The following is a 288,358-nucleotide window of genomic DNA, read 5'->3' as shown; positions in this document are numbered from 1 at the left end:
CAACGAGAGACTCAAAGTTTGACCTTGACCCAAGGTCACGTGAAGGTCACGTCGTCCAAGAGAGACACATCAACGAGAGACTCAAAGTTTGACCTTGACCCAAGGTCACGTGAAGGTCACGTCGTCCAAGTAGACACATCAACGAAAGACTCATGGATTGACCTTGACCCAAGGTCATGTGAAGGTCACGTCGTCCAAGAGAGACACATCAACGAAAGACTCATGGATTGACCTTGACCCAAGGTCACGTGAAGGTCACGTCGTACAAGAGAGACACATCAACGAGAGACTCAAGGATTGACCTTGACCCAAGGTCACGTGAAGGTCACGTCGTCCAAGAGAGACACATCAACAAGAGACTCAAAGTTTGACCTTGACCCAAGGTCACGTGAAGGTCACGTCGTACAAGAGAGACACATCAACGAGAGACTGAAAGTTTGACCTTGACCCAAGGTCACGTGAAGGTCACGTCGTACAAGAGAAACACATCAACGAGAGACTCAAAGTTTCACCTTGACCCAAGGTCACGTGAAGGTCACGTCGTCCAAGAGAGACACATCAACGAGAGACTCAAGGATTGACCTTGACCCAAGGTCACGTGAAGGTCACGTCGTCCAAGAGAGACACATCAACGAGAGACTCAAGGAATGACTTTGACCCAAGGTCACGTGAAGGTCACGTCGTCCAAGAGAGACACATCAACGAGAGACTCAAGGATTGACCTTGAACCAAGGTCACATGAAGGTCACGTCGTACAAAAGAGACACATCAACGAGAGACTCAAGGAATGACCTTGACCCAAGGTCACGTGAAGGTCACGTCGTACAAAAGAGACACATCAACGAGAGACTCAAGGATTGACCTTGAACCAAGGTCACATGAAGGTCACGTCGTACAAGAGAGACACATCAACGAGAGACTCAAAATTTGACCTTGCCCCAAGGTCACGTGAAGGTCACGTCGTCCAAGAGAGACACAACAACGAGAGACTCAAAGTTTGACCTTGAACCAAGGTCACATGAAGGTCACGTCGTCCAAGAGAGACACATCAACGAGAGACTTAAAGTTTGACCTTGACCCAAGGTCACGTGAAGGTCACGTCGTACAAGAGAGACACATCAACGAGAGACTCAAGGATTGACCTTGAACCAAAGTCACATGAAGGTCACGTCGTACAAGAGAGACACATCAACGAGAGACTCATGGATTGACCTTGACCCAAGGTCACGTCGTCCAAGAGACACACATCAACGAGAGACTCAAAGTTTGACCTTGACCCAAGGTCACGTGAAGGTCACGTCGTACAAGAGAGACACATCAACGAGCGACTCAAGAATTGACCTTGACCCAAGGTCACGTCGTCCAAGAGACACACATCAACGAGAGACTCAAAGTTTGACCTTGACCCAAGGTCACGTGAAGGTCACGTCGTACAAGAGAGACACATCAACGAGAGACTCAAAGTTTGACCTTGACCCAAGGTCACGTGAAGGTCACGTCGTCCAAGAGAGACACATAAACGAGAGACTCAAAGTTTGACCTTGACCCAAGGTCACGTGAAGGTCACGTCGTACAAGTAGACACATCAACGAAAGACTCATGGATTGACCTTGACCCAAGGTCACGTGAAGGTCACGTCGTCCAAGAGAGACACATCAACGAGAGACTCAAGGATTGACCTTGACCCAAGGTCACGTGAAGGTCACGTCGTACAAGAGAGACACATCAACGAGAGACTCAAGGATTGACCTTGAACCAAGGTCAAATGAAGGTCACGTCGTACAAGAGAGACACATCAACGAGAGACTCAAAGTTTGACCTTGATCCAAGGTCACGTGAAGGTCACGTCGTACAAGAGAGACACATCAACGAGAGACTCATCGTTTTTAAAGGCAGAGACACACAGTAGACTGACGACGTGCATCAGACAGCCATCGTCTTTAACCACAGAGACACACAGTAGACTGACGACGTGCATCAGACTGCCATCGCTTCTAAAGACAAAGACACACAGTAAACTGACGACGTGCATCAGACAGCCATCGTCTTTAACCACAGAGACACACAGTAGACTGACGACGTGCATCAGACAACCATCGTCTTTAACCACAAAGACACACAGTAGACTGACGACGCGCATCAGACAACCATCGTCTTTAACCACAGAGACACACAGTAGACTGACGACGCGAATCAGACAACCATCGTCTTTAACCACAGAGACACACAGTAGACTGACGAAGCGCATCAGACAGCCATCGTCTTTAACCACAGAGACACACAGTAGACTGACGACGCGCATCAGACAGCCATCGTCTTTAACCACAGAGACACACAGTAGACTGACGAGGTGCAAGAGACAGCCATCGTCTTTAACCACAGAGACACACAGTAGACTGACGACGCGCATCAGACAACCATCGTCTTCAACCACAGAGACACACAGTAGACTGACGAGGTGCAACAGACTGCCATCGTTTTTAAAGACAAAGACACACAGTAGACTGACGACGCGCATCAGACAACCATCGTCTTTAACCACAGAGACACACAGTAGACTGACGACGCGCATCAGACAGCCATCGTCTTTAACCACAGAGACACACAGTAGACTGACGACGCGCATCAGACAACCATCGTCTTTAACCACAGAGACACACAGTAGACTGACGACGAGCATCAGACTGCCATCGTCTTTAACCACAGAGACACACAGTAGACTGACGACGCGCATCAGACAACCATCGTCTTTAACCACAGAGACACACAGTAGACTGACGACGTGCATCAGACAGCCATCGTTTCTAAAGACAAAGACACACAGAAGACTGACGACGCGCATCAGACAGCCATCGTCTTTAACCACAGAGACACACAGTAAACTGACGACGTGCATCAGACAGCCATCGTTTCTAAAGACAAAGACACACAGTAGACTGACGACGCGCAACAGACTGCCATCGTTTTTAAAGACAAATACACACAGAAGACTGACGACGCGCATCAGACAGCCATCGTCTTTAACCACAGAGACACACAGTAGACTGACGACGTGCATCAGACAACCATCGTCTTTAACCACAGAGACACACAGTAGACTGACGACGTGCATCAGACAGCCACCGTCTTTAGCCACAGAGACACACAGTAGACTGACGACGTGCATCAGACAACCATCGTCTTTAACCACAGAGACACACAGTAGACTGACGACGTGCAACAGACAACCATCGTCTTTAACCACAGAGACACACAGTAGACTGACGACGAGCATCAGACAACCATCGTCTTTAACCACAGAGACACACAGTAGACTGACGACGAGCATCAGACAACCATCGTCTTTAACCACAGAGACACACAGTAGACTGACGACGAGCATCAGACAACCATCGTCTTTAACCACAGAGACACACAGTAGACTGACGACGAGCATCAGACAACCATCGTCTTTAACCACAGAGACACACAGTAGACTGACGACGTGCAACAGACTGCCATCGTTTTTAAAGACAAAGACACACAGAAGACTGACGACGTGCATCAGACAACCATCGTCTTTAACCACAGAGACACACAGTAGACTGACGACGTGCATCAGACAGCCACCGTCCTTAGCCACAGAGACACACAGTAGACTGACGACGTGCATCAGACAACCATCGTCTTTAACCACAGAGACACACAGTAGACTGACGACGTGCAACAGACAACCATCGTCTTTAACCACAGAGACACACAGTAGACTGACGACGAGCATCAGACAACCATCGTCTTTAACCACAGAGACACACAGTAGACTGACGACGAGCATCAGACAACCATCGTCTTTAACCACAGAGACACACAGTAGACTGACGACGCGCATCAGACAGCCATCGTCTTTAACCACAGAGACACACAGTAGACTGACGACGTGCATCAGACAACCATCGTCTTTAACCACAGAGACACACAGTAGACTGACGACGTGCATCAGACAGCCACCGTCTTTAGCCACAGAGACACACAGTAGACTGACGACGTGCATCAGACAACCATCGTCTTTAACCACAGAGACACACAGTAGACTGACGACGAGCATCAGACAACCATCGTCTTTAACCACAGAGACACACAGTAGACTGACGACGAGCATCAGACAACCATCGTCTTTAACCACAGAGACACACAGTAGACTGACGACGCGCATCAGACAGCCATCGTCTTTAACCACAGAGACACACAGTAGACTGACGACGTGCATCAGACAGCCACCGTCTTTAGCCACAGAGACACACAGTAGACTGACGACGTGCATCAGACAACCATCGTCTTTAACCACAGAGACACACAGTAGACTGACGACGAGCATCAGACAACCATCGTCTTTAACCACAGAGACACACAGTAGACTGACGACGAGCATCAGACAACCATCGTCTTTAACCACAGAGACACACAGTAGACTGACGACGAGCATCAGACAACCATCGTCTTTAACCACAGAGACACACAGTAGACTGACGACGCGCATCAGACAACCATCGTCTTTAACCACAGAGACACACAGTAGACTGACGACGCGCATCAGACAGCCATCGTCTTTAACCACAGAGACACACAGTAGACTGACGACGAGCATCAGACAACCATCGTCTTTAACCACAGAGACACACAGTAGACTGACGACGTGCATCAGACAACCATCGTCTTTAACCACAGAGACACACAGTAGACTGACGACGTGCATCAGACAGCCACCGTCTTTAGCCACAGAGACACACAGTAGACTGACGACGTGCATCAGACAACCATCGTCTTTAACCACAGAGACACACAGTAGACTGACGACGTGCATCAGACAGCCACCGTCTTTAGCGACAGAGACACACAGTAGACTGACGACGCGCATCAGACAGCCATCGTCTTTAACCACAGAGACACACAGTAGACTGACGACGCGCATCAGACAACCATCGTCTTTAACCACAGAGACACACAGTAGACTGACGACGTGCAACAGACAACCATCTTTTTTAACCACAGAGACACACAGTAGACTGACGACGAGCATCAGACTGCCATCGTCTGTAACCACAGATACACACAGTAGACTGACGACGCGCATCAGACAGCCACCGTCTTTAGCCACAGAGACACACAGTAGACTGACGACGTGCATCAGACAGCCATCGTTTCTAAAGACAAAGACACACAGTAGACTGACGACGCGCATCAGACAGCCATCGTCTTTAACCACAGAGACACACAGTAGACTGACGACGCGCATCAGACAGCCATCGTCTTTAACCACAGAGACACACAGTAGACTGACGACGCGCATCAGACAACCATCGTCTTTAACCACAGAGACACACAGTAGACTGACGACGTGCAACAGACAACCATCTTTTTTAACCACAGAGACACACAGTAGACTGACGACGAGCATCAGACTGCCATCGTCTGTAACCACAGATACACACAGTAGACTGACGACGCGCATCAGACAGCCACCGTCTTTAGCCACAGAGACACACAGTAGACTGACGACGTGCATCAGACAGCCATCGTTTCTAAAGACAAAGACACACAGTAGACTGACGACGCGCATCAGACAGCCATCGTCTTTAACCACAGAGACACACAGTAGACTGACGACGTGCATCAGACAGCCATCGTTTCTAAAGACAAAGACACACAGTAGACTGACGACGCGCATCAGACAGCCATTGTCTTTAACCACAGAGACACACAGTAGACTGACGACGCGCATCAGACAACCATCGTCTTTAACCACAGAGTCACACAGTAGACTGACGAGGAGCAAGAGACAACCATCGTCTTTAACCACAGAGACACACAGTAGACTGACGACGCGCATCAGACAACCATCGTCTTTAACCACAGAGACACACAGTAGACTGACGACGAGCATCAGACAACCATCGTCTTTAACCACAGAGACAAACAGTAGACTGACGACGCGCATCAGACAGCCATCGTCTTTAACCACAGAGACACACAGTAGACTGACGACGTGCATCAGACAACCATCGTCTTTAACCACAGAGACACACAGTAGACTGACGACGTGCATCAGACAGCCACCGTCTTTAACCACAGAGACACACAGTAGACTGACGACGTGCATCAGACAGCCACCGTCTTTAGCGACAGAGACACACAGTAGACTGACGACGTGCATCAGACAACCATCGTCTTTAACCAGAGAGACACACAGTAGACTGACGACGTGCATCAGACAGCCATCGTCTATAACCACAGAGACACACAGTAGACTGACGACGTGCATCAGACAACCATCGTCTTTAACCAGAGAGACACACAGTAGACTGACGACGTGCATCAGACAGCCATCGTCTATAACCACAGAGACACACAGTAGACTGACGACGTGCATCAGACAACCATCGTCTTTAACCAGAGAGACACACAGTAGACTGACGACGTGCATCAGACAGCCATCGTCTATAACCACAGAGTCACACAGTAGACTGACGAGGAGCAAGAGACAACCATCGTCTTTAACCACAGAGACACACAGTAGACTGACGACGCGCATCAGACAACCATCGTCTTTAACCACAGAGACACACAGTAGACTGACGACGAGCATCAGACAACCATCGTCTTTAACCACAGAGACAAACAGTAGACTGACGACGCGCATCAGACAGCCATCGTCTTTAACCACAGAGACACACAGTAGACTGACGACGTGCATCAGACAACCATCGTCTTTAACCAGAGAGACACACAGTAGACTGACGACGTGCATCAGACAGCCATCGTCTATAACCACAGAGACACACAGTAGACTGACGACGTGCATCAGACAACCATCGTCTTTAACCACAGAGACACACAGTAGACTGACGACGTGCATCAGACAGCCACCGTCTTTAGCCACAGAGACACACAGTAGACTGACGACGTGCATCAGACAGCCATCGTCTATAACCACAGAGACACACAGTAGACTGACGACGTGCATCAGACAATCATCGCCTCTTAACGCAGAGACACACAAGAGAGACACATCGCGAGACTTAAGGATTGACCTTGACCCAAGGTCACGTGAAGGTCGCGTCGTCCAAGAGAGACACATCAACGAGAGACTCAAAGTTTGACCTTGACCCATGGTCACGTGAAGGTCACGTCGTACAAGAGAGACACATCAACGAGAGACTCAAGGAATGACCTTGAACCAAGGTCACATGAAGGTCACGTCGTACAAAAGAGAGACATCAACGAGAGACTCAAAGTTTGACCTTGACCCAAGGTCACGTGAAGGTCACGTCGTCCAAGTAGACGTTTCAACGAAAGACTCATGGATTGACCTTGACATAAGGTCACGTGAAGGTCACGTCGTCCAAGAGAGACACATCAACGAGAGACTCAAAGTTTGACCTTGACCCAAGGTCACGTGAAGGTCACGTCGTCCAAGTAGACACATCAACGAAAGACTCATGGATTGACCTTGACCCAAGGTCATGTGAAGGTCACGTCGTCCAAGAGAGACACATCAACGAGAGACTCATGGATTGACCTTGAGCCAAGGTCACGTGAAGGTCACGTCGTCCAAGAGAGACACATCAACGAGAGACTCAAAGTTTGACCTTGACCCAAGGTCATGTGAAGGTCACGTCGTACAAGAGAGACACATCAACGAGAGACTCAAAGTTTGACCTTGAAACAAGGTCACGTGAAGGTCACGTCGTACAATAGAGACACATCAACGAGAGACTCAAAATTTGACCTTGCCCCAAGGTCACGTGAAGGTCACGTCGTCCAAGAGAGACACAACAACGAGAGACTCACAGATTGACCTTGAACCAAGGTCACGTGAAGGTCACGTCGTACAAGAGAAAAACATCAACGAGAGACTCAAAGTTTCACCTTGACCCAAGGTCACGTGAAGGTCACGTCGTCCAAGAGAGACACATCAACGAGAGACTCAAGGATTGACCTTGACCCAAGGTCACGTGAAGGTCACGTCGTCCAAGAGAGACACATCAACGAGAGACTCAAGGATTGACCTTGAACCAAGGTCACGTGAAGGTCACGTCGTACAAGAGAGACACATCAACGAGAGACTCATAAATTGACCTTGACCCAAGGTCACGTGAAGGTCACGTCGTACAAGAGAGACACATCAACGAGAGACTCAAAGTTTGACCTTGACCCAAGGTCACGTGAAGGTCACGTCGTACAAGGGAAACACATCAACGAGAGACTCAAAGTTTCACCTTGACCGAAGGTCACGTGAAGGTCACGTCGTCCAAGAGAGACACATCAACGAGAGACTCAAGGATTGACCTTGACCCAAGGTCACGTGAAGGTCACGTCGTCCAAGAGAGACACATCAACGAGAGACTCAAGGAATGACCTTGACCCAAGGTCACGTGAAGGTCACGTCGTCCAAGAGAGACACATCAACGAGAGACTCAAGGATTGACCTTGAACCAAGGTCACATGAAGGTCACGTCGTACAAAAGAGACACATCAACGAGAGACTCAAGGAATGACCTTGACCCAAGGTCACGTGAAGGTCACGTCGTACAAAAGAGACACATCGACGAGAGACTCAAGGATTGACCTTGAACCGAGGTCACATGAAGGTCACGTCGTACAAGAGAGACACATTAACGAGAGACTCAAAGTTTGACCTTGACCCAAGTTCACGTGAAGGTCACGTCGTACAAGAGAAACACATCAACGAGAGACTCAAAGTTTCACCTTGACCCAAGGTCACGTCGTCCAAGAGAGACACATCAACGAGATACTCAAGGATTGACCTTGACCCAAGGTCACGTGAAGGTCACGTCGTCCAAGAGAGACACATCAACGAGAGAATCAAGGAATGACCTTGACCCAAGGTCACGTGAAGGTCACGTCGTCCAAGAGAGACACATCAACGAGAGACTCAAGGATTGACCTTGAACCAAGGTCACGTGAAGGTCACGTCGTCCAAGAGAGACACATCAACGAGAGACTCAAGGATTGACCTTGAACCAAGGTCACGTGAAGGTCACGTCGTACAAGAGAGACACATCAACGAGAGACTCATAAATTGACCTTGACCCAAGGTCACGTGAAGGTCACGTCGTCCAAGAGAGACACATCAACGAGAGACTCAAAGTTTGACCTTGACCCAAGGTCACGTGAAGGTCACGTCGTCCAAGTAGACACATCAACGAAAGACTCATGGATTGACCTTGACCCAAGGTCATGTGAAGGTCACGTCGTCCAAGAGAGACACATCAACGAAAGACTCATGGATTGACCTTGACCCAAGGTCACGTGAAGGTCACGTCGTACAAGAGAGACACATCAACGAGAGACTCAAGGATTGACCTTGACCCAAGGTCACGTGAAGGTCACGTCGTCCAAGAGAGACACATCAACAAGAGACTCAAAGTTTGACCTTGACCCAAGGTCACGTGAAGGTCACGTCGTACAAGAGAGACACATCAACGAGAGACTGAAAGTTTGACCTTGACCCAAGGTCACGTGAAGGTCACGTCGTACAAGAGAAACACATCAACGAGAGACTCAAAGTTTCACCTTGACCCAAGGTCACGTGAAGGTCACGTCGTCCAAGAGAGACACATCAACGAGAGACTCAAGGATTGACCTTGACCCAAGGTCACGTGAAGGTCACGTCGTCCAAGAGAGACACATCAACGAGAGACTCAAGGAATGACTTTGACCCAAGGTCACGTGAAGGTCACGTCGTCCAAGAGAGACACATCAACGAGAGACTCAAGGATTGACCTTGAACCAAAGTCACATGAAGGTCACGTCGTACAAGAGAGACACATCAACGAGAGACTCATGGATTGACCTTGACCCAAGGTCACGTCGTCCAAGAGACACACATCAACGAGAGACTCAAAGTTTGACCTTGACCCAAGGTCACGTGAAGGTCACGTCGTACAAGAGAGACACATCAACGAGCGACTCAAGAATTGACCTTGACCCAAGGTCACGTCGTCCAAGAGACACACATCAACGAGAGACTCAAAGTTTGACCTTGACCCAAGGTCACGTGAAGGTCACGTCGTACAAGAGAGACACATCAACGAGAGACTCAAAGTTTGACCTTGACCCAAGGTCACGTGAAGGTCACGTCGTCCAAGAGAGACACATAAACGAGAGACTCAAAGTTTGACCTTGACCCAAGGTCACGTGAAGGTCACGTCGTACAAGTAGACACATCAACGAAAGACTCATGGATTGACCTTGACCCAAGGTCACGTGAAGGTCACGTCGTCCAAGAGAGACACATCAACGAGAGACTCAAAATTTGACCTTGAACCAAGGTCAAATGAAGGTCACGTCGTACAAGAGAGACACATCAACGAGAGACTCAAAGTTTGACCTTGATCCAAGGTCACGTGAAGGTCACGTCGTACAAGAGAGACACATCAACGAGAGACTCAAAATTTGACCTTGACCCAAGGTCACGTGAAGGTCACGTCGTCCAAGAGAGATACATCAACGAGAGACTCATCGTTTTTAAAGGCAGAGACACACAGTAGACTGACGACGTGCATCAGACAGCCATCGTCTTTAACCATAGAGACACACAGTAGACTGACGACGTGCATCAGACTGCCATCGCTTCTAAAGACAAAGACACACAGTAAACTGACGACGTGCATCAGACAGCCATCGTCTATAACCACAGAGACACACAGTAGACTGACGACGTGCATCAGACAACCATCGTCTTTAACCACAGAGACACACAGTAGACTGACGACGTGCATCAGACAACCATCGTCTTTAACCACAAAGACACACAGTAGACTGACGACGCGCATCAGACAACCATCGTCTTTAACCACAGAGACACACAGTAGACTGACGACGTGCATCAGACAACCATCGTCTTTAACCACAAAGACACACAGTAGACTGACGACGTGCATCAGACAGCCATCGTTTCTAAAGACAAAGACACACAGAAGACTGACGACGCGCATCAGACAGCCATCGTCTTTAACCACAGAGACACACAGTAGACTGACGACGTGCATCAGACAACCATCGTCTTTAACCACAAAGACACACAGTAGACTGACGACGCGCATCAGACAACCATCGTCTTTAACCACAGAGACACACAGTAGACTGACGACGCGAATCAGACAGCCATCGTCTTTAACCACAGAGACACACAGTAGACTGACGAGGTGCAAGAGACAGCCATCGTCTTTAACCACAGAGACACACAGTAGACTGACGACGCGCATCAGACAACCATCGTCTTCAACCACAGAGACACACAGTAGACTGACGAGGTGCAACAGACTGCCATCGTTTTTAAAGACAAAGACACACAGTAGACTGACGACGCGCATCAGACAACCATCGTCTTTAACCACAGAGACACACAGTAGACTGACGACGCGCATCAGACAGCCATCGTCTTTAACCACAGAGACACACAGTAGACTGACGACGCGCATCAGACAACCATCGTCTTTAACCACAGAGACACACAGTAGACTGACGACGAGCATCAGACTGCCATCGTCTTTAACCACAGAGACACACAGTAGACTGACGACGCGCATCAGACAACCATCGTCTTTAACCACAGAGACACACAGTAGACTGACGACGTGCATCAGACAGCCATCGTTTCTAAAGACAAAGACACACAGAAGACTGACGACGCGCATCAGACAGCCATCGTCTTTAACCACAGAGACACACAGTAGACTGACGACGTGCATCAGACAGCCATCGTTTCTAAAGACAAAGACACACAGTAGACTGACGACGCGCAACAGACTGCCATCGTTTTTAAAGACAAATACACACAGAAGACTGACGACGCGCATCAGACAGCCATCGTCTTTAACCACAGAGACACACAGTAGACTGACGACGTGCATCAGACAACCATCGTCTTTAACCACAGAGACACACAGTAGACTGACGACGTGCATCAGACAGCCACCGTCTTTAGCCACAGAGACACACAGTAGACTGACGACGTGCATCAGACAACCATCGTCTTTAACCACAGAGACACACAGTAGACTGACGACGTGCATCAGACAGCCACCGTCTTTAGCCACAGAGACACACAGTAGACTGACGACGTGCATCAGACAACCATCGTCTTTAACCACAGAGACACACAGTAGACTGACGACGAGCATCAGACAACCATCGTCTTTAACCACAGAGACACACAGTAGACTGACGACGCGCATCAGACAGCCATCGTCTTTAACCACAGAGACACACAGTAGACTGACGACGTGCATCAGACAACCATCGTCTTTAACCACAGAGACACACAGTAGACTGACGACGTGCATCAGACAGCCACCGTCTTTAGCCACAGAGACACACAGTAGACTGACGACGTGCATCAGACAACCATCGTCTTTAACCACAGAGACACACAGTAGACTGACGACGAGCATCAGACAACCATCGTCTTTAACCACAGAGACACACAGTAGACTGACGACGAGCATCAGACAACCATCGTCTTTAACCACAGAGACACACAGTAGACTGACGACGAGCATCAGACAACCATCGTCTTTAACCACAGAGACACACAGTAGACTGACGACGCGCATCAGACAACCATCGTCTTTAACCACAGAGACACACAGTAGACTGACGACGCGCATCAGACAGCCATCGTCTTTAACCACAGAGACACACAGTAGACTGACGACGAGCATCAGACAACCATCGTCTTTAACCACAGAGACACACAGTAGACTGACGACGTGCATCAGACAACCATCGTCTTTAACCACAGAGACACACAGTAGACTGACGACGTGCATCAGACAGCCACCGTCTTTAGCCACAGAGACACACAGTAGACTGACGACGTGCATCAGACAACCATCGTCTTTAACCACAGAGACACACAGTAGACTGACGACGTGCATCAGACAGCCACCGTCTTTAGCCACAGAGACACACAGTAGACTGACGACGTGCATCAGACAACCATCGTCTTTAACCACAGAGACACACAGTAGACTGACGACGTGCATCAGACAGCCACCGTCTTTAGCGACAGAGACACACAGTAGACTGACGACGCGCATCAGACAGCCATCGTCTTTAACCACAGAGACACACAGTAGACTGACGACGTGCATCAGACAACCATCGTCTTTAACCACAGAGACACACAGTAGACTGACGACGTGCATCAGACAGCCACCGTCTTTAGCCACAGAGACACACAGTAGACTGACGACGTGCATCAGACAACCATCGTCTTTAAACACAGAGACACACAGTAGACTGACGACGTGCATCAGACAGCCACCGTCTTTAGCGACAGAGACACACAGTAGACTGACGACGCGCATCAGACAACCATCGTCTTTAACCACAGAGACACACAGTAGACTGACGACGTGCATCAGACAACCATCGTCTTTAACCACAGAGACACTCAAGAGAGACACATCGCGAGACTTAAGGATTGACCTTGACCCAAGGTCACGTGAAGGTCACGTCGTCCAAGAGAGACACATCAACGAGAGACTCAAAGTTTGACCTTGACCCATGGTCACGTGAAGGTCACGTCGTACAAGAGAGACACATCAACGAGAGACTCAAGGAATGACCTTGAACCAAGGTCACATGAAGGTCACGTCGTACAAAAGAGAGACATCAACGAGAGACTCAAAGTTTGACCTTGACCCAAGGTCACGTGAAGGTCACGTCGTCCAAGTAGACGTTTCAACGAAAGACTCATGGATTGACCTTGACCCAAGGTCACGTGAAGGTCACGTCGTCCAAGAGAGACACATCAACGAGAGACTCAAAGTTTGACCTTGACCCAAGGTCATGTGAAGGTCACGTCGTCCAAGTAGACACATCAACGAAAGACTCATGGATTGACCTTGACCCAAGGTCATGTGAAGGTCACGTCGTCCAAGAGAGACACATCAACGAGAGACTCATGGATTGACCTTGACCCAAGGTCACGTGAAGGTCACGTCGTACAAGAGAGACACATCAACGAGAGACTCAAAGATTGACCTTGAGCCAAGGTCACGTGAAGGTCACGTCGTCCAAGAGAGACACATCAACGAGAGACTCAAAGTTTGACCTTGAAACAAGGTCACGTGAAGGTCACGTCGTACAATAGAGACACATCAACGAGAGACTCAAAATTTGACCTTGCCCCAAGGTCACGTGAAGGTCACGTCGTCCAAGAGAGACACAACAACGAGAGACTCACGGATTGACCTTGAACCAAGGTCACGTGAAGGTCACGTCGTACAAGAGAAAAACATCAACGAGAGACTCAAAGTTTCACCTTGACCCAAGGTCACGTGAAGGTCACGTCGTCCAAGAGAGACACATCAACGAGAGACTCAAGGATTGACCTTGACCCAAGGTCACGTGAAGGTCACGTCGTCCAAGAGAGACACATCAACGAGAGACTCAAGGATTGACCTTGAACCAAGGTCACGTGAAGGTCACGTCGTACAAGAGAAACACATCAACGAGAGACTCAAAGTTTCACCTTGACCCAAGGTCACGTGAAGGTCACGTCGTCCAAGAGAGACACATCAACGAGAGACTCAAAGTTTGACCTTGACCCAAGGTCACGTGAAGGTCACGTCGTCCAAGTAGACACATCAACGAAAGACTCATGGATTGACCTTGACCCAAGGTCATGTGAAGGTCACGTCGTCCAAGAGAGACACATCAACGAAAGACTCATGGATTGACCTTGACCCAAGGTCACGTCGTACAAGAGAGACACATCAACGAGAGACTCAAGGATTGACCTTGTCCCAAGGTCACGTGAAGGTCACGTCGTCCAAGAGAGACACATCAACGAGAGACTCAAAGTTTGACCTTGACCCAAGGTCACGTGAAGGTCACGTCGTACAAGAGAGACACATCAACGAGAGACTCAAAGTTTGACCTTGACCCAAGGTCACGTGAAGGTCACGTCGTACAAGAGAAACACATCAACGAGAGACTCAAAGTTTCACCTTGACCCAAGGTCACGTGAAGGTCACGTCGTCCAAGAGAGACACATCAACGAGAGACTCAAGGATTGACCTTGACCCAAGGTCACGTGAAGGTCACGTCGTCCAAGAGAGACACATCAACGAGAGACTCAAGGAATGACCTTGACCCAAGGTCACGTGAAGGTCACGTCGTCCAAGAGAGACACATCAACGAGAGACTCAAGGATTGACCTTGAACCAAGGTCACATGAAGGTCACGTCGTACAAAAGAGACACATCAACGAAAGACTCATGGATTGACCTTGACCCAAGGTCACGTCGTCCAAGAGACACACATCAACGAGAGACTCAAAGTTTGACCTTGACCCAAAATCACGTGAAGGTCACGTCGTACAAGAGAGACACATCAACGAGAGACTCAAAGTTTGACCTTGACCCAAGGTCACGTGAAGGTCAAGTCGTACAAGTAGACACATCAACGAAAGACTCATGGATTGACCTTGACCCAAGGTCACGTGAAGGTCACGTCGTCCAAGAGAGACACATCAACGAGAGACTCAAGGATTGACCTTGACCCAAGGTCACGTGAAGGTCACGTCGTACAAGAGAGACACATCAACGAGAGACTCAAGGATTGACCTTGAACCAAGGTCACATGAAGGTCGCGTCGTACAAAAGAGACACATCAACGAGAGACTCAAGGATTGACCTTGACCCAAGGTCACGTGAAGGTCACGTCGTCCAAGAGAGACACATCAGCGCGAGACTCAAAGTTTGACCTTGATCCAAGGTCACGTGAAGGTCACGTCGTACAAGAGAGACACATCAACGAGAGACTCAAAATTTGACCTTGACCCAAGGTCACGTGAAGGTCACGTCGTCCAAGAGAGATACATCAACGAGAGACTCATCGTTTTTAAAGGCAGAGACACACAGTAGACTGACGACGTGCATCAGACAGCCATCGTCTTTAACCACAGAGACACACAGTAGACTGACGACGTGCATCAGACTGCCATCGCTTCTAAAGACAAAGACACACAGTAGACTGACGACGTGCATCAGACAGCCATCGTCTATAACCGCAGAGACACACAGTAGACTGACGACGTGCATCAGACAACCATCGTCTTTAACCACAGAGACACATAGTAGACTGACGACGTGCATCAGACAACCATCGTCTTTAACCACAAAGACACACAGTAGACTGACGACGCGCATCAGACAATCATCGTCTTTAACCACAGAGACACACAGTAGACTGACGACGTGCATCAGACAACCATCGTCTTTAACCACAAAGACACACAGTAGACTGACGACGTGCAACAGACAACCATCTTTCTTAACCACAGAGACACACAGTAGACTGACGACGAGCATCAGACTGCCACCGTCTTTAGCCACAGAGACACACAGTAGACTGACGACGTGCAACAGACTGCCATCGCTTCTAAAGACAAAGACACACAGTAGACTGACGACGTGCATCAGACAGCCATCGTCTATAACCACAGAGACAAACAGTAGACTGACGACGCGCATCAGACAACCATCGTCTTTAACCACAGAGACACACAGTAGACTGACGACGAGCATCAGACAACCATCGTCTTTAACCACAGAGACAAACAGTAGACTGACGACGCGCATCAGACAGCCATCGTCTTTAACCACAGAGACACACAGTAGACTGACGACGTGCATCAGACAACCATCGTCTTTAACCACAGAGACACACAGTAGACTGACGACGTGCATCAGACAGCCACCGTCTTTAACCACAGAGACACACAGTAGACTGACGACGTGCATCAGACAGCCACCGTCTTTAGCGACAGAGACACACAGTAGACTGACGACGTGCATCAGACAACCATCGTCTTTAACCAGAGAGACACACAGTAGACTGACGACGTGCATCAGACAGCCATCGTCTATAACCACAGAGACACACAGTAGACTGACGACGTGCATCAGACAACCATCGTCTTTAACCAGAGAGACACACAGTAGACTGACGACGTGCATCAGACAGCCATCGTCTATAACCACAGAGACACACAGTAGACTGACGACGTGCATCAGACAACCATCGTCTTTAACCAGAGAGACACACAGTAGACTGACGACGTGCATCAGACAGCCATCGTCTATAACCACAGAGTCACACAGTAGACTGACGAGGAGCAAGAGACAACCATCGTCTTTAACCACAGAGACACACAGTAGACTGACGACGCGCATCAGACAACCATCGTCTTTAACCACAGAGACACACAGTAGACTGACGACGAGCATCAGACAACCATCGTCTTTAACCACAGAGACAAACAGTAGACTGACGACGCGCATCAGACAGCCATCGTCTTTAACCACAGAGACACACAGTAGACTGACGACGTGCATCAGACAACCATCGTCTTTAACCAGAGAGACACACAGTAGACTGACGACGTGCATCAGACAGCCACCGTCTTTAGCCACAGAGACACACAGTAGACTGACGACGTGCATCAGACAGCCATCGTCTATAACCACAGAGACACACAGTAGACTGACGACGTGCATCAGACAATCATCGCCTCTTAACGCAGAGACACACAAGAGAGACACATCGCGAGACTTAAGGATTGACCTTGACCCAAGGTCACGTGAAGGTCGCGTCGTCCAAGAGAGACACATCAACGAGAGACTCAAAGTTTGACCTTGACCCATGGTCACGTGAAGGTCACGTCGTACAAGAGAGACACATCAACGAGAGACTCAAGGAATGACCTTGAACCAAGGTCACATGAAGGTCACGTCGTACAAAAGAGAGACATCAACGAGAGACTCAAAGTTTGACCTTGACCCAAGGTCACGTGAAGGTCACGTCGTCCAAGTAGACGTTTCAACGAAAGACTCATGGATTGACCTTGACATAAGGTCACGTGAAGGTCACGTCGTCCAAGAGAGACACATCAACGAGAGACTCAAAGTTTGACCTTGACCCAAGGTCACGTGAAGGTCACGTCGTCCAAGTAGACACATCAACGAAAGACTCATGGATTGACCTTGACCCAAGGTCATGTGAAGGTCACGTCGTCCAAGAGAGACACATCAACGAGAGACTCATGGATTGACCTTGAGCCAAGGTCACGTGAAGGTCACGTCGTCCAAGAGAGACACATCAACGAGAGACTCAAAGTTTGACCTTGACCCAAGGTCATGTGAAGGTCACGTCGTACAAGAGAGACACATCAACGAGAGACTCAAAGTTTGACCTTGAAACAAGGTCACGTGAAGGTCACGTCGTACAATAGAGACACATCAACGAGAGACTCAAAATTTGACCTTGCCCCAAGGTCACGTGAAGGTCACGTCGTCCAAGAGAGACACAACAACGAGAGACTCACAGATTGACCTTGAACCAAGGTCACGTGAAGGTCACGTCGTACAAGAGAAAAACATCAACGAGAGACTCAAAGTTTCACCTTGACCCAAGGTCACGTGAAGGTCACGTCGTCCAAGAGAGACACATCAACGAGAGACTCAAGGATTGACCTTGACCCAAGGTCACGTGAAGGTCACGTCGTCCAAGAGAGACACATCAACGAGAGACTCAAGGATTGACCTTGAACCAAGGTCACGTGAAGGTCACGTCGTACAAGAGAGACACATCAACGAGAGACTCATAAATTGACCTTGACCCAAGGTCACGTGAAGGTCACGTCGTACAAGAGAGACACATCAACGAGAGACTCAAAGTTTGACCTTGACCCAAGGTCACGTGAAGGTCACGTCGTACAAGGGAAACACATCAACGAGAGACTCAAAGTTTCACCTTGACCGAAGGTCACGTGAAGGTCACGTCGTCCAAGAGAGACACATCAACGAGAGACTCAAGGATTGACCTTGACCCAAGGTCACGTGAAGGTCACGTCGTCCAAGAGAGACACATCAACGAGAGACTCAAGGAATGACCTTGACCCAAGGTCACGTGAAGGTCACGTCGTCCAAGAGAGACACATCAACGAGAGACTCAAGGATTGACCTTGAACCAAGGTCACATGAAGGTCACGTCGTACAAAAGAGACACATCAACGAGAGACTCAAGGAATGACCTTGACCCAAGGTCACGTGAAGGTCACGTCGTACAAAAGAGACACATCGACGAGAGACTCAAGGATTGACCTTGAACCGAGGTCACATGAAGGTCACGTCGTACAAGAGAGACACATTAACGAGAGACTCAAAGTTTGACCTTGACCCAAGTTCACGTGAAGGTCACGTCGTACAAGAGAAACACATCAACGAGAGACTCAAAGTTTCACCTTGACCCAAGGTCACGTCGTCCAAGAGAGACACATCAACGAGATACTCAAGGATTGACCTTGACCCAAGGTCACGTGAAGGTCACGTCGTCCAAGAGAGACACATCAACGAGAGAATCAAGGAATGACCTTGACCCAAGGTCACGTGAAGGTCACGTCGTCCAAGAGAGACACATCAACGAGAGACTCAAGGATTGACCTTGAACCAAGGTCACGTGAAGGTCACGTCGTCCAAGAGAGACACATCAACGAGAGACTCAAGGATTGACCTTGAACCAAGGTCACGTGAAGGTCACGTCGTACAAGAGAGACACATCAACGAGAGACTCATAAATTGACCTTGACCCAAGGTCACGTGAAGGTCACGTCGTCCAAGAGAGACACATCAACGAGAGACTCAAAGTTTGACCTTGACCCAAGGTCACGTGAAGGTCACGTCGTCCAAGTAGACACATCAACGAAAGACTCATGGATTGACCTTGACCCAAGGTCATGTGAAGGTCACGTCGTCCAAGAGAGACACATCAACGAAAGACTCATGGATTGACCTTGACCCAAGGTCACGTGAAGGTCACGTCGTACAAGAGAGACACATCAACGAGAGACTCAAGGATTGACCTTGACCCAAGGTCACGTGAAGGTCACGTCGTCCAAGAGAGACACATCAACAAGAGACTCAAATTTTGACCTTGACCCAAGGTCACGTGAAGGTCACGTCGTACAAGAGAGACACATCAACGAGAGACTGAAAGTTTGACCTTGACCCAAGGTCACGTGAAGGTCACGTCGTACAAGAGAAACACATCAACGAGAGACTCAAAGTTTCACCTTGACCCAAGGTCACGTGAAGGTCACGTCGTCCAAGAGAGACACATCAACGAGAGACTCAAGGATTGACCTTGACCCAAGGTCACGTGAAGGTCACGTCGTCCAAGAGAGACACATCAACGAGAGACTCAAGGAATGACTTTGACCCAAGGTCACGTGAAGGTCACGTCGTCCAAGAGAGACACATCAACGAGAGACTCAAGGATTGACCTTGAACCAAGGTCACATGAAGGTCACGTCGTACAAAAGAGACACATCAACGAGAGACTCAAGGAATGACCTTGACCCAAGGTCACGTGAAGGTCACGTCGTACAAAAGAGACACATCAACGAGAGACTCAAGGATTGACCTTGAACCAAGGTCACATGAAGGTCACGTCGTACAAGAGAGACACATCAACGAGAGACTCAAAATTTGACCTTGCCCCAAGGTCACGTGAAGGTCACGTCGTCCAAGAGAGACACAACAACGAGAGACTCAAAGTTTGACCTTGAACCAAGGTCACATGAAGGTCACGTCGTCCAAGAGAGACACATCAACGAGAGACTTAAAGTTTGACCTTGACCCAAGGTCACGTGAAGGTCACGTCGTACAAGAGAGACACATCAACGAGAGACTCAAGGATTGACCTTGAACCAAAGTCACATGAAGGTCACGTCGTACAAGAGAGACACATCAACGAGAGACTCATGGATTGACCTTGACCCAAGGTCACGTCGTCCAAGAGACACACATCAACGAGAGACTCAAAGTTTGACCTTGACCCAAGGTCACGTGAAGGTCACGTCGTACAAGAGAGACACATCAACGAGCGACTCAAGAATTGACCTTGACCCAAGGTCACGTCGTCCAAGAGACACACATCAACGAGAGACTCAAAGTTTGACCTTGACCCAAGGTCACGTGAAGGTCACGTCGTACAAGAGAGACACATCAACGAGAGACTCAAAGTTTGACCTTGACCCAAGGTCACGTGAAGGTCACGTCGTCCAAGAGAGACACATAAACGAGAGACTCAAAGTTTGACCTTGACCCAAGGTCACGTGAAGGTCACGTCGTACAAGTAGACACATCAACGAAAGACTCATGGATTGACCTTGACCCAAGGTCACGTGAAGGTCACGTCTTCCAAGAGAGACACATCAACGAGAGACTCAAAATTTGACCTTGAACCAAGGTCAAATGAAGGTCACGTCGTACAAGAGAGACACATCAACGAGAGACTCAAAGTTTGACCTTGATCCAAGGTCACGTGAAGGTCACGTCGTACAAGAGAGACACATCAACGAGAGACTCAAAATTTGACCTTGACCCAAGGTCACGTGAAGGTCACGTCGTCCAAGAGAGATACATCAACGAGAGACTCATCGTTTTTAAAGGCAGAGACACACAGTAGACTGACGACGTGCATCAGACAGCCATCGTCTTTAACCATAGAGACACACAGTAGACTGACGACGTGCATCAGACTGCCATCGCTTCTAAAGACAAAGACACACAGTAAACTGACGACGTGCATCAGACAGCCATCGTCTATAACCACAGAGACACACAGTAGACTGACGACGTGCATCAGACAACCATCGTCTTTAACCACAGAGACACACAGTAGACTGACGACGTGCATCAGACAACCATCGTCTTTAACCACAAAGACACACAGTAGACTGACGACGCGCATCAGACAACCATCGTCTTTAACCACAGAGACACACAGTAGACTGACGACGTGCATCAGACAACCATCGTCTTTAACCACAAAGACACACAGTAGACTGACGACGTGCATCAGACAGCCATCGTTTCTAAAGACAAAGACACACAGAAGACTGACGACGCGCATCAGACAGCCATCGTCTTTAACCACAGAGACACACAGTAGACTGACGACGTGCATCAGACAACCATCGTCTTTAACCACAAAGACACACAGTAGACTGACGACGCGCATCAGACAACCATCGTCTTTAACCACAGAGACACACAGTAGACTGACGACGCGAATCAGACAGCCATCGTCTTTAACCACAGAGACACACAGTAGACTGACGAGGTGCAAGAGACAGCCATCGTCTTTAACCACAGAGACACACAGTAGACTGACGACGCGCATCAGACAACCATCGTCTTCAACCACAGAGACACACAGTAGACTGACGAGGTGCAACAGACTGCCATCGTTTTTAAAGACAAAGACACACAGTAGACTGACGACGCGCATCAGACAACCATCGTCTTTAACCACAGAGACACACAGTAGACTGACGACGCGCATCAGACAGCCATCGTCTTTAACCACAGAGACACACAGTAGACTGACGACGCGCATCAGACAACCATCGTCTTTAACCACAGAGACACACAGTAGACTGACGACGAGCATCAGACTGCCATCGTCTTTAACCACAGAGACACACAGTAGACTGACGACGCGCATCAGACAACCATCGTCTTTAACCACAGAGACACACAGTAGACTGACGACGTGCATCAGACAGCCATCGTTTCTAAAGACAAAGACACACAGAAGACTGACGACGCGCATCAGACAGCCATCGTCTTTAACCACAGAGACACACAGTAGACTGACGACGTGCATCAGACAGCCATCGTTTCTAAAGACAAAGACACACAGTAGACTGACGACGCGCAACAGACTGCCATCGTTTTTAAAGACAAATACACACAGAAGACTGACGACGCGCATCAGACAGCCATCGTCTTTAACCACAGAGACACACAGTAGACTGACGACGTGCATCAGACAACCATCGTCTTTAACCACAGAGACACACAGTAGACTGACGACGTGCATCAGACAGCCACCGTCTTTAGCCACAGAGACACACAGTAGACTGACGACGTGCATCAGACAACCATCGTCTTTAACCACAGAGACACACAGTAGACTGACGACGTGCATCAGACAGCCACCGTCTTTAGCCACAGAGACACACAGTAGACTGGCGACGTGCATCAGACAACCATCGTCTTTAACCACAGAGACACACAGTAGACTGACGACGAGCATCAGACAACCATCGTCTTTAACCACAGAGACACACAGTAGACTGACGACGCGCATCAGACAGCCATCGTCTTTAACCACAGAGACACACAGTAGACTGACGACGTGCATCAGACAACCATCGTCTTTAACCACAGAGACACACAGTAGACTGACGACGTGCATCAGACAGCCACCGTCTTTAGCCACAGAGACACACAGTAGACTGACGACGTGCATCAGACAACCATCGTCTTTAACCACAGAGACACACAGTAGACTGACGACGAGCATCAGACAACCATCGTCTTTAACCACAGAGACACACAGTAGACTGACGACGAGCATCAGACAACCATCGTCTTTAACCACAGAGACACACAGTAGACTGACGACGAGCATCAGACAACCATCGTCTTTAACCACAGAGACACACAGTAGACTGACGACGCGCATCAGACAACCATCGTCTTTAACCACAGAGACACACAGTAGACTGACGACGCGCATCAGACAGCCATCGTCTTTAACCACAGAGACACACAGTAGACTGACGACGAGCATCAGACAACCATCGTCTTTAACCACAGAGACACACAGTAGACTGACGACGTGCATCAGACAACCATCGTCTTTAACCACAGAGACACTCAAGAGAGACACATCGCGAGACTTAAGGATTGACCTTGACCCAAGGTCACGTGAAGGTCACGTCGTCCAAGAGAGACACATCAACGAGAGACTCAAAGTTTGACCTTGACCCATGGTCACGTGAAGGTCACGTCGTACAAGAGAGACACATCAACGAGAGACTCAAGGAATGACCTTGAACCAAGGTCACATGAAGGTCACGTCGTACAAAAGAGAGACATCAACGAGAGACTCAAAGTTTGACCTTGACCCAAGGTCACGTGAAGGTCACGTCGTCCAAGTAGACGTTTCAACGAAAGACTCATGGATTGACCTTGACCCAAGGTCACGTGAAGGTCACGTCGTCCAAGAGAGACACATCAACGAGAGACTCAAAGTTTGACCTTGACCCAAGGTCACGTGAAGGTCACGTCGTCCAAGTAGACACATCAACGAAAGACTCATGGATTGACCTTGACCCAAGGTCATGTGAAGGTCACGTCGTCCAAGAGAGACACATCAACGAGAGACTCATGGATTGACCTTGACCCAAGGTCACGTGAAGGTCACGTCGTACAAGAGAGACACATCAACGAGAGACTCAAAGATTGACCTTGAGCCAAGGTCACGTGAAGGTCACGTCGTCCAAGAGAGACACATCAACGAGAGACTCAAAGTTTGACCTTGAAACAAGGTCACGTGAAGGTCACGTCGTACAATAGAGACACATCAACGAGAGACTCAAAATTTGACCTTGCCCCAAGGTCACGTGAAGGTCACGTCGTCCAAGAGAGACACAACAACGAGAGACTCACGGATTGACCTTGAACCAAGGTCACGTGAAGGTCACGTCGTACAAGAGAAAAACATCAACGAGAGACTCAAAGTTTCACCTTGACCCAAGGTCACGTGAAGGTCATGTCGTCCAAGAGAGACACATCAACGAGAGACTCAAGGATTGACCTTGACCCAAGGTCACGTGAAGGTCACGTCGTCCAAGAGAGACACATCAACGAGAGACTCAAGGATTGACCTTGAACCAAGGTCACGTGAAGGTCACGTCGTACAAGAGAAACACATCAACGAGAGACTCAAAGTTTCACCTTGACCCAAGGTCACGTGAAGGTCACGTCGTCCAAGAGAGACACATCAACGAGAGACTCAAAGTTTGACCTTGACCCAAGGTCACGTGAAGGTCACGTCGTCCAAGTAGACACATCAACGAAAGACTCATGGATTGACCTTGACCCAAGGTCATGTGAAGGTCACGTCGTCCAAGAGAGACACATCAACGAAAGACTCATGGATTGACCTTGACCCAAGGTCACGTCGTACAAGAGAGACACATCAACGAGAGACTCAAGGATTGACCTTGTCCCAAGGTCACGTGAAGGTCACGTCGTCCAAGAGAGACACATCAACGAGAGACTCAAAGTTTGACCTTGACCCAAGGTCACGTGAAGGTCACGTCGTACAAGAGAGACACATCAACGAGAGACTCAAAGTTTGACCTTGACCCAAGGTCACGTGAAGGTCACGTCGTACAAGAGAAACACATCAACGAGAGACTCAAAGTTTCACCTTGACCCAAGGTCACGTGAAGGTCACGTCGTCCAAGAGAGACACATCAACGAGAGACTCAAGGATTGACCTTGACCCAAGGTCACGTGAAGGTCACGTCGTCCAAGAGAGACACATCAACGAGAGACTCAAGGAATGACCTTGACCCAAGGTCACGTGAAGGTCACGTCGTCCAAGAGAGACACATCAACGAGAGACTCAAGGATTGACCTTGAACCAAGGTCACATGAAGGTCACGTCGTACAAAAGAGACACATCAACGAAAGACTCATGGATTGACCTTGACCCAAGGTCACGTCGTCCAAGAGACACACATCAACGAGAGACTCAAAGTTTGACCTTGACCCAAGGTCACGTGAAGGTCACGTCGTACAAGAGAGACACATCAACGAGCGACTCAAGAATTGACCTTGACCCAAGGTCACGTCGTCCAAGAGACACACATCAACGAGAGACTCAAAGTTTGACCTTGACCCAAAATCACGTGAAGGTCACGTCGTACAAGAGAGACACATCAACGAGAGACTCAAAGTTTGACCTTGACCCAAGGTCACGTGAAGGTCAAGTCGTACAAGTAGACACATCAACGAAAGACTCATGGATTGACCTTGACCCAAGGTCACGTGAAGGTCACGTCGTCCAAGAGAGACACATCAACGAGAGACTCAAGGATTGACCTTGACCCAAGGTCACGTGAAGGTCACGTCGTACAAGAGAGACACATCAACGAGAGATTCAAGGATTGACCTTGAACCAAGGTCACATGAAGGTCGCGTCGTACAAAAGAGACACATCAACGAGAGACTCAAGGATTGACCTTGACCCAAGGTCACGTGAAGGTCACGTCGTCCAAGAGAGACACATCAGCGCGAGACTCAAAGTTTGACCTTGATCCAAGGTCACGTGAAGGTCACGTCGTACAAGAGAGACACATCAACGAGAGACTCAAAATTTGACCTTGACCCAAGGTCACGTGAAGGTCACGTCGTCCAAGAGAGATACATCAACGAGAGACTCATCGTTTTTAAAGGCAGAGACACACAGTAGACTGACGACGCGCATCAGACAGCCATCGTCTTTAACCACAGAGACACATAGTAGACTGACGACGTGCATCAGACAACCATCGTCTTTAACCACAAAGACACACAGTAGACTGACGACGCGCATCAGACAATCATCGTCTTTAACCACAGAGACACACAGTAGACTGACGACGTGCATCAGACAACCATCGTCTTTAACCACAAAGACACACAGTAGACTGACGACGTGCAACAGACAACCATCTTTCTTAACCACAGAGACACACAGTAGACTGACGACGAGCATCAGACTGCCACCGTCTTTAGCCACAGAGACACACAGTAGACTGACGACGTGCAACAGACTGCCATCGCTTCTAAAGACAAAGACACACAGTAGACTGACGACGTGCATCAGACAGCCATCGTCTATAACCGCAGAGACACACAGTAGACTGACGACGTGCATCAGACAATCATCGTCTTTAACCACAGAGACACACAGTAGACTGACGACGTGCATCAGACAACCATCGTCTTTAACCACAAAGACACACAGTAGACTGACGACGTGCAACAGACAACCATCTTTTTTAACCACAGAGACACACAGTAGACTGACGACGCGCATCAGACAGCCACCGTCTTTAGCGACAGAGACACACAGTAGACTGACGACGCGCATCAGACAACCATCGTCTTTAACCACAGAGACACACAGTAGACTGACGACGTGCATCAGACTGCCATCGTCTTTAACCACAGAGACACACAGTAGACTGACGACGCGCATCAGACAGCCACCGTCTTTAGCGACAGAGACACACAGTAGACTGACGACGCGCATCAGACAACCATCGTCTTTAACCACAGAGACACACAGTAGACTGACGACGCGCATCAGACAACCATCGTCTTTAACCACAGAGACACACAGTAGACTGACGACGTGCATCAGACAACCATCGTCTTTAACCACAAAGACACACAGTAGACTGACGACGTGCAACAGACAACCATCTTTTTTAACCACAGAGACACACAGTAGACTGACGACGAGCATCAGACTGCCACCGTCTTTAGCCACAGAGACACACAGTAGACTGACGACGTGCATCAGACAGCCATCGTCTATAACCGCAGAGACACACAGTAGACTGACGACGTGCATCAGACAACCATCGTCTTTAACCACAGATACACACAGTAGACTGACGACGCGCATCAGACAGCCACCGTCTTTAGCCACAGAGACACACAGTAGACTGACGACGTGCATCAGACAGCCATCGTCTTTAACCACAGAGACACACAGTAGACTGACGACGCGCATCAGACAACCATCGTCTTTAACCACAGAGACACACAGTAGACTGACGACGCGCATCAGACAGCCATCGTCTTTAACCACAGAGACACACAGTAGACTGACGACGCGCATCAGACAGCCATCGTCTTTAACCACAGAGACACACAGTAGACTGACGACGAGCATCAGACTGCCATCGTCTTTAACCACAGAGACACACAGTAGACTGACGACGCGCATCAGACAACCATCGTCTTTAACCACAGAGACACACAGTAGACTGACGACGCGCATCAGACAACCATCGTCTTTAACCACAGAGACACACAGTAGACTGACGACGCGCATCAGACAACCATCGTCTTTAACCACAGAGACACACAGTAGACTGACGACGCGCATCAGACAACCATCGTCTTTAACCACAGAGACACACAGTAGACTGACGACGCGCATCAGACAGCCATCGTCTTTAACCACAGAGACACACAGTAGACTGACGACGCGCATCAGACAGCCACCGTCTTTAGCCACAGAGACACACAGTAGACTGACGACGTGCATCAGACAGTCATCGTCTTTAACCACAGAGACACACAGTAGACTGACGACGAGCATCAGACTGCCATCGTCTTTAACCACAGAGACACACAGTAGACTGACGACGCGCATCAGACAACCATCGTCTTTAACCACAGAGACACACAGTAGACTGACGACGAGCATCAGACAACCATCGTCTTTAACCACAGAGACACACAGTAGACTGACGACGTGCAACAGACAACCATCTTTTTTAACCACAGAGACACACAGTAGACTGACGACGAGCATCAGACTGCCATCGTCTGTAACCACAGATACACACAGTAGACTGACGACGCGCATCAGACAGCCACCGTCTTTAGCCACAGAGACACACAGTAGACTGACGACGTGCATCAGACAGCCATCGTCTTTAACCACAGAGACACACAGTAGACTGACGACGAGCATCAGACAGCCACCGTCTTTAGCCACAGAGACACACAGTAGACTGACGACGTGCATCAGACAGCCATCGTCTTTAACCACAGAGACACACAGTAGACTGACGACGTGCATCAGACAGCCATCGTTTCTAAAGACAAAGACACACAGTAGACTGACGACGCGCATCAGACAGCCACCGTCTTTAGCCACAGAGACACACAGTAGACTGACGACGAGCATCAGACAGCCACCGTCTTTAGCCACAGAGACACACAGTAGACTGACGACGTGCATCAGACAGCCATCGTCTTTAACCACAGAGACACACAGTAGACTGACGACGAGCATCAGACTGCCATCGTCTTTAACCACAGAGACACACAGTAGACTGACGACGCGCATCAGACAACCATCGTCTTTAACCACAGATACACACAGTAGACTGACGACGCGCATCAGACAGCCACCGTCTTTAGCCACAGAGACACACAGTAGACTGACGACGTGCATCAGACAGCCATCGTCTTTAACCACAGAGACACACAGTAGACTGACGACGAGCATCAGACTGCCATCGTCTTTAACCACAGAGACACACAGTAGACTGACGACGCGCATCAGACAACCATCGTCTTTAACCACAGAGACACACACTAGACTGACGACGCGCATCAGACAACCATCGTCTTTAACCACAGAGACACACAGTAGACTGACGACGCGCATCAGACAGCCATCGTCTTTAACCACAGAGACACACAGTAGACTGACGACGCGCATCAGACAACCATCGTCTTTAACCACAGAGACACACAGTAGACTGACGACGTGCAACAGACAACCATCTTTTTTAACCACAGAGACACACAGTAGACTGACGACGAGCATCAGACTGCCATCGTCTGTAACCACAGATACACACAGTAGACTGACGACGCGCATCAGACAGCCACCGTCTTTAGCCACAGAGACACACAGTAGACTGACGACGTGCATCAGACAGCCATCGTCTTTAACCACAGAGACACACAGTAGACTGACGACGTGCATCAGACAGCCATCGTTTCTAAAGACAAAGACACACAGTAGACTGACGACGCGCATCAGACAGCCACCGTCTTTAGCCACAGAGACACACAGTAGACTGACGACGCGCATCAGACAGCCACCGTCTTTAGCCACAGAGACACACAGTAGACTGACGACGTGCATCAGACAGCCATCGTTTCTAAAGACAAAGACACACAGTAGACTGACGACGCGCATCAGACAGCCATCGTCTTTAACCACAGAGACACACAGTAGACTGACGACGTGCATCAGACAGCCATCGTTTCCAAAGACAAAGACACACAGTAGACTGACGACGCGCATCAGACAGCCACCGTCTTTAGCCACAGAGACACACAGTAGACTAACGACGTGCATCAGACAGCCACCGTCTTTAGCGACAGAGACACACAGTAGACTAACGACGTGCATCAGACAGCCATCGTCTTTAACCACAGAGACACACAGTAGACTGACGACGTGCATCAGACAGCCATCGTTTCTAAAGACAAAGACACACAGTAGACTGACGACGCGCATCAGACAGCCATCGTCTTTAACCACAGAGACACACAGTAGACTGACGACGTGCATCAGACAGCCATCGTTTCTAAAGACAAAGACACACGGTAGACTGACGACGTGCATCAGACAACCATCGTCTTTAACCACAGAGACACACAGTAGACTGACGACGTGCATCAGACAGCCACCGTCTTTAGCCACAGAGACACACAGTAGACTGACGACGCGCATCAGACAGCCATCGTCTTTAACCACAGAGACACACAGTAGACTGACGACGTGCATCAGACAACCATCGTCTTTAACCACAGAGACACACAGTAGACTGACGACGTGCATCAGACAGCCACCGTCTTTAGCGACAGAGACACACAGTAGACTGACGACGCGCATCAGACAGCCATCGTCTTTAACCACAGAGACACACAGTAGACTGACGACGCGCATCAGACAGCCATCGTCTTTAACCACAGAGACACACAGTAGACTGACGACGCGCATCAGACAGCCATCGTCTTTAACCACAGAGACACACAGTAGACTGACGACGTGCATCAGACAGCCATCGTCTTTAACCACAGAGACACACAGTAGACTGACGACGTGCAACAGACAACCATCTTTTTTAACCACAGAGACACACAGTAGACTGACGACGAGCATCAGACTGCCATCGTCTTTAACCACAGAGACACACAGTAGACTGACGACGCGCATCAGACAGCCACCGTCTTTAGCGACAGAGACACACAGTAGACTGACGACGCGCATCAGACAGCCATCGTCTTTAACCACAGAGACACACAGTAGACTGACGACGCGCATCAGACAGCCATCGTCTTTAACCACAGAGACACACAGTAGACTGACGACGCGCATCAGACAGCCATCGTCTTTAACCACAGAGACACACAGTAGACTGACGACGCGCATCAGACAGCCACCGTCTTTAGCCACAGAGACACACAGTAGACTGACGACGTGCATCAGACAACCATCGTCTTTAACCACAGAGACACACAGTAGACTGACGACGTGCATCAGACAGCCACCGTCTTTAGCCACAGAGACACACAGTAGACTGACGACGTGCATCAGACAGCCATCGTTTCTAAAGACAAAGACACACAGAAGACTGACGACGCGCATCAGACAGCCATCGTCTTTAACCACAGAGACACACAGTAGACTGACGACGTGCATCAGACAGCCATCGTTTCTAAAGACAAAGACACACAGTAGACTGACGACGCGCAACAGACTGCCATCGTTTTTAAAGACAAATACACACAGAAGACTGACGACGCGCATCAGACAGCCATCGTCTTTAACCACAGAGACACACAGTAGACTGACGACGTGCATCAGACAACCATCGTCTTTAACCACAGAGACACACAGTAGACTGACGACGTGCATCAGACAGCCACCGTCTTTAGCCACAGAGACACACAGTAGACTGACGACGTGCATCAGACAACCATCGTCTTTAACCACAGAGACACACAGTAGACTGACGACGTGCAACAGACAACCATCGTCTTTAACCACAGAGACACACAGTAGACTGACGACGAGCATCAGACAACCATCGTCTTTAACCACAGAGACACACAGTAGACTGACGACGAGCATCAGACAACCATCGTCTTTAACCACAGAGACACACAGTAGACTGACGACGCGCATCAGACAGCCATCGTCTTTAACCACAGAGACACACAGTAGACTGACGACGTGCATCAGACAACCATCGTCTTTAACCACAGAGACACACAGTAGACTGACGACGTGCATCAGACAGCCACCGTCTTTAGCCACAGAGACACACAGTAGACTGACGACGTGCATCAGACAACCATCGTCTTTAACCACAGAGACACACAGTAGACTGACGACGAGCATCAGACAACCATCGTCTTTAACCACAGAGACACACAGTAGACTGACGACGAGCATCAGACAACCATCGTCTTTAACCACAGAGACACACAGTAGACTGACGACGAGCATCAGACAACCATCGTCTTTAACCACAGAGACACACAGTAGACTGACGACGCGCATCAGACAACCATCGTCTTTAACCACAGAGACACACAGTAGACTGACGACGCGCATCAGACAGCCATCGTCTTTAACCACAGAGACACACAGTAGACTGACGACGAGCATCAGACAACCATCGTCTTTAACCACAGAGACACACAGTAGACTGACGACGTGCATCAGACAACCATCGTCTTTAACCACAGAGACACACAGTAGACTGACGACGTGCATCAGACAGCCACCGTCTTTAGCCACAGAGACACACAGTAGACTGACGACGTGCATCAGACAACCATCGTCTTTAACCACAGAGACACACAGTAGACTGACGACGTGCATCAGACAGCCACCGTCTTTAGCCACAGAGACACACAGTAGACTGACGACGTGCATCAGACAACCATCGTCTTTAACCACAGAGACACACAGTAGACTGACGACGTGCATCAGACAGCCACCGTCTTTAGCGACAGAGACACACAGTAGACTGACGACGCGCATCAGACAGCCATCGTCTTTAACCACAGAGACACACAGTAGACTGACGACGTGCATCAGACAACCATCGTCTTTAACCACAGAGACACACAGTAGACTGACGACGTGCATCAGACAGCCACCGTCTTTAGCCACAGAGACACACAGTAGACTGACGACGTGCATCAGACAACCATCGTCTTTAACCACAGAGACACACAGTAGACTGACGACGTGCATCAGACAGCCACCGTCTTTAGCGACAGAGACACACAGTAGACTGACGACGCGCATCAGACAACCATCGTCTTTAACCACAGAGACACACAGTAGACTGACGACGTGCATCAGACAACCATCGTCTTTAACCACAGAGACACTCAAGAGAGACACATCGCGAGACTTAAGGATTGACCTTGACCCAAGGTCACGTGAAGGTCACGTCGTCCAAGAGAGACACATCAACGAGAGACTCAAAGTTTGACCTTGACCCATGGTCACGTGAAGGTCACGTCGTACAAGAGAGACACATCAACGAGAGACTCAAGGAATGACCTTGAACCAAGGTCACATGAAGGTCACGTCGTACAAAAGAGAGACATCAACGAGAGACTCAAAGTTTGACCTTGACCCAAGGTCACGTGAAGGTCACGTCGTCCAAGTAGACGTTTCAACGAAAGACTCATGGATTGACCTTGACCCAAGGTCACGTGAAGGTCACGTCGTCCAAGAGAGACACATCAACGAGAGACTCAAAGTTTGACCTTGACCCAAGGTCACGTGAAGGTCACGTCGTCCAAGTAGACACATCAACGAAAGACTCATGGATTGACCTTGACCCAAGGTCATGTGAAGGTCACGTCGTCCAAGAGAGACACATCAACGAGAGACTCATGGATTGACCTTGACCCAAGGTCACGTGAAGGTCACGTCGTACAAGAGAGACACATCAACGAGAGACTCAAAGATTGACCTTGAGCCAAGGTCACGTGAAGGTCACGTCGTCCAAGAGAGACACATCAACGAGAGACTCAAAGTTTGACCTTGAAACAAGGTCACGTGAAGGTCACGTCGTACAATAGAGACACATCAACGAGAGACTCAAAATTTGACCTTGCCCCAAGGTCACGTGAAGGTCACGTCGTCCAAGAGAGACACAACAACGAGAGACTCACGGATTGACCTTGAACCAAGGTCACGTGAAGGTCACGTCGTACAAGAGAAAAACATCAACGAGAGACTCAAAGTTTCACCTTGACCCAAGGTCACGTGAAGGTCACGTCGTCCAAGAGAGACACATCAACGAGAGACTCAAGGATTGACCTTGACCCAAGGTCACGTGAAGGTCACGTCGTCCAAGAGAGACACATCAACGAGAGACTCAAGGATTGACCTTGAACCAAGGTCACGTGAAGGTCACGTCGTACAAGAGAAACACATCAACGAGAGACTCAAAGTTTCACCTTGACCCAAGGTCACGTGAAGGTCACGTCGTCCAAGAGAGACACATCAACGAGAGACTCAAAGTTTGACCTTGACCCAAGGTCACGTGAAGGTCACGTCGTCCAAGTAGACACATCAACGAAAGACTCATGGATTGACCTTGACCCAAGGTCATGTGAAGGTCACGTCGTCCAAGAGAGACACATCAACGAAAGACTCATGGATTGACCTTGACCCAAGGTCACGTCGTACAAGAGAGACACATCAACGAGAGACTCAAGGATTGACCTTGTCCCAAGGTCACGTGAAGGTCACGTCGTCCAAGAGAGACACATCAACGAGAGACTCAAAGTTTGACCTTGACCCAAGGTCACGTGAAGGTCACGTCGTACAAGAGAGACACATCAACGAGAGACTCAAAGTTTGACCTTGACCCAAGGTCACGTGAAGGTCACGTCGTACAAGAGAAACACATCAACGAGAGACTCAAAGTTTCACCTTGACCCAAGGTCACGTGAAGGTCACGTCGTCCAAGAGAGACACATCAACGAGAGACTCAAGGATTGACCTTGACCCAAGGTCACGTGAAGGTCACGTCGTCCAAGAGAGACACATCAACGAGAGACTCAAGGAATGACCTTGACCCAAGGTCACGTGAAGGTCACGTCGTCCAAGAGAGACACATCAACGAGAGACTCAAGGATTGACCTTGAACCAAGGTCACATGAAGGTCACGTCGTACAAAAGAGACACATCAACGAAAGACTCATGGATTGACCTTGACCCAAGGTCACGTCGTCCAAGAGACACACATCAACGAGAGACTCAAAGTTTGACCTTGACCCAAGGTCACGTGAAGGTCACGTCGTACAAGAGAGACACATCAACGAGCGACTCAAGAATTGACCTTGACCCAAGGTCACGTCGTCCAAGAGACACACATCAACGAGAGACTCAAAGTTTGACCTTGACCCAAAATCACGTGAAGGTCACGTCGTACAAGAGAGACACATCAACGAGAGACTCAAAGTTTGACCTTGACCCAAGGTCACGTGAAGGTCAAGTCGTACAAGTAGACACATCAACGAAAGACTCATGGATTGACCTTGACCCAAGGTCACGTGAAGGTCACGTCGTCCAAGAGAGACACATCAACGAGAGACTCAAGGATTGACCTTGACCCAAGGTCACGTGAAGGTCACGTCGTACAAGAGAGACACATCAACGAGAGACTCAAGGATTGACCTTGAACCAAGGTCACATGAAGGTCGCGTCGTACAAAAGAGACACATCAACGAGAGACTCAAGGATTGACCTTGACCCAAGGTCACGTGAAGGTCACGTCGTCCAAGAGAGACACATCAGCGCGAGACTCAAAGTTTGACCTTGATCCAAGGTCACGTGAAGGTCACGTCGTACAAGAGAGACACATCAACGAGAGACTCAAAATTTGACCTTGACCCAAGGTCACGTGAAGGTCACGTCGTCCAAGAGAGATACATCAACGAGAGACTCATCGTTTTTAAAGGCAGAGACACACAGTAGACTGACGACGTGCATCAGACAGCCATCGTCTTTAACCACAGAGACACACAGTAGACTGACGACGTGCATCAGACTGCCATCGCTTCTAAAGACAAAGACACACAGTAGACTGACGACGTGCATCAGACAGCCATCGTCTATAACCGCAGAGACACACAGTAGACTGACGACGTGCATCAGACAACCATCGTCTTTAACCACAGAGACACATAGTAGACTGACGACGTGCATCAGACAACCATCGTCTTTAACCACAAAGACACACAGTAGACTGACGACGCGCATCAGACAATCATCGTCTTTAACCACAGAGACACACAGTAGACTGACGACGTGCATCAGACAACCATCGTCTTTAACCACAAAGACACACAGTAGACTGACGACGTGCAACAGACAACCATCTTTCTTAACCACAGAGACACACAGTAGACTGACGACGAGCATCAGACTGCCACCGTCTTTAGCCACAGAGACACACAGTAGACTGACGACGTGCAACAGACTGCCATCGCTTCTAAAGACAAAGACACACAGTAGACTGACGACGTGCATCAGACAGCCATCGTCTATAACCGCAGAGACACACAGTAGACTGACGACGTGCATCAGACAATCATCGTCTTTAACCACAGAGACACACAGTAGACTGACGACGTGCATCAGACAACCATCGTCTTTAACCACAAAGACACACAGTAGACTGACGACGTGCAACAGACAACCATCTTTTTTAACCACAGAGACACACAGTAGACTGACGACGCGCATCAGACAGCCACCGTCTTTAGCGACAGAGACACACAGTAGACTGACGACGCGCATCAGACAACCATCGTCTTTAACCACAGAGACACACAGTAGACTGACGACGTGCATCAGACTGCCATCGTCTTTAACCACAGAGACACACAGTAGACTGACGACGCGCATCAGACAGCCACCGTCTTTAGCGACAGAGACACACAGTAGACTGACGACGCGCATCAGACAACCATCGTCTTTAACCACAGAGACACACAGTAGACTGACGACGCGCATCAGACAACCATCGTCTTTAACCACAGAGACACACAGTAGACTGACGACGTGCATCAGACAACCATCGTCTTTAACCACAAAGACACACAGTAGACTGACGACGTGCAACAGACAACCATCTTTTTTAACCACAGAGACACACAGTAGACTGACGACGAGCATCAGACTGCCACCGTCTTTAGCCACAGAGACACACAGTAGACTGACGACGTGCATCAGACAGCCATCGTCTATAACCGCAGAGACACACAGTAGACTGACGACGTGCATCAGACAACCATCGTCTTTAACCACAGATACACACAGTAGACTGACGACGCGCATCAGACAGCCACCGTCTTTAGCCACAGAGACACACAGTAGACTGACGACGTGCATCAGACAGCCATCGTCTTTAACCACAGAGACACACAGTAGACTGACGACGCGCATCAGACAACCATCGTCTTTAACCACAGAGACACACAGTAGACTGACGACGCGCATCAGACAACCATCGTCTTTAACCACAGAGACACACAGTAGACTGACGACGCGCATCAGACAGCCATCGTCTTTAACCACAGAGACACACAGTAGACTGACGACGCGCATCAGACAGCCATCGTCTTTAACCACAGAGACACACAGTAGACTGACGACGAGCATCAGACTGCCATCGTCTTTAACCACAGAGACACACAGTAGACTGACGACGCGCATCAGACAACCATCGTCTTTAACCACAGAGACACACAGTAGACTGACGACGCGCATCAGACAACCATCGTCTTTAACCACAGAGACACACAGTAGACTGACGACGCGCATCAGACAACCATCGTCTTTAACCACAGAGACACACAGTAGACTGACGACGCGCATCAGACAACCATCGTCTTTAACCACAGAGACACACAGTAGACTGACGACGCGCATCAGACAGCCATCGTCTTTAACCACAGAGACACACAGTAGACTGACGACGCGCATCAGACAGCCACCGTCTTTAGCCACAGAGACACACAGTAGACTGACGACGTGCATCAGACAGCCATCGTCTTTAACCACAGAGACACACAGTAGACTGACGACGAGCATCAGACTGCCATCGTCTTTAACCACAGAGACACACAGTAGACTGACGACGCGCATCAGACAACCATCGTCTTTAACCACAGAGACACACAGTAGACTGACGACGAGCATCAGACAACCATCGTCTTTAACCACAGAGACACACAGTAGACTGACGACGTGCAACAGACAACCATCTTTTTTAACCACAGAGACACACAGTAGACTGACGACGAGCATCAGACTGCCATCGTCTTTAACCACAGAGACACACAGTAGACTGACGACGAGCATCAGACTGCCATCGTCTTTAACCACAGAGACACACAGTAGACTGACGACGCGCATCAGACAACCATCGTCTTTAACCACAGAGACACACAGTAGACTGACGACGAGCATCAGACAACCATCGTCTTTAACCACAGAGACACACAGTAGACTGACGACGTGCAACAGACAACCATCTTTTTTAACCACAGAGACACACAGTAGACTGACGACGAGCATCAGACAGCCATCGTCTTTAACCACAGAGACACACAGTAGACTGACGACGAGCATCAGACAGCCACCGTCTTTAGCCACAGAGACACACAGTAGACTGACGACGTGCATCAGACAGCCATCGTCTTTAACCACAGAGACACACAGTAGACTGACGACGTGCATCAGACAGCCATCGTTTCTAAAGACAAAGACACACAGTAGACTGACGACGCGCATCAGACAGCCACCGTCTTTAGCCACAGAGACACACAGTAGACTGACGACGAGCATCAGACAGCCACCGTCTTTAGCCACAGAGACACACAGTAGACTGACGACGTGCATCAGACAGCCATCGTCTTTAACCACAGAGACACACAGTAGACTGACGACGAGCATCAGACTGCCATCGTCTTTAACCACAGAGACACACAGTAGACTGACGACGCGCATCAGACAACCATCGTCTTTAACCACAGATACACACAGTAGACTGACGACGCGCATCAGACAGCCACCGTCTTTAGCCACAGAGACACACAGTAGACTGACGACGTGCATCAGACAGCCATCGTCTTTAACCACAGAGACACACAGTAGACTGACGACGAGCATCAGACTGCCATCGTCTTTAACCACAGAGACACACAGTAGACTGACGACGCGCATCAGACAACCATCGTCTTTAACCACAGAGACACACAGTAGACTGACGACGCGCATCAGACAACCATCGTCTTTAACCACAGAGACACACAGTAGACTGACGACGCGCATCAGACAGCCATCGTCTTTAACCACAGAGACACACAGTAGACTGACGACGCGCATCAGACAACCATCGTCTTTAACCACAGAGACACACAGTAGACTGACGACGTGCAACAGACAACCATCTTTTTTAACCACAGAGACACACAGTAGACTGACGACGAGCATCAGACTGCCATCGTCTGTAACCACAGATACACACAGTAGACTGACGACGCGCATCAGACAGCCACCGTCTTTAGCCACAGAGACACACAGTAGACTGACGACGTGCATCAGACAGCCATCGTCTTTAACCACAGAGACACACAGTAGACTGACGACGTGCATCAGACAGCCATCGTTTCTAAAGACAAAGACACACAGTAGACTGACGACGCGCATCAGACAGCCACCGTCTTTAGCCACAGAGACACACAGTAGACTGACGACGCGCATCAGACAGCCACCGTCTTTAGCCACAGAGACACACAGTAGACTGACGACGTGCATCAGACAGCCATCGTTTCTAAAGACAAAGACACACAGTAGACTGACGACGCGCATCAGACAGCCATCGTCTTTAACCACAGAGACACACAGTAGACTGACGACGTGCATCAGACAGCCATCGTTTCTAAAGACAAAGACACACAGTAGACTGACGACGCGCATCAGACAGCCACCGTCTTTAGCCACAGAGACACACAGTAGACTAACGACGTGCATCAGACAGCCACCGTCTTTAGCGACAGAGACACACAGTAGACTAACGACGTGCATCAGACAGCCATCGTCTTTAACCACAGAGACACACAGTAGACTGACGACGTGCATCAGACAGCCATCGTTTCTAAAGACAAAGACACACAGTAGACTGACGACGCGCATCAGACAGCCATCGTCTTTAACCACAGAGACACACAGTAGACTGACGACGTGCATCAGACAGCCATCGTTTCTAAAGACAAAGACACACGGTAGACTGACGACGTGCATCAGACAACCATCGTCTTTAACCACAGAGACACACAGTAGACTGACGACGTGCATCAGACAGCCACCGTCTTTAGCCACAGAGACACACAGTAGACTGACGACGCGCATCAGACAGCCATCGTCTTTAACCACAGAGACACACAGTAGACTGACGACGTGCATCAGACAACCATCGTCTTTAACCACAGAGACACACAGTAGACTGACGACGTGCATCAGACAGCCACCGTCTTTAGCGACAGAGACACACAGTAGACTGACGACGCGCATCAGACAGCCATCGTCTTTAACCACAGAGACACACAGTAGACTGACGACGCGCATCAGACAGCCATCGTCTTTAACCACAGAGACACACAGTAGACTGACGACGCGCATCAGACAGCCATCGTCTTTAACCACAGAGACACACAGTAGACTGACGACGTGCATCAGACAGCCATCGTCTTTAACCACAGAGACACACAGTAGACTGACGACGTGCAACAGACAACCATCTTTTTTAACCACAGAGACACACAGTAGACTGACGACGAGCATCAGACTGCCATCGTCTTTAACCACAGAGACACACAGTAGACTGACGACGCGCATCAGACAGCCATCGTCTTTAACCACAGAGACACACAGTAGACTGACGACGCGCATCAGACAGCCACCGTCTTTAGCGACAGAGACACACAGTAGACTGACGACGCGCATCAGACAGCCATCGTCTTTAACCACAGAGACACACAGTAGACTGACGACGCGCATCAGACAGCCATCGTCTTTAACCACAGAGACACACAGTAGACTGACGACGCGCATCAGACAGCCATCGTCTTTAACCACAGAGACACACAGTAGACTGACGACGCGCATCAGACAGCCACCGTCTTTAGCCACAGAGACACACAGTAGACTGACGACGTGCATCAGACAACCATCGTCTTTAACCACAGAGACACACAGTAGACTGACGACGTGCATCAGACAGCCACCGTCTTTAGCCACAGAGACACACAGTAGACTGACGACGTGCATCAGACAACCATCGTCTTTAACCACAGAGACACACAGTAGACTGACGACGTGCATCAGACAGCCACCGTCTTTAGCGACAGAGACACACAGTAGACTGACGACGCGCATCAGACAGCCATCGTCTTTAACCACAGAGACACACAGTAGACTGACGACGTGCAACAGACAACCATCGTCTTTAACCACAGAGACACACAGTAGACTGACGACGTGCATCAGACAGCCACCTTCTTTAGCGACAGAGACACACAGTAGACTGACGACGCGCATCAGACAGCCATCGTCTTTAACCACAGAGACACACAGTAGACTGACGACGCGCATCAGACAGCCATCGTCTTTAACCACAGAGACACACAGTAGACTGACGACGCGCATCAGACAGCCATCGTCTTTAACCACAGAGACACACAGTAGACTGACGACGTGCAACAGACAACCATCTTTTTTAACCACAGAGACACACAGTAGACTGACGACGCGCATCAGACAGCCATCGTCTTTAACCACAGAGACACACAGTAGACTGACGACGTGCATCAGACAACCATCGTCTTTAACCACAGAGACACACAGTAGACTGACGACGTGCATCAGACAGCCACCGTCTTTAGCCACAGAGACACACAGTAGACTGACGACGTGCATCAGACAACCATCGTCTTTAACCACAGAGACACACAGTAGACTGACGACGTGCATCAGACAGCCACCGTCTTTAGCGACAGAGACACACAGTAGACTGACGACGCGCATCAGACAGCCATCGTCTTTAACCACAGAGACACACAGTAGACTGACGACGCGCATCACACAACCATCGTCTTTAACCACAGAGACACACAGTAGACTGACGACGTGCAACAGACAACCATCTTTTTTAACCACAGAGACACACAGTAGACTGACGACGAGCATCAGACTGCCATCGTCTGTAACCACAGATACACACAGTAGACTGACGACGCGCATCAGACAGCCACCGTCTTTAGCCACAGAGACACACAGTAGACTGACGACGTGCATCAGACAGCCATCGTTTCTAAAGACAAAGACCCACAGTAGACTGACGACGCGCATCAGACAGCCATCGTCTTTAACCACAGAGACACACAGTAGACTGACGACGCGCATCAGACAACCATCGTCTTTAACCACAGAGACACGCAGTAGACTGACGACGTGCATCAGACAGCCATCGTTTCTAAAGACAAAGACACACAGTAGACTGACGACGTGCATCATACAGCCATCGTTTCTAAAGACAAAGACACACAGTAGACTGACGACGTGCATCATACAGCCATCGTCTTTAACCACAGAGACACACAGTAGACTGACGACGCGCATCAGACAGCCACCGTCTTTAGCGACAGAGACACACAGTAGACTGACGACGTGCATCAGACAACCATCGTCTTTAACCACAGAGACACACAGTAGACTGACGACGCGCATCATACAGCCATCGTTTCTAAAGACAAAGACACACAGTAGACTGACGACGAGCATCAGACTGCCATCGTCTGTAACCACAGATACACACAGTAGACTGACGACGCGCATCAGACAGCCACCGTCTTTAGCCACAGAGACACACAGTAGACTGACGACGTGCATCAGACAGCCATCGTTTCTAAAGACAAAGACACACAGTAGACTGACGACGCGCATCAGACAGCCATCGTCTTTAACCACAGAGACACACAGTAGACTGACGACGCGCATCAGACAGCCACCGTCTTTAGCGACAGAGACACACAGTAGACTGACGACGTGCATCAGACAACCATCGTCTTTAACCACAGAGACACACAGTAGACTGACGACGCGCATCATACAGCCATCGTTTCTAAAGGCAAAGACACACAGTAGACTGACGACGTGCATCATACAGCCATCGTTTCTAAAGACAAAGACACACCGTAGACTGACGACGCGCATCATACAGCCATCGTTTCTAAAGACAAAGACACACAGTAGACTGACGACGTGCATCAGACAGCCATCGTCTTTAACCACAGAGACACGCAGTAGACTGACGACGCGCATCAGACAGCCATCGTCTTTAACCACAGAGACACACAGTAGACTGACGACGTGCATCAGACTGCCATCGTTTTTAAAGACAAAGACACACAGTAGACTGACGACGCGCATCAGACAGCCATCGTCTTTAACCACAGAGACACACAGTAGACTGACGACGTGCATCATACAGCCATCGTTTCTAAAGACAAAGACACACCGTAGACTGACGACGCGCATCATACAGCCATCGTTTCTAAAGACAAAGACACACAGTAGACTGACGACGTGCATCAGACAACCATCGTCTTTAACCACAGAGACACGCAGTAGACTGACGACGCGCATCAGACAGCCATCGTCTTTAACCACAGAGACACACAGTAGACTGACGACGCGCATCATACAGCCATCGTTTCTAAAGACAAAGACACACAGTAGACTGACGACGTGCATCAGACAGCCATCGTCTTTAACCACAGAGACACGCAGTAGACTGACGACGCGCATCAGACAGCCATCGTCTTTAACCACAGAGACACACAGTAGACTGACGACGTGCATCATACTGCCATCGTTTTTAAAGACAAAGACACACAGTAGACTGACGACGCGCATCAGACAACCATCGTCTTTAACCACAAAGACACACAGTAGACTGACGACGTGCATCAAACAGCCATCGTTTCTAAAGACAAAGACACACAGTAGACTGACGACGCGCATCAGACAACCATCGTCTTTAACCACAAAGACACACAGTAGACTGACGACGCGCATCAGACAACCATCGTCTTTAACCACAGAGACACACAGTAGACTGACGACGCGCATCAGACAACCATCGTCTTTAACCACAGAGACACACAGTAGACTGACGACGCGCATCAGACAACCATCGTCTTTAACCACAAAGACACACAGTAGACTGACGACGTGCATCAGACAGCCATCGTTTCTAAAGACAAAGACACACAGTAGACTGACGACGCGCATCAGACAACCATCGTCTTTAACCACAAAGACACACAGTAGACTGACGACGCGCATCAGACAATCATCGTCTTTAACCACAAAGACACACAGTAGACTGACGACGCGCATCAGACAACCATCGTCTTTAACCACAGAGACACACAGTAGACTGACGACGTGCATCAGACAGCCATCGTTTCTAAAGACAAAGACACACAGTAGACTGACGACGCGCATTAGACAACCATCGTCTTTAACCACTGAGACACACAGTATACTGACGACGCGCATCAGACAACCATCGTCTTTAACCACAGAGACACACAGTAGACTGACGACGTGCATCAGACAGCCATCGTTTCTAAAGACAAAGACACACAGTAGACTGACGACGCGCATTAGACAACTATCGTCTTTAACCACTGAGACACACAGTAGACTGACGACGCGCATTAGACAACCATCGTCTTTAACCACAAAGACACACAGTAGACTGACGACGCGCATCAGACAACCATCGTCTTTAACCACAGAGACACACAGTAGACTGACGACGCGCATCAGACAACCATCGTCTTTAACCACAGAGACACACAGTAGACTGACGACGCGCATCAGACAACCATCGTCTTTAACCACAAAGACACACAGTAGACTGACGACGTGCATCAGACAGCCATCGTTTCTAAAGACAAAGACACACAGTAGACTGACGACGCGCATCAGACAACCATCGTCTTTAACCACAAAGACACACAGTAGACTGACGACGCGCATCAGACAACCATCGTCTTTAACCACAAAGACACACAGTAGACTGACGACGTGCATCAGACAACCATCGTCTTTAACCACAGAGACACACAGTAGACTGACGACGCGCATCAGACAACCATCGTCTTTAACCACAGAGACACACAGTAGACTGACGACGTGCATCAGACAGCCATCGTTTCTAAAGACAAAGACACACAGTAGACTGACGACGTGCGTCAGACAGCCATCGTTTTTAAAGACAAAGACACACAGTAGACTGACGACGTGCATCAGACAGCCATCGTCTTTAACCACTGAGACACACAGTAGACTGACGACGCGCATCAGACAACCATCGTCTTTAACCACAAAGACACACAGTAGACTGACGACGTGCATCAGACAACCATCGTCTTTAACCACAGAGACACACAGTAGACTGACGACGCGCATTAGACAACCATCGTCTTTAACCACTGAGACACACAGTAGACTGACGACGCGCATCAGACAACCATCGTCTTTAACCACAGAGACACACAGTAGACTGACGACGCGCATTAGACAACCATCGTCTTTAACCACTGAGACACACAGTAGACTGACGACGTGCATCAGACAGCCATCGTCTTTAACCACAGAGACACACAGTAGACTGACGACGCGCATTAGACAACCATCGTCTTTAAGCACAGAGACACACAGTAGACTGACGACGCGCATTAGACAACCATCGTCTTTAACCACTGAGACACACAGTAGACTGACGACGTGCATCAGACAGCCATCGTCTTTAACCACAGAGACACACAGTAGACTGACGACGCGCATTAGACAACCATCGTCTTTAACCACTGAGACACACAGTAGACTGACGACGTGCATCAGACAGCCATCGTCTTTAACCACAGAGACACACAGTAGACTGACGACGCGCATTAGACAACCATCGTCTTTAACCACTGAGACACACAGTAGACTGACGACGTGCATCAGACAACCATCGTCTTTAACCACTGAGACACACAGTAGACTGACGACGCGCATCAGACAACCATCGTCTTTAACCACAGAGACACACAGTAGACTGACGACGCGCATCAGACAACCATCGTCTTTAACCACAGAGACACACAGTAGACTGACGACGTGCATCAAACAGCCATCGTTTCTAAAGACAAAGACACACAGTAGACTGACGACGCGCATCAGACAACCATCGTCTTTAACCACAGAGACACACAGTAGACTGACGACGCGCATCAGACAACCATCGTCTTTAACCACAGAGACACACAGTAGACTGACGACGCGCATCAGACAACCATCGTCTTTAACCACTGAGACACACAGTAGACTGACGACGCGCATCAGACAACCATCGTCTTTAACCACAGAGACACACAGTAGACTGACGACGCGCATCAGACAACCATCGTCTTTAACCACTGAGACACACAGTAGACTGACGACGCGCATCAGACAACCATCGTCTTTAACCACAGAGACACACAGTAGACTGACGACGCGCATCAGACAACCATCGTCTTTAACCACAGAGACACACAGTAGACTGACGACGTGCATCAAACAGCCATCGTTTCTAAAGACAAAGACACACAGTAGACTGACGACGCGCATCAGACAACCATCGTCTTTAACCACAGAGACACACAGTAGACTGACGACGCGCATTAGACAACCATCGTCTTTAAGCACAGAGACACGCAGTAGACTGACGACGTGCATCAGACAACCATCGTCTTTAACCACAAAGACACACAGTAGACTGACGACGTGCATCAGACAGCCATCGTTTCTAAAGACAAAGACACACAGTAGACTGACGACGCGCATCAGACAACCATCGTCTTTAACCACTGAGACACACAGTAGACTGACGACGCGCATCAGACAACCATCGTCTTTAACCACAGAGACACACAGTAGACTGACGACGCGCATTAGACAACCATCGTCTTTAACCACTGAGACACACAGTAGACTGACGACGCGCATCAGACAACCATCGTCTTTAACCACAGAGACACACAGTAGACTGACGACGCGCATTAGACAACCATCGTCTTTAACCACTGAGACACACAGTAGACTGACGACGTGCATCAGACAGCCATCGTCTTTAACCACAGAGACACACAGTAGACTGACGACGTGCATCAGACAGCCATCGTCTTTAACCACAGAGACACACAGTAGACTGACGACGTGCATCAGACAGCCATCGTCTTTAACCACAGAGATACACAGTAGACTGACGACGTGCATCAGACAGCCATCGTCTTTAGCCACAGAGACACACAGTAGACTGACGACGTGCAACAGACAACCATCGTCTTTAAACACAGAGACACACAGTAGACTGACGACGTGCATCAGACAGCCATCGTCTTTAACCACAGAGACACACAGTAGACTGACGACGTGCATCAGACAGCCATCGTCTTTAACCACAGAGACACACAGTAGACTGACGACGCGCATCAGACAGCCATCGTCTTTAACCACAGAGACACACAGTAGACTGACGACGCGCATCAGACAGCCATCGTCTTTAACCACAGAGACACACAGTAGACTGACGACGTGCATCAGACAGCCATCGTCTTTAACCACAAAGACACACAGTAGACTGACGACGTGCATCAGACAGCCATCGTCTTTAACCACAGAGACACACAGTAGACTGACGACGTGCATCAGACAGCCATCGTCTTTAACCACAGAGACACACAGTAGACTGACGACGTGCATCAGACAGCCATCGTCTTTAACCACAGAGACACACAGTAGACTGACGACGTGCATCAGACAGCCATCGTCTTTAACCACAGAGACACACAGTAGACTGACGACGTGCATCAGACAGCCATCGTCTTTAACCACAGAGACACACAATAGACTGACGACGTGCATCAGACAGCCATCGTCTTTAACCACAGAGACACACAGTAGACTGACGACGTGCATCAGACAGCCATCGTCTTTAACCACAGAGACACACAGTAGACTGACGACGTGCATCAGACAGCCATCGTCTTTAACCACAGAGACACACAGTAGACTGACGACGCGCATCAGACAACCATCGTCTTTAACCACAAAGACACACAGTAGACTGACGACGCGCATCAGACAACCATCGTCTTTAACCACAGAGACACACAGTAGACTGACGACGTGCATCAGACAGCCATCGTTTCTAAAGACAAAGACACACAGTAGACTGACGACGCGCATTAGACAACCATCGTCTTTAACCACTGAGACACACAGTAGACTGACGACGCGCATCAGACAACCATCGTCTTTAACCACTGAGACACACAGTAGACTGACGACGCGCATCAGACAACCATCGTCTTTAACCACAGAGACACACAGTAGACTGACGACGTGCATCAGACAGCCATCGTCTTTAAACACAGAGACACACAGTAGACTGACGACGTGCATCAGACAGCCACCGTCTTTAGCCACAGAGACACACAGTAGACTGACGACGTGCATCAGACAGCCATCGTCTTTAACCACAGAGACACACAGTAGACTGACGACGTGCATCAGACAGCCATCGTCTTTAACCACAGAGACACACAGTAGACTGACGACGTGCATCATACAGCCATCGTTTCTAAAGACAAAGACACACCGTAGACTGACGACGCGCATCATACAGCCATCGTTTCTAAAGACAAAGACACACAGTAGACTGACGACGTGCGTCAGACAGCCATCGTTTTTAAAGACAAAGACACACAGTAGACTGACGACGTGCATCAGACAGCCATCGTCTTTAACCACAGAGACACGCAGTAGACTGACGACGCGCATCAGACAGCCATCGTCTTTAACCACAGAGACACACAGTAGACTGACGACGTGCATCAGACAACCATCGTCTTTAACCACAGAGACACACAGTAGACTGACGACGCGCATCATACAGCCATCGTTTCTAAAGACAAAGACACACAGTAGACTGACGACGTGCATCATACAGCCATCGTTTCTAAAGACAAAGACACACAGTAGACTGACGACGTGCATCAGACAGCCATCGTCTTTAACCACAGAGACACGCAGTAGACTGACGACGCGCATCAGACAGCCATCGTCTTTAACCACAGAGACACACAGTAGACTGACGACGTGCATCAGACAACCATCGTCTTTAACCACAGAGACACACAGTAGACTGACGACGCGCATCATACAGCCATCGTTTCTAAAGACAAAGACACACAGTAGACTGACGACGTGCATCAGACAGCCATCGTCTTTAACCACAGAGACACGCAGTAGACTGACGACGCGCATCAGACAGCCATCGTCTTTAACCACAGAGACACACAGTAGACTGACGACGTGCATCAGACAACCATCGTCTTTAACCACAGAGACACACAGTAGACTGACGACGCGCATCATACAGCCATCGTTTCTAAAGACAAAGACACACAGTAGACTGACGACGTGCATCATACAGCCATCGTTTCTAAAGACAAAGACACACAGTAGACTGACGACGTGCATCAGACAGCCATCGTCTTTAACACAGAGACACACAGTAGACTGACGACGCGCATCAGACAGCCATCGTCTTTAACCACAGAGACACGCAGTAGACTGACGACGCGCATCAGACAGCCATCGTTTCTAAAGACAAAGACACACAGTAGACTGACGACGCGCATCAGACAACCATCGTCTTTAACCACAGAGACACACAGTAGACTGACGACGTGCATCAGACAGCCATCGTTTCTAAAGACAAAGACACACAGTAGACTGACGACGTGCGTCAGACAGCCATCGTCTTTAACCACAGAGACACACAGTAGACTGACGACGTGCATCAGACAACCATCGTCTTTAACCACAGAGACACACAGTAGACTGACGACGCGCATCATACAGCCATCGTTTCTAAAGACAAAGACACACCGTAGACTGACGAGGCGCATCATACAGCCATCGTTTCTAAAGACAAAGACACACAGTAGACTGACGACGTGCATCAGACAGCCATCGTCTTTAACACAGAGACACACAGTAGACTGACGACGCGCATCAGACAGCCATCGTCTTTAACCACAGAGACACGCAGTAGACTGACGACGCGCATCAGACAGCCATCGTCTTTAACCACAGGACACGCAGTAGACTGACGACGCACATCAGACAGCCATCGTCTTTAACCACAGAGACACGCAGTAGACTGACGACGCGCATCATACAGCCATCGTTTCTAAAGACAAAGACACGCAGTAGACTGACGACGTGCATCAGACAGCCATCGCCTTTAACACAGAGACACACAGTAGACTGACGACGCGCATCAGACAGCCATCGTCTTTAACCACAGAGACACGCAGTAGACTGACGACGCGCATCAGACAGCCATCGTCTTTAACCACAGGACACGCAGTAGACTGACGACGCGCATCAGACAGCCATCGTCTTTAACCACAGAGACACGCAGTAGACTGACGACGCGCATCAGACAGCCATCGTCTTTAACCACAGAGACACACAGTAGACTGACGACGTGCATCAGACAGCCATCGTCTTTAACCACAGAGACACGCAGTAGACTGACGACGCGCATCAGACAGCCATCGTCTTTAACCACAGAGACACGCAGTAGACTGACGACGCGCATCAGACAGCCATCGTCTTTAACCACAAAGACACACAGTAGACTGACGACGCGCATCAGACAGCCATCGTCTTTAACCACAGAGACAAACAGTAGACTGACGACGTGCATCAGACAGCCATCGTCTTTAACCACAGAGACAAACAGTAGACTGACGACGTGCATCAGACAACCATCGTTTCTAAAGACAAAGACACACAGTAGACTGACGACGCGCATCAGACAACCATCGTCTTTAACCACAAAGACACACAGTAGACTGACGACGCGCATCAGACAACCATCGTCTTTAACCACAAAGACACACAGTAGACTGACGACGCGCATCAGACAACCATCGTCTTTAACCACAAAGACACACAGTAGACTGACGACGTGCATCAGACAGCCATCGTCTTTAACCACAGAGACACGCAGTAGACTGACGACGCGCATCAGACAGCCATCGTCTTTAACCACAAAGACACACAGTAGACTGACGACGCGCATCAGACAACCATCGTCTTTAACCACAGAGACACACAGTAGACTGACGACGTGCATCAAACAGCCATCGTTTCTAAAGACAAAGACACACAGTAGACTGACGACGCGCATCAGACAACCATCGTCTTTAACCACAGAGACACACAGTAGACTGACGACGTGCATCAGACAACCATCGTTTCTAAAGACAAAGACACACAGTAGACTGACGACGCGCATCAGACAACCATCGTCTTTAACCACAGAGACACACAGTAGACTGACGACGTGCATCAGACAACCATCGTTTCTAAAGACAAAGACACACAGTAGACTGACGACGCGCATCAGACAACCATCGTCTTTAACCACAAAGACACACAGTAGACTGACGACGCGCATCAGACAACCATCGTCTTTAACCACAAAGACACACAGTAGACTGACGACGTGCATCAGACAGCCATCGTTTCTAAAGACAAAGACACACAGTAGACTGACGACGCGCATCAGACAACCATCGTCTTTAACCACTGAGACACACAGTAGACTGACGACGTGCATCAGACAGCCATCGTTTCTAAAGACAAAGACACACAGTAGACTGACGACGCGCATCAGACAACCATCGTCTTTAACCACAGAGACACACAGTAGACTGACGACGTGCATCAGACAGCCATCGTTTCTAAAGACAAAGACACACAGTAGACTGACGACGTGCGTCAGACAGCCATCGTTTTTAAAGACAAAGACACACAGTAGACTGACGACGTGCGTCAGACAGCCATCGTTTTTAAAGACAAAGACACACAGTAGACTGACGACGTGCATCAGACAGCCATCGTCTTTAACCACTGAGACACACAGTAGACTGACGACGCGCATCAGACAACCATCGTCTTTAACCACAAAGACACACAGTAGACTGACGACGCGCATCAGACAACCATCGTCTTTAACCACAGAGACACACAGTAGACTGACGACGCGCATCAGACAACCATCGTCTTTAACCACAGAGACACACAGTAGACTGACGACGTGCATCAAACAGCCATCGTTTCTAAAGACAAAGACACACAGTAGACTGACGACGCGCATCAGACAACCATCGTCTTTAACCACAAAGACACACAGTAGACTGACGACGCGCATCAGACAACCATCGTCTTTAACCACAAAGACACACAGTAGACTGACGACGCGCATCAGACAACCATCGTCTTTAACCACAAAGACACACAGTAGACTGACGACGTGCATCAGACAACCATCGTCTTTAACCACAGAGACACACAGTAGACTGACGACGCGCATTAGACAACCATCGTCTTTAACCACTGAGACACACAGTAGACTGACGACGCGCATCAGACAACCATCGTCTTTAACCACTGAGACACACAGTAGACTGACGACGTGCATCAGACAGCCATCGTTTCTAAAGACAAAGACACACAGTAGACTGACGACGCGCATCAGACAACCATCGTCTTTAACCACTGAGACACACAGTAGACTGACGACGTGCATCAGACAGCCATCGTTTCTAAAGACAAAGACACACAGTAGACTGACGACGCGCATCAGACAACCATCGTCTTTAACCACAGAGACACACAGTAGACTGACGACGTGCATCAGACAGCCATCGTTTCTAAAGACAAAGACACACAGTAGACTGACGACGTGCGTCAGACAGCCATCGTTTTTAAAGACAAAGACACACAGTAGACTGACGACGTGCGTCAGACAGCCATCGTTTTTAAAGACAAAGACACACAGTAGACTGACGACGTGCATCAGACAGCCATCGTCTTTAACCACTGAGACACACAGTAGACTGACGACGCGCATCAGACAACCATCGTCTTTAACCACAAAGACACACAGTAGACTGACGACGCGCATCAGACAACCATCGTCTTTAACCACAGAGACACACAGTAGACTGACGACGCGCATCAGACAACCATCGTCTTTAACCACAGAGACACACAGTAGACTGACGACGTGCATCAAACAGCCATCGTTTCTAAAGACAAAGACACACAGTAGACTGACGACGCGCATCAGACAACCATCGTCTTTAACCACAAAGACACACAGTAGACTGACGACGCGCATCAGACAACCATCGTCTTTAACCACAAAGACACACAGTAGACTGACGACGTGCATCAAACAGCCATCGTTTCTAAAGACAAAGACACACAGTAGACTGACGACGCGCATCAGACAACCATCGTCTTTAACCACAGAGACACACAGTAGACTGACGACGCGCATCAGACAACCATCGTCTTTAAGCACAGAGACACGCAGTAGACTGACGACGCGCATCAGACAACCATCGTCTTTAACCACAGAGACACACAGTAGACTGACGACGTGCATCAAACAGCCATCGTTTCTAAAGACAAAGACACACAGTAGACTGACGACGCGCATCAGACAACCATCGTCTTTAACCACAGAGACACACAGTAGACTGACGACGCGCATCAGACAACCATCGTCTTTAACCACAAAGACACACAGTAGACTGACGACGCGCATCAGACAACCATCGTCTTTAACCACAAAGACACACAGTAGACTGACGACGTGCATCAGACAACCATCGTCTTTAACCACAGAGACACACAGTAGACTGACGACGCGCATTAGACAACCATCGTCTTTAACCACTGAGACACACAGTAGACTGACGACGTGCATCAAACAGCCATCGTTTCTAAAGACAAAGACACACAGTAGACTGACGACGCGCATCAGACAACCATCGTCTTTAAGCACAGAGACACGCAGTAGACTGACGACGCGCATTAGACAACCATCGTCTTTAAGCACAGAGACACGCAGTAGACTGACGACGCGCATCAGACAACCATCGTCTTTAACCACAGAGACACACAGTAGACTGACGACGTGCATCAAACAGCCATCGTTTCTAAAGACAAAGACACACAGTAGACTGACGACGCGCATCAGACAACCATCGTCTTTAACCACAGAGACACACAGTAGACTGACGACGCGCATCAGACAACCATCGTCTTTAACCACAAAGACACACAGTAGACTGACGACGCGCATCAGACAACCATCGTCTTTAACCACAAAGACACACAGTAGACTGACGACGTGCATCAGACAACCATCGTCTTTAACCACAGAGACACACAGTAGACTGACGACGCGCATTAGACAACCATCGTCTTTAACCACTGAGACACACAGTAGACTGACGACGCGCATCAGACAACCATCGTCTTTAACCACAGAGACACACAGTAGACTGACGACGTGCATCAAACAGCCATCGTTTCTAAAGACAAAGACACACAGTAGACTGACGACGCGCATCAGACAACCATCGTCTTTAAGCACAGAGACACGCAGTAGACTGACGACGCGCATTAGACAACCATCGTCTTTAAGCACAGAGACACGCAGTAGACTGACGACGCGCATCAGACAACCATCGTCTTTAACCACAGAGACACACAGTAGACTGACGACGTGCATCAAACAGCCATCGTTTCTAAAGACAAAGACACACAGTAGACTGACGACGCGCATCAGACAACCATCGTCTTTAACCACAGAGACACACAGTAGACTGACGACGCGCATCAGACAACCATCGTCTTTAACCACAAAGACACACAGTAGACTGACGACGCGCATCAGACAACCATCGTCTTTAACCACAAAGACACACAGTAGACTGACGACGTGCATCAGACAACCATCGTCTTTAACCACAGAGACACACAGTAGACTGACGACGCGCATTAGACAACCATCGTCTTTAACCACTGAGACACACAGTAGACTGACGACGCGCATCAGACAACCATCGTCTTTAACCACAGAGACACACAGTAGACTGACGACGTGCATCAGACAGCCATCGTTTCTAAAGACAAAGACACACAGTAGACTGACGACGCGCATCAGACAACCATCGTCTTTAACCACTGAGACACACAGTAGACTGACGACGTGCATCAGACAGCCATCGTTTCTAAAGACAAAGACACACAGTAGACTGACGACGCGCATCAGACAACCATCGTCTTTAACCACAGAGACACACAGTAGACTGACGACGTGCGTCAGACAGCCATCGTTTTTAAAGACAAAGACACACAGTAGACTGACGACGTGCATCAGACAGCCATCGTCTTTAACCACTGAGACACACAGTAGACTGACGACGCGCATCAGACAACCATCGTCTTTAACCACAAAGACACACAGTAGACTGACGACGCGCATCAGACAACCATCGTCTTTAACCACAGAGACACACAGTAGACTGACGACGCGCATCAGACAACCATCGTCTTTAACCACAGAGACACACAGTAGACTGACGACGTGCATCAAACAGCCATCGTTTCTAAAGACAAAGACACACAGTAGACTGACGACGCGCATCAGACAACCATCGTCTTTAACCACAGAGACACACAGTAGACTGACGACGCGCATCAGACAACCATCGTCTTTAACCACAAAGACACACAGTAGACTGACGACGCGCATCAGACAACCATCGTCTTTAACCACAAAGACACACAGTAGACTGACGACGTGCATCAGACAACCATCGTCTTTAACCACAGAGACACACAGTAGACTGACGACGCGCATTAGACAACCATCGTCTTTAACCACTGAGACACACAGTAGACTGACGACGCGCATCAGACAACCATCGTCTTTAACCACAGAGACACACAGTAGACTGACGACGCGCATCAGACAACCATCGTCTTTAACCACAGAGACACACAGTAGACTGACGACGTGCATCAAACAGCCATCGTTTCTAAAGACAAAGACACACAGTAGACTGACGACGCGCATCAGACAACCATCGTCTTTAACCACAGAGACACACAGTAGACTGACGACGCGCATCAGACAACCATCGTCTTTAACCACAAAGACACACAGTAGACTGACGACGCGCATCAGACAACCATCGTCTTTAACCACAAAGACACACAGTAGACTGACGACGTGCATCAGACAACCATCGTCTTTAACCACAGAGACACACAGTAGACTGACGACGCGCATTAGACAACCATCGTCTTTAACCACTGAGACACACAGTAGACTGACGACGCGCATCAGACAACCATCGTCTTTAACCACAGAGACACACAGTAGACTGACGACGTGCATCAGACAGCCATCGTTTCTAAAGACAAAGACACACAGTAGACTGACGACGCGCATCAGACAACCATCGTCTTTAACCACTGAGACACACAGTAGACTGACGACGTGCATCAGACAGCCATCGTTTCTAAAGACAAAGACACACAGTAGACTGACGACGCGCATCAGACAACCATCGTCTTTAACCACAGAGACACACAGTAGACTGACGACGTGCGTCAGACAGCCATCGTTTTTAAAGACAAAGACACACAGTAGACTGACGACGTGCATCAGACAGCCATCGTCTTTAACCACTGAGACACACAGTAGACTGACGACGCGCATCAGACAACCATCGTCTTTAACCACAAAGACACACAGTAGACTGACGACGCGCATCAGACAACCATCGTCTTTAACCACAGAGACACACAGTAGACTGACGACGCGCATCAGACAACCATCGTCTTTAACCACAGAGACACACAGTAGACTGACGACGTGCATCAAACAGCCATCGTTTCTAAAGACAAAGACACACAGTAGACTGACGACGCGCATCAGACAACCATCGTCTTTAACCACAAAGACACACAGTAGACTGACGACGCGCATCAGACAACCATCGTCTTTAACCACAAAGACACACAGTAGACTGACGACGTGCATCAGACAGCCATCGTTTCTAAAGACAAAGACACACAGTAGACTGACGACGCGCATCAGACAACCATCGTCTTTAACCACTGAGACACACAGTAGACTGACGACGCGCATCAGACAACCATCGTCTTTAACCACAGAGACACACAGTAGACTGACGACGCGCATCAGACAACCATCGTCTTTAACCACAGAGACACACAGTAGACTGACGACGTGCATCAAACAGCCATCGTTTCTAAAGACAAAGACACACAGTAGACTGACGACGCGCATCAGACAACCATCGTCTTTAACCACAAAGACACACAGTAGACTGACGACGCGCATCAGACAACCATCGTCTTTAACCACAGAGACACACAGTAGACTGACGACGCGCATCAGACAACCATCGTCTTTAACCACAGAGACACACAGTAGACTGACGACGTGCATCAAACAGCCATCGTTTCTAAAGACAAAGACACACAGTAGACTGACGACGCGCATCAGACAACCATCGTCTTTAACCACAAAGACACACAGTAGACTGACGACGCGCATCAGACAACCATCGTCTTTAACCACAAAGACACACAGTAGACTGACGACGTGCATCAGACAGCCATCGTTTCTAAAGACAAAGACACACAGTAGACTGACGACGCGCATCAGACAACCATCGTCTTTAACCACTGAGACACACAGTAGACTGACGACGCGCATCAGACAACCATCGTCTTTAACCACAGAGACACACAGTAGACTGACGACGCGCATCAGACAACCATCGTCTTTAACCACAGAGACACACAGTAGACTGACGACGTGCATCAAACAGCCATCGTTTCTAAAGACAAAGACACACAGTAGACTGACGACGCGCATCAGACAACCATCGTCTTTAACCACAGAGACACACAGTAGACTGACGACGCGCATTAGACAACCATCGTCTTTAAGCACAGAGACACGCAGTAGACTGACGACGCGCATTAGACAACCATCGTCTTTAAGCACAGAGACACGCAGTAGACTGACGACGCGCATTAGACAACCATCGTCTTTAAGCACAGAGACACGCAGTAGACTGACGACGTGCATCAGACAGCCATCGTCTTTAACCACAGAGACACACAGTAGACTGACGACGCGCATCAGACAACCATCGTCTTTAACCACAGAGACACACAGTAGACTGACGACGCGCATTAGACAACCATCGTCTTTAAGCACAGAGACACGCAGTAGACTGACGACGCGCATCAGACAACCATCGTCTTTAACCACTGAGACACACAGTAGACTGACGACGCGCATCAGACAACCATCGTCTTTAACCACAGAGACACACAGTAGACTGACGACGCGCATCAGACAACCATCGTCTTTAACCACAGAGACACACAGTAGACTGACGACGTGCATCAAACAGCCATCGTTTCTAAAGACAAAGACACACAGTAGACTGACGACGCGCATCAGACAACCATCGTCTTTAACCACAGAGACACACAGTAGACTGACGACGCGCATTAGACAACCATCGTCTTTAAGCACAGAGACACGCAGTAGACTGACGACGTGCATCAGACAACCATCGTCTTTAACCACAAAGACACACAGTAGACTGACGACGTGCATCAGACAGCCATCGTCTTTAACCACAGAGACACACAGTAGACTGACGACGTGCATCAGACAGCCATCGTCTTTAACCACAGAGACACACAGTAGACTGACGACGTGCATCAGACAGCCATCGTCTTTAACCACAGAGACACACAGTAGACTGACGACGTGCATCAGACAGCCATCGTCTTTAACCACAGAGACACACAGTAGACTGACGACGTGCATCAGACAGCCATCGTCTTTAACCACAGAGACACACAGTAGACTGACGACGTGCATCAGACAGCCATCGTCTTTAACCACAGAGACACACAGTAGACTGACGACGTGCATCAGACAGCCACCGTCTTTAGCCACAGAGACACACAGTAGACTGACGACGTGCATCAGACAGCCATCGTCTTTAACCACAGAGACACACAGTAGACTGACGACGTGCATCAGACAGCCATCGTCTTTAACCACAAAGACACACAGTAGACTGACGACGTGCATCAGACAGCCATCGTCTTTAACCACAGAGACACACAGTAGACTGACGACGTGCATCAGACAGCCATCGTCTTTAACCACAGAGACACACAGTAGACTGACGACGTGCATCAGACAGCCATCGTCTTTAACCACAGAGACACACAGTAGACTGACGACGTGCATCAGACAGCCATCGTCTTTAACCACAGAGACACACAGTAGACTGACGACGTGCATCAGACAGCCATCGTCTTTAACCACAGAGACACACAGTAGACTGACGACGTGCATCAGACAGCCATCGTCTTTAACCACAGAGACACACAGTAGACTGACGACGTGCATCAGACAGCCATCGTCTTTAACCACAGAGACACACAGTAGACTGACGACGCGCATCAGACAACCATCGTCTTTAACCACAAAGACACACAGTAGACTGACGACGCGCATCAGACAACCATCGTCTTTAACCACAGAGACACACAGTAGACTGACGACGTGCATCAGACAGCCATCGTTTCTAAAGACAAAGACACACAGTAGACTGACGACGCGCATTAGACAACCATCGTCTTTAACCACTGAGACACACAGTAGACTGACGACGCGCATCAGACAACCATCGTCTTTAACCACTGAGACACACAGTAGACTGACGACGCGCATCAGACAACCATCGTCTTTAACCACAGAGACACACAGTAGACTGACGACGTGCATCAGACAGCCATCGTTTCTAAAGACAAAGACACACAGTAGACTGACGACGTGCGTCAGACAGCCATCGTTTTTAAAGACAAAGACACACAGTAGACTGACGACGTGCGTCAGACAGCCATCGTCTTTAACCACTGACACACAGTAGACTGACGACGTGCGTCAGACAGCCATCGTTTTTAAAGACAAAGACACACAGTAGACTGACGACGTGCATCAGACAGCCATCGTCTTTAACCACTGAGACACACAGTAGACTGACGACGCGCATCAGACAACCATCGTCTTTAACCACAGAGACACACAGTAGACTGACGACGTGCATCAGACAGCCATCGTTTCTAAAGACAAAGACACACAGTAGACTGACGACGTGCATCAGACAGCCATCGTCTTTAACCACAGAGACACACAGTAGACTGACGACGTGCATCAGACAGCCATCGTCTTTAACCACAGAGACACACAGTAGACTGACGACGTGCATCAGACAGCCATCGTCTTTAACCACAGAGACACACAGTAGACTGACGACGTGCATCAGACAGCCATCGTCTTTAACCACAGAGACACACAGTAGACTGACGACGTGCATCAGACAGCCATCGTCTTTAACCACAGAGACACACAGTAGACTGACGACGTGCATCAGACAGCCATCGTCTTTAACCACAGAGACACACAGTAGACTGACGACGTGCATCAGACAGCCATCGTCTTTAACCACAGAGACACACAGTAGACTGACGACGCGCATCAGACAACCATCGTCTTTAACCACAAAGACACACAGTAGACTGACGACGCGCATCAGACAACCATCGTCTTTAACCACAGAGACACACAGTAGACTGACGACGTGCATCAGACAGCCATCGTTTCTAAAGACAAAGACACACAGTAGACTGACGACGCGCATTAGACAACCATCGTCTTTAACCACTGAGACACACAGTAGACTGACGACGCGCATCAGACAACCATCGTCTTTAACCACTGAGACACACAGTAGACTGACGACGCGCATCAGACAACCATCGTCTTTAACCACAGAGACACACAGTAGACTGACGACGTGCATCAGACAGCCATCGTTTCTAAAGACAAAGACACACAGTAGACTGACGACGTGCGTCAGACAGCCATCGTTTTTAAAGACAAAGACACACAGTAGACTGACGACGTGCGTCAGACAGCCATCGTCTTTAACCACTGAGACACACAGTAGACTGACGACGCGCATCAGACAACCATCGTCTTTAACCACAGAGACACACAGTAGACTGACGACGTGCATCAGACAGCCATCGTTTCTAAAGACAAAGACACACAGTAGACTGACGACGTGCGTCAGACAGCCATCGTTTCTAAAGACAAAGACACACAGTAGACTGACGACGTGCATCAGACAGCCATCGTTTCTAAAGACAAAGACACACAGTAGACTGACGACGTGCGTCAGACAGCCATCGTTTTTAAAGACAAAGACACACAGTAGACTGACGACGTGCATCAGACAGCCATCGTCTTTAACCACTGAGACACACAGTAGACTGACGACGCGCATCAGACAACCATCGTCTTTAACCACAGAGACACACAGTAGACTGACGACGTGCATCAGACAGCCATCGTTTCTAAAGACAAAGACACACAGTAGACTGACGACGTGCGTCAGACAGCCATCGTTTTTAAAGACAAAGACACACAGTAGACTGACGACGTGCATCAGACAGCCATCGTCTTTAACCACTGAGACACACAGTAGACTGACGACGCGCATCAGACAACCATCGTCTTTAACCACAGAGACACACAGTAGACTGACGACGTGCATCAGACAGCCATCGTTTCTAAAGACAAAGACACACAGTAGACTGACGACGTGCGTCAGACAGCCATCGTTTCTAAAGACAAAGACACACAGTAGACTGACGACGTGCATCAGACAGCCATCGTCTTTAACCACACAGACACACAGTAGACTGACGACGCGCATCAGACAGCCATCGTCTTTAACCACAGAGACACACAGTAGACTGACGACGCGCATCAGACAGCCATCGTCTTTAACCACAGAGACACACAGTAGACTGACGACGCGCATCAGACAACCATCGTCTTTAACCACAGAGACACACAGTAGACTGACGACGCGCATCAGACAATCATCGCCTCTTAACGCAGAGACACATCGCGAGAGACTCAAAGTTTGACCTTGACCCAAGGTCACGTCGTACAAGAGAGACACATCAACGAGAGACTCAAAATTACTTAAAAAAGTTAGTACTTAGCGATGTATTTTTTTACAGCTGTTGTTCTGGACATAACTTTCAAATTAAATCCATCAAATATCTGAATAAAATTGGGATTGCTAAGGATTGAAACGGAGCTCATGGTATTAATAACAAATTTAAGAAGCCGCTGGTCGAATTCATCTTGCGTAATGGCACCTGCGTGAGCTATACTCTATCTAATATCTAGCTGCTTGTTGCTCTTAAATGGCTTCTGAATCTGCTCAGACTCTGAGACTTTATCATCCTTTTTATATTTTGTTTTTTAACTCTTTTGTATTTACTATAGTCATTAAACGCTGTGGCGTGCTTAACCTTTAAATGCCTTATAAAATTTGTTGTTACTGTTGTTTTTCCTTTAATGGATTTCGTGCCTCTACAAATTTGACATATTGCAGCAATATTAAAGTTATTACTTCGGCTAACAATTTTAAAAAATTTGCCATCAAATAATGCTGATTCATTTGATGTTTCTTCATTATCTTCATCTTCTTAAGGACAGCTCAGGGAAGTTGATACGGAAGCTTCATCAATTTCCATTACAGATCTTGGGTCACTTGGTTTGATATAGTTTTTTATTTTATTTTGTGGCTTTACCAATGACTTTACGTTAAAATAATCCTTTATTTTGGTTTTAAAATTGTTCCTGTCCTCAGTAGCTGAGTCGTAGTTAGGATCTCTCTCATCTTCGCTTGGAGCGAAAGGATCTTCTAGAGTTTCTAGATCGTCACTCTCAGTGTCTAAGAGCATTTCGTCATCCAACTCTGAGTCTTCCTTGGACATTCTGTAAATAAACACGAAAATCAGTATAACCTATTCTATAGCTATTCTTATTGAATCAATTTTATTATAACGTATTTACTTGATAAGTTTTTTCTTCTTATGGGCTTATTTATCAACCGATTTAAAAAAATATTGTATCAAAATATTGGAAGTAGAAAGTGCATTTAAAAAGTATTTGTTCCCGATACCGTTCTATTTAATAAAATTAGAGTTATTGTTAAACTTAAAAATACAGATTTCGAAATTTAAACAGGCGTGTGCCGTGTAAAACATTTAGGAAATTACATACGATTAAAACTATTTTTCGGTGATTACTTGATTTAGCCATGTCATGTGTTCATTCACCCCCAACCCAACCAAAGTGTATTGTTATTGTTAGTTATAAATCGTAAATTTGTCACTTTTTATATTAGGCATTGCGCTTCCAAGTTCTAGTTCAGTCAGTGTCAGTGATATCTATTGTCGGGTCTGGTAAGGATTATGAACCCACAAATTTCGGGATTTTTCAAATTTTAATCGATAGTCTGTGCTTTATAGAATACATTAAAAGTGACATTTCAGTGCGGTTCGCGGCATTTAAAACTGTTTTTACATGTTTTTGCAGAAAAACGTATTTTTTGGTTTTAGTTCAATTTCAAAGTGTTCAGTTATCAATATCCACCCAGGAAATACTAAAAAAACGTAGGTTTTCTGATAATATCTACCTTCACAGTAATGGAATTTATAGGAGTTTTTAACCAAGTTTTTACTTCATTATTATAAAATAAAACTACCCTTTCATAGTTAAATAAGTTTAGAACCATCTAATCTTTAATAATTATGCCAAATAATACAAAAATACTGTAAATTGTGTGGGTTCATAATACTTACCTTAACCCTATTATTGTAAATTATAAAAAACAAACGGAAACATTATAATTATATTATTCCTTACCTGTTTGGATTAATAAACAAACACAATCCAAAAAGTTCACTTCAAAAATCACAAAAAGTGTTTTTTTGCCCAGGGACACGTCTAATATATTACTAATCTGGCAGAAAACAATAGCACAACACAATACTGTCGTCTGTCACGATACAATACGAGGTCTGTGCCAGCAATTCTATTCCCCCAGCAAAAATGCCCAGTAGTACGCACACTCAAGATTATACCAGAGAAAAACAAACCAAGGTGGTTTGTTGTTTGTCGGGGAGTGCCCAGCACTCACGCGCGCCAGGTTCAAATACTTGGGTAACACTTTAAGTCCTTCAGACCAGAGAGCCTTATCGGTTTCTCTAAGGCCGTTGGGCTCTGGTAACCCCCGGTGGGGCATGACGGGTCCATCAGGAGACCTATATGCACAACTGCCTTGGCAGCCCTGTAGTATGGAAGTATCACCCAGTATAACAAATATTGTGTAAATAGGAAACTACTATATTGTAATAATACATTAATTAATTCTATATAGCAAAACATTATAATGTCTAGTAAGCATTATCATAAACCAGGTCAACGGGAAGTTCAACGATCCTTGGATGTAGCTTTTTGATATTTTATTATAACCTAAGAAGGTTGTTTCATTTTAACCCTATGTCTTAAATCATAATTTACTACATGGCGATCCTGCCTCCTATATACCTAAAGAATAAAAGAAGAAAAACGATGTTGGTGGACAAAAGAAGAAAATAGTGCCAATAATCTTAAAAACTGGGAAACGCCAAGTCTAAGGAGGAAATTCTAGTAGCAACCGTAGCCCTTGTTGCCATATACGTTTTGGTTAAACGCTGTAGAAGAGGACTGAAGCAAACTATTCGCAGAGAAATCCATAAAAATGAGTTAGGACGATCCAGAGCTGAGCTAGACGAAGAGGAACAAGTTTAAAATTTTAGGTTCTCTTTTAGGTTTTATGGACATTAAAAAAAATAATAAAAATATAACTAATATAACAATAACCCTCGAGCAAACGAACGTCCTCGGTAACCTCTCTGAAAACGCTGACCAGGTAGACTCGTATTACCTCGGCCACGATTATTATAATGAATATTCGGATTAGCATTATTATTAAAATTTCTAGAATTACAATTGGTATGTGAAACCAATGGAATAATTGGTAGAAATTTTTTAAAAAAGTATAAAGCTATTTTAAATTATGAGGAAAATACATTATCACTGTTTAATGATGAAAATAAAATTGCATTAGACCTGAATGCTAGTAGCAATAAAAGTATGACCTTACTTCCAAGATGTGAAAGTATTCAATACATCGAGACAGGGTTGGTTGAAGAATGTGTAGTGTTGCCTAGTGAATTGTGTCAGGGAGTGTTTGTAGCAGGTGTGATTGCGCAACCGAGAGATGGGAAAATTCCAGTTAAAATTTTAAATACGCGTGAAACTGAAGTACGTTTGAGAAATTGCTTACTAAAAATTGAAAAGTTGAGCCACTATAATTGTTGTCAATTTACTTCGCAGGCTGTATCAAGCAGTCGAGTAAAAGATTTGTTTAATTTGCTTAAACTTGGGTATTTAAATAAAGAGGAAAAAGATTCTATTGAGCAATTATGTGCGAAATTTCCAGACGTGTTTCATATGCCCGGGGATAAGTTAGGTGTTACAAATATTTATAAACAGTCTATTCAAATAAAGCCAAATACTCAACCCGTTTATGTAAAACCATATAGACTACCTCAGTCACAAAAAGAGGAAATAAATAAGCAAATTTCTCAAATGTGCTCGGATGATATCATCGAGAGTGCGCAGAGCGAATGGTCATCTCCGGTGTTACTTGTTCCAAAAAAGGAAGACAAAGCAGGTGAACAACGTAGCAGACTTGTTTTAGATTACAGATTTTTAAACCGCAATTTGGTAGATATTAAATGGCCTGTAGCAAACGTAGTTGACATTTTAGATTCTCTTGCAGGAGCACTTTATTTTTCACATTTAGATTTAAGTCAGGGATATTACCAAGTCGAATTAGATGAGCAAAGCAGAAAATTAACAGCTTTTACTACCGATCGCGGCCAATGGCAAATGAAGAGACTTCCAATGGGATTAAAAATTAGTCCCAGCGCATTTTCTAGATTAATGACAATCGCGATGGCAGGTCTAAATTATAAAAAAATTTTTGTTTATATTGATGATCTTATTGTTTTTGGAAGGAATCTTAAAGAACATAACAAAAATCTAATGGACGTTTTTAGTAGACTTCGTAAAGTAAATTTAAAATTAAATCCCTCAAAGTGCGAATTTTTAACAAAGCAAATTCTTTATTTAGGTCACATTGTTAGCGATAAAGGCATTTCTCCTGATCCAGAAAAAATTAAAGCTTTAAACGAATATCCTATTCCAAAAAATTCAGATGAAGTTAAACGTTTTGTTGCTTTTGCCAACTATTATAGGAAATTTATACCAAAATTCGCGGAATTATCTGTACCCCTAAATAAGTTATGTAGAAAGTATGCGAGATTTGAATGGACAGATGAGTGTAATAGTGCGTTTGAAATTTTAAAGAAAGCAATGGTTCAATATCCCGTGTTGGAGTATCCAGATTTTACGGACACGAATGAATTTATACTTCAAACAGATGCTTCACAATTTGCTATTGGAGCAGTGCTTTCGAACAAAAATAATAAACCAGTAGCATATTCAAGCAGGAGTTTAAATAAGGCCGAAATAAATTATCCAACTATTCACAAAGAACTTTTAGCTATTTATTGGGCTGTAAAACATTTTCACCCATACTTATACAGACGCCGATTTAAAATAGTGACAGACCATAAAACCCTTGTTGTACTTATTCAGCCTTATAGACCCATCTAGTCGTTTAACAAAATTTCGCTTAGGTCTTGAAGAATACGATTTTTATGTAGAGTATGTAAAACGGAGTGAAAATGTTACAGCAGATGCGTTATCTCGAATTATTCTAACATCGAATGAGTTAAAAACTATGAACAATGACATGATTGCTGTTATGACTAGAAATCAGTGTAAACGTATAGCAGAAGAAGATTGGATAAGGGTAGTAATAGTAAAGAAAGTTGGATAAGGGTAGTCATAGTGCTTGGCCTGATCAACCAAACATTGTGGAAGTCCTTAGACAACCAAAAAATTGCACTGAGTTAGTCTTAATAGACTCATCAAAAATAAAATCTTTGTCAAAAATTATAACTGAACAATCAGGAAATTTTTATTATGTACCACTACATCTTACTGTATATTTAAGTCAAAATTCTCGATCAACATTGACGCGAGACGGAATGCTGAGAGACTTGACCGATATTAGTAAGAGAGCTGACATAAAAGAATTGTATATTTTAAAAAACGAAAATTCTGCAGAATTAATTGAATGTATTGGGAAAGAAATAAAAAATAATATTAGTTATCAGGGGCCTCGAATAAATATTTTAAAAGGAATTATCAAAATAGTGGACAATGATGAAAAAAGAGTTATTTTAAATGATTTTCATTTACTTCCAACCAGTGGACACGCAGGTATAAATAGAATGACAAATAATATAAAAAAGTATTACTTTTGGCCAAATTTGTATAATGATGTTAAGGCATTTGTAAAAAGATGTGGTATGTGTCAAAAACAAAAATATTCAAATCATTATACAAAACAGCTAATCGTGATTACTACCACAGCCAGTTCTTCGTTTCAAAAAATTTATCTAGACATTGTAGGACCGCTACCTACAGATATCAATGATTTTTCCTATATTCTTACCCTGCAGTGTGAATTAACAAAATTCGTGGAAGCATATCCATTAAAAAGTAAAGATGCTGTGTCAGTTGCAAAGGCATTTGTGGAAAATTTTATCTTAAGATATGGAATTCCGCAGGAAATTGCAACTGATAGGGGATCTGAATTCATTTCTTCTACAATGAGTGAAGTTTGCAAGAATTTAAAAATAGAACATGTTCATTCTACCGCATACCATCACGAAAGCATAGGGTCATTGGAAAATTCACACAAGGCTTTAGGAGCATATTTAAGAATTCAGTCAGAAAACCATGTCGCAGCTTGGAGTTCATGGATTCCGTACTGGTGTTTTGCGTATAATACGGCAGTTCACACTGAAACTAAATATACTCCTTTTGAGCTTGTTTTTGGGAAAAAATGTCAGATACCAAGTAATTTAAAAAATATCGTGGAACCTATTTACAATTTTGATAGTTATCTAACTGAATTGAAATACAGGTTACAGAAAGCTCATGATGACGCAAGAAATAATATTTTACTTTCAAAAGAAAAAAGAAAAATATCTTATGATAAAAATATAAATCCCATTGAATATAAGAAAGGAGATTTAATTCTCGTTAAAAATGAATATAATGGTAATAAAATTGCCAGTCCTTGTTTCCTGGGGCCGTATGTAGTCGTTCAGGATGAATCTCCTAATGTAAAAATTGTAAAAGAAAATAAAGAGATTCTAATCCATAAAAATAGAACTAAATTATATCATAAGTAGGTAATTAGTGCATAAAGGGCCCTGCGCATAGTTAGGTAATAATTAATTAATTTACTAGTTTGATGTATTATTAGTTAAGGTTTTGTAAAAAAAAAAAAAAAAAAAAAAAAAAAAAAAAAAATGGAAAAGAGGGGTTTTTTAGGTAAAAAGTTGAAATTTTCAAAATTACTGGATATTAATTGAATGTATGTATATAATTTTGGAATGTGTTAAGAAGAGTTGTTACTTTTATAGTATATATATCCGGAATTTTCAATTTAAAAGAAATATGTAAATTCCTTAAATTTCCCGGGGAGGTGTAGTATGGAAGTATCACCCAGTATAACAAATATTGTGTAAATAGGAAACTACTATATTGTAATAATACATTAATTAATTCTATATAGCAAAACATTATAATGTCTAGTAAGCATTATCATAAACCAGGTCAACGGGAAGTTCAACGATCCTTGGATGTAGCTTTTTGATATTTTATTATAGATCCTACTTAACCCTAAGAAGGTTGTTTCATTTTAACCCTATGTCTTAAATCATAATTTACTACAGCCCACTGTTTCGTCAATTCAATTCAACCTCAAATAAATGTATTTTAAAAAGTTTAATTAATCTGTTTATTAAGTCTTATTACTCCATACACATGCAAAAAAAAAATTAAAATTTTTAAAAACCCAAATTTTATTTAACATGTAAATATTTAAAAAGATGTAAAACTAAAAACTTTGCAACGAAATTATTCGAAAGTACATTTTTTGACTTAATGTATTTTACTTGTAACCCGACGATATTTCCTAGGTAAGGAACTTCTCCATGAATTACTGAGCTCGTCTCCTAGTCTAGACATTAAGCCCCTTAATTATTTTTTTATTCAATACAGTTTAACGGATAGTTTTCAAGTTAATCACAAAAAAAACCTCCTCATGTACCGGTTTTACTGCCTCGTCCACTGTTGATACTTTGTGCCTTTTAATATGAGCGCATAATGATGTGTAATGGACGAACAGTTTCCCGCAAATGTCGCAGGCGAAGTCTTTATTTCCCGAGTGTGCCTTTTTGTGGATTTGCAGCGACCTGTTATTGTAGAACTGCTTCGAGCAGATTTCGCATATGTAGTTTTTTTCACCTGTAAAAGAAACTAAGGTTTATACCGAAACAATATTGTAAAAACGCAAAAAATAATTAAGTAAATGTACATATTATGGAAATTGCTTGACAATCTAGTTTCAAAATGTATTATATACAGGGTGCGACATAATTGTCTCCCTGTTTTTAAGGCTTAATAAAAGAAATGTTATTTGAAATACAAAGATTTAATTTTTTTATTTTAAAAGTACAACTAAAACATTTTTGTCCTTTGTGGTTTTGAAGAGAATATCTGGCAAGTGCCGTCCACCATTATCGAAGCACTGGTGCAAGCGACTTCTGAAGTTTCGCATAACTCTTGCAAGCATTTCTGCGAATTTCCAGGCGGATTGCATCCTTTAGTAGTCAAATAGTCGTTGGATGATGTTTGAAGACTTCAGCTTTTAGATAACCCCACAGAAAGAAGTCGCAGGGCGTTAGGTCGGGCGAGCGTGCAGGCCAAGAAATATCGCCTCTCAGGGAGAGCAAACGGCCGGGGAATATTTTTCTCAATACTTGCATTGAAGCTCGAGATGTGTGAGCTGTTGCCCCATCTTGCTGAAACCAGGCATCTTTTTTTTTTTTTTTTTATGGTAAACACAAGCACAAGAGGAAAGTCCTATGTCACTCTTGGAGTGGTGCTTGCGTGAAGATATTTGTGGGCATTTATCTTGAATCGCTGCAGGTTGTATGCGTCGGGAAATATGTGAGGTGGAAGCCCGTTCCACAAAGAAGATGTTCTCCAGATGAATAAGTCCCGATACAGCGACGTCCTTGGGGTAGGCAGGTGGACTCGATGTTGATGAGCCGCAACTGCTAGACGCGTCCTTCTTGCCGGAACAGCCCTGGGTGGGATCAGGCCTGCCAGCTCAGAGGAGCACTGACCGTGATAATAACGGTAGAATAAACAGAGATCAGCCACCTTTCTCCTGTGCTCCAGACTATCCAGACTATTTGTCAGTTCTGATTTGTCGATAAGACGAATAGCTCTCTTCTGTATAGAATCTAGCAGCTTTAAACTATGCTTGGGTGCAGAGCTCCAGACATGCGAGCAATACTCGAGGGAAGGGCGTATTTGAGCCTTATAAAGAGTCAGCAGCTGTTCTGGTGTATACAGTTTTCTCCTTTTGAAAAGCACTCCGAGTTTTTTGGAAGCTGCCCTGGCGACCTCGGCAACGTGGTCATGCCAGGACACACTGTTGGTGACTTCGACTCCTAGAAGATGTAAAGATGATTTCATTGGCAATGTTTTCCCTGCCATAACCAGCTCCGAGCCACCAAGGTTAGTCTGCATCGTAAATACTGCAGCCTGCGTTTTTTTAGCGTTAAAATTGACCAAATTGTTACTGCCCCACTCCAGGTTTGCTCTAATATCGTTATTGGTTGAAGCTACTTGTTGCTGCCTAAGATTCTGAGAACTTGCGGCTGTCGTTGGTTTGGCGGACTTAAATGTGGAAATAAGTGTGCTATCGTCAGCTGTAGATTGGATTGACAGTGGTTCCTAGCAAATCGTTGATATATATCAAGAAAAGGGTGGGGGATAGAATGCATCCTTGAGGGACTCCAGCGTTAATGTTAAATTTGTCGGAAAGGTGTCCGTCGACGGCTACTTGGATTGTTCGTTGTTCAAGAAAACTTTTGATCCAATTCAATAGAGTTTTGTATGCCGATTGAGGAGAGCTTGGTTAGTAGTCCCTCATGCCACACTCTGTCAAATGCCTTGGAAATGTCAAGAGCGACTGAGCGGGACTCGCCGTGCTTCTCCATGGCCTCCGTCAAGTGTGTGACGTAAGCCAGAAGATCGCCGGTGGATCTAAGCTTTCGGAAGCCGTATTGATGATCGCTGATTAGTCCAGATGATTCCAGATATCTCAACAGTTATTGGATGACTGCTTTCTCCATAATCTTCGATATTACTGGAACTAGTGCAATCGGGCGGTAATTGGACGGCATCGTCTTCTTTCCCTTTTTGGGTACAGCATGCACTTGAGCAGTTTTCCAGCTTGTTGGAAATGAGCCCTGCTTATACGATGCCGTGAACAGTCTACATAAGGGAGGAGTCAATTCGTCTGCACAACGTTTTAGTACTAGGGCTGGATTTCCATCGGGTCCAGAAGCTTTGTTGGTGTCTACGCTTTTAAGAATTTTATTTATAATTCGTTGGGGAAACGAAATTTCTCCCATCGATGAATTCACCCTTGGCAAATATGGCGGTGTTTTGCCTTGCGAGTGCAGAGTAGAATTGGACGCGAAGAGTTTACCCAGTAAGTTCGCTTTTTCCCTTGCTGTTACCGCGATAGAACCATACTAAATTTTCTGTAATTCTCTTATTTATCTATAGAATTACTCGGTTCTTTTTCCAACTTAAATTAATAATTTTCAAGATTCATATTGACAACTAAGCTTTGCCTAGTAAAGTTAGGAAAGTTTCTATTTTGTAAATGAACGCGCGACCGCGTTAATTGTTAATTTATTACCGCGTTAATACCTCAGTACCGTTCGTGTCCGTACCACCACTACTGTTACCGCGTTTACTAAGTACCGCGCATGTCCGTGCTCTATATAACGCGATGCACTGACCGGCACTACCGGCAGTCCGCTGAGTCCGTTGAGTGGCAGTCCGAGAGTAGCAGTCCGACCGAGGTAAGCCCCACAATACCGTACATCGCTCCGCCGCTGTTGTCAGCATGTAAGTATAATAGGTAAGAAGGTAGGCAAATTCCTATTCCTAGTGTCTACAGGATACACGGGGTTGCGTGCCGGACCGTTACGGGGTAACACTGTGTATTCCTTAAAAAGTGCTAGGGGGCTACGTGTCGGACTGTTACGAGGTATCACCCTGCATTGGATATTATCCCATTATTCCCAACCTGACAGCATTGCCATCTTCTACCTACATAATTAAGACCGCGTCTACCGACATTTTAAACAGAATTGGCCAAGGTTACGAGCGACCGCATTTATATTAGACCGCTTAATTATCCTGTGGGTGACTTTCATACTTTATTTTCTCTGGGCTGTATCTGATCTGTTCATTCACTGCCATAAATTACCGTACCGCTTTTACATTTTGCTTACCGACATGGCTTCTCTTCATTGCACCCCTCCTATTCCCGCACCGTACCGTATTGACTTTGGCCGTATGTAAGGCTTATTGAGAAGTGTTAGCAAAGAGATGACATGTTGGGTTTTGGGATTAAGAAATGTGATTTTGTTGCAATATTGCCTATTGTTTTACTCACACAGAAGACCTGGATTACTTTCTCCACTGTCTAAAGGCTACCCGATAGGCCGTGGTCCCTCATCCACATTAAACTTGAGGGTGGCGCCCGAGATAATGGTTGGATAACCAACTACAAACTTTATAGATAACCCAGAATATCGAGAGGGGATAGAAAAAATTAGTAAGCGCCAGTAAATACCATTACAAATTGCATTACTATCAAACCCCAAATTCCATTTATAAAACTGTAAATCACACAACCCTTTCAAGCCGATACCAAAACCCATAAACTTTTGCCCGAATTTATATGAAATCATATGTTACATGCTTAGGGCAAAATCTGCATGTAACAAAAGGGGTAGAAAACCTTAACATTGGAAACTGGGTTTTGGTCTCATTTAAAGGAAAGAAAAGTATACTTTTCTATGCTGGTCAAATAACAACGCTTGATGAAGAATCGCAACTTACCATTAAGTTTAAAAAAAAATCAAACCGAAACGCGCATAGTTCAGTGTTTCCTGGCCTGAACAAGAGGACTATCACTTAGTGGCTGCATCAGATATAGAGCGAGTTTTACCAGAACCTACTTTAGGGCGAAGAGGAGAACTAACTTTTCCAGTATCCTTTACCTCATATAACGTGATTTATCAAATAAATAAGCTCTGTGCCTACTAAAAATTTCTCTTTTAACCCGATTTCTCTTTTGGTTTTTTTGTTATGAAATTTTAAAGTGCCGCTATCATGTTTTTGATTACACTTCACCCAATATTGTTTATAAGTTCTATATTATAAGCAATTTTTGGCATATCGACGTCTTTTTTTTTTTTGTTATTTTTACAAGTTTTTGAAATAAATAACTTTGAAATACTGTAATGGGATTTTTAGTCCCGGGGGTTCGTAGGTCAAAGAAACCACTAATGTCGGGAAGTCTCAGTTTATTCACCTCAGTTATGGGTTTAGTTTTAACACCTTTTAATAATAAAATAGATAATATAAATTGCTAGCCAAAAAACAGGACAGTTGTAACCTTACCTTTTAATAATAAAAGCACTGACCCGAATTAAAACCTTTTAACGGAATCACGGAGTCAAAGGCGCCACATTTCTTTATTAAATGATGACAAACGAAGTAATAATCATAAAAATTCTCCGAGCAGAAATGTAGGGTTTAAAGAATGTCATACATTTCCACAAATAAAGAAAATATTTAAGACGCCCGATATTCTAATAGAACAAACTATAGCAAAGGTAATTATCTTTTTATTAATTTTCATGATTTTTTAATTAATTTTACTTACCCGAATGCGTTTTCATATGTTCCGTCAAATGCGAAGACATTTTGTACCTGTTACCGCAAACGGCGCACGCGTACGGTTTCAACCCGGTGTGACTTCTCATGTGAACGTGAAGATCTCCCGTTCTTTTAAACTTCTTTTCACACATTTCGCACTGAAATCTAAACAATGATTTACTACATTAGAGCAAAAAAAATACACACAATCACAAAGCCACAGGTTTGACTGACCTCTTGCTATCAGAATGGATCAGCATGTGAGACTTTAAAATTGAGGAGGACCTAAAAGAGTTGAAACACAGTTGACAGGTGTAAGGCTTCTCCCCCGTGTGTTGCCTCAAATGTATCGTTAAATTAAAGCCGTGTTTGAAGGTCTTCGCGCATAGAGGGCACATGTGTTCTCTCTCTTTCGCGTGGCTTTTCATGTGGACTTTCAGAGTGAACTTGTGAAGGAAGCCTTTGGCGCACACGTCGCACCGATAAGGTTTTTCACCTAAAAGTTGTGTTTGTTTATGTCTTTAACGCAAACAGTGTGTTTTTAGTACAGTTATATGGCCATTTATGCCTATGTATATTTTTATTCATTCTCTTTCGCTTCATCCAGCTTGTTCAGCATTTATTTTATATATATACCAGTTGCTTTGCAGGCGCGAATTAGTCATTAAACGGTAGTCTTTAAGCAAACTTTATGTTAGTTTGTAAGTTGCTTTAATTGTATTCTTCTTTTTAATTAAACGTATTGTTTTTAAAAAAGGAAGTTTCAATTAATAAAATAAAAGTGGCGCAGTCGGTAGGATCCTTTAAGAGCGAAAAGTTGATCCATTTCGAGTAACACGAAAATTGAGTACGCGAATACTCAGTGAGTACGTGAGTGCTAGTGTCAGTGCTAAGTGATAGTTATCAGTGCTTACCAGTATCTTATAGTCAGTAGTACTAGATACTTAGTGTATGTGATAGCATCCGATCGATTGAGTTCAACGCTCGTCTGTTTCAACAGTTAAAGAAGGATCTAGAACATCTCAGGCAACAAGACTACATTTTTGGCTCCTGGCAGATCATCTCAATTATTGGTTCGCCATTGTGAGAGGCCAGTAGGACAATTTGGCGTATGCTAGTGTCCACTACAACCATCTACGGCAGCAGCAGCAGACGGTTGATACAAGAACGAAACTGAGAAACTTTCAATTGTAAGTGTTTACAGAATTGTTTCTTATAGTTGTACCTCTTGTTAATTAAGATTGAAACACATGTTTTATAAATGAAAAAATTTAATGATCGGTTAAGTGATATAACTTATCCAAGAGTTAGTCGTCGTAGTACTGAAACTACAATTTTTGAAAACGATTCTAGCAATTTAGGTTTAGAACAACAATACGCTGAAATTTCTGCGAATAGCTTAGTAATTTTAGGTCTTGTAAATAACGAAAATTTTGCAGAAAGTTCCACTGTAAATAATTTAGATTTTAATTCGAAATCAGATAATAACAATATGGCTGATGCTTTGCGATCCACTGTAACCCTTTTGAAAACGTTTGACGGTACGCCATCACGGTTAGATACTTTCATTAACCAAATTAACTTATTTCACACAAGATATTACAATGCAGATCCATCGCAACAGGAATATGTTATTTTAGCCATTAAGAGTAAAATCATAGGAGAAGCGGAAGACTTTTTACTTACTAGAAGCGATTTGAATTCGTGGGATGAAATTAAATTAGCCTTACAACAAAAATTTAGTGACCCTATAACTAGAGCAAATCTACAACAACAATTGATTTTCCTTACTAGAAAGAATGAGTCAACAAATGACTACATTCAAAGATTAAAAGCTTTAGTAAATAAAATTAATAATAAAATTTGCTCAGAAATAAATAATATAGAAGCCAGAACTATACTTATAAATCAAAACGAGCTAACAGCAACTCAAAATCTTCTTGCTAATATCTCTAGTGAATTAAGAACATTATTGATAGTGCAAAACCCTCAAACTCTAGATCAGGCAATTGACATAATTACTAATTATGAAATATTAATCAGTCAGAACCATTTTAAAAATAACTATTTACAAAATCACAACCCACACAAACAAAATACACAAAAACCTTTAAATCAACCTCAAAATAATATACAAAGAACACAACACAATCACAATCAAAATAAACATTACCCGAGTCAGATTCCAAAACCTCAGAATCAATATAGTAATTATAGACCATTTAATCCCAATTATAGACAACAGAATCAAAACTTTGTTAGACCCCAAGGTCCACAAAATCAAAATTTCTCTCAAAGAAACCCTCAACAAAATAAAAATCAATTTCCACAACCAATGTCAGGTATACAATATACCTCAGATAAATCTCAATTTCCAAAACCTATGTCCGGAGTGAGTGTTCAACCAAGAAAAATTCCTCAACCTCAAATAAGACACGATTTAGCTCATCTTGAAAATACCGATTTAAATTTCCCTTACCCTCAAGATGATTACTCTATTAATCATGATAACCCTAATTTTTCTGATTTTTGTGACTATGAGCAAGACTATGAAAACCTCGATAATAATCAATTACAATCTTATGAAGAAGATCTAACAGATCAATTCGAAAATTTTCATATCCAAGCCTCGGAGAAACAAAACCATGCTTAACATTAAATAGCTTTCAAGTAAATAAACTACCCTTTATAGAAATCAAGAGCCCTGATTTTAAGATTCGTTTATTAATAGATACAGGCTCACATGCTTCATTACTTAGACCCTCCATAGTAGAAATGTTTTTCCCAGAAACCATAAGACCTTATATTAGCACCCTGCAAACATGTACAGGTTCGCAAAAAGCTAAATATAAAGCTCTTATACCCTTATTCGCAAGCTTTGCTATTTCAGAACCCATCGAATTTATTCTATACTCTTTTCATGATTACTTTGATGGAATTTTAGGTATAAAAGATCTTCGTAAATTAAATCTAAATATCGATCTACAAAATCAAACCCTATACAATGATTATTTAACTATTCCATTTAAGTATAGACAGGATTTTGAAAAATTTATTGTCGAAATACCACCAGAGACTATACAAAAAACCCCGATTAAGACAAATTTACCCGAAGATACAACATGGTTTGTTCCATATTACTTTGACGGTGAAATTGAAATTCAACCCACTCTTGTTACAATTAAAGAAAGTTCCTATATTGTAGATATTTATAATCGTTCGAACAGATACATAGCTTTAGAAGGAAATTTAGATAATGGATTTCCAATTGAACCAATTGAACTTAACAACTTTGAAATCTTTAATATACAAATAGGCGAAAATTCTAGTCAATCTAAATGTACAGAACCATTAGATTTAAAAACCTTGTTACGTCATGAACACCTAAATAAAGAAGAACGAGAACAACTCTTTAAATTAATTAACAAATATAGTAGCATTTTACATAAACCTGGAGACATATTAACGTTCTCTAGTCAAGTTAAACACGTTATAAACACCAAAGATGAAATTCCAGTATATACAAAAAATTACAGGTATCCCTTTATTCATAAAGAAGAAATAAACAAACAAATAGAACAAATGTTAGACAGCGGAATAATTCAACCATCTAATTCACCATGGAGTTCACCAGTATGAATAGTACCAAAGAAATTAGATGCAACAGGACAAAAGAAATGGAGAATGGTGATTGACTATAGAAAAGTGAATGAGAAGACGATCAGTGACAGATATCCAATACCTAACATCACTGATATATTGGACAAATTAGGAAAATGCAACTACTTTACCACATTAGACCTTGCTAGCGGCTTCCATCAAATAGAAATGGACCCTAAAAGCATCCCAAAAACTGCATTCAATGTCGAACATGGACATTATGAGTACACACGTATGCCATTCGGATTAAGTAATGCACCTGCTACATTTCAACGTACAATGGACAACATATTACGTGGTTTATTAGGAAAAATATGTTTAGTTTACATGGATGATATTATAATTTTCTCTACCAGCTTACAAGAACATATTAATTCCTTAAAATTAGTATTTGAAAGACTTATGTCGCACAACATGAAAATACAACTAGATAAGTCAGAATTCCTACAAAAAACAGTCGAATTCTTAGGACATATAGTAACTGCGGAAGGTGTTAAACCCAACCCTCGCAAAATAGAAGCTGTTAAAAACTTTAAAATACCAAATACACCAAAAGAAATCAAATCCTTCTTAGGTCTCATTGGATATTATAGGAAATTCATAAAAGACTTCGCAAAAATTACAAAACCATTGACAAACTGCTTAAAAAAGAACGCAAAAATAGTCCACGATAAGGCATTTCGTACATCTTTTGAATTATGCAAAAACATTTTAACAAACGATCCAATATTGCAGTACCCAGATTTTAGTAAACCCTTCATCTTGACAACTGACGCATCAGAATATGCAATAGGAGCAATTTTATCTCAAGGATCCATCGGATCAGATTTACCTATCTCTTATGCAAGTAGAACGCTAAACACAGCAGAATGTAATTATAGCACAATAGAGAAAGAATTATTGGCAATTGTATGGGCAACAAAATACTTCCGTCCATATTTATTTGGTCGAAAATTTACCATCGTGACAGATCATAAACCACTGCAGTGGCTATTTTCGATTAAGGAACCAAATTCAAAATTGGTAAGATGGCGATTAAAACTCCAAGAATACGAATACACCATCCAATATAAAAAAGGAAAACACAACGTTAATGCCGATGCACTTTCTAGACCACCAAGAGAAATTCATCCTATGGAAATAAGAAAACCATCACCCACGCATATGTCAGCAACTTGTGAAGATAACGAAGATTACGACCAATATACATGGCACGATAAGATAAAACATTTCTTTGATACACAAGAAAACTTATTTGAAAAACCAAAGAAAAAGAAAGAAAAAAAGAAAATAAATATAATCTCTAATGTTTTATTAAGACCAGCTGATCAACCAAAGGTTAATGAACTACCTAACCTACCACAACAAGAATCACCAAAACCTACTACAAGTAAAAAGGAAATAGTAGATATACCAGGAAAAGATAATTCAGAAACAGACACAGCTAGTTCATTGGAAAAATTGACATTAGAACAACTAGAAAAGGATAAATACAAGAAAGACAACTCAGAAACAGATACGGTGCACACGTCACAAGAAGACCCAATCTTAGGAGCACCATATGTAAATAAATCGATAAATACATTTAAAAACCAAATTATTTTTAAATGGACAACTAAAGAAAAGCCATACATACAGAAAGATCGATTATTTGAAACAAAAAAGAGATTTATAATTTTTATAAATAACAACCCTATAACCAATGAAATACAAATCCTATTCAGAGACAACTTACCACCCGATACTTATTGTTTGTTTTTTCAAAACAAAGAATTAGAGCCAGTGGTCATAAGAATATTTCAGGAAACGTTTAAGCATAACGCGTATAAGTTATTAATTTCAAACATCCTATTAGAAGACATTTTAACCCCTGATGAACAAAAGGAAGTTATCGAGAGATACCACACGACGAAAACTTCACATCGAGGAATTACGGAAAATATTAAAAATATCAAACAACGATATTATTGGCCAAGCTTAGAGCGTGATGTAATTAATTTTGTAAATACATGCGAAACTTGTCAAAAGACAAAATACGATCGACATCCATATAAAGTAATTTATAAGCCTACACCAACAGGATCAAAACCTCTTGAACATATTTACATGGATATTTATTCCATATCTGGACAAAAATATTTAACCCTAATCGATAATTTCTCTAAATTCGCAACAGCATATCCTATAAACGAAACCTCTATAGAGATATGTCAAAGTTTAATAAAATACTTTTCACATCACGGAACGCCCTGTAAAATAACAACAGATAACGGAACATCTTTTAAGAGTAATCTAATTCAAGATTTATGTAAGACTTATCGAATTGAACTACACTTCACCACCCCTTATAACCCCAACTCGAATTCACCTGTCGAAAGATTCCACTCAACCCTTCAGGAAAGCCTTATTGCTCTTAGAAATGATCATAGAAGTAAAACTATACAAGAATTAGTAGATATAGCAATATTAAATTATAATAATAGCATCCACTCTTCACACGAATATACTCCGTTTCAAATTCTTAAAGGAAACTTGAACTATCAGTTAAATTTCGAAAAAGATATTAACCAAATGCAAACTGATTACGTATATGAACTTGCCGAAATTTTCAAAGAATTAAATGAAAACATTAATTCAAAATTAAATGCTAAAAAGGCAAATGTTCTATCTAAACTAAACAAGAAACGCGAAAATGACCCAGAAATTCCCGAAGCTACTAATCAATTAGTAGGTACTCCGCGGAAATTACCTCAGAAGTTACAACCAAAATATAAAATAACCAAATTTAAAGGTCAAAGACATCCTAAAAATATTAAACGACGTTCGTAATTATTTTTCAGGAACGGAAATGAGGATTGTAATAATCTTATTACTTCCACTACTAATCGGAATAGACGCTCAATATAAAATAGAAGAATTAACCAATCCCTTGCTGCCAGTCTATCAAGGAAATAGTTATATAGTTACCAATTACCATCATGTATACTATCATGTAAATTTAACTAATATGAAGGATTGCCTAGATATAACAAAATCCACCCTATTACAAATTAATAAGACCCTTGGCAATATTAGCGTAACATCACCCTATTATTCCCTATATAAATTACTCTTAACCAGAACAAATAACTTATTCGATCAAATAAAATCGATTGAATTATTTATTGAACATTATACCACACCCCAAACGAGATTTAAAAGAGGATTATTTAATATTATTGGTAAAGCTCAAAAGTTCTTGTTTGGAACCCTAGACGATGATGATGCAGAACGTTATAATAAATATATTAAAACCCTGCAAGACAATCAAAATATCCTACACCATGATATTTCTTTAACCCAGACCATTGTTAAAAATTTAACCAAAGATATAGACTTACAGCTGAGTAATATTAAAAACAATCAACAAAAGTTAATGACCCAGGTCAATGATTTGAAACAGCTAACACAATCCGCTACCATAACATCTTATTTTATTCTCTTACTTGACAATGTAGAAAATAATATTCGCATATTATATGAGACGTACAACAATATACAAACCGCGATAACCTTCGCCGAAATTAACATCATGCACCATAGCATTTTTAAATATCAGCAGTTAAATGACATTATTATGAAACTTGACCCAAAAACCAGAATTCCTTTTGATAATATTATCAAATATTATGAAGTCGCACATGCGGATGTAACCATAAAAAATGACCTAATCATATTTTACGTAGGGATCCCTTTAATATCTAATAATCCCTATATGTTTTATCACATTTATCCAATCCCCATTAACAGGCAAATAGTAAAAATTAACAACCCCTATCTACTAAGATCAAGTAATGATTTTTACAACGTGAAAGAAAGTTGTTATAAAATAGAAGACATGTTTTTATGCCAAAATTACCTATTGAGTCAGAATGAACCTTGTATCATTCAAACTATTAACCTGACAAGCCATTGCCCTATGATACCTGTTAAATACACAGATACATCTGCTACACAATTAAGTGATAATTCTATTATAGTAATTCCAGCTCTAGAACAAAACATTTACCTTACATGTCCAAATCAACACAGCATTGAAACACTTAGTAAACCATCCCTTATTATTCCTTCGGAATGTAATGTAAAAATTAAAGACAAAGTTTATGATTCACAAGAACCAGAAACTATTAGTCTAAGACTTAAATTGCCTTCAATAACTATTGACGATCAATTAGTACAAAATATTGAACCTCTGGAACTTACAGAAATCAATCTTGAAAACATAAAAGAAGATTTAGAGAACGCTCAGCGATTATCTGTACACCCTCTGAAAGATTTCGATATTGTAAATTCAGGACTATCAATCACATTATTGATAATTATAATTATTATAATTATTCTTGTAGCATGTATGTATTATTACTATTGTAGGAAACATAGGAATAATGTAAAAATGGACATAGAATTAACATCCCTCAAAAACCAACCCCGGTTTTCTGAGACCTAAAGAGGGGAGGAGTTATATGGCCATTTATGCCTATGTATATTTTTATTCATTCTCTTTCGCTTCATCCAGCTTGTTCAGCATTTATTTTATATATATACCAGTTGCTTTGCAGGCGCGAATTAGTCATTAAACGGTAGTCTTTAAGCAAACTTTATGTTAGTTTGTAAGTTGCTTTAATTGTATTCTTCTTTTTAATTAAACGTATTGTTTTTAAAAAAGGAAGTTTCAATTAATAAAATAAAAGTGTACAAACCCGAATGCGATTTTAAGTGAACTGCTAGATACGTGTGATGTTTGAAAGTCTTTTGGCACAAGTGACAAGCTGCCGGCCGTTTGGTAGAGTGGCTCGTCATGTGCAGTAGTTTTTGATGGTTAGTTCTGAAACTTTTGTTGCATTCGGGGCATTGATGTTTAGGGAAATTGCTGAAATAGGAATTAGCATTGAGAAGGAAAGATAGTCAAAGGTGTACAAAGAATTTAAGTGTAAACAATGTGAACGCAGCTGAAAAAAATTGTCACCAATATCGTTATAGCAATATTTTATATGCATTATCTCTATTATAACATCTTTTCATTAATTTACGTTGTAAGCCTTTTTACTAATGTTCCAATTGACAAAACTTTAAATATTGTTCAAAATACATTGGAAAATGACTTAAAACATTGAAAGGCTAGAATTAGTAAGCAACAACTTTGTTCGAATTCAACATGTCCACAGGGGTAATAACCATCATCAGGCATCTTTTCTTAGTGCGGATCTAACTTTTTTAATTGCTAAAAACGAATCCTAATCTAAATATGTTAAAAAATGTAGTTTTAAATTGTGGATGATACTTATTGATATCATCCGTTCAATTTAGTTGGCTGTAAGAGTAGTTGAACTCATGGTTACGAAATAAAAATAATATTTTTGACAGAAGTCATCAAGCTTTCGTATCAGATATATTTTATGATATTTATTTTCAAATATACCCGGTTTACATGCCACTGCCGTACGCTCCCTTCGGTGGCGGTTTTTTGGACGGAAGTCAAAGGATAGACAGCACGAGCAGCAACGTCGTGTTTACATGATGCATGTGAATTACGTGAGGAACTAGGGGATTCACAGCATTTTGTCGGTTTTGTTCAGTTACTCAGTTGCATGGAAGGTAGAGTAGCAGCACGTGGATTTTAATCTTTATTTCAATTTTCGTGTATGTGATAAACCTATGGAGTGGAGTAACGAAAAAATTTTATTGTTTTTGGAGCTGTATGAAGCTGAGAGGTTGTTATGGGATGCTTCACACATTAACCATAAAAAAAAACATATAGTCCACGATGCGTGGAAAAGAATCAGCAACGCGTTGGAAACTCCAATACAAGATTTAAAAGCAAAAAAAAAATCGCTAATAGCAACGTTTCGGCCATTATTAAAAAAGAAAAAAGCTTCAATGAAGACAGGAGCGGGTGCTGATGAGGTGTTTAGGCCCATTTGGTTTGCTTTTAATGCCATGGAGGGTTTCTTGGGAGCAGTGTATGATGTCGAAGGTACAATAAATACCGAAAGAGAGGTAAGTTTATAGAAATAAATTATAAAAATAGTTACTGTTTTAAAAAATTTAATCTTTAAAAATTTTGGGTGTTTTTAAATTACAATTCAACATTATTGAAATAATCGGCAAATTCCGATCTAACTTGCATTGCGGTAGCTGGAGCTCGTCTGGCTACATGTGGTATATTCCTTATGGCAGATACACCTGTATTTTGTTGTCTCCAGGAGCCTTCAATAAGTACTCCGTCCTCAATGGCATCAAAAGTCCCTGGAGGGGTGTAGGAATTTCGAGAATGTTATGCAACAAAATACAAGTTAATGTTATTTTCGGTACCTTGCTTACATCTATTTCAATGGGTTTTTTAAATACTCTAAAGACAGATGTCAAGACACCGAAAGTATTTTCAACAATGACACGACTGCTTGAAAGTTTATAATTAAATGTTCTTTCTTTAGTGCCCATGTCATGATTTCCTGGAAAAGGTTTCATCACATTCTTATGTAATGCAAAAGCCCCATCGCCTAAAAACACATAAGGCGTAAAGTCGAAATTATACCCATTTGTAGTTACGCCATCCAGGTGAGAAAAAACGTATGGCGTAGATATTTTTGCCAATCAATATTAGGTTAGAAACTTTACCATCGCCTTCAGAAATTAATAGTCTGCTATATATTTTTATACGTTCAGAAATTAACAAATTATTTATTTTAGCAGTATAAACTTGCGTGCATAGAAATCGGCCCACTGTAAACTTTTGACTTTAAATATATTTTTTTAAAAAATTATCCATCAGATCAAAGAAACAAATATGCTGTTTGAAAGACAATTTAGGATCCTTTAATGTGAGTAGAAATTTATCAAGAAGGCTTATCGTTTATATGCGTAGCAACCGGTAAACAAATGAACCGTGTTTATGTGGTGATTGTAACGAATATAACAAATTTGTCAAATAATAAAATTATTGCGTTTGCAACTGAAATTTGCATATTATTCGTTTTTCATAACCTCAATAGTGTTCAAGTGTGTTAATTTAATGCATACTACACCACAAAAAGCCGCCCAAGTTATTGCTTTAATCGAAAATGGACTTAGTCAGCGAGCTGTTGCTAGACAATTGGATATGACTCGCGCAGCGGTTCGAAGAGTGTGCCAACGTTATGAGGAGATTGGATCTTTTCATAGGCGACTTGGAACAGGTAGGAAGCGATTTACAACCGCTCGTGACGACCGCTTTATTGTGTCAACAATATTAAGAAATCGTCACCTTAATGCCGTTCAAGTGCAACGACAGCTCCGTGAGGTGCGAGGAGTGTCTATTAGTCAGTGGACAGTGAGACGAAGACTGTAGGAAAATAACCTGACCCCTAAAACACCTGCGATTGGTCCAAAACTTACTCCACCTCATCGGCAAGCACGCCTGCGTTTTGCAAGGGATCATCTGAATTGGACGTTGGAACAATGGGGATCTGTTCTGTTCTCAGATGAGTCCAGAATATGCCTTCATGGTAGCGACCGAAAAAGGAAAGTGTACCGAAGACCAAGAGAGCGATTTGCAGATTGCTGCTTTGAAGAGCGAAGTGCTTATGGAGGTGGTTCCTGCATGATCTGGGGTGCAATTTCTATAGAAGCACGAACCGACCTTCAGTTCATTCGTAGGGGCGACCGTGTTCACGGAAGAAGAGGTTTAACGGCTGCTAGGTAGATCGAGGAGATTTTAGCAATTCATGCGGTACCTTACGTCGACTACATTGGAGATGAATTTACCTTCATGCATGACAACGCAAGGCCGCACACCGCAAGAATCGTGCAAGATTACATTGCAGAAGTCGGTTTTCGGGTTATGGAGTGGCCAGCATACAGTCCTGACCTAAATCCGATCGAACATTTATTGGATGAGCTAAAACGAAGAATTCAAGATAGACTTCGTACCCCAAACTCGATCCCAGAGCTTATTGTTGCAGTAGAAGAAGAGTGGCTAAACATCCCACAAGAAACAATAGCAAACTTGATTAGATCTATGCCTAATCGTACGAGAGATGTTATTAGGGCAACAGGAGGTCATACCCATTATTAAAAAATTAGGTGTTAAGTTTTAAATTGTCAATAACCCTATTTATGTTATACTCTATTTCAGAAGTGTGTAGAGCAATAAAACCTCATTAGGTATGCAAAAGTGGTACCTGGCAATCCACCAATATTTTATGCCACTACCTTAGTTGGGTATTAGTTTCAATGTAAAATTCTTTCTTTTCGTTGATTGCAGGTAGTGCCACCCGGTTTTGGGTCAATTTATGAGTTTTGCCCATTGTTACCCACTGATAAACATTGAAAACGGTTCGCCAAAGGCGTGCAACTGGGACTTGTTTTTTACCTTATAATTAATGTACTTAAATGCTATTTTATTTTAGAAAGTTACTTTTGTTTAAATGGAATAATATATTTTTTTCACAAATTTATTGAACATAATATGTAGAGTAAAACAGTTGAAAATGTCACTTTTGGATCTGGCACTTTTTGAACAGTGTATAACAATTTTAAATTATAATAGATTGTAGTCTTCTTCGTCATCTGACGAACTGTCATCACCTCTTGACATTATAATTAAAGGATCGACTGTCTGATCGATGAGGTTGTCAAGATCCCACATTTTGTCCTCTTGCTTAATTACATACTGGACTGCTTTTCGCCAATTCTCTGGTGTCGCTTCCGTAATGGCTTGATCAAACAGTAGCTTAACATCTTTCATTTTAAAAGTCGTGTTTTGTCTTGCTACAAATCCTTTTACCTGCGCCCATATCAGTTCTATAGGATTTAGGTCGCAATGATATGGCGGTAAGCGCAGTACAGTTATATTATATTTTTCGGCTATATCTTCCACGGCGTATTTCATGAAACGAGTTTTGTGTAAGTTTGCTATTGCCAGCAGTTCTTTTTTTATCAAATTTGCTTCAAACGCAATACCTTTTGCAGTCAGCCAATCGATAATTTCTTGCTTTCTCCAACTTGAAGTTGGCGTCTTCTCTATTCGCCGTGAATGATAGCTTGCGTTATCCATAACCACCACCGAATTAGCCGGAAGAAATTTTATCATTTCACCAAAATGGTCCTCGAAAACGTCTGAGTTCATGTCTTCATGGTAATCTCCTGTGCGAGTTGACTCAAAGGTTAGCAGACCTTCTTTTAAAAATCCCTCTTCGCCTCCAATATGTGTGATTATAAGTCTTTTTCCTTTTCCCGAAGGTAATTTAATACCCGTAGACAGGCCTTCTATGAAAGCTTGGCGAGCACTGGTTATATTTTTGTCTTGCCACATTTTTTGGACTATATAACTTTCGTTAATCCACGTCTCATCAAGATAAAAAACTTTCTTTTGCTCCCTGCGGTACTGCTTGATACTTCTCAAGTATTGTCGTCTCCAACAAATAATTTCGTCGCTCTCCAGTAAAAGTGCTTTGCGGTTATGCTTTTCCCAGGCAAAATCCATATTTTTTAAAGTTTTCCATAAAAGTTTTCTACTTATCAACGGAATACTGTCATCTCGGCCAAGCTCCATTAAAATTTTGTCTAGGGTGGGTATTTCCTTTTTAAAATAAAAAGAGTGAACTTTTCTTCGAATTATACATTTAGCATTTTCATCAAAGACTTTTGTAGGTCGTCCTGGCTTTTGCTTGGGAGATTCCACTTGACCTGCTACTTTTCTTTCCCGCAACAATTTGAAAATGATGGACTTTCCAATTCCAGTTATTCGAGAACATTTTTCAACAATTTCTTGCACAGTAAAACTAGGGTAATCGTGTTTTATGCAATCATGTACATTTAAAATAATAACTTTTTCACTCAGCGATAGTGGAGAATTTTTAGTACATCTTTTCGTTGGACTGAATACCTCCATTTTTTAAATATTGGGATAATAATATTGTGATTACACTACAGCGTAGCAGTGACTACTAATGTTTAAAATATGATTTAAAAGTATTTATAGTCTGTATATATTACCTGACCCCATTTTTGCATGTTACAAAGCGTTAAAAGATAGGTACCTATACAAAAGGATTAAAAGTATTTATTTAGTATTTAATCTCTTTCAAAATAAAGGCATTTAATCCGTGAAAATTAAATTCATAAATATTATAAGTACCTGCGCCTATGAACTACCACGAAATGTAGTCAAACAGAACGGAATTCCCCAGTTTATTGCTCTATACACTTCTGAAATAGAGTATAATAATAAAAAAGCCTAATTTTCTTAATGTATTAATTTCACTATGTTAAAGATAGGATGTTCAAATAAGTTTTAATAAACTTATACTCTTATTAAAGGATATTAAATTGTCTTTCAAAAAGCATATTTCTTTTTTTGATCTGATGTATAATTTTTTTTTTAAATATCTTTAAAGTCAAAAGTTTACAGTGGGCCGATTTCTATGCACGCAAGTGTATTATCATATTTTTATATTCGTGTATATACTGTCATTCCCAAAAAATTTTAAAAAATCTTGTAGTATTTATTGTATTATTAACAAACTTAACAATTAACAAATATTATTATACTTAAGTCCGAAACGGAATTGCACTTCAAATTGAGAATGTGATAGAGCGAGCCGCAGATGCAACAAAATTGAGCACAACAACGATCGCAAATATAAAGAGGAATGGGATAAAATCAGATCAGAATTACGCTGCTCATATATTTTCCAAGCAAAAGACCGCAAAAACCTCCGACTCCGACACATTTTCTATTGCTAACCATTGCTCTGGTGTATCTGGCAACTGAAGAAACAAACAAATAATAATTTAACAATAAAAGATATAAAGTAATCTAATGAGTATATAATAATAACTTATGTATGTAGATTTTTCAGCCTCAACAGACTGATGAAGTGGAATTAGTATCCCAGCATTTCCAAGATATGGGCGAAAATGAAAAAGAAAATGAAGTGGCTCCATTGCCGCCAATACGGGCTAATGAAGAAGAAAGGGCACAAGAAAATCCAAGGGATCCAATCATTAGGGAAGAAAATGCAAGGATTGCAATCGCTAGGCCTTTGAAAAAAAAGCGCACAGCTGGGCAAGCTTTTGACATAGATACGGCGCAAACGCAACTTAATGATAGCCTTAAAACGATTAACCATGTGTTGCAAACTAAAGGATAACGGGACAATTTAGACGATGACTGCGATTTATACGGCAGACTTGGCGACAAAATTAAAAAGGTACCGTCAAATGGGGTTAAGTGAATCAAAATAAGTGGTTTTTTTCGTTTTTCTGCCAAAGTATTAAATTAAAAAATATGTAAAAAATATTGTAGATTCTGGTAAACGTCTTAAAAGATTTTGTTAAAACTTGTAAGCATTTAAGCATGGGAAGTCCTCCATTTTTTTTGATAAAGTCTGATTCACTTTACCCTCCGGTTTGGGGTAAAGTGAATCATGTATTAGAAGTGCTGTAAAATTCACTTTAAACATAATGTGGGTAAAATGAATCAACAAAAAATAAAAAAAGAAGATTTAAACGGAAAAAAACACTTAAAAAAAAACAAATTCTTTATTCTAATGGTAACAAAAGTAAGATTAAGTAACAAAGTCTTATTCTATAACACATTCTATCACAGAATATTAAGGCTTTATATAAACAACAAACTTAGGAACTTTTCTTTAAACAAAAATGGCACTCTTGGTAAAAAAAACTTAAGTCTACATACAAAACATAGGAAAATTAACAAAAAAGAAATTACTCCAACTTTTTAAATTCGTCGTTGTCTAAGTTAAAAACAAATTTACCCCTCTTGAAAGACTTTTGACGCAGTTTTCTAATAATTTGGTCTTGGCTTATTAGGCAAAGGTCCTGTATTTCTAGATAAACAAAATACCCCTTTTCCGAGTTTCCCTTTTTTCTCATGGCATTTATAGTAAATTCTTTTTTCTTTGAACAATTCTCGATTTTGCCAACAAACAATCGATCTCGTTTCTCGGTTGGAAACTTTGCAATAATAAACTCCCCAATCCTTGGCTCCATGGATAAGTCTGTGTCGATCATGTAAGTATCATCATTCGATGTCGACGGATTTGGATCAAACTCGTCAAAGTTTTCAACAATATTTTCGAAATCACTTAGGGAAAATTCTTTATCTAACTCTCGATCTAACTCATCATCCGATATTTCCAGGGCTCTTCTTTCGTTTTTTTTCATGTTTTTTTTAGATGATTTTTTTGTGGGTGTTTTATCTATTATCGTTGATAATAAACTTTGACTTGACACACTTTTGCCAGCCTCGATAATAATTTTTTTTCCTCTCTTTGTTGATTGATTCGGGGTAGTTTTTAAATTTTTCAGGTGACTGATTATTGTGTTACTCCAGGCCTGATCATTATTCTCACCATTTTCATCGATGTGTAAATTTCGTGAAATTTTATTTAAAACTTTGTTGGGATCGAGCGGAAAAATTCCACATGCCTTAAAACCAGCAATGGAATTTTCTTTCGACTTTATGCCAACCTTTTCCACACTCTGTCTCAGCAGCCTTGGAAACTCCGTTTTAGGAATGACTCCACGGTGTTTTAGTTTCCATTGTTCCAAGGTGGATCTCCATGCAGCTTTTAAAGGCCTAAAATACGCGACATCGAGCGGTTGAAGCAAATGAGTTGAATTGGGAGGGAGTAAGACAAAATCAATTTCATTATTCTCACATTGCTGTACGACATTAGTGGTAATGTGGCAATTTAAGTTATCGCCTATTAAAACTTTACGCTCAGCAAGCTTTCGAAAATAAGGCATGACAATTGTCTTAAACCAGTCCTCAAATATATCAGAGTCAAACCATCCACTCATGCTTCTGTTATATCTTGCTCCTTCAATTCCTCCCTCTGTCCAACCATCATAGGAATGTTTTGCCTTGTATACCGTATATGGAGGCAGTAATGTTCCATCAGCGGCTATTGCAAACATCACAGTTGTGCTGGTCTTTGAGGAGTCTATTAACCTATGGGCATGCTTTGCACCTCTTTTTATAATTACTTTAGCCGACCCGGGATCACCCACAAAATTGGTCTCGTCGTAATTGATAATATTTTGAGCAGGGACGTCTTTCAACGTGACCTGCAAGTTTTCAAAATATTTTTGAATAACCTCGCGGGTTAATGCACCTCTAACGCGTTTTGTATTTTCAGCCAACTTAACGGTAAGGTCTTTATTTCTGCTCATAAAACTTTTGAACCAGTCCATCCCTGGCATATTTTCTTTAAATCTGGAATCCCTTACTCCTAGTCTATTTAGATATTGTTGCACAATTGCTCTAACATCTGTACTTTTTAATGGGAATCCCCAGTCGGCGCAAATTTTGATTGTCTCCTTTAGTCTTAGCTCTTGCTCACCACTTAGTACAGGCTGTCGACCATATTTTAAAGAATGTTTGCCATGATATCTTCTTTGAATGGTACTGAAAGGTACACCAAATCTTTCAGATGCTTGTCTCATGGACATATCACCTCGTCTAACCGCTGCCACTGCTCGACGAACATATTCTTGATCGTAGTTACATTTTCCCTGCGGCCCCAATTTTTTTTTGTAAATTCTCGGCATGCTAAAAAGACCAAAACTAATAAAAAAATATTTCTTATATAAAAAATTATTTAAAAAAAAAGTTCTAAAAAATTTAATCATAAATTTACAGCGACACTTAAATGATTCATTTTACCCATTAAAGTTACCATCTTAGAAAAAAAAAATGCTAAAATTCAACAAAAAAAAAATTACCAAAAATTAAGCACAAATTTGTTTATTAATGTCTAATAAACACATTAATTACATTCAAGTAAATAAATATTAATATTGATCACTTCCGCAACCAATCGTTTCCAAAGTTTTGTAAAATACAAAAAAATCGTTTAACCGGAACATGTCGTTATGGTACTCACGTGTATTTTTTTGAGCAGCGAAACACACCCTACCACATACAAAGACATACTAACGAGGTCATCTCGATGCAATAATGTCACTATATGGGGCAGGTCTGCGACGGGATCGACTTTTTTGCGGAAATACCCGATTAATTCATTTTACCCACTATGATTCACTTAACCCCGTTTGACGGTACCCTGTATCCCAAAGGCAAATGATTATGTACAGGGTGTTTCAAATTCGAGCCACATCATTGGGATTTCGGAAACGGTAAGAGATACAGGGTCGGTTAAATTGGGGCAAAGTTGCGTATTCTTATGCTTAACAAAATGCCGTTTTAAAATTTAAAAAATTCCGACTACGTACGAAGTTATTCGGAAAATACCGAAATTTTGGAAAATCGTTTTTATTTTTTTGTGAGGTTATTTGAAAACATATTTTAAAATAATTGACACTTTATTATTGTCACTTTTTCTCCTCTACCAGATGGCGTCGTCAAATTAAAAATCTGACGTTTCGTCTTTTGGCAACCATCATCAATTTTATTTTTTTAAATACGGCCCTGGAATTTTTTTTACTCATTTTAATTCCCTTTTTTATTCTTATTTATTTTTAACTTGTATGCTCAAAATCCAAGGTTGCACCTATCAAGACTCTTACCATTCCCAGATCGGAATTATGTGCGGCATTATTGCTTGCTCGTCTAGTAAAAAAGGTCACGACGTCTTTAAATTAAAAATCGATAAATTTGTTTATTGGTCCGATTCTTCAATAGTTTTAGCCTGGATCAAAACTAGTGCAAATCTTTTAAAGACATTTGTAGGCACTCGTATAGCGATAATTCAAAATCTCACCAATGATCAAGACTGGAGACATGTGCACTCAAGAAAATCCTGCCGATCACTTATCCAGAGGATTATATCCCAATCAAATTCTAAAAATGGATATGTGGTGGTATGGACCCAAGTTTCTAAAGGCACCTCCTGTTGAATGGCCTACATCTTTATCGAAATTGGATACCGTTCCGGAGTTGAAACCATTTTCAACCACAGAATTTCCTTTCGAGCGATTTTCACAATTTTCTCGTTTGATTCGCGTTACAGCTTACATTTTGCGATTTAAAAATAATTGTTTAAAACCAATTTCTGATAGAATTCAGGGCCCGCTTCTTATTCAAGAAATAAACGTAGCAAAGAAATATTTAATTAAAGTAGCGCAAAGACAGTCATTTCCATACGAATTTTCATGTCTTATTGAAAAGCGTTCTATCGATAGCAAGAGTAAAATTCTCAATTTAACACCATTTCTAGATTCAGATAAAATTATTCGGGTTGGGGGTCGATCAGAATTTTCAAATTTTTTACCAGATAAAAAACATCCAATACTTTTACACTCCAGTCATCCGTTTACTAAGTTATTTTTTGCTTATCAACACCTTAAGTTACTTCACGTTGGACCTCAAGCTTTGTTGTCATCAATAAGAGACGAATTTTGGCCAATTTCGGGACGTAACCTAGCTAGAAGTACTGTTAAACGTTGTATTAGATGTTTTAGATTCAAACCTGATTTTGTTCAACCAATTATGGCTAATTTACCACGCGATCGCACTGTTCCTTCGCCACCCTTTCATGTAACTGGACTTGACTATGCTGGTCCGTTTTTGGTGAGATCAGGATTTGGAAGGTCTCGATCTTGCAAGTTAGAGAAGTGTTACATCTCAGTTTTCGTGTGCTTCACTACAAAGGCATTGCACCTCGAATTGGTTTCTAGTTTAACTTCCAGTTCTTTTATTTTGGCCCTTAGGCGTTTTATTTCGCGAAGAGGAAAGCCCTCTAAAATAGTAAGTGACAACGGCACAACCTTTGTGGGAGCACACCGCGAACTTAAGGATTTTCTAAAATCGCACCAACATGAATTGAAGGGTACCGCTGTAAGTGAAGGAATAGACTGGCAATTTATCTGTCCATACTCACCGCACATGGGGGGTTTATGGGAGAGTGGGGTTAAGAGCGTTAAACATCATTTGAAACGTGTCCTTGCAAATGCTCATCTTACCTTTGAAGAGTTTTCTACTACATTGTCACAAATCGAGGCCATCTTAAACTCTCGCCCTCTTTGTCCCCTCTCATCTGAACCTAACGACCTAGTCCCGTTGCCCCTGCTCATTTCCTCATCGGAAGACCTTTAACTGCCGCTCCTGACGAGAACCTTGACGACGTTAAGCTCAATCGACTGTCCAGATTTCAATTGGTGCAGAGGATCTGCCAGCATTTCTGGCGACGTTGGCAACAGGACTACTTATCCGAGTTACAACAAAGGCAGAAGTGGAAGGTCAGCCAAGGTCAATTGTCTATTGGTTCCCTAGTATTAATCAAAGATGATCAAGCTCCGCCGACTGCCTGGAAATTGGGACGACTAGTTCAGCTTCATCCTGGTGCAGATGGAATCTCTCGCATCGCTTCTATTCATACGAGTACCGGATGCATCAAAAGGAGTTTCCAGAAGATATGTCCTTTGCCTTTAAGTAATTTGAAAGTGTAGTCCTTTCAAGGCCGGGGCCATGTTCATGCTAGTGAAATATAACAACTTTGTGCAAAAACTATTGAAAACTTAATAAAACTGTGAAACATAGTATTTCCTGTTAAACACGGCAACGCCGCACCGCGCAAGTGTCCATGGCTGCTGCTGCTTCATGTTCCGTGATATCGCGGCGCGTCAAAAAGAGACAGACATACTAGTGTTGGGACAAACCTGCTATTTTCGCATAGCAAATGCTTTTGCTAATGCGAATCAAAAATAGCAGTCGAAAATAGCTGCTATTTAATAGCAGGTGCTATTTGAGTTTTATTCGATACGTACATGTCGTACATAGCTAGTCCTAGCTGTAAACAGTGTAAACTGTGTAAGCTTTAAACTGTTAAATTTTAAACTGTAAAATACTGTAAAAAGCCATGAGCGAATTTGCAAAAGGAACAATTATTATAAACTATAAACAGACTGAGTGGACAAAGAAACATCGCTAAAAGCTTTTATTTTTATTCCTTAATTTTTAAAGTATTAAAAGCCGACTTCTTTCCGATAACGCTATCGCCGAAGGGTGAAAAAACCGATGGGTGTCGGCGTTAGTCGGAATCAGTTTAATAAAATGCGGTCATAGTTCATAGTAGCGGTAGCTAGTTATATCTGTGGTAATACTTTACAGTTCAGTTTAGAGCCCAGACTGCGGGGAATCACCGGTTATTAATGCGTAAACGACTACGGGCCTACGGGGACCGGGTCGCATAGTTTGACAATAGTTTTGAGATTATGAGATTGAAAACACCTCAGTTGCGAAGAACCATTTATTAGAATATTTCTAAATTTTTAAATATGTGTTGTTTAAAAGTTTTTAATTAGTTTGTTTCTGTTTTGTGTATATTTGTTATTCAAAGTTATTTACAATTTAAAAAAAGGTATGCACTTAAATTAAAATGAATATTGCTTTGCTAATTGTTATGTTATTTATTTTTATTTATTAGGGCTTCTAACAAAAGCAAATATGAGCAAAAAATCCGGAGTTTGGAACTTTTTTACTGACGAAGGAAACTATAAAGCAAAATGCAATATGTGCAGATCTATTCTATCGTTTAAAACGTCCATAACAAATTTAAAAACCCATGTTACCAAAAAGCATCCATCTGTGAAACTGGACCAATTCAAACGTCAATTTGATGTTAATGTTCAAATTCAAAACAAAACAGAAGGGAAAAACAGTGAAAATCAGCAACGTCAAGGCTCTAGTACCAATACCATCACTAACGACGTATCTTTATTTCCATCTATTTCCAGGGGCTTATCATCCCACCTATCAAATGTGCCGTCATCTCGAATCGAAGTAAAGAAATTGCAGCAGCAATATCTCTCCGAGTAACTTCCAAGAAAAATGACAATGTGCCAACAAAAGAATTTAGACAAGTTCCTCCTTAATCTAATCATAAAAGATTTCCAGCCATTCTCCATGGTTGAAGATCTAGGCTTTAAAGAGTTTATTTTGCAATGGAAGAAGTTTGGTTGCTTTGCACATACCATCAATCTTATAGTTACCGATGTCCTCAAACTAATCCAAGAAAGGACATTAAACAAAGTTAGCAAAATAGTTACACATTTTAAACAAAGTGCTAACGCAACAGGGATCAATGCGCCGAAAAAACTGAAAAAAGATGTGCCTACTAGGTGGAACTTCACATATTTGATGTCGGAAAGATTTGTAGAATTGGAAGAAGCCATAAAAACAATGCTGGCTTTATTAGATTTGGTTTCTCTACCAGTAATCCCAGCGGAAGAGTGGTCATTTATAAAAGAGTTAATTATAATCCTAAAACCATTTTATGATGTAACTAATTTAATGTCAGCAGAAAAAAATGTGACATTATAATTAATATGCATAATCTCGAATGGGTTACAAAATGTATGCAAGGAGATGTTAAGAAGTACCCAATTATTCACTACCGAAATTAGCATCCAAGTAATACAAAAACTACTCGAAAGCATACAATTATGAATTGGAGGGGTAGAATCCAGTCAGACACTAATCTTTTGGACCCCCGGTTCAAAAATGTAGATAGATTCACCTCAACCACCGAAGAACCCAGAGTAAAAGAAGAAACTGCTGCCTCCACAGAAAAAACAGTCTTTGATTTATGGAAACAAGTGAAACAATCCATTTCATCTCAGCCTAGGCTTCATCAAAATCCACATGCACGTGCCTTAATGGAAGTAAATCGATATCTGGAGGAGCAAATTCTACCAAGGAACGAGAATCCCTTAAAATGGTGGGCTAACAATGCATCACTTTTTCCAAACTTGAGCCAGGTTGTTCGAAACAAGTTTGGGACAGTTTCGACGTCAGTTTTCTGTGAACACGTTTTTTCCAAAACATGAATTATACTTTCCGAAAGAAGAAATCGCATTAGCTTGGATAAAGTTAAAAAAATTATGTTTTTAAATGCGAACCAACAATTAACTTAGTTTTTTTTTAATTTGATTTTTTTTATATTCTTTAATTTGCTGTGAATTTTTGTGATCATTATCTAGTTTCTATTTTTTTGTTCAACGGTACAAAAGTTACTATAATGATACTCACATTATACTATTATACAAAAATAATGTTTGTTAGTTTTTAATTTTGTATTAGTAGGTATATGTAGTTATAATATATTAACAATTATTTGTTTTTTAAATTATGTATTTACTAATTAATTATTTGACAATATGTATCTATGTCTGTAACAATAAAATATTTAGATTTATTTATTATTCACCCAATCTCTGTGTCTATTATAATACGTTTCAATTCAAACCACACTCCACGCGTCACAACGGCTATGCTATCGCAATCATGGCAGGTCGCAGTCTAAATATTAGTGCCACTGCAACCAAAGAGACACCAGACAATCAGCTGCCGAGGTGCCTGCGTAAAAAAATTCAGTTGCTATTTTAATAGCAGCGATTCTTAAACTCATAGCAGATAGCAGTTGCTACTAAACCAAATAGCAGTGAAAAAGTAGCAGACTGCTAAATAGCAACCCAACACTAAGACAGACAGACACAATCAAGACTCGCAAGAAACAAGTACGCGTCAAACAAATCGAGTTCTTTTTAATTTTAATTTACGCTGTTACTAAACCTAATTACCAATTTTGTATGTAGTTAATAAATACTATTTTTATTCTAACTACCGGGTTTAATTTGCGTAAACAAGAGCAAGTTACAAGAAATACAGTCCACTTCGAAGACAAAACACTTGATTTTTTTCATTAGGGGAGTAAAAAATGACTTACAATGTTCTATTACGATGTCATCCACCATTGTCTTTTTCGACGTCGACGTTTCTTTTCCATAGCATATCTTAACACATTTAAACAATTCTGTACATTTAAAACGCAAGGCGCTGTCGCCACAAAAACATCTTCATCCTCCATACTGCCGCAGAATAATGCGCACAAATAATTCGGGTAGTGGCAGGTAGATGCGAGCTGCATGTAAATAGTTACTTGCTTATTTACTTTTAATTAAAATCTGCCTGGAATTATTTGGGGCATGAAGTGGGCAGCGCAAGTAGCAGCGGCAGTGGCTGCATGTAAACCGGGTATATAACGTTGCCCAGACTTAATTCCAGGCAAACTAATCGTTCGAATATTCCCTTCTCAAATCCCCAAGAATATTTTAAACGGAGTATATTTATACCCTTATTAGACAATGTAATAAATGATGTACAATTTCGTTTTGGTAAAATCCTATTTAATGTACTTGAATTTAATTATTTAATTCCGGCCACGTTTTCATTTAGTTTAGAAAACGAAAATAATGTTCTTGAAGCTTTTAAAATAAATTTAGCAGATTATTTGTGTAAATTTTAAAGCGACAGTAAAGAATTAATATATTTACTCATAAATTCAGAACTAGACTTATGGATTAAAAAATGAAAAAATAAAGAAAACTTACCCGACTCTGCGTTTTCAGTATTAGATGCATGTGATAAAAACGTGTTTCCAAATTTTTATAATGCGTTATATTTAATATGTGTTTTACCAGTATCAGTTGCAACAGCAGAGCACAGTTTTTCAACCCTTAAAAGGCTTAAGACTTGGCTTCGTGCTTCAATGGGTCAAGAAAGACTAGTTGGCTTGGCGTTAACGCACATACATAGAGATTTAAAAACAGACAACGAAAAAGTTTTAAATCGCTTCATTAAAATTGTTCCATATCCGTTGTTTATTTACATTACACCGCATAGCTGTATTATTATTTGTTACCTTTTTTTTGCCGGCTCGAAACCGACGGCATTTACGGCATTTATTGTATCTCCTGGTCAGTCGAAAATATACTCTCATAAATTAAGGTTGTGTATTATTTCAAATTAAATACATACACATCATTGGCGCAGTCGATCTTACGGACCTAAATTGTTAAAAGTAGTCGGTGAAAATGTCATCTTTTCTCGGAAATTAAAGTACGTTTGATCCGGAAAAGTCGGATTACGCGATATTTTCCGAGCGGCTAAAACAGTTTTTCGTGGCAAATGGTATAACGGAGGACGATAAAATGCGTGCGACTCTTCTAAATACATTAAATGAAGATTGTTACGTGTTGTTACGAAATTTGTGTGTACCGAAAACGCCACCGGAAGTGAAATTCCAGGATTTGGATAAATTGTTATTAAAGCATTTTGCTCCAGTGCGGTCCTATTTTTCGGAGAGAAGTAAATTTTACTCTGCTCAAAGAGAGCCCGGTGAAAAAGTGTGTGATTGGGCAGCTCGTGTGAAAAATTTAGTGAGTAATTGCGGATTTGAGGCTACAATAACTCTCAGTACGCTAATGAGAGATATTTTTGTGATCGGTATTAATGACGTGCGTTTTTCCGATCGCTTGTTTGAAGAAAATGCCATCAGTAGGGACTGTACGTTTCAGTTTATGGAAAAAATTGCTTTGGCAAAGGAGTCTGCGGTCGCTGATCATGAAAAGCGCGCATCCAAGGAGTCTCAGGCCCCGATTAAAACAGAACTAGAAGAAATATATTATAATCAAAATCCAGGTACCTCTCGTCAAAATCGGGGTAAGTCAAAATCTAAATATACTTTTAAAAGAGACCACCAAGAAAAAGGGGCTCTACCAAAATGTTCGGTGTGTGGGCGTGCAAATCACGTTTTTTCTAACTGTGCTTATCGTAGCTGTTTCTGTCACAAATGTGGAATCAAAGGCCATTTGGCACCTATGTGCAAGAAGGTATCAGGTCATAATTTTTTGCAAGAAAACCTTTTGCAAGACTCATCTGATGAGAATGACGAGATGTGCTTTAACATTAAGAGTAATTCTTTATCATATTATAATAAGTTGCGTTATAATTCTGAAGGTAACGAAAGGCCTATAATTATTAAGCTATTAATTGACGGCTTACAATTTGATTTTGAAATTGATTCTGGATTTGCTCATGCAGCTATTTCTGAAAATTTGTATAAACATTATTTTACAAAATATGATTTGATTTGTAATGATCTGTCTCTTAAAGATTATGTGGGTGTATCATTTAACCCCTTAGGTTATCTTAACCTAAATATTATCTATGACGATAACAATTACATTTTAAAAACATATGTCATTAAAAATGGAGGACCTCCATTAATAGGGCGTAACGGCTTAAAAATGTTGAACATTGGTTTATGTAAAATAGATAGTAACAATAGTAATAGGTTGTTATACGTAAATTCGGAGACCAAGCTTCAATATTTATTAAAACATTTTGGTCAAATTTTTGATGGTACTCTGGGCACTTTCAACAAGTTTAAAGTAACCCTTAAGTTAAAGGAAAATGCTATTCCGCGATTTTTTAAACCACGTCCTGTTCCAATCGCGCTTAAGCCAAAAAATTGACGAAGAATTAGATCGTTTAATTAAAAATAAGGTATTAATTCCGACAGAATTTTCCAAATGGGCCACCCCTATTGTTCCCATATTGAAGAAAAATGGTGGTCTAAGAATTTGTGGAGATTTTAAGGTAACCTTGAATCCACAACTGGAATTTCAACAGTTTCCGCTTCCGCGAATAGAATATTTATTTAGTCGGCTGGAAGGGGGTTTAAAATTTTCAAAAATCGATTTGTCAGAGGCATACCAGCAAATTCTTCTGGATGAAAATTCTACAGAGTTGGTGACAATCTCTACACATAGAGGTTTATTTTCTTATCAGAGGCTACCCTTTGGCATTCATTGTGCACCCTCCATATTTCAAGTTATTATGGAACAACTATTTAACGGTATACCGGGCGTTATAGCGTTTCTTGATGATATTTTAATAACGGGAAAAAATGACCTTGAACATTTAGAGAGGTTAGAACGGGTTTTTACAAAATTAAGTGAATGCGGCCTTAAAGTAAAAAAAAACAAATGCAGCTTTATGCAAGACTCCTTGACGTACATGGGCCATCGAATCGATAAATTTGGGCTACATAAAACCCAAGAAAGAGTAGAAGCCGTCATTAAAACTAAAAATCCTTCAAATATTACAGAACTGAAATCATTTTTAGGGGGGGTAAATTATTATGTTAAATTTTTACCAAATGCATCAACAATACTCTTCCCCTTATATAATTTGTTAAAAAAAAACGTTCCTTGGGAATGGAGTACAGAATGTCAAAATAGTTTTACTAAAATCAAGGAAATGTTAATTTCTCCATCGGTTCTGGCTCATTTTGATCCCAAAATACCCATTAAACTCTTGGTGGATGCTAGCAGTGTAGGGCTTGGAGCGATTATTAGTCATTTTTATCCAGACGGTTCTGAGAGGCCAATTGCTTTTGCTTCCAGATTATTAAGTAAAAGCGAATTAGGTTTTTCACAAATTGAGAAAGAGGCTCTAGCCATCATTTTTGGAGTAAAAAATTTTTTTCAATTTTTGTATGGGACAAAATTTACCTTGTATACCGATCACAAGCCCCTTTTAGCCATTTTTGGAGATAAAAAGGGGCTACCGGTTTTTGCAGCTAATCGCCTACAAAGGTGGGCGTATATTTTATCATCATTTAACTTTGAAATTAAATACGTCAACACAAAAAAGAATTACTCGAATTTTTTATCTCGACTAGGAACTAGTGTTGAAAATATTCACTATTATTATAATAGTAGTTCCATTGTGTTTTCATCAAGTGACAATGATAAAGTGTCATATTTAAATTATATTCAAAATTCCGATTTTCCAGTAAATTTTTTGAAAATTAAAGAGCAAACTGGTAAAGATCCAATCCTTAGCAAAGTTTTTTTTTATGTTAAAAATGGCTGGCCTAAAACTTGTCCTTCTGTAGACCTTAAGCCATTTTTTATAAGAAAAAACGAAGTATCTATTGAACACGGTTGTTTAATGTGGGGGTATCGTTTAATTGTACCTTCAAGTTTTCAAACGAGTATTTTGGAAGAGCTACACTTAACCCACATTGGCATTGTCAAAATGAAGGCTTTGGCTCGCTCATACGTATGGTGGCCAAAAATCGACGAGGCTATAGAAAATATTGCTCGGCGATGTAAAATTTGTTCAATGTATGCGGATAAGTCTCCTAGGCCTTCTTTGATAATGTGGGATTGCCCTAAAAATGCCTGGACTCGTTTGCATGTAGATTTTTTTGGCCCATTGTTTAATAAAACATTTTTAGTTGTTGAAGACGCCACATCCAAATGGTTGGAATGTTTTATTGTGCAAAATATGTCTTCTTCTAAAACAATACAAATTCTAAGAAAGTTATTTTCTCAGTTTGGATTGCCCAAAGAAATAGTTACAGATAATGCACAAACTTTTATGTCTGTTGAATTTAGTTCTTTTCTAGAGAGTTTGGGTATTATCCACAAGACGGGTGCTCCTTTTCATCCAGAGACTAATGGATTGGCGGAGTCCGGTGTTAAAATTTTAAAAAGAGCGCTTATTAAAGGTTACAAAGATCATAAAACTGATCTGCAACTTATTTTAGATACGTTTCTTTTTCAATATCGCAATACGCCTCAAACAACCACTCAAGAATGTCCATCCAAAATTATTTTTGGTCGCTCTTTACGCACTAGATTTGACTTATTGCTTCCTTCCACCGAAAATGTAGTTAAAAATAAACAGCATAAAATGGAGAAAAATTTTAAAAAGGTTCGAGACATATCATTTTGTATTGGAGAAAAAGTGTGGGCTCAAGATTATCGTCCAAATGCAGACAAAAGTAGGTGGTGTCAAGGGGTTGTTCAAGATATTCTTGGTCGAAGAACTTACGTAATAGAGGTAGATGATGGAATAAAATGGAAGAGGCACCTCAATCAGTTAAAAAAAAATTATGTAACATTTCAGCCTGAACATAATAAGACAAATACAACCATAATTCCAAGATCTACCTCGATTGATAATAATAGTTTTTGCTCTAGTGAAGATGAAGTGGTGGTTTTATCAGATAGTGATAAATCTGATTTAGAAAGTGATTCGGGTACACGTGTGTTGCGTAGACGTAGCAAAATTAAAATGCCGGATCGTTTGCAAGTGTCTTAGTTTAGAAAACAGTTAGGTTTGATGTTTGACTGGTTGATTTTTTTTTCTTTTTGTTATTGGGGGAGGGTGTTCCATATCCGTTGTTTATTTACATTACACCGCATAGCTGTATTATTATTTGTTACCTTTTTTTTGCCGGCTCGAAACCGACGGCATTTACGGCATTTATTGTATCTCCTGGTCAGTCGAAAATATACTCTCATAAATTAAGGTTGTGTATTATTTCAAATTAAATACATACACATCAAAAATGAAAAAGAGACATTTAGATTTTATTATTTAATGTTATATTATGTTATTAGTTTTGTTCTTTCTTCCGTCGTTCTTGTTTTTTGTTTGTTTTTTATTTAATTTTTTTTATACTGTTCGTTTGTACCATTTCAGGAATAGATTATGTTTAAAAATAAATATTAACAGATTTTGTAAGACTTTTAATATTTGTAATTATTAATTCATACACTATTCATAAACTGGTAAGTAAAAATTGCACAATGGCAATCTATTTTTTATTTTAAATGTATTTTTTAGGTTATTTAAGGCTAAATTTTGGGCGTGGTTCCCAAAAATGCCCTTGTTCCGGTCAGCTTTATTACGAGCCTCTCTCTCACAAACATTTTGTTGAATGTTTGAAATCCAGTTCAAAAACACTAGATACTGTGTAAAAGTATCTAGTGTTGTCTGTATAAGGTTTTAAATGCTACTATAGATTGTCCCGAGTTATTGTCTCTTTTTAAACTTAGGGTGCCTTCCAGATTGAATAGACAATCAGAAATATTTTCGATCCCATTCCACCATATCAATTATGGCATTAATGAGCCAATTACACGAATGGCTCGAAGTGCTACTGTCAGGACAAATACACTTTTTTGACTCTAGGATAACATCTTTTAAGGGGCAGTTAAAGAATATTATTTCATAGGGGCTTTAATTAATTAACTCATCATAATAATTAATTAACTCATCAACAGTGTAAGGTGTACCTTACACTGATTTATAGATAATTTTGTATATAATGTTTCTGAATATATATGTTTGTATGGGTATGCTATGTAATACTTTTGTAAATGGATTCCGTTAATAAATAAATAAATAAATAAAAGTAAACAATTCACCAACGTTGTCAAACTAAATGAAAACCATCGTTAGAGAATTAGAAACTTACCCATTATAGAATTAACATAAATTTTTCAACTCTTATAATTTCCATTTAAAATATTGATAAAAGATTAACGAATAACAATAAAAATTTTACCTGTGGTATTTTAAGTGCGCCTGCAGTTTCTTGACTGTGTCATAAGAAGTATATTTGGCTTTTTTGCTGATTTGCATGCAAATGTGACAATAGTGTAATCCGCCCTCGGGATGACACTTTTCAATGTGAAGTTCAATGTTGATGAAATTTTTGCTGCAATATTCGCACATGTGTGGAGGATCTGTGTTAAAAAGAAATGGCTGAATAAAAGTTAATAGAGGAACCAAAACTTATCAAAAGTATTTGCAGAAATAATATTATATTGGAGGAAGTGTTAATCTGGCAACAACGACAAAAATACTAATGAATTAATTTGTTTGTGCTACTATTCCAAGCAACACATCATATTTTAAGGTAAAATGAAAATCAGCAGTCTCCCTCCACTTAATTATTAAACATTCAGTTTTTTAAAATTCCCGACATGTTTCGGATAGTGGTGCCCATCATCAGGGGATTAAGGAAATAGTTCTGAACAAAATACAAACAGACACAGAAAAAAAAAACTTAAAAAATTAATTCAAGTGTACCTTACCTTGTCTCACCTAATATTAATAGCAATTTTATTTATAAAGAAAAACAAAAGTCTTGTAACTAACTTGTAGTATAAGTAGGTACTATATTAGAACTAAGATAAGCCACCAAGTTTATAAGGCTCAAGTAACTCTAGTACAAAAGACAAACTTTGAATATGAGAAATTGATTAAAGCACATTTCACGATCTACTTTTTAAAATTGCCACTTAAGGAGCTTTTTTAGTTAGTTAGCCATCTCTAGTTGGTCTCATTCTATTAAGTCCTAACTCCCTTTTTTCAATGCAGTCAGATTAACAGTCCTTTAGCAACTCAATATAATATTAAAAACTGTCACATAAATAAATACAAACCTTTTAGTGCGGTTTCTTGCTGTTCATCAACCATCTCATTTGGTGGAATGTTTATCCCTATTTCTTTATATTCGACTACTTCAGATCTCTGAATATTCTCGATATGCACCTTATCACAAGATTCTTTAGGTAATTCATCTTTTAATTGAAAAGCACCTTCTTCATACTTTTCCAAGGGAATCAGCTCACTTAAATTCCGTCTTATTTCAATTCTTTGGCCAGTTCGGTTTTTAATAGTGATTTGATTGGGTTTTTGAACAGAGTAACTATTATCTAAGGTCGCTAATAACTCCTCAACAGCAGCATTATCTTCTTCGATCACTTTTGGCGATGTTTTATTGTCAACATTTATTAATGTCTTTAGAAATGTGTGGTTTTTCTCACACTCCTGCTTGAAAGTGTAAAATTCTGACGTGCGGTCCATGCATGGGATGCAGATGTTTTCTGGCAGAAAATCACCTTCTTTAGGCTGAAACAATACATTAATATGGAATATATGCAGATCAATAGTGACCTGAACATCTTGTTTATTTATTAACAGTATCCACCAATTGTACAAAAATAAAATAATACGAAAGATACTAATATTAATACAACTTACAAATTAATTTAAAGAAACATGTTAAAGTTGCGAGTCACTAATGAATGAATTTGAGAGAACTCCTAAAAGAAACGTGCAAGACTATACCTATCAAAAGAATGTTGCAATTACCAAAATAATACATTACCAATGAATCAGGTAATTGTTTTTTGGACCTCGTACAATTCTCTTAGAAATTTATGGAAGCCATTGGTAATTTAGAATTAAAGCTTTTGGACCTCTATACACCATTATTAGAGGTAAATGGTTAATACCAATAAATACTGATATACCTTGATAATCAAATCAATATTTGGTAAAGTATAGTATTAATTAAGTAAAACATTACCTTAATATTGGTTACAGCAGCAATTATCTCAGCTGCCTCAGAAAAAAATATATTAATGAGAGTGGGATTTTCTTGGAGGCACAGCCTACATATTTTATGAAAGTCGTTATTGTTCATTTTTATTAAAAATTGTTTATTTCTTAATTTATAAACACATTTATGGTTTAAACACTTATTTTGAATTTAAAACAATAACAATACAATAATAAATAAAACTGCAAGATTCTGTGAACAATTATGTGGCATAGTAGAGCTGAGGCTGCACATATGTCAATACGAACGTCAACTGTCAAATGTCATATATTAAGGTCGATGGTGTGTGTTTTTACAAAATAATTTACGTCTGCGACAATCGCCGTACAGAAGAGTGTTGCATCCATAGGCTAAAGCTCACCAGATCTTGAGTTTACTTGAGCTACAGCTGAAACTCCATATTTCGATTGTACCTTAATCACATCACGTTACTTTTATACTTTTCCATATTATTCTTCTACGGTGGATTATTGCATTATATTTGAAGAGTGGAAGTACCAAAGAGTGCCATAAATCCTAACATTAGAGGCCAAATTTCGCTTTCTTTTACAAGTCTTTGCATTCCGCGTCTCAGAAGATGGAGGTCGTCCAGATGGTAGCCTTTTACTCCCCTTGGTCACACCAGCCTTTGTTCTGGCTAACGCCGTTGGTGGACGTGTATAGCAGTTCCAGGTCGTTTTCTTATACCAATGTTGGTTCCAAACGAACTTAAATAGGTATCCCAAGCTCCTCTATGCTTCACATTTTGCAACCGTTTAATACATCGAGTGATTATAGCGGAACGAGACCCATAAGTTTGGTGTTTTGTTTTTATTGCGTCAATCAATTTTTGGAGTAGTGTATCAGCATCGGCGTCAGTTTTTTTAATTACAACTTCCATTAAAGATTACTAAACCGTGACACAGTTTCACATGTAGGAGCCGGCGTGAAGTGGTTCCATGGAACTGACGTTTCGCCGCCATGTCGATGTGTCCGGTTTCCAAAGGGGAAATGGAGAAGTAAAGTAAATGCATGATGGCGCCCTCACTACCAAAATCTTCCAGAGGTAAACTCGCCTCCCATTCGGATCTCCGGACGGAGGCTGGTCAGGGGGGTCCATCAGGCGGATCAAAAAGCCTAAAAATCAATTTCTGCAACATCAGAGGCCTAAACACCAATATTAATGCAGTACACCAACACCTGCAATCACATAAGCCTCACATTCTGGCATTGGCAGAAACAAAGGTGAAACCTTCAACAACAAATGTTCACCTCATTTATCCTGGATACGATCTACACACCCGATTTCGACTAAACTTTGGATTGGCAGTATTTGTCAAGAACGATTTGGGTTGCCAGCGGGAGGAAACGCTTGAACCTGCGGACTTCGACGTCATGTGGTTCAAAATAATAGCCAGTGGTGCCACGTAATTTATCTGCTGTATCTACAGACCACCAAGCGACACCCAATATAGAGGGCTCTTTTTGAACCTGGCTGATTGCATTAACCATCTGCAAATTCCCTACCCAAGCGCAGAAATCATCGTCAGGTGGTTTTAACGTTCACAATATCAACTGGCTGCGCTTCTGCAACAAGAACGACGATGAAGGACGAGAAGCTGAGCTATTTGCCACCATATGCGGGCTTACGCAGCTTGTGGAGGAACCTACCAGAATCCCCGATCGAGACGGCGAGTTCGCGAGTCTCCTAGATCTGGTCTTGGCTTCAGACCCTGACTCGTACACATGCCCCCCTAGGAACATCGGACCACAAATTGATAACAGTCTCTTGCCAGTTGGAGGTTAAAACGCAGAATCCTCCGATGCCGCGGAATATATGGCACTATAAATCAGCAGAGTGGAACCATCTTCGGGAATTTTATCGCTCATTCCCTTGGAAAGAAGTCTGCTTTAGAACCAATAACATCTCAGAATGTGCAAACCAAATTACAGAGACGATCTTGGTAGGAATGGAAGCTTATATCCTTTTTTCTACTAAATGCGGATCAAACAACAAGCAATGGTTCAACCTGAATTACAAAAAGGCAGTAAACACTAAAAACGCAGCATATCGCAAATGGCGTCAACATCCTTCCATCGAAAATCGGAGGAACTTTTTAGCCTCCAGAAATAGCTGCAAGCGAATTATTGATGAATGCAAAGAGAGTCACAACAACAGGATTAAAAACAAACTGCTAAACTGCCCAAATGGAACAAGATCTTTCTGGTCGGTATCGAAAGCCGTTAGTCAAGGATTTGCTAAGTCGGCGCTGCCACCCATAACAGCAGATGATGGTTCTATCGCGGTAACAGCAAGGGAAAAAGCCAACTTACTGGGTAAACTCTTCGCGTCCAATACTACTCTGCACTCACAAGGCAAAACACTGCCATATTTGCCAAGGGTGAATTCATCGATGGGAGAAATTTCGTTTCTCGAATGAATTATAAATAAAATTCTTAAAAGCGTAGACACCAACAAAGCTTCTGGACCCGATGGAATTCCAGCCCTAATATTAAAACATTGTGCAGACAAATTGACTCCTCCCTTATGTAGACTGTTCACGGCATCGTATAAGCAGGGCCAATTTCCAACAAGCTGGAAAACTGCTCGAGTGCAAGTTGTACCCAAGAAGGGTAAGAAGACGATGCCCTCCAATTACCGCCCGATTGCACTAGTTCCAGTAATATCGAAGATTATGGAGAAAGCAGTCAAACAACAACTGTTAAGATATCTGGAATCATCTGGACTAATCAGCGATCATCAATACGGCTTCCGAAAGCTTAGATCCACCGGCGATCTTCTGGCCTACGTCTCACACTTGTGGACGGAGAGTCTTGCTCAGTCGCTCTTGACATTTCCAAGGCATTTGACAGAGTGTGGCATGAGGAACTACTAACCAAGCTCTCCTCAATCGGCATACAAAACTCATTATTGAATTGGATCAAAAGTTTTCTTGAACAACGAACAATCCAAGTAGCCGTCGATGGATACCTCTCCGACAAATTTAACATTAACGCTGGAGTCCCTCAAGGATGCATTCTATCCCCCTCTCTTTTCTTGGTATATATCAACGATTTGCTAGGAACCACTGTCAATCTATAGCTTTGCGGACGATAGCACACTTATTTCCACATTTAAGTCCGCCAAACCAACGACAGCCGCAAGTTCTCAGAATCTTAGGTAGCAACAAGTAGCTTCAACCAACAACGATATTAGAACAATCTTGGAGTGGGGCGATAACAATTTGGTCAATTTTAACGCTAAAAAAATGCAGGCTGCAGTATTTACGATGAAGACTAACCTTGGTGGCCCGGAGCTGGTTATGGCAGGGAAAACATTGCCAATGAAATAATCTTTACATCTTCTAGGAGTCGAGGTCACCAACAGTGTGTCCTGGCATGACCACGTTGCCGAGGTCGCCTTTCGGCGGCTTCTAAAAAACTGAAAAGGAATGCTTTTCAAAACGAAAAAACTGTATACACCAGAACAGCTGGTGACTCTTTATAAGGCCAAATACGCCCTTCCCTCGAGTATTGCTCGCATGTCTGGAGCTCTGCACCCAAGCATAGTTTAAACCTGCTGGATTCTATACAGAAGAGAGCTATTCGTCTTATCGACAAACCAGAACTGACAAAGAGTCTGGATAGTCTGGAGCACAGGAGAAAGGAGGCTGATCTCTGTTTATTCTACCGTTATTATCACGGTAAGTGCTCCTCTGAGCTGGCAGGCCTGCTTCCACCCAGGGCTGTTCCGGCAAGAAGGACGCGTCTAGCAGTTGCGGCTCATCAACATCGAGTCCACCTGCCTACCCCAAGGACGTCGCTGTATCGGGACTCATTTATCTGAAGAACATCTTCTTTGTGGAACGGGCTTCCACCTCACATATTTTCCAACGCATACAACCTGCAGCGATTCAAGATAAATGCCCACAAATATCTTCGCGCAAGCAGCACTCCAAGAGTGACATAGGACTTTCCTCTTGTGCTTGTGTTTATTATAAAAAAAAAAAAAAAAAAAACACCATCACACCTGGTCAACTATGACCACTCTATATACAAGGCTCTTTATAAGGCGAAGTGCTAGCACTCACTGCCTCTTTTCTTCTCTGGGTCTCTCTCAATCTCTGCTTATTATTATTATTTATGTTTAGGGTATAGATTTTCAAGGATGTAAGATAAAACTGAGTTACGCCTGAAGTGGTTGGATATGTTTAAAAAAATAAATATCTCACAAACTGACGTATCTCGACTTACGTCTGTTTGTGAGAACTAAGATGTAAAATATTTTGATATACGACAAAATGTCTTTCATTGTATCAACGAACCAATGCGAATTGAGTTACGCTACTTTGTGAGATGAAAATTTACTTATTTAGAAGCAAGTTGCTGTAAAAATCACAAATTCCCATTTTTATGAGATACGTCAGTTTGGAAGATTAACGACGAAATATGCTACCTTTATCGAAAACTTCTTTTACACTGTACCGAAACTGATCAGGTAAAATATAGGATAAACTCTCAGACGTCATGGCGAAAATTATATAAATGATAATCAGATAATCACTTGGGATAAACACTCAACTCAAGACACGGCGTGATGCGGCGGCTTGACTGTATTTATGGCGTTGTTGTCATATTAATTTGCTAACTTGCATCAGCTATTAAATTTATTTACTCTATTTTCTTCGTTAAATTGTACTTATTCCTAAAATGTGCAAAAGCCATTTGTTTGCCTATTATGAGTATTATATTTTTTATATTATAGTTATTGAACTGCATTTTCCGAATAGAAATTTCTTTAGGATGAATAAAAGATCCATTGCTCTTTTGCATAAGGCATATTGCGCCACGTTTTAGTAAAATCTGGCAATGTGTACCTGCATTTGGTCCGATTACAAAATGTACCGCGTTTTAGTAAAGTTTGGCAAAATGTACCAGCGTTTGGTCGCGACCAATCAGAGCAGCGAAAATCGCCCTATTGACTATAAAATGGTACATTCTGCTTAAATGCTTCCGGTATACGTATTTACTGTACGACCGATATACTACTTAAAGGCGCCTACAGACGGACGAACATACCTTGAGATATGTACGCGCGTAGAAGTATGCGCGTACATATATGTTTTGTCGAAGTTCCCTACACACGTAAAGATAATTTACTATTCAGTTTGTTTTTAATCATGGGGACCGTCAGTAATCATGATATAAATTTATTAGCAGTGGCGTGTGTGTGCATAATAAAGAAAAAACAAAAACAATTAGTGTATAACCGAAAGCCAAGAAGTAAATGGGTGAAGAAATGATTGTTAGAGCCTGATCAATTTTCACATATAAAGCTACTAGAAGAACTTCGTTTAGAACCGGATGATTATCGAAATTATCTCCGCATGGATGAAGATAGCTACGTATTACTTTTAAAATTAGTAACACCACTAATCCAGAAACAAGACACGTGCATGAGGTCTGCCATATCACCACATGAAAGACTATCAGTTACACATCGATACCTAGCTACTGGCAGAAATTATGAAAATTTAAAATTTTCCAGTATTATTTCACCTCAATCGCTAAGTAAAATAATCCCGGAGACCTGCAGTGCTATTTATGACATGATTTTTGTATGTAAAATAGCGTCGCTTATTTACATACGGTGCATACGCAGGTTTGAATGACAAAAAGAGTGTTAATTAATTTATTTTTTTTGCAGTTTCCTACAACAGAGAATGAATGGAATATAATTGCAAATGATTATGAAACAAAATGTAACTTCCCAAACTGCATGGGAGCCGTTGACGGGAAACATGTTAATATCCTTTCCCCTGCTGGAAGTGGTTCATACTTCTATAATTACAAAGGAGGGCACAGTTTAGTGCTTATGGCTATAGTCAACGCAAATTATGAGTTCATTATGGTTGATTTTGGGGTAAATGGTCGAATATCTGACGGAGGAGTTATTGACCACACTTTCCATATTTTACCAGAAACTAAAAAATGGAAAATTATCTTTACCACCTAAAACAAAACCTAAAGGCAGTAAAAATACAATGCCATTTGTTTTTATAGGCGACGAAGCATTTTCCTTGCGCTGCGACTTTTTGAAACCATTCGGACTTAATCATGACCGAATTGACGAAACAGTGGGCTGCCAAGGCAGTTGTGCATATAGGTCTCCTAATGGACCCGTCATGCCCCACCGGGGGTTACCAGAGCCCAACGGCCTTAGAGAAACCGATAAGGCTCTCTGCTCTGAAGGACTTAAAGTCGCTCGGTACACTGAAAGTGTTACTCAAGTATTTGAACCTGGCGCGCGTGAGTGCTGGGCACTCCCTGACTACATGGTCAACGGTTTCATCCTCCTCACAGCACCATCGGCATTCCGGGTTGTCCGCAATACCGATAGTATGGAGATGGCTTCTTAAGTGCCAGTGACCGGTTAAAAGACCTGTCACTAGTCGAATTTCGCGTCTTTTTACGCGTAGTAGATTTTTGGTGAGACAGGCAGCGGGCCCACCTATGTGCGCTTTGGTCTGTCTCATACCATCTTCGGTGGGTCCACTTGTCCAGCAGACCCTTCATTGACGCGACCGCAACGTATTTGGCGATACCAACTATGGGTTCCTGCCCCATCGGCACATTCGCGGATCCCAGTATGGCAAGAGACTCCGCTTCCTCATTACCTGCCTGGCCTGCATGGCCAGGTATCCAGACGAGCTGGACCCTGCATCCAACCTGTACCAGTTTTTTCAGGACTTTTATGCACTCTAGTACAAGCTTGGAGCTTACCTTTGTGGCCGTGATAGCCTTAATGGCAGCTCTGCTGTCCGAGCATATTGATACGACTGTATTGCGGTGTCCGCAGCTTAGGATTTTCTGTCCGCATTTTAATACAGCGAATACTTCGGCCTGGAAGACAGTGGCGTGCTCCCCCAGCGAGTATGCCCTACTGGTATGTGGGATCCCACCAATAAGCCCTGATCCAGCTCTGTTATTCATTCTGGAGCCATCTGTGTACCAGATGGTTCCCCTATTTAGCAATGCAGGTCTGTTGGAATGCTGCCACTCCTCTCTGCCTGCAATGTACGTCACGAATCCCTCGCAGTCCACAGTCACTGGAGCCATGCAATCATGACTAAAACATTTTTAATTATCGGCTTTCGCGAGCAAGATGTAGCGTTGAAAATACTTTTGGCATACTGAGTGCCTGTTTTAGAATATTCCAAGGAGCAATTTCCATTAGTTTAGAAGGCATCGAAAAAGCAGTCATGGCCGCCTGTGTTTTACACAACTATTTAAGACGAAAATGTGGAAATGCATATGTACCGGAAGATAACGTTTATAGGGAAAATGTACAGGATGGCAAAATAGATATAGGATTAGAAACTACTGGAATGACAAAACTGCAGCGCGGCTACAATCGAAGAAGTAATAATTATGCAAAAGAAGTAAGGCTATTGTTCACAAATTATTTCTGTCAAGAGGGTGCTCTGTCCTGGCAAGAAAAAATGATACTGTAACAGTAGTATAAAACAATACCCCTGTACTTCTTATCAATAAAATATTAGAATGTTACCTACATAGTTCATTTTTTACTTACCTCTCCTTGGTCTGAATCAAACTATTCATTTATCACTTTATCTGGTATGTTTGATACAGATGATCTGGGCCCCTCTTGATCTTTTAAAAAAAGCAACAAATCATAATACCATAAATGGGGCGTATATATGTCGTCCTGCCCGGCTCCTGACCTTTTTTGTTGATTGACTCTGCAATCTTTTTTGCTTCTCTGCGGAATCCAGCACGTCGACTATTTATTTTAGTTTTTACCGTTTCTTTTGTAGCTGTTTGTTCTATTTCTTTCCACTTATCTACCAGTATCTTATAGGCATCGTTTTTTCTATTTCTATTCATGTAGTCCTTGGATTTAGTTTTCCATAAACAGGGGTAAGATTTATAAAGCTCAATAAACTCAATTAAAAATTATTTTGAATAATTTCTGCTATCGGCCATGATTAGACACACACAGTTACACCGTTTACAGTTACAGTTTCTTTGTCAGGCATCCACCCATATTTCTACACTGTTTTGTATGTCCGTAGGTACTTGTACGTCCACTAAACTTGGGTGTAGTCTGTCTGTCGTTCGCGTCTGTATTTTCAGTATGTCTTCTTTATGTTGTGTGTAAGTGTTTTGTCTTTGTCTTGCCTCGATCCAAGCTGGAGGAATCCCCGCTATAGCTTGGATCGCTGCGTTAGACGTTGTTCTGTACGCTCCGCTGCACAGCAGCAGAATTGGGCGTGTTGCGGCGTCTAGGTGACGCCTCCCCAGCACCGTATCTGCCCTGTGCCCCCACATTTCGGAGGCGTATAGAATCGCCGGCATTATCACTTTTAGGGCAATGTCTCTCACGATCTCTTTCTTGAAGGCGTATTTTTGTGTGACTTGTCCCGTGAGTCTCATACTGATTCTATTGATCTTTGTTCTTACTGTTTTTATATGCTCGTAAAAGTTCAGCCGTCTGTCTACGGTTAGCCCCAAGTATTTAATGTATTCTTTGTGCTCTAGTCTGTCGTTCTGTATCCGTATTGTTGGTTCGCGTATGTTATTTCGTATAGGGATGAACATTGTTTCTGTCTTTTGTCCATTGTATGTCAGGTTTGCGTGAGTCTCCCATTTCTTGCAGGCATCCCAGATGACCTTCCACTTTCTTTCGATCGTTTTTACTGATTTGCCAGTTATGACAATCAGTTGGTCATCCGCGTACGCCTGCGAGTAAGCCAGTTTGTCTGTTCGTATTATATCTACGTCCTGTTCTTTGGACTGGTCGGTCCTGTATCGGATTTCCGATTGTGCCAGCTCTCTAAACCATCTCTCCATGACTACGAGCCATAGAGTCGGTCCGAGGCTGGATCCTTGCGGGCATCCTCTGTTTATTTGTTTTGTTATGTTTCCACTTGTTATTTGTCGGTCTGTCATGAAGTCCTCGCACAGCCTCTGTAGGTCCCCGCAGACCCCAGCTTTTTCTAGTTCTAGGCTGACGTTAGGCTTCCATGCGCTGTTAAATGCATTACTGAGGTCCAGGGCGACCACCAGTTATTGTGCTTTGTCTTCCTTGTTCTTTTTTATTTCTTGTCATTAGTCTGTCTAGTGCATTTATCGTTTTGATTCCTTCCCTGAAACCGAACTGTCTGTCACTAAGTGCGTTATTGTATTCTAAGTGTGCTTGTAACCTTTTATTAATTGTCCTGTCTAAAAGTTTTCATAGGTCGGGCGCCTCCGTCCTTTTTCGGGAGCCAGCACACCCTAGCTATTTTCCAGCATTTTGTAAAAACGTTGTTATTTAGGCATCCGTTAAAGATTTTTATTATGGCTTCCTTAAGCTCTTTCCACATGTGCCTTACTGCCTCACTGGGAATTTTATCGTCTCCTGTCGCTTTGTTCGGTTTCATGTCTCTCAGTGCATTGTAGATTTCTTGTTCCCCTATTTCTCTGTCTTGTCTGTCTTTGTATGTTTTTTGTCTATTTCTAATGTCTGCTTGTTCTTGGGAGTCCGTCTGTGGCGTATCTGTAGGGAAGTATTTATTTATTAAGTAGGCGTGTGTTTCCTCCTCAGTTTTTGTATACGTCCCGTCGTCTTTCTTTATATTCGTCGTTGGCTCCTTTTTCGTTCTTTTAAAGAACCCAGACTCGGTCCCAGGGATTATTTTCGGTCATGTCGGTCATCTGGTCTCGTATTGATTTGAGTTTAGCCAGTTTTATGTCCTGTTTATATTTGTTTCTTTCCCTTACGTATTGTTCTTTTATGTTATTATTGTTGCTGTTTCTGCGCGTTCTTTGTACCAGCGTCGTAAGTGTCTTAGATTTGTTCTTTGTCTGCTTAACTCGTCTGTCCACCATGCTTGTTGCTCGTGAGTCAGAAGTCTTGTCTTTATTTGTTTACATGCCCTTTGTACTATTTTTTGCAGGATCTCCGCCTTTTATTCTGTCTGTTCTTTCCCTATGCAAGTCCAGTTTGTTTCTGCCAGTTTTTCCCTTAATCTTACGTTTATCGCATACCAGTCCGTATTTGTAAAATCGTACGTTAGTTTGTCTAGTTTGCGTTTCACTTGGACTTGGATCTTGTATGTTATGTACTTATGTCCACTCAGTGTTTCGTCCCCTAGTACATCCCATTCTGTTATGTCTATTCCTTTTGACATTGTGATGTCGATATAGCTTTCCCCTCTGTTGTTTGAGAAGGTCGGTCCCTTGTATTTATCGTTCACAATGTCATATCTATTTTCTACTGTCCAGTCTAGTAATTTTGTTCCTTTTTCGTCTGTCTTGTTTCCTCCCCAAGCTTCGTTATGTGCGTTTATGTCTCCAGCAATTACGTGATGGTTTTTTATTTCGTTTATCATTTCTGTGCAGGTGTCCAGTTTTGTGTTTTCTCTACCACCTGGTTCGTCATAAACGTTTGTAATCGTAACCGTCTTGCCTGTTCTGTCGGTTGTTTGTATTGTTGTTTTGTTTTTGTCGGTATATTCTTTCCTTGTTGTCGCTTGCAGTTTTTTATATACCCAAGTTTCCGTCTTTGTAACTCCTTCTTGTATATATCTTGTATATACCTGTAGGTGAAACTTTTTATATGGTTCTTGTATCATAATTATGTCCGGTTTGTATTGTGTTGCTTTTTCCTGTATTAGGAAAGAAGCTTCCCGTCCTCTGTCTACGTTGATCTGTAGTATTTTTAGAGCCATTATTGCTCCATAGTCCTCGTTTCCGTATCTGATTGTCCGTAGTTTACTAGATTTCGGCACCTCTCTTTGTATTGTCTATATACTGGGCAGCCTCTGTCTCTTACTGTGTGTCTTCTTAAGTCTTTTGTTACTCCTCTTTGTTTGCAGTTTTTGCAGTCGTACGTGTTTCTACATTCGTTTGGCGTATCTCCTTGTCTGTCGCATTTGAAACAGCGTATCTGATTGTCTGGTAGTTGGCACTTTTTCGCTGTATGGCCAAAGTTATGACATTTAAAACATAGGGCAACACTTATGTCTTCTTTTACAAAATAAGATTTAAAGTCCAGTACTATTCGTCCTGTCCTTAGTATGTGTCTTATTGTACTGTTATCTGTTTCTATTATCAGATTTTCTTTGCTAGTGCGCAGACATTGCTTTCTGGCCACTAGCTTCCAGGTTTCAATTTTGGCTGGGAATTTACTATCCAATTCGTGATTGTCTTCCTTTAGTATGTTTATAATCTCTTGATCGGTATAGCCTCTTTTTTCAACCCCAGTAATTTTTATTTTCGGTCTTCTCGCTATTTGTATTTTGTCTTTATTTACTTCCAATTTATTCTTTATTCTCTCTTCCGCTTCCTGATCTTTTAGGATTACTTTTAGCCTGCCAGCTTTCAGAGGGATTATCTCTATTATTCCTGCTCTGTCTTCTTTAAATATTTCTTTAAATAATTTGGTTGTCTCTTTAGTTTCCTCTGTTCCTTCTTTCTTTATTATTAACTGAGGTCCATTTATGTCCCTTGTTCTCTTTTTTGGGCTTTCCCATTTCTTTAGTCAGTTCTTGGTCTTGGCTTTCTTTCTATCTTAGTTATGTCTGCATAGGTTTTCATTTTCGTTTCCTTTTTCTAAGCGCTCTTTTTGCTTTCTTTTATTCTGAACCGTTCTCCATTCTTGCTCTCCATTGTTCTCATTCTCACTGATATTATTGCTTTCCCTTTCATCTATTTCAGATTCTATGTAAACTGTCTGAGTATAGGTTTGTGTGTTATGCGTTTGTCTAGTTCCACTCGTTCCAGGTTCCCCTAGTTTCTTTTTTGTCGGTCTAGTTTTCGTCAGCGATACTTTAGGTACCTCTACTTCTTCTTTTTGTGCTACTAGTTTCTCTGTTCCTTTCCGTACGTGTGTGTCAACCCGTAGTTTTTCCCTTGATATTTGGTTTTTTATGTCTTTCATCATTTTATTTTGTGCCTCTATCTTTTCTTCTAGTCTTTTAATTTGTACGTTCTGTCCCGCGTTGCATGTAATTTTAATAATAATGTCTGTGTTTTTTTCTATTTCGGTCCGTACTATGGTCTGTTCGTCTCTGTTAAATTGTATTTTACCACTTTTGTATCTAGTTGTGGCTTGTATGATGTTATTCTTTGAGCTTATAACTTCATTGATTAGGTCAGTGAGTCCAGCACTTTCTACATTTTTAGTCTACACACAGAGAGATATGTACGCGCAACTCGTACGCGCGTGCAAAAATTCAAATAGGAACTGAATACATCTTCGACGGATTTTTTAGAGAGATTTTGTCTACACGCGCGTACTTGTGCGCGCGTACATATCTCAAGGTATGTTCGTCCGTCTGTAGACGCCTTAACAATTTGACAATAATTGAAAGTCAATTGTAATCGCCCATCCCTACTAATGACACCTGTCAAATGTCATCTGACAGCTGTGCTGAACGTACTTATGTTGTAAAGGTGTTGTATTGTTGTCAAAGTAAAAAGTCAAAAAGGGTTGTGTTTTTCGAAAAGTGATTATTTACTTTATTTCGTTCGTTATAATTAATTATAAATGTTTAGAAGACTCTTTTTACAATGTTGTGAGGCTTTATTAAATTAGTTAATCGTAACTGTGTGCAATTAAGTGCAATAGAGAATATCTATCTACTGAAGATGTTAAATTTCTAAAAACTAAAGTAGCAAGAAAAAATGGAAGAAAAAAGTGAAACAGAACCCTCCTTATCGCCCCCCACTGACGATAAAGAAGTACTCGAATCTCCAAGAACCACGGCTTTTACCATAGACTTCGGGGATGACAATCGAAAAGTTGATTTCCAAAGGCACAAATCATTGTCGGAAAAGTTCCAAAAGAGGCACAAAAGAGGGAAATCCATGTCCAAGCTGGAGAGTGCCTCCGTGGAAAATACCGCAACGAGTACCAAAAAGTATCCTCTCACTGGAAATATGCCAAGAAAATCAAGTTTACAATTTGAAGGTTAGTTATTTTCATATTTTTTACAATTTCATAATTAGGACTTTCCTGGTCAAGGATCATTGTGAGACTATTTAAACTTTATTGATTGTTTATATATTAATAATTAAACTCTATGGAAATAAAGGAATATAATATAACTTGTTAATAGGTTCCAAGAATTAAATTACTTCTTGGTATGGCATAAAGGAATTAATTAGTTTTTATAAAACAATATATTAGCTGAATTTAATATAATAAATAACATGATTATTTAATGAAACTAGTTTTTTCTAATCATTAGTATCTAGGTAAAAAAGGATAACTTTCTAAATTATTCATTATTAAAACATAATTTTTTGTTCCTTTTGTTCAATTTTGTTTATGCAGGGGGAGGAGGAAAGCACTGGCTACATTAAAAAAAATGGATACATAGAAAATGTTGATGAAAAATAATAAAATAAATCACATTTACATTTTATTGCATGCATTTTAAAGAGTTTTTGAGGATTGCTAAGAAAAACGCATTGGAATACTTCTACAATCCTAATCATTGCATTCTATCGCTATATTTTCTATGGATGCTATCACAAAAATATGTACTATATTGTTGTACTACCCAAGCAACACACAATGGTTAAATAAATGTTTACAGCAGAGAAACATTTTTGGTTGATTTTCAACTATAAATATCAGATATAATGTTGAGGAATTTAATATCATGGTAATGTTTTATTCATGTTTAACAAGAAGGTTTATGTTAATATATCAGTATTATTTCATAAAAGTTAAACATTTAAGTATGATATATTGTATACTATTTAAAGATATTAATAAAATGCATTTAATAGAATGACATATTTTTTTTAGATAACTGCATTTTTCTAAAATAAATTTTATTTTTTAAATGCTTGTTTAGTTTTGAGCAAATATGTATTCTTGACTTTTTTTGTATATTTTATTTGGAATAATTATTGCTTCATGCATTTCCTATTACCTAGTTTTTGTGTATGGTACTCCATTACTACACTATAAGATATATATATGTGTATGAAAAGTATATTGTATCCTACAGTTGCAAATAGGTATGTGATATTGGGGTCTTTTTAATTACATATTTGAGGTGCAGTGATCGAGTGTAAAAACATAAATCCCTTGTCAATCTTCTTAAATGCTGAAAATTTACTAAACAATCATTAAATAAATATATACAGGGTGTTCGAAAAATAGACAGAGTTATTTCAATGGGTGATTCCTTGTAAAAAAATATGAGAAAAAGTTTCTATAAACATGGGTTTGGAAATGCACAGTGTTCAAGATACAGGGTAATACATTTTTTTAAGAATATTAATTTTTTATTAATATTAAACAAAATATTTACTTGAATCTTTTCAAATTTGGCAGTATTACTTGTCATATTAGGAGGCTAATTTAGCCCTAATTAGATTAAAATTATAAGGTCCAGTGGTGTTCCGGGGGACATCTTAGTAAATATTATTGGCAAAAAAATGTGCGCCACGGCCTGTTTTTTCAACTTTAATGTTAAGCATTTAAAAATACAATTTTTTCGCCTCTTTGGATTTTTTTTTGTATATCACTTTGTTTTCAATAAAAAAAATAAATACTGTTTTATTGCATGCCACTGGACAAAATTGGTTTATTAATTTTTGGTAACAAAATCACAGATGCCTTGGAAAACAAACAATCAAAAACATTTCTAGGAGCTTTTCATTGCAACAACAAATGTTGGAAATATCCACCATCCATTTCTGTACACCTTCTCACTCAACGAATCATTAAACGACGCACTCGAGCTAAAATTCGAGGTCTATTTCTCACTTCTTTGCAAGCATTTACAATTTCATTTCTTAACTCTTCTATTGTTTGTATGGGACTAGCATAAACCAGACTTTTAAGGTGTCCCCATAAATAAAAATCTATTGGATTTAAGTCAGGGGAGCGAGGTGGCCATTGAATTGGTCCACCTTCAAAACTGTTTTTTTTTTTGTCAAAAACGAAGTGAGATACAAAAAAAATACAAGAGCGAAGTACTTTTAAATGCTTAATCAAATAAAAAATATTAAAGTTGAAAAAAAGGCAGTGGCATACATTTTTTTGCCAATATTTGCCAAGATGTCCCCGGGACGCCAATGGACCTTATAATTTTAATCTAATTAGGGCTAAATTAGCCTCTTAATACAACAAGTAATACTGCCAAATTTCAAAAGATTCGAGTAAATATTTTGTTTAATATTAATAAAAAATTAATACATATTTAAAAAAATATTATCACCCTGTATCTCAAAAGCTGTGCATTTTCGGACCCATGTTTATAGAAACTTTTTCTCATATTTTTTTACAAGGAATCACCCATTGAAATAACTCCGTCTATTTTTTGAACATCATGTATTTAATGATAATAATATTTAATGTGTTGCTTGGGTATGATACATGTGCTGAATACAGAAAATTATTTAAATATTCTTTGATATTGTTTAATATTTATAGCTAAATCTATCCCTAGGGATAATAATTACAGGACATTTTACTGTACATTTTGAAGTCCCTGATAACTTCTCACAAGAACTTTCCAATCTAATTTTAGCCTTTGGCTCTGTAATGTATTCTCTACCACTATTACTATAGAGAACTTATCCTGTAATCTTGACGATTTGTTTCATCTTTCAGAACACATGGCCATAATAATATGTGTTTTGGATGCCTTAAATCTAAAATAAACTAAATCAAGAATAGCTTAAGAGGCCAATAACATGGAAAGGTTTATTTGCTCTTTATTATAAAAATTTTCAAATGTTTGAGTGGAGTGTTTCAGCTGAAGATAATTCAAATATTAATGCAAATTACCAACTTTCTTTATTTATAACTGGTTTAACTAATTATGTTGGAAAAAAGGTTTTTCTCTTAAAATGCAAATGTGTGATTCAGACAATGGTGGTATAAAAATTAAATAGTTTCGTATTGAGCTAGAAGGTACAAAGGCTAGTCTCCGTCCTACTTTAGCAATTTTAACTTCTAATTTCTGCCCTTGACTTGTATCATGTAGTGTTGTTTTTTGCTTTTTTCTTTGTTATTAGTGAATACACAAAGTATGAAGTTATTAGTTTGAAATTTTAGTGTAAATAAGGTTTAATTAATAAGTGTTCAGAAAAGCTTATTATTCTTGTTTTTTACCAAAGACCTGATACAACCCTTTGATCTTATATTCCAGTACATTTAAGACTTGTGACTTGGAGTTTAATTTTTTACTATTTTTTTTTTAAATATAATTCAAATTTATAAAAAAAAAAAAAACTTTACAAACACTAAATATTGGGTAATAGTAATTACATGTAAAGCCTATAACAGGAAAAAAAATTTAAAAAAAAAAGAAACAAAAAACATATCAAAATAATTTCACAACAATTACACTAAACCTAAGAGAAAAAAAAAGACAGGAAGAAAAAAGCAAAACATGAGTCCTAAACTATGTCCCGATGCTCAAGCAACCTCCTAATTTCCTTAACCCCGATATTAAATATATCTACATCTTCAAAGCCATTTAAGACATTGTTACAAATCCTTAACATATTATTGATTGGAGATGTAGTATTAAAATTATTTATATAAAAAAGCTCTTTATTAGTTATTCTTAATCTTGTCTTTGGTATCTTAAAAGAAATGTATTCAATTAGATCACAGCTCAAGTATTTAACATTATTTACAATGAAATATATAAAGATGACTGCCCGATTCTGCCTTCTGGTACTGAGCATCTGGAAGTCAAACCTTTTTAATTTAATTTAAGTGGCTCTCTTTGAGAACAAATTGACTATTTCGTTTAAAGCAGCTCTTTATAGCAGTTGCTATTTTTTTTTCTAACTCATACCAGTGTATCGGCAATTGGATCATTGGATTTGTTTCAACATTGAATCCAACAAGTTACTAGAGTTGCAGTAAATTTCTTTGTATTATTAACTGTATTTGTATTTTATTTTAATAGCACCATAATGTCATCCTTTAAGTGTTATAAAAATAAGGAACCATTCCTGTTTTTTTGTGTCGTTTGTAAAAATGTTTTTCATAAAAGCTGCTGGTCTCTTTCTAATAAACAGTATACCTTAATTAAACCAAAGGAGGGAAAAAAGTAAACTCAAAGTCCAAGTCTCCTAAATCAGCGTCTATTAAAGGTTACGCGTTTTGCCGCATTAGAGCATCATCAGACCTATCGAAATACAAAAACCAAACACTGACTCACACTAACATAAATAAAAAAAAAATACGTTTACACCATCGTGTATCGTTATTGACTCATATTCCTTTGGTCATATACTTAAGTCTCTTTGAGAGTAGTGGATGATTATTGTGAATTACCTTAATTAAAGAAAGCCCCTTTATTTGTGTGTGCAACTGTTCAGAGCTAACAACGGATCACAGTCCTGGTACCTTTGACATATTGCTGAAAAAGGAAAATTCTGAAAAGGACAACCATATTTATTTAATCAATAGACAAGATCAACCCCATTACAAAAAATATATATATTTCTGAAAAAGAAATAAAAGCTATACTACCTAACCACTAATTACTAATTAACAATAATTATCAGACTTAATCTTAATACCAAGGATAATTAAACTGTTTTACAAGTAGTAATAATATTCTCTCAAAATCTGAACAATTAACAATGCAAAATTAGCTAAGAAAAAACAAAATATATTATTATCAATGACAATGATCAAATGTACTTCAAATTATTAATCATGGAGCAAAATTAATTCAAAAAACAAAATCCTACAAACTCTTAACAAGACTCCTAAAATGCAATAAGGAAATGCCCAAAACTTCAATTCCAGTAGAGTTTATCAGCTTCAAGGTTCTTTCGGCAGGCGAGTGCATAGCATAGTTGGTTCAATGATAAGGCAAAGAAAACAATCGATTTACCCTCAGATTACGGTGTGGAATATTAAATGAAATCTTATTAAGTAGTTCGGGACAAATCACAAGGCCATTCAAAAATTTATAAATAAACACCAAATCATTCCCAGTGCGTCTCTTAACTAAACTCCGCATATTCAGCAAGTTCATTGCTTCATCCTAACAATGGTCATTAGGAACTGGAATGCGAAGTTTATAAAGGCAGAATCGTAGAAATTTATTTTGAACCCTCCCCAGTGCCATACAATTATTCATGTACAGAGGAGACCAAATTATTGGTCCATACTCCAACAAAGAGGCAACAAGTGATAACAAAGGACACAAAGTCACGGTCTCATCAAATCCTCCTCTTCTCAGTGAGATTTTTATGCACCATTTGGAGAAAAAGATTGTCAATGGGAAGTTTGGTGCTTTTCTCACTGTACAGCGTGAGTTTTTCAAAGCGCGGAGTAGTATTATGCATTGATGATATTATTTATCGATGACGTGCTCCTGGACTATTATTTGGTTAAGCATTCTTCACATTTTAAAAATATTTTGGACTATACAGAGTGCTCCGAAAAAGCAGGGCACTACAAAAGTTAATTTTTTTAAATGGAACACCCTGTATTGCAAAACATTTTTGAATTCTTTGCGTAATTACCAATCTTTTTTGATAATGGTTTAATATGCCAAAAACTAATAGTTTAGGAGATAAATCAAGTTTTGTTAAAAATTTAGAATTTGCACGCAACTCTTTAATATTAAAATTTAGCACCTAAATTTTGAATACAGACTTAATTTTTATCATCAGAAGTAAAATAAAGTTACTTTGATATGCGTGCTATGTAAAATTATTCATTTTGTTATACAGGGTGTTTTTTTTGAAAGGCCAAACTTGCCCAACTTTAAATATAAAAATCTCTCTTATTTTAAATGAAACACCCTGTATATTTTCATGTCATCTAATAGCTTACTTAAGAGCCTATAAATTTTATTAATAATATTCTATCCCTATCTCTAATAGTTTTTGAAATATACTTATATTTCTTCATTTCGTGTTATTTTTTTCTTATAAAATGAAACAAATTTATGGACGTTTCTTTTTATTAAATTCACTTATTTTTATATAATAAAAGTTAATTTCTGTTCAACAAATGTTCAAAGATATGTCCTCCTTGTTCGATACAAATATTAACTCTTCTAATTATATTTTGTCGAACATGGTATAATATTCCTGGTGTTACGGTTTGACAGGCATCCCTAATTCTAATAATCATATCCTCCCTTGTAGTTGGTTTTGTTGCATAGACTTTATCTTTGAGATAACCCCACAGAAAGAAATCTAGCGGCGTAAGATCGCAAGACCTTGGCGGCCATGCAACAAATCCTCCGCGACCAATCCATCTTTGAGGATATTCTTGATCCAAATATTCCCTTACTGCACGATGAAAATGGGGAGGCGCACCATCTTGTTGAAACCACATACTTTGCCGTTCCTGGAGATTGACTTCTTCTAATAATTCAGGCAATTGCTGCTGTAAAAATACTCGATATAAATGCCCATTCAAAGGTTCATTAAAAAAATATGGTCCAATTATACGGTTATTATGGATGCCGCACCATACATTAAGGGACCAATGATTCTGGTGCTGAACCTCACGTACCCAATGAGGGTTCTCTGTTGCATAATAGTGCATATTATGCCTATTGACAGCACCATTGCTTTTAAATGTCGCCTCGTCGGAATACATAATATAGTTAACAAAATTTGGATTAATTTCAATTTTGCGAAGTAACCATTCACAAAAAGTTACACGTAGCTGAAAATCTTGATTGTGAAGTTCTTGATGCAACTTAATGTGATATGGGTGGTATTTATATTTCCGTGTTGTCCGGTTTACCGTTGTCTGCGAAACATCAGAAAGTAAGGCTAACCTACGGCTACCAATGTGGGGATCCTCCTCAATTTGCAAAAGAATTTCAAGTTCTTTACCTTCATTTGCCACCCTATTAGCAACATTACGTTTTGGCAGATCCACGCTACCAGTCGTCATAAATCGGTCCATAACAACGCGAAAACTGCGGGAATCGGGTGTGCGCCGTTGAGGATATTTTTCTCTATATAGCCTTTGAGCTAGCAGACAATTTTTATTTGCTTCACCCAAAACAAAAATCATATCAATAAATTCATTTCTTGAATAATTCATTTTTAATATTGAAAACAAATATCTAAAAAACACCTTAAAACAAATCTAACTATTAATCTCTAATTAACTAATGTAACTGTCTTTTTGTTATTGAAATTTTTTTCATTTGTTTCCACGGCGCCTTGATGGATACATAAAAAATACGAGGTGCTTCAAAACTTTAAGTCGGCATTGTCAGTTTTTACAGGAGAAAAACAGAAAAATCCATGATATCTCAAAAACTGTTAGATATAGAGATAGGACATTATTAATAAAATTTATAGGCTCTTAAGTAAGCTATTAGATGACATGAAAATATACAGGGTGTTTCATTTAAAATAAGAGAGATTTTTATATTTAAAGTTGGGCAACTTTGGCCTTTCAAAAAAAACACCCTGTATAACAAAATGAATAATTTTACATAGCACGCATATCAAAGTAACTTTATTTTACTTCTGATGATAAAAATTAAGTCTGTATTCAAAATTTAGGTGCTAAATTTTAATATTAAAGAGATGCGTGCAAATTCTAAATTTAAAAAAAAAATTGATTTATCTCCTAAACTATTAATTTTTGGCATATTAAACTATTATCAAAAAAGATTGGTAATTACGCAAAGAATTCAAAAATGTTTTGCAATACAGGGTGTTCCATTTAAAAAAATTAACTTTTGTAGTGCCCTGCTTTTTCGGAACACCCTGTATAGTCCAAAATATTTTTAAAATGTGAAGAATGCTTAACCAAATAATAGTCCAGGAGCACGTCATCGATAAATAATATCATCAATGCATAATACTACTCCGCGCTTTGAAAAACTCACCCTGTATATAGGAGATATGTGGATGGTATTTTTGTGGTATGGAATGGAAATGATCTAGAATTGGCGGATTTCCTCATTTCTATAAACTCTCTTCACGCAAATATCTCGTTTACCATTGAAGAAGAAAGAGCTCAAACTCCCCTTATTCCTACTACCTTAAATCCAGACGAACCAACAGGACTCAACCAGCACCGACCTCTAACCTCCCCGCCACCATCATTAATGTGTCAAAAAGAACCCTTACCGATGCTGAACAAAAGGTGTTAAACAGAGGACTAAACTTCGCCATATCCTCAAAACCATCCTTTATAGACATAGTGTCTTCAGTAGAATCAATCCACCTACCACGTCCTGAAGCCGATGAATTTCAACACGAGGTAAGGGTTGCTCTGGACTCACTTAAAAAACAGAAACCTTCGCAGAACATCAGCAAAGAAGAGGAAACAGCTCTCAGGAATCTCAAAAGTGAAAAGAACATCAAAATTCTTCTTGCAGATAAGGGCAAGGCAACTGTGGTTATCAGTGGCGAAGCGTACGAGTAGACAAGGTAGACACTGTCTACCCAAAATTATCCAGTTATTTGTCATTAATTTATTACGTAATTATTTCATGTAATTGTTAAATTAAAATTAAAAAAAAAATAACACAACGTAGTCGCTTTCCTTACTATTATTATATAGTATCTAAACGGCTTTAATACCTATCTATCTATTATATAGGGTGATTCAAATTGAGCTTCCACATTAAAAATATTAAAAAAAAAAGAAGAAATAGAAAAATATTTATTTTCCCCTTGAAGGTAGTTAATTACAATTATGTATGAAAGATGACATCATGTAAATGACCGCCGCGGCTCATGTGGCATGACGTAATCCGTTTGGAGAAATTTTCGACTACTCTGTGGCACAAATCAGGACCTATGTTGGTAATTTCGCGTCTAATCTCTTGTTTCAGCTCCGCAATGGTGTTCGGGTTATTCTTGTAGACTTTGCTCTTAAGATACCCCCATAGAAAATAATCTAAGGGAGTTAAATCACAGGATCGCGGCGGCCAATTAATATCATCGTTACGTGAAATAACGCGACCTGGAAACTTGCCGCGCAGTACTTGGATCGTTTCTCCTGATGTGTGACAGGTGGCACCGTCCTGTTGAAACCAGAGATCTTCGATGTCCATATCTTCCAACTGTTCCCAGAAAAATTCTGTTATGATGTTCCGATAGCGAACGCCATTAACCGTAACAGCGTTCTCCGCATGATCCTCGAAGAAAAATGGACCAATTACGCCTCCGGACCAAAAGGCACACCAAACAGTCACCTTTTGAGGATGCATTTTCACTTCAACAATCTGTCTTGGATTTTCTAATCCCCAAATACGGCAATTGTGAGTATTTACGAAGCCCCCAAGGTGAAAATGTGCCTCATCGCTAAAGATTCTTTTCATTGGAAAATTTGCCCCTTGTTCTCTTATCCTTTCGGCAAATACACGGCGCTGTTGATGGTCCCTAGGCTTCAATTCCTGCGTTATTTGGACTCTGTATGGGTGTAACTGCAAATCTTTTGTTAAAATCCGCTGTGTAGTGGAATATGTAAGGTCCAGTTGCTGCGATCGATGACGAATCGATGTTCTTGGATTTTCGTTCACACTTTCGGCAACAATAGCAATATTGTGTTCCGACCGACCTCTACGAGCATGCCTAGGAGTTTTGATGTTAGCGACGGATTCAGTTTGCTCGAATTTTTGTACCAAATTCCAAATTGTCTTCTCACAAGGCCGATTTTGTGCGCCAAAAAATTCACGTAAAGCACGAAATGTATTTTTCCTTGATCGGCCGTTTTCATAATAGGCTTGGATAATTTTAACACGTTGTTCGGTCGTATATTGCTCCATGACTGTTTTGTTTATATTTTGACGTTAGAAATGTCACGTTGCCGTTGACAAATTCAGTAGCGTTTCAAAAAAAAAAAAAATTGTAATGTGGAAACTCAATTTGAATCACCCTTTATCTAAGGCGCGCCCCGCCTGACGCACCAATTAAAATAAAAATGCAGGGCTGACACCCAATTAATGTATACGAGCCCCAGGAAGACACATTGATATTTGTCTTCCGAAATTTGGAGCATCTAATTGAACCATATACGCATCAAGCAGGTGACAGAGGTCCAGCCGCATCAGTATTCAGCCTATTACGTATGCAAAATCTACTCGCGGGAAAGACATTTGAGCTTTTGTCTATCGAAGTCGACCAGCTATTTTATTATGCTCTTGAGGGTTATTGTTTATGGACACGCTTGATCTGGTCGGCCGCAATACATCTCCGCATTTGGTAGGGGCGCGTGCTATAGTAATTTAATAATTAGTATTTTTATTTGTGGGTGTATATAAAAGGTTTTTTTAGTGGATATTTTAGTGGTTTTTTTATTTGTCTTTAATTAATTTTAAAATAATGAATATTATATGGATTTATAAGTTATGGTTATACCTACATATGTTGTGTTTTTTTGTAAGTAGTATTTATTTTTTAAGCTAGTAGTAATTATTTTTTCTTTTTTATATCACTACATAATTTTTCTCTTTGAGTCAATATTTCATGCGCATTCATTCTCTATTTCATTAAAGTGAATAATATTGAATACACATTTTTTTCTAATTTACGATTTTTATTGTTTGTCTACGTCTACCCGAAAAAAAAGTTCACGCTTCGTCACTGGTGGTTATGGACCTGGAAACCTACGAAAACAAGGTTGAGGAAGTTTTGAACAAAGGCGAATACAGGCTACTATCTGAGGATCCCACGACAACCATAGAAGGTCGAATTTACAGAGCACTTAAGAAGTACTCCTCAACATTGTCGGATGCGGTATGCTTTAGGCTGACACCACATTATAGCAAACCTCCACACCTATACGGACTACCCAAGATTCATAAGGAGCAAATGCCTCTGCAGCCCATCACGAGTTCTAGAAATTCGCCGACATCAGAACTCTCGAAATTCCTTTTGGAGATCATTAGACCGATCCAGGGAAATGCAGCGTCTTTCGTGCGAAACTCTGCCCACTTTGTAGAACCTTCTTGGAGGGATCGAAGTCGAGACCAATGACAGATTGGTGAGTTTTGATGTCGAAAGTCTCTACACCAATGTACCCATAGGAGAGTCTCTTAACATCATCCGAGACAAACTAAGCAAGGATGCAGCTTTCTCAACTCGGACCACACTGCCTCTGGACGGGATGATGGAACTTTTGGAGATCTGTCTTCCTAATTCTTACTTTCAGGTCAAGGAGAGATTCTACGCCCAAGACGAAGGACTTCCGATGGGTTCATCTCTTTCCCCAGTAATAGCAAGCTCTGGCTTCGATATGTGGACGACACCTTCATCATCTGGGACAAAGAGGAAAAAGCACTTCAGGAGTTTCTGCTTCACCTCAACAACTTCAGACCAACAATCAAGTTCACGATAGAGACAGAGAAGGACTCAGCTCTACCTTTCCTAGATGTCCTCGTTAAAAAGATCGGTGGAAATCTACGAACTTCAGTTTATAGAAAACCAACACACACGGGCCAGTATCTTCACTATGAGTCCAACCATCCTGCAACCACCAAAGTAGGCATCATAAGATCCCTCTACAATAGAGCTCGAACCATCTGTAGAAGCGACGAGGATCTCACGACTGAAGTGGATACCATCTACAAAGACCTACAACAGACTGGATATCCAAAGAAGCTAATAAGTAGGACCATCCAAAGGACGCGTCCAAATCAAATCAGAGACGAGGCCACCACGACAACCAGACTTCTACCCATACCTTACATTAGGGGTACATCAGAACAAATCCGCCGCATTGCCAGCAAGTACAATATTAGAACTGCCTTTAGATCTAGCACCACTATCAGAAGCGTGGTATCAAAGACCAAACCAGATGGCCTGTTGGATACCAAAAATTGCGTCTACCAGATCCCATGTGAGTGCGGTGACTCATACATAGGTGAAACGAAGCGCCCCCTAGAAATCAGAGCGAAGGAACATCGCAGCTGGACCCAAAGAGGAGAGGTTTCCAAATCCGGAATAGCAGAGCACGCGTGGCATAATGGACACAATATCCATTGGTCAGAAGCCAAGATTCTGCACAAGGAACAGCACTGGCGGAAGAGGAAGTTCGTAGAGGCAGTTTTCATTTCACAGAATCAGGGGATCTTCAGCCAGCCAAGCGTCGATGTACCCAACATCTGGAAGCCTCTACTCTCAGGACAGTGTAGGATCTAGAGAGAGGCGTGTCCTCTTCCCAACTCTTTTCACGGATGACTTGCCTTTCCACATCGCTGCACACATCTAGTATATAACAGTGGCGAAGCGTACGAGTAGACAAGGTAGACACTGTCTACCCAAAATTATCCAGTTATTTCTCATTAATTTATTACTTAATTATTTCATGTAATTGTTGAATTCAAATTTAAAAAAAAAAACACAGAATGTAGTCGCTCTCCTTACTAATATTATATAGTATCTAAACGGCTATAATATCTATCTATCTATAATATCTAAGGCGCGCCCCGCCTGACGCACCAATTAAAATAAAAATGCAGGGCTGACACCCAATTAATGTATACGAGCCCCAGGAAGACACATTGATATTTGTCTTCGGAAATTTGGAGCATCTAATCGAACCATATACGCATCAAGCAGGTGACAGAGGTCCGGCCGCATCAGTATTCAGCCTATTACGTATGCAAAATTTACTCGCGGGAAAGACATTTGAGCTTTTGTCTATCCAAGTCGACCAGCCATTTTATTATGCTCTTGAGGGTTATTGTTTATCGACACGCTTGATCTGGTCGGCCGCAATACATCTTCAGTTTTGTTTTTTGATGAATCTGCATTTGGCATTTGGTGCGGGCGCGTGCTATTGGGCAGTGTGAATAAAAACTTAGCTTTTGCTTTTAGTATGAAGTATAAGCTTTAGCTTTTACTAGATAGATTTAGCTTTTACTAATAGCATTTGCTGAAATTAAAGTGAATAACCTTTTGCTCTTACTTACTAGCGAAAGCTAGATATTTTATTTATTTATTTATTTAATATATCAACGGGCTTTGGCCCAATATTACAAAAAAAAATTTAAGAATAATAATTGGATGATTAAACTAACCTAACCCAACATACAATTAAAGCTTAGAATATAAAGATTACCTATAACTTGGAACAATCAGTTCAGAGAAAAAAAAAAGAAAAAGACAATACTTATAGTTAACACAAAGGAACAATTACCATCACAATTCACAACACCTTATAGTTCTAGTTTAAGACAGCATTATCAATTAATAAGATTTAATTTCTTAATGAACCCTGTGCGCCCCTCAAAGCAATCAATTACATCAGAATACTGATTAGCCAGCCTAACAGTACTTGCCAAAAAAGAATTGTGACCATAATTTGTGCGGTGTGTTTGGCTGTAAAAAGAAGTAACTTGCCTTGTTGACCTAGGTGGAACATAAAGACCTATTTTATTAAGAAGTGCAGGACAAAAGCTTTGAGAGTGAAAAATGTTGTAAAATACGTTCAAATCTTTATGTCTACGACGAGTTTCAAGACTTCTCAAATTCAATGAGGCTTCTATTTGCTGATAGTCCAACTCATCCTGATAATTTATACGAGGGTTGTCTTTTAAGTTTTGCATATGCAGCTGGAATAACACAAAAAATAACTTTTAACGACTTTATTGTTTTTCAAAGTATTCTCCACGAAATTTAATGCACTTTTGCATGCGCTCAAGCCAGTTGTCAAAGCTGTTATTCCACTCGTTTGTGGGTACTGTCAAAATTGCATTTTTAAAGGCGTTAACTGCTTCCTCTGGCGTCTGAAACCTCTGACCACGCAGTTCATTCTTGATTTTTGGAAAAGTATAGAAATCGTTGGGACTTAGGTCGGGACTGTACGGAGGATGATCCAATAATTCGACGTTTTGATAAGTTAAAAATTCAATAGTTTTCCGGGCTGTGTGCGAACTTGCATTGTCTTGGTGGAGGATGATTCGTCGTTGTGGGTTCGCTTTTCGAAGCTCAGCGATGACTTTCGGCAAACAAATGGTAATGTACCAATCGGCAGTAACAGTTCGTTGATTCTCCAGAGGAATTGTTGCAACATGACCTGCTTTTGAGACAAATGTTGCAACCATCTTTTTGGATACACTTCGAGAACGAATGACTTTTGTTGGCTTTTCTTCATCTTGAAATACCCATACAGACGACTGACGTTTATTTTCAGGTTCATATGAGTAAATCCATGATTCATCACCACTGACAGTGCTGTATACATTTTTAGAGTTTCCTGCCTCAAAGCGGTCTAGAGTTGTTTGACACCACATCACCCTAGCTTCTTTCTGTTCTTCAGTTAACAGATGCGATATCCAGCGAGAAACTAATTTTCTTACCCGTCATTCTTCATGCAAAATTTTTTGAATTGAGGTCTTTGAAATCGCCAATGAAGCCTCAATCTCACGATATGTCACATGTCGATCTTCCGTGATAAGCATACGCACAGCATCGATGTTTTCTTGGGTGACAGCCGTTTTTGGTGCACCTGACCTTGGATCGTCGCTAAGACTAACCCGTCCACGCTTGAATTCTGCATACCAACGAGAAACTGTCGACTGATGTGGTGCTTCATTACCGAAAACAGAAATCAACTCAGCACAGCATTCTTGTTGAGATAATTGCCTTCGAAAATTGTAAAAAATGATGGCCCGAAAATGTTCTCTGTTTAATTCCATGGTATGCGCAATTTGCTACCTTTAAAAATTCACTGTAGCTGTAAAACTATATGTATCGCACTGACGTTTTGAATTTAAGAAAAGTAAAGTTTGAGGTTAAGTTTGACTAATGAATTTTGATTAGTGACGCCCTCTATGTTTCTATATGCAAAACTTAAAAGACATCCCTCGTAGGTACTCCATTTTGCTTAAAGGCAATATATCTTAAGAATTTATGTTGTACACTTTCAATCTTATGAATAGTATGGAGACCAAACACAGGAACTGAATTCTAGATGAGGACGCACAAGTGCACAATAGAGCAAACAAATAGATGAAATATTATAAAAGTCCCTTGAGCACCTCTTGATAAATCCAAGCATCTGCAGAGACTTGGTAACTGCCCCCGAAATGTGCGGAATATAACTTAAAGGGCTATCCAGTGTCACACCTAAATCCTTAATATGAGACAGATTTCAATATGGTGTTACCAACAAAATAGTATTTTTACTATTTTGTTGGTAACACCAACACACCAACCATTGGGTTAATAGTATTTAGAGTATTTTAACTATTTACTTAAAGTTTTTATTTGGTAAATCATCCAATGGTGTTATGTCGTACCCTTTATCGCCTAAAATAAGTCCATAGTTCTGTTGACGTCTTCTCATCATACCAAAAATGTTTGGTCTACTTAAAATACGACTGTCGTGCACCGAGCCAGGCCATTGAGCATCTACGGATGTAAAAATTTCTTTTGCGTCACAAGTTGCTTGCACAATTATACTACACCATCCTTTCCTATTGATATACTTGTCACCATGTAGCGATGGCGTTATTATTGGTACATGAGTGTCAATTGCACCAAAAACACAGGGAAATCTATACAACTGTACCCATTCGTTGATTGCCTGCTCAGTCGAGTTTTTTGTAGGAAATGTCATCCAAATTCATGCCTTTTCAACTATTTTTGGTAAAACGTGAGATATCGTTTTACATATTGTTGTTCTATGAACTTCGTCTTTTCTGATCCTTATTTGAAATCCAGGATCACTTAGAAATTGCAAAAATATTTGCTCCAAAAAATGGTTAGCTATCCACTCAACATTTTCTTCACTAAATCTATACAGATCGTGGTATTCTTCACACGACTTTCTTTTCTTTCGGGATGAAATTTTACAGATCTTATATTCATAAATGCAGCCATTTCTACCAAACTGTTTAACAATACTAAATTTTTAAGCCAGGGTCTAACAAGCTTGCAAAAATGTAATCTTCTCCTTAATATTCTTAGTAATTGCTTACTTTTATTCCCACCATTTTTAGACAATGCTAACAACTTTAGCTTTTGCTAATTGTATTAATTAGTAAAAGTTACTACTTACTTTTATCCATTGCAAACTAAGCATTTGCTAGGAAAATGTAAGTTTTAGCTTTTACTGAATTCTTATTCACACTGTCCATTGTAATTTAATAATTAGTATTTTTATTTTTGGGTGTATAGAAAAGATTTTTTTAGTAAATATTTTAGGGGTTATTTATGAACGTTTGTTTGATATTGGCAATTGTATTTTAATTGTGTTTTTTTTTAAGTAGTATTTATTTTTATCTATCTATCTTTTTATGCTAGTAGTAATAATTTTTTTCTTTTTTATATCACTACATATTTTTCTCTTTGAGTTAATATTTCATGCTTTTTCATTCTCTATTTCATTAAAGTGAATAATATTGAATACATATTTTTTTCTAATTAACAATTTTTATTGTTTGTCTACCCGAAAGAAAAGTTCACGCTTCGCCACTGGTATATAAGCCTATAGAATAGTAGTTTGCTGTCAGTATACACTTGATAACGGTTGGAGATACTTACCAACCGAAACGTCGTGTTACATTAAATAAATAAGACAATGCAAGTTCGACAAGATGTTTTCACTGTACCATTGTCTACCACCTTTAAAAACACAAACTCACTTACAACTTAATCCATCTTAATAATGAAAATAGTCACCTTTTTAGATCAATTTAATTTTTTAACAGTTTAAAAAGTCAGCTAGTTAGTACAATAGATAAGGCAGATTTCTTTTCAAAATCAGGGGTATATTCATTAAGATGTAATGACTGTAATGCCATTTACATAGGGCAATCGGAGAGAAAAATTTCCACTAGAATAAAGGAACATACAAGTTTGGTGGACAGGTATAGGGATACTGACATGATCGAAACTAAATCGGCGTTTGCGAATCAATTATTGGCCTCCTCACATGGTTTTTCTTTAACTTAGGGAGCAGATATTTTGCATGAGTGCTCAAAAGGCAAAAAACTGGACTTGTTAGAAAAGATGGAAATAACTAAAGCTAAGAAGAGCCCTGTCCTTGTGTGTGTGAACGATATTTTCACGTTTGAACCTCACCTCATTTATAACAACCTCTCTTAAAAAGTCTTTTCTTCTTTTTCGATTTTAGATATTTTTATTGTTAAGATTGTTTACTTATATTCACACATATTAGTATAGTTCACATTGTTTCCCATTTTTGATCATGTTACTTGGTGGCCTATGGGTTAGACGCGCGCCTGTGAATCTAAAGGTTGCTGGATCATTCTCCACTGGTGACATTTTACATTTTTACTTTTTTATTTTTTAAGCATACATTTTTATCTATGGTGGGAATTGTTAACTTAACCTAGCTTTTCTTTTGTTGTTAGTTGTAATATGATCTGTGTAGGTCTAGGTAATGAGTTTTATAAGCGTTCTTTTTGTTTTGTGAAAAATATCTTAATGGATTTTTTAGGCCTGATGATGCTCCGATAGGAGCGAAACACGTGTAGCTTTTAAAAAATTATTTGGATTTGATGAGACCGTGACTTTGTTTTTACCTTTGTTTTGTTGAACTAGAAGGTACACATGAAATGATCCTATTTTAGTCACCAAGGAACAGTTATACAATTTTATATATATATTTTTTAAAACTCTTATGAACACAATGGAAATGTTGCTCTTTATTACATGTGAAGAGTGCTCAGTGACATAAACTAGAAACAGAAAAGAAAAAAAAAAACTAAGGTAACTAATAACTAGAGAAAGATAATCAGAAGAAATCACCCTTCCTAGGTTTTTTACTCATTAGAGAAAATTTCAAAATTTTCAAAAATAAATTGATAAATAAATTATAATTTTTTAAAAATTGCAATAAAAAAATATTTATTATAAAATGAATTAATGCTGACGCTGAGTATGGTGTAGTAGGCTGCTATTACTCATATTTTGAAATGCTAAATAAAAATCACGTTATTGACAACTTAAAAACTTTATTCATATACCGTCACGTAGCGAGGTCACGTGATTATTTTAAAGAATTAAACGCATTATTAAATTAAAAAACTACCTACTAGAAACCCAAAAATACTAATTTAAATCATAGTAATAAATGTTCAAACAAATTACCATTATTCTCCAAACACAAATAACATTTTTTAACAGTCGAGTTTAAGACACTTCTTAACATATCAGGTGTAATGCTCTCAAATGCTTCAAGAACTATTCTCCTCACTGATCCTCAGATTCAAAAACACATAATTAGTAATAGTTAAATAAGTTTCCAACACGAGGGTGTTTTAAAAAACTTTTATTATGACAGGGTGTGACCGACTTACAAGACATACAAGCAAAGAGTTGTTTAACAATAGGTTACATGAGAATATATAAGCTTAAAGTGATTACAAAGCATAATAAATTGAATATAAAGCATAAGATAAATAATTAATTAATAAGCATATTTAAATATACAGGTCGTCAAAATTACACATATAACTCCTCCCGCCTAAGACGAAAACAACAGGGATGAAGGGCTGTTTTCGGATTTACCATTGGTAGGGTTGTTAGCTTCTTCTTCTTTTTCTTCTTTCTTCTTAATAAGGTGTTCGTATACTGCAAATGCAATAGTAAAAACAATTAGCAATAAACCAAGGGTAGTAGCGAAACTCCAAGTAATAGGGTGGACTGGGTCGTCATGTTCCGGAATGGTCTTCAGTAGTTTAGCTTGTTCTTGTAGTCTTTGGACATGGTTGAAATCAATGGAATCTAGTTGAATAGCATCGGAGTGAAGTTTAAATTCAATATTGTCGAAATTAATTTTTGGTAGATAGAAAGGGCTGCTTTCCACAGTGTCTTCCTTGTTCATTAATTTGGATCCAAGTAGACTAATACCACAATTATAAGGTATAGAAATTAGGCTTGGTTCTGTCACGAAAAGGATTTCTTTATTCTGGCACAGCTTCTGGATTTTAATCTTGGTAGAAGTAGGTATTACCAAAATATGTTGATTGGTAATAGGGCGTATAATTGGTGTGGTTACATTTACATTGAGTAGTTGGCATTTCGTCATCTCAGCTTTCTTGATGAGGGTAGTAACACAATCATTGAGTTCTGGACTTAAAGCATCTCGGCATATGTAGAGGTTTTCAATCTTGGGACAAGCTTTATCTTGGTATTGTTGTGAATAAGTGCCTATCAAAAGGTAGGGTGATTTGGGTACAATTAAGGATTGGTTTATAGGAACTGAGAACAGGTGAAACAATTCAAATGACTCTTTTACGAATATTGGAAAATGAATTGCAAAAATTATTTTATTTTTTGAAAAGCTGACTTGTAGTCCTGCTAATTGATAATAGTAATTAAGGTCCTCTAACATTAATATTTTATCGGTACCATAAAGGGTAGATAAATTTGAAACTATTAGTTCTAGTTGAGAAGCTGACAGTATTGTGCTGTGCAGGGTATTTAATTTTGCAAATGAGATTGCATCTTCAATGTTATCTAAAATTGTTATAATACTTTGACAGTTAATAACTATATGGTTTATAGTATTTTGTAATTTTAGCAGTATTGAAATATCTGTTATTGTTTTGTTCATTTGATTTTCAAATTGATTAACATGTGCCTGTAAAAATTTTTGATTTTTATTTATTATGCTTATTTTCTATTACTCGTGCATTACCAAGGTGGAATGGGAGTAAGGGCGTATTTATAGGGGTGACTGATAAGTCGTTCTTAGTCTGATCCGTCATCTGTTGTGTCGGTGCAGTTATCAGTAGTGCGATATATGTCATCATCAGGGGGTTCATTTTCCTGCGGAAAAGAAAGTCTTTTAGGTTTTTGAATCTGTGATTTATGTATGACTTTCTTTTTATTTGAAATTACTTTAGTTCCGATATCTTTCTTTATAATTTCTATTTTCTTTCTGGGTTTATCTTTTGATCTATGAGCTTGTTTGTCAATTACATAAATTTTACTACCAGAAGGAATGTCAACGGGGTTTTCACGTTTTTCATTTTGTTTTTGGTTTTGTTTTATTTTAGTATTTAGGGATGTTTTAAATATATTGTCATATATTATTTTTAGGCGTTCTCTTCGATCAGTAATGTATTTATTGAGAATTATTTCATCAGTTAAATCGAAGGAGTCTAAAGATTTTACACGGCCATTGATGATGTCAAATGGTCTCTGTTTTGTAACACTATGATATGCAAGATTATAGCCTATTACTGCGTATAACATAAGTTGCTTGGTAGAGGCATTGGGTTCTTTTAGTTTTAAAACTCTAAATAAATCTATAAGGGTTGAATGGACTCTTTCAACAGGGCTATTACTGTTTGAATTACCGGGGGTGGTAAAGTGTATTTTTATATTATGTAATTTGCAAAAATCAATCATTAGTGATGTTTTGAATTCGGTACCATTATCGCAAGTAATTTGTTGTGGTAAACCGTGATGACTAATAAAAGTACATAAATTATCTAGCACAATAGTTGCTGTGCAACTTGGTTCTAATGGGTATGCTTGAGTATATCTAGAAAATACATCTATTATTGTAAGAAATTTTGTGTTACAAATTTGAAAGGTGTCTATGTGAATAGATTCTAAAGGTTCAGAGGGTGTAGGTGTCAAAGTAAATTTAATTTTAGGTGGATGTCGATCGTATTTAGCTTGCTGACAAATTTCGCAATTATTAATATATTCTGTCAAATCATTCTTCATATTTGGCCAGTAATATAATGTTTTTAGGGATATCAAGCATTCGTTTATTCCTCTATGAGAAGTTTTCTCATGGTGGTTAGTTATTAGTTTTAATTGCATATCTTTATCTATTATATCATTTAAAAATAATTTTGTCATGATAAGTTTATAAGAATTATGTCTAAACGTATTGGGTAGTATTACACTTATTTTATAATCTAAATCATTAATTTCCGATTTCATAATGTAGATACAATGTATTACTTTTGAATTTACATATTCTTTAAAGAATTTTATAATTTCTTGTTCATAATTATTTGTTAATGTTAAGTGATACCTATTTTTATTATTAAAATGAATAGTTTTTAAAACGTTAAATTTTTCATTGGATTTTTGTGTAATAATTATTTGATTTATGTAAGTGTTCAAACAGTTCTCTGTTGTGGGTATATTTAGTATCGGATCTTCATTTGCTGAATGGACTGTATTTCCATCAGATTGTTGATTTTGAATATTTTGAGTATTTTGAATATTTTGAAGGTTAAATGGGGGTCTAATTTGAATGTCTGATATTATGTGGATTTTCTTTTTGGTTGGGTCAAATATATTTTCTAATTGATCTAGTTCTTCAATTGTTACATCTTCTGATTCATTAGATAGGTATTGATTTATATCATCTGAGATATCGCCAGGGTTTCCTGAAAGTGATTGATTTTCTATTACATTAATCTCTATGCGGGATAGTGCGTCTGCGTTAGTATTTTGGGTTCCCTTTTTATATTTTACATCATAGTCAAATTCCTCTAATTTAAGTCTCCATCTTACGAGACGTGAATTTGGTTCTTTCATATTAAATAAATATTGTAAAGGTTTGTGGTCAGTGATGATAGTAAATTTTCTTCCAAAAAGATATGGTCGAAAGTATTTAGTTGCCCAAACAATAGCAAGGAGTTCCTTTTCTATTGTTGAATAATTAAGTTCTGCGGGGTTTAGTGTCCTAGATGCGTAAGCAATAGGTAGATCTGAGCCTATTGTTCCTTGGCTAAGTACAGCTCCTATAGCAACATTGGAAGCATCTGTCGTAAGTAAGAATGGTTTCTCAAAGTTGGGATATTGAAGTATTGGGTCGTTGCATAGTATGTTTTTACATATATTAAAAGCTTCTACGTTGAATGGTGTCAAATTTATTGTAGCTCCCTTTTTTAGACATTTTGTAAATGGTTTAGTTGATTTAGCGAATCCTTTTATAAATCTTCGGTAATAACCTAGCAATCCTAGAAAAGATTTTATTTCTTTTGCTGTTTTTGGAATTGGAAATTTTTGTATTGCGTCAATTTTCTTGGGGTTTGGTTTTATGCCATTTCTAGTTATTACGTGTCCTAAAAATTCTACTTCGATTCTAAGGAATTCGGATTTGTCTATTTGAATTTTTAATTTTGCGTCTCTAAGTTTTTCGAAAACGTATTTTAGGTGTTTTATGTGTTCTTCAAGGCTTGTAGAGAACACAATAATGTCGTCCATATAAACTAAGCAAAACTTTCCTTGTATATCTCTTAGAATATTATCCATTATTCTTTGGAAGGTTGCCGGCGCGTTTTTTTAAACCAAATGGCATTCGAACATACTCGTAGTGTCCATTTTCTACTGTAAAAGCGGTTTTTTCAATTGAATTAGGAGACATTTCTATTTGATGAAAGCCGGATGATAGATCAATTGTTGAGAAATAAGTACACCGTCCTAATTTATCTAAGATATCATTAATATTGGGTAAAGGGTAACGATCGTCTATAGTTTTGGAATTTACATTTCGGTAGTCGTTTACTATTCTCCATTTTTGTTTTCCACTGGAGTCTAATTTTTTACTAACAATCCAAATTGGACTACTCCATGGACTTGAGCTTGGTCTAATAATACCGTCTTCTAACATTTTATTTATTTGTCTTTGTACTTCTTGTTTATGTATAAAGGGGTATCTATAAGACTTTGTATGTATGGGGATTTCGTCGGTGGTTTTAATCTCGTGCTTTATTTTATTAGTAAAGGTTAATTTGTCATTTTCTTTGTGAAAAATATCTGAAAATTCTTTTATTATTTTAAAAAGTTTACTTTTTTCTTCAGGGTTAAGGTGTTCATGTCGGATTAAATTATTTATATCAAAATTAGGTATCGATTTATTTACATTATAAGGTGTATTTTTCAAATCTTCTATATGAAAAATTCAAAGTTTTCTTTATGGAAATTAGGTAAAATATGACCTCTAAGTGGTTCATTTAACTCAATTTGAATATTCTTATCGGTATAATTAAAAATGTCAACGCGTGCGAATCCATGTCGTGCTGTTGTTAGTGTCTCAGGAAGGTATAAGTTAGCTATTGTTGTCTCTGGTAAAATTATATCCATGTCACCATGTGCTACTGGAATCTTGGCACTTAATACTTCGTATGCATTAACAGTAATTTTATATTTCTCACGCTCGGGTTGTCGATAAAATAAGGTTAATGAATTATTTTTGCTGATTAGTCTTTCGTTAATTAAATCTATATTAAACCCAAAGTTCTTTAAGTCATTTAATCCTAATATGCCATCGAAATAATTATGAAAGTCGTATAAGATAAATGAAATATTTTTATTTGTTTTAAATTCGGGAAAAGCTGGAATATCGGCTTTAAATAAAATTTCTTTCTCTCCTACGCCAGTTTTTAAGGTAGAGGAAAATTGATATATTTTGTCTGGATAGTGTTTTTCTGCGATTGATGGTCTTAGTAGAGAATGAGAATATCCTGTATCAATTAAAAGGTTAATAGGGGGTTGTTTTATTTGTAAATATGGTAGGCTATTAATTGTTTCTACATTCATATCGAAAATCATTTGTGAATTTCTGAAGGGCTGGTTATCTGAAAATTTTCATTCATCATTTAATGATTTTCATTTAATGTTAAATCATTAAATGATGAATAATCATAATTGGGGTCATATTCGGGATTATCGTTACAATTATATGATTCATAGTGGTTATTATGTTCTTGATCATTATTACCAGAATAATATTGATCTTGGTTAAACATATTATCAGAATAATAGTCATTTTGAATATTATCAGCATAATATTCTTCTTCGTTAGGATTAATTTCTCGTTTATTTTCAAATTGGTATAGTTCTTTAGATATAAAGTTTCTTGGACCTGTTTGTCTAAAATGATTTTGATTATTATTATTATTATTCTTGTTTTGAAAACTCTTTTGAGAAGGCATAGTATAACTTGTCCTTGTAGACATAGGTTCTGGTTGATTTTTAGGAATTGCTCCTGTAGGTTTAAATACATTTTGAGGAGGGCCAAAAACTTGTCTATTTGTTGGTAATGGTCTTTGAGGTAATTGTCGAGGTCTAATATCTACTGGGCCTCTAGGAAATTCAGGATTAGTATTAAATCTTTGATTATTGTGTATTTGGTTTAGATATTGTTGGTTACTATAATTATTTGGGTTTGGATTGTAATTGTTATAATTAGGGTTATAATTTGGATTATAGTTTTGATTATTTGATCTATGATAATTAATATTATTGGGTTGGTACTGTTGTCTAGTATGATTATGATTTGGTTTTTGTTGGGGTTGTTGTTTGTTATGAATAGGTGTCGGTCTAATTAAATTTTGGGTATATTGGAAATTTTCTTCTTCTACAATCATTGTCATAGCATTTTCAATACAGTCTGGACTTTTGAGTCGAATTATACTTTGTAAAGGATTTGGTAGTCCGCGTATAAAGGTTCTTAAGCATACGTTATCATATTGTCTTAAATGAATTAATTTGGTACCTTCATCCATTTGAGTAGATGGGTAACCATTGATTTTTTGTGCTAATAAACTTCTTAAAACTTGTAAACGTTTTCCAAATTGTAAAGAAGGTTCATTTTTATAAGGGGTTGCCATAAAAAGATCCTGTTCTAAACACTCTAAGTTTCTTTTGTCGCCAAAACAGTCAAATAAAGCGTTTTTAATTTGAAGCCATGTTACTAGTTCTAATCTACAACCTACTAGAATTTGAGCTCTTTCAATTAACTTCATGTGGATCGTGCGTATCAAATAATTTTTTAATACTACGTCATTTTCATTTTCATAAGTTGCAAATAAGAAATCAGCGGCGGAAATAAAGCTATTTAAGGTATTTGGATTTCCGTTGTATGGTAGAATAGTGTCTACATACATTTTTAATAAAGTATAATTAACATTACTTGAAGCATTTGTTTCAGGCATTGTGAATTGATTTGATGTTTCAATACTTTCACTTATAGTTTCTTGATTTAATCTTAATGTTTGTGAAAATGTATTGATTAAACTGTCAATATCTTCAAAATTAGTATTCATAAAATATTATTTTGACTAGAAATGTTTTCTTTAACTATTATATCTTAAATTTAAAATTCAAATTAAAATCGTCAAAATTTAAATATGCTAAATAAAATATGCAATTCAATATCGATTTGGAATATATCTTTTCCAATTTATAAATCAATTAAAATAAAATAAAACTTAATACTAGACTATTAATTGCTCAATCGGAGAAATTAATAGAACTTTTCACCTGCTCAAACGGAGAAAATGAAAAGGGTTGATAGGAATTGGGCACTTACCGTTTGGTACTTTTCTTCTTCCTATCGGGTGAACACTCTGCTGCTTGCTTGCCAACCACAGCTGCCAGGAGTTCGTCTCGGTGCTGAAGAGTTAAAACTCACGTTCTGAAGCAATAATCGTCTCGATGACGTGAATTTTTATTGCCAAAACTGCCCCGATCCTACCGACTGCGCCAGTTAAATAAGTTTCCAACACGAGGGTGTTTTAAAAAACTTTTATTATGACAGGGTGTGACCGACTTACAAGACATACGAGCAAAGAGTTGTTTAACAATAGGTTACATGAGAATATATAAGCTTAAAGTGATTACAAAGCATAATAAATTGAATATAAAGCATAAGATAAATAATTAATTAATAAGCATATTTAAATATACAGGTCGTCAAAATTACACATATAACTTAATGTAAACATAATTTTTGCTGCATTAGCCCCAGAGAAAAAAGTCAAGCGGAGTTATGTCTGGGGAACGAGGATGATGGTTTCTTCGAAACGAAACGCCGTACGAAAAATCTCGCAATATTATTTTTTAGAGCCTAAAAAGTTGCCTTGAGAAAGTGTCTTTTGTTTTTCCATGTCTCTTTAAATAACGCCAGAAAAAAATAAAAATGAAATCGGCAAATTTCGGTTTTTCTCGAATATCTCCGGAACTACTCAAAATTTTAAAACTTTCTAAACGGCATATTGTTAGGCTCTAAAATGCGCAACTTTTCTGTAATTTAATCAACCTCGTATCTCCCATAGCTGCGGAGATCCTCATGATAGACATCCTTATCTTGCACACCATATATGGTTTAGGTTGTGTTCTAAAAATTTTTAAAGGCGCAAAGTAATCAAAGATTTCAATTAGTTGCTTGTTCAACATTTCGACAGAATTGTCAATAGAGCCTTGGGCCAAAATCAGTATTACTCATAAAAGCATTAAACAAATCTTTATCAAAATGTGTAAAAGTTATGAGTTTAGGTATGTACATCTGACGGTTTACGAAATCTGACTTTGACCTTAATCTCAGAATAAGATTCACAAAATGTTACGTATGGCGGACCATTTACAGTTAACAGTATGGATACTGTTATACAGTATAGATTTTGAAGTTTATCACAATGAATAGGTTGGACACATTTGAAATGTGGATCTATGTTAAGAATGTTGAAACGTGCACTGACGAGAAAAACCAATAAGGACATTTTGAGGATGATAGGAAGAGAACATGAATCGCTGGGCACAATAAAACGCAGGAAAACAGTGAAATAAGAATAACTTTCAAGGGGAATAACTTTAATTTTGTAAACTTTAATTTAAGGTTAAGTACTTTCATTTAAGGTTAAGTATTTAAGATCATATAGAGAGATGGCGCTGCTGAGTGAATAGCAAGATCGTTTGGTCTCTTAGTTTTTTCCAAAATTTTGGTGTTTAAATTAGTAAATAGTTCCCAAAAGTCATAGTAACCTATTGTGCAAGTGTTAGTTAGAACAACAAATTATGGTTAAACCAAAAAACGAAGAAACTTCCTACAAAAACTCAATGGATATTCAGAAGCTGAACGATAGGTTAGAAGAAATGGCGGTAAAGTTTGACAGTCAACTTAAAATTTTTAAAAAGGATTGGTCTTGGTTCGAAAAATAAGGCTAAATCGACATCTACAGACCCATCTGACGATACAGATATAAGTGCAACCCTAAAGAAAAAATTTTTGGAGTTTGAAAAATCTACCATTAGTAGTCTACAGGACCTAAGATCAGAGGTAGCTCAACTAAAGATGGAAGCAGACAAGGCGGCCATATCAACAAATCAAAACAATTTACTTATACATGGCATACATGAACAACAAGATTTGTATACAACAGTTATTAAAATAGTTAACACTAATATTGGCATCAAAATTACAAAAAGCGACATAAATTTTTTGAATCGTCTAGGCGAAAAAAAAACGATAAACTCAAACACCGGCGTTGATACCAAACCCAGGCCAGTTATAGTTTCGTTTTGCCAACGGTGGCTCCGCGACGATGTTTTTTACAATAAAAAACATCTTAAGGGACATAAACTTTTAATTACCGAAATCCTTAATCCTGCGGTAGGAAAATTGTTTAAGGTTGTAAGAAGCCATTTTAAGAATTCCTGTTGGACATCCCGGGGCAAAATTTATGTCATGGTTAATGGTGTGAAACATCAAGTGAGTTCAGAGGAAGACTTTCAGGGGCTCATTAGTGCTAACATGATTTCCGTTAGTGACTAAAAGTGATGTGTTTTCCCTCTTTTTACTTGGATTCAGGATTTTTGGGGTATGTCCTTCTAATAATATATTTATTATGCTTTATGCAGGTCAGGGGTCTTATTATGCTGTTAGGGGTTCTTCATTGTATGACAATTATATGTTAATATAATTTTAATTTGCATTATAAATTATCCTGTTCTTGTATATGTCAGGTTTATTTCAATACTTCATGATAAATTTAAAAAAAAAATTTGATTGTTTATTAGTAGAGATTTCAATTTTAAGTCAAGTTTTATTATTATTATTATTATTATTATTATTATTATTATTATTATTATTATTATTATTATTATTATTATTATTATTATTATTATTATTATTATTATTATTATTATTATTATTATTATTATTATTATTATTGAATTGAGAGGGTTTAATTATGGTAATTAGGATAAGGATAAATTTTAAGTTTTATAACGAGTTCAAGTTTTCATAAGTTCTTGAGCAATATGTTTATAATAAATTAAAAAAATAAATAATATCTTTTGGGGGCATATAATATAATATGGAATACTTTTGGAATATTATTATTTTGTTTACATCTGGTTTTTTGCGCGGTAGGAAGTGGATAAAACTTAGAGACCATCAGGCCACATTTTTTTCTTATTATATGTTTGCATATTACCATATAATCGACTGTTTTTTTTGTGCATTTTTTTGTGGAATGACATGGAATTTGGAGGGATGGGGCGGTGGGGCGGTTTGGCACGGGTTGGGGTGGCGAAGGGTTGACGTATACGATGGGGGATAGTTTTGAAATCCTGCAGGATCGGCAATCTGAGGCCAATTTCAGTGTTGCTCATTTAAATCTTCGCTCCATAAAAACCGGTTTCGATGAATTTCTAAATTATGCCAGTGAATATGACTTTGATATTTTGGGAGTTACAGAGACTTGGCTTACACCAGATGATGATAGCTTGATTTTTAACATACCTAGTTATAATTTTATAAGGAAAGATCGGAATGGGCGGGGTGGCGGGGTTGGTATTTATGCAAAGAAAGTCATTAAGTTCTCTTTAGTAACATTTCCCCATATAACTGATGAGTTTGAGTATTTAAGTATAAGGTTTATTGCAAATAAAAGAAATATTTTATTAGTAAATATATATAGGCCACCTTCTTCTAGCATGCCTACATTTCTTGAACTTGTTGAAGAAATTTTTACTATATCTGTTCCATGCTATGATAGTATAATTTTTATGGGGGACTTAAATATAGATTTACTTAGACCAACTGCAGCAACTCAAAACTTTAAGTATCTTTTGGAAGTATTCGATCTTCGGCAACTGATTAATAACCCTACTAGAATCAACAATCAGTCTAATACCCTTATTGACGTCATTGTAGCTAGCAGTAACATCGAGTGTCTTAGCTCTGAATCTACCTGTATATCGGAGTCCATATCTGATCATAATCTAGTTCAAGCGATTTTAAACTTACCAAAATCTAAATTATGTAAAAAAGTTGTTAGGTCCAGGGACTACAATAGTATTAGCATGACTTCATTTGGGGAGGAGGCCCAGCAGCTACAGTGGCATAATATTTATTATATTTCTGACATTAATCAAAAAGTGTCATTACTTAGCAATAATATTTCCTATTTAATAAATAAATACGCTCCGTTTAAAACAAGACTATGTGGATAGACCATTTACGCCGTGGATAACGAGTAATATTAAACATCTAATTAAATTAAGAGACAAAGCTCGGAAAAAATATACTCGACAAAAAACTCTCGTGAATTTGTCATATTACAGGCAATTAAAGAATTATACTAAGCACGCAATTAATCGCGAAAAAATTACTTTTTTCAAGCAAATGTCTACAGAAAAGGGTAAAGAATTTTGGAACAAAGGAAAAAAACTTAATTTTACTAAAAAAAAGATTGACTCTATTCCTGAAAATCTCAATTTACCCGAGGACTTAAATAATTTTTTTTCGAACACCGTGGGCCCTACTAATTCAACATCATTAGAAAAACTTAACTTTTATAATTCAATTACATTTAGTCACTTTGAGACGGAATTTAATATACAGTAGCGGCCAAAAGTAGAGAAACTTTTGATTATTTTTAAAAAAATATTGATAGATTACTTTTTAAAAATATATTTTATTGTTTTAGGTGGAACACAAATACAACATAAAAAATAAATAACTAGTGTATAAGAAAATTATTTATAAACCCACAAAAAAATTTTTTTTTATTTTTTAAGCGGTCAAAAGTAGAGAAACTTAAGCAAAATATTACAAATACTTAAAATAAACCTAATATTTGGTAGCAAAACCTTTGTTTTTAATAACTTCTGCACATCTTCTGGGCATCGACTCCAACAATTTTACAATTTTTTCTTCTGGTATTTCCTGCCAGGCCTGCGATAATGCGCAAAACAGTTCTTCTTTGTTTTTAAATTTTTCGGGATATTTACGCCTAACATCTAACTCCAATTGTTCCCATAGGTTTTCAATGGGATTTAAGTCGGGGCTTTGTGGAGGCCAGGCTAAAACGTTGAGCTGTTCCTGCGCAAAAAAATCTTTAACAATTTTAGCTGTATGTTAAGGATCATTATCCTGTTGAAATTTCCAAATTAGTGGAAGGTTTTCTTCGGCGTAAGGTATCATATGATTCTTGAGGATCTGTAAATATTGATATCTGTCCATAATACCCTCAACTTTTATTAGCGGACCTAGTCCATGCCCAGAAAAAGAACCCCATACCATGACATTACCTCCACCATGTTTTATGGTTGGCCTAGTGTATTTAGGATTGAATCTTTGATGTGGGGGACGCCTTACATACTTTATTCCATCCGACCCAAATAAATTAAATTTACTTTCATCGGACCAAAGTATGTTTTTCCATTGGTTATAAGTCCAAGTGGAATGTTCTCTAGCAAATTTTAAACGAGCATGTCGATTTTTCTTGGAAATGAATGGTTTCTTTGCCGGTCGTCTGGCTTGGAGGTTTCCTTCGCCTAAGCGTCTTCTTATGGAACGGATGGATAGTGAAATGGAAGGGTTTCCTTTCTTAATATCCACGGCAGTAAAGAAAGGATTTTTTTGGGAACATCTTCTTATTACTTTATCATCTGAAGGAGTAGTCTTTCGCGGCCGTCCGGTCTTAGGTTTAATTAAAGAACCTCCACGTTCTTTGTACATCTTGATTTGTTTAGATATAACACTTTTATTAAGCTTTAAATCAATTGCAATTTGATTTTGTTTCAATCCATCTTGATATTTTTTTATAATTAGTTCTTTTAACTGAACTGACAAATGAATACCTCGTGGCATCTTACTCGACTAATACTAACACACGACTAAAATATTATTCTCTTTATTCAAAAACTGTTTGTTTAGGAATAATCGGAAAAAAAGTTTCTCTACTTATGGCCGCAAAAAAATGAAAAATATTTTGGTATTTTCGTCATGTGTTAAAGAATGTGTTTATTTTTATATCATTATAAGTAACTTAAGGTACCCAATGATTTAGTGATGAAATTAAAACTTTTTATTTAACCTATTAATTAATTTTTTAAAAAATTAAAAGTTTCTCTACATTTGGCCGCTACTGTAAGTCTTATAACTGAAAATAAAACTGTCGATATTATAAATAAAATAGGGTCAAATGCAATAGATGGTGATGGAATTTCCATTAGAGATCTTAAACTATGTCTTCCTTTTTGTCTTAAGCCATTAGTCAATATTTTAAATTCCTGCATCTTAGAAAACCAATTCCCCGATGATTGGAAAAAAGCGATACTTATTCCCTTACCAAAAATACCTTGTCCAACAGATTATAAAGACATTAGGCCAATAAGTATTCTGCCTGTCATTTCAAAAATCTTAAAACGTCACGTATATAACGAAATAGCTGACTATGTTTATAATTTAAAAATTATTCCTGATTGCCAGTCAGGATTTCGTAAATCTTATAGTACTATAACAAGTCTTATCAGTATTGTTAATGATATCAGGTTTAAAGAGGATTCAAAGGAAATAACTTGCCTAACTCTTTTAGATCTAAGTAAAGCATTCGATACCATAGATCACCAAATGCTTTTGGCAAAACTGCACTATTATGGTTTTTCGGCAAATGCCATAATTTTTTTTAGCTCTTATCTTAAAGATCGGTTACATTGTGTCCGAACGGTGAATGATGGTGAATTTAAATTTTCAAGGTTTTTGTCATTTAAAAAAGGGGTGCCTCAGGGTTCCATATTAGGCCCCTTACTTTTCTCTTTATATGTTGCTGATATGAATCAGTGCATCGAAAATTCTAAGCTGCACCAATTTGCTGACGACTCCCAAATTTATAATTCTTTTAAAATATCAGACGCTCAGGTGGCACAGAATAAAATTAACGCCGACTTAAATCAGATTGCTTTGTTTGCTGAAAACCATAACCTCAAATTAAATGCTTCAAAGTCATGTGCAATGTTTTTTTCACAAAATAAAAGTCATCTTCTAGATTGCATGGAAAATTTTAAAATTAATATTAATGGAACAGCTATACCAACCGTTGCGGAAAAACGTAATTTAGGGGTTATATTCGATTCAAATCTCAGCTTTGCCTCCCACATTAAGAACAAAATTAAAATTGCTTACGGTCGTTTAAAAAACTTATATCAATACAAAAATCAGTTACCATCAAACACCAAATATTTGCTTTGCAATTCGCTTGTACTGTCTTTGGTGGATTATGCGGACATTGTGTATGGCGACTCACTAACCGTATCTCTGTCAAGGACGGTGCAAAAACTGCAAAATAGTTGTATGCGTTTTTCCTTTAATATATCGTATAGAGACCACATTACTCCTTATCTAAATTCACATTTTATATTAAATATGAGAAATAGAAGGAAGTGTCATATGTATAATTTAATTTACAAAATAATTAAATCAGGTCAGCCGCCATATTTAAGAGACTTATTTTTTCACCATGATTATATACACAATGTAAGAAATCCAAACTTAATTAGAATTCCATTTCATCGAACATCAGGTTTTAAAAAATCATTCCAGTATGTAGGCATTCATATGTGGAACAGGTTACCGGATTACATTAAAAATAGTTCACCAAAGAAATTTATTGCATATGTTAAAGAAATTCTTCTTGATTCTCAACTAACATAGGCATTTTAAGAAATTCACGCCATCAAATTTTTATTAAAAATATAATTTAATTATTTTTATTTAATTGCAACCATATTATTTTTGAATTCTTACTTTTTAAATCAACACTGGTCTTGTTGATCTTGCAGGCATAAAAATAAAATTTTAAATGGTTCATTTTGGAATATCTATTCATTTTTGCGTCGTGTTGCCCTGGTTTTCCAGCCTCGGCTCGTGTTTTTTGCCGCCCTTCCTCCTCTCTGTCTATTGCACAGATGGTACCTATATTAATGTATATGATATAGTAAATTATTACACTATATTTTTTTTTTGTTTTTAGGGTTTAATGACTTATTTTCTTAATAATTATAATTGGGAAAGTCTTTATTCTTCTTTTAGTTGTAATTAGGTTAGTATGTTTTAACGGTCTGAGCAGCACATGCGCGCTAGCTCGTGTATGTGTTATCGGTTGTTTTTATAATCGCAGTTCAGTCCGCATTACTCTTAGCATTGTGTAAATTCTTGTAATAAAAAAATGTAATTTTCTATGTACAATGTTTAAGTGGTGATAAAAGTCTTTTGAATTTAAATTTGAATTTGAAAAGTTACACTTTGCCATTTTTTACTAAATCATTTTTACTTTTAATATTTCTACCTACAAAGAAAAAACACTATTATAACTCATTGGGAGACCATGAGCATAAGCCACCTGCTGAATCATAACATATTTGCATAGATAATTATTAATATTTAAAAATAACAATTTGTGCCAATAGTAACTGTTTTTTTTTTCAACAAGTTTAAAGTCACCGAATGAGTCACGTCGAAGGAAGTGTACACGTAATACAAGACCAAAACGAGATTTCACCATAAGAACCGCGTGCCTTCACGCGTAATATGGCACTAATAAACAGAGAAAGTACCTACCAGTTTTAAAGCCAAGGTCATGAATATGTTATTTGTTTTTAAAAATTACTGTGTTCTATTATTTTAAATAATTGCTACTATTCTTAGCTGGAATTAGAATAACTAATTGTCTGATTATGTCTAACATGCTTCGTTTATCTATAGCTTTTTTGGTTTTATTTACATAATTGGGTTGAATCTAATTCTATTGATATGGTTATTACACCTACTTGTGATTTGTTTTTTTCAAATTCATTTATTGCTCTTTTGATTACATAAAGTAATATAAGGTCGTCGATTTAACCCTTTGGGACCCAATTTTATTTTTAATGATTTTAAGGATGTTTTTGCGAGTTATGGTATTTTAAGAGATCATTTGACAATATATACTAGTTAAAATAAAAAAAATATATACGGGGAGAGCAAAAAATTGTGGGACAAATATATCCCAGCGGGATTTTTAGGTGGGTTATAAATATCCCTAGGGGCCAAAAAAACACATTTTTGTATTTCAAAATTTTTACAAAAAGACAGCCTGCAAAGGTAAGTATTTTAGGACGAATTATAAAGCGCAAAACAATGCTTGCACAACCCTACACCGCACATTACACAAATAGTAGTGGTTCTACGTTCTTTTTTCTGAAGAGCGCAACGAGCACATCTTCGCCGTTTCGATGTTTCTATTGGAAGGTGGTCATCCACATTTTTCATTACTTTTGATCTCTTTGATGGCCTTCCACAACTGTTTCTTCGAAGTTTGACTAAAGTTTGCTGTTGTCCTTCTTCGATTAGGTCCTCTGATAAGGTAAATAAAAATTCCAGTAAGGGTATCTTTTTTTAGGTACGACGTAAGTCATTATATATTACCGAGCTGTTAACAACAGCAATCATCAAAATTCGATAAAATACTTTTTTCCACCATTTGCATGATTTTCTGCCAAAATCATACACACCACTCATCTGATCAGCCAGATCCACACCACCCATGTTTTCATTGTAGTATGCTATAGTAGTGGGACATGGTACGTCAACTCTCTGCCCAGTCTTGTCTTTTCTCTTCACACAGGTCATATCAGGGGTATGGCAGTTACTCAAAAGAATAACCTGCTTTGTATCTTGCCATTTGATCGCAATAGAATTTGTTTGATTCGATAAAAACTCGCATTCACCCCTAGACATTTTTCGTTTTTCGATGAATTTTTTTGGCATGTCTTTTCTTGTAATAATGGCTGTTCCCACAGCTGATGGGTATTGGATGGAATCCATCAAACGGACTGATGTAAAAAATTGATCAAAGGCCCGAACTACGTTTGGATTTTGTATAGTTTCACATAATTTTTTTACAACAGTTTCGCCCAAAGTTCCGCTCCGTTCAACGTCGTCCTTGCCGCAATATACATTTGCATCGTATTTATATCCTGTTTTGGCATCACATCTAGACCATAATTTTATGCCTCTTTTCACAGGTTTTTGTGGCATATATTGTTTCAGTGAAGATCTTCCTTTGAAGCCCACCATGCTCTCCTCAATACTTTGACTTGTACTGTCGGATCGATATTTCTGAAACGTATATTTGAATCAATCTTACTGGCCCCTTCTGGCTTGATTGGATTATTGAAATAAAGCTTGGATAGTAAAAACAAACACCCGTTTTTGGATATGGCCGATTTGATGGCCTTGTTTCCCAAAGATGGATGCGATGACCAGTAATGGCGAAGTTTTGGCACCTTATTGAAACACACAACTAATGTGCAGCCAATAGTAATCATAATCTCCCCTGTATTAGTGAAAGTCGCCTGCTTTTTTTTATTTTCACTTTCACATCTATATCACTTTCAATGTCTCCACTATCTTCATCCGAAGTATCCGAGGGCTGACACAACTCGTCGGACTCTTCACTATTATGGAATGGGTCTTCTTCTGAGGAAGAGTCTTCATATGGGGATTGCACCTCTTCTTCGGTTGACAACTCTTCTAAATTGTCAGCAAGATCTTGAAGCTCTGCTCTAGTCAACTTCTTTCTTGGCATACTGTAAAATACCACTGGGATATAAATCACCCTATCAGAGAACCCACTGAGACACATATATCCCATAGCCAAATATTACATCCAAAATGCAAAAACCAAAACAAAAAACCATCAAAATACTTTGCTATTATATATGCTGAACTTATCTAAACAGATTGTTTCAAAAACCACACAAAAACTATCAAATTTATAAAAAAACAGTGTCAAAAACCAACAACGTGCTCGCTTTTCCAAACGCTGCTCGACCTCCAAAAAGCGTGTCGCTGCCTGACGAAAAATTGTTAAAACCTGAAAATACCCGCTAATGACAATTCCTATTAAAAACGGGACAGATAGCGCCCAGCAGATGTTATGAAATGTATGTTGGGATTTATTTGTCCCATTGGGACCGAAAGGGTTAAGAATAGTACTAGAATTAAGATTAAGTTAAAATGTTTAAAATGAAAGTAGTTAGAGCTAAGTAAAATAAAAATAAAAAGTAAAAGACACACCACTTAAGACTAAGTACACCAACAGACACAGACTTATCAAACTAGGTATACATTAAAAAAAACCTGCTAGCAATATGGACAGTTAAAACCAAACAGATTAAGCTTATAATAATAATAATAATAATACTTCTTTATTTGCTCAAATACATCCAACAGCTTAGCATCGTCAAAAGGTATAGACTGTCAAACGCCAATAATACAGTGCACAAAGGGAGACATTAATCTATCAGAGTTTTACCTACATAACATAGCAAATAAAAAAAAAAAAAAAGATTAAACAAAATACAATTTTGGTTCGCATCAGAAATGCTCACAAGTATGTATGAAACATTTGTTATACAGATATGAACGTATAGTATTCGATAAATTTTGATAGACTAGGTTAAAGACTATTGTAGAATTCGTCCAATGAGTATGGACAGATCTCCAAAATCAGGTTTTTCGTTACTTGCTTAAATCTATTTAAATCTAGTTGTTTTGTGGTTTCGGGTATTGCCTTAAAAAGTTTTATGGCATTAGTCATATAGCCCTTATGGGTCAGACTAAGCCTGTGTTGTGGAAGTAAAAGATTTCCCCCATGTCTGGTGTCATATAAGTGCCTACTATTTACTGTGCTAAATCTAAAAGAGTATGTTCTGGCAAACATCAGACATTGGTGAATGTATAGGCCAGGCATTGTCATGATTTTTAAATTTTTGAATAAAGGTCTACAACTATCTGTTGGTTTTTTGTTTTCTAGAATTCTGAGTGCCGATTTTTGCAACTTAAATGTTCTCTGCCAGTCAGCCGAGTTACCCTAAAATAACAGTCCATATGACAACTTTGATTGAAAAAGTCCCATATACGCCGTTCTACATACTACTGGAGGCGCCAATTGAACAATTCTGCGCAACAGAAAAAGAACCGACGAGAGTTTTATTGCCAGATCTATTATATGGTTCTTCCATGATAATTTATTATGTAGATAAACATCCAGAAATTTGATCGCGTCTATTCTCTGATGTCTTTCCCTTAAAGAGATTAACCACCTCTGTTTTATTTAGATTCAAGCATAGATTATTATCAGCAAACCATACTTTTAACTTGTGAAGAGTTGCACTAGTTCCATTCTGTAGGGAAATCAGATCTGAATGCTGACTGAGAAGAGTTGTGTCATCCGCATATTGTACAGATATCACCTCTGAGAAGTGGGCGGGTAATTCATTTACATAAAGTAAAAACAGAAGAGGACCCAAGATTGATCCTTGAGGCACCCCTGTTGTTATTCGAAGTATGGAGGATGTTCTTCCTCCACAAGTCACCATCTGCTGACGCTCACAAAGGTAGGACTGGATAAGTTCCAGGCAAATACCCCGGATACCATAAAAAACCAACTTGCTCAACAAAATGCTATGCGAGACACAGTCGAACGCTTTTGAGAGGTCGCAGAAAATTGCACTCACTGTCTTGCCCCCCTCAAATGCATCAACCAGGTAGTCTACCATTACCCTGAGTGCATCAGCAGTGGATCTTCCTTTTCGAAAGCCAAACTGCGCTGGTGAAAGTAAATTATGTTTATCAAGAAAAGATATGAGACGTTGGTTTAGACAGAGCTCAATGAGCTTGGATAATATCGGTATTATTGATATGGGTCGATGATTTCCTGGATCATCCATATTACCCTTTTTAAATATAGGAACAACTTTACTTATTTTAAGCTTTTGTGGAAATGTACCAGATGAAAAACATTTGTTTATTATTAGAGATAGTGGTAGGGCCAAACCATTTGCAAGTTTTTTCAATATTTTATTGCTCAAACCAAAGATGTCTTGAGCAGAACTATCACTTAAACTTTTTTTTATTAGATCAATGACTTCTATTTCGGTAACAGGTGAGAGAAATACTGAACGAATTTTTAGCCATTCTGAGAGATCTAGAGTACTGTTATGTTTATTTAAGGTAGAAAAGAAGTTTAAGTTATCTCTCAATCTTTTCATTTCATTATTAAACCATTTTTTTTCTTTATTTGTGGTGAGAATTGTTTTAGTTTTTTTGGGAATATAAAAGTCTATAATAGACATTAGAACATTGAGAAATATTTCAAAAGAATTGTCAACGTTACAATTATCAAGTACCAACAACCAGTCAACGTTTAGTAATGAAGTAACACAGCGGGAAAATCTCTCTCCACAATACGGTCTGAACTCTAAGACCGTTGTGTGGGTGTCAGTAGTTTCATTTATTGATTCATATGTATTAATAATAGCCATATGATCTGACATATAAGTGTCCCATAGAGTACATTTACAATTAATTGCACAATTTGTTATGCAGTTATCAAGGCAACTGCTTTTTGTGGTTTTTGAGATTCTAGTTGCGCTATTTACCAGGAATTTAAAGTCATATGTGCTGACAAGTTGGGTGAACTCGGCTGAAGTGAGGTTATCCTCTAGAAGATCTATATTAAAATCACCATAAATAAAGGTACATTTGCGTCTATGGAATAAGAAATTTAGAACTGTATCAAGACTTTGAAAGAACACGTCTAATTTACCTGATGGAGATCTGTAGACACTCAAAACTACAACCTGCAAGGCTTCAATCTCAGTCGCAACGACTTCAAAGTGTGTCTCTATTGACATGTTGTCTATAGTTGGGATCTTCTTTACAAGAAACGGTTCTCTGGTGTAGATAAGGACTCCACCTCCTCCTGCTTCAGTACGGCTGAAACTGTTGGATAGATGGTATTCAGGCAGAGAGTAACTTTCTACTGCTTGTTGAGGAAGCCAATGTTCTGATAGACATATTATATCAAAATTCTTGTTTTCAATCTGGATTTCCAACTCATCCAATTTTTTTGTCAAACTTCGGATGTTAAAGGACATCATTTTGAGATTGGAAGTCGGGTGTATGCGGGCAACTCCCTCTAATTCAGATTCTGGTTCAGATTTTTCCGTCCATCTAAAAAATTCCGTCCAAGTGAGAAGTTAAACTTTTCAAATGCAACATTCTTTGGCCAGAAAAAATTTCTGTAGATGGTATCCTTTAGTTCTGGAGTCACTCCTACCATAAACTTTTTTTTGTCTGATTGGTTTTGTTTTGGGATACACTGTTTAACGTAGACATCAGTGCAGTTGCTATGCTTGGTAACATAGTTTTTTATATCCATTTCGGTGATAGTTTCATTAATTTTTGATAAGAAGACCCATACCCTTCTGTTTTGTTGGGCAGACGTGGAACCTAATTGTGTTTCATGATCTTCTCGACTTCTAATTTGAAGGTTTTTTTTCCTAAGGGATCGACGTTCTTGTCTTCCTTGATGTTGTTCGAAGCTTCGCCTCTTTGATAGGGATATTGACAGGGACAGGGCATCGGAGGATCCTGCGTTTTAACCTCCAACTGGCAAGAGACTGTTATCAATTTGTGGTCCGATGTTCCTAGGGGGGCATGTACTGATACTGTGTACGAGTCAGGGTCTGAAGCCAAGACCAGATCTAGGAGACTCGCGAACTCGCCGTCTCGATCGGGGATTCTGGTAGGTTCCTCCACAAGCTGCGTAAGCCCGCATATGGTGGCAAAGCTCAGCTTCTCGTCCTTCATCGTCGTTCTTGTTTGAAGCGCAGCCAGTTGATATTGTGAACGTTAAAATCACCCATGACGATGATTTCTGCGCTTGGGTGGTCAATTTGCAAATGGTTAATGCAATTCAACCAGGTTCAAAAAGAGCCGTCTATATTGGGTGTCGCTTGGTGGTCTGTAGATACAGCAGATAATTTTCGTGGCTCCACTGGCTATTATTTTCAACCACATAACGTCGAAGTCCGCAGGTTCAAGCGTTTCCTCCCGCTGGCAACTCAAATCGCTCTTGACAAATACTGCCAATCCAAAGTTTAGTCGAAATCGGGTGTGTAGATCGTATCCAGGATAAACGAGGTAAACATTTGTTGTTGAAGGTTTCACCTTTGTTTCTGCCAATGCCAGAATGTGAGGCTTATTTGATTGCAGGTGTTGGTGTACTGCATCAATATTGGTGTTTAGGCCTCTGATGTTGCAGAAATTGATTTTTAGGCTTTTAAATCCGCCTGATGGACCTCCCCGACCAGCCTCCGCCTGGAGATCCGAATGGGAGGCTAGTTTACCTCCGGAAAGTTTTGGTCGTGAGGGCGCCATCATGCATTAATTTTACTTAATGCATTAATTCATTAGCATATACAAGATTTAAAAAAAATATGGTGTTTTTAGGGAATCAATATGACAACTTTGCTTTAAAACTTTTAATAGATATGGCACGCCCCATAAATTCCTCTCCTGTTCGTTTCTTCCACTGTGTTGCACCGCCACACAGTGAGTCCCGTTTTGAACGCCTGGGGACAAAAATCGAATCTTGAAGTGGTTCCTATCCAATTTTTTAGTATTTCAAATTGTTTAGAAAACATGTAAGAATACAATTTAGGCATTTTTTAGTTTTTAGCGTTCACATAAAATAGTCCAGGAGATTCACAAACATAATACATGAAAAATCACTATGCTCTTTCGTTAACGTTTTTTTCGTTATGTTCGTCGTTTTCTCATAGTGGAGGCAAGTTAGAGATAATATATATTATGGGTAATAACTACTGTTAGCTGTCCTGTACTAATACAAAATAATTTTGTAGGTATCTTCAGTTTTATAGAGTATAAGGAAAAAAATATATTTTTCAATTTTGACTTGAGATATAAAAAATATGTATCAATATCTATTGGGGTTTTTATTTTATCATAATCTGTGGTAAATGTACTTTAAATTGACATAGCCCTTAATCACTGGGTTTCACTGCGAGAGTTCTAAAAACAGCAATTTATGAATCAATGTCAAGGGGTAAAAGTCATGAATTGCGGAAAAAAACTGTTATTATCAAATTTGTTGACATTATTAGTAGTATGATAGAATCTGTATTTCTAAAATTTCCTAAAAAACGTTTTTTGTCAAAAAAAAAACAACTAGAGTAAAGTAATAGTACTTCAATGTTAAAAATATGAAACAAAATTTGTTGTTAAACAAAGACATAGCAAAAAGTTATAGAACCACAAAAACCAAAGATTTTCGCGCACATGTTGTAAATTTACATTATCACCTTGTGGCTTTAGAACCACTTAAAGCATCAGATTCAAGGATATACTTTCTAATACCATTTCCAACGACATTGTTTATACACGGATCTGACTTTAAAAGTAAAACTGAAATTAAATCCTTCATATTGTTTTTGCCTGATTTTTTTCTGGTATGATATAGTTGTCCTCGGTTCCTATTGGTCAGCGCGCTGTCTTAGTGGGCCTGTGGGCGTGTCCAATTTTAGACAAACAGAGGCGTATCATCACGTGATTTATTAAATATTTTTGTTATAATTGAAAATTAATGAAAGTAGCTTACTATTATTATTCCAGGGATTTTTTTCAGATAAAGGATTTTTCAATAGAAAATAATCTAAATTGCCTGAAATAAAAAAATAGTGAAAAAAATTTTCCATAGCTCAGCTACCTGAAATTAAAAAAATATTTTATTGAATTAAGCTGGACTGCCTAGAATTTAACAAAAATATACTAAACTGACTGAAATTTAAGAAAGTTCTAATTATTTAACTTAGTCATGACTCAACTACCTGGACTTATGGAACAAAAACAAATAATTTAAAATAAAACTTCCAGGAATAAAAGAAATAATTCAATTGCCTGAAATCTAAAAATCAATTTCAAAGACTAACTTTCTTATGTCTCGCTTGTAGTGCTTCTTCTCAAAGCTGCCCAATGGGCAGTGAAAAGGAATTAATGATGTCCATACTATGTGTGAGCAACTTATGTATACTAGAAGGCATGTAAACACTAACTGTAGTTGTCCAGATATAATTGTCTTCCAAAATAAGGTTGTTATACTGTTCCAAATTATTTGACTTTTCACAATTAATTACTCTTAAAATTATTGAAAACTTTCTAATTAATTCTTCGTTGATCCCGGTTATTTCATCACTTAATTTAGGATTTAAAAAAAAAACGTATAGCCGTATTGCCATCATTTGTGGTACCATACATCGATTTAACCCTATCTATTTTTTGCATTGCATCACAAATGTAGCATTTTTGAGTGCTATTTGTTTCGGATAAAAGGTTGCAAATATGTCCATCTAAATATTTAAATTGAAATTATCTTTGCTGACATGGAAATTATTTAAGCCACTGATCAAATTTTTTATATATTTTTTTTTTTGATTTAACTAATTCAGAGTTTACTTTTGAAAAAAGTAAATGAATGGGTCGACAATAATGACTGGATGACGTTCGAGGGTTTTGTCAAATAGCTATTCCAGTTTCTAAATCTGACAATCAATTGGAGTTAAAGCAGTTAAAAACAAAAATTCATCTGAACTTTCACTATCTTTAAACATTTGCTTATACTGACCATGTCCGGAACTGCCATCAAGTCCCCATATGCAGTCTACTTTTAAAGATGTTAACTGAGAAAAGTCACACTCCTTGCGAATAATTTTTAGGATGCTGTTTTCGCTAGCTGCAATAACTTTAGATAGAATATCATTTTTAGCAGTGACTAATTTTTTATATCTAGGAAAAGGTTATTTACCACCGATCTTAAAACTGATATATACTTTCTTTTGCTTAAATCTAAACCAATAAATAGACTTAAGGCTTCCTCCTCACTTACACACTTACACTAATCATATTTGCTGCAAATATAATTTCTTCTTTTGAAGTTTTCCAAGCCATAGTCCATCTTTTCTCATTTCATTACTATTTTGAGGTTTTCTTTATTAAATTTGTAACCCATGTTTTTTTGGTCTTTTCAGAAAAAAATTCAAATGGCTTTAATGGTCTTCCGCGACTGGTCCCAGGTGGTAAAGCAGGCCTAGTTCTCTCAGTTGGAAAATTTTGTATTGTATCAGGCACGTCCAACATATCCACTGAGCCATTATGTATTTCTTTCTGCAAAACGCATCTTTGATGGATTTTTCCGGCATTTTTTAATAACACATAAGCAAAAGACTTGAGTCATTTTAAACAACTCTCGACTTATAAGTTCTGGACATTCTTTTAAATGAAAATAGTTTGTAAAAAATATCTTTATGCTTTTAGTGTCTTGAGATTTTAGCCATTCTTCAAACACTGTTTGATTTGTCGGTACTATGGGTTGCAAGGAGCAACCAAGGCTTATTCGACCCATAACTGAAAAGGGTAAACATCTATTTTATAAACGGCTGTCTGGGATAGACTGTTTCTGATATTGACACCTTTATAGATTTTAAGTTTAGGAAGCTTGTGGGCATTCCTGAATCATGTTTTTCAGAATTCTTTCCTCAAAAAGTATATGAAGTAAGGTCAGACCGAGCTGAGGAAATTACATGGTTCTCAAATGAATTGAGAGCAATGATAGAACATGTCAAATTCTTGAGTGAGTACTATATACAACATAAAACTGACAAATACTCAATGATTTTAAAAAGCTTTATAAACATGAAATAAGAAAGGCAAAAGCAGTTCTAAAACAGGCCATTACAACACCCAGATTTAAAAAAGGAGAAATTGACGATCCTGAGAACTATAGGCCGGTTGCATTGCCCTCAAGTATCTCTAAAATAGTAGAAAAAATCTTTTGCAATTTGTGTTTTGCAAATTTTTTTGAAAGTAACAACTATTTCTCTGGATCACAGTTTGGTTTCAGAAAGAACAGGACCACAACTCTTGGCATTCTTGACCTGGTGTCCCGCATGTATGTTTGCGACTTGAGGAAGGCGTTTGATTGTGTGGACCATGGGATACTCCTGAAAAAACTACAGATGTATAACTTCTGTCCACAGAGTTTCAAGTTGATCCAGTCATGCCTCAGGAACAGGCTACAATCTGTGAGGCTGTCTGAGGTATTGTCGGGGGGAGTGTCGTTAATATTGGTGTTCTTCGGGGCTCTGTCCTTGGACCCATACTATTTCTAATTTATATTAACGAACATGCAAGCATTGAATCAAACGCTACATACACACCATTCGCCGATGACACCACGGTCTCCTTTGCAGCTGACACACTTGCGGACTCTCTTAGGGGTTCCAGGTTTGCACAGTCGACCACCAAAGAGTGGTTCTGTGCCAACAGGCTCCTGCTCAACGAGACAAAGACCGGCAGGGCTGTTTTTGCTTTTAGAGACAACCAGGCTCAAAACGCGGATGTTAATGGTGTAAAGTTCCTAGGGGTACACCTGCACCCGAAGCTTCAGTGGGGTCAACATATTGACTATCTGAGTAAAAACTTGTCAAAGAGCCTATATGTGCTCAGAAACCTAGCATAGAGCGTTTCAAACGACGTCTATAAGAACAGCCTATTATGCCATTTTTCACTCTCGTCTGACATATGCAATCTTGGTCTGGGAGGCATTCGGCGAAAGTATTTGGTTTGCAACGTAAGGCTGTAAGAGTTCCTGCAGGCCTTGGGTTTAGGGACGACTGTAGATTGGCCTATGGAACTCTGGGAATTCTTACGATACTCTCATTGTATATCCTTGAAAACCTTATGTTTGTTAAAGGGCATGGGGAGCACTTTGAGACCCATAGAGGTGTGCACAGTCATAACACTAGACATAGGTGTAATCTTGTTCCGGCCTATTGGAGGCTAAGGAGGTGTCAGACTGGACCTAACATAAAAGATCTTCCCACAACTCAATTTAAAAGTAAAGTTAAATAAATTTTAGTAAGAAATGTATTTTATAGTAGTGAAGAATATCTGAAATCTAAATTTTGATCTAAATTGTGTTTTTATTTATTTTTATATATTTTTTTATTTATCTGTAACTAGCATTTAAATGGCTTTAACTATTTGAATATCAACCTAAAAATATTAAATATATTTTATCCTTTGCTTAAAACCTTTATATTTTTAAGAAAAAAAAAATAGTACCGAATTTACCTAAGCCTTCCATTTTAATTATTATTTAGCAAATGCAGAATTCTTGTCTATCCACAACAGCAATTTCTTATCAAATTATTCAAAACGTATTAACACTATTCCTACTTTGTCAAAGAATTGAAGAATTGTAAGGTCAAGTCAGGTCACCGTTTTTACCATCTTGCCAATAATTTGCCATGACTTTTTAATGTTTAAATAAGGGTCATGTTAATTGTTTACGCTTATATTTGCCATTTCTGCCCAACATCAATTCATATTTTACCAATTTTCAAGTTTCGCCTCCTGTCTTAAAATTTTTCAGCCCGATGTTGAATACGGTACAGTTGAGTACAGTGGTGCTTTTTATATATTTTACGCATTAATGTCTTCCAAATATAATAACATCAAAATGGTGATTTGAAATATTATACCTTTGAAGTTATGATTTTTGTCCCGTTTGCCTATATAAGGGTCCTACTGAGCGTCAGGCGGGACTTCTTATCTAATTTTCAATAGGGTCAAATATGGGCTCTCCTAATTATTTTGAAGAAATAATGTATTAGAGTAATTGAAAGAGCACTAAAAATCTGCAAAACAATCAACTTTTTTGCAGATGAACGAACGAACGAGCAACGATGCAAAAGTGCGAACGTCGCCAGCTCCAATCGGATAGATCTGACGCTTCCCCTTGAACGAACCACCTCCGATAGGATGACGCACTCCTTCCCTAACGCAGCTCTCTTATCACTAACCAGCCCCAGCGGAGTTTGTGACCTCCAAAACGTTTCTAGTCCTGAATTTGAACTCATTAGTCCGTTTAGTCCTTTGGTAGACGATGTACTTAGGAATGTTAATAGTATTAGTTTGTCCTCAGAGGAGGCGAACATCGAGGTAAGCTTACTTATGAATTATATAGGTGTACACTCAATTACAAAGCGGGATAAATATGCTACTAAGTTAGATAAATACAAGTTTAATTACACTTAGTTATTTATCTTTGTATGGAGAAGATAAAAAAGAAGAAACTTAATTTTAAATAGTTTAATTACAGAATAAAAACAAAGCACTCAAGTAGCAAAATATAACACCAAAAATTAAAGAAACACTGCAATATGCTGGCCGCAAGTATTTTTATCGAAATCAACACTAAAAAGATGTTTAAGTCTTGTCCCTTTATTTGTAAGAAGTTTAATAATTACAACCAATAGCTCTATCCACTAATTTAATCAGTAATTTATAGTCAGTATGTCCATTAATTTTAAGAACTTTAAGGTTAAAGGAACAATTTCTTAAACAATTATCCTGTACTCTTTCAATGGCATTAATCTATGAACAGGGAGATCAAACAGGGCAAGCATACTCCAAACCAGATCGTACCAATGAACAAAACAAGAGTTTAAATAGGTAACATGAAAAATCACCACTAAATCTAGATATGCAACGTACATTTCTATATGCGCTTTGTATGGATTTTTCAATATGTGGCACAAATATACAGGGTGTAAATAAATAGATGCGAAAAAATTCTTATAAAAAAAAGAAATTTTTTTTTTAATTTGTGGCAGTGACGTTCGTGCAAGGTTTAAAGTAAATATTTTTGATGAAAAATATGGCACACCACTGTTTACTTAATCCTTCAAATAATGTATTAATCTGTATTGACCTGTTAAATGTGTGCTGATAATTTTTAGTCAGTTGTCTTGCTGATCTTGTTTTAAACGTAAATGTAAATTTTGCCGACATGTTATACTTGTTTTTGACATTGACAATAAATGATGAATAACAATTGCTAGACGAACTTCAGCTGCAACGACCTGGCGGATCTCGACCGAAAATCGGACACCGTCAGTGAGGCGGGCACGTACACGTTAGAAGTGGACAATTACTCCGAAGAGCAAAAAGCGCGCATGAGCATCGACAACGACTTCAAAATCGAGCCTCTCTCAGTCGAAGATAAAACCCAAGAGTACATCAAGAGCCTCTCGATCGGTCGATTTTTACCGGAGGGTCAGGATCTGTGTCTTCAATCCAGCTCCGGTTCTTCTGCCTTCTCTAGTATGCACAGCAGTTTTTCTGGAGGGCATCCAATACCGCCAGTACCACCGTTGAAACCTCATCCGAATGGTAAGTGAATGAAGTTTATTTCCAGTAATTTTTCTCTGTTTATTTAATTTTTTTCATTGAAATTACCCCTGTTTGTCACTGGCGTGAAGTTGGTGGCAGAAATCGTATACGCACCCTTTTCTAATCTAAGGAAGAATTTTGAAGATAATGAACAATAAAAGAACATCTCTTGACCATTTTTTGTAACTTCAAAAAAGATAACTACAAGGTGTTACAAAATTCAGTACAAATATTTTAATATGAGCGTATTGTTGGAGTCAAAATAAGACTTTTTTTCCTATTTTAATAGGTATAGTAATAAATGTAACATAGATCAGATGAAAAAAAGAAATATACTGTTTGAAAGACAATTTAATATCCTTTAATATCAGTATAAATTTATGAAAACTTATTTGAACATCATATCTTAAACATAGTGAAATTAATGCATTAAGAAAATTAGGTTTTTTTATTATTAACATAAATAGGGTTATTGACAAATCAAAATTTAACACTTAATTTTTTAATAATCGGTATGACCTCCTCTTGCCCTAATAACATCTCTCATACGATTAGGCATAGATCTAATCAAGTTAGCTATTGTTTCTTGTGGGATGTTTAGCCACTCTTCTTCTACTGCAACAATAAGCTCTGGGATCGAGTTTGGGGTACGAAGTCTAGCTCGAATTCTTCCTTTTAGCTCATCCCATAAATGTTCGATCGGATTTAGGTCAGGACTGTATGCTTGCCACTCCATAACCCGAAAACCGACTTCTGCAATATAATCTTGCACGATTCTTGCGGTGTGCGGCCTTGCGTTGTCATGCATAAAGGTAAATTTATCAACAATGTAGTCGACGTAAGGTACCACATGAATTGCTAAAATCTCCTCGATATACCTAGCAGCCGTTAAACCTCTTCTTCCGTGAACACGGTCGCCCCTACGAATGAACTAAAGGTCGGTTCGTGCTTCTATAGAAATTGCACCCCAGATCAGGCAGGAACCACCTCCATAAGCACTTCGCTGTTCAAAGCAGCAATCTGCAAATCGCTCTCTTGGTCTTCGGTACACTTTCCTTTTTCGGTCGCTACCATGGAGGCATATTCTGGACTCATCTGAGAACAGAACAGATCCCCATTGTTCCAACGTCCAATTCAGATGATCCCTTGCAAAACGCAGGCGTGCTTGCCGATGAGCTGGAGTAAGTTTTGGACCAATCGCAGGTGTTTTAGGGGTCAGGTTATTTTCTTGCAGTCTTCGTCTCACTGTCCACTGACTAATAGGCACTCCTCGCACCTCACGGAGCTGTCGTTGCACTTGAACGGCATTAAGGTTGTAATGTATTGAATAATAGGATTTACGCATGGTAAATATGAGAGAACAAAAGAGAACCAGAGCCATCAGCAGAGATACATAAAATAACGAAAAGCAGAGGAGGAATTAACCCAAACCAATATCAGGCAAGGCCAGCAGGATTTCGCGGAAACAGTGGCAACCGAGCAGCAGTACCTGTCCGAAACGTAGGTCGCGTTGGAGGCGCTGGGCATAGTTCTTGGTCCGGAGAGGGGCCAGTGTGGGCTGACGAAAGATTGGCAGGTGGGAGAAACAACAATAACAGGTGCAATAACGGAGTCAGAGGTAAGTGTTTTCGATGTGGAAAAATAAATCATACGGCAAATCAGTGTCCATTTAAAGAATATGTTTGTAATTTCTGTCATCGGCAAGGACATTTAAGGGCAATGTGTAATAATAATAAATTTGTAAATGTTCTGGATGTGGCTGAGAATAATAGCGACTCGGAATTATATCCTGTTTATACATTGTGTACTGAAACTGATGTACCAATTTTTGTAGAAATAGTTGTTGAAGGAATTAAAATTAAATTTGAATTGGACTCAGGCGCCGCTGTATCAGTTATGCCACAAATTTTGTATAAAAAATATTTTTTTGAGATGGAATTGTGTGAAACTAATGTTGTATTGGTAAATTTTTCCGGGCATAGAATTAAACCGTTAGGGAAACTGCAATTGAAGGGAACCTTTAAGAATAAAAGTAGGATTGTTGAATTTTTTGTCTTAGCTACAGACGGTCCCGCCTTATTGGGCCGGAATTTTATAAGGTCATTTAGTATGGGGTTTGAGGAAATTAAAGATGTTAAAACAATTGATGTGGATTTTGCAATTGAAATAAAAAATGAATATGCAGGCGTTTTTTCTGACCAATTAGGTACTTTTAACAAGTTAGAACTGAAATTTAATATTGTTCCGGAGGCAGTTCCCAAATTTTGTAAACCGAGACCCCTTCCTTTTGCGCTAAAAGAAAAGGTTGACAGGGAACTGGAGCGATTATGCAAAACGAACATTATTTCACCCGTCGAATTTTCAGAGTGGGGCACACCAATTGTGCCTATATTAAAAAAAGATGGAAATGTAAGAATTTGTTGTGATTATAAAATAACAATAAATCCATTTTTAGTTGCAGATAAATATCCAATTCCCAGATTAGATGATTTGTTTTATAAATTGCAGGGAGGTATCCATTTTTCTAAAATCGATTTGAGTCAAGCGTACCAACAAATTCTATTACATGAGTCCGCAAAACCATATACTGTTATTAGTACACATAAGGGTTTATTTCATTTTAACCGTTTACCTTTTGGTGTGTCTTGTGGCCCGGCACAATTTCAGCGTATTATGGAACAGATGTTTGACAAAATGTCACACGTCGCAGTATTTTTAGATGATATTTTAGTTACAGGGGTTGATAAAAATGCACATATCAAAAATTTAAAAGCTGTCTTGGATGTATTAAAATCAGTGGGGTTGACTGTAAATAAAGATAAATGTGTATTTTTTTCGGATTCCATTTCGTATCTGGGTTTTGTGATTGATAAGGAGGGCTTACACAAATGCAAAAAAAAATTGCAAGCAATTCAGGAAATGCCTGAGCCCTGTAATGTTACACAACTCAAATCTTTTTTGGGTGCCGTGAATTATTATAATCGTTTTATAAAAAATATTCCAGATATTTTAAGCCCACTATATAAATTACTAACTAAAAATGCTATGTGGAATTGGACCGAGGAATGTAAGCAATCTTTTTTAAAGATTAAATCAGCTTTAATGTCTGATAATGTATTAGTGCATTTTGACCCGGAATTAGAATTAAATTTAACAGTAGATAGTTCTAATTATGGCTTGGGGGCAGTACTATCACATGTTTTTAAGAGTGGGGTTGAAAGACCGATTTGTTATGCATCGCGAACATTGTCCAAGTCTGAACAAGGATATTCAGCCTTGGATAAAGAAGCAACAGCTATTGTGTGGGGAATTTCTCAGTAAAGATTTTCTCAGTACGTATATTCCAAGAAGTTTAATTTAATTACGGATAATCAGGCTCTTTTAGCAATTTTCGGGCCAAAGAAGGGCATTCCCGTATTAGGAGCTAATCGGTTGCAGAGGTTTGCACATTTTTTAAATGGGTTTAATTTTAATATTAAATATGTAAATACGAAAGAAAATATAGCAGATTTTTTAAGTCGCCTTCCTATAAAAATGAGTGATCAAGAAGTAGAATACTCGGAATTTAGTTTAAATTTAATTGTAAAAGAGTCTGAAATTCCTGTTGATATAAATTTAATTGTGGAAGAATTAAAAAAAGACTTGGTCTTGGCAAAAATTTATGAATACGTTTTATTTGACACATGGCCGGTTGACAATGATAATGAAATTAAAACTTATTTTTACAAAAGATATGAGTTAAACATAGCCGAAAATATTTTGTTATGGGGAGACCGGGTGGTTATTCCAAAAAGTTTACAAAATTATTTTCTTTCTGAGCTTCACAATACTCATTTAGGTATAGTCAAAATGAAAAGTATGGCTAGGGCATATTTTTGGTGGCCGACACTAAACTCGGATATTGAGCAAATCTGTAAGAATTGTCAACAGTGCCAAAGTGTAAGGCCAAATCCTCCAAAGAGCCCCTTATTATGCTGGCCTATTCCGGAAGGAAATTGGGCCCGCTTTCATATTGATTTTTTTGAACCAAAAAAAAATTCATTTTTTTTAATATTATTAGATGCCTTTTCAAAGTGGATTGAAGTTTTTCAAATGTCTTCTATAACCTCGTTAGCTACAATTAAAATCCTTAGAAATGTTTTTGCCAGATTCGGCTTACCCAAGCAGTTAGTTTCAGACAATGGGCCATCTCTAGTGTCAAGTGAATTTGAACACTTTTGTAAAGTTAATGGCATAGAACATATTACATCGCCGCCTTTTTCTCCTCACTGTAACGGTGCTGCTAAGAATACGGTTAAAACTGTAAAACATTTTTTATTAAAAGTAAAGGATCATAAGGATATTAATGATTGTTTATGTAGGTTTTTACTAACGTATAGGAATTCAGTGCACTGTTCCAGTGGGGAGAGTCCAGCTAAGGTATTTTTAGGTAGGTCCTTAAGGAATCGATTAGATTTTATAAAGCCATCAAAATTAAATTATAAAAATAGTTTTGATGGAAAGGAAATTATTGAAAATAATTTATTAAAAGCTCAAAAGCTAAACAAAAAGTATTTTAGGGGGAAAAGGCAAGTCCAGTTTGTGAAAGACGATTTAGTCTATGTTAAGGATTACAGAGGGGTTAAGCCAAATTGGTGTAAAGCAAAAATTGTTAAAATTTTAGGTAGAAATACTTACATAGTGCAACCTTTAAATAGTAATATTTCTTGGAAACGTCATGTTAACCAAATTAGTTTGAAAATAACACAGGATGATGAGGAGTATAACTTAAGGGGTGAAAGTGATAATGAAACTTCGGTAAAAGAAACTATAGTGATCGAATCGGATAATAGTGATGATGAAAATGATTTTAGTGACGTCCACGAGAGCTTAGATAACAATATCAATATTTCAGAAGGGCGACCACAGCGTACTCGCAAGGTCCCAGATAGGCTTGGATATTAGTTTTTATTGTTAATAATTTTAGTGTATAAGTAGAGAAATAATTTTGGGTTTTAAACTCATACTAAATTAGGAAATTATGTTTAGTTGATATAAAGACTATTAGAAGGGGGTGGTGTAATGTATTGAATAATAGGATTTACGCATGGTAAATATGGCAACCTCGCATAGGTATTTAAATGTACGAGTTGGGCAAAATTCGATAAAATGCAATGCAGTTCAGTTATTTTTGGGGAAGAGCAACAATAAACGGTTACTGTTCATCTCGTGTTTTAATTACCATTCCTGGATATTACAAAGGTGACGATTTCTTAATATTGATGACACAATAAAGCGGTCATCACGAGCGGTTGTAAATCGCTTCCTACCTGTTCTAAGTCGTCTATGAAAAGATCCAATTTCCTCATAACGTTGGCACACTCTTCGAACCGCTGCGCGAGTCATATCCAATTGTCTTGCAACAACTCGCTGACTAAGTCCATTTTCGATTAAAGCAATAACTTGGGCGGCTTTTTGTGGTGTAGTATGCATTAAATTAACACACTTGAATACTATTGAGGTTATGAAAAACGAATAATATGCACATTTCAGTTGCAAACGCAATAATTTATTATTTGACAAATTTTATTAAATTGTCTTTCAAACAGCATATTTCTTTTTTTGATCTGATGGATAATTTAAAAAAATATATATATTTAAAGTCAAAAGTTTACAGTGGGCCGATTTCTAGGCACGCAAGTTTATTTTAGATAGTTTATGTCTGAGTGTGCATGTTTGATCTTTGAATGTATATGTCGCAGGCTTATTGTAAAATCAGTCGTATTGTAATACGCCTAGGCTTTTTCAATATGCCTAGGCATATTGTCATATAGTTCAAACAATTCAAAATATCACAATTTGACTAATAATTTTAGGCGTATTATAATATAACTGAATCTTAGTAGGCTTATTGTTAAATTCAATCTGTACGTGAGTATATTACAATATGACTACATGAGATCAGGCGTATTATAATACGAGTGACGGCTATCCAGGCGAATTATTATATAAAAGCAATATTATCTCGGCTTTTGCTTCATTGCAGTTAATTTGTTATTTCTATGTATAATATAGTTATTATAGAAATAGATGTAGAATGTATAGCTAAAAATCTTGGCCTTGGACTTTTTTTAGCTTTCACAAAACTAGTAGTAGAGAGGAAAAAAAAGTTAAGCTATAAATATTTTAAATAAAAAATTTATTTGGAATAAAAGTAAAAATTACAGTTCTAAAGTAATTATTTACTGTTGGTGGATTTTTGTTGGAGTTATAGGTCTAAGCTAGAAGAACACTTTGAAAAAGAATTGTATTTGCCGACGTTTTGATTTAAATTAGATTATCCTCAGGGCACTAAAAACAGGTAAAATTTATGTTAATATTATAAATACCTATGGACAATTAAATCAGAGTTAATAATTATCTGTATAAAATGGACATGAATTAAATATACAGATAATTATTAACTCCGATTTATTATATTATCATAAATTTTGTCTGTTTTTAGTGCCCTGAGGATGATCTAATTTAAATTGAAACATCGGCAGATACAAGCATTTTTCTCCAAAGTGTGTTTTCTTTGACCTAAATCCGTTAAAGAGATTTTAATGTCTTTGAAAATATACAAATATACCAACAGTTTAAGGTTGAGGTCACAAACAAAAGATAAAATTATTATTCGTTACAGCATGGTCCGCTTTTATGACATTTGCTACTACATTTCATATGAGCTTTAAAACATAAACATTTATTGTTGCGGCGCTTGTACCTTGCTTGGTTTACAAGAACACTTTTTAAAACCCTGTCCTTCAAACTTTGAAAACAATCTTAGAGCTTCCCTTAAGGAAATTAACTTTTCTTCCGGGATGTTAATTATGGTATTATTTTTGCAATAAGAAATTTCATCCCTGGAAAACCATCGATTTAACATGCCATGTGTAGTGCCAATTTGATAAACACCGTTAGTTACATTTACTATAGCTCCTAATATATTCTTGGGATCAAGTGGTCCTCTATCTACCTTAGGAACCTCGATTGCAACAATTTGGCCTAAATCTAGAGGTTTTCATTTTTTATTGCTGACTTCCAACATTTTTTCTGCAGCGCGTTTTTGTCCCAGAACAGATCCTTCTTAATTGACTTTTTCTTCATTTCTGCATAGATCACAAGTCTGCTGTTGTTGATTTAAGGAAATTGATTTAGGCAAATTATTTTGGTCACACTGTATACATCTTAGGGTGGAAGCATCTGGAACAGTTTCTTTATTGTCAATATCAGGTTTTTGCTGAGAAATATTTTCATGATCTTTTTCCACAAATTCCCCTGTAGCATTATGGGGAGTACAGATGGCGCTGTATAGTTAATCGGTTGCGTTCAGGACCGCTCCTCAAATAATTCTAAAATATATTGTCCCCAAGTTTTTAAAATTATTCCTCTGCATCGCAAAGTAAACTTTAAGGTTTACTTTATCCAGTGGTTGTGAAGTTTTCAGTAAAAGTTGCTAATTTGGTGCTGAATTTAAGCTTGTCAAAACTACAAATATGGGTCTGTCATCGGCCGATCTTCGGGAGATTAAATCGACGATTATGGCCACCTTCAATGACAAATTTCTCCAAGAGATAGCTGACAAGGTGGCTAGGATCGTTGAGAACAAATTCGAAGAAAGATTTAAGGAGCAGAATGACAGAATAACATCCCTGGAAGCAAAACTTAAAAATCTAGAAGGGGAATATCAACAAGTAAAAGACAACATGGATTCCCAAGAACAGTCTCTGCGCAGTCTCAACATACGTATTTTTGGTGTTAAGGCTCAAGAAAGCGAAGATGTACGTGCTACAGTTCAAGACCTCTTTACTAAAAAATTAAAATGTAATATTCAGAATTCCGACATCAAAAAATGCTATCGCGTACCATCTAAAAACCTTAACGATAGACCACCGGCGATCTTAGTTCAGTTCACAAATGACGCTGCGCGTGTGTCCATTTTCAAATCGCGTAAATATTTACATAAAAGTGGTATCCAAATTAAGGAAGACCTTACAAGGCTCCGTTTAGCCTTGTTAAATAATGCAGTAAATCAATTCGGGAAAACAAATGTATGGACCCTTAATGGGAACATATATGTAAAGTGTGGTGGTTCTGTGCACAGAATTAGCAACGAAATAGAATTATCCGGATTAAAAAATAGTGAATAAAGCGATTGTGTTTAACACCGAATTGTAAGTACTTTTTGATATGTTTTCTTTTATTGTCATTTGCACACTATATTTCTGAAGAAAAAAAGAAATGAATGAATAAACAAGAACATAATTTTTGTAATTAGGATTAGGTAAGGGTAGGAAAAGTTAGATTTTTTCTGCTGTTTTTCAATATGTTAAATACATATTTAAAATATTCTGTGGGGTTGTTTGGTGTTGTTATAATTTCGTTTTTAATATTTGGGTTGGTTTACTAGGATAATTTTCTTTCTTTTAAACTGTTGTTAAAAGGTATTGCCATTTCAAGGGGTATGAATTTATATATCTGGAGTGGTTGTATATATGCGTACCGGTGCTTTGCTGTGTTATTGTTTTGAAGATGCAGGGTTTTATATTAATTGGTTATGGCAGGATTGGTGCTGCAGTTGTGGTCGGGGGAGCTTGGGGAGGGGTACGGGGGGCTAAAACTAAAATTAATTGTATAGATTATGGCTAATGATCTCAGTAGTGTGCGTGTATCGGATAATCAAAATATCATGCAGGATTTGGTAGGTAATTTTATGGGAAACCTATCGGTGGGTCACTTAAATATCAGGTCAATGAATTCAGGATTTGACGAATTTTCTTGGTATATGTCACAGTATCCTTTTGATTTTTTTGCCCTTACCGAAACCTGGCTAGATAAAAACTGTGAAACCCAATGTTTCAATTTGCCAGGATATAAGTTAATAAGACAAGACAGAGAGGGCCGTGGTGGAGGAATTGCACTATATATAAAAAATTCTGTAACATTTAACAACTTAAATTTGGCTTTTAATAATTTGGAAGTATTGGGCATATCATTCTCAATTAAAAAACGATCTTTCGCCCTTATTACGATATATCGTGCACCTGCCAATAGCATACCAGCTTTTTTAGATAACTTGGAGGATCTTTTTAGGTTAACTTTAAGTTTTGATTACGTAATTATAACAGGCGACTTCAATATTGATTTTTTAAAACAAAATACATATTCAAATAGATTAAAATTTATTTTAGAATATTTCAATGTTTCACAGCGTATTACAGAACCAACAAGAATTAACATGAACACTGGTGATGGTACCCTTATTGATTATATAATTTGCAGTAATGATTTGGTGTCATTAAACTCAGAGTCGCTTGCCATAGCAGAAACAATCACAGATCATAATCTGATTTATTCAATATTTCAATATGATAACATAAAGGTTAAAAAAAAATCCATGACTTTCAGAGTTTATAACAATATAAATATGGAAAATTTTATAAACGATGGTTTGCTTATAAATTGGGATCAGATGTACCGCCTTATAGATATTAATGACAAAGTGCAGTTTTTTAATGAACATATTTTACAGCTTTTAAATACACATGCTCCGACTAAAAATAAAATTATTAAAGAGAAAATATACTGTCCATGGATAACTGAAAATATAAAAACTCTTATCAAATTACGTGATCGTGCTCATAAAAAATATCTGAAAAGTAAATCTCAGCCTCATTTTGAATATTATAAACAGCTAAGAAACTACACAAAACATGCTATAATACGAGAAAAAATAACATTTTTTAATCAATTATCAAACAAAAAAGGACAAGAATTTTGGAGAATAGCAGATAAACTATTCTTAACTAAAGGAAAAAGATATCAAAACGAGCTACCTACTAACATATCAAATCCAACAGATATTGGCAATTTTTTTAATACTGTTTCTACCCTACCTGATACTACAAGTAAAGAATGTATTGAATTTTATCAAAATAATACCATAAATAATATAAAACTTAATTTCCAGCTTTTGGACCAAGACAATATGATTAAAATAATCTCGACTATTAAATCAAATGCAACGGGAATCGATGGTATTTCTATAAAACATATAAAATTGTGTTTGCCTTTTTGCTTAAGTCCTTTATTGCATATTATTAACGAATGTATTCTTCAACAAAAGTCTCCAAATGTGTGGAAAAGGGCAATTATTAAACCGATTCCAAAAAATTCAAATCCAAAAGAGCATAAAGATCTCAGACCAATTAGTATTCTACCAGCATCATCTAAAATTCTGGAAAAACATATTTTTAATCAAATTTCAAATTTTGTTGATAAACATAAAATTATCCCCGATTGTCAATCCGGTTTCAGAAAAAACTTTAGCACGTCTACAAGTTTGGTGGGTATTTTAAATGATATTAGGGTAAATGAGGAGAATGGTCAGCCAACATGTATGGCCTTATTGGACTTTAGTAGGGCTTTTGACACGATTAACCATGATATGTTATTGGCAAAATTAAAATATATTGGTATTTCAGAGAGCGGTGTAAATTTTTTCAAGGATTATTTGCGTAATAGAGACAGTTGTGTTATGGTGGTTCGGCAGTCTGAAAAGCATTACTCAGAATTTACACCTTTTAACCAGGGAGTACCTCAAGGCTCTATAGTATCGCCGTTACTTTTCTCTATTTACGTGGCTGATATGTACAAAGTAATAAAACACGCCACTTTGCAACAATATGCCGATGATTCCCAAGTTTATATTCCAATTCACCTTAATAATATAAATCTATTCTATCAAAATTTTAATAGTGATTTAATTAGTCTACATAAATACGCAGAAAATCATAATCTTAAGCTTAATGCCACAAAATCTAAAATTCTTATTATGTGCTCCAACTTTAATATAAGGCAAAGGCTCGAACACAACTTATCCTTAAATCCTATATCTATTGATAATACTTCAATTCCTGTTGTTTCCGAGGCAAAAAATTTAGGCGTTATATTTGACAGCTCTCTCTCTTTTGAATTACACATAAAAAATAAAACGAAAACTGCTTATTTACGTTTAAAAAAACTTCTTAAGTTTAAGCGAAATTTATCGGCAAAACAAAAGTACTTATTGTGCGATAGTCTTATTTTGTCATTGTTTGATTATGGTGACGTAGTCTATGGAAATTCTTTATCTTCACAAAATAAAAAAATTATACAAAAAGTCCAAAATTCCTGTATGAGATTCTCTTATAGTATCCCCTACAGAAACCATATATCGCCTTATCTCAATAATAATAAAATATTAAATATGAACAATAGAAGAAAGCTACATATGTATAATTTTGTATATCGCATAGTAAATAATAATCAACCATTTAATTTAAGAAGTCAGTTTCAAGAATTCGAACATGCGCATGCCACACGAAATAACGTTTTTATCGTACCATTGCATAGAAGCGCAGCATTTCAACGTTCTTTTAAGTATGTAGCTGTTCAAATGTGGAATGGTTTAAACAATGACATAAAGCAAATGCCCTTGGGAGCTTTCTCTGGTCAAATAAAATCTAAACTACTTATGGAACAAATAATTGGCAATTAATTCAAGTAGGGTAATATATAAAATGTGATAATGCGTATAATAACATAATACAAGAAATAGTAACATGTAACAGAAGATATACATGTGTATATAATATGCTAATTTTCAGTGGAATGTTCGGAGATTATATTTTAAAATCCCGTTTTTAGTTTTATACTTTCTTTTTCCGCAACATACATACGTATATTTTTTAATAGCCTAGGCCGATGCACGCATCTTGGGGTTATTTTTTGGGTTCTCTTTTTTCGCCTCGTCTGTCCTCTCTCCTTGCGCTCGTCCGTTGTCGCACTGCCGCTGCCTGTCTTAAAATCTTAGGTTAATTAATTCTATATCTTACTTTGCATTCCTATATAAAAAAGTTATTTTTATTTTTGTAAAATTGTTTCTGTAAATTGTAAAGGGCTTTTTCATCCCTTCTTTGCTTGTGCTAACAAGGGAAAACGGTTTTATAATCGAGAGAATAGTCCTATTTGTCAATGTAATTTTTTTTCTTTGTAATTTTTATTGACCTATAAAACTGTACATTTTGACAAATAAACCATTTTTGATTTGATTTGATTTGATTTTGATTATCATCAATATACAGTATTTCTACTCTATGGTTTGCTTCTAAATCGTCTATTGGTTCTTCTAACTCATAGGTAAGTACCATCCTGTCATCTGTATTATTCAAGTCGGTAACTACTGAAGTCTCGATTTGTTTATAAATGTCAGTATAAAATTTTCGTCAGTGTGATTCCTAGTCGTGTCGACTTGTAAGCTAGTTATTGCGGCATCGTGTACTCCATCAGATGTTTCGTAGCGATCAGCTAAAGTATCTTCTGGACAACCTCCAGTTGAACTATTATTTAAAGTTGTTTCTAAATCTTCTTCTTTGTTTATAGTATGAATAACTTCAGAAGGCAAATTAGTAGAAAACAACCAACTTGAAAATCCACTCCAAATAAAGCTTTGTATGGGGAACGTTTAATGATCCTGTGATAGGAAGAATTTTTTTGCCACTGAACAAAATAGCAGCCAAGGGACCAGTTTGTTGAATTATTATCTTTTAGCCAAGATTTAAGCATATTTTCCACATCCTGGTTTGATCTTTCAACACTTCCTTGACTTTGCGGGTGACGCGGGCGTCCATTAATGATCTTGCAAGAGGGCCATTTATTTCATGGATTATCTGGTTTACAAATACCATTATCACTTTGCAAGATAATAGGAGCTCCGAATTCAAAAAAATTTTTAGAAGTTCTTCGCATACATCTTTGGCATTCTTAGATTTTAAAGGTCTGAGATAAATAAATTTGGTAAAATGGCCCTGGTAATTCATTAACCATTTGTATTCTCCATCAGGCGTTGACTGTAAATCGATAAGGTTCACTTGTCCGCGATGATTAAAATCTTTGGATATAATATAATGGGTTTCACTACCACACCTTTTTTAGGAAGTTGCTTTTTTTCCGCGCAGGTTGTACAACATTTAACAAATACTTCTACTGCTGGTCTGGGAATTGCATACTTGGATTGCAATGCCATTAACATCTTATCGCGGCCTCCGTGACCTGTACCTATATGAATTTCAATTAATTTGTTATAAAACTCTTCATAGGCAATTATGAAAATGATGTGACCATCTTCCTTGGTTCTTTTTTTAATTACTTTTCTTGTTCCACCAATTTTCAAAGTTTCATAAATACGTGAGTAATATAGCTGGTTATTATTCCTTCTAGTTCCTTTATTTTTTGCTTCCCGGGAACTAACTAAAATATCGCTTACTTTTTTTTCTAGGGTCCATGGTCTTTTACTGCTTTTTCCGTATTCTGAAATTAAAAGACGTATTTTTGTCAATTTTGTAAAATAATAATTACAAAGTTCCCAATATGAAATGTATAGAATAATGTAACTTTTTTTAGCTAAATTAATAATATTTATTAGTTTATCTCCGCCACTAGCTAATGTAAAAACTTCATATTTCTTACAGTTATGGCTCTTCATGCTACTAATACTTGTGCAATAACCCTTCCCCCCATAAAAACGCAGAAACACGTGAAATTACATTGAATTTTGCATATTTTAGTGCTTAAGACCCCCTCCCCCCAAGCCCCTCCAAAAGTTACTGTCTAGTTGCGCCACTGGACTTTTGTATTAATTTCGTATCTTAAGCAAAAAGTGTCTAATACAAAAGAAATATAAAATTGTCAACAAACAAAATTGTGCACGTTAATCCCGCCATTCCCACCAATACAACCGCGGTAAAATTAATATTTTGAGATTATAGTTATGTTTATATAGTTTAATTACCATTGTAAAACTTGTCTAGTATAATAATTGTCTTTATTAGCACTCATTTTAAATGGCATATAAGTAGGTATATCGCACAACACTAACTAAAATTATGATTGCAATTCGCGTGGATAGCTGTCAGTCGTATTATAATACGCCTGATCTCATGTAGTCATATTGTAATATACTCACGTACAGATTAAATTTAACAATAAGCCTACTAAGATTCAGTTATATTATAATACGCCTAAAATTATTAGTCAAATTGTGATATTTTGAATTATTTCAACTATATGACAATATGCCTAGGCATATTGAAAAAGCCTAGGCGTATTACAATACGACTGATTTTACAATAAACTGGACATATACATCGTATGATTGAGGTAATTAGGTTCTAGTGTATTAGTGTGAACTAGTTTTGGGTAGAACTAAGAGAGTGCTACTATTAAAGATCAATGTTGGACAGTTACTTACGAACCCTGTAATAGAATGTAGTAAAATGTTGCTCAAAGTGTTTTTTTGTTCATTCCTTCCATGCGTAGAACTGGTTACTAAAATATCTATTAAACTGGATATTACACTGGACTGATGTTGCTGGACTGGCCATCTTGCTAGTAATTGTGCGGTATCCATATAAACATTCACTCGAAAAAGACTTACTTATGTGCTCATCGCTGCCTACTAACACAACCGAAAAAGAAATTTTTAACACCATTAACATATTTTTTGAAGAAAACCAACTCGATTGGAATGATTGCATTAATATTTGTACCGACGGAGCCAAGGACAATGACAGGTAGAACAGCAGGAGCAATATCACGAATAAAAATGAAAGCGCCAAATTGTAGTTCCGAGTCAGTAAAAATAATTAATTTTGTCAAGTCACGTCCACTACAATCCCGATTGTTCTCAATATTATGTGAAGATTATGGTACCGATCATAAAACACTATTGCTCTAAAACTTTGACAAAGCTTTTTGAACTAAGAACAGAATTAGAAGTTTTTCTTACAGATCTTCTTAGAAATGATTGGTAAAAGAACATTGTCCCGCTGTTTTACCTGTTTTTGTAAATTTATTAAGTTTGATTATCCTGAGAACTTTTGAAAAGTGAAGTTAAAGGTGTGTTTGTCCGCTGTGAATAAATGGGTTAAGTTTCCGCCACTGATTAAGGTGGAAATTGCTGTTTTCCTATTTATTTTTTTCAGCATGTTTTCATTGGACTTTGGACCTGTAACTTTTTTAGTTTGTTTTGATTGTTAAGTCAAATACTCCAGTCAATCTCTCTCTCTCTCTTTCTCTCTCTCTCTTTAAACTGGGGCCTCACTTCACGAGGTTTACACTTGTGGGCAGGGTTAAACTTGCGTCCAGTTTCTCAATCGTGGGTTAACCACAGGATGGCGGATCGATATGTATGCTCGATTTGTGAACGTGATATCAAACGAAATCAACATGCTGTTGAGTACAAAAAGTGCTGCACATGGATTCACAAGGGATGTACGGAATTGAGTAATGCGCAATTTGACTTGATATTTTCGACATTCGAAAAAACGGGTGCACATGATTGGGAATGTAAAGTATGTGCCAGAACTGAAGTCAGGAAAGTCTCCATGGGTGCTTGCGGACCTAGTACAAGTGGCTCGCAGGGTGTTAAACCCAAGGTTTCTACTAAACCATTGAGATCTAATTCAAACAGCGGCAACATGACTGTCACCAATGGAACAAGACGCAACAATAGCAATTCCCTCAAAGCCCCGGTCGGCGGTTCCCTGACCTCTCCCTTTGATGGAGTTAAGGACCAGATGTCATCTCTTCTGAACAAACAGAATGTGAACACCAAAGATGTTATTGCATTATTTTCAAATATGCTCAATATTATGCTTGATCAGAGAACTGAATTGCATGCGACTCTGCAGGAAATATGAAAGTCTGCAACAGGAAGTATCTACCTTGAAACAGGCGGTAAGTGAACTTCAAGTAGCCTTTTCTAGATCTAATTCTCAGAGTGAAGGTGAAAATAGAGCACTCATTGCCTCAGATATAGGTGGCGATTTTTTTGATGAATTTGAAGAGCGAAAGAGGCGATCTAAGAACATCATGCTGTACAATGTGACTAAGTCGACATCTGAGGATGCTAGAGAGAGAGTGGCGTTTGATACGAACAAAGTTAGAAGCTTGCTTCAGAACGTGGTGGAGAGCAGACCAGAGGATCAAATTAGTAAAGTTTTTCGTGTTGGGAAGAGGGGTACAGGAGTGAGACCTATCAAGGCTGTTCTTGCTAATGAACAAGTGGCATTGAAGATTTTGAGGAGCAGAGTGTATAGTGACACTGGTGTTAAATTAGGTCCTGATCAGACTTTTCTCCAGGGAAAGCAGTTTAAGGAACTAAAGCTTACTCTTTCGAATCGCCTTGATAATGGAGAACAAAATCTGGGAATCAAGTACATTAGAGGAGTGCCCAAGATCGTGCCGTTGAAAAATGTGAGGTCTCAAGATGGTGATAATAACTTAAAAAACGATTAAGCCTCTACTGCCAAAATGTTGGTGGTATGCGCACTAAAATTGAACAATTTTATCACGGAGTGTAAGAAAGTAGACTCGTCTCAGGTTTAGAATCGACTGTATTGATCAGATAGAAAATACATATACATTTCGTTAACAATAATATTAATTGGTCTTGATCTATTAACCTACATCAGTGTTGCGACCTAGATTTGACGTTGGGTTATATTTGTTGATACTAAATAGTTTACATAAAGGTAGCACCACATCTTTCCCCTTTTAAAAGAATGGCTTTTATTTTGGGCAAAGATAAAAGACATTCGTTTTAAATAAAATATTTGCCCGTATTTTGAGAAAGCTGTGTTGCTTTGTGAAATACCGTAATTATTAGTCTATCCTACCCCTTTTTTTTTTTTTTTTTTTTTTACTATAAAGATTTACTCTTAAAATATTTACAAATTATTATCACTATTACCATAATTATCCTTACACTAATACGTCACACTACTACGATAAATACTTTTATAAAATAATGTTTGCGAATAAGTTATTTACAATGTGTGAGTATATGTCAACATATAATATTACTATACTAATTCTGTTTAATTTGTCGCGACATTAGATTTATATACATACATAATACGTTAATTTTCACTAGCACAGTATTTGTGTACTCTGTTTTTATGCACAGAAATTACTTTCCCTTTTTCACTTTTCACTGTACAATTTACCCCACTTGTACTTATAACTACAAAAGGGCCGTTAAACCAAGGATCAAACTTCGTCCGATTTTCTTTTTTAATGACTACAAAGTCACCTGGGTGTAGACGAAGGCTTTGAGAAGTTCTATCGTACTCTAACTTGCGCTTATCTTTCGCTCTGATTACAAAATCTCTCGCTCGCTGTAAAGAAATTTGAAGTTTATGACGAACTTCTTGATAAAAGGCATCAATATTGTAAATTGGGTCAATATTGTTTGTCAAGTCAGAAGTAAACTCAGGATTTCTTCCAAAAACTAGCTCAAAAGGCGTATAATCGTGCAAAATCCCAATCTGTCCAAGAATCATTAATGTACGACCTTAAATAGTTATTTAAAATTCTATGATTTCGCTCACAACCTCCGATGCTTTGGTGGTGGTAGGCTGTCGAAAATTTGTGATTTATTTGTAGTAGATTGGTCACTTTTTCTAAAACCTCATTCTTAAATTCAGTCCCTAGGTCAGTACGAATCTCTTTCATCGGTCTATATACCAAAATAAAGTTATCTACTATTGCCTTGGCTACTGTTAATGCTTCTTTATTTTGTATAGGCGCGATGATAAGATATTTCGTTAATTCGCATTGCATGGTTACGGCATAAACATTATTGTTATCGCTTTTTGTAAACGGGCCAATAGTGTCTATGCATACAATATCGAAAGCTCATTGCGGTGTTGGCGTAATGACCATGGGTTCCTGATGATTAATTTTGCTTTTGTTTACCTGGCATTTTTTACAAGTTTTTACATAATTTGCAACATCACGTGACATCTTTTTCCAACGAAATTTGGTTCTTAGTTTTTTCAAAAGTCTCTTTTGACCGCAGTGACCGCCGCAAATTGGGTCATCATGATACCTCTGAATAAAATTTTGTTTTTCATCCTTGTCTATTATAAGTTTTGGGTCGTGGTATAAAAATATTTTTAAATTGTGTAAATAGTCTTGTCCTAGTAATTTAAAATCTTCAAACGTGCACGTACTAAATATTTCATCATTTAATCTTAATTTTAATTTTTGCAAATTGTTTTCACTAGCCATTATTCGAAGCTGAGACAATATTTTCCCTAAAGAAAAATTGCCATTGGTGAAATTCATTTTGCTTTCAGCGCTGATTTTATTTTTACCGTGATTTTCCAAAATTATTCGTAAATAATCTGGCTTAATAATAAATTTTATACTAGGAATTTTAATTAAATCGTAGTTATCATTTGTTTGTATTATTTTTAAGTCTTTACCTGATTCGAGAGAACGCGTTTTTGAATTATTTTGGGACACGAATGTTCCCTGTTGTTTTCTAGACATAGACCTAGTTATTGCCAAAATTTGCTTAGACTCTGACGTCATATTCTTAAGATCTTGCATATTAATTCTAGATAACGCGTCAGCTACGACGTTATCCTTACCTTTTATGTATTCGATTTGAAAATCATATTCCTCTAAATCTAATCTCATGCGCATTAGCTTTGAAGAAGGATTTTTCATTGCAAAGAGATAGACTAGGGGTCTATGATCTGATTTAACTAAAAAATGTGTGCCATATAAATAAGGTCTAAAGTGATTAATGCCCCAATGTATGGCTGCTAATTCCTTTTCTATGACAGATTTATTAGTTTCTCCTTTTGTGAAACTTCTTGACGCATATGCTATAGGCAGATCTTGACCATTTGATTTTTGAGATAGAACTGCACCGCAAGCCTCTTTTGACGCGTCGGTTGTCAAGATAAAAGGCTTTGAAAAATCTGGGTGTTGTAATATTTGCGGATCAATAAGCATATGCTTCAGCCTGTTAAACGAATCTTGGCATTCTTTGGTCCATACAAATGGTGCATTTTTTTTTGTTAGCTTAGTTAGTGGTTTAGCAATTTCTGCGAAATTTCGTATAAACCTTCTATAATAATTACAGAAACTAGTAAACCGCCTAACGTCATCGCCGTTTGTTGGAATTGGATATTTACGAATTGCCTCATATTTCGATTCGTCAGGTAGAATACCATCCGCGCGTATTTGATGACCAACGTAACAACAATTGTTTTGGAAAAATGCACATTTGTTTGGGTTTAATTTTAGATTAGATTTACGACAGGTACTAAACACACTTTTTAGATTTTCAAGGTGGTGACCTACTGAGCATCCAATAACAATTAGGTCATCCATATATAAAAATGCCTTTTCGGGGGTTATTCCCGCAAAAGCGATACTCATCATTCGCTGAAAACTATTTGGACTAACTTTCAAACCGAATGGCAGCCTAGTAAATCTATAAGAACCTTGTCTGCAGCTGTCTGACTATTCTGTCATAATCCTAGTTGAGACTTGGTTGAATCAGGATATTTCTGACAGTGAAATCCTTGTGCCTGGATCTCTTTATAAATGTTAATTTATTAATTTGTCTCTCATCTCTTATATTTGAAAAATTAATGAATTAGTCAGCAAGGTGATTGTCAATAGTTTCAGTAATTTTACGGATCCAACAATTTGTAGTAGTTTCGCTAATTCCAAATTTCAAATCTTGTCGAATGCTTTTTTGGTAACAATCTGTGGCATAAAATCTTAACATACTAAAACTGCCCGTTTAATGGTAACTCTACTTCCTCTGCCTCTATTATTAACAGAAGGTTGTGGAAAATAGGGTCGAATTAAATCTATTAGTTGATGTGTTTAAGAAAGCTTCTTGATATACTAATAAAAAAAAAACTGGTATGACTATTGGTAAACAATAAATGAAACAAATACGTTTAGAAAAGGATGCTGTCACATTATGCACGTATAAAAAAAGGAAGAAGCTATATCGTCTGGTGTATACGATATACCCAAGCGTGTCATCGACAAATCGTTAAAAACTAGGCAATCCGCAAGACACTCACGACTGAAAATTTTATTTAGAATCAGTCATATCGAGTAATCGTGTCGAATCGTGATTTTAGAATCCCAGCGCTGAGTCGCGGTATAAATCGGCTACGTGAGGCGCAGGAATTGACATCCATTGCGTACTGCATTTCAGTATTTCAGCGCGCTAACGTAATAGCGAAGCTCTGAATTGTAGTATAGGATGGTCTATGAAATTAGATAAAGCATATGGCCATAGTCTACCACGATTCAATGTAGTGCCGATCTGAATAATGGTATAGAATGCCAATACGCATCCCGGAACGGATTCATTGCTTGGCCCCCCTGTTCACCTGACCTAATTGCTTGTGATTTTTTCTTGTGGGGCTACCTAAAAAGCATAGTTTTATCGTCAGGAAATCGAAAAAATCCCTCAGCAGATGATCCGTGATGTTATGAACAATTTCAGAGATCGCCTTCAAGAATGCATCAATCGAATTGGAAGACATCTTAGTAATGTTATTTTTAAATAATTAAATGTTTCTTAAATGCTTTTTAACGTAAATTAACATGGTATCAATACAAATTTTAAAAAGCAACTGTGTTTTTTTACACAGTTATTTCAAAAATGCAGGTTTGACTGCCGCACCCTTTACAAGCGAACAAAAAGTATAAAGCCGATATTTTTGGGTCCACTCTGTAGCAACTAAGATCGCGCGCTTCCTCCCACCATAACATCTTATTCGCATCTCGCTCTTCAAGCAACTCGCCTGTTTAATTGTCGCAGACTGCTCGGCGGCAGCAACAGCCTCACAGTGACCTTAGCATTTATTATCAGAATATTGTAACGAAAGAAAGAAAGAAAGAAAGAAAGAAAGAAAATGTGCTATATTACGTAAGACAACAAAATCTTGTGTACAAGCATCCTAAAAACTAAAAAATTCCAAATTCACTTTAAATTTCAAACAAACATAACTTCTAAAACACTTTACCATAAAATTTACACACATTACCAAAATTAATCATAACAAAACAGATTGAGAAAAAAAAGCATCTTTTTGATAAATTTCATTAAAAAATAAGTAAAGCTGTCAATAAAACAGAATTTAGAAGAAGTAAATTACATTATTTAACAGGAAACAAAACTAAAACACTAAAATGATGTCAGAGCACAGGTTAAAAGGTATCATTAAAAAAATCGTCAAGGCTATAATATGCCCTGGATAATAAAAGTGATTTTAATTCCTTTTTGAATCTCTTAACTTCTAAAATTTGTCTGATACATAGAGGAACATGGTTGTAAATTTTTTTGCTAAGGTATATAAGTGAGTTCTTGGTGAGGGAGGATGTAGGGATTGGTAAGGGAAAATCGTTAACCTGGCGAGTCATATGACCAGTGTTAGAGGGAGGTTTAGGACATTTATGAATAAGAGTAGCTGTTTCTAAGATAAAAAGAGAAAAAAGAGTTAGGATTTTTTGAGATATAAAGAGAGGTTTACAAGAATCTCTTAACCCAGCGGAACATAGGTATCTAACTGCCTTTTTTTGAATCACAAAAATTATGTTTAATAATCCCTTGTTGCTTAAACCCCAAAAAGGCAAGCCATAACGAAGGTGGGACTCAATAAGAGAAAAGTACACTGAACGTGCAACTACCCCTCCCAGCTCATGCCCCGCCATTCTTACTGCAAAGCATCCAGAGGATAATTTTGATGCAAGATTCAGGATATGATCTTCGAAGCGAAGGCGACCATCAATGGTAATACCAAGGAACTTACAGCTTTCTTTGTTTTGCAAGGGGGAGTTTTCACTAAACATAAGGCCCTGAACGTCACACTTAAATCCAAGTCTGTTTGCAGCACACCACTCCGATAAAATCTTAAGATCCTTAAAAACCTGGGCTCTAACATTATCAGAATCTCTATGATTCCATAAAATGGTGGTATCATCAGCAAACTGAACCACTTTGCCCTGCAGTTTTAATGAACCCAAATCATTTACATAGAGCAAAAATAATAGTGGTCCTAACACTGAACCCTGAGGTACTCCAGTTTTAAGGGATCTGGAATCGGATAAACATCCAGATACTGTAACTCTTTGGGTACGATTAGACAGATAGGATTCCAGCCATTGCAATGCCACACCTCTAAAGCCATAATTATTGAGCTTAGACAGCAGTATTCCATGATTTACACAATCAAATGCCTTGGATAAATCGCAAAACACTGCCGCCGCGGACTCTCCAGAATTTAAGGACACATAGACACTCTCCAAAAAGCCGAAAACAGCGTCATGAGTCCCTTTTCCCGTTTGAAATCCAAACTGATTTGCAGATAAAATGCAATTATGTTGCAAAAAAGATAAAATTCTGATTTTTGCAAGTTTTTCAACTATCTTGGAGAGGGTAGATAATATAGAAATTGGACGGAAATTACAAGGCTCACTCACATCTCCACCCTTATAAAGAGGGATAACCACTGCCTCCTTCAAACATGCTGGAAAGATGCCATTATGAAAGGAATCGTTTATGGCAGAAGCTAAGGCATTCAATGCTGAGTCAGGCAAAAGGAGTAGTAATTTTGATGATATTCCATCAGCTCCAGCTGATTTATGGTTTTTTAAGCTTTTAATTGCATCTCTAACATCAGTAAGGCTAACAGGATAAAAGAAAAAAGAATTTTGAACTGACACTTGTTGAATATATTGCAAAGGATCAATATTAGTATTCACATCCTTGAGCAATAAATGAGGAATATTACAGTAATAATCATTTAAACTATTTGGTCTTACTTCTGGTTCTGACACTTTCTTGTGAGAATGCCTGAAGTCATTTATAATTGACCAACATTCTCTCTGCCTATTTGAGGACATATTTAAGCGGTCACTATAATATTTAACCTTAGCTGCTTTTATCGTCTTTCTATATAGACTACGATATTTCTGATGATAAAGAATAATGTTTGCATTAGTTGTAAACTTGCACAGCTTAGCCAAAAAACGGAGGTTTTTAGCTGAAGTTCTGAGGCCTGCTGTGACCCATGGTTTTCTATTTTTCATTTTAAGCCTCTTTTTAGGAAAACACTGATTGATCTTGTCACATAGCACATGAAATAACAAAGTAAACGGGTCAGGAGCCATTTCAACTGCATTCCAATTAACCAAAGCTGCAGTAGAAGAAAAAGCATTAAAATTTGCTCTGCTGAAAATTCTTCCTATATAATGAGATGAAGGAAATACAGTGTTGCATGGAATCCTAGCGAGAATGGCTTCATGGTCAGAAATACCAGATGAGAGTACTCTACATGACACATCATTTAAATTTGTACACAAATAATCAATAGTAGTTGCAGATGAGGATGTTATACGTGTGGGTGAAAGAACATGCATCTTCAAGTCATAAGATTCCAATATACTTAAAAGGGATGTACGATATGATGGCAAGCTTACATCAGTGAAGTTAATATTAAAGTCACCAGCCAATATAACTATGGAGTGTAGAGACAATTGGGATAATAGAGAATCAAGTTTGTCCCGGAACATACCAATATCTCCTGTGGGTGGTCTATAAACACAAAGAACATATAAATTAAATCGCTTACAAAAACAAAGGGAGAATTCAAAAACCTTCTCCAACAGAAAGCTATCATACTTATTAATTTTACAGAAAAAAGCTTCAATTGTTTGTTTAACTAAAATAGCTGTTCCTCCATGTATGGAGTGTTGCCGACAAAAAATTGATATGGGAATATAATCAGATATTAAGAAACATTCGTTAGGCTTTAACCAGTGCTCAGTTAGTAATACAATATCAGGAAAATCACATGAATCAAGTAAAAGATGAAGCTCGTCCATTTTATTTCTTAGAGATTGTATATTTAAAATAAAACTACTGAAACTTTTCGCATGCTTATTTTCAATGTTATTTATAGAATGTGAGTGAGCTTCATCTTCTGTGTATTTATCTATAAAAAAGAATCCCTATCACAGTCAGTATCTAGAGGTCCAGATTGATTACTTGGTTTTATTGTGGACACATTTTTTGATAAAATGCTACTTTTGAAATGTTTTAAAATATGGGTATACAGTAATGATGCCAAATCTGATCCAAAGTTGCTGGCATGATTAGACTCTAAAATTCTATTTAGATTAATATTATTTGCGTGAAATATTCTATAGAGAGCCTTATTGCTATTATAAATTACATTATGGTTTGGATACATGTAAGGGCTTGTCATCACTAAACTATTGCTGTGTAAATGTATAAATTTTCTTAAAATATCGAATGATGAGCAAATACCATTTAACATTAAAATCAACATATCATTTTCTGTAAATTCCTTAACCATAGATGATGCAGTATAAATCAGTTCATTGTTTGTACTTCCTGGCTTCAGGAAACACTGGACTTTGTAGTTAGCTTCAAACTTCAGACGCAATTTCTTCAGGAACACTCTACTACAGTTTCCACCCACAAAAAGAAGCCTAGGTCGATTATCAACGGGTGAATTTGGCCTACATGGCAACTGTGTTGGATAATTTATATTAACGAATTTAGATATGTTTTGCTGTTCCTTTAATGCACAAATATCGGAATAGCAAGTATCTTTTTCAACTTCCAACACCTTTATTGACTGGATCATATTCTTATTCATCTTGGTTAAATCATTAACTTCCATTTGTAACATATTTATTTGCGTCTTATAGGTTGCAGATTCATTTTCTAATGTTTTTATTGTTACAATTAAATTTTTATTTAAGGTATTTAACTCATTGATTTTTATATTGAAATTTATTTTTTCCTCATCACATACTTTTAATAGTGACAGTAACTCACATTCTTTAGTTTTTAAATTTGTTAATTCAATTTTAAGTTCATCATTAAGTTTGTGTAGTTTATCTAGGGAAAAAGAAAACTTCTTTTCGGCCTCTGACACTTCATCTTCAAACACCAAACTGTTTCGTCTCATTCTTTCTATATGCCTATCCTTTTCTTTTAGTTCAATCAATAATTCATGAATCTTCTGCTCGTAAGACTTCTTTTCATTCTCATTTTCATTAAAATTTATTTGACATTTTTCTGAGCATAAAATTTTGTAGCCTCCCATTTTTATGGCATCAGAATTTCTATCCAAACAACTTGGGTAGAATATAGACATACAAAAGATGCAGCAATAATTTGAAAACTCCTTTTTTTGACAGCATTTGAAATTACGAAATTCGGAAACACTCTTTTACTGGTAATGTCAAAAACACTAATCTAACTCGCCTCGACTGTCGTTCATTTGTTTACGAGGTAAAAAGTGACTAAACAATTAAAACTGAATGAAATGTCATGAAACGCATCCTTTTTAAAGCCCTTGCTGGACTGTTTCCGATGGGCTACCCTGTCTATCGTTTGCCTTAAAACAACTTATGTAATGTTAATATATTTCTTAGTAACTTAGAAAAGCTTGTCAGAGCTGAATTACAGCATGCAAGCCTTTTCCTATTTTGCATCTGCCTCTCTTTATGTTTATATGTTGTTAATGTTAACATTCGTCCAGGCCGAATTTCTTACTGATATCCTTGGAGAATTGTTCTACTAACATGATCAGTTCTTTTAGTTTGTCATGAGATGGTACGTGGACCTTAAGATCGTCAGTGAAAAGCTGGTGTGATACGGTGAACTTCACTTAGCCGTCTTTTAGCGTGTATCGTTATAATATAATTATTATTATAAGATATAAATTATTATTTTTCAACAGAACGACCCGTCGAACTCCTCTTCAAAGGCCCAACAAACCCCTCCGGCGACTATCCCCTAAAAAAGGTGCTGTCACCGATTTTGTCGCCGACGCAAAACGTCTCGATCGCGGGCGGCGACTGCGCGCCCCAACATTCACCGGGCCACGCCCCTCTAACGAAACTCATGCCAAAGGTCAGTGAGTGTTCCGACAGTGGCGCCATCATATCGGTGACATCTAGCGGCGTGTTTCGCACCAAAGCCGAGGAGAAGCGGAGACGCGAACGTAATCGGAGTTTGACGAAGTCCGAGGTGCACGTGGAGGCGTACGTGGACGGCCGGATGTACAGCGAGCAGAAGAGCAACAACGTGACGGTGGTGCCGAGACCAAAGAACCAACTGACGGTGAACGTGCAGAATATTGAGGTGGTGCCGGGGAACGGTGACGACCCGGGAAACGTGGTCAGCGCCAGTTTGGTCTTTGGTAAAATGGGGAATGTTGCTACCGGTAAGTTTCTGTGAACTATTGAGGTTCAAATTAAGTTATATACTCAAGGTTCAGTTTTATCATCATAACTTTTGTTCAATTTATGTTGCTGACCTGAAGAAATCCTGAATAAAACACTCTCAAATTCTTCAGTATGCAGATGACTCTCAACTGTATTTACTATTAAACTTTAATAATATTCAACTAACAGGCAGAACTTAATATAAATACTAACATAATTTAAATATGAATTCCATCAAGATAATGCCATCCCAATTATGCGGAACGGCACGGTATTTGTTAAAAAAGGAAATGAAATAAGTTATCCAGATGGAAGGTGGAGCCTTAAAAAATTCATATGGAACATTGTCTTTGCCCGGACTTTTGCCATTCTTGCAACGATTTAAAGATTCGTGTACTTCAAGAACCTTAGAACATTGAAAGGCTAGAAGTAGCATGCCGTGGAACTATGGGCAGGTTTGTTTGCTTGCAACATCTCTGATGCAATGATGCCAAATGCTTATAGAGAAATGGCAAAAATCACTTTATAATAGCATAAAAATTTTCAGTTGTTTCCGAAGGCACAAAACAATATTACTGCTCCCCTTTAATAAAATATCAAGCATTTTTTTAAAATAAATTTGGTAAGATATCGAATATATTGAAGTCAATATACGTTAAATAAATGAAAATAAAGTACGAAGAAACGAGAAAACGGTAATGGCATCGCAACGCCGCTCGAACGCATTGTTGATATCACCGATACAAGCACTCTTTACCAGTGACGTCGTCAACAAATATTTACCTGATAAATTTTTATTAATTATTAAAGAGTTTGACTATAAGTAATATTACCATTTATGACCTATTTATGTGTTTTTTTTTTAATGGACTTCATTAGAGAAAGGTCCTAATAAAAGGCAGCATTTTTGTCAAAGCATTTTTAAGGAAATTAAATATTTTATTAATATAATATTATAGATTTCTTAATAAATTATGTTTTAAGACACAAATTTTTAACATTTTGCAAAATTTTATTGTTATTGTTATATTGGACAAAACTCAGTTTTACATCACTTACTTATATCACATAATATATACTTCTATGGTGCTGACTTTTTCAAAGAGACAGTATTGCTTCAGCGGAAAAAGTTAAAACTACAAGGATGTTCAAATTATGAAGGAGTTGCAGGTTTTTTGTAGGTTATAAGATTTTTATTATGAGTATTTAGCCTATATAATGGTTTTGAGACATTTAATAGTGACCTATATAATTCCTAATACCAATTATTATATCATATTAATTTATACTAAAAAACAAAGCTTACCTAAGAATAAAGACTATGTACAATAGATTAGATAGTTTATTAGTAGTAATATACAAACAAGTACTTTTACAAGTCAAATAAAATATGTAGTATGTTGCCCAACATTTTTCGAAAATCATGTTATTATTTCTTAAGTATTTTAATAATGACTTGAGATCTAATTCAATTTCTTTGGCGCAAATTTGTTTGTTGCAATCTTCGAATTTTAATTTTCTTTATTTTTTTTTCTATAATTTGGTGACAAGTGATTTAGCTTTTAAAACGGTGGAATCATCAGTGCTTAGGTCCTCAGGATATCATTTTGATTTTACCCTAGAATAATATACATACAAATATAGTATTACCAAAATTAAAAAAATGTATTATGATAATCCAATTGATCAATAAAATGTATGTTATTATAAAGAATCTTTGTAATATCATACATTTAATTAATATTAAATATTTTAATATTAAACAAATATAACACAATAAAATACTACATCACTTTTAAATAAGATATATTGTAGATTGAGAAGGGAGTCGTTTCGGCTGATCCGCCGCTCAGCACTGCTACCTGTGAGATATTTTGTGCATAACTCTACTTGTCTTAGTTTGTCTCAAAAAGTCTTAGACTTCTGCCGTACAAAGCTATATTTTTGGGAGGTAGTTGTCCCACTTCTTGAGGTGTTGGTTGTACCCCTTCCAGGTACTTGAGCCTCTTGCAAAGTTGGGTGGGGCATTCACAGAGCAGGTGTTCTGCCGTTTCTGTGGCATTTCTGCAGAATCTACATTGGTCGTCCTCTGTTATACTTATTGCCTTTAGGTGATATTTCACTGGGCAATGACCGGTTAGGAGTCCGACTGCTGTTCTGATGTCTGATCTGTTCATGTCTAGGAGCTGTTCAGCTCTTTTTCTAGAAGTGGTTATAAACTTTTTTGCCTGTCTTAGTCCTGGTGCTCAAATAAGATATATAGAATAGGATAATACATGGCAAAAAACTAGTAGTCTATTTTGAGTGTATTTTTACCTTTTCCTTGGCATTCCCTAACTATGCCGTAGTAACTATGTGTACCAGTTAAACAAAAACGGCTTTGATGAGAAATTGTAATTGTTGACCTAGACCCCACGATTACTGTAGAACTATTAATCTCAGATGCAGTTATTGTTGATGATGAATGATCAGATCTGTAATTATACAAAATTTGGTGTATCAAAAATATTAATCTATTTTAATTATCCATACTTATCTATATTAGCTTCACTGTTTGTACTATATACAATTTTGGAAGCTAAAGAAGTTTTTGCACTCTTCAGGAAAGCTGCCCCTGCAGCTTTGAAGGATAAATCACTTGGTAAATTAACTGAATTATCCGCTGCTGTGTTTTTAACCAGTGCATCAGAAATCCTAGTAAAAAAATAGTTTTACACACTTACCTAATTTAATTAGTATTAGTTATAAATAAAGCTTATATGAGTAACACTAATCCTTTTTATGATGATTTTTTTATACTAGAAAAATATATTTTAAAAAAATTATCTTTGAGGTAGAGCTGATTTGTTTTATAGTCTGGCTACTGATAATATTATCTTCCTTATATAAGAAATCACTTCTAAGGATGTGATCTGAACAAACAAATATGTTCCGTTTAATTGTGTTGATTTCCATTAATGAAATCCATTGTTCCCTTTGGGCATATATTAGGCAGTCTATAATAAGTATTTGATATTTAATCAAAAAGCAAAAAAAATTACAGTAATGAATTAATATGTGGTGCCAATTACTATATATATTATTGTAAGTTGCAATATGGTAAAACAAAAAAAAATTATCGACCAAATTTTAGGGAAAGACAAAATTAACTTTATACATAGATATCAATATCTAAATAAATTTCAAAATTCTTTAAAGGCAATAAAAAATTAGTAATTTCATCTATCTACCTAATGTCTATATTAAAAAAACATAACTATACATAGATAGGTACATGGGTATTAGGTATGCCTTCTTTCTGCCAAAACAACAAAAAAAAACATAAAATCCTGCAATAAAACCAGGGACAAAATTCTAGTTTTATATTTTTTATAGCCTATTGATAGATGAATATGTTCAAAAAAATATTTAGATTTAAAAATATAAATATTTTGGTATTTTACGCACACTTTCACATTCAAGTTTTTATTAGGTTTATATCTATAAGATCCCCTATTCTACGTTTATGATGATGGTTACCCCATGATGTGATGTTATGAAAGTATCGGTACTTACTTGTGAAAAGCAATTTAAAAAAACACTAAAATGTGGCCGTTTTCCTTTTGAAACCGAAAATTAAAGAAAATACACGAATCCCGAAAATAAACAAAAAGCCGTTTGACAGATGACACTACGCGTATGGCTCAGGCGATTAAGCTCCGGTGTTGTCGCTTCAAATTTTTTAGAAGCAGTTTTAGGGATAAGAATGTTAATAATTTTGTTTTTTTTTTTGCTTAAGGATATTATATTTATTCTTAAAATAGGTTAATTGTAGTATTTATACTTTTTATTTTAAATTTTCCTATAAAATACAACACAAATAAATTAAATTAACGTTATAATGGTTGTTAAAATATAGCTAAAAATTTCCTCCGTTGGAAATTTGCGTCGACTTGACAACAGAGAATCGGCAAATATGTTTGTAAACAAAACACCCCTCTTGCCCCTGTGCACATGTTGGACTCAAACAAAGTTGTTGTTTACTAATTCTAGCCTTTCAATGTTCTAAGTCAAGAACTGAAATTTCATGGTTTAAAAGTGGATGTCTAGCATCAAAAAAGTTATTAGCGGAGTAAATAACGGGTTAAAATGTTTCAAATTTTTTTTTCCGGCTTAGAACCAGATGAAACCTTTACCAAATCATTAGTTTGGTTATTGCACATACGAAATGGGTAATTACGACTTTTTTTAATGGTACCGAGTTTTTTAAAATCAGAATTTAAAAAAAAATGGTTTAATTTAAAAATGTTACCATTATACATTAAACTGCCAATATCTCCGAAACTAATTCATATAGTTAAATTTTCCCTTTTTTTGCTTAAAGGGCATATATAAGCGCTAACAACTGCAGTAAAATAATTGCAGAAAACTTCTATTCTTGTTAATAAAAAACATGAAAATTATAAAATTTATATTGTTGGTATTGAATTTTTCAGCAAGCGATAAACTTTTTTATTATGATGAATTTTGCCATACATGCTACGAATGAAATGTTGAAAAAACCATAAGAAAGTTTTTAAAAAAAGCCACAGGTTTCTATCCGAAATAGTTTTTGAAATATGAATTTTTAAAATAACGCGTAGGTGGAAATTGCCGCGCTCTACCAACACCCACTCAAAGACAAGGCCTTAGTGCTTGACGCGTGACGTCATCGATGTGGGCCACCGATTTTTAAAAACCAAGGGATTTCCTATGCTAATATATCAATATTTGGCTTATTTTAAAAAATGCTAGGAATAGAATAGAGTTCAGGAAACATTCAAAGGTATGTTTTAGTTCTGGTTGAATGTCAGGTTAAATATTATGGTGTAATATTAAATGCAGACTCCCAACTCCCCTACATCTGCGCCAAAATTCAACATATGTTTTTAGGTATTTATAATAATTTTTTTATACCATCAAGTAGTAAAAAATGTTATTATATACACATAAATACATATATTGAACTATTCCACACCTTGTCATAATTAAGAAAATTTAAAGAAAACTGTCATAATCAGGAATGTCATATTAATTAGAATCATTTTTAAGTAAATCAATTGGATAAAGAAGTAAATTAATTACCTAGGACCTACATAGTCTTTAGATTCAAATATATATTTTATATGTTTTTTTGTAAGTAGACTATTTAAAGTTAAAATAAACTTGATAAAGAACTATTATATTTTAATTAGTAGTGTTAGTGGCTGGTATATTATATATATAGCCTACTTCGTTAGGGTATCCAGTTTTCTTTTTTTACTTGTTTTTTTTAATTGATCATTATTCTTAGTGCAATAATTTTTTAAAAGTGTATTGGATATACTTTTAATAATTATCTTTAAAACATCTATTGCATTATGACTAGTGCATTCATCAAAATGTAATACATGTTTTTGTGCAATAGAATATTTTAAAATTAACTGACACATGAACTGTCTTTTGTTATAGGTTTGTAAAAATATGTCCTCAAATTCATTTATTAATCTGTTAAAAATTATGTAAGTCAAAGATACAATATTTACAACTTGGTCTTGGGAATATAACAGTCCTCGACGATTTAATTTATTAATTAGGTCAAAATTGTCTTCAACGATAAATTGCTCATTATATACCAGTTTTCCTTTACAGCTGTCACATTTTAGCTTTTTGACTGTAACATAGCAACAATAACCATAAATATGTAATTAATGGCAATATGTCCTCGATGCTCTGAAAATGATCATCATTTACTGAAATTTGGGACAACAAGGTTTGAATTTGGGAAAAGTCTTCTGGAGAGGAATAATTATCATCTAGGTCATAATCGGGAAGCTCATAGAACTTATTAATTTTAATAGGGCCAAAACTGCAAGACTGAAGTGTTAATATAGATTGAATTCTAAGTCTCTTTTCTGTCTCATATAACTGTCGTACAAAGATGTGATAATGACAGCAGTCCATAAACAGTATTGCTGAAAGCAGTTCTTGTTTGTCAAGTAAGAGTTTTAGAAAAATTACTAGGTTGCCAAGTATCAAGCCAGCTTAATAATTTTTCTAAGAATTCAATCTTGTGATCTATGTCAATATCAGTGAGTGTTTTTTAACAATTGGTTCTTGAAATATGTCTTGTTTATGTTTGCCTTTGAATGGGGTTTTGACATTCACAATTTTCCACCATGTTGTTATTATGTGGACAAAATCAGCAGTATCTTCAGAAAATGGTATACGGCTACCAAAATGCCTCAATGCTTCTACTACAAAAGAATTAAAAATTTTTAAAGAGAGTTTAACATTCTGTCTTTCTAAAGATGAGGGAAACAATGCTTTTTGGTTTAACGAATATCCAAACTTTAAAAGCTTATCATACTCCAGTTCATGTAATTTTGTAATTGCAGAAAAAGAAGCAAATTTTTTCTTCGAAGTGTCAAAATCAGGAAAATAAAATTTTTGGTCTGGTTTAGAGTTAAGCCAATTATTAAATACACATTTAAGTAAGTGAACTGTGTTAAATAGGTAAAATAATGGCCTCTAATTATTATCTATGGGATGAGGATAAACAATGCTAAGTTGGTCTGCAGTAAAAAATGACTAATGGCTTTCCCGTTAATGGCATTATTATCACAGTATTAAAAAACTATGTACCCAATCTGCTCTAAATTTTCAATAATTTGCTTAATAAAATTATGAAGTATGTCTGATGTAATTCTGGAGATGAGAGCTATATGAACTACTTCCTTAAAGCTGGAACACACACTTGTGATCAGAAAAGTAAATGCCGAGGAAGCTAGAGACTTATTATTGACTGATGTTCCAGTGATATTACCACCTTTATAGTCCATGTAAGGGTCAATATGAATTTCATCAAAAAGTAGTGTCACAAATCTCTCATTATCCTTTAGTAAACTAAACACATTTCGGGCATAAGTTAAAAACATTTTTTTTTCATCTATGTGGGGATCGGTCATGTGTTTGTTACAAATACCCATTATAGTTTAAGGATGTGGTAAAATTAGGGATCCATACCTAATTTCTTAAATACTTGTACGCATGAGGACTAATAATATAGATTATAGAAGTCAAAACTATTGTACTACTTGAATATCAATCTGTACCTTTCCTTTGCAGTTGTAAATCGAACACACGTTTCATTTTATTTATGTCATTTGATGGTTTGACATGATTGAGAATAGTATTGCCAAGGGTATTGGTAGCAGTCTCAGTAGCAGTATTTGGATTTAAATCACAGTCGGGGTTGTCATTATTGGTAACATTTTCCTCCAAAGGCAGGGTAATAATAGTAAGGTCTATTGCTTCAAGTATTTCATATAAATCATCTAAACTATGGGAAGTATATGGAGTTTTAAATTTTGATATTAAAACACAAACTGGGACGGGACTCTATACATTTTCTTTATTCAGAGAAAAGAAGCGAATAAGTAAAGGAAGAGATAAGGATCGCTATATATATTGGTACTCTATAGGGGTTTCCTTATTTATTTCGTTGTTTCTCGGGTATAGAGAATCCGATATTACCGATTCTAAAAACATTAGGCAACTCGGTAAGATCCACTCGTGAATAAAGAAGAAAGAAGTAGAAATTGACAATATTGACATTTTTTTGTTTTGTTTTTGTGGCTCATTCCCTATAGAGTTTTTCCTTATTTAAAATGTTACCTGTGCAAAGGTATTTAATAAACAATGAAGAAAATCGCGGACGAATTTATAGATATAATTTACAAAAAAGGGTGTTCAGAGCTAATAGTGATCCCTTTTCGCTACCTGATCGGCGATTTCAAGAGTTATTTCGATTAAATAAAGATCTTGTGGCATATTTGTTTAATATTCTACTACCCCATATGGAAAACCAGCAAAGAAGAACTAGAGTGCCAAGGGAAGTTAGGATATTGATTGCAGTAAGGTTCTTAGCAACTGGTAATTATCAAAGAGGGGTGGGCGAGGAATGGATATTGTCAACAAGTCAGCAAGTAGTCAGTAGATGTATATCCGAGGTTTCAAACTTAATTGTCATCCATTTAGGCCCCATATGCATTCAGTTTCCATTACAAAATATTCAGAAAATGGATATCAAAAGAGAAGAGTCCCTTTCCTCAGAAAAGGGAGGATTTCCAGGAATAGTTGGGTGCATAGATTGTACCCATATATCAATTTTGTCACCAGCTTTGGAGGAGCACAATTATGTAAACCGCAAAGGTTTTCATTCCAAAAATGTGCAGATTATTTGTAGCTACAACTTAAAAATCCTTAATATCAATGCAAGGTTTCCGGGATCTACAAATGATGCTTATATATGGAGAAGCTCTCAAATAAAGCAGTTCTTGCAAAATGAATATAATAGGGGTAGGTAATTTAATTTGTTTAATTTTGACTTGTTATACATTAAATGTTTTTGTACATACTAAATACAGCACTACAACTTTTCAATTTGTTACAGGCGAAAGAAACACTTGGTTAATAGGAGATTCAGGGTACCCACTTGAACCATGGCTAATGACTCCATTTGATAACAATCCTCCCCCAAATACACCAGAAGGTCGTTATAATCAATCTCACAAAATTACCAGAAGTATTATTGAGAGGTGTAACGGTCGATTGAAAGGTATTTTTAGATACCTGTCAGGAGAGAGAAAGTTAAGATACAGTCCTCAGAAAGTGGGAGTAATTGTAAATGCCTGTGCTGTATTACATAACATATGCATAGATGCAGGCCTAGAGTTTGATGAAGACCTAAATCAAAATGACGATAATGAAGACCCAGACAATAACATACAAGCTCATATTCAAAACCCAGACTTAAACCAAGGGAGGCAAGTTAGGCAACAAATTGTCCAGATATACTTCACAAATGTTTGAATAGGAACTTAAAACATGGGCGTCTGAATTTTCAGATGTCTAAATATAAATAAAAAATTGATAAAATGAAGTAATTTTGAAAAACATTATCATCTTTAATTAAATGATTCAATAGCTTATACCCAAGATGTTCTCATTTTAAAATTGACTAAGCACATTAGTTCGTTAACTTTTTGATTATGTAGGCATAGTTTATAAATATTTAACTTCAAAAATGCATACAATGGTTCCTTATTCAGATAATAAATCATTTATAAACGTTTTTTTTTTTTTTAAATTGAGAACAATCCAAGAGGTAATTTATTTAAATGTGTGCTATATATTTACCAAGATTTGGGATGTCTCATTTTGTATAATTTTAAAATATTTATATTCTAATAATTATGCTTTTTGTAAATTATATTTACTTGTTAATAAAATATTACTAAAGAAGCCCTTTTTTGTTTTTTTGTATTGATATTTCAAACGCCTTAGAAAAGAAACTGTTTCTGGTATCAATAGGAATTATGAGAGTGAACCAGGAAAAAATCAAGAAAAATAATATTAAAAACACTTTTATTAAATAAGGATCATCCAGGTGAACATCTAATAATTTATATCCACAACAAAACTATTAATTCATTACAAAAATAGGAACTCATGTTTATAAAGGGAACTTAAATACATAATATATTTATACAGTGTAACTTAAAGTGGACGGATTATTAGATATACATATTATCATAAATAAAATCAAAATGCTGTATTTAATTAGATTGGCATTTACAGCAGCATTTTGAATTCCCAGAATTTTTTGCCATTATTGCAAGATTTTCATTAATTTCCTTTAGTACTTTTAGAGTCTCCTCATGCATCATTAAGAGTGTTTTATTATCATTCTTCATAGCTATTTTGCTAATTTTATTTTGTTTATTTATCTTTCCTATAAACTTTCGTTTTATACAATTTTTCTGTAAGTGAGTTTCTTCACTGCCAATTGCTACCAAAGGAGGTAGTTCACATATCTGAGCTTCTATATTTTCGTTAACTTGTGTGGATTGTGGTGCTGTGGTAGATGTACTTGCAATTGCTGTTCCCGAGGCTTTTCTAGTATTACCTTTTTTTTCCATGCTTTCTTGGGTCTGTAATTTAATTACACTAAGGAGTAATAAAAATAGCAATTTATGAACTCTTAGTTTTTTACATTATAAAACAAACATTATGTTTCACAAATTAATACTTTACCACTAATCCTAACTCCTCTGTAGCATCTCCTTCTACAGCTGACCATCCAATTAAACCCATTAACTTTTCTTCGATGGGAGTCAGTTGAGGTACTGGACCTCCTCCACCTGTCCTGTTCATGGCCAATTTTATGGTTTGAGCCTTTACTTTAACTTTGCTTTTCCATTTGGAAAATGCCTCAAACCAAATAATCACAATTATTATTGCATTGACAATTATTAAAATGTTGTAATTTTACATACTACATGTATATAGTTACACAACAAGTCTGTATCTTGTATATATTTATATTTACATCATATAGCTTTAACTGTAAGTATACCTCTATCCACTTATCTGGGGTTTTAGACCCATAACCCATACTATTTAGTTGGGTGGCTGCTTCACTCCACATTTTCTTATAGTGCTGCCGGCCATTTACCCCAGAAAATGCCTTGGTAAGCATTTCTGGGTAATTCATCAAATACTCGACCAGCACTTGCCACTGCACAGGGCTGGTTTTTGGGGCTCTGTTAATTGGAATTGGAAGATCCATTTTAACTTAATTGTCCTGAAACACAGATAAACAAAATGTTCTTATATACCTCAATATGTAAGTAGGCAAATATTTTTTTTACTTTAAGAAACTCCACAAATTAAAAATTATCACAAAGAAGAAAAATAAAGTAGTACGTAGCTATATTAATAAAAACTAACCTAAAAAAAAGTAAATAATAAATTTCCTACCTTACGTGACCTACTCCATGAAAGTAGACAGAGATAAGTAGAAATTCGACATACAATAGAGTGAGAAGAAAATAGTAGCTTTTTAATAAGGAGAACATTTTATCTGTCCTTATTTAAAGAAATTCCGAGCGCACGCGATCAGTGGCGATTTAATCCGATTGTAGTTACGGAGTACAAATGGCCAAGCGATAAGGATTATAGAGAATCGTTTTCGCTATTTTTGTTACAGAGTTCCGTCCCTGGCTCGCTATATAAAAAAGTTTCAAAAGTTTCAGCCGTGGTTTTAGTAATTCTATTGTAAAAATTTTACCTGTGTTGGAATCTTGAACTTAATATGTATAATAAAACGAATAATATAGTACTCTTTATTATACTACCTTCAAGAAAATGAGCTTCACATACTTTGGTGTTGTTTGTGGGCTCAAAGTCATCTCTGTGTATGGCTTTTACCCATTTTCCCCTTAGATTTAGGTATATCATTAGGAAAACCGAAGACATGCACTTTAGGTCCGTTTTTATAGTTTCTGTTACAACCCGGAACACAACACTTTTGAGGCATATTTACACTCTGGTATTAACTACAAGGTGAACTAGGAGAAAAACATTAAATTAAACACGAACTAAAGTATTAAAGTCTGATATAAACAAATAAAATCGCGACCGAGAACCGGTTTTTCCGAGGATTTTTCTAGTCCGAAATTACGATTTTGCGATTTAAAAGTACGCGAAGAGTTTACATAAATATAACATACAGGTTTCGCGGAAATAAACAGTTCCGATTTTAGAAAAAAACACAAAAATGAGCTAATATTTACTGCGGATCCCGTCAGAAATACCGGCTACCACAGAACATAAATATAAACAACCTAACCTCTCGTTTCATCAGGTGGCACAACTAGTAGATGCGCCGTTGTCAGATTTATATAGAAAGAACTCCTATTGGCAAGTAACAAGGTATATTTGTGTTCTGTGGTATTAGATAAATGATAAAATTTGAAAAAATGGAAATGGAAAAAAGTTTAAATTATAAAAAGAGAAATAATGATGCACTCTTTTTTTTTTTTAACTAAATGTAAGTAAGAGCAGTTAAAGATATAGATTTAATTATTTTAAGATAGTAATACATCATCCTAATGTTCACGGCAATCGGCAAAGTCTGGCAGCGTTGCAGGCAGCCTTCCGTGGACAAACAACGGCAGCGTCAACAGCTGAATTCACCCGAAAAGCAACCCGAAGTGTATGGCCCAAACGCGTGACGTCACGAGCAAAATTTTTTGGAGCGCTTTGTCCTTTTGTAGAGGTGTTATTGGCTCTACAGCGTTGCCGACCGAACGTACTTCCAACTGCCGCCATTTATTAACCATCTACGAGTAATTTATAAATGAAGTTGGCGAATAATAATAACTTAAGATACAGTTACAGTCGTTATAACACTTCAAGCCCTGGGATACACATATACACTTTTTAGTTTTGCAGTTTCCATCGGAACATCGAAGAACTAAAATTTTCCGTAGTTCCTTTGGGACGGGATCCTGTGTCGCAAATATTGGAGTCCATATATTAGACTCTATATCCATATTTTCTTGGGTCTTCAAAATTCATATATGGTATGTGACTGTTATACCAAATTTTTAGTTGATATATGCACCTAAAATAAGAAATAAATTGAAGCAACGTTTTAGGAAGTTGTTCTTGAAAAATTCTCTCATTTATGTCCTTAGGAATGGGAAATTCTTTCCGCTTGGATTGAAATTCGCGCATTTGATTCTTTAATATTCTAGCCGCTCTGTGTAAGATATGAACTTCATTTTCTTGAAAATATGGCTCATGATCTAAATAATTTAATTGAGATTCACTCGTTGAATCTGACTTATCCGCGGAATTATCATATTTCGTTGGGGATTTTTTTTTTGGTGATAACAGAGTTTTATTTCCGAATTTTAATTGTTTGTTTCTAAATGCCTGAATATTCTTTTTAGATATACAGGGTGATTCATTAATATTGCACAAAAATGAAATGCCGGTTTTTTTGGGTTAAATTATGACGAAAAGTTCCTATAAACATATGTCCGAAAGTGCTTCGTTTCCGAGATACAGGGTGTTCAAATTTTCTTAAAAAATCGATTTTTTATTAATATCTAAGAAATGCCTTTGCTGTTTGCAATGTCATTCACACCATTTCTGGATATCTTAATGATGTATCTTTTTGACATATGACAGTTGATTTGTTATTCCAGGGACGTGCCCACGGGGTAAGCGGGTTAGGTTTTTTGTACAAAAAATAGCACCTAGTAGATTTTTTGAACCTTCTGTACATTTTTTGGATGACGCAACTAAAGATGGAATTGTTTCAACTCTTGGGTGTTTTTCGTATCTCCCTCCGTTTTCGATAAAAAAATTAAGAATTGCTTTTTTGCATCCCTCTGTAAAAATACAAGTAAATGCTTTTAAATCACGCGAAAGCAAAGAAATAATTTTCTTCCTAAAATGTAATACTTACCTATTCATAGTGTCGAATATCAAGTACAGCATTAACAACTGCTGATCTAAAAAATACTGCGGAATGTTGAAATTGTAAATACGTATTAAACAAAATTTAGTAAATACTATTATCGTTTTAGTTTTTGTCGCATTCTTTTCGTTGCTTTGAAAATGCAATAAATAAAATACCAGTTCATTTAACATTACTAGGTGTGGCTCAGTGATAAGGTGTTGTTTTTTTCCTGTCAAGTAGACAATTTCCTCATTTTTGTCTAAAATGGAGTACACTTATAGTGAAATGTGCGATATGCACTTTGTGTATGGTCTTGCTAATGGTAATTCACAAGCAGCGAGGCGGATTTACGCGGACAAATACCCTAACCGAGTACTTCCTCATAGTCAAATGTTTACTCGCCTCCATCAACGTCTCAGAGAAAGTGGAAGTTTTAAAAAACTTACAGTCGACAATGGACGACCCCGCACAGTTGCAACCGCAGAAGCTGAAGAAGCAGTGCTCCACGAAATCGAGGATAATCCTTCAACGAGTACAAAACAGATTGCTGCCACTTTAAACATTAGTCAGCCAACAGTGTTTAGAATACTGAAAAATCAGCTTTTGTACCCGTATCACATCCAGCGGGTACAAGCACTTTTGCCAGACGACTATCCTCATAGAGTGGCTTTCTGTCGATGGTTACAACAAAACATTGTAGAAAATCCTCCTTTTTTATCAAAAATACTTTTCACGGACGAAGCTAATTTCTCCAGGAATTCGATAATGAATTTCCATAATAATCACATTTGGGCAGATGAAAATCCACATGGAATAAGTGAAAGTCGCCATCAACACCAATTTTCACTGAATGTTTGGGTTGGAATCATTGAAGACCACTTAATTGGTCCTTTCTTTTTGCAACAAAGGTTAAGTGGAGAAGTGTATCGGCGTTTTCTTCAAGAGGAGTTGCCAACACTATTAGAAAACGTCCCGCTTGACTTAAGGTACCAAATGTTTTTCATGCATGATGGCGCTCCGGCGCATTTCAGCTTAATTGCTCGACAGTATTTAGATAGAGTATATCCCAATCGTTGGATAGGTCGTGGAGGTATACAACCCTGGCCTGCGCGATCTCCCGATCTAAATCCAATAGACTTTTTCCTCTGGGGCCACCTCAAGCAATTAGTTTATACCACCCCCATCGAAAATGTTGAAGAATTAAGAAATCGTATTATTGCAAATTGCGATATTATTCGAAACACGCCAGGGATCTTTGAACGTGTTCGCCAGTCAATGCGTCGCAGGACAGACGCATGCATTGCAGTTGGAGGAACTCATTTTGAACAACTCTTATAGCGTACGTTTCTTAGTCCATAGCTTTTCATTACCTTCATCAATTTACTAATGTTTATTCTAAGAATTTAATTAATGTACCTAAGTTTAAATAAAACTATTTTTCAACAGGTAGTACAGTTAATGTCAAAATTCCAAATTACCGTATTTACTATTCTTCACCCTGTAAATCGATAAGTAGGCATTTTATTATGTTTATTCAAGTTTTTTCAAACGTTTGCATTAAACTAATTTTTTTATCGAAAACGGAGGGAGATACGAAAAACACCCAAGAGTTGAAACAATTCCATCTTTAGTTGCGTCATCCAAAAAATGTACAGGAGGTTCAAAAAATCTACTAGGTGCTATTTTTTGTACAAAAAACCTAACCCGCTTACCCCGTGGGCACGTCCCTGGAATAACAAATCAACTGTCATATGTCAAAAAGATACATCATTAAGATATCCAGAAATGGTGTGAATGACATTGCAAACAGCAAAGGCATTTCTTAGATATTAATAAAAAATCGATTTTTTAAGAAAATTTGAACACCCTGTATCTCGGAAACGAAGCACTTTCGGACATATGTTTATAGGAACTTTTCGTCATAATTTAACCCAAAAAAACCGGCATTTCATTTTCGTGCAATATTAATGAATCACCCTGTATAGTGACTATAGCATCGTTTATGATATTTGGCATCATAAGCAAATAAATCCTCATATCCACGTAGCTTTGAAATCATAGAAATATCTTCCCGTTTTTGTGCTGCATTAATAATTTTTTCGTGCGTACCTTTTCCTGTTCCTAGAATAAAAAGTTACACGTGTAATTTACTAAAACTCATCTAATAGGGGGATTTTAATAAATGTATTAAGTATTTTAAAAACTGCACTAGCTAACTCTAAATGGTCAAACTTGTCACATCCCATGTGATAATTAATTGATACACCATGGATAGAGTTACAGAAAACTTTAGTGGTCGTATTACATCGCCCACCACTTTCAGTTAAAAGTTAATTTAAATTCATTTAATCAATGTAATAAAAACCAAACTTGTCACTGCTATTAGTTAAAAGATGTTGCATACGGCGGAAAATATTTATAACTTTTTCCAATTTTAACCTTTTGCACCCACTAAGAGTTAATTTAAAAAAATACTTTTATGTATATTTTTCTCAACTTTTTAATATAAAAAACTTTTCGTTGTTATAATTAAAATTTTATACTAACCTGTTTGTACGGATGTTAATTTTTCTTTATTATTAGTGCCTGATTTGCCACATATTAAACACGGTTTGGTCAAATTGTTTACAATTTTGTTCACTTGTAAATGTTTTTCTGCAAGATACGTGGTACACAACTGTCAAAGTGCCGTTTAACATTTGCTCCTTTTTCTCCAAAATATTACGGCTAATAGGGTCATTTCTTTTCCGAGCAAAGTTTATTATCATACGTAGACCTTTTTGTGTTGGTTTTTTTACAATACAATCATCATTGTTCAATAATTGTTCACATAAGAGGCACTTCATTGTTGCTATTGTTCATATGAAACAGAAACAAACACACCAACAAAACTCTCATAAAACATAAACACACCCCAACGCAATAAAAACGTGTTTTAACGCACAAAAATCAAGAGCGTTATATGACACAGCTTTAGTGGTTATAATATGATCAGAGAATTTAAAGATTTGAGACAAAAAAAAATTAAAGAAGTTTTAAAGAGAAAAATGTTTTAAAGAGACAACCAGAGAAAAACAAATTTGATTATCTCTGATATGATTAGTCACGCGTCTCCCGCGAACGTCGGCGACTGTTGTTTGACTCGCTAATCTGGCACAACTTTGCAGGTGGATTTCTCGCAATCTAGCTAATATATCCGATTGCAGTTACTTTTAAAAACTTCGTAACAGTTTTGTTTACCTTTTATTCGCAGATTGTATGGAAAAATGTTTTCAAATAAAAAAGTTTCTCGCTTGCTCAAAAATTCATTGCAGAAAATATAATTTTAATGATTTTTAAATGTTATATTAATAAAAAGAAACGTTTTTTGGATTTATTTTATCGCAGTTTTCAGCGCTTATGTATTCTCATTAAAACAAAAAAAAGATCTTTTGAATATGTTAAAAAGTTCCAGAGATATTAAAAGGTTAAGGTTAAAAAGCACTTTTTTTAAATTCCTGCCTTTTGCAATATTCTCCATTTTATAAAACTCGGTACCACTAAAAAAGTCGTAAATGCCCATTTCGTATGTACAATAACCTAATTAATGATTTGGTAAAGGTTTCATCTGGTTTTAAGCCGATTTTATTTTTTTTAAGAAGGGAGCTACTTTTATTGTCTTTTTTACTCCGCTATTTCTCAAGTGAATAGAATCGATTGGTTGCAGAAGTATGTGAGTCACCAAGCATAGAGTGATGATCGTGTTTTAAAGGAATTTTAACAATAAATCGACCATTGGCAGTTAATTTGGTGTTTTGTTTAAAATGAGTTTCACAAAGTTCTTCTTCCTCTGAAATGAATCTTTTATATTTACACTCCTCTAGCAGCCAAAACTTCTCTATTTGTTTCTCTAATGAATCATTGACTGATAGATTACATAGGGAAACTTGTTGAGGATTACTGTTAATTGCGGGTACAGGACCTGACACAATCCAACCTAATTTCGTTTTTTGTAGTATAGGACAACCCTTATTTAATTTAATTTGTCCCACCGAAAGTAAATCATAAAAATGTCCAGCACCTATCAATAAATCTACGGGCAAGCTTTCATTGAATGTTGGATCAGCTAATGATATGTTTGTAGAGATAGAAATTAATTGGGAATTAAAATTAAAAGTTGGTGTATTTGATGTTATTCTAGGAATTACTAGACATGAAAAAATCAAATTAAAATTGTTGGTGTTGGAATTTATCTTAACAGTTGTACGATAATTTATTGTTGAATAAGTTTTATTAAATCCCATAATTGAGATATTTGTTTTAAATGTTTGTAGGCCTAGTTTGCAACAAAGATTTTCAGAAATATAATTGCTCTGTGAGCCACTATCAAGAATAACTCTGCATGATTGATTTATTTCCAAATTTGTCAAATATTGTTACAACTGCTGTTGACAGTAAAACGCAAGTGTATTTTAAGTTATTATTCGACGTCATGGTTATAGAAGAATGATTTACGAGCGTTGTTACATTAGTATTTATATCATTTGTCCTAATTGGAGCGGTTCCTTCGAGAACAGCTTGTGAATTTGCTCGATGGATGTTTTCTAAATGAAGAAGAGTATGATGACGTTTATTACATTTTCTACAATGTATTGAATGACAATCTCTTGTAAAGTGACCAGGATGTAGACAATTTATGCATAATTTCAAGCGTTTCGTTTCATTTAAACTATCACTAGGAGTGAGTTTAATAAATTCTGGACACGAAAACAGTAAATGTTCTTTTGAACATAGTAAACAATGATGTGTTTTAGTACTTGCGATAAGCGATTTCCAAGTTTTTTGATTGTTATGTAAAAATGAATTAGGCTTAAACGTAAAACGAGGTTTGTCCTCATTAAAGCCTAACGACTCAAGTAGTCTACACTTTTCTTTTAGAAAAGTTGTAAATTCTCCATAGGTAGGTAGATTACCTGTATTCGATTTTGTAAGTGAGTGTTCCCAATCCCTTCTAGTTCTGTGATCTAGTTTTGTAGAAATAAGATGTATTATTAATGCATCCCAATGCTGTACAGGTAGTTCTAGTACTTCTAACGCCCTAATATGCTTTTGCATGCTATCTAGGAGAGTTCTTAAGCTTTTATATGATTCTTTCTTAATTAATGTCAAATTAAAAAATGCTTTTATATGATTGCTGACTAAAAGAGGTTTGTTTTCAAATCGCTCTTGCAATAAGCTCCAAGCGAGTGTATAATTTGCTTCAGATATCTCTAGGGATTTAATTGTTTCAGAGGCTTCAGCTTTTAAAGATAATCATAAGTAGTGGAACTTCTGAACACCAGACAAAGCAGTGTTTTCATGTATTACCGAATTAAATGTGTCACGAAAGCAAAGCCAATTTTCATAGCAACCATCAAATGTTGGTAACGACAAAGTACAGTTATGGTCATATAAATAGCACACTTTTCTAAATTGCGATAAAAAATATTAAATACCATTTTCAATTTTTTTTATAATATATTTAGCTTAGATGTTCTACAAAGAGTTGTATTTAATTAAAATTAAAAGAGTATTTTAAATATATAAGAAACATAACAAAAAAACTAAAGAAATGCTGGCCATTTAAATAGCACACTTAAAAAATATTTACTTTCACCAAAACCAGTTTAATATTTTGTTGGGTATCCTTTATTTTTTATAACTTCACTTAATCGCTTGGGTATTGACTCCACCAATTTTGCACACACGCTTGCCGGAATACTGTTCCAAGCCTCTTGGAAGTTTTGCCATAGTTCATCCTGATTTGAGGGATTTAATACCTTAATTTTGGTTTTAACGTGATCCCACAAATTTTCCAGAGGGTTCAGGTCTGGGCTTTGTGGCGGCCATTCCAAAACATCTACCACATTTTTAGTAAACCATCGTTTTATTGATTTTGCAGAATGTTTTGGATCATTATCGTGCATGAACTTACATGTAATTGGCATAAAATGCTCCATGTATGGTTCCATAACATTCTGCAAAATCTCCCTATACTTGTATTGGTCTATTATTCCCTCTATACGATGAATAGGTCCAACACCATGCCATGACATTGCTCCCCATATCATAATTGATCCTCCTCCATGCTTAACAGTTTTAATTGTGTACCTAGGGTTTAAGGCACGATTGGGAGGACGTCTAACATAGCATTTTCCATCATTTCCAAATCTATTAATCTTGGTTTCATCGCTCCATAATATGGTTTTCCAAAAATTAATGTCCTTATTTATATGTTGTTTAGCAAATGCCAATCTTTTTTTAATATTTCTTTTTGAAACAAGTGGTTTTTTCCTAGCTACACAACCTTTGAGATCTTTTTCACATAATCTTCTTCTTATTGTTCTTGCAGAAATATTGACGCCATATTGGTCTGCTATTTCACGTTTTATTTGGGCGGAACTTAAAAATGGATTACCCTTGCTTATTCTAATAATAATTTTATCTATGTTATACGTGGTTTTTCGAGGCCTTGTTAATCTTTTCTTGTTCATTGTGCTTTGAGTGGTCTCATAGAGAGCCAGAGCATTATAAACCATTTTCCTAGAGCAATTTAAATCTTTTGCTATAGCAGAAATAGAAAAGCCTTGATTTTTCTTTTCTATAATAAGAGCTCTCCTCTCTGGTCCACAATGTTTCTTTCTACCCACTAAAAACAAAACTACTCTTGACAATATTCAAAAATTTAAAAGTTAAAATAATACTTACTAATTAACACTCGATATATTTAATAAGAATGAAAGGTGTGCTATTTATGTGCCCAGCCTTAAAACGTTAATATTGGAATGAAATTCTGTATGTGCATATATTTTTAAAATAAACATAAAGTCTTGCATATTAGGAGGAGATTAACTGCTTAAATATTTTCTTATCAGTCAGGAATTTGTTTTTTGTAAGTAATATATGAAAAGGCTAAGTGTGCTATTTATGTGACCACAACCAAAGTTTACTGAATAAAATATTTGTATATATGTATTTTATTCAGTAAACTTTGCCACAACTGTAGGTAATTTAATGTTAGAAAATGATAAATGTTCAGAATTATGATTACTATTTGCTGTATGAATACTAGCGTTGTCGGTATCTACAGAAGATGCTGATTTGTCAAAAATAAATTTCTTAACTTCGGCTGTAATGCTATAATAAGCCTTTTCAAATTCTAGATGCTCTTTTTCATGTATAGTATTAACATGTGTATTATAATCACCATCTTCTGCCTCAATATTAGATTGTACAGTGTTAAAATCGTCAAGCAACCTAAGAGCTTTCAAGACGAGTTTGCAATTCAATAGTGTTAATTTCAATAGATTGTGTTTTTAAGTCTTCAAAATAGTTTTTAAAGCGAGTTAAAGTACGTTTAATTGTAGTACGTTTGTTTTTTGCAATATCTGCCATTATTTATAGCAAATTTATCAAAATACCAAATAAAATATTTAAAGTAAACAAGTGAATATACCCACAATTTTATGTTGTAGGTTGTAGCTTCAAATAAATAAATGATATTATGTAGCAAGATGTATCAATGAAACTGTATCAATGTATGCAAAATGTAAGTAAGACATGCTTCAAATACCCCAAAACAATGTTTGCAACGAAAGTACCTAAAACATATGCATAAACAACAAACCAAAATCATTAAAGTTAGAAAAATGTTCAATCAGTAGGTATATTTAAATAAAATGTGTTTGTTTACCTTCAAATACACCAAACAATGTCAAACCAAAACAAATGCAACTATAAATAAATAGGGATCAAAAAAGGATACACACTTTATACACTTACCAAACAAATTAGCGAATACCTGATACCTGTGTAGAGCTTTCTTGGCATAATTTCCTCAAGCAAACCATTAAAAATTGCAGGCGTCAGCAATTAGAATTCAAAAATGCTCTTCAGACAATGTTATTAATTGAATACTTCTAGCGCGTTTCCCTGTATGAAGTCAAAACGATCGATCCGTTGGTTTCTTGGCGGTGCGAATCATCGCACAAAGTTTTTGTTTTGTTTTATGTAAATACGATGGTTCATGCGGTTTGAAGGACCATGATTGTTGTGTATGAGCTTTTTCAATGTCGAAATTAGTTTTCATATAAATTAAACAATGTTAGTTGCACTGTAGACATATATTTGATTAGGTATTAATAACAACATGTTAAGGTATGAAAGCTTGATACAGAGTAATTTTGGATGGTTTTTTTTGACATGACAAGCTGTCGCGGTGCACCTGCGTCGTCAAAGTAGAGCTGGGCTGTGAGATTTAACAGTCGGTTAATATTTGATCCACCCTCGTATATGATAATTTCGAGCACATTTGTGCTGCTTGAGTATTTACTTCAATATTTTTGAGATAATTTAAAGCAACTTTCATTAATCACATATATCGTTTTTTTTTTTAATAATAAGCCTTCCTTTTAAATACGCTTTTTGCGATTGTCCGGAGGCCTCTTAAATAAAATGACTTACAAGATAGTGTTTAAACGCTAAAATTTCTACAAACACTTAAAAACGAACGTAATAAATATTAAAATAAAATTACTCAAGCAAAATAACGTTGCAGTAATAGGTGGTAAAACCAACTTACTTCTCATTGCAGTCACCACCGGTCTTCCTCCCGTCCCGACGGAGGGCAAAACGTCCCCCTCGAAAATCCCGTCGCCGATTCACACGCTCTCGCGGCCCCGCAGTCGCTCGAGCATCTCCGCCCTCGCGGACGACTTCGACACCGAAATGATCCTGAAACCGACACGGAACTACATCAACTCGCTGCAACGGAAACTGTCACTGGACAACAGCGACCCGGACAGCGATTACGAGATCAAATTGGGAATGCAGTTGAACAACACGGCGCATTTGCTTAAGCAACGAGCGCTACACACCAGACACAACTCCTTAGATGACACGAGGACGATTAATAACAAACTGGAGCATTTTCAGAGCAAGAATTTGCAGGCGATCGATCAAACTTACACCAACGTGTTTAATCAATACGGGAAGCAGAATAATGTGGTCGTGAATAAGATTAATAATTCGCCTAGCAACAGCCCCGTAAGGAGATCGAGCAGTTTCTCGAACAGGAATCAGATGTTTAGTGCGAAGAGCACGAATATGGTGCAGAAGGGGTCGAACTGTTGCGCCTCGCCCAGTTTGGGGAAGAACGAGAGGATCCAGAGGAGCTCGTCCACCGCGAATATTAAGCCCGGTTTTGCGGGGGGTAATGCCCGCCTGGGAGTGGTGGAGCACAAAAAGATCGACAGGTTAGTATTAATCATAATCAGATGTGTCGTTTTATAGGTAAATTGGCCAAAAGGACCAAGAAAGAAACAAATTTCTTCTCAATGTTTCGAATTACAGTATAACTTCACTAGTCCGGACAGATATCGTTCCGTTGCATGCCCGGATTAGCGAGGTGTCCCGATTACTGGAGTGAGTTTAAAATATTAGATTAAAAAAAAAAAAAAAAAACTAAAACATTAAAGTTAGAAAACATAAACTACAGGGTGCTCCTTAAAGACGTGCTAACATTTAAGGTGGTGATTCTTGGACCCATTCTAAGAAAAAAGTTTCTATGAACATATGTCCACAACGTCGTAACTTTTGAGATACAGGGTGTTAAAGTTTTCAAAAAAAAAAATTTCAAACAGTTTTCTAGTAATAACTTAAACAATATTTTAGACATTTTTATGAAATTTGGTACATGTATTTTATGCATCAAGATGCATTGTTTGATGCGCAAAAAAATATTTTCTCTGCCAGTGGCGTCGCTACAGGTCTTCTATTGAATATTTTTCAGTGAAAAAAATACTACGCCACGGCTTTTTCTTAAAATAAAAGTTATTTTTAAAATGCTCAATCACTTTTTAGCAAATTCGGTTTTTTTTAGGCCGATGCATGATTTTCGCTTAAAAAAATAAAAACAATTTTACTTCCCTAAAAATCTGATGGGGTGTGAAAATGTTTGTTTGTCGATTGCAAGCAAATCAAGGGATGAGATTTATTACCAGAGGTATGAAAAGTTAAAAAATTTAAATAATTTAAGAAATACTCATGTTTTTAACGCGTTTAAACAGGGAATGGGAGTAAAAAAGAGCCGCAATGCGTCTTTATTTAACGCAAATTAAGTCGGGGAGTTGCTATGGGCAATGATCTGTGATTTTAAATGCCACATTTTTTTTATCTAGTTATGCATGAATAAATGACGTTTTTATACATAAACAATTTATGTTTATTAATTTAACTTAATTCATGTATACAGGGTAGACCAAAAATGATCTACGACTATCAATTTAATTTTTTTAAATAGAAACACCCATTTTTTAATTTTAATTTTTTAATTCTGTATAAAATTTTAAGTATATTTTGTATACCATGTCCTATACCTAACCTCAATATTTATTAAGAAATTTGCGATTAAATTTTTTATAAATAACCATGAATTTTTGGAACAGTTTATAAAAAAAAAAACAAACAAAAAAAATTAAAATAAATGTTCAAATTGTTGACCATTAACTTCCTGACAGTAACCAAGTAAACGATATTCAAATTTTTGTAATATAGTTGAATCAATGGATCTTTGCGTTTACGTCATCACATGTTCAAGGTCGATGTTTATATGAATCAATCAGTTATCAAACCAGCATCAGTGGCGGCGGCATTTAATTTTTAAACTTAAAAAAAAATAATAGGTTTTTATGCCCAATTTCCGTGGCGGCGATTTTCGCCAGAGATGAAATCTGCGAATCTTTGAAATTTGTTTTTAGTATATTGTCACTTTTAGGGCAGCTAATTTATTTATAGCTATTTGCTGTCTATTTCAACCTGCTGTTCTTTATTACTGGTAGAATATTTCTTTAAATTACTCACGTCTTTTCTACTTATAAATGCAATAGGTACTTCATAGAATTTTCTCAGATACATATTTATTTTTAATTCCAAGTTTTTGACATATGATACTTCATACACAGTGTCTTTTAGGACCTCATAAAAGTTATCATAAGTTTTTTTTTTACTTCACAATAAAATATTAATAACAATTTTTAATAAAGAAAGATTTTCATCGAAAATAGACAGTATACATATTATATAACGATAAATTTCCATGAACTTTATTCCTTTAAAGCTCATGAAAAGCTTTAACACTTTGTATAAAGGTTTGAGACATAATTATAATGTTTTCATGAGCGTTTTAAACCATTATTATTTACTTTATTGCAGTCCTATTTCTAAAAACAAGTTATTGACAAAAAAAACAAAAAATGAATCATTTGTACCTCCATTCAAATTTTTCTTTTTTTTTTACAAACAAGAGATTTAGTTAATAGGAAATACTTATTATGATAATATGCTAAAAGAAATGGAGCAACCCGTATATTATACCGTAACCCAAATATTCTTACACCAAAAAATTTTTTTCAAAACAAGTTTTTTCTCATTGAACAAAAAAATATCAAAGTTTAAGATAGAAAATTGAGTTATGAATAATCACTGTCACTATCTTCTGAGCTAGTTTCACTGTTTAAACTAATCAGAATTTGGGGTATCTCTTCAATAATGACTTCCCTATCATACCAGTCTTTGATTATTTTTTCAGTGTGGCAAACCTTAGCGTTCCATACTTCTGGTGTACATTTCTCTAATAATTTTTTCCACATATCCAGTACATTTTCATCTTCATGCCCATTTTCACCAATATGGGTATTGTAAAAATTTTTGGCATCTGCCCAAATCATCTCAATCGCATTAAATTGACAATGATAGGGTGGCAATCTTAAAACTTCATGTCCATTTTCTTGCAATATTTTATCTATTTTATATTGCTTTGGCCTTTTGTACATTTTTGCTATGCTTAATAACTCAGGCTTAAACATTTGTCTATTGTATGGTATATTATTTTTCACTAACCACTCAGCAATTTCTTGTTTTTTTCCATGAGGATGAAGGTTGCTTTTCTAGCTGGACAGAATGGTACGGAGCATTATCCATTATAATTAATGAAGGTTCCTCTAGATTTCGGATCAACTGATTTTCAACCCACTTCGTAAATAGTTCGTGGTTCATTTCTCCATGATAATCCAATGTTTTAGATTTAAAGGCAAAAATTAAACTGGCATTGTTAATAAATTCTCCACTATGTCCAGCATGCAACACAATAAAACGTTTCCATCAAAACCACCTGGCTTACGAACACTCTTACCACTATTGTCCTGCCATGATCTCATCTTGCTGCCTTTAGAAAAGATCCAAGTTTCATCCAAAAATACAAGTTGACGTGCAAATGGTGAGTTTTTGTTTTCCATATATTTTCTGAAAAAAGCTGCCCTCATTGAAGATATATTGGTTGTCTCCATTAATGCACATCTGTTATCATCCTTAAGGTATTTAAATCCCAGGTTAAAGAGGAGTGTTCGAAGGCTTCCATAACTAATGTGAAAAATTTCTTTTCGATGTAGTTTTTCCTTTAGCATATGAATTGTAACTTGTTTTTCTGAAAAGATAAAATAAAATGTTTAGCTATAAAAAGATGCAGTGTAATAATGTTGTACTTACTTTGTGCATACATGTCATACAATGTACTACGAACATCCATTTTTGTAAATTCATTAAGATCTTGAGTCTTTTCCTTCCTCCGTGGTCCTTGCCTGGTATTGAGGGCAACTCATTTCGGTCTTTGGAAATTTTTATGCTTGATACTGTTCGAAGGCTTATCTTCAAAGCATCAGCAACTCTCTGCAAAGTTCAAATATTTATATACTAAAATAAAAAAATTTAACTATATTTATAATGTTCATTATTACTATAACTTATATTTTTTATTATAAGGCTATGTCTACCCATCTTCATTATAGCATATATTGAAATTCTAGGATTTTTTGCAATTCAGTTTTAGGTTTAAAATTCACATGTTTATCAAATTTAATTCCACAATGAATAGTGTGGTAGACATTTCCTAATTAATAATCAAAAATTAAAATATTTACCTCTTGGATAGCATTCAACGAAATTAGGGGTCTCTTATTATCTCTTTCAGACGTAAAGTACGAGATTAAATTTCCAACAAGCATACGAGCTTGAGAATTCAAGCGTTTTCCAGGCATTCGAATGTTAGGTTAAATACCGAATGGCACAAAATAAGTTCTCAAAAGAACTGTTTGTAAAACAAAAAAAGGTTTGGCAAAAAACTATTTCAATAGAGCTTCAACCAAACACAAAACACAACGATGAACAGTAAATAAGAAAACAAAACAAATCAAATTTCTCTAAAACTCTTTGGCAAGGCAAAGCAAAGTCGAAAACATAAACAAACATGGGTTCTTGTGGTTGCATTCGAAGATCTAAGATGTACAAAGAACTTTCCACAAAATGTACTAAACATGAGGTGTTATTACAGAAAATTCTAAATTAAAACTTGTTTTATTTACAAGCCGTGGTTTCCTTTCTTCATTAGAAGAAAACAAGTTGTTTTTTTAATATCTAAACATAAAACATATATTATACCAGTATACTTCTATATAAAAAATGTATTATATTTAGTACATTTTTGCGAAAACGGTCACCCTCCTGGAAGGAAATAATCGATTTTAAAACCCGACGGGGAGCCAATGATGTTGAAAGTTTATCATTGACATGCGATCGGATGTTTGTCCTTGTCTAACTCATAACTGTCGCTCCGACCGTAGGTCGAGTATTTTGAAGACTTACGTTCTGTGCTCTTTCTCATTTGATTTGTCTAAATTAGAAAGAGAGCGGATGAGAAACAATTGTGTTGAGTTGAATGATAGTTTAGTGACGTGAACGCAAAGATCCATTGATCCAACTATACTTTACTTATTGTTTGAGGTCGGATTTGTTGTATTTCGGCTCTAATTCTTTTTTTTAATTCTTCTAAACGTTCAGATTTTTCAAAATAAATTTTAGATTTTAAATAACTCAAAAATCCAATGGCGTTAAATCTGGCGACCTTGCTGGCCATTCAATAAAACCCCCCCTTCCAATCCATCTATTTGGGAAAATGTTGGTAGGGTAATCTCCTACTGTTAGAGGAGATTACCTTACTGGGGGGGTGTCATCCTGTTGGAACCGTATCGAATCTGCCGGTATAAATGGGTTTTCACCATTTGGATAAAGTGCAATTAAACTAGGTACTGATTTTGAGTGTGTCCTCAATAAAACAGGGGTCACACAATTGACGGGCCCACAATTCCTGCCCATACGTTTAACTCGGATATTGACTTTCCATATTCCAGTGTGAATTGTCTGGTGCTTAATAACGAAAATTTTGCCTATTTACATTTTATTTAAAAATTGTGGGTTTTCTTTATATTTATTCATCATTATTTCGCAAAACTCTATTCTGCGGATGTAATCATTTTCAATAAGCCCCTGAATTAAATGCATTTTATATGGATGCCGTTTATTCCTATGCAAATTTTTTTGAACATATGATTTACTAACCGACTGATCTGCAGCAGCTTGTTGAGTTGATTGATGTGGATTTTCTTGCAAATCGAGTAAAATATCCAATTGTCTGTTTTCTGAAAGCGTGGGACGCTCCAGGTCATATTTGTCTCTAACATGACCAAAATCTCTATAAACTTTTTTTTAATTTTGATTACCACGGAACGTGTAATAGGCCTCTCCGGGTACTTATTGTTAAACAGGTCGCAAACATAAAATAATAAAAAAGACAAAAAATAAAAATTAACATGTCCGAGCGTTTTTTTTCGAACACACCTCTAAATTTTAAATGAATTCGTTCCAACTTGCGCGTCCTCCCTGTATAAATGCATTGTTCGCTTAAATAAAAAGTTTGTTAATATTACTCTTTTTTAATCTCTTCAATTATCTTTGCTATATTTGATACCGTGACAAATATGACTTAATTACTTCACATTGAGCGACGTTGGGGCCTATTCCAGGAGTCAGTTCGGCGATACGGAGTCCAGTTCGGAAGAGGACCTGGACCCGAACCTGCAAAAGAAGAAGGATCTCGGCAGTTTAACGAACACCAGGTGCAACCGAACGTTCAGTTTGAGGAGGGCGCGGGTGGACAACGAGGCGGCGAACAAACTTAAGTGCCCGAACACGCCGGACATGCGCCGTAAGACGTTCGGGGGGGTCGGCACCAAGCCCGAGAGGGCGATTTCCATGGATAGGAAACCCGTTAAGACCAATGAGGTAAAAAAACATTATTAGTTATACCTATTTACTTTTTAGAATAAATTCTGCAGTTACTATTATTATTACTAGTTATTATGATAATTAAACTAAAAAATACAAAAAGATAAAAATATACCAGTAAGAAACCAAAAATTGTAATATCATCAACCAAAACAAACCAAATTCGCTCATTTCACAAAGGTCTATATCCTGTTATAGAGGCTATAAAAATTAGGCAATTTAAATTTAAGCAGATTGAGTAAGAGTGCCTTTACATACATGTAAATAAATAAATTTTATTGTTTTTGTTCACTTATTTGAAACTGCGAAAATAAAGTCTTTACAATTTATTTATTTTTTTAGTTAATTTGACTATGGTGGGATAATATCATAAAAAGTAATATGCCATTACTTGTTACCATACCGCATATTAGAAAAAGAGGTAGCACTTACAGTGGTGGCCAAAAGTATGGAAACTTTTTTAATTTGGATTTTTTTTTTTAAGAAACCAGGAACTATAATAAAGTTACTCATATTGTGATAAAGTATATATAATATATTACCTAACTTAACATATTAATTTGAAATTAAACGTATTATAAAAAGAAAATGAAATAAAATTAATATTTTCTTGGCCAAAAGTTTGGGAACTGAAGAAAGTTATTTATATAAATTACATCTAAATCAAAATCTGCTAATATTTTGTGGCATATCCCTCCGAATTTATCACTTCTCTACATCTTCGTGGCATAGAATCGACAAGTCTTGCACAGTCTTCACTAGAAATGGCAGCCCACTCAGTTTGCAGTATTTCCCACAGTTGAGCCTTGTTTGAAATCGAACGGTTTCGAATCTTCCTGTTCAAATGATCCCACAAATTCTCTATGGGATTCAGATCTGGGGACTGTGAAGGCCAATCCATTAAAGCAATGCTCTGTTCATTTAACCAGTTTTTCACAAATTGGGTCGTTGTCTTGCTGAAACAACCATCTCAATGGCATTTCCTCCTCAGCATAAGGCAACAATTGTTGTTCTCCAATATGTCTTTGTATAGAAAACGGTCCATTATTCCATCAATTTTAACCAGGGGGCAAACACCTGATCGGCATTTGGTATTAAATTTGTGGCTGTACCTTGTGCCTTTTGGTCGCCGGACATAACGTCTGCCGTCACTCCCAAATAATTGAAACTTACTTTCGTCACTAAACAATACAGTATTCCAATTTAGGTGAGACCATGTAAGATGATCTCGTGCAAATTTCAAGCGATCCTACAGTAACTCTTCCAAAAAGCCCCACTTCATTTAGCCTTCTTCTCACCGTGCGAGCAGACCCAGAAATCCCCATTTCACTCATTTCTCCAGAAATATCTATAGAAGTTTTCTTTGGGTCGTTCATCGATATTCTTTTCATTACCTTCATAGCCCTTTTGGACAACTTTCTTGGTCTTCCTTGCTTGTGGGCTACCGAAACATTGCCTATCTCTTCAAATTTTTTAATTATTTTTGAAACAGTGCCTTATAAAATGTTTAAATTTTTACTTCTTTCAATTTGTTTATAACCCTTCTGGTATAGTTCAACTATTTTACTTTTTAAATCACTAGATAAGTATTTACACTTAGGCATGATGCCTGTCTTCACTCAAACAAAATCGTACCGTTGAACATCTTGTAGTAAACAATTATTATGATTTTATTAAAGGGCACACATACATTTGGCCACAGAGAAATAACTCCTCTTTCATAAAAACTAATAAACAACATTCTTTTGCTTTACCTCAATTTTATTTAATAAATCGCAACTCGTGTTTTTAAAAAATTAATTTATTAAACACAAGAATACAATTTATGTTACAATGTTGCAAAGCTTACTTTATGACTGCGCTAAGATGACTAACTACTCCTCTTTCACATCCTCTATATATATACTTCTAAATGCTGAATAAGCTGTGACAATTATTATCTTAAACTAAACTTATACTAAGCATAAGTGGCCATATAATTCCTTTATTGGAATTTCTTTATTTGCTGATAAGCTGTTTATTTATATTTTTGAGAGTTTTCGCAAATTAGAATTTCATGTGGAAGCCAAAAAATGAAAAAATATACAAGGTGTTCTATTTAAAATAACGAAGTTGACATCTACTTCCGGTATAACCGGAAACTGTGCCATGTTTCCAAATTTTCAAAATTTTTGAATAATTAGTTTCCGAAATATTGATCGCGTCTATTCGTCGTGAGACACCCTGTATATGTATGTAAAATTAAATATACAGTGACCGCCTAAAGTTCCGCATAAATTCGATATAAATTAAAGACATGATTTTTTGAGAAAGCGCTCGAACCCGTCGATTTTTATTTTAAGTTGCGCATTATTTCACATACATTTTTGTATACAGGGTGGAACAAAAAAAAAGACACGACGTCATCGGTCATTTTTTTAAATGGAATGCTATATTTTTTATTACATTTATGAAATATAGGCGAAATTCCAAGCAAGTTTCGTATAACACATCTTATCTCAAAACTCGAACTGTTTCAGAAATATTTACATTTAACCAACAAGGAAGCAAGTAAGTATGTCTATTTACAAATTAAGATAAAATCGAGGATAAAATGTTATAAACTGTTAAAACTCTTATTAATGTATCAAGTGTTGGTGTATGTATCAACGATACGGTCACCGACCATGGCGGAGACCGGAGGTGCATCACGCGAGTGTCACCGTTCTACGTGTTACAAGTGTAAACAAGGTTTTGATGATATTAAGGGAATTATCGAATGTACGGAGTGTAACGAGTTTTTCCATGGAAAGTGTGAAAGTATTGATCTAAGAGGATTCCACTTAAAAAAACAAGTTGGAAATGTAAAACATGTACTGACAGTAGCAACAGACCCGAGAGATCGAGGAAAAGAAGCCGAGTTGAGGATCTATGCATCGACCAAAACTTGATAGATCATATGAATTGTACCTTAGACCTATTAGTGAGTAAAACTAATGCACTTAATGAAAAAGTTGATATACTGTTGGCTGAAAACATCAGCCTTAAAAAAGAAATTGCATATTTAAAAAGTATGCAAGTAAAAAATAATATTGTTGAAAAACGGGTGTCTGAGAAAGCCTCATATGCATCGGTCACCCAAAGTAAGGTCTTAGTTGTTAACCAGAAGGGCGCGATTCCAAAGGATATTAAAAAAATAAAGGAAGATTTAAAAACAAAAGTAAATCCAACAGACATCGGAATCGGTGTAACACTGGGGAGAGCAACAAAGAAAGGTGGATTAATCTTAAACTGTGGCACGGAAAAAGAAATTACCAATATCCAATCAGAAATTCAAAGCAAACTTGGTGAAAGTTATAGTGTTGATAGACCCAAAATGTTACAAAGACGTATTAAAGTGGTAGGTGTAAATGAAAATGAAAATGTGAATAGTGACAGTGATATAATAACAAAGGTAATAAAGCAAAATGATTTAAATAATAGTTCAAAAAATTTTAATATGAGGGTAATATGGCGAACAAATATTGTTAGAAATAGATTTAATTTAATATTTGAGGTGGATGAAAATACATACAGTTTGATTATAGGAAGAGAAAGAATCAATATAGGATGGAATCGCTGTCCTGTGTTTGATGAATATGGCATTATTATGTGTTACAAGTGTTGTCAATATGGTCATGTTAGTAAAGACTGCACACAAAGCAAAGTTTGTCCAAAATGTAGTGAAAATCATGACAGTAAAGAATGTAATAGTATTCTTGTTAAATGTTCAAATTGTATGTTGTCGAATAAAAAATATGGCTTGTCTCTTAATATTAATCATGTGGTTTGGGATAGAACTAATTGTGAAACTCTTAAAAGAATCGAAAATATTCAAAAGGGTAAATTTATTAAATAGCAATTAGATTCTGAAATCTTAGGTTCAAGTATTATATATTTTAATTGCCAGGGATACTTAAATAATAAGGATAATATTAATGTATTTGTAAGTGATTGGCAGCCTCAGCTTTTGCTTTTATCCGAAACTCATGTTTGTGCAGATATTGATTTGTGTGAGTTGAATGTCGATGGTTACCATATTGAACAGTGCTTGACAGATAATAAAAGAACTGGTGGAGTCATGGCAATAATAAGAAGTGATCTCAAATATAAATTAAAATATATACAGTGTGTTCAAAGTTATGTATGGTGTCTATCGCTAGAATTTTCAATATCAAGAGTCAAATATCTTTGTACTGTTTTATATCATCCACCTCAAACTGAAAATGCAAAGTTTGTGGACTTTTTTATTGATTATCTTGTATAGGTTAGTGCGTTTGAGGGTGTCAACATTATTGTAGGAGACTTTAATTTTGATTTACTTAAACCTTCGTTTTATGGTGAAAAAATTCTATCTTCCATATACTCAAATGGTTTTTCTCAAATTGTTGACTCCCCTACTCGAATCACAGATAGAAGTCAGACATTAATTGATTATATTGTGACCAATAATGCGAATTTGTCATTTAAGGTTCATTTAACACCCAAGATAAGTGATCATTGTATTCTGGCTGTACATCCTGCTCTGAAAATAAATGAAAACCGTGATGTGATTATTAATCGTAGGTGTATGAAGAGCTACAATGTAAACCAACTCCATGATTATCTTTATGATACTGAATGGACAAATAATAGTGCGGATGTGAATATTTTGGCAAGTATTTTTGTTGATAGTATCACAAATATATTAAATTCTATGTGCCCAAATAAAACCATTGTTCTAAAACAGAAATATTTGCAAAAAGATTGGATTACGTTTGATATCCGTGAGAGAATGAATGTAAGAGATAAGTTATATGTTAGGGCTGTTGTAGAAAAGGATGATGGAGTATGGAGGGAATACAAAAGAGTACGAAACTTAATTGTTAATCAAATTAAAAATGAAAAAGATAAATATTTTAGAGAAGTTATTGATGAAAATAAAAAAAATCCGTGTGAAATGTGGAAAAACCTCAAAAAGTTACTTCCTGGAAAAAATATTTTATTGCCAAACGAAATTAAATTTGATGACCAAATGATTTCAAATGAATTTCAAATTGCAACAAAGTTAAATAAATATTTTATAAATAGTATAATTGATATTATCAATAGTATTCCAAACCATTCTCTCTCTTATGACACCTTTGTCAATCCCCCTAATATTCAATATCCAGAGTTCTCAAATTTTAAAGAAATATCCCTAACTCAATTAAAGATAATTCTGAAAAGCATGAAGAATGTCGGAGGCGGAGAAAATGGAATTTCAAAAAAGGTTTTGTGTGACGTATGTAGTGTGGCTGGAAATCGACTTTTAAATATAGTAAATACATCACTCTCAAGCGGAGTATTTCCAGAGGCTTGGAAAGTGTCAACAATAATCCCTGTACCAAAAGTACTAAATACTATTTCCCACAATGAGTTTAGACCAATAAATACTGTGGAGGTTTATGAGAAAGTGTTAGAAATTGCTGTAAAAGAACAACTACAAGAATACTGTGATTCTAACGACATTTTCGTGATAAATCAATCAGGTTTTCGTGAGCGTCACTCATGTGAATCTGCTGTAATTAATATATGCGATACCTTCTTAAAAGAACTGGATAAGGGCAACTTTGTTCTGGCTGTGTTTCTCGATTTTAAGAGAGCATTCGAGACTGTAAATAGAGCTAATCTGTTGAAAAAAATGGAAAAGATGGGTATTAAACATAAAGTTTTAATGTGGTTTAAATCTTACTTACAAAACAGGTCACAAAAAGTCAAGTTTAAAAACAGTGTGTCAGAATTACTAATAAATGAATATGGAGTACCTCAGGGAACTGTTTTAGGTCCCCTGTTATTTCTGTTATATATTAATGATATCGTCAATGTTATAAGTGGTTGTAAAATAGAGCTTTTTGCTGACGACACTATGATTTATTTAATCGGGAGGGATCTAAATGAAATGCAAATAATTCTTAATAATGATTTATCTAATTTATTTAAATGGCTTTGCAGTAATAGTCTTTGTTTAAATACATCAAAATCGAAATTTTGTTTATTTGGGAAAAAGAGCAAATTAATGCACATCAATGTGAAAGATATTAACATTGTGGTAAATAATGAAAAGATAAAATATGAGAGTCAAATTAAATACTTGGGAGTAATATTTGATTGTAACTTAAATTTTTATGCACACGCTGATTACATAACTAGAAAATTTTCCAAAAAAATTGGTTTTATTGCAAGAGTAGGAAAACAATTATCAATGGCTACAAAACTATTACTGTATAATAGCATTGCAGCTCCGCATCTTGAATTTTGCTCAACAATTTTATACAATTTACCAAACTTTAAAATTGAACAGTTACAGCTTGTACAGAACAGGGCAATGAGAACTATTTTGAAATGCAATAGATATACCCCAATCGTAATGATGCATAACGTTCTGAATATGTTGTCTGTTAAACAAAAAATTATGTTTAGCATCTATGTTTTTTTGTATAAAGTTAAAAATAATATGTTACCACCATATATTTGTAAGAAGGTGAAGTTTTTTAGAGATGTTCATCATTATCAAACTCGAAACTGTAACAATTTCATACTCATCAATAGGTGTAACTCTAACCAGATGTTAAATTCTGTCCTACAGAGAGGCTTACAAGATTTTAATAGATTACCAACCAGCATAAGAGACTGTGATTCTGTAAATAATTTTAAAAGGCTGGTTAGGGCACATATATTGTCCTAGGATTTTTGTTACCTTTACCTAATTGTTTTTTTTATTTTCATTTTGTTTATCTCTTATAATATGTTGTTTAGGATCACTATTTTAGTTTAACACTTATTTTAAGTTTAATTTAAGTATATGGCTTGAATTATTATAGTAAATATATGTGCAGATAAATATTGTAGTGAAGCGAGAACAATGATGAGGTGTTTGTGGTTGGCAGAAGAGCTGTTTTTGTTATCCATGGAACAACCGGGATTTGACATGGTCTCTCCAAAAAAACCAGGACACCCTGTATTCGATCAATTTCACCAGCCAGGTAATTAACCTCATGACCGTGATTCACCTATTGGCGTAACATTTTATGGTTATTTGCGAGCACTGCAAATTTTGATTACATTAATTGTTTTGTTTAGATCCACATGTTAATAGTAACCTCAAGTGCATATGTATATTATATTTTTTACACAATAAGCGTATATGGATTAATTTATAAGGGTATATTAATAATTATTTAATTAATAATATTATTGTAAAGTTAGTAAGAGCGCTTTAGGTTTATGTATGTGGTAATTTTTAAAAAATTTCTGAACCAGTTTTGGTGGCGGGGTGCTTAGGTCGCCGACATAGCAATGTTTAGACGGACCGGAATATTGCGGTATTCCTTGGATTAACCGGGATGCTGCTGTTCCTGGTAAAACCGGGGCGTTGCAAGTGTCGGGGATCGGGATACCCAGCATTTGTCATTTATTGCTTATTTATATATGTACTCTTGCTGACTAAATATGTTGTTGAATTAGCTTTATGAACATTATTGATATATGTATCTTTATTTATTTATTTATTTTTTTTTTTGGGAAATTTGTTGTTTTTGTATGTAGCTATTTATGCTAAATAAAGATTATTATTATTATTATTATTATTGTTCAAACTGATCCCCATTCACTTCTTGGCAGAAAGCAAGACGGTTTACAAACTCATGTAAAACACTATCAATTATTTCGGGTTAGTACGAGAGCTAGCAACGGACCAACAAAATAATATCACATCACTGTTCACATTTAGATCGGCCTGGCTGAAGGTTAACAATCGAATTACTGCTTGGCAAATTAATTTTGGGTTTATAGTTACTTAAATAATATCATATAAAAATTTTAGCCATACAAAAATATTTCCAAAAAAAAGAATTAAAATTCAAAATTGGCGTTTGGCAGAGTTTAAACAACATCAAAAATGCCTGGCAATAATATATTCGTGTTGGTAAAAGTTCAATAAAAATAATAAAAAAAAAAGATTCTTAAAATTTGAAAAATTGATATTTTACCTGTACAGGTACGATGCGCGTTGATGAACCACTACTGCCAGCCAGGTGGCCCGTATGATGTCCAGGAAAGTGAGAGAGAAAGTATATTTAAAAACTGGCCTACCTGAAATTCTCTCTCGAAAACGTTGCCAGCTCTTAGACTAGGTGATATACGTCTAATTTCATATCTATACTCTATTTCAGAAGTGTATAGAGCAATAAACTGGGGAATTCCGTTCTGTTTGGCTACATTTCGTGGTAGTTCATAGGCGCAGGTACTTATAATATTTATGAATTTAATTTTCACGGATTAAATGCCTTTATTTTGAAAGAGATTAAATACTAAATAAATACTTTTAATCCTTTTGTATAGGTACCTATCTTTTAACGCTTTGTAACATGCAAAAATGGGGTCAGGTAATATATACAGACTATAAATACTTTTAAATCATATTTTAAACGTTAGTAGTCACTGCTACGCTGTAGTGTAATCACAATATTATTATCTCAATTTTTAAAAAATGGAGGTATTCAGTCCAACGAAAAGATGTACCCTAGTTTTACTGTGCAAGAAATTGTTGAAAAATGTTCTCGAATGAGTGGAATTGGAAAGTCCACCATTTTCAAATTGTTGCGGGAAAGAAAAGTAGCAGGTCAAGTGGAATCTCCCAAGCAAAAGCCAGGACGACCTACAAAAGTCCTTGATGAAAATGCTAAATGTATAATTCGAAGAAAAGTTCACTCTTTTTATTTTAAAAAGGAAATACCCACCCTAGACAAAATTTTAATGGAGCTTGGCCGAGATGACAGTATTCCGTTGATAAGTAGAAAACTTTTATGGAAAACTTTAAAAAATATGGATTTTGCCTGGGAAAAGCATAACCGCAAAGCACTTTTACTGGAGAGCGACGAAATTGTTTGTTGGAGACGACAATACTTGAGAAGTATCAAGCAGTACCGCAGGGAGCAAAAGAAAGTTTTTTATCTTGATGAGACGTGGATTAACGAAGGTTATATAGTCCAAAAAATGTGGCAAGACAAAAATATAACCAGTGCTCGCCAAGCTTTCATAGAAGGCCTGTCTACGGGTATTAAAGTACCTTCGGGAAAAGGAAAAAGACTTATAATCATACATATTGGAAGCGAAGAGGGATTTTTAAAAGAAGGTCTGCTAACCTTTGAGTCGACTCGCACAGGAGATTACCATGAAGACATGAACTCACACGTTTTCGAGGACTATATGGGCGCAGGTAAAAGGATTTGTAGCAAGACAAAACACGACTTTTAAAATGAAAGATGTTAAGCTACTGTTTGATCAAGTCATTACGGAAGCGACACCAGAGAATTGGCGAAAAGCAGTCCAGCATGTAATTAAGCAAGAGGACAAAATGTGGGTTCTTGACAACCTCATCGATCAGACAGTCGATCCTTTAATTATAATGTCAAGAGGTGATGACAGTTCGTCAAATGACGAAGAAGACTACAATCTATTATAATTTAAAATTGTTATACACTGTTCAAAAAGTGCCAGATCCAAATATTATGTTCAATAAATTTGTGAAAAAAATATATTATTCCATTTAAACAAAAGTAACTTTCTAAAATAAAATGGCATTTAAGTACATTAATTATAAGGTAAAAAACAAGTCCCAGTTGCACGCCTTTGGCGAACCGTTTTCAATGTTTATCAGTGGGTAACAATGGGCAAAACTCATAAATTGACCCAAAACCGGGTGGCACTACCTGCAATGAACGAAAAGAAAGAATTTTACATTGAAACTAATACCCAACTAAGGTAGTGGCATAAAATATTGGTGGATCACCAGGTACCACTTTTGCATACCTAATGAGGTTTTATTGCTCTACACACTTCTGAAATAGAGTATAATTCTATTTTTCAAATCTTCTACGATGTTTGGCTTCTCAATATAAACCATAGTAGTAATATAAACCGTAAGTAGTTGCAGGGATTTAGGTCTGGTGACCTAAATAGCGTTGTCCTGTTAAGTTTTCTTCAAGAAAGTATGGGCCCTATTACTTTATTTTCCACGATACCAGCCCAAACATTAATAGACTTACGGTACTGTGTATGAGCCTCAGTTGCCCAGTGTGGATTTGACACTGACCAGTACCGACAATTTTGCCGATTTACGACACCATTTAAACAAAAAGTTGTTTCATCTGAAAACAAAACTCGTAACACAAACTGACGGTTATTATTGCAAATGTTTATTATGCGAAATAAACAAAAATCGACGGGTCTCAGAAATTTTGCGAGATAAATTTTGATTAGTTTTAACTGAATTTATTCCAGTTAAAGTCACCATACTGTATATGTTGCCGTTAAAAACCCACACATCTTTTTTTGTAAATTCACTGCACTGTTTAATAATACCAGCCGGGACTTCGTAAGATCTCCTTTTATTTGAATGTCACTGTTTTTAAGAAGTTTTCGGTGGAAAAATGGACCTATAAGTTTTGCGTTTTTTTTTTACTTAAAATGAAGCGTACCTTATGCCCCCACAATTTGAACATAACGATACAGGACACCTTGTATAGATTTTGATTAAAGTTTAGCCTAAAAGTTCCAGTTCCAATAGGATTTTTTTATGGTAATTTGCAGGTGCAAAGTCGGTACCTCCTTAGTTTAAACAAAAGGGCCACCTCGATACCGAAGGAGTTACCGAAGCCGGCTTCTAAACCTCCGTGTCCATCTACGAAACCGGCGGTTGCCCTCAAGGCCGGTTCGCCGTTTTCTCGGGAAACCGGCCGGTTCAGCATGCGCACGCAGAAACCGTCACCCGTCGCAGTAGGCGGGGCCCCAAAGACCGGAGTTAGCAAAAAAGACGGTGAGTTCAAATTTTCGATTATATGAGTGAGGATTTCCAAATTTATCAAATAATATTGAAAAGCTAGTAGGGGGAAGTCTTTTCTCCATAAATAAAATGCTAATCCTCTAATTCCAGGAGTGATGCATTTCGGCAAGTGTTCTTGCCATCATCAGACTCTAAAATATATTACAAACAGTTCAAAAAGATATATGATTTTTTTTTTCTTTTGACAGATGACATAAATTATAAAACTGTAAAATACTTACTGAGTTACTTAATACATGCACACATTCTATAAGATTAAACGACGTACCTGTAAGGAAGTTCAATCTGTATTATTCTTCTTCTTCTTCTGCACTGATTTCTCCGGACTAGATTGACAGTGACTGTGATTGACAGTAATGACTATTGACACACTTGTTGTTGTGGAGGTTTGGCAGCGTTGCTGTTTCCCATTAAAGTTTGGTTTCCATTTGGCGGATGACGGAGCGTCATAAATCAGGCAGAGCGACGTAAGAGGAAAATTGGAATTTCGTTGGGAAAATTTTGTAAGTTTTCCATGTTTTAGTATCCGAGCAGTATCATTTTGCTGTGGTATCGCGGAATTTCTATTTTGATAGAGTGAGGCTCCGCGTAGTTTTCACCAAGAGGCAGGGTCAGATCGTGTCGAAGAGAGAGAGTGACAAGTTCACTACCAGTGTCACCTGTCATTGTCTGGTCGGTTGTCAGTTCCTTCTCCAGCCGGTAGCCATCCTGTTATCAGAAAGAACAGTCGACATTTTCTGGTTTTAAGGAAAATTTAGGTTCATCTTGCCGGGAATTCGGTTGAATGGAAAAATATTCCTCCCAAGTTTTGGGGTTTATTTTGATGAACGTCTAGTGGGAAGTTGTAGCCGAGAGGATTTCGGATTGACCTGATATTTTTGGATTTGGTCGGCTGCTCCCACACCATTTATGGGATTTTGAAATTCTCTAACCACAAAACGAGACTCTAGGCCTCGCTCACCACCTTAGGTATGTAGGAACATGTTGGTAATTGCCATAGAATTGATTGTGTGTTTATTTTACTGATTTTTTTTTGTCCTCTATTTTAGAGGCCTCTCCTTTTTCTCATTCTCTCCCCTATTCTCTGGTCTCTTCCTATTCTCTGGTTTCTTCTGGTCATCCCAACACTGTTGGAAACCGGCTTAAGAGCAATCATCAGCACGTGACTTTGCCTGAAATGGATTTAACGCGCTTTATCGGGAAGGTGAGCATTTGGCAACAACGCATCGCTAAAGCAAAGCAGAACACTGTTCGTCTCGCAGCAGACGGGTCAATGTTACCAGAGAGGTTCATCGGGTGGAACCGATTCGTGCATTTTTTAGTTTGCATGCGGTTGGACTTTTTTGCGTTTACTAACAAATAAGTCGCACGCGTATTTTGGTATTTCACGACGTTTGTCTCAGTAAAGAAAATAACATTGTTGTATAAGTTTAATTAAAATATCCTCATGTTCCTCTAGTAATACAGTTTATTCACTATTCAAATGAACGGATTTAATTTATTTATAAAAAATGCTTTTATATAGGAGGGTATTAGTATCACAAATTTAGGGAGAGAAGGAATGAGATATAAAAATGTTTATAATTTTGTCTCACTTTCAAATTTATGTACCTAAAACAGGTTTTAGTAATTAAGATATAAATAATAAATTAGAGACTTCCGTCAAAAAAGGGTAGAAGCAACCCTATAGATCGAAAAAAGAAATTATCTCATTTCCAAATATGCCTAACACTATTATATATATATATACAGTGCATCCCAAAAGTTATGTCCAAATTCATTTAAAATTCAGGGGTATGACCCGTCGATTTTTATTTTAAGCTGCGCATTTTTGTACGTGAAGTTTGTATATATAGGGTTGCTCAAAAATAAATTACGACCATCAACTTCATTTTTTTAAACAAAAGCACCTTTTTTTATTTCATCTGTGAATTTCGCGTGGAATTCTACGTATGTTTCATGCATGATGTCCTATACCTAAAGTCAACAGTTATCAAAAAAAAAGACGATTCCTGTAACAAATAAAAAAAGAACAAAAATTAAGTTAAATGTTCAAAATGGTTGCCATTCACGGCTTGACAATATATAAGGCGATCAATAAAGTCTCGTTGCACATTTTCAATCATTTCCGGAGTTATGGCACCCACTTCTCTGCGAATTCTCTCTTTCAAGTCGTCTAGATTATTTAGCCTATTAAAAAATACCTTCGACTTGAGGTATCCCCACAAAAAAAGTTCATTGATGTTAGGTCAGGCGACCTAGCAGGCCATTCGATGGGTCCTCTCCTTCCTATCCACCGATTGGGAAAGGTTTCATCCAAAAATGTACGCACAGTGACATCATAGTGCGGAGGAGCGCCATCTTGCTGGAAAATTAGTTCTTTGTCAGGATAATCTAGGTTCAATGGATTTGGAAATAAAGCTAGTAATGCTGGAACTAATTCAAATTGGAGAAAATCGAGATACACTTGTCCCGTTAAAGTTTGTTCAAAGAAAAAGGGACCCAGCCAACAATAAAAAAACACGAATGAATAGAATTTTGCTCTGTATAAAAAATCTCAGAGATAAGGTGACTCGTAAGGTGAACTTCAATAATAATGTTTGGTCGTTTTTTTTCGATAACTGTTGACTTTAGGTATAGGACATGATGCATGAAACATACGTAAAATTCCACACGAAATTCAAAAATGAAATAAAAAAAGGTGCTTTCATTTCAAAAAATTAAGTTGATGGTCGTAATTTATTTTTGAGCAACCCTGTATATACAAACTTCACGTACAATCGCTCTTCATCTCCTTCCTGCAACTCTTGATGTTTTTCGAATTTATACGAATAATATTTGTGTTTTTTTTAAGTGCGCAATACCGTTGTATGTTGTTTATTTACCTCTTGCGCAAGAACCCTCGTACTAACCATCTTGCTTTCCTCCACACTCAGTAGAATATTAAGATCTCTGTTCTCTCTTTCTTCGGCTCTATTTTCGATATCCTGAGTTGTTACGTTTAATAGTTGAAATGGACGTAATGGGCTTGGTGGGGAAATAAACTGAAAACTTTTCAGATACTGCTCTAAAACTGTTTCCCGCATAATGCCACTTAATTATGAATATTTTTTCGTCTATTGAATAATTCATACTTGTTTTCAAATATCGACTGTCACTGATTTATCGACACTTTTCCTCACGTCAGTGACAATATTCACTTTACTCGTGCTCGTATGGTTTTACCTGAACTGAAAATTTGCTAATTTTGCAATTACATTACATTGAATAATTCAAGATTAGCTTATTAAAATTTTTTGAAACTTTGCACAAGGCTTTGCCAGATTGGTCTCTTCAAAAAGTTATTTTAAATTTTTTCTATATAATGTACAGGGAAGCCAATAATTGACCCCCTTAAAATTTACATGGGTTTTCCTATGTTCCGCTCGGCGACGCACCACCCGGTATATACAGGGTGTTCGATGGCCATTTTCAGTGTTTGTTGGACTAGTGTTTATGTATGATTGTTATAAATTAATAGGTCGATAAAGAATTGCGATTTAATACAGTTTTTCCAAACACCCAACATTTAATACAGGTTTTCCAAAAAACTATATTAAATGTTAAAATAGTCAATAGTTTGAGAACCGCTGAAGTAAAATCCTTTAAATTAGGTGTAGCCGTAAAGAAAATCAAAAGACCTCTGAAACAAGGTATAACTCGAGCCACTATTCCATTTAAAATTTTTGAGGTTAGTTCCACCCTGGCTAAGGGATGACAGATAGGGGTGGTATTATACTCTGAAAATGTTTCCTCGTGGTAATCTAAGTTGACGGGTCCGAGCGTTTTCTTTTTAAAATCTTTACGAGCCCGACATAGCCGTTTCGTTTACGTTTACCCACCCTGTATATACAGCTCTCATCAAAGAGAAATAAAAAAAATAAATAAATATTAATTTCTTTTAATGTTAATCACCTTTAAATATGCCGTCTTAAACAGTTCTTAGCAATCAGAATACAAAAAATAAATTATGACATACGCGTGAGCTTCATCAAAGGGGCATAAAATAAACCCCAAGTTCAATTAATTTAAAAAAAATGTGTCTCAGTTTTGAACTCGTTACATTAGATTACACTTATTTTTTTGTGTTTATGGATGTTGTGTGTACTTATAATGACGTAGGTACATGTTTTAGAACAAGCTGTATAAAATATAAGACAATATTAAAGAGTTATATAAGTAAGTATACAAAAATGAAAATTATAATACAACAAAGTGGTATATTCTAATGAAAATAGAAAAACCAAACAAATGTAATACAAAAATTGTCATTTACAGCTCAAGTTCTAGATGGGTTTCGAATTTCCATGCCTCTATTATGCCTAGGATCTGTGATTCTACAGGTAGTAGACATTTAAAATAAAAAATCTTTATTTCTCTATCATTTTTTCATTCCAAAATGAATCATTTATTTTCATTTATATATAAATAGTAAAAGCAATGTGGCATTTTTATTCCATATTTGCAGCCATTCTAGGCCTAAACTGATGCTTTTTTGGCATCCTACTTTTTCGTTTAGAATAATAAACTTTTGACTTTCCTTCTTTTCTTTTTTCCATTTCTTAAAAATAAACATAAAAAACCTAATAGTATAAAGAACAACGTGCAGAAAGTTGGAACACCTTCCCAATAAAATACTTCTAAGTGAAATGCCAATCAACATTTCAATTTTGCATAATATTGAATTATTGCTGTTGAACAGTAGCCGATACCGTCGCTTGCACAGATCAAGCCGAACAAGCGTCGCGCGAGTTAAAGGACAACAACCGGCATTTGCTTTTTTAAAAAACAAATTTATTGAGAACAGGGACTAACTTAACTTACAACTAACTTGATTGATAGATAATGACTACATCGATTACTATATTAATTGTTATTGCTCTTGTCTATTACATTATATTTATACGTTCTAAAAATGATGACAATACAAACTACGCTATTTCTAAATAAAGTATGCAGGGTCGGCATAAGGTGGCGGGTTGGTACCCGTAACTCCTCCCTCCTAAGAAATGAGCCCAGGGGTGAATTATATGACAATATGGCTCGGATTCTGTAGGGTTTCTTCGTCGTCACTGGTCGTGGTGGTGGTTTGGTTGGGATGTTTTCTTTTGGTCTGGATTAATTTTCTTGTCTTTCTCAGCAACAGGAAGGCGGCTACAGTAGTCATCAGGATATACAAGATGATGGTCCATACGCTAACATTTGTTATATGGACAGGTCCTTGGCTGGTTTCTTCCATTTTCTTGGCTTGGATGTCCATCATGGTTTGAATGTTCTTAAGTTCATCGAAGTTTAAGCTATTGAGTTCAAAGGGCTGTAAATCAATAGCATTAGGGCGAACATTTAAGTCTAAGGTCAACTTGGGTAATTCAATGTTGTGAAAATGGGTGTTTGTATCGTGGAAACTTCTAATCTGGAAGTCCTGAATTTGTATGGTGCAGCTAGGGTTTAACTCAAGGACAAGGGTGCCTTGGATTGGAATATTTTCTTTATTATGGCCACATTGTTGGACAGCTACGGTTTTTTGGGGTGAAACAATTATCCATTTTTCTTGTTCCAGCTTCTGGATTTTCAAAGACTTGACCTCGGTTTGAATGGCTCGACAATTTGAGGGATGTTTTGAATACAACATCATTTGTACTTCACATGGCGGATCCTCGGATACGCTCAGAGGGCTGTTTTCTTTGCAGAGGTAGGTTTCTGTAGCTACCTCTTGACATTTGGCATTGAACAGTACATATGAGTGTTCATTTAGGATAAGGTATTGACTTTGAGGGATAATTATTTGGTAAATGGAATTTAAGGGTACGGGCAAAGGGTAGAGGTGATATAGTACATAATTTTCAAGTTCAACTATAGGTACCTCTATTATAAAGAATATTTTGTTTTCCTTTGTATAACCCTTAATTTCGACAATTTTTTCGAATAGTAAAATGTTCTCTAAAGTTGCTGCAAATGGTAACTTAGTTTTACTTAAGTTAGGGCCAATTAATTTTATTTCATTTAGAAGTTCTTTTGGGTCGATTATAGAGCTGTGAAATATATTTAATTTCGAGAATGTAATCGCTATTTCGATGTTATCCAAGATATCGTATATATTTTGATACGCATTTATCACTTGAGAGACAAGTATTTCACTTAAAAAGAAAGAGTATGTATTTGTATTATTCAAATTCATTTGTTTAACCACCAATTCTAGTTTTTTTATACGATTTTCTAAAATACGTTGATTATGTGACAAATTTTTGCTTATGCTTTCGAAATGTTCGATAGATTTTTTAGATATGGTTATTTGCTCTTTTATAAACGTTTTTTGAGAATTTTGGTTATTAGAGATTTCCAAAATAGCTTTGTCATATTTTTCAGCATCTTCTTGTGCGAGATTACCAGTTATGGTTTTTATAATGGAACCTAAACCGTTAATAAGTCCACGTTTGTTTCGGTTGTTAAATAAGGGATTTAGTTGTTCAATTTGTAAGTTTACTTTAGCACTTAACGAATTGACTAGATTATAGGAGTTTAAAAAGGAGTTATTGTCAAAGAATTTATGAATTGATTCTTTTAGTTTTATAAAAGTCTGTTCTAGGTATTTGGTTTCTTGGATTATGTCACTTACGTTAAAAATTTGTACAAAAGACCAATAGTCTGCTGTGTTTTGGGCATTGCCGAGTTTAAGTGGTAGTAGTCCAGGGTTCTGGTTGAGGTTATGAAATTGGGGAAGGGCTAGTTCTCTTCCAACGAAGGTGAGGATTCTGTAACAACAGGGGGTTTTCTTAATTCTTTAACGTGAATTGTTGTTACCTTTTTAGATTGTTTATTTTTTACTTTAACTTTATTATGCTGTAGTAGTTGTAGTATTTCGTAGGGGCCTTTAAACTTATTGTCTTTTTTGTTTCTAGTGTTGTTAACTATATAAACAGTTTGACCTATTTTAAATTGTGTTTGTTCTGGTCCGGCAGTGTTATGCTTTTCTACGATTTTTCTTTTTGTTTGATCAATGTTTTCTGTCACTTTTTGGTAAATGTGTTTGACTTTTTCCTTGTGATTCTTAACGTAATCATTATAGAATGTGGGTTCTATAATATCGCAGGGATCTCTACAATTAGTATGTCCAAGTGTTAGTTCAAAGGGAGTAAACTTTGTTGTTGAGTGTATAGAATTATTATAGGCAATTATTGCGTAATTCATTAAAGAAGTTACATTATCTGATTTATGTTTGTGTCTAAGAATTCGCAGGTGTTCAATTAGAGTCGAGTGGAATCTTTCAACAGGTGAATTAGATTCATGATGGAGTGGTGTAGTAAAATGTATTTTGATTTTGTGAGCTTTTAGTAATTCTTGTACAGTTTCATTCTTAAATTCGGAACCATTGTCCATTATAATTTTTTGGGGGATGCCATAAAATGAAAAATATTTTATTAGGGCATTAGAAATTTCGATAGCAGTTTTTCCAAAAATTGGAATTGCTTGTCCTAATTTTGTAAAGGGGTCAATTAATGTTAGGAAGTCTTGATTGTCGAATTTAAATACGTCAATGTGAATTAACTCAAAAGGTTTGCCTACTGTTTCGGTTAGAACCAGGGGAACATAAGGTTTTGTTCTGGAATATTTAGTGAGTTGACATGTTTCGCAATCATTAATATAGTTTGTAACATCTGTTTTCATGGAGGGCCAATAGTAATTTCTTTTAAGGTGTTCTAGAGTTTCGTTAATTCCTCTATGATTACATTTGCCTTCATGTTGGTGTTTTATTAATAATATTTTATGGTCGTATTCTCGTATGTTAGTGACTATTTTTGTACACTTAATTAGTTTCAGTCCAGAGCTATAGAAATTTTTTAAATACACTCTGTTAAAATCTAAATAAAGTGAGTCGTCATAAAAATATAGATAAAAAGTTTTATTTCCGGTGGTGTAGGTTTTTAATAAATCAAATATTAGTTGGTCGTTTGATTTAGGGATTTTTACTAAAAGAAGTTTTAGATGTTCGAACTTATCGTGTATAACATCAAGTTTGTTTATGGAATGTCTAGAGATGATCATTTGGTGTGGTTTGTTATTTATTATGTCATCTAGTATTTTAATTCCTTCACTAAGATTATCAGGGTCACTGCATGAATGCGGTGTTGCCAAAGTTGGGGTATTGTCTATGACTTCTAAATTCGTGTTATTGTTAGCTGGTCTTATTAAAATATCTTGCAATATTTTAATTTTTGGGGACTTTCGTTGTTCGTTTTCATTTATGGTCGGGTTGGAGTTATAGTTGGTGCTTGTAGATGGTTGCGGGTTAAAGTATTGCGATTCAGGTGGATAAGGGCGGGAATAAATTGTATCATGATTTTCGAGAGGATTTTCAGCCATATTACGCAAAAAATCTAAAATGTCATTGTTGACTTCGCCTGGATTGTTAATGATGCTTTCGTTTTCTAAAGCGTTTATTTGAATTCTGGAAAGGGCATCGGCATTGGTGTTTTGAGTACCTTTTTTATAGATTATTTCGTAATCAAACTCTTCAAGCTTGAGGCGCCATCTGATAAGTTTACTATTTGGTTCTTTTAAACTAAAAAGCCAAACAAGAGGACGATGATCGCTATAAATTTTAAATTTCTTTCCATAGAGATAAGGGCGGAAGTATTTACATGCCCAAACTATTGCTAAAAGTTCTTTCTCAATAGTAGAATATCTGGATTCACTATCATTAAGTGTGCGGCTGGCATAAGCTACAGGTTTGTCATTTGGGACGTTGCCTTGTGAAAGAACGGCTCCTATTGCAAAATTACTTGCATCGGTGGTAAGGATGAATGTTTTTTCGAAATCGGGGTACTGAAGGATAGGGGCATTAATTAGCAGTTGTTTACAATGCTCGAAAGATCGGATAAATTCAGGAGAATGAACTACTTTTGAATCTTTTTTTAAGCAAGCTGTCATGGGCTTAGTTATTTTTGCAAAGTCTTTGATAAAACGTCTGTAATAGCCTAGAAGACCCAAAAAGGCTTTAATTTCTTTTGGACTTTTAGGAATTGGAAATTTCTGGATAGCAGATATTTTATCTGGATTTGGTTTGACTCCATTGGATGTAACGACATGTCCGAGATATTGTACTTCTTTCCTGAGAAACTCGCATTTGTCCAGTTGAACTTTAAAATTCGATTCACGAAGTCGTGAAAAAACTTGTTTTAGACGAGAAAGATGTTCTTCAAGGGATGTGCTAAATATTATTATGTCATCGAGATAAACTACGCAGATTTCGTTTTGGAGGCCACGAAGGATGTTATCCATCACTCTCTGAAAGGTGGAGGGTGCGTTTTTAAGACCGAATGGCATTCGACAAAACTCAAAATGTCCAGACTCAGTAGAAAAAGCGGTTTTAGAAATATCATGTGGATCCATCTCGATTTGGTGGAAACCATTGGCGAGATCTAAAGTGGAAAAATACTGACTTCGACCAAGTTTGTCCAGAATATCGGCAATATTGGGAAGGGGGTATTTATCTCCTACAGTGCGCTCGTTTAATCGCCTGAAATCTATAACGACTCTCCATTTGCGTTTGCCAGAAGAATCAAGCTTTTTTGGAACGATCCATATTGGACTGGACCAGGGAGAAACTGAATTTCGAATAATTCCTTGATCTAGCATTTTAGAAACTTGTTCCTTGACTTCTTTTTTGTGAATCTCGGGGTAGCGGTAAGTTTTAGTGAAAATGGGGCTTTCGTCTGTTAAATTTATTTTGTGTTGAATTTGGTTTGTAAAAGTTAATGGGATTTTGTCACAATAAAAGATGTCTCTAAAATTAAAGCATAATTTTCTGAGCTTTTCTTTTTCTTCTTTATTACAGTGTTGTAAGCGTAAATTTTTCAGATTTTCTTTTAATAAATTGTCATGTTCGATAGTAAGAGTTTGTTCAATTTCCATTTTTTGACAAAAATTTACGTCTAAAGAATTTATTGGTTCAACGTTAAATGATTTATTTATGTTGATTTTGACGGGGGTCTCGTTAGAATTAGTGACCATAGTATAAGCGTAAAAGTTAGAAATGTTTACTAATGCTTTTGGAATTTCTACTCCATTTTCGAAATTTATGTAATCAAAAATTCCTAAACCAGATTCAATAGTCACAGGTAGTTTAATAACTTCTTGCGATCTTGGTGAAATGATTATAGAAAAGTTTTGAAAAAAATTGTCGGAATTATTATTGGTTATTTCTTTAGAGTTTTCGAAAATTATTGGAATGTCAGAGTTTTGTGTAGAAAGTTTACTATTTTTTAGGTCAATTTTAGCGTTTAGTTGTTTTAATAGATCAGTACCAATCAAACCATCATATTTTTGAGAGAAGCTAAATAAATAAAATTTGTGTGAGCCACGGGTGTTAAATATTTTAAAAATAGGGATGTTAGCAACTTCATCGTGAAAGGAATTAGCGTGTGCCGTCTGTATATTAAATATCTCATTTGAAATGTGATTCTTGAAACATTTGTATGCTAGTTGCGGACTCATCAAACTTCTCGAGCTTCCAGTGTCGATTAAAAAATATGCTCGTATTTCTGGGATGTAAACGTACGGTAAATCTGATCTAATATTATTAAGGTATATTATGTTACGGGTTCGTGGTTTGTGATTTCGTGAAAATTTTGCTGTTCAGATGTATTGTAGGGTTCATCGGAACTATGAGGTAGATGACTTTGATGGTGTGATGAACTATCATGAGGTTCATCGTATTGAATTTCTGGGAATGCACCAGTTAATTGTGCATGTGGCGACAAAATTTCACTGTGATAATCAGAATAATTGTAATTTAAATTAATATAGGGGTCATTGGAATAATTATCAGGATCGTAGTAATTATTTTCTGAATATTCGGGGTAGGCGGATTCCAAATTATTATGGATAATAGTGTTGCCAGAACTTGTATCCATAGGCTCAGGTTGATTTCTTCGAATAATAGAGCTTGCTCGGGGATTAAAATTATTTGGTCTACTTGGGGGTAGAAAGGGTTGTCTAAAAGTAGAGCTGTTACTACTTCTAAAAAGGTGGGGCTGTGAAATAGAGTCAGTACGAGATCTATTTTGGACGTTATTGCCTAGATGAACAGGGCCTTGAGGAAAATTTGAACGATTCAAATTTTGGGGAATTGATCCAATACCTTGTGGTACATTAGATCTGAAAATATTTTGAGGTAATGGGGTCGGTTGAGGAGCATTTCTATATGGAAAATTAGAGGTTGGAATATTCGTATATGGTCGTTGTTGGGGTTGATGCCTGGAAGAATGTGGGAAATTTCGAGGTGGTAAGGGTGGTAAAGTAAGCGGTCTTGAATAGTTTTGTTGAAAATTCTTGCCTTGAGAAAAATAAAGAAAGTTCTCTTCTTCTACGACTAAAGAAATTGCTTTTTCCAAAGTGTCAGGGTTTCTTAGCCTAACAACAAGTTGGATTTGGTAAGGTAATCCATTTAAAAATGTTTTAAGGGCAAAATCTTCGTAATGTGCTAACTTAATTCTACGTTCATTTTCATCTGCAACGGAAGTATTGAGTTTTGAAAATAAGAGTGAACGAGCATCTTGCACTCTCATACCAAATTGAACAGGATTTTCATTTCTACGTATTTTTAATAAAATTAAATCTTGTATCAAACATTCAATACTACGCTGATCTGAAAAAGCTATTAAAAGTGCGTCTTTAATTAATAACCATGAATTTAAATCTGAGTTAGAGCATATGAGATCGGCTGCACGACCTCTCAGTTTCATTAAAATTGTATCAATTAAAGCTAAATTTATCGGATTATTTAAATTAGTGGCATCTTGAAAGTTTTGAAGTACATGCTCACAAGCAGTGATAAATCTATTGAGTTGTCTTGGATTGCCATCAAAAGTAGGGATATTGTCAGCTTGATATCTTAACATACCAATATCTATTTGACTCCTTTTCTTTTTTTCGATAGTAATTGAAGGTAAAGGTCTTAGTTCTTCGTGAGAAACGGTTTGCAAAAAATTTATGAACTCGTTGAGTTCTCTTATTTCATGCTCAGACATAAAAGAAATTCAAAAATCTAGTAAAATTTACAATTATTAACTGTAAAAATTGTAAAAATAAAGGTTATAAAAAGGTAAAGCGTCTTTTTATAAAGAAATAAAAATAAATGGTAAAAACTTCAATTGAAATTGCACTCAAATAAAATAAAATACACCTTGGTAAATATTAAAATATACCAAAATACTCGAAAATAAATGCAAAAATATATCACCAAAAGGATTTAAAAATAATGGTAAGGAAAAATGTTCACTTACAGTAAGGTTCTTGCCAAAATTTCCATTTGTCTCTTAGCCTAATTTCCTAAAGGAATCGATTTTTGTATTCCCAGGACCTAAACTATAGCTGTTCTCAATCCGGTGTTGAACGGGTGGTTGCTTCAATTGGATCGCTGCAGGTACTTCCGACGATTCTTGTTCTTTGAAGGTTTCTGCAGGTCTTCTTTCAGCTTCCAGGGATTGTAGCGGTCTTCAAACCGTAGAAACGGACCCAAATATGGCGATTTTTGTCCAATATTGGAAAGACCGAACTACCGACTGCGCCAGTTAAAGGATAACAGCCGGCATTTGCTTTTTTAAAAAACAAATTTATTGAGAACAGGGACTAACTTAACTTACAACTAACTTGATTGATAGATAATGACTACATCGATTACTATATTAATTGTTATTGCTCTTGTCTATTACATTATATTTATACGTTCTAAAAATGATGACAATACAAACTAAGCTATTTCTAAATAAAGTATGCAGGGTCGGCATAAGGTGGCGGGTTGGTACCCGTAACTCGCGTTTCTTGATTTGATTCACGGTAGCCCGGCCGTGCGTTGTTGTCATATGATACTAAACTTATCGGCGGTTCAAGAAATTATAAGAAAAATGCCTGAATTTTGTATTTCCATTCTCAAAGGTTTATTATTATTTTTTTTGAAATGATTTTTTAATATAATGTTTCTAAAATCGATGTATCTAGAGACGTATGAAAAGGTTTTTTTATTTATCTTTTTGGTTTTTAAATAAAAAATCAAAATTTTAGAAATTCGAAAAACTGGCACCTATCAACTCTTGACAAAAATATGTACATTTCATTAGTGAAAACCGCATTAAAAAATATTGTAAAATAAAAAAGTTATCCAGGAAACAGAAATTTATGGGTGAATAATCCTCTTAAGTGAGCCTCAACACAGCCTGAACTGAGCATTGTACTGTGGCTCTGTGATTTTGGATTGGAACTTGCCTGAAATCGACTTGCCCATGTGGTCGTTACCCTGGTTGTAGCTGACTGGTTCCAGAGCTGGCGAGTTAAGCTACCTTAGCCACAATACACAAGAGATTAGGGAACACGCAAGTTTTTGCACATTTTATTTTATTTTTCTCTTATTGAACGGTTTGATTTAGGGTTGGGGGTTGATTTATTAATTTGAATTTTATGGGTTTATTTTCTTTTATGTAAAACAAAAACGTTAAGGGGATCTTGCTAAGTCTATTTAACCTGAGGGTTTCCATTTGAGTCAAGCATCGACATAATTGATTTTGACATTGAGCCTGGATCGCCTTGTAAGGGATCGGCTATTTGCTACAAATAACATATTTAGTTTTAGTGTTGGTTGTTGGTTAACAGGTTGTATTGCACCAACATACCATTAATAGGCTTTTAAATTCGAACCTTACTATTTAAAAGTTTTATTTAGATTAATGCGACTTGACTAAAGTTTGTAAAAGGTATTTTAGGGCCAGTGAGGTATTGTGAATTAGGCTCCAAACATATACTTCTTGTAAACAACACGTGATCACGTTTTGGATTTTTCCCCTTGAACAGTAGTTCAGTGCGGATTTGTTTGTTTTACTAATTCATCGCCTTAAGCATACCTCAAGTAATTCTTAATTCTTTTATCAATTTTTTTAATTACTACAGTATTACATTTTGAATAATTATCTAAATTTGAATATCTCAGTGGAATTTAATTTTTTTTATATATAAATGGAAGTGACTATGGAAATTCTTGGATGATTATATCAATCTGGTGGACCTATGGATTGTTATTTGAGTTTTTCCCAAATTATTTTCAGCTTTTAGGATCTAGGTACAAGCATAAATATAGGTCATCATTTTCTTGATTAAGGGGGGCTTATATTGTAGCGTTTTATTTTTCTATTTCTTATGTTCACTAACGTTCCATTGATATTTCATTAATTTCAATAATTATATTAATAATTTCAGTCAATTTCTTTTATCGATATTTCTTTAAATTCACACTGTCAATGACACATTACTACTGTAACGCATCACTCTCCTGGTTTTATTATTCATGCTATCTGTCACTCTTCTGGTTGGTCTTAATTAATGTTTTCTCTGATTGGATTGACATTGACAGCTCAGGCGAGAGGTGGGGTCGTTACTGCATCCATTTTTCGAGGACTTGTTCCCGTATTGCAGGTAGAAGCACACGTAAAAGGCCAGTTTTTTTATTTCCGAAGTTTGTGAAGCAGGAAGTGGCCAATATGGTTTATAATTTATAGTCCTTAATCTTGTTCCTTTAGGGAACTGTTTATTTCATAATTCTGGTGCAGGATGCCTAAGATTTTGATGGATAGATAATGAAACTTAGCAAGGTGAGTGTGTCACATTTTGAACGCCATTCATTTTTATCGACAGTGAATACAATGGCAACCGTTGTTTTAGGGTTTTACTTTTCCGTTTTCCTCTTTATTCTTCTTCAATTGTTGATGGCTGCAGGCTTTTGATTTCCCCGGGAAATTGCTGTAAGCTGTGGAGCTGGAGCCAGAGTTAGAGCTAGTATTAGAGATTTCCAGTCCAGATAGCTAAGCTACAAATGGCATACATTCACAGCCTCGGTTTTGAAGGCTATACAGGCCAGTTTATTCCATTTATTTAAATATTACTAACCATAGATTTTTCTCACTAATTTAAATTTTTACTAATATATCTTTAATTTCAATTTATTGCTACAAATATTTAATCAATATCATAATTTAATATGTCAAATTCTTATCTATAATTTTAGTTATTTTTTGTTCAGTATTTTTCAGTACCTTTTTTGGTGGTTAAGTAGATATAACTCGGTTAAGGCCGATATGCCTTAGGTAAAAAGGCTCATGAACTTTCCCCTGCGTAATACAAATATTTACTAAAAACTTTAATAATTGCAATTTATTTTTCAAGTGCTGAAATCTACCTAGTAGCTTAATCATAATTTAAATGTTGCTTTTGACAAACTTATTTTAATCATATCAACATTATTCATATTTTAATTTGTAATAAATTATTAACATTTAACAGATTAGAACATGAGGTGTATATTATCTTTGATGTAAATATAATTTGGTTGTATTGTTAAGATATTTTTTTTGCCTCTTTAAATCTACTTTATCCAGGGTCATTTAATTATTAATTGAAACCTATATACCAAGTTTTTTTCTTAGTTTTCTCTCATTTATAAAAACAAAACTAAGTGGCGCCCATTTATTTAATAGTTATAATCAAGATTATATTTTTTAATAGCCAGTCATAAGTGAACCTTCGAACAATCCCAAGCCTCCAATAATTCTGAGCTACCGTCTGCAAACTCTTGGCAAAATAGTAACACTGTAAAGTTAACGCCACAATATTACCATCATAATATATCAGGGTTTGGTGTAAAATATTTAAATCAAGTGGCGCTCTTATTAAAATTTCTCCCACTACCTTCTCCACTGTCTAAAAGCTGGCGGCCACCAAATCTCTGAATCTTTTAAAACAAAATTTGCTTGTCTGGAGACTCACACGGGTTGGAAACAAATTGGTTTGAACCGAGTTACGCGCTACAGTTTGACAAACCTTTTGACGTATTTCGACGTTTTTTTATAAACAGTGGTTTTCGATAAATCCGTGGTGGGAAGTTTTCAAATGAACACCCTGTGTATGTGGCTTATTTAAATGTTTGTAAAGATGTTTAAAATAAAGAGAATTTATTATTTTCAGTCAGGATAATCATTGTTCCGAGCAATTTGAAAAATTATATTGAGTTCCTTTTTAAAATGTTTTTGAGAAAGAGGGATATTAAAAAGACGGTGGAGCAGTGAGTTAAATGCGGAAAGCTTTTGATTAACTGGATGGTTTGAAAAGAAGGGTATAACGTTATCCGTAGCAGTTGGTTTTCTATAAATTTCAAATTCGAATTTTATGTTGTTTGTTCTTTTAATTAAGAGGTCTAGAAAAGCCTGATGGTTCCTGTTCGAGAGTGAAATGAACAGAAGGATTGATAGAGTTTTGAAATGCCCGAAATTCCAGTAAATCCTCCGTGGAACCAGTGAAAACTGTAAATATGTCATCGACGTATCTATACCAACATCTTATATGTTTTTTATAAATCTCGCAATTTAAGATTTCTCTTTCAAGAAAAAAAAACATAAACACTTCTGCCAGAAAAGGTGACAAGTTGGAACCCATTGCAAGACTTTTGACAATATCATTTATTATCAACTTAAAAGAAGTTTTGCTTCAGTACACTGTCGATAAGAGAATAAATTTCTAATATGATATGAGTAGGTAGATTGCTTTGTGAAAAGAGAAGTTCTCGGGTGTAAACGAGTGGCAACGTCGCCAAAGTGACGAGAATATTACGTTGTTTTTGCTCCTCAAAAATTTAGTGTTTTTATGCAGATTAAGGCAATAAAAATTGTTCAAACCTGGTAATTTATATTACCTGGAAACTAGTCCATAAATTAGTGGAAAAAGTCTATGATTTTCTAGACACATAACTTTAGAACTATTTAAATTCCTTTCTCGGGTCCGCATGTGAGAAACGTAAACATTGCGCAGTATAGCGAATATCAAGGCAACCTGCTTACAAGGTTGGTTGCGGTATTGCCGGCTTGTCGGATAAAACTGACTAATTATGGAATGCGATGTTTGTAAAAAAAACAGCTCGCAAATTGAAATTTTTGCTTGTGATGGTTGCAAAACTCGATTATGTAGAAATGAAGTGTTGTCATTGATAAATGCTTCTGAATACAAGGTTTTGCAGCTTAAATCAAAGCGGCACTTGAAATTCTACTGTGAAAAATGTACTAAAGGTGAATCATTTTCTCTATATCAATCACTAATTGAGGAGAAACAAAAACATATTGAAGCTAAAGAGAAGATTATCAGTTGTCTGGAAACAAATAATAAGGAATTATTACAAAAAATAGAGATGTTAGAGAAGAAGCTTCAAAATACGCAGAACGAGAGCAAGGGGACCTTTTCTGACGTGGTAAGGAGAGGAAAACCAGAATCTGTTGTTCTAATAAAGCCTGTTGATGAGCAGGATGGCATTTTAACCAAAAAGGAGATTAGGCAAAACGTAGATCCTTCTAAAATTGAAGTTTCGAAGTTTAGGCAAATTAAGGGAGGTGGTGTTGTAATAGGCTGTTCGGATAAAAACCAGATTAAGGATCTTCGTACACAATTGGAAAAACAGTTAGGACAAAAATACACTGTGGAGGTACCATCTTTGAAAAAACCAAAAATGAAAATAGTAAATATTAACAAGGATGATGTAGGTTTAGAAGACTCTGATAGTACAATAATAGATTTAATTGTTAAGTGGAATAACTTATTTGACGGGGAAGATTTTTATATGAAAGTTTTAAAAAAATCGGTAAATAATTTTAAAAATATAAATCTTATCCTTGAAGTCGATTCAATTACTCATAACAAATTATTAAGTCAAGAAAGGGTCAAACTAGGGTGGTCTAGGTGTCGTGTTTTTAATCACGTAAGTGTCCTACAATGTTTTAATTGCATGGGATTTAATCACTATGGTAAGGATTGTAAATCACAACAAATCTGCTCAAGATGCTCTGGCAATCACTCTTATAAAGAATGTAGGTCTAATGAAAAAAAATGTATAAATTGTATAAAATCTAAAAAGCCAAATGAAAACTTAGATGTTAGTCATGAAGCCTTAAGTTGAGAATGTCCTTGCCTATTGAGAATAATTAGCTTATATAATAAGAAGGTTGACTATTTATCTGACTGTGTATAAATCTATTTCAATATGAATAATATTAATAGCAATATGTCTGCCATTCTTAAAATGGCACATTTGAACTTAAGGTCGATTTTTACGGGATTTCAGGAGTTTGTGGATTTGGTAATAGGTAATGATTATGACATTATCGCAGTGACAGAAACTTGGTTAACTAATAACGTCTCGTCAAATGTGATTTCTATAACTGGTTACAATTTTTATCGCAAAGATAGGTCTACTGGCCGAGGTGGGGGGGTAGGATTTTTTGTTAAATCTCACTTAAAGGCTGAGATTCTTAACCTTAATATAGGTACAGATATAGATGGTTTTGAAAATATGTGGCTAAAAATTAATATAAACAGGGTCTCTATTACTGCTGGGGTCATATATCGTACTATGAATAATATTGGGGCTTGTGCAAATGCACTCGACAATATTCTACCAGAAATAATATCAACCTCCGACTATGTAACGGTTCTAGGGGATTTAAATATTAATTTTTTTAACAGCAATAATCCAATATCCGACATATTTGATGTTTTTGGTTTCACTCAGACCATTGATGAGGCTACAAGGGTCACTGATAGAGTATCAACATTACTAGATCCTATATTTTTTAGTGATGCAGATGCTATTATGGATGTTGGCACCATCTCTGCTATCGGGATAAGTGACCATAAGTTGGCATTTTGTAATATACGCTTACCAAATCTTAAAAGAGTCCAGAAAATAATATCATTCCGCAGTTACAAACATTTTAATGAAAACCTTTTTAATACAGAGCTTTTACAAATACCCTGGGATAACATATATTATTTTCCAAATATAGATGACAAAGTACAATTTCTGACACAGAACCTAATAAAATTATTTGACAAACATGTACCAATAAAGACCGTCCGCGTTAATAAACCCCCAGCACCTTGGCTTACACCAGCTCTAGAGGCCATATTAAAGGAACGTGATAAGGCTAACTTAAAATATAAAAAATCAAAGTCATTAGCTGATTTTGAAGCTTATAAGCGGGCTCGAAACTTTGCACTTGCTTCTATTCGAAGGGAAAAAAAGGGCTATTTAAGTTTTTTGGAACAACAAAAAAATAGTAAGTTACTCTGGAAAAAATCTTAAAAATATGAATGTAAATGTTGAAGCTCAAAAACTTCTAATAGTGAATTCCCACTTGACTCTGTTAATCCTGATAGTGCAAATGACTACTTTTTGAGTGTATTTAAAAAATCAAATAAATGTGACCAAAAAATACATTTCTATAACACAAATAAACTTAAGAACAACTTGCACTTTCAATTTAATATGATAGATTCCAGTTCAGTGAAAAAAATATTTATTCCATTAAGTCCAATGCTTCTGGTCATGACAATTTGACACTTTTTATGATAAAGCTTAGCCTTCCTGCTATCCTACCTCATTTGACACATATTGTTAATTCTTGCCTAGAAGCTGGGTATTTTCCAGAGGACTGGAAAAAGTCCATAATCCTTCCTGTTCCTAAGACCAGAAAAGTAACTGCTGTGAATGAACTTCGTCCCATAAGCCTGTTGCCTGTCCTATCTAAAATTCTTGAAAGAACTGTTCACACACAAGTATTAAATTACCTAAATCTTAATAATTTGCTCCCAGTTCATCAGTCAGGCTTTAGGTCTGGACATAGTACTACTACTGCTCTTCTGAACTTAACTGACAACATAATAAGGGCATTAGACAAAAATATTGCGGTTGTCCTAGTCTCCCTGGACTACTCTAAAGCTTTTGATCTGATAGACCATGATTTACTGTGTGCTAAACTAAAATATCTGGGCTTTGACGAATGCTCTGTCTCCTTTTTCAGGTGCTACCTGACAGATAGACAACAGCGCGTACAAATTGGTAACAAGTTTTCTTCTGCTGAGACTGTGATATCTGGTGTACCACAAGGATCTATAATTGGACCACTTTTGTTTCTAATATACATTTTTGACATTTTCCAGGTAATCAAAAATTCAGATTCACAGTCATATGCAGATGATAAACAGGTTTTGCATTATTTTGACCCCAATAAACCAGCAGAAGCTGAAGCATCTCTCAATGACGATCTAAAATCCATCAATGATTACTCAAGAGAACATAACTTAAAGATAAATCCTGAAAAACAGAGGTACTTCTCTTTTGTTCAGAAAAGCGAAGAAAACTGCTAGAAGGTAGGTTGCACCTGAAACTGGGCGACACAACTTTGGGATTTTCTAAAAATGCGAAGAACTTAGGGCTTATCATTGATACTGATTTAAGGTTCAGAGATCATGTGAATAAGTTACTTCAAAAAAGTTATGTAAAAATGAAAGTTCTCTATGCCAACAGATATATCTTAGACTTTAATATTAGGAAAAAACTCTGTGAATCTCTGGTTTTGCCAATTTTTTATTATTGTAATATAGTGTACTACCCCTGTTTAGATTTAGTGACAAAAAATAGATTGCAAGTTGTGCAAAATAACTGTTGTCGCTTCATATTTGGTCTGAGGAGATATGATCATGTCTCAGCAGAATTTAAACAATTAAATTGGTTAAATGTGTCGGGTGTGGTAAAGCATCATTTTGCTACTTTTCTAATGAGGTTGTTAATATCAAATATTCCTGTATATTTGAGGGAAAAGTTAGTATTTCGAACATTTATTCATAACCGTGAACTTCGTTATGGAAATCACTTTACTATGCCACAACATCATTCAGCACTCTTTCAAAGAGGTTTTGCCTATAATGCAGTATCTTTATATAACTCCTTAGATCCCTATTTAAGAGATATTAGTTTAAACGGCTTTAGGTCTCAGTTTAAAACTTATTTGTTAAATTTACAAAATACTTAGTGTCATTATGAATTATGTTTACTTTTCACTTCTTTTTTGATTTAGAATAGGGATGGTTAAGTGTAAGAGTAGCCTAAGGCTAAACTTCGCCATTTGTATTCTTTAACCTTAATCTTATATGTATATACCTATAAAACATTTAAATCTGTGTAATGTATATGCATGATTAATAAAAGACGATTTATTATTATTATTATATTATTATTATAATAAACAATCTTCTGGTGGGATGCTTGGAAATAGGTTAGAAACATCGAAGGAAACAAGAAATGAGTTAGGGGGTATTTCTGTTTTTATTAAATTTTTGGTAAGTTCATATGAGTTTTTTATTGAAAGTGGGTTAGAGAAATTAGTGAGTTGAGGGAGGATAGACGTTAACCAGGAGGAAAGTTTTAAGGTAGGAGAATCGATATAGGAAACTACGGGTCTCACCGGATAGTTTTGTTTGTGTGTGTATTTTAGGTAGACAATAAAGAAGTGGAGTAACCGGATTCATTGGGAGGAGTTTGTAGGGTGAAATAGAAAAATGATCGAAGGTAGCTGTAATTTTATTTGTGGAGAAAAGACTTCCCCGACTAACTTTTCAATATTATATTGACACCACTTCAGAATGGACTCTTTCCTTTATCAAATAATGTTACAGCTGCTGTTGAAAGTAAAACCGTTGATTGAATATTTGGGAAGATAAGCAATTCTGTGTTTTAAAACGTACCCGGTCAACCACAAAATAAAAAATATACAGGTCAAATTACACAGTTTTACCACTAACGTTAGTGGTAAAACTGTCTAGTAATTTGAGCATCACACAAAAACTTCTAACTATAGGACAAATATACAGGCCGTCCCGTAATTACATCGCAATCTTTTACCAACCGCATCTTTGTCTAAAAATAAGACGAAAACCTCATATACAGGAATCTTGAAAAGTGAATCGTTTTCATGTTACAGGGTGTTTTATAATTCCTATTGAAAATGGTATTTTGTTAATATTTTCAAAACGCCTGCTCGTTATTTTTCGAAATTTTTATCGTATTCTACTGTTATTGTTATTAACTGATTTTATAACATTAGTGGTCAGCAATGTTAAAAATGTCAAAACCTTTTTTCTAGCTACTTTCTAATAGTATTGGTTATTAAATTCGAAAAGAAACAATATTTTTAGTTAAAAAAGGTGCTCTTGTCTTATTTCGTTAGGAGCGCCCGTTTTTGAATATATCAGACATAAATGTTTTGCCTACAATCATAAAGTATTTTTGATCACGTTTAATAAAATTAAAAGGTTAAAAGTTACAAATCAACAGGTATAAACATGACATAAGACAAATACTTAGTTTTAAGATCAAAAACTGTTTTCTTCGTTTAAAATTTTATTTCAAAATTATAAATAATTGAGAAAAATTAAAACAATTAACTTATTAGCTAAAAAAAAACTGAAAATACCAAACAAAATTAAATTACAGAAGTCTGTTTTCCGGTTATGGAGTGGCCAGCATACAGTCCCGACCTAAATCCAATCGAACATTTATGGGATAAACTAAAACGAAGAATTCAAGCTAGAATTCATATCCCAAGCTACTTACAAGAAGTAATAGTGAACTTGATTTGAAGAATAGTTTTTAAAAGAAATATATTGAGTCAAAAGTTTACAGTGGGCCGATTTCTATGCGCTCTCGAGTGTATTTGAGACCCGTGACTTGGAATTTAATTTTTACTATTTAATTTAGGTCAAGTAGAATTTAATTAAGTAATTCAAAGAGATCGGCTTTAAAAAAAAATGGACTATTTTTTCGAGATTTTTTAAAAAGCTACAAACAAACCATAGTAAAAAATGATGTTTACTTGATAAATGAAGACTTATAGTATGTTGTCTATACTTATATATTTAAAAAAGTAAAAAAAAAACAAAACCAAACAGTTATACAATTATCCATTTGCCAGTTTAAAGTAGTCACTACCGACAAAGATAATTTTTTTTTAGGTAAACATTCAAAGCAGAATAACGGAGGTAGAAGCAATTCGTCTCTATCCAGTCGAGAGGTGGAATTTCAAAATTGGAAACGCCGAAAAACTTACGATCCCATGAAAGCAGCCGCAGAGGTACAACTATTTATTAGTTGAGGGGCTTGAGGCAACAAGGTACATAAGCCATAACATTCTACTGAAAATCGAGTAGAATTTATTTATTATTTAACTGGACTTTAAAGGCTACAAGTAATTTAATAATAATAAGTCTCTGCAAAATATATTGGATATATTCAGTCAATAATAAAGCGTTCAGACAATTTGTCTGAAAGTCATTTTAGTTCAAATGAGTATGGCAAACAAAGATTACTATCCAACTGATAGTGACCTTAAATAACTACCTGAATCTAAAATAACGATTACCAAACAAAATTGTGTCTATAAAAAAATCTGAAAAAAGAGTTCTTTGGGTGTCCAATAACCAATTTGTATAAAAACAGTAAAATTCAACTTAGGAGAAGCTAATAGTTACATACATATTGGAAAGAAACTTGTTGCTATCTGAAAAAATTCAAGTATTGGATTGGCCTTTCCGATCACCTGATTTGAACCCTATAAAAAATTTTGCCCGCAGTTGGAAAACCAAATTAGAAAGTGGTTTTTTGGTTTATATTTTAAAAATGGTTTCATACATTTGTTCGTCACATTAAGTATTTTTAAAGGCTATTGATGTTCAAAAATTTGCTTAATGATATTTTTCAACTTGAGTGTTGAAGTGAAGAATTTATAAAACTTCTTTTGTACTAACAGTTACCGACTTCACATTTTTGAATGTACATATTTTATTAGTAACAGAAAGTGTAATTTTATTTTGACATGAAAAAGACATAAGTCCCTTTTTCTCAAAAATTATTGAAGTGGTTTACTGAGTGGCTTATGTACCTTGTTGCCCCGAGCGCTTCAGTTGATGTATATACAATTTTAATATTTTTTTTACATAATCAGGGTAAAAGAAAAGAGTTGGAGAAACGGTTGAGTGGTATGACTGGCAACGCCGCAAAAACAGGAGCTAGTCCAGATAGTTCGCCATCCCACTCTGGATCCGTACATCGATCACAGGTAAAGCATGCATCAATATCCTCTTTCTTTTTAAGCAATTTTATCTTTTTATTTATGTAGTTTTTTTTTCTTATTTAGTGGTACAACACTCTATAAGTGACGAAACCTCACCAAAAAAAAACAAACGTATTATTGATAAATTGCAGGTAATTTTGTGGTGTGAACGTCGTAAATGTACTTCTTCGTGCTTTCTCCTTATTGCTACAGATCTAACGTCCATCATGTTTTTAATTTAACCTAAAAAATTCTTTCGTGCAAAATCATTTGATTGCCCAATTAATAAGAAGATACATCTGCAATCGGTGCTTTCCATGATCTGCTGTAAAATTTGTAATTCATAATCGAAAATGACATTTAATAGATCCAATTGAGACTGGCTTTTAAAAAGCATGAAAATATGTTTGCAGTGTTTTTTTTTTGTTCAGTTTAAAATTCTTTTAAAGAACTTGTGGACACAAGAATTTAATAATTGTTAATGGTAATGAGTCTGCGACTGTTTGGATCGGGGTATACAAGAGTGAATCCTTACTTTTAGCAATATATTAGCAATATATTGTAAGAGGTTAATAAAGTATGATGAAGATCTGCTTCTCTCATCAAAAATTGATATTGGATAGAAATAATACACACATTTAGATCTGATTCTACTAATGGTATATTTAAAACAAAAACAAGTTTAAAATGCAGCTTATATAGTTCAGTTCAGAGATCTATTTGAATCTTTGATGTGCCGCGAATAGTCAGTGTGCCGGTGTTGCTTGTATGCATGTTTAAATCGCAAAATTTTATGTGGAAAGAGTCATAAAGTAATATTCTACGCGATATTTAAACATTCCATTAAATAAATAAATGTTTTAAACATCTTTTAAAGAATTTATACATTTGATTCGTAAAATTTGACTACATGCGCCCACTTACTATTTTGTTAGACGTCTGACCTCAGTCACAGCCACTCAAGTGTGAAAAGTTGCGCAGGTCCGGCCTTAAAATTTATTTGTATTTAAAACTTTATTATTCGGGATTTTTGGGTTTAGTTTTATTAAGTTAGAAATTCAGGATAGTTGATAGCAAGACAATATTTAATTTAACTATATGATTTAAGTACGTAAAATCAGTTTAACCAAAATTTAATTTAATAAGCTTAATTTTTAGCGCCATCAGTGGGATGTTTATAACAAGTGATAAGAGAATAGGTTTATAGAATAGGGGTTTTTTTTTAAGAGTGCGGTCCACCACGTGACAAAATCGGTTTCGAAGCGCGACAGTAGTTTCGTGGCCGGTGCAGTTTTCGCTGAAAGTAGCAACACTGACTGCCATCATTACATTACCCACTCCGCCGTTCCCTTCTCCTTGATATATCGAATCTCGATTACCAGGGACGCAAGTCAACTGGTCTTACTTCTTGTTAGCTTTATTAACTACTTTTTATGTTATAAAGTTTTACATATGTACATACAGGGTGTTTCGGGAGGAAAAGGAAATATTTTGGGGGAACATGGTCAGAAGGTCAAAATAAGATAAATTAACTCATATGTTTTAATCCGATTCTCGACCGTTTCAGAAATAATCGGTTCTGAAGTTTATTTGTAAGATTGTTTGCCGTTTTGTTCAAACGTGGCATGAGGATTTTCATCTGACTTCCGATGTTCATTGTGTCGGTTATTAATTCCATTGCGGGTAAAATAAGCGTCATCGCTAAATAAAATGTAATTATGTAGGTCTCGATTTTGTGGGATTCATTCACAAAATTGAACGCCTAAGCCAAAGTCACCCTCTTGAAGATGTTGAACCGGTTGAATATGGATAGGCTTAAAACCGTTTTTCCTAAGTGTCTTCCAAACGTCTACATGTGATGCTAATCGAAGTTCTTTTGTAATCCGCCTCGTACTAACACTCGGGTTCTCTTCAGCCATATCCAGAACATTTTCTTCATTTTCTACATTTAGTCCGCCTCTCGTTCAGAATTAATTCTTATGCTTAGAAACATTCCTGTTTCCTGAGCGTTTGCAAAAACTATCTGAAAAACTTTTCGATTAGGAATTCTTCGATTTGGAAAACCACGTCGGTATTCATCAACAGCACGTAATGCACTACCATTACAGAAACCATACACGAATATCATATCATCATACTCCCTATGGGTGAATGTGTAAGGCATTACGTAATGGAACCGTTTGCAACGAGGTTTCAGGCTAATCACGCGCAACTGGGATATACACTAAACTAGTTTCAAACCATTCCAAATATTGTGCTAGAACAAACCTAATGATTATATTGTATTATAATAATATGTTTGATTCTTCTGCTTTGTCTCTAAGTGGTATTCCTTTTGGATAAAGTGGATCAATTAATTCCGGTAAAAGGTAATGTTCATAGAAATTTTAATCTTGGGCAACATTTTAACTCTCCAAAATTCTTCATTACGAGGAATCTTCAAGAAAAACGACTATTAAAAATTATAAGGCATAGCTATAATGAATAATGGTGATGTTTCATATTTTAAAAATCATAATACATTTTTCAAAAAAGAAATACATTATTTAGTATGTAGTTAAAGTAAGAGTTAAAATTATACCTTTATCGCAATATTATTGATCTTATAACATTTTTTTTGAAATGTCCTCAACGAAAGTTAAATTTTAATACTGTTAAAATTACGGATTATCGGTTGAATGAGAACTTATTAATACAATGATTTACCTTCTATACAATTAATCCAAGAGGGCTCCATACTACAAAGAAACAAAATTTTCTTTTTGTAACTTGCAACTGTCCCTGGATTTTTTAGTAATAGTTGTGGTTCCTTTTTAAATGTAAGGAACCATTTTCAATGATAGCAAATGTAAGTTTTTTTCTCTAATTCTTATTTCAGTACTAATTTTTGAAATTACAAATGGGCATTTAATTTTAATAATTTGAACGGAGACTCGTACTTAGAGATACCATTAAATGTTAAGCAGAACATGTATTTTATGTAAGATACATGTTCGCGCATTTTTCTCGACAGGTACGCAATTATCTTGACGAATAATATCCCAAACGTTGGATTGGCCGTGGAGGACCTTTGCTTTGGCCTGCGCGTGGTCCAGACTTAAACCCCATGGACTTCTATATTTGGGGATATTTGAAATCAATTGTTTATTATAGTACTATAATTAATAATCTAAATGAACTAAAGGTAAAAATTGTAAAATCTGTAAATATTTAAAAAAATAATGAGGATCTTCTTTTTAAAATACGGCAGATATAAGAATTAACAAAAGTCGTAATATTTTTTAAAAAATAATCTTAGGTATTAATTTTATTTTATTTAGGATTGCATTGTTAAAAATCTAGTAAATTTAAGTCATTCATATATTATGAAAACCTAAAAGTGCGATTATGTTCTAAAAAAGTAAAAACTAACGCGACGAACGCCCTCTACCAAAAACACGAAAACTGTATAAAACTCCAAGTCACCGGTCTCAAATAACTTTAAAATTGTATAATAAATAAAATCGGTTACATATTTCGCTCTTATTACGAGCATCTCTAGACCATATACTGGGACACCTTGTACACTTATTAATTACAAAAAAAAGCATTATATTTATAGTTTAAGTGAAGTTACTTGGATAAGTATAAAAACTAAAAATGTTTAGCACGCGGCGTTTTCTTTATAGGGCATTGGCGTGCATATAATTTTTGTTTCTCTGGCTTAATATATATAGTAAAAATTTAGTTAAAAGTTATTTTACAACCAACAAAAACATTTATTAAGTCACGCAAAATTCGTGGTTAGATTTAATGAAACATATTTTTTACACAGTTTTTTTTTTAATATTAAAAAAATTGTCAAAAAGGTGGGTGGTTTGTGGTTACATAGGTATAAAATAATGTCGTGGCCGTGCTGCAATAGAATATAGCACAAAATAGAATATAGAATATAGCCCAAAAATTTCCGCTGAACAATGAATTTTCATTGAAATGAAATTGAAAAATATTAATGATATTTTTTATGTACATTATGTTTAAAAATTATAATTCAGGTTTAAAATATATTTAGGTCAAAAATGACACGTGTTAAGAAATTGATGCTCTCTTAAAATTTGATCGGTAAAACGATCATAAACTAACAGATTATGTAATGCCAAAAAATACCTATTTACCACAACTATTCGATTCATTATCACTAGTATCAAAAGGCCGCAAAAATGTCATTTTTATTGTTCAAAAGTTGAGACGAAAGTAAATAAAAGAAAACATCAACAGTATATAACAAATAGAATAACAACAAGAACTACAGTACAATATAAACGCGAAACCGATCTTAGGGTGAGCCAAGTCTTCACCATGCTAATTTTAACACACTCACAAAATTCAAAATTGTTTTAATTATTACTATATACAGAACTATATATTATGGCAGGCATCTTAAGAAATGGTTGATTCTTCGCAACATTATTTCCACGTACAAAAGGGGTGGTCCAATAGCGCCCCAACAAGAAATATAAATTTAAATATTATTTAAACAAATTTTCAAATGGCACATTTTTAGACTCAAAAACGCGAAACTTTGCCCTAAATTTAACCATCTTCGTAACTCTTATATTTATCGAGATCCCAATAGTGAGCTAGGAATTTGTAACACGTCGTATAATATATAATATCTAATAAAAAATTACGTTTATAAATAATGGAACACAATAAAAGTTAATATTTTGCTTATATTTGTTTAGTTAAAGAAAAGTGTAAAATAAAAATAATGAAACGTATAAAATAATTGCATTTCCTATTTTTGAGCGCGCGACTGTTTCCTATTTCCGGCCCGTCCACAATTCAATCCCAGCAGCATCGAGAGAATCTCGTATCTTCGTCTGTTTCACGTTATCCGCGCCGAACTTGCCTATCTTTATCTGACAAATATTGATTGTTGAACGGGCCGCCGGAGGCTGTGCTGGAAAGACTCGAATCGACCGTAAATATATACGGGAATCGATCACTAAATATCGTAATATATTTTGCAGTATTTTAATGCGTATATGTAGTTTCACAGATTTAACTAGCTACGCTCCAGATAACCACTCCAATGTATTTCGTTTGTCCCCACTGAGAAAGCAGCCGCTTGCTCGCGATTCAGCCGAAAACGGATATTTCGCTCCGATTGTGGCCCTGCGTTGCAAATTTTAATTTTTGTCGGTAGGTATGCTTCCGGGTCTTCGCTTCAATCATCGCATCGTAGCATCGCTTTCGTCGGCCACTGACGCACTTTTTTTTCCTCGATGCGACGCCGACGCGACGGGGTAATTTTATTGACTAAGTAGGTACTGTCACAGATTTTACATTTTAAATCTGTGGTACTGTGACAATAATAATTGACGATTTTTTAAAGAGGTTTGTTTTACTTGAAATTTTTTTTTGCGATTTTTAAATTCGATAGTTTTATATTTTGCAACAAATATAAAAAAAATTAAATGAAAAGTATAAAAACGAGCGAAAAAGCTGTTCTTTTATTTTTTTGCTTCTTTACTGTATAATTAATAAAAAGATTTTTTTTATGTAAACAATAAAGGATATATCCGAAATATTTAAACTATAATAATGTAAGTTTTATGGTATATTAAAAATAATTAAATATTCTTAAACGATAAATTCAAAAATAAAAAAAAATGTTTTTCGTTTTTGTTTTTAATCTATAGGTTGATAAGATGTATAGATTGATACATTATATACCTATATAGATAGTAGTACTTTTTTTTTAATAGTTAATAAAATAAATTATTAGACTGAGGTAAGAAAATCTTTAAACTATATACTTAAAATAAAGTCCAAAATGTTGTTTTTATAGAAAACGAAAAAAATGCTCTCGGGAAAAAAATATTTTAGTACTAAATATTGGGACACATATGACAGTAATGTTTTTAGGAGGAATGAATATTTGGGGTGATAGAGTTCAGTGTCTTTTATATGATGAGGCCATAATCGCGTTTTCGAAAATTTTGGACTTATGTTGTTTTTAAAATAAACGCCTCAATCATTTAATTTCCGTAATTAGTTTTTATTTCAAAAAGTATTCGCTATTTTAAAAAACGGCAAAACAAGTCAATGGTATTTTTAAGTTTTTACCTTATGTAGCAAATTTTTATATTCAGGAGAGGATGGCAATGGCTGAAACTAAAGGATGATGGTTATTTTTTATGTTATTTCTTATCTTAATTTCATTGTTAAAATACAAATTAAAACACCGTACCAAAATGTAACTTATAGCTTATATAATTATATTTTTGCAAGCACTTACATTATAATAATTGATGGCTACGTACACCTATTATAAAATAAGTAAAAATTTTTAGAATATCGTATATGTACATACCTAATCCTAAATAATAAATTTGTGGTCGATAATAATATAAAATTGAAAATTCTTATAATACTATTCCAACACAAATATATAGCTATAATAAAATTTAATTTTACAACTACTATTATTATGCAAGATCTTTCAACGAAGAGGAAAAATGGTATTATTTGATTCCCCCTGCTCCCAGTAGGTATTTCTCAAAAAAATCAAAATAGCTAATCGATGTATTTTAGCTCGGAGAATTCGAAAAGCATTACAATAAACCAATTGCATGAGAAACAAAAGACCTTTTGTTCAAGATTTTCTTCAAAATTTTTGTCCAAAATTTTAAAATTTTTTGACAATTTTTTTTTAATAAGTTATTTTTAATTATTATCAAATAAGTGCCCAAATAAATACAAATTTAATTCAAAAATATAATGAAAATGTGCTTTTTCCTTCATTTTTTTAATGATTTTTTTTTCATTGTACTCGAAAGAAAAATGCTGTCAAAATATTTAAAAAAAATTGAGGGTGCCATTTGAAATAAAAAATAGGGGTAGTTTCTCGAGGGTAAAATACGCAGGGGTAGTTTTGAATACATTTTTAGAAATAGCATTGTCTCCCATAAAAACCGCATTTTGGGTTTTTTTTCTTCAAAAATGTCCAAGTTCTACGCTGTTAACGTTGTCGTGAGACACGCTGTATAGGAAACAATAAAACTTTTGTTGTACGAAATAACACTGTTACCAGCAAATACCATTAAAATGTGCACGGTGTTATTGATAACGTACATCAAAAGTTATATGATTTTTGCTATAGAAAAATTTTGCATTACATTTTTGATACGTTAGAAAGTAAATTGAGTGTAGGGCATCAGACATGCTCACCATTGGACATTGCTCACCATTCACCAACGGAGAACTTTCTAAACGGAGGGAAAAAGAGACAGAGAGAGAGACAAAATCGGGGAAAAAGTTGCGCAATTTTTAGCTCAATAACATGCCATTTAAATTTTTTTTAAAATTCAAACGATTGTGAGGATAATCGAAAAAAACCGAATCTTTGAAAAATCTATTTTACTTTTTTCTGAGCCTATTCTTATTCGATTTTAAAATAATTTACAGTTTTGCATTGCCCCTTTTTTCCGTGCTACATGGTGGTATTTTTAGATTTTCAATACGACGTTTCGTCTTTTGCTGACCATCATCAACTTTGTTTTTTCGTAGGGACGCCATATTGGATTTTTGAATTTTTAAAAAGTACATACCTACTTTTTATTACCATTTTATAAATGTGTCACACTTACATATTATTGAATATGCGATTTGGGTACTTGGTGTCATCAGTCTGATATGCAGGTACGATACATCAATGAAAATGTATTAAAAAGTACTTTTTAAAAACGCAAAGAAAAGAAAAAAAAGAAAAAACAAAGTTAATGATGGTCGACGAAAATCATATTGAAAATCTAAAAATACCACCATGTAACACGGAAAAAGTGGCAATGCAAAAGTGTGAATTATTATAAAATCGGAGCAAAAATAAGTTTAGAAAAAAATTTAATATACATACTTAAATCTTTCGAAATTTTTTTTCCACCGTAGTTTTTATTTAAAAGAAATAGTTGGGTAGGCTCATTTAAATGGCCAGTTGACCTGAGGGAAGATGCACAAGTTGCACACTTATATTTGTCCAATACTTTTTTGCTTAAATACTCGGCATAATAAGTATTTGCACAGTCCTCCAAGGGATTGGATAATAGAGTACGAGAGGTCCCCGCCGTATTTTCAATTTCGGGTGAATACTCAAGATTTTCAGCACTTGTGCCACCTGTTTCGACAACTTTCTCTTGGATTTGACCTACCTCTGTTACAAGCTCTGTTTCTTTTTTTCTTCTATCGTCAAGAAGAAATTGTTCATCCATATCGTTAACTTCACAATTTGACCTTTTTGAAGGAGTTAGTAAACCACTAATTGTTTTAATACGGAAAAATAAACGAAACGACCTTGCTGTTGGGTTTAGGTTCCAACCCCCACGCTGTCGAGCCATGAAAAAAATCAAGGCAAGAGGCAAAAATCCCATGGCATTTAATCTGGTTATTACATATATAAGTAATTCTTTCAAATTATCTTTTACAACCGAATTTTGAGAAAAAAATTGGCCAGAGGAAACTTCCAATTGGAATAAATACCCTTAATGCAAAACACAAGAGCATGGTTTGCTGTTTTTTTGCTCGTCCCTAAAGGACCTAAATCCTCAAAACCCTCTATAAAATCTAACTTCTTGTTAAACTCTAAGTTTTCCTTCAAACTCATTTCATCAAATGACACTAGGCATTTTTTTCGTTTTGGGTCATAACAGCACATTTTTGTTTTAAAAAAAATCAATATTTTCATCTATAGTAGTAAGTAAAGCCATAAAACAAAAAGTAACACTGCAATTTACAAAATAATAGTCAAAATCAATTTAAATGAAGTATTACTGGATTAGATTAATCAATAATGATTAAATTAATCAATAATGATTAAATTAAATTAAATTAAAGATTAACATTAAATCTGTGATACAAGAGGCTCACCGCAACCCCCTTAAATCCTTAAAACCCCTACCGCCGTACGCCGTAATACATTTATGGTCGCCCGAGGTGATCGGTATGGGCGCCCGGGTCTTATTACGTTTGGCAACAGAGCGCAACAAGACGTGCTGTTGGTCAACCGGCTTGAAAAGTCGGGCGACATTTCGGGTGACGTTTCTGCCTATGCGAGTGTTTATCTGGAGCGTAGCTAGTTAAATCTGTGGTAGTATGTTGATTGTATTTTTTACATACTCAATTTTGGAGCTTGACCAAGTCACTTCACCTAAACTATACCAGACGTTTTTTGAAATACGTTTTTTACTTTTACGAAAAGTAGCTAAACCTAAATGTTTTTTTTTATTCACAACGTTTCGTATATTACGACCCATAACGAAAATTTTTAAACAACGACGAAAGTACACAATCACGAAAGTACAAAACACAATGCACTAATAAAATAAAGGAAAATAATAATTGCGAATATCGCTTAGAATAAAATCAAGACTATTTAGCACTACCCGTTTATCGAAACCGTTTCGACCAATGAAAGCTCTCCGGCAAATATTGCGCGTCCTAAGAAACAAGAACGGTGTTGCCAGATCTGCCTAAATATCCTATGGAGACCCAATTTTTAGCCAAAATTATTATTATTTTTTGGGTTAGGTTTTAAAAGAAACCAAAAATGTTTACAACATATATATTTCGTGTGTTATGTTTTACTAGATTTAAGGAACAGGGGATGGTCAATTTTACATTGTTTTAATAAAAAATAAAAATTTTCAACATTGTTTTTTTTGATTTTCAAAATTTTAAATAGCATCCCGTCTAGATAATCCAATAAACAATCCCTACATAAAATTTGAGCTTTCTAACTTTTTTTGTCTTGGTACAGGACCTAACCCCGTTTTACGCAGGTAGACCGCCCTCTTAATTAATACATATTATGATATATTATTATAATAATATACCGTGAAACGGGGTTAAATTGATCATTTCGTTTGTAAATTTGCTTGTAACTCTTTTGATAACTGCGTATCGATATTAAAATTAATCATAAATGACTGTGTAGGGATGCCGTAAAAGGATTTTGCAATCGTATCGCCAAAATAAGGTGTGATCAATTTCATACCAAAAGGGGGGTGACTTTGATCAGTGCCATATAATTGTATTCTTCTTGCAATGCCTTAAAATGCATTATGAACAATTTAACCCCCGCTTAAGTTCATTAATCCGTTTAAAAGTTACAGATAATTCTCGGTTTTGGGGTGAAATTGATGTCATCAAATTCCACTAATTGGTTATTTTTTTAGGTAAAATAAAAAAGAAACATTGCAGTTTTTTAATACTTTATTAAAAACACTTGTTTAAAAATATAAAAACTTATAAAAGACATTCAAAAAGTAAAGAAACAAATCTTCAATTAATAGATAGAAGCAGTAATGCGTATAGTAAGGATTTACATCTCCTTAATATCTACTGCTTTTCTGAATCGATAAATGATTTGACCTTTGACGCATTCAGCGGCAGGTTCTGGCATTATAGCAATTATATCTGCCAACTCTATAGAAAACTCGTCGCCTTCTTGTGGTTTAAAAACAGTTTTTCTTCCATCGACAGATTTTAGTCCCAGAACTTCGAATTCGTTTTCGTTGAAATTTTGAACTGTAGCTATGTAACGATAGCTAACACTTTTTCGCATGCCCCCCAACACTTTTTTGATCTCACTTTGACTCACTTCCAAATATTCAATTTCTTCGTTTTCGTGCAACTGGATAAATAGATCGTCGGCGGTCATAGGTTTGTTCTCACAGCAGTAAGAAACAAGTTTTCGACAAATAAACATGCGCAATAGAGTAAAATGCGTTCGCACAGGAACTTCTGATCGGTTTCAAATCAAAAGTTTGATGTTCTTACACAAATTTATGATCGTCATCTGATAGTCAGACTTGTTTTCGGATTTATTTCAAGCAAAGTGTCAGAGAATTCGTGTAGCCAGTCAATGCCGATCTTCGGAATATGAACATAACCTCTAAATTGTTGTTTGTATTTTGTCGTTTTGTATACTCCTTGATATTCGTTTTGAAAATTGTATTTTAAATTGTTGAATTAGTCTAAAAATAACATTAAGGAAATAAGTGATTTTGAATCGTCGGAAGAATCTGATCAGAATTTTGTTGATTCCGAGTTATGTTGATTCCGACACAGACTTTTAAAGAAGATTTAATTGAAGAATGGATAAAGCCCAAAAATCAAAACTATTTTGATGAAACCGTGTCCCAATTTAATAGAATAGAATTTCTGGACTATTTTAGAGTAAATCTTGAAGTAGCAAATAATCACACAACCTTAAACTATATTAATAATATACAGCTATTTCAAGGTTGTAGTATAATTTTTGTATGTTTATGTTTGATTTATTTTCCCATTTCCCACTGGCATTAAAAAGTGAGGTTATTTTTCTTCTCCACTCAACCCGTATTTGATGTTCGCACAGACGGTTTCAAATCGATCAGAAGTTGTAATATTTTACGCATGCTCATCAAGAATGGTTTGGAAACAGTTTCAAACTTGTAAGAAATTTGCAGTGAGAACAAACCTCATGTCATCGTCGGAATTATTATTTGTTAAAGGCTCTTCAACGTCGCTGTCTGAACTGTTTGAATCATTTTGGGCTGTCACACTTTTCCCTGGCTGAACATCAAGTTTTGGTCTCTTCTTATTTCGTCTTGTTGGAGCTTTTGAAAATCTCTGTTCTAAGTAATTTACCAACACGTTCTGCGCTTGGTCTTGATTAAAATCTTCTATAGGCAGCTTGTCTAATACTCGGTTTGAATTTAAAGGGACTATGCCACTTGCTTTAAAAGAAGAAATACGATTTCGTTTAACCGCATGAGGTATTTTATCTTTGGATAGTTTACTATCCATTGTCACCAAGGTTTTTTGCAACAAATGTGGGAAATCCTTTTTGTCAATTAATGAAATACGTATTTTTCAATTCTACTCTCCAGGCCATTTTAAATGGCCTACGTCCAACGGCTGACATAAATGTGTCGCGTTCTTTGGCAGGCATACAAATCCAATGTTATGTTCTTCACACAGTCTAATAACTTCTTCTGTGAAATGAGGCTAAGTTATCGCCTATTAGAATTTTTCGCCCTTGCTGTCTTTTGGCATGTGGAAGGAACGCAGACTAGAAAGAAAGAAAATGTGCTATATTACGTAAGAATAATCTTGTGTACAAGCATCCTACAAGCTAAAAAAACAAAACACAAATACAATTTCAAAAATTGACAAAACAATGAACAAAATTAAACACAAGAAGACAAAACTTTTTGAACATACTTAAATTAAAGATAACTAAATAAAACAATCAATTACTAAATAAAGGTAAACTTGTTGACAAAACTAGAGAAGAAAAAAGGAAAAAAAAAGAAAACTTTTCAACATGTCCAAGGTTAAAACCTATCATTAAAAAAGTCATCCAGGTTATAATATGCCTTAGCCAATAAAAGCGACTTTAACTCTCTTTTAAATTTTTTAACGACCGATATATGTCTAACACACAGAGGAACATGATTGTAAATTTTTTTACTTATGTAAATTAATGAGTTTTTGGTAAGGGAAGACATAGGAATAGGTAGGGGAACATCATTTACACGACGAGTCAAATGGCCAGTGTCAGAGGGTAGTTTGGGAATTTTGTGAATAAGAGCAGCTGTTTCTAAGATAAAGAGTGAAAAAAGAGTTAGGATTTTTTCAGAAATGAAGAGAGCTTTGCAAGAATCTCTTAACTTAGCAGAACACAGGTATCTAACTGCTTTTTTTTGAATAACAAAGATAATGTTAAGTGGCCCCTTATTGGTTAAACCCCAAAAAGGCAAGCCATACCGAATATGAGATTCAATAAGTGAAAAATACACTGAACGTGCAACCACCCCTCCTACCTCTTGTTTTGCCATTCTTACTGCAAAACATCCAGAAGATAATTTCCCAGCTAAATGTAAAATATGATCTTCAAACCGAAGGCGACCATCAATGGTAATTCCTAGGAACTTGCAGCACTCTTCATTCTGCAAGAGGGAATTTTCGTCAAACATCAGACCCCGAACATCGCACTTAAACCCCATAATAGACGTCTTTTTTACATTAAACTATTGTTGTTGGAAGCACACCACCCTGATAAAATCTAAAGGTCTTCAAGGATACAAGTCTTAATATAATCAGAATTTTTATGGCTCCATAATATGGTGGTATCATTAGCAAACTGAAGCACCTTGCCCTGCAGTTTCAATGAACTCAAGTCATCCACATACAGTAAAAATAACAGTGGTCCCAACACTGAACCCTGGGGAACGCCGCATTTTAGGGATCTAGAAGCAGACAAACGCCCAGACACTGTAACCTTCTGAGTACGATTTGATAGATAGGTATTAGATTTGATTTACATTTATAGTCTATTTAAAATGAATTCGAACAGCAAAAAAAACAAATCACAATGAATAAGCGGCATCTTCTTTATAAAGCATAGGCGTGCAAAAAATAGAGAGGTATTATTTCTTAAAATATTTTAAAAATCCATTAATTGGTTATATTTATTAAAATTTTAATGGCCAAATGCACCGTGGTATTTAAGCTCCGCTTTAGGCTTAAGCCTTCGATTTTACATGTACAATCAGTGGCTTAAGCCTAAAGCGGAGCTTAAAGACAACAGTGCATATGGCCATAAATCACTCTATTTTAGGATAGTTATTGCCTGTAATGTTACGCATGTTTTATTATTTAGCTAATATTTTATATACTTTTTTTAGTAGTTTTGTTATAACATATTGAACTTAAATTTGAATAGGTACCCTGTATAGATAAAAACTAGTTATATTCAGTGAAAGTAAGCGATGTATGGATAATGAAATTCAAATGATTTATACGAGGATTTATAAACTTATTATATTTATTATTATTCATTATACTTAGTAATTAAAATGTTTATAAAAAAACTCAAAAATCACTATTTGAATCTTCGGAACTGGAGTCCAAACTTGGATTTATAATAATGGGATTAACATGCTACTCATTCTCTTTTTCAATAACACTCCGAACACAATTCCTCCATATGTCTGTTTTATTAATTTCTTCTACAACTGCCCTTATAGTTTCTAATACGAAAGTATCGTTAGATGGCGATTGATTATATTTTCTAATTCGGTCCTTTAAAGTAGCCCAAATCATTTCTATGGGATTAAAAATACAGTAGTACGGCGGTAGACGTAATACGGTGTGGCCATTTGCCTCGCAGAGTTTATCGATAACGTATTGTTTTTTAAAATGTTCATTTTTTATGGATTCTAATAAAGTGTGGCTTTTTGTGGAATGCTCATATTTTTGCTTTCCATAAATTTAAGAATTTCATCCTTTTTGTGGAATTATTTGGGATTTTTTTATGTAAACGCGAATGGTACGACGCGTTGTTTGATCACAATCACCGAGTTTTCAGGTAAATTGGGAATCAATTGCTCAGCAAACCATTTTTCAAATATATTGGCTGCAATGTCCTCATGGTAATCAGCCGACGAATCCTTTATATTTTTGGCCGACAACAACAACGCATTGGGGATGAAGCCGTTATCACCACCTGCGTGTAAAATTATAACACGTTTACCGCGAGAACTTGGTCCACTTAGTGAGCACTTTTTAGTGTCGTCCACCCAACCATACTTAACGACATCATGAGTATCATACCAAGTTTCATCTAGGTAAACTATGTTCCTGTTTAATTGACGGTATTCCTTTATTTTTTCTAAATATTCCTGTCACCATGTTACAATTTGAGGAGATTCCATAATAACCATCCTTTTATCTAACTTTTCATATTTAAATCCACATTCTACTACCCAACGTAATGTAGCAAGACTTTTATATTTCTAGTCGGGATAATCCGTTAGTAGCTTTCTTTGAATGTCTTCTAATGATGAAACTTTGTTTTCACTATAAAATTGATAAATAGATCGAGGAATAACATTTTTGTCGCTATCATCAATTTTTCACAAAGTTTTTTATCACATTTTTTTCATTTTACAGAATGATCAATGACATTTCCTGCTTTTATCACACTGTAAACGGTGGTACGAGCCAGCTTAGTAAGCTCATAAATTCTTGTTAAAATTTGATTTTGTGAGGCTTCAAGCAGTTCACTTTTCAAGCAATTAAAAATATTTAATATTAGCCGCTGTGATTGAACATGTAGGTCTTTATTTAAAAATTCGTTATGTTCCGGCCTTTCAGCTTCGTTATCTGACACATCAAAGGGTCTCCACAATGCCATCTGCCATCTTGGTCGTATAATTTACGAAAATTAACGAAAAAAGACGTATTTAGCAACTAAAACAGCAACACAGCAACAACAACAAAAACAGCTTATAAAAAGAACTGCCAAAAACTACAAAATAAAGCGATAAAGAAACGACAATAAGGAAGCACACTTTTAAGTACCTGCCAAACAGATATTAAATATAAAATAATAGAAATTAGAAATAAAATATCATCCCCAGCCGCCCACACATGTAAAACCACGGCCCGTCCAACAATCAAACCCTCGAGCTCGACTTCGCAGTCTTTTTCCTCGTCTGTTTCACGATATTGCGCTCTCAGCGCCAAAAAATTGATCGTTGAACGGTCCGGAGCATGGTGATTCCATGGCCAGACAGCCTAAAGTATACCAGGACGGCTCGCATATATTTTGTTTATTTTTTTTAGTACCCCCTTGTTGTGGATTCTTGACCGTTCCCCAATTTTAGCGCCGTTCGAATTCATTTTAAATAGACTATAGAAGGTCTGGGCCTATCGGGCAAATGCCCGGTTGCCCGGCGGGTCAGTGCGACTCTGGTGAGGAGTCTGTGAGTACTGGAAGAAAGAAAGAAATAAAGAAAGAAAATGTGCTATATTACGTAAGAATAATCTTGTGTACAAGCATCCTACAAACTAAAAAACAAAACAAAAATACAATTTCAAAAATTGACAAAACAATGAACAAAATTAAACACAAGAAGGCAAAACTTTTTTAACATACTTGAATTAAAGATAACTAAATAAAGGTAAACTTGTTGACAAAACTAGAGAAGAAAAAAGGAAAAAAAAACTTTCCAACATGTCCAAGGTTAAAACCTATCATTAAAAAAGTCATCCAGGTTATAATATGCCTTAGCCAATAAAAGCGTCTTTAATTCTCTTTTAAATTTCTTAACATCCGATATATGTCTAACACATAGAGGAACATGATTGTAAATTTTTTTACTCATGTAAATTAATGAGTTTTTGGTAAGGGAAGACGTAGGAATAGGTAGGGGAACATCATTTACACGACGAGTCAAATGGCCAGTGTCAGAGGGTAGTTTGGGAATTTTGTGAATAAGAGCAGCTGTTTCTAAGATAAAGAGTGAAAAAAGAGATTTTTTCAGAAATGAAGAGGGGTTTGTGTTCCGTCAAATCGGAAGACTTATTTCTTTATTTATTTTTTATTGTCAATATTCATATAATTATATTTAACATTAGCTTTGCTTCGTCGTGGTACTGATCGTTGTTAATATCTAAAGTTGTATTCTACAATTTCGTTAGTTTTTTTTTGCTAAATCATTATTCGCGGCTTTTTATCGCGTCATATGTAAGACAACCTTAATTTTGACCGAGAAGAGTCGCACGCACCTCTAGTCCAGTACTGCATCGATCCTGATTGATGGGAACTGGCAGCATTAGGATTGGTATATAAACTACTGACCAAATAAGTCGCTCTCCATATATAAAGCACATAGAACATAAAACACGCGAGTGAATTCAAAAAATTATAAGTGCCGGTACACCGCCAAACCCAGCAAATATTTGGAGGTGAACCTGGAGGAGCAGTCCTGAACAGAAGCGACAGCAAGGTGAGCCACAAATTATTTCTATACAAGTCTTAATATAATCAGAATTTTTATGGCTCCATAATATGGTGGTATCATCTGCATGCATCCGGATTCACAGTTCTAGGTTACGCAGATGACCTGGTAGTAATAGTTAGGGGCAAGCACGAGGGCGTAATATCGAATCGAATACAAAGTGCCCTAAATACTATACAAAACTGGGGCGAAACTGAAAGATTATCTTTAAATCCTAGAAAAACAATTTTAGTGCCGTTTACCAGAAGAAGGAAGCTAGAACTCAGAGCACCTATATTAAACGGAACTCAGCTAACATTTTCTAACGAGGTGAAATACCTGGGGGTTACCTTGGACCACAAACTAACTTGGAACAATCATCTAGACAAGACCATTTCCAAAGCCATAGTGGCAATCTGGACATGTCGCAAACTCGTTGGCAAGACATGGGGGCTAAAACCGAAAATGGTATACTGGATCTACCAAACAGTCATTAAGCGCATCATCACATACGCTTCGCTGGTATGGTGGCCGAAGACCAAACAAACAACCGCACAGACCAAATTAAACAAAGTCCAAAGGCTGATATGTCTAGGAATAACCGGGGCAATGTCTACTTGTCCTACCACAGCCTTAGAGACACTGCTAAACATGCCTCCACTTCACATAAGCGTGAAAAAAGAGGCAATTAACAGTGCTCACAGGCTTTTCCAAACCGGCAAATTCAAGCCTGGGGATTTAAGTGGTCACCTGCGCATCCTCGAAGAAATTAAACTGGAAAATGCCACATAACGGCCATGCTGGATCTAGAAATTCCATTCGAAGTGATCATAGATGATCGCCAATCATGGGAGAAAAAAGAAGTACCAAAAGCCGACAATGCATCGCTATGGTACACAGACGGTTCCAAACTAACAGAAGGAGCAGGACTGGGCGTGTCAGGCCCTAACATTAAGATCTCAAAGTCACTGGGCAAATACCCTAACATCTTTCAAGCTGAAGTGCTTGCCATAGACATATGCGCAGAAGAGTGCATCAACCAAGGCCTCCAAAGAAAACACATATTTATCAGACAGCCAAGCTGCTCTAAAGGCCCTGAAAGCTTTTAAATGTGATTCAAAGCTAGTCTGGGAGTGCAAACAAACCCTAAAGCGCCTTACAACAAAGAATCAAGTAACACTAATGTGGCTACCTGGCCACCGGGGTATAGAGGGGAACGAAGAAGCCGATCGCCTTGCAAAAAAAGGGGCTCAAACACCATACTATGGTCCAGAGCCATACTGTGGTTTAATCCACATCACCGAAGACCTAAACAGGTGGGTAAAAGAACAATTGTTGTCGCACTGGAGAAGAGCACCAGGACTAAGACAGGCAAAAAAGTTTATCCCACTTCTAGAAAAAGAGCTGAACAGCTCCTAGACATGAACAGATCAGACATCAGAACAGCAGTCGGACTCCTAACCGGTCATTGCCCAGTGAAATATCACCTAAAGGCAATAGGTATAACAGAGGACGACCAATGTAGATTCTGCAGAAATGCCACAGAAACAGCAGAACACCTGCTCTGTGAATGCCCCACCCAACTCTGCAAGAGGCTCAAGTACCTGGAAGGGGTACAACCAACACCTCAAGAAGTGGGACAACTACCTCCCAAAAATATAGCTTTGTACGGCAGAAGTCTAAGACTTTTTGAGACAAACTAAGACAAGTAGAGTTATACACAAAATATCTCACAGGTAGCAGTGCTGAGCGGCGGATCAGCCGAAACGACTCCCTTCTCAATCTACAATCTACCTTGCCCTGCAGTTTCAATGAACTCAAGTCATCCACATACAGTAAAAATAACAGTGGTCCCAACACTGAACCCCGGGGAACGTCGCATTTTAGGGATCTAGAAGCAGACAAACGCCCAGACACTGTAACCTTCTGAGTACGATTTGATAGATAGGACTCAAGCCATCGCAACGCTACGCCCCCAAAACCATATTTATCGAGCTTAGATAACAGTATTCCATGATCCACACAGTCAAATGCTTTGGATAGATCACAAAACACTGCCGCCGATGACTCTCCAGAATTCAAGGACACATAGACGCTCTCCAAAAAGCTAAAAACAGCATCGTGAGTCCCTTTACCGGCTTGAAATCCAAACTGATTCGCAGACAAAATGCCATTATGATATAAAAAGGACAAAATTCTGCTTTTTGCAAGTTTTTCAATTATCTTAGAGAGGGTAGACAAAATAGAAATGGGACGGAAATTACAAGGCTGATCCAAATCTCGACCCTTATGAAGAGGGATAACCACTGCCTCTTTTAAACATGAAGAATTGTTTATGACAGAAACTAAAGCATTTAAGGCTGAATCAGGCAAACAGAGTAACAACCTCGAAGATATACCATCAGCTCCAGATGATTTATGGTTTTTTAGGCGTTTGATTTCATTTTTTACTTCGGTAAGATCGACAGGATGAAAGAAAAATGAATGCTCAATCGACACTTGTTGAAGATAGTGTAAGGGATCAATGTTACTACGAATGCCCTTGAGCAAGATATTAGGTATATCACAATAATAGTCGTTTAAAATGTCAGGTCTTAACTCCGGTTAGGACCAACACTCTCTTTGCCTATTTGATGACATATTTAAGCGATCCCTATAATAATTTGATTTTGCTGCTTTAATTGTCTTTCTGTACAGACTACGGTATTTCTGATTTCTGATGTGGTATATTTGCACAATTTAGTCAAAAAACGGAGGTTTTTAGCTGAAATTCTTAGGCCTCTTGTACCCCTGGTTTTCATTTATTAGTTTTAGAATATTTAAAATATTTTGTAAGATGCTTGGATTTAAGTTTGCGGTCAATTTTTTAATATTATTTTCTTGTTAAAAATGGACATTTTCAAAAAAGAAATAAAACATGAGGTTATACGTATATTTAAAATGATTTCATAGATAAACAATATGAAATTTTGCCATTTAAACATGTTTTTAAACTTATAAATTTTAGGGTCACGTGACCATCATAACCTTTTTGCTATCGGTCCGATTGGGTTGAAATTTGGTATTTGGGGATTATTTAGGACGCAAATAATAGTTTTTGCCAGATATTTCACATTTCAGTTCCAGGTCACGTGACTATTGTAACTTTTTTGCTATTAGTCCGATTGGGTTTAAATTTTGTTTTTGGGGTTTATTTAGAGATATTGACATACAACGCGACTATATAACACGTTATGGTTCGTTGAATCATGATACCCCAACAACTGGTCCTCTCTTTCCTTGGCATATAAACTTTGGCCTCCCTGACTGACCAGACTTAAGTACACCTTATAACTTGTTTTTTTTAAGAGTTCCTTTATGACTCTTCACAGGCAAAACTTACATGACCGAAGCGACTATACTTGTTAACAATCCGCCCAAATCAAGAAAAAAAATAGATTATCGTTGACGGCAACTATATCTACGCAAATTAATTTGATGAAAAGCCTTTATACATGCGAATAATCGATCGAACTTGTCAATTCCAGAGCTTCCACGGAACGGCAGCTTTAGAACAATTGATCAGCAGCGACGAAGAGGAGGACGCGACCGACGAGGGCTTCAGTCCGCCCACGCCGAGTCCCTGCGACCTCAGCCCCACCAAAGCCACCCTGAGGCACACCCTCTGGGATCGAATACATAATAATTAAGTAAAACAATTATTTTTCTTTTTATCTTCCTTTATTCTTATAGTAGCAGTGTAAATATATTTATCAAATTGTTTATGATGATACGTGATGGAAACTGCAAGTATATAACTCCGTTCAGTATAATAATAATAATAGCGTGTATCCACTTACGCATTATGAATGCCGATAACGTTTTGAGTATTATGATTCGTTTCTGTTTGGTCCGAAAGCACATTTTTTAGCAGTTTTTCTATGTTAAATTATTAAATTGTTTCATTTATAGTCGAATTAAATTTATGAGCTTTTTTATGGTTAGCTGTTTGTTTTCATATTTAAAAAAGTTTAGCTACAGTACGGGGTATTTCAGAATATGATGCTAATACTTATTGATCAACTTTTGAAGAAATAAATGTTTTTTTTTATTAAAAGAGATTATTGAGATTATTTTCACAAAATACTAAAAATATTCTAAAACGGACAATTTTGTTAATCAAAGTCTAAGTAGCATCATATTTTATCCTCTAAAACGTATATAGCAAGCCGAGGATTTGCGTTTGCGAGTCAAATATTTACATTATTAGAGGTGTTTTAACTGTAGCATTTTTTTTGCTAATTGAAATGGTAAGTCTTTTATGTCGTGCATGTCTTCTTCCACCAGATGGCAATGATAAAGTACTTAGTAGGTAAGTGTACGTGTGTAGTGGACTGTATTATGATGTCCAGCTGGACCAGAACTGCTTGGTGCGGTACTGCAAACAGATACTGGGAATTTTGATGAACTGCTTGGATTATCACAATTTGCGGTGAGTTTCTCAACTTTTCTCAAAATTTTTTTATAACTTTGGTATTTGTTGTTTTAGGGATAAATGTTACTATTTATGATTTGTTATATTTTTGACTGGGAATCCAATGCTAAAAGAAAATTTTTCGTATTCCCACTGGTTTTCAAGAAAATAAGGAAAAACTGTTTAGAGGTTTTTTCCAATTTTCTGGAAAACTGTTGGACCTAAAAATCCTTTTTTTATTGAATCTGATGGGCATTGAGATTCCAAACAACTTTTTAAAAAAAAATTTTTTTTTGCAACCAATAGTTTTCCAGAAAAAAAATAAAAACCGAAATTATGAACATTTTTCCATGGGTACCCCTTTGTATTTTTTGCAGACGAGTTTTTGGGAAAATTGAATGTAACTTTTTACTGGTAAATTTTTCAAAAAAGTTTTATTAGACTTTTTTAAAGTATTTTGAATGATCTATGGATTTGCTAAAAAGATTTTTTTTTCAATTTTTCAAAAATTTGATATTTTTAAAAAAACCTCCCATAACTCCTTTATTTTTCATTTTACGGTTAAATGTTATTCTTTATGATTTGTTCTATTTTTGACTAGAAATCCAATGCTAAAAGAAAATTTTTCGTATTCCCACTAGTTTTTGAGAAAATAAGGAAAAACGGTTTAGAGGTTTTTCCCAATTTTCTGGAAAACTGTTGGACCTAAAAATCCTTTTTTTTATAGAATTTGATGCGCATTGAGATTCCAAACAACTTTTTTAAAACAATTTTTTTTTTGCAACAAATAGTTTTTCCGAAAAAAAATAAAAACCGATTTTATGAGCAATTTTCCAGGGGTAACCCTTACTTCATTTTTGAGGAAGACTTTTTGCGTATAACTTTTTTTTTTACATTTTCCAAAAAAGACTTTTTTTAAGTGTTTTTGGTGATTTATCGATTTGCCAAAACAAAATTAATTTTTTTCAAATTTTTTTTTTTTTTAATTTTTCATCCAAAATTTGTCAGATTTTTCAAAAATCTCTCATAACTCCTTTATTTTTTATTTTTCTACTAAATGTTATTATTTATGATTTGTTCTATTTTTAATTAATTTTGTTCTATTTTTAATTAAGAATCCAATGCTAAAAGAAAATTTTCCATATTCGTACTGGTTTTCGAGAAAATGCGGAAAAACTGTTTCGAGGTTTTTTCCAATTTTCTGGAAAACTGCTCTACTTAAAAATTATTTTTCTACCGCATCTTAGGCGCATTGAGATTTCAAACAACTTTTGTTTAAACAATTTTTTTCTCCAACCAATAGTTTTCCAGAAAAAAAATAAAAACCGAAATTATGAACATTTTTCCATAGGTACCCCTTTGAATTTTTTGCAGATTATTTTTGAAAATTGGTTATAACTTTTTACTGGTATATTTTTCAAAAAATTTTTATAAGACTTTTATGAAGTGTTTTGGGTTATTTATCAGTTTCCAAAAAAAAAAAAAAAAATTGTTTTTCAAAAAAAAATCTTTTTCAATTTTGACTTAAAAATCGTTAAATTTTTCAAAAATCTCTCATAACTTCTTTATTTTTTATTTTTTGACCAAGTGTTATACTTTATGATTTGTTCTATTTTTGATCAGAAATTCAGTGGTAAAAGAAAATTTTCCAAATTTTCACTGGTTTTCGAGAAAATGAGAAAAAAACTGTTTAAAGGTTTTCTCCAATTTTCTGGACAACTGCTGGACTTAAAAATTATTCTTCTACTGCATCTTATGCGCATTAAGGTTCCAAAAAACTTTTGTTTAAATTAAAATTTTTTCTCCAGCCAATAGTTTTCCAGAAAAAAAATAAATACCGAAATTATGAACATTTTTCCATGGGTACCGCTTTGGATTTTTTGCAGACGAGTTTTTGGGAAAATTGGTTGTAACTTTTTACTGGTAAATTTTTCAAAAAAGTTTTATAAGACTTTTTTAAAGTATTTTGAATAATCTATGGATTTGCCAAAAAAAAAAAATTTTTTTTTCAATTTTTCAAAAATTTGAAATTTTTAAAAAAACCTCCCATAACTCTTTTATTTTTCATTTTACGGTTAAATGTTATTCTTTATAATTTGTTCTATTTTTAATTTAGAAGTAAAATTGTTAAAAATTACAAAAATTCATCAAACCCGTAGTTCTTTCTTAAGTATATAAAAGTCCAAAAAAAAATATTTATTTTTATAAGGTGCTTAAATGATGGGCGCAATGGCAGGTTCTTCTTCAGCTTTTTCTTCTTCTTTTTCTTCTTTAAATGCCTGGACGAAATTATTGATTTCTTACAGGCAGTTGAGGCCAAAGTTTCTTTTTCATCTTCTTCTCCTTCTTCTTAAAAGACCTCAAATGCCTGCATGACTTTTACATATACTTACTTTGAATAAATCTCTTCCAGGAGAATCACAAATAAAACATCTAATTTTGACAGTGACAATTTATTAATTGACTGACAAGTGACCGGCAAGCTTTCCTGATCTTGTTTCCTGTGATTATCACTGACTTTGTTTCTGGTGATCAAATCTCGATATGGATTTTAATGAGTTTTTAGTCCACATTATCAATATTATCCATTTTCAAGTCAACTCAGTAAAAATTCCAGGATTTATTTCTTAATAAATAAATAGGACCTGAAGAGATACCTAACTCGACAACGAGCTACTTAACCGTAAATCTTGAAAGGTTCTATTCTTAATTTAATCATTTACAAAATGATGGACCTATTCTTCCTTATCTAGGAACGAAAGCGAGCTGATCCTGAAATCTTTGCAATCCTTCTCGAAACTCCTGAACAGTTTGCCTTTCAAGTTACCGTAGTAGTGAGGATCAAGTTGCTAATCAGTCAAGAGGATCCACGTCTAAGGAGATCTTCGATCCAGTTATTAGGACATCTGGCAACATCCCTTGGCCAGAAGACCAATTTGGAGGCATTCAAGGAGCAGATCCAAGGGAACCTCATCACTTTACTCTTGCATCTATGCGATCCAGACGTGTATGTTGTCAAGGTATGACTTTTTTGGATCATTTTACGCACTTAACTCATGCATGGACCCCATTTAGGCCTGTAAAAGTACGATCCAGAAGGTCGGCCCTTATCTGGATTGTCTGGAGGTAAACCGCATGATCCAGGAGTGTTGGGCGACGACACCGATTTGATGTTCACGGATTTTATTAAGGAGTTAATTAAACGCATGGTAAGTAAATGGCAGCACCTTAAATGTAATATTCATGCAGTTTGTCTGTAATATATTTTGAATTTAATTAGGGATTTATGGAATCAATGATATCAAGGGTATTTGGGGGTCAAATCGAGGACGAATTGGTTTAAAGGTCGTCTCTAAGGGCCAAATACCGCCCTTGTCACCGGTTTGTTCTACGCCAAAGTTTCACTGGAAACTGTCTGCGATAAACTGATCAGACTGATGCAAGACGAGTCAGAAGAAGTTAGGATTAAGGCAGGTCAAGCTATATCGTGTTTGTTTTTATAATTATTGTAGAACGGAATGTGCTAAGGGGATAGTATGATTAAGTCTTTTTAATCAGTTTTTAGTAAGAAATTTTAAAAAATGTCATTAGGGGTCAAATCTGGCTTGTGGGAGGACTTTGTAGTTTATAAATTTATCTCTGTCGCACTCATAATAAAAAAAAACTTGGAACGTGGAAAAACTAAAATTTCACGAATTTTATTAGTTTAAAAATTTTGCATACCTTTTTTGTTATTAAAGATAGAGCCTTCATTTAAAAACCGTCAAGTGCTCCTTGTGAAGGGGCATCTTGTACGTAATTATCAAAAACTCAAAAATTTACGGTTTTTGAGAAAAATCGAAATTTCGGTATTTTACCATTAACATGTACTTTATTAGATCGAAAATCTTGCATAACTTTTTTGGTATTAAAGATAGAGCCTTCATTTAAAAAGTGTCAAGTGCTCCTTGTGAAGGAGCATCTTGTACGTAATTATCAAAAAGTGAAAAATTACGGTTTTTGAGAAAAATCGAAATTTCGGTATTTTACTATTAACATGTACTTTATTAGATCGAAAATCTTGCATAACTTTTTTGGTATTAAAGATAGAGCCTTCATTTAAAAACCGTCAAGTGCTCCTTGTGAAGGGGCATCTTGTACGTAATTATCAAAAAGTGAAAAATTACGGTTTTTGAGAAAAATCGAAATTTCGGTATTTTACTATTAACATGTACTTTATTAGATCGAAAATTTTGCATAACTTTTTTGGTATTAAAGATAGAGCCTTCATTTAAAAACCGTCAAGTGCTCCTTGTGAAGGAGCATCTTGTACGTAATTATCAAAAAGTGAAAAATTACGGTTTTTGAGAAAAATCGAAATTTCGGTATTTTACTATTAACATGTACTTTATTAGATCGAAAATCTTGCATAACTTTTTTGGTATTAAAGATAGAGCCTTCATTTAAAAAGTGTCAAGTGCTCCTTGTGAAGGGGCATCTTGTACGTAATTATCAAAAACTGAAAAAATTATAGTTTTTGAGAAAAATCGAAATTTCGGTATTTTACCATTAACATGTACTTTATTAGATCGAAAATCTTGCATAACTTTTTTGTTATTAAAGATAGAGCCTTCATTTAAAAAGTGTCAAGTGCTCCTTGTAAAGGGGCATCTTGTACGTAATTATCAAAAACTGAAAAATTTACGGTTTTTGAGAAAAATCGAAATTTCGGTATTTTACCATTAACATGTACTTTATTAGATAGAAAATGTTGCATAACTTTTTTGTTATTAAAGATAGAGCCTTCATTTAAAAAGTGTCAAGTGCTCCTTGTGAAGGGGCATCTTGTACGTAATTATCAAAAAGTGAAAAATTACGGTTTTTGAGAAAAATCGAAATTTCGGTATTTTACTATTAACATGTACTTTATTAGATCGAAAATCTTGCATAACTTTTTTGTTATTAAAGATAGAGCCTTCATTTAAAAACCGTCAAGTGCTCCTTGTGAAGGGGCATCTTGTACGTATTTATCAAAAACTCAAAAATTTACGGTTTTTGAGAAAAATCGAAATTTCGGTATTTTACCATTAACATGTACTTTATTAGATCGAAAATTTTCCATAACTTTTTTGGTATTAAAGATAGAGCCTTCATTTAAAAAGTGTCAAGTGCTCCTTGTGAAGGAGCATCTTGTACGTAATTATCAAAAAGTGAAAAATTACGGTTTTTGAGAAAAATCGAAATTTCGGTATTTTACTATTAACATGTACTTTATTAGATCGAAAATCTTGCATAACTTTTTTGTTATTAAAGATAGAGCCTTCATTTAAAAACCGTCAAGTGCTCCTTGTGAAGGGGCATCTTGTACGTATTTATCAAAAACTCAAAAATTTACGGTTTTTGAGAAAAATCGAAATTTCGGTATTTTACCATTAACATGTACTTTATTAGATCGAAAATTTTCCATAACTTTTTTGTTATTAAAGATAGAGCCTTCATTTAAAAACCGTCAAGTGCTCCTTGTGAAGGGGCATCTTGTACGTAATTATCAAAAAGTGAAAAATTACGGTTTTTGAGAAAAATCGAAATTTCGGTATTTTACTATTAACATGTACTTTATTAGATCGAAAATTTTGCATAACTTTTTTGGTATTAAAGATAGAGCCTTCATTTAAAAACCGTCAAGTGCTCCTTGTGAAGGGGCATCTTGTACGTATTTATCAAAAACTCAAAAATTTACGGTTTTTGAGAAAAATCGAAATTTCGGTATTTTACCATTAACATGTACTTTATTAGATCGAAAATTTTCCATAACTTTTTTGTTATTAAAGATAGAGCCTTCATTTAAAAACCGTCAAGTGCTCCTTGTGAAGGGGCATCTTGTACGTAATTATCAAAAAGTGAAAAATTACGGTTTTTGAGAAAAATCGAAATTTCGGTATTTTACTATTAACATGTACTTTATTAGATCGAAAATCTTGCATAACTTTTTTGGTATTAAAGATAGAGCCTTCATTTAAAAAGTGTCAAGTGCTCCTTGTGAAGGGGCATCTTGTACGTAATTATCAAAAACTGAAAAAATTATAGTTTTTGAGAAAAATCGAAATTTCGGTATTTTACCATTAACATGTACTTTATTAGATCGAAAATCTTGCATAACTTTTTTGTTATTAAAGATAGAGCCTTCATTTAAAAAGTGTCAAGTGCTCCTTGTAAAGGGGCATCTTGTACGTAATTATCAAAAACTGAAAAATTTACGGTTTTTGAGAAAAATCGAAATTTCGGTATTTTACCATTAACATGTACTTTATTAGATAGAAAATGTTGCATAACTTTTTTGTTATTAAAGATAGAGCCTTCATTTAAAAAGTGTCAAGTGCTCCTTGTGAAGGGGCATCTTGTACGTAATTATCAAAAAGTGAAAAATTTACGGTTTTTGAGAAAAATCGAAATTTCGGTTTTTTACAATTAACATGTACTTTATTAGATCGAAAATATTGCATAACTTTTTTGGTATTAAAGATAGAGCCTTCATTTAAAAACTGTCAAGTGCTCCTTGTAAAGGGGCATCTTGTACGTAATTATCAAAAACTGAAAAATTTACGGTTTTTGAGAAAAATCGAAATTTCGGTATTTTACCATTAACATGTACTTTATTAGATCGAAAATGTTGCATAACTTTTTTGTTATTAAAGATAGAGCCTTCATTTAAAAAGTATCAAGTGCTCCTTGTGAAGGGGCATTTTGTACGTATTTATCAAAAACTGACATGTACCCCTCTAATCATAGAGCGTCTATTATCTTTACCAAAAACGCTGAAATATTGACGATTTTTGTGAAAAAGTGAAATATTTAAATTTCCGATATTAATAGAAGGTGGTACGAACCAAAACTACTGTAGCTCAGTTAATTTTGCACCAAAAAAATGTTTCATATAGGAAAATCATCTTCAGGGATCCCTCTAAAGTTTCTTATAAAAATTACATAAATCCCACAACAACTCTTTGAGTTGCCCTCAAATTTGCGCCTCTATATTCATGTTAAATCTCCTAAAATTCAATTTTTAACTTCCAAGGTCCACCTTTTGCAAACCTATGTGTAACTTAAAAAGTTTTTATGCTACAAAAATTCTTTATATACGAAAATGTTCCCTATGAATTGCCTCAACTTTAAGTGAAAGCCTCACTCAAATCCCTCAAATAGTTTTTGAGTTATCATGGAGGGAATTGAGATTTTTATAGGTAAAGGTGCTACGAGCCAAAAACGCTGTAGCTCAGTTAGTTTCTTATCTAAAAAAATGTTTCGTACAGGAAATTAATCTGCAGGGATCCCTCTTCAGGTACTTAAGAAAATTATGAAAATCCTTCAATAACTTTTTGAGTTACACTCAAATTTGTCTCTATATATTCCTATGACCTAAAATTCAATATTTACCATTCTAAGTTCAGCAAATTTATTAGTTTTTAATTTTAGGGTAAATTAGGTTTGACTAGTAAGTCTTCCTGAAGGTTATTATTCCTGTTTCTTTTTTACAGTAAATCTAACATTTGATGAACATGGCAAAAAACAGACATTTCACTTTTACTCATAAACCATCAATTTTTCAGCGTTTTTGGTAATTACATAAAAGATGCTCCTTCACTTGGTGCACATGTCGTTCTTTAAATGAAAGCTCTATCTTCAACAACAAAAAAGTTATTGCACATTTTCCTTAGGTAATATAATGAGTTAGACAAAGATATTATTATTAAGTATACTTACCCCATATACTTTTGTAAGGAGGAGGGGATAAATAAAATTTTCCTATGTGATATTTAGTAAGTACCATTTATTGTATCCAATAGACTGTTAGGAATAGAACGCTTTGAATCTTTATAGTTAAGTGGACATTAAATAATAATAAAATATTAATAAACTTGATTTTGTCGTTTCTTTAATTAATAACCCAATTTTTCGTTCAAACTGGTACGACCGTCTCCGGTTTGATCGGTCGGTGGTACCCACATGCTGTAGTTCTCCTTTGAGGCGTCTTCGGCGTAACCCTTGCGTTTCTCTATCTCTGTTTTCTGTTGTCTTTGTTCCTTCCTTTTCTGATTCTTCTTCTTCTTTCTCTCGCCTTCGGTGATCGAGTGGTCATCTGCAAATTTTACAACATTAAAGAAGGAGAAGAAAAAGCCAAATAATGATAGTACTCAGGAAGTACCATCAAATGGAAGCCTAAGTTGGGACAGAAGAAGACCGTTTAATGTACTAAGTAAATTTGACCTTGAAAGGTATTTTCAAGGGCACTTGAAGGTCGAATCAAGGTAAGTAGTTGTTAGAAAAATTGGTGCAAGTGAGTTTGACCTCGCGAATAATTTTCAAGGTCACTAGAAGGTCGACACAAGGTGAGTAGTTATTAGAAAAATTGGTGCAAGTGAGTTTGACCTCGCGGATAATTTTCAAGGTCACTAGAAGGTCGACACAAGGTGAGTAGTTGTTAGAAAATAAGCGCAAGTGAATATGACCTCGCGGATAATTTTCAAGGTCACTAGAAGGTCAAGACAAGGTGAGAGGGTCGAATTAAAATTGGTGCAAGTGAGTTTGACCCCCGGTTAATTCTCAAGGTCACTAGAAGGTCGAGACAAGGTGACAGGGTCGAAGAAAAATTGGTGCAAGTAAGTTTGACCTCGCAGTTAATTTTCAAGGTCACTAGAAGGTCGACACAAGGTGACAGGGTCGAATTAAAATTGGTGCAAGTGAGTTTGACCTCGCGGATAATTCTCAAGATCACTAGAAGGTCGAGAGAAGGTAAGTAGTTCCTAGAAAATAAGTGCAAGTGAGTTTGACCTCGCGGATAATTCTCAAGATCACTAGAAGGTCGAGAGAAGGTAAGTAGTTCCTAGAAAATAAGTGCAAGTGAGTTTGACCTCGCGGTTAATTTTCAAGGTCACTAGAAGGTCGAGACAAGGTGACAGGGTCGAAGAAAAATTGGTGCAAATGAGTTCGACCTCGCGGATAATTCTCAAGGTCACTAGAAGGTCAAGAGAAGGTAAGTAGTTCCTAGAAAATAAGTGCAAGTGAGTTTGACCTCGCGGATAATTTTCATGGTCACTAGAAGGTCGAGACAAGGTGAGTAGTTGTTACAAAAATTGGTGCAAGTGAGTTTGACCTCGCGGACAATTTTCAAGGTCACTAGAAGGTCGAGACAAGGTGACAGGGTCGAAGAAAAATTAGTGCAAGTGAGTTTGACCTCGCGGATAATTCTCAAGGTCACTAGAAGGTCGAGAGAAGGTAAGTAGTTTCTAGAAAATAAGTGCAAGTGAGTTTGACCTCGCGGATAATTTTCATGGTCACTAGAAGGTCGAGACAAGGTGAGTACTTGTTAGAAAAATTGGTGCAAGTGAGTTTGACCTCGCGGATAATTTTCAAGGTCACCAGAAGGTCGAGACAAGGTGAGTAGTTGTTACAAAAATTGGTGCAAGTGAGTTTGACCTCGCAGTTAATTTTCAAGGTCACTAGAAGGTCGAGACAAGGTAAGCAGTTGTTAGAAAAATTGGTGCAAGTGAGTTTGACCTCGCAGATAATTTTCAAGGTCACTAGAAGGTCGAGACAAGGTGAGTAGTTGTTAAAAAAATTGGTGCAAGTGAGTTTGACCTCGCAGTTAATTTTCAAGGTCACTAGAAGGTCAAGACAAGGTGAGAGGGTCGAATTAAAATTGGTGCAAGTGAGTTTGACCTCGCAGTTAATTTTCAAGGTCACTAGAAGGTCGAGACAAGGTAAGCAGTTGTTAGAAAAATTGGTGCAAGTGAGTTTGACCTCGCAGATAATTTTCAAGGTCACTAGAAGGTCGAGACAAGGTGAGTAGTTGTTAAAAAAATTGGTGCAAGTGAGTTTGACCTCGCAGTTAATTTTCAAGGTCACTAGAAGGTCGAGACAAGGTAAGCAGTTGTTAGAAAAATTGGTGCAAGTGAGTTTGACCTCGCGCATAATTTTCAAGGTCACTAGAAGGTCGACACAAGGTGAGTAGTTATTAGAAAATAAGTGCAAGTGAATATGACCTCGCGGTTAATTTTCAAGGTCACTAGAAGGTCGAGACAAGGTGACAGGGTCGAATAAAAATTGGTACAAGTGAGTTTGACCTCGCGGATAATTTTCAAGGTCACTAGAAGGTCAAGACAAGGTGAGAGGGTCGAATTAAAATTGGTGCAAGTGAGTTTGACCTCCCGGTTAATTCTCAAGGTCACTAAAAGGTCGAGAAAAGGTAAGTAGTTGTTAGAAAAATTGGTGCAAGTGAGTTTGACCTCGCGCATAATTTTCAAGGTCACTAGAAGGTCGACACAAGGTGAGTAGTTGTTAGAAAATAAGTGCAAGTGAATATGACCTCGCGCTTAATTTTCAAGGTCACTAGAAGGTCGAGACAAGGTGACAGGGTCGAATAAAAATTGGTACAAGTGAGTTTGACCTGGCGGATAATTCTCAAGGTCACTAAAAGGTCGAGAAAAGGTAAGTAGTTCCTAGAAAATAAGTGCAAGTGAGTTTGACCTCGCGGATAATTTTCAAGGTCACTAGAAGGTCAAGACAAGGTGAGAGGGTCGAATTAAAATTGGTGCAAGTGAGTTTGACCTCCCGGTTAATTCTCAAGGTCACTAGAAGGTCGAGACAAGGTGACAGGGTCGAAGAAAAATTGGTGCAAGTAAGTTTGACCTCGCAGTTAATTTTCAAGGTCACTAGAAGGTCGACACAAGGTGACAGGGTCGAATTAAAATTGGTGCAAGTGAGTTTGACCTCGCGGATAATTCTCAAGGTCACTAGAAGGTCGAGAGAAGGTAAGTAGTTCCTAGAAAATAAGTGCAAGTGAGTTTAACCTCCCGGTTAATTTTCAAGGTCACTAGAAGGTCGAGACAAGGTGACAGGGTCGAAGAAAAATTGGTGCAAGTGAGTTTGACCTCGCGGATAATTCTCAAGGTCACTAGAAGGTCGAGAGAAGGTAAGTAGTTCCTAGAAAATAAGTGCAAGTGAGTTTGACCTCGCGGATAATTTTCATGGTCACTAGAAGGTCGAGACAAGGTGAGTACTTGTTAGAAAAATTGGTGCAAGTGAGTTTGACCTCGCGGATAATTTTCAAGGTCACCAGAAGGTCGAGACAAGGTGAGTAGTTGTTACAAAAATTGGTGTAAGTGAGTTTGACCTCGCGGATAATTTTCAAGGTTACTAGAAGGTCGAGACAAGGTAAGTAGTTCGTGGTAAATAAGTGCAAGTGAATATGATCTCGCGGATAATTTTCAAGGTCACTAGAAGGTCGAGACAAGGTGACAGGGTCGAAGAAAAATTGGTGCAAGTAAGTTTGATCTCGCAGTTAATTTTCAAGGTCACTAGAAGGTCGACACAAGGTGACAGGGTCGAAGTAAAATTGGTGCAAATGAGTTTGACCTCGCGGATAATTTTCAAGGTCACTAGAAGGTCGAGACAAGGTGAGTAGTTGTTACAAAAATTGGTGCAAGTGAGTTTGACCTCGCGGATTATTTTCAAGGTCACTAGAAGGTCGAGACAAGGTTAGTAGTTCGTAGAAAATAAGTGCAAGTGAATATGACCTCGCGGATAATTTTCAAGGTCACTAGAAGGTCAAGACAAGGTGAGAGGGTCGAATTAAAATTGGTGCAAGTGAGTTTGACCTCCCGGTTAATTCTCAAGGTCACTAGAAGGTCGAGACAAGGTGACAGGGTCGAAGAAAAATTGGTGCAAGTAAGTTTGATCTCGCAGTTAATTTTCAAGGTCACTAGAAGGTCGACACAAGGTGACAGGGTCGAAGTAAAATTGGTGCAAATGAGTTTGACCTCGCGGATAATTTTCAAGGTCACTAGAAGGTCGAGACAAGGTGAGTAGTTGTTACAAAAATTGGTGCAAGTGAGTTTGACCTCGCGGATTATTTT

At 37.2% G+C, this 288,358-nt stretch overlaps 5 protein-coding genes, 2 long non-coding RNA genes and 1 pseudogene across 11 annotated transcripts; 4 read left to right on the top strand and 4 right to left on the bottom strand.

The window, feature by feature from the left end:
- Positions 1 to 68,814: 68,814 nt before the first annotated feature.
- LOC126747386 (zinc finger protein ZFP2-like) lies at positions 68,815 to 105,783 on the bottom strand. Its single transcript, XM_050455971.1, has 7 exons — positions 105,538 to 105,783; positions 104,609 to 105,077; positions 103,726 to 103,906; positions 82,249 to 82,418; positions 74,084 to 74,345; positions 73,857 to 74,014; positions 68,815 to 69,337 (listed from the first exon to the last, which is right to left on the bottom strand). The coding sequence occupies exons 1-7, from the start codon at positions 105,652 to 105,654 to the stop codon at positions 69,093 to 69,095; spliced, it is 1,602 nt and encodes a 533-aa protein (XP_050311928.1). The 5' UTR covers positions 105,655 to 105,783; the 3' UTR covers positions 68,815 to 69,092.
- Positions 83,577 to 85,044, bottom strand: LOC126747407 (uncharacterized). The gene is made up of 2 exons (XR_007664183.1): positions 83,861 to 85,044; positions 83,577 to 83,794 (listed from the first exon to the last, which is right to left on the bottom strand). It is a non-coding gene; the product is annotated as an uncharacterized LOC126747407 (long non-coding RNA).
- LOC126747385 (uncharacterized) lies at positions 88,745 to 91,907 on the bottom strand. Its single transcript, XM_050455970.1, has one exon. The coding sequence runs from the start codon at positions 91,184 to 91,186 to the stop codon at positions 89,258 to 89,260; it is 1,929 nt and encodes a 642-aa protein (XP_050311927.1). The 5' UTR covers positions 91,187 to 91,907; the 3' UTR covers positions 88,745 to 89,257.
- Positions 105,784 to 110,618: 4,835 nt separating the features above from the next.
- On the top strand, positions 110,619 to 112,678 carry LOC126747204 (uncharacterized; annotated as a pseudogene).
- A 5,320-nt stretch (positions 112,679 to 117,998) lies between these two features.
- On the top strand, positions 117,999 to 275,997 carry LOC126747383 (uncharacterized). 2 transcript variants are annotated; one of them, XR_007664172.1, is made up of 11 exons: positions 117,999 to 118,528; positions 164,139 to 164,416; positions 165,319 to 165,649; positions 191,317 to 191,802; positions 213,730 to 214,390; positions 220,049 to 220,307; positions 230,940 to 231,165; positions 254,107 to 254,225; positions 255,096 to 255,209; positions 255,288 to 255,355; positions 275,542 to 275,776. XR_007664172.1 is itself a non-coding variant. In XM_050455969.1 (10 exons), exons 1-10 carry the CDS (start codon positions 118,243 to 118,245, stop codon positions 275,701 to 275,703), a joined length of 2,922 nt encoding a protein of 973 aa, XP_050311926.1. In that variant the 5' UTR covers positions 117,999 to 118,242; the 3' UTR covers positions 275,704 to 275,997. The 2 variants fall into 2 exon arrangements, 1 of the variants encoding a protein (XP_050311926.1); XM_050455969.1 differs by lacking the exon at positions 255,288 to 255,355 and having other exon boundaries at positions 275,542 to 275,997.
- On the top strand, positions 197,678 to 201,005 carry LOC126747389 (putative nuclease HARBI1). Its single transcript, XM_050455975.1, has 2 exons — positions 197,678 to 200,161; positions 200,256 to 201,005. The coding sequence occupies exons 1-2, from the start codon at positions 199,471 to 199,473 to the stop codon at positions 200,672 to 200,674; spliced, it is 1,110 nt and encodes a 369-aa protein (XP_050311932.1). The 5' UTR covers positions 197,678 to 199,470; the 3' UTR covers positions 200,675 to 201,005.
- LOC126747399 (uncharacterized) lies at positions 201,213 to 208,372 on the bottom strand. 4 transcript variants are annotated; one of them, XR_007664178.1, is made up of 4 exons: positions 207,666 to 208,372; positions 202,516 to 204,272; positions 201,899 to 202,448; positions 201,213 to 201,795 (listed from the first exon to the last, which is right to left on the bottom strand). XR_007664178.1 is itself a non-coding variant. In XM_050455984.1 (3 exons), exons 1-3 carry the CDS (start codon positions 202,431 to 202,433, stop codon positions 201,421 to 201,423), a joined length of 765 nt encoding a protein of 254 aa, XP_050311941.1. In that variant the 5' UTR covers positions 202,434 to 202,491; the 3' UTR covers positions 201,213 to 201,420. The 4 variants fall into 4 exon arrangements, 1 of the variants encoding a protein (XP_050311941.1); XR_007664177.1 differs by lacking the exon at positions 207,666 to 208,372 and having other exon boundaries at positions 202,516 to 205,465; XR_007664176.1 differs by lacking the exon at positions 207,666 to 208,372 and having other exon boundaries at positions 202,625 to 205,465.
- A 3,290-nt stretch (positions 275,998 to 279,287) lies between the features above and the next one.
- On the top strand, positions 279,288 to 284,366 carry LOC126747403 (uncharacterized). The gene is made up of 3 exons (XR_007664179.1): positions 279,288 to 279,487; positions 279,543 to 279,676; positions 279,748 to 284,366. It is a non-coding gene; the product is annotated as an uncharacterized LOC126747403 (long non-coding RNA).
- The last annotated feature ends 3,992 nt before the right edge of the window (positions 284,367 to 288,358 follow it).

This window comes from Anthonomus grandis, chromosome 19 (assembly GCF_022605725.1).
Source record: "Anthonomus grandis grandis chromosome 19, icAntGran1.3, whole genome shotgun sequence".
NCBI classification, from domain to species: domain Eukaryota; kingdom Metazoa; phylum Arthropoda; class Insecta; order Coleoptera; family Curculionidae; genus Anthonomus; species Anthonomus grandis.
Note: the sequence above shows the minus strand (reverse complement) of the source record. Positions and strands in the feature narration are given on the sequence as shown.

Excerpts from the sequence above, each read along its gene's own strand:
- LOC126747389 (XM_050455975.1), top strand. The coding sequence starts at position 199,471 with ATGTTACCTGTGCAAAGGTATTTAATAAACAATGAAGAAAATCGCGGA. Across the intron at positions 200,162-200,255 it reads GCAAAATGAATATAATAGGG|GCGAAAGAAACACTTGGTTA; the intron begins GTAGGTAATTTA and ends AATTTGTTACAG.
- LOC126747383 (XM_050455969.1), top strand. The coding sequence starts at position 118,243 with ATGGAAGAAAAAAGTGAAACAGAACCCTCCTTATCGCCCCCCACTGAC. Across the intron at positions 118,529-164,138 it reads ATCAAGTTTACAATTTGAAG|ATGAACGAACGAACGAGCAA; the intron begins GTTAGTTATTTT and ends ACTTTTTTGCAG. Across the intron at positions 231,166-254,106 it reads CGGAGTTAGCAAAAAAGACG|GTAAACATTCAAAGCAGAAT; the intron begins GTGAGTTCAAAT and ends ATTTTTTTTTAG.
- LOC126747385 (XM_050455970.1), bottom strand. The coding sequence starts at position 91,186 with ATGATTAAATTTTTTAGAACTTTTTTTTTAAATAATTTTTTATATAAG.
- LOC126747386 (XM_050455971.1), bottom strand. The coding sequence starts at position 105,654 with ATGAACAATAACGACTTTCATAAAATATGTAGGCTGTGCCTCCAAGAA. Across the intron at positions 82,419-103,725 it reads GCGCACTTAAAATACCACAG|CAATTTCCCTAAACATCAAT; the intron begins GTAAAATTTTTA and ends TTCCTATTTCAG. Across the intron at positions 69,338-73,856 it reads ACATATGAAAACGCATTCGG|GTGAAAAAAACTACATATGC; the intron begins GTAAGTAAAATT and ends TTTCTTTTACAG.
- LOC126747399 (XM_050455984.1), bottom strand. The coding sequence starts at position 202,433 with ATGGATCTTCCAATTCCAATTAACAGAGCCCCAAAAACCAGCCCTGTG. Across the intron at positions 202,076-202,220 it reads CCCCAGATAAGTGGATAGAG|GCATTTTCCAAATGGAAAAG; the intron begins GTATACTTACAG and ends ATTTGGTTTGAG. Across the intron at positions 201,796-201,898 it reads CAGAGGAGTTAGGATTAGTG|ACCCAAGAAAGCATGGAAAA; the intron begins GTAAAGTATTAA and ends ATTAAATTACAG.